Source organism: Notolabrus celidotus, chromosome 5 (genome assembly GCF_009762535.1).
Source record: "Notolabrus celidotus isolate fNotCel1 chromosome 5, fNotCel1.pri, whole genome shotgun sequence".
NCBI classification, from domain to species: domain Eukaryota; kingdom Metazoa; phylum Chordata; class Actinopteri; order Labriformes; family Labridae; genus Notolabrus; species Notolabrus celidotus.
Window position 1 is genome coordinate 4,724,948 of NC_048276.1, and position 260,268 is coordinate 4,985,215.

At 41.3% G+C, this 260,268-nt stretch overlaps 15 protein-coding genes, 1 long non-coding RNA gene and 1 other non-coding gene across 24 annotated transcripts in view; 6 read left to right on the forward strand and 11 right to left on the reverse strand.

Annotated features, from left to right (window-relative positions):
• The first annotated feature begins 1,975 nt into the window (after positions 1-1,975).
• slc7a3a (solute carrier family 7 member 3a) lies at positions 1,976-24,714 on the forward strand. Of its 2 annotated transcripts, none has more exons than XM_034684010.1 (12): positions 1,976-2,235; positions 16,015-16,642; positions 16,748-16,909; positions 17,254-17,437; positions 17,530-17,645; positions 18,731-18,953; positions 19,039-19,178; positions 19,563-19,665; positions 20,911-21,128; positions 21,221-21,387; positions 21,537-21,645; positions 21,749-24,714. In XM_034684010.1, exons 2-12 carry the CDS (start codon positions 16,276-16,278, stop codon positions 21,895-21,897), a joined length of 1,938 nt encoding a protein of 645 aa, XP_034539901.1. In that variant the 5' UTR covers positions 1,976-2,235; positions 16,015-16,275; the 3' UTR covers positions 21,898-24,714. The 2 variants fall into 2 exon arrangements, with proteins under 2 accessions (XP_034539901.1, XP_034539902.1); XM_034684011.1 differs by lacking the exon at positions 1,976-2,235 and adding an exon at positions 4,335-4,460 and having other exon boundaries at positions 21,749-24,710.
• Positions 24,715-30,087: 5,373 nt separating this feature from the next.
• On the reverse strand, positions 30,088-34,690 carry LOC117812293 (ras-related protein Rab-39B-like). The gene is made up of 4 exons (XM_034682981.1): positions 34,389-34,690; positions 33,476-33,708; positions 32,392-32,662; positions 30,088-31,161 (listed from the first exon to the last, which is right to left on the reverse strand). Exons 2-4 carry the CDS (start codon positions 33,688-33,690, stop codon positions 31,006-31,008), a joined length of 642 nt encoding a protein of 213 aa, XP_034538872.1. The 5' UTR covers positions 33,691-33,708; positions 34,389-34,690; the 3' UTR covers positions 30,088-31,005.
• Positions 34,691-36,103: 1,413 nt separating this feature from the next.
• rab38c (RAB38c, member of RAS oncogene family) lies at positions 36,104-40,361 on the forward strand. The gene is made up of 4 exons (XM_034683069.1): positions 36,104-36,535; positions 37,275-37,405; positions 38,659-38,796; positions 39,899-40,361. The coding sequence occupies exons 1-4, from the start codon at positions 36,343-36,345 to the stop codon at positions 40,058-40,060; spliced, it is 624 nt and encodes a 207-aa protein (XP_034538960.1). The 5' UTR covers positions 36,104-36,342; the 3' UTR covers positions 40,061-40,361.
• A 4,683-nt stretch (positions 40,362-45,044) lies between these two features.
• Positions 45,045-84,850, forward strand: LOC117812366 (phosphatidylinositol-binding clathrin assembly protein-like). The gene is made up of 18 exons (XM_034683065.1): positions 45,045-45,941; positions 54,572-54,714; positions 58,439-58,514; positions 58,962-59,064; positions 61,190-61,283; positions 61,371-61,482; positions 63,266-63,372; positions 66,518-66,603; positions 69,023-69,125; positions 69,615-69,748; positions 69,996-70,093; positions 70,331-70,444; positions 73,140-73,170; positions 73,353-73,494; positions 76,353-76,376; positions 76,801-76,857; positions 76,987-77,106; positions 81,578-84,850. Exons 1-18 carry the CDS (start codon positions 45,812-45,814, stop codon positions 81,590-81,592), a joined length of 1,689 nt encoding a protein of 562 aa, XP_034538956.1. The 5' UTR covers positions 45,045-45,811; the 3' UTR covers positions 81,593-84,850.
• Positions 84,851-87,240: 2,390 nt separating this feature from the next.
• LOC117812367 (RNA-binding protein 4-like) lies at positions 87,241-95,574 on the reverse strand. 2 transcript variants are annotated; one of them, XM_034683068.1, is made up of 8 exons: positions 95,490-95,574; positions 94,749-94,928; positions 93,196-93,380; positions 92,756-92,917; positions 92,546-92,655; positions 92,036-92,317; positions 91,724-91,929; positions 87,241-90,612 (listed from the first exon to the last, which is right to left on the reverse strand). In XM_034683068.1, exons 2-8 carry the CDS (start codon positions 94,907-94,909, stop codon positions 90,129-90,131), a joined length of 1,590 nt encoding a protein of 529 aa, XP_034538959.1. In that variant the 5' UTR covers positions 94,910-94,928; positions 95,490-95,574; the 3' UTR covers positions 87,241-90,128. The 2 variants fall into 2 exon arrangements, with proteins under 2 accessions (XP_034538959.1, XP_034538958.1); XM_034683067.1 differs by having other exon boundaries at positions 91,706-91,929.
• Positions 95,575-96,392: 818 nt separating this feature from the next.
• LOC117812722 (ras and Rab interactor 1-like) lies at positions 96,393-101,245 on the forward strand. Of its 2 annotated transcripts, XM_034683632.1 has the most exons (7): positions 96,393-96,598; positions 96,946-97,015; positions 97,160-97,363; positions 97,897-98,017; positions 99,059-99,131; positions 99,248-99,339; positions 99,912-101,245. In XM_034683632.1, exons 2-7 carry the CDS (start codon positions 97,010-97,012, stop codon positions 101,108-101,110), a joined length of 1,695 nt encoding a protein of 564 aa, XP_034539523.1. In that variant the 5' UTR covers positions 96,393-96,598; positions 96,946-97,009; the 3' UTR covers positions 101,111-101,245. The 2 variants fall into 2 exon arrangements, with proteins under 2 accessions (XP_034539523.1, XP_034539524.1); XM_034683633.1 differs by lacking the exon at positions 96,946-97,015 and having other exon boundaries at positions 96,394-96,598.
• Positions 101,246-102,745: 1,500 nt separating this feature from the next.
• dpp3 (dipeptidyl-peptidase 3) lies at positions 102,746-114,685 on the reverse strand. Its single transcript, XM_034683831.1, has 19 exons — positions 114,571-114,685; positions 112,212-112,370; positions 111,985-112,129; positions 111,787-111,876; positions 111,524-111,661; positions 110,664-110,738; positions 110,432-110,522; positions 110,083-110,213; positions 109,715-109,845; positions 109,435-109,493; positions 108,842-109,036; positions 108,623-108,735; positions 108,424-108,516; positions 108,170-108,232; positions 107,962-108,086; positions 105,690-105,810; positions 105,230-105,409; positions 104,773-104,935; positions 102,746-103,536 (listed from the first exon to the last, which is right to left on the reverse strand). The coding sequence occupies exons 2-19, from the start codon at positions 112,334-112,336 to the stop codon at positions 103,394-103,396; spliced, it is 2,181 nt and encodes a 726-aa protein (XP_034539722.1). The 5' UTR covers positions 112,337-112,370; positions 114,571-114,685; the 3' UTR covers positions 102,746-103,393.
• A 215-nt stretch (positions 114,686-114,900) lies between these two features.
• On the forward strand, positions 114,901-114,982 carry trnas-gcu. Its single transcript has one exon. It is a non-coding gene; the product is annotated as a tRNA-Ser (tRNA).
• Positions 114,983-117,921: 2,939 nt separating this feature from the next.
• On the reverse strand, positions 117,922-124,055 carry LOC117812265 (endosialin-like). The gene is made up of 2 exons (XM_034682930.1): positions 123,066-124,055; positions 117,922-119,910 (listed from the first exon to the last, which is right to left on the reverse strand). Exons 1-2 carry the CDS (start codon positions 123,478-123,480, stop codon positions 118,169-118,171), a joined length of 2,157 nt encoding a protein of 718 aa, XP_034538821.1. The 5' UTR covers positions 123,481-124,055; the 3' UTR covers positions 117,922-118,168.
• Positions 124,056-134,248: 10,193 nt separating this feature from the next.
• Positions 134,249-138,996, reverse strand: LOC117813116 (CAAX prenyl protease 2-like). Its single transcript, XM_034684212.1, has 7 exons — positions 138,894-138,996; positions 137,572-137,655; positions 136,901-136,979; positions 136,625-136,792; positions 136,403-136,474; positions 134,655-134,717; positions 134,249-134,573 (listed from the first exon to the last, which is right to left on the reverse strand). Exons 1-7 carry the CDS (start codon positions 138,912-138,914, stop codon positions 134,344-134,346), a joined length of 717 nt encoding a protein of 238 aa, XP_034540103.1. The 5' UTR covers positions 138,915-138,996; the 3' UTR covers positions 134,249-134,343.
• Positions 138,997-140,334: 1,338 nt separating this feature from the next.
• ehbp1l1b (EH domain binding protein 1-like 1b) lies at positions 140,335-185,030 on the reverse strand. Of its 5 annotated transcripts, XM_034684598.1 has the most exons (21): positions 184,018-184,581; positions 174,190-174,247; positions 173,975-174,070; positions 172,996-173,049; positions 172,552-172,730; positions 172,264-172,382; positions 166,643-166,787; positions 160,769-161,044; positions 160,169-160,618; positions 148,248-148,419; positions 147,997-148,145; positions 147,226-147,274; positions 146,756-147,080; positions 144,657-144,718; positions 144,515-144,563; positions 144,371-144,423; positions 143,894-144,005; positions 143,698-143,797; positions 143,539-143,612; positions 141,374-141,488; positions 140,335-141,271 (listed from the first exon to the last, which is right to left on the reverse strand). In XM_034684598.1, the coding sequence occupies exons 1-21, from the start codon at positions 184,119-184,121 to the stop codon at positions 141,184-141,186; spliced, it is 2,829 nt and encodes a 942-aa protein (XP_034540489.1). In that variant the 5' UTR covers positions 184,122-184,581; the 3' UTR covers positions 140,335-141,183. The 5 variants fall into 5 exon arrangements, with proteins under 5 accessions (XP_034540489.1, XP_034540490.1, XP_034540492.1 ...); XM_034684599.1 differs by lacking the exon at positions 160,769-161,044 and having other exon boundaries at positions 143,894-144,014; positions 184,018-184,288; XM_034684600.1 differs by lacking the exon at positions 160,769-161,044 and having other exon boundaries at positions 140,444-141,271; positions 184,018-185,030.
• A 2,932-nt stretch (positions 185,031-187,962) lies between these two features.
• On the reverse strand, positions 187,963-191,476 carry fam89b (family with sequence similarity 89 member B). Its single transcript, XM_034684633.1, has 2 exons — positions 190,924-191,476; positions 187,963-189,352 (listed from the first exon to the last, which is right to left on the reverse strand). Exons 1-2 carry the CDS (start codon positions 191,224-191,226, stop codon positions 189,095-189,097), a joined length of 561 nt encoding a protein of 186 aa, XP_034540524.1. The 5' UTR covers positions 191,227-191,476; the 3' UTR covers positions 187,963-189,094.
• A 1,635-nt stretch (positions 191,477-193,111) lies between these two features.
• On the reverse strand, positions 193,112-196,128 carry znrd2 (zinc ribbon domain containing 2). The gene is made up of 4 exons (XM_034684036.1): positions 196,003-196,128; positions 195,348-195,499; positions 195,150-195,234; positions 193,112-194,536 (listed from the first exon to the last, which is right to left on the reverse strand). Exons 1-4 carry the CDS (start codon positions 196,016-196,018, stop codon positions 194,094-194,096), a joined length of 696 nt encoding a protein of 231 aa, XP_034539927.1. The 5' UTR covers positions 196,019-196,128; the 3' UTR covers positions 193,112-194,093.
• Positions 196,129-199,791: 3,663 nt separating this feature from the next.
• Positions 199,792-207,451, reverse strand: arr3a (arrestin 3a, retinal (X-arrestin)). Its single transcript, XM_034683915.1, has 18 exons — positions 207,317-207,451; positions 205,544-205,575; positions 204,697-204,727; positions 204,527-204,587; positions 204,383-204,427; positions 203,472-203,662; positions 203,291-203,350; positions 203,106-203,182; positions 202,727-202,862; positions 202,530-202,614; positions 202,012-202,084; positions 201,798-201,935; positions 201,574-201,657; positions 200,829-200,852; positions 200,671-200,720; positions 200,531-200,550; positions 200,382-200,413; positions 199,792-200,277 (listed from the first exon to the last, which is right to left on the reverse strand). Exons 2-16 carry the CDS (start codon positions 205,549-205,551, stop codon positions 200,546-200,548), a joined length of 1,068 nt encoding a protein of 355 aa, XP_034539806.1. The 5' UTR covers positions 205,552-205,575; positions 207,317-207,451; the 3' UTR covers positions 199,792-200,277; positions 200,382-200,413; positions 200,531-200,545.
• A 6,090-nt stretch (positions 207,452-213,541) lies between these two features.
• LOC117812336 (proto-oncogene DBL) lies at positions 213,542-234,598 on the forward strand. Its single transcript, XM_034683026.1, has 26 exons — positions 213,542-213,707; positions 217,321-217,455; positions 218,474-218,590; positions 218,807-218,956; positions 219,064-219,188; positions 219,350-219,464; positions 219,560-219,679; positions 221,856-222,047; positions 222,260-222,451; positions 222,547-222,727; positions 223,009-223,097; positions 223,747-223,847; positions 224,013-224,079; positions 224,498-224,613; positions 224,754-224,823; positions 224,923-225,015; positions 225,873-225,965; positions 226,062-226,187; positions 226,323-226,538; positions 226,753-226,845; positions 226,955-227,033; positions 229,537-229,582; positions 232,421-232,593; positions 233,880-233,992; positions 234,174-234,286; positions 234,486-234,598. The coding sequence occupies exons 1-26, from the start codon at positions 213,657-213,659 to the stop codon at positions 234,565-234,567; spliced, it is 3,048 nt and encodes a 1,015-aa protein (XP_034538917.1). The 5' UTR covers positions 213,542-213,656; the 3' UTR covers positions 234,568-234,598.
• Positions 234,599-240,545: 5,947 nt separating this feature from the next.
• Positions 240,546-251,862, reverse strand: f9b (coagulation factor IXb). The gene is made up of 9 exons (XM_034684117.1): positions 251,856-251,862; positions 251,280-251,405; positions 248,664-248,836; positions 248,534-248,558; positions 248,335-248,448; positions 248,070-248,201; positions 246,246-246,643; positions 242,352-242,496; positions 240,546-241,270 (listed from the first exon to the last, which is right to left on the reverse strand). Exons 2-9 carry the CDS (start codon positions 251,365-251,367, stop codon positions 240,723-240,725), a joined length of 1,623 nt encoding a protein of 540 aa, XP_034540008.1. The 5' UTR covers positions 251,368-251,405; positions 251,856-251,862; the 3' UTR covers positions 240,546-240,722.
• A 6,577-nt stretch (positions 251,863-258,439) lies between these two features.
• LOC117812537 overlaps positions 258,440-260,268 on the reverse strand; it is a 6,081-nt gene continuing 4,252 nt past the window's right edge. The window contains exon 2 of the long non-coding RNA XR_004631235.1: positions 258,440-258,859. This is a non-coding gene — a long non-coding RNA (uncharacterized LOC117812537). The remainder of the gene's footprint in view (positions 258,860-260,268) is intronic.

Below are 260,268 nucleotides of genomic sequence, written 5' to 3' on the forward strand. Positions count from 1 at the left end.
AATCAATAAATCAACTAATCAGACTTTATCGGTGAGCACTTTTCATACAATGATACTGTAACACAAAGTGCTGTACTTAAAAGTAATGAAAGTACAATAAATCAGAATAAGAAGAATAAGATGTTAAAACTCAACACAGGAAATTAAACTCACCAAAAAAATATTTTAATAAGATAATAAAATGCAAAAAAATTAAACCAGTAAAACAACTAAGATGCAACACTAAAAGTAAATACAGGAAAGTAAAAGAGAATAGAATATTAAAATGCTGAGAGGTACTCTGTAAAAACTCTTAAGATAATAAGATCTAATAAATTAAAATAAGTAAGTAAATAATACAAATTAACTGAACTAATGATAAATGTCTGCCTATAATATTTAAAATAGGACAGTAAATACTTAAAAAAAGTGATTACAATTTGAACTAGATAATAGATAGATCAATAAATAAATAAATAAATAAATAAATAAAGTAAGTAAAATTGTTAAGACTATTATAAGAATAAGACTCAGTTAAAAGCAAGACTAAAAAGGTAGGTCTTGAGTTTGCTTTTAAAAATGTTGATACTCTGTGCAGCATTAATCAGAGTTTGAAGTTTGAAGTGTTTATTTTATTATTGTTTCATGCTTACAATCATATGCCCAGCCCGCATGGGCTTACACCACACATCTGCACAGTCCAGGGTCAGAGCACACAGCACAATCATTCCTTGTAAGTAAACTTAAAGAGAAAATTATGAATTTAAATTAATTAAATACATTTAATAAATTACATTAATTTATAAATTATAAATGTTATCATCTTCTCTTCACTAGACACTGTTTATGATTCAGACAAACTATTGAATCCATCCACATCTGAATCTCATGAGTTTTCTCATACTGTGTATGTTTTGTAATAACCTGGTGCAATTGTATCCATGCAATAACTTACCTCACTATCTATTCATAATATTGAAGTGTACATAGTGTGTATATATCTGTAATATCTTCCATATTTTATTTGATTCTATTTTAGTTTATTCTATTTGACCTTTATCATTACTATTATAATTGTTATTATATTTTTAGCTATGAAAGTACCTTTTTGTATTCCCCTGTCCTGTGTTGTAAGCTGCTGTAACAAAATAATTTATAAATCAAATGAAGAATATCTTATAACAGAATAAAAGAAAATAATACAAATAAAAAAGGTTATATATATTATGTATATAGTTATAATCTATAATCCCTTAGAAGGTAAAGCTGCAAAATAGCCTCAACAACATAAAGCACATGTTGTGGAATATAGTAAGTTTATTATGAATACATATTGTAATAATAGGAAGAAATAATGTCTTCTTTTTCATTGTATTTGTATTTATATCTTATTATTTACTTCTTCTATTAATATTATTTGATATTCTTCATTATTGTGTATAGGAGCAACTTCAATGACTGAATTTCCCCTATTTAAATAAAGTATTTCTGATTCAGATTCTGCAAATACTCAAGTGAAAGTCAGATTTGTGATAAATAACGATACTTAACTTAATGCAATATAGACTCAGTGTTTCATCAGACTGACCTTTAATAACTTTCATTCTGATGCCCCTTTAATCAAATACACGAGGTCAGCGGATTTCATCATGCAGGGGCAGATTTTGGATGGGATCTGGATGATGAAACTTCAGTCTGTGGTTGCAGAAAGCCCACCGAGACTAAAGTAAACCCTCAGAATAACCAGGTCAACGAGAACACATGCACATAATAGAGGTACTTTGCGTTTTCCCTCCTTTTCTTTTCATGTTTCAGACAAAGCAGCTGCGGATACATTAGCGAGGTGTCGCTGTCAGGGGCGCAGCGTGTGTTGATGCGCTGGTTTCCATATATGGGCATTACTACTACAGGAAATCACCGAATCCACGCCCACACTTTAACGTTGTACCTGTGTCCCTTCATTCTCTTAAAAACACCTTTAAAGCTCACCTTTATTAAACTGATAACTGCTCTGAGACCTTAAAGGGGAGAGTTGGAGTTATTTCTGCTGTATTCCACTCTCCGTGGAAATCTCAAAGGTGGAGCTTCTTCCGATTTGCGTCATTTCTCGTCCCCGCCCCTCCCAGCTGATGACAAAACGAGCGCACCCTCAGCCGAGCGGGATATTTCATCAGCGACCACAGACAGCAGCAGCAGCTCCTCTCCTCATCCCTCTGGGCTCCTCTGTGTGACCACCAACTACTCCAAAATAGAAAGGTACTGACCTTTATTTTCATTTACTGACACATTATATTCATCCTGTGTGTTTCCTTGTTGAAAAAGTCGAGTTAAAGAGACATTACCTGATCCGAGGAGTGACTGATGCAATCCTTCCGCATGTGAAATCAGTTATATTGGCGCACTTATGTTTGAAAAAGACACAAAACTCCTCAACTTGAGTCAGAGTGTAAGAAAAGAATTCATATTTATCCTTTAATATATAATACATGTGAAGTTAAGTCACAGAAGCTAATCTCTCTGTGTGTTCATTCATTGTTTTGGTCCGAGCCGGTTAGCTAGTAGTAAGGAGTACTACAACAACCGAGGCGTGGGTGATGCTTTCAAGACCGTCGGAATTTTAAACATCCAAGCTGTAAATGATTTTTAAAAAATGACTTTTGCTGTAAAATGCTGCAGAAACTCTGAAGTAGTTATGCATTTTACTACGTGACTATCCCGCCTTGTATAGTCACATACACGTGTGCAAAAATATGCACAAGTAAGCTAAATTGTGCAAAATGTTAAAAGTGAAAAGACATATAATTCAATACTGAGGCAAAATTTTAAAATTGAAGAGACATACCATTCAATACTGAGGTAAAATTTTAAAATTGAAGAGACATACCATTGAATATTGAGGCAAAATTTTAAAATTGAAGAGACATACCATTCAATATTGAGGTAAAATTTTAAAATTGAAGAGACATACCATTCAATACTGAGGCAAAATTTTAAAATTTAAGAGACATACCATTCAATACTGAGGTAAAATTTTAAAATTGAAGAGACACACCATTCAATACTGAGGCAAAATGTTAAAAGTGAAAAGACATAATTCAATACTGAGGCAAAATTTTAAAATTGAAGAGACATACCATTCAATACTGAGGCAAAATGTTAAAAGTGAAAAGACATATAATTCAATACTGAGGCAAAATTTTAAAATTGAAGAGACATACCATTCAATACTGAGGCAAAATTTTAAAATTGAAGAGACATACCATTCAATATTGAGGCAAAATTTTAAAATTGAAGAGACATACCATTCAATACTGAGGCCAAATTTTAAAATTGAAGAGACATATAATTCAATACCGATGCACAATTGAACACTGATGCAATATTTAATTATTCCTTCAAATTAATTTGGCTTTACTGTCATCAAGATGAACCAGTAACAGGAAAGTTCCCCGTTCACACATGGCAATTTTTACGGTGGCCCTGAAGGACAAAATGAAATTTACAAAAGATAAAACACTTCTACAAAGTTGGAGAAAAAATTACTTTTTTGGAAAACATTTTTACATTTAAGAAAACAAAATTACATAAGTATAAGACTTTTATTAATTCCAAAACAAATTTACATTTAAGAAAACATTTACAAAATCAAAAAACACACATTAACAAGCGGTGAGACAGTTTTTCCAAACGGCGAAACACTTTTAGCGTTTCTGAAACGACTTAACATTTATTTTTAATGGAAAGGGAATGTACCAAATCAAGTGAGGGGTCATTTAGTTTGTTTGGATGGAGAGAAACCAAATGGAGCAACGTTTGGTACCGGATCACTTCCAGTGTTTGGTACATTCCCTTTCTGTTAAAAATGAATGTAAATTTGTTTCAGAAATGGTAAAAGTGTTCTGTTGTTTGTAAAATTGTCTCACTGCTTGTAAAGGTGTTTTTTTAAATTTATTCTGTAAATGTGTTTTCTTAAATGTTAATTTGTTTTGTCCTTGGTAAAAGTGTTTTGCTGATGTAATTTTGTTTTAAAAATGTAAATTTGTTCTCCCAAAATGTAAATTTGTCTCCAACTTTCTAAAAGTGTTTCATCTTTTGTAAATTTAATTTTGTCCTTCAGGGCCACCGTACACCCCCTTGTACAGTCACATACACGTGTGCTCTAATCATAAGCTTAAATTGTACAAAATGTTAAAAGTGAAAAGACATGTAATGAAAAACTGATGCAAAATTGAACACTTATGCATTATTTAATTATTACTTCAAATTAATTTGGCTTTACTGTCACCAAGACGAACTAGTAGCACGAAAGTTCTCCATCTACACATGGTAGTTGTGATATTTCCGGTGTACAGTGAAGGCATCATTAGCATCACACGAGAGCGGACTGAAGCCACGTAGCTCGCTGGTGTCTCCGTCCCTGACAGATGGTCTGTGTGCTTTTATGTGCAGCTGAACACAGCCTTGGTTAACCCTGGTAATAAGTAAGTAATGCTGTTTATAAATGTCCTTTAATTAATTTATAGTCTCTTATAATTCGGATCCGAGTGTTAGACCGTGAATGCCTCTGAGATGATCTGAAGCATGATGTCTGCGCGCAGGGTGTTGCCATGCTGTGTTGCATCAGCCGATTTAAAGCCACTGTTAAATCCACGACTATCACACTCTTGTGTAAGAACTGAGAGGAATAGAGATGCACATGTACTGTCACTGCAACCTGCTGTGTGGCGTTCAGGTGCTTCATGCAGAGGGAGAGGGAGAGAGAGACACAGAGAGAGGGAACCCCATGCCATGTTGCTTTACACACATTAAGGCTTATCTTCTAATCCAGTTATTTCAGCTCCTGACTGCAACACAATCCCATCCTTCAGGGTTTCTTTGCTGCATTTTTATGTTTTAAATTCTGCTAAAATTGTCAGGTTGATGAGATACAACTCTCAGTGTGTCCAGTTGCATTTGCATATTCGCAAATTGTCATATTCAGAGACATCAAGAGAGATGTTTGAGTATTTAAAGAGTCAGATAATCATAGAGAAACTGTATCTTTCATAATCTGAGAGGGGGTCCAACTTTAATGTCACTGTCTGTTGTTTTCCAATTAATAGAGATCTATGAAACACTCCACAGAAAAGGAGTTTGTCCCTGTTATCACCACTCCACATGTTAAAGAAGTCGCCGCTGATTGTATCCAAAGGGCAGGAGTAATTGCCTTTAATGTTGGAGGTCTGATACACACTGTTCGTAACATCCTCTTGGAGTTATTCCCAGTGTTTGGGATTTCTGTGTTGAATTGTTGCCCATTTCTGGTGAGTCATGTCTCAAAAGTCGCTTTCAGTGGAAAAAGTCTCAACCTGACCAGAAGTGGTGAGTGGGTGTCAAACCAGGAAGGGTGTGCACCGAACTCTTACTGTAACCAGACCACGTCAGGGGGGGGGTCAGCGTCCGGCCCATGGTCAAATTGGCGTTTTGACTCGACATGATGGCAGATTTGGTTGAATGCCATTGGGCCAGACTTCATTAAATATGAGGAATGTGAGAGAAAAAAACGCCGTCAATTATTCCTGCAAGTCTTTTAAACTTTCCGATCCATGCTGGATATTTGTAGTCCTATCCTGGTGTGTAAGGGGGTCCAGCTGACAGCTCCTCCATCTCTTTAACATGCTGGTCTTGTTCTTCCGTGCATGTTAATGATGTTGCTGTCCGTCCTGGGAAAGTGACCAGACTGTTAGTTCGCCACATTCCATTGCACAGTTTTTGGCAGCATAGCTGGTCTTCAGCCAGGTGACTTAAAGGGTTGTCAGGTTCAGTCTCAGTGGTCAGCCGGTCCACACGTACCCCCTCACGCAAGTTTAGACACGTACAGTAAGAAAAACACTCACACCACATTCCTTATATGTACAAATATACATTCCTGGTTGTTCCTGTGTAACTTCAAACACCTGAAAACCATTGTGTGTGTGAGTGTGTGTGTGTGTGAAGGCTGAAGAATGGCTGAAGAATGGCTGAGAGCAGTCGTCCATGATATGGCGTACCCCCGCAGGGTTATGCAAGGTCACATTTACTCCTCTCAGTGGATGTTTGGCCCTGCAGGGTTCTGGACAAGCTGTTCCCTTTGTTCTGCCCACTAATGTGGTCTGTGATGAACCTCCTGTTAGCGAGGGGATTTCTGTGACTCCACTTCCTTTATTTAAAATGTATTTAAAGAAGATTTACACAATAGTATGAATACATTACTCTCTCTATATTTTGAGTACATGGGAATGTGTTTCAATTTTATTACAGTCAGGTAAAGAGTGCCAGTCAAAACTCCCCCTTTTAAAAGTAGACTTGTGTCTTCATCAAGCGGCAACCTCCCCTCCTAAAATATGAAGCCAATGTGGAAGTGTTAAAAACTGCAGTTCTTCAAGTGTCCACTAGAGGCTGGCTGCAGAAACACAGGAAACCACATACACACCCATTCAAAGAAGACGATCTTTACTGCAGAAATAAACATGTTTACAGCCTGGTTCAAAAAACAGTTAAGGTCTCAATTACGAATTCCTCTATCAGGCACACAATTTTTTTATAACTCGTTATTTTTGAAGATATTAAGCGTATGAGTTTTGCCCTAATAAGGACATGACTGACTTGATTGACAGGCAGGAACACTGTAGCTGTTGGCTAGGAGGCTCAAACCCCGCCTCTTTACCTCACACTCTGCCTGGTTGAGTTCAGCCTTACCAATATGGCCGCCGACGCCGATTGGCTTCAAAACAGCGCTCAGGAACAGATGGGTGACGTCACGGATACTACATCCATTATTTATACAGTCTATGATACACACGCATTCAAAGAGGACGGTCTTAACAGCAGAAATAAACATGTTTACAGCCTGGTTCAAAAAACAGTCTAGGGCTGAATAGCTCATTTCTTTATCGGCACACAATTTTGTTATAACTCGTTGTTTTTGAAGATATTAAAAGTACGAGTTTTGCCCAAATAAGGGCATGGCTGACTTGATTGACAGGCAGGCAAGGCTCAAGGCCCGCCTCTTTACCTCACACTAGCTTGGACAAAGTTAGGTTGAGTTCAGCTTTTCCAATATGGCACCCGCCGACGATCAGCTTCAGAAACAGATGGATGATGTCACGGATACTACGTCCATTTATTACACAGTCTATGATTTTTACTCCATGATTATTATGTCTCCATATCTGAATTATTATTATTATTATTAATAATAACACAGCTTTATGTTTCTGTTGTATTCATGCAGCAGTGCTTTATGGCTACTGTTTCCATTTTACCACAATCATAAAAAACTGTAATAAAGCTCCAACAACACATCATTAGTGTAAACACTGGTCCGGTAATATAACCACATTACCATGCAGTTCTGAGGTTATATTACTGGTCTGGTCTGTAGTGTTGTTGGTACAGGAGCAGGTCAAAACAAAGCCATGTGTTGTTTACGTGGAGCAGCACAAAAAGTCCATAACGAGGTTAGCAGGTTTATTACTTCAACAAATAATCCTCTTAGGGTCCCAACGCTTAGTCAGGTAGCTAACACAACTGTTATCCCTGAATCCTGCTACAACCAGAGCCACGTAGGCCCAGTACGGTCAGTCCAAGTCTGCACATAGTCTGAGAAAGGAAATGAAACGAATGGAACTTGAAGAAACTCTACCAGCTTTAGAGGAACTGTTACGTGTGTTCTCATGTTATTGAAGGAAGTGGTTGCAGGTGCCACACACTAGTCCTCCTCACGTGGGGAACAGCGTCGCCCGCAGACTGAACATTTGTAAGCCACACCTCTCTGTGCAAACCTGGCATCAATCTGCCCCGGTTACATAAATGGGCACCCTCGTGAAAACCACAAGGAACAGATTAGCAAGAAGCCGCGGAGGCATGGGGCATCGAGTGGGGTAGAGAGAGGGGGCTTAAATCAGGTCACTCAGGAAGGAGGTCTGCGTTTCTGTAACCTCCACCATGAGAAATGTGTCACAACCTGAGCGTCAGACATGAAGAAGACGCTTCACTTTGGAGGGAAAATGCTAATTAAAGAGTGTTTTATTAGTTTGAATTGAAGATTGAGGGTTCCATACATGAAGTCCTGGGTGTTCCTCAGTGTCTACAGTCTGAATAGTTTGGGTTTAGCCCTTTTGTCCTGCCTTGTGCAGGTATGTGCGCAGCGTTTAGGCGTATCACAAGCAGCTGGGCACAGTCAAATGTTTATTCACAAAACATCGACACCCTCAGATCTCAGTTTCCTGGAGTGCAAATGGAAAGCGCTACTGGAATGTCACACCAAGCAGGGAGCTGGGAGCGTATCGCCGTGTACCCGCTTCCCATCCGTCCTCAGAGCGCCGAGTGTTTATTATTGGGTGCTCTGTCTGTTTTTATTTCATTGTTTGACCATGTTTGGCTCTTTTCTCTCTCCCATCACTTGACTGTACGACACGGTGGACTCTCCTTTCATGTGCTTTCATAAGTGGGTTATGTTGTTTTAATAATATTAATAGAATATTGTCTTTGTGCTGAAACATTGTGGGAGTTTGTATCCTGTGTGTTCAGAAGAAGAGGCCGTAATTAGACTATAACATAATCTAAGGAGGAAATTCATTTTTCTCCTCTTCCTTTTCGTGCTGTGCGACCCCGAACCTTTACGTACAATGAACTCAGGAACCTTTTGAGGAGGCAGTGATGGTTCTCAGTGTATTTTACACACCAGCAAGTTCAAGGTGTGTATTTATACCTGATAATTAACCATGAATAAGTTGCCTTTTAATGGATGGGACAGCTGAAGAGAGACAGGAAGCGTGAGGGAGCAGAGAGTAGGGGAGGACATGCTGCATGGTCGAACCTGCAACCGCTGCAACAAGGACTTTAACCTCAAGCCGCACCCTCACGTTTACTGAACTGTCTTTGCTTTGCTCTTTTCATGCATACTTCTTTTTGCTTCAGAATCAACTTTTTTTTTTAATTTCTGCACCACTGGAAAGTACCCAATTGGGGTCATCTCCTGTCAGCGTCATGCGTTGGTTGATTTCTCATGAAAACCAAACAGTGGCGATGGAACCTGAAGCATGTTCTGAAACAGTTGACCTCAGACCTAGAGCGAGAAGAGCTTTCCTTTTGCGAGTTCATTGTGAAAGTAATCATCAGGTAATAAAAGTCAATGGTTAAACAAACACTCGATGCCAACAAGACGTGGAAGTGGCATTTTTACCTCTCCTCTGATTCAGGTAGGAGACCACGCTCTCTCTGTTCTCACAGCAGATGTAAAGTGGTATTTCTACCTCTCTGCTGATTCAGGTAGGAGACCACGCTCGCTCTGTTCTCACAGCAGATGTAAAGTGGTATTTCTACCTCTCCTCTGATTAAGGTAGGAGACCACACTCTCTCTGTTCTCACAGCAGATGTAAAGTGGTATTTCTACCTCTCTGCTGATTCAGGTATGAGACCACACTCGCTCTGTTTCACACAGTCAGACTGGTTTGAGTTGCAGGGTTAGTGTTTCACTCCCTCTCTTTGCTGCCTGACCGCTGCAGTGACTGATAGGTCTGAAACATTCGTCTGCCCTCAGCAGTCACTGCAGGCGATCAAGTGTCATTGGATTTAATGACTGCGGCTCTGAGAGGTAGGAGAGTCTGATGCAAGAAATGAGAATAATGGAGGTGAGATGAAGCGTCATAAAGTGTAGTAGTTACAGTCGTGTAGTATTCACTGATAAGGCGTCCTTTGCACTGAGTGAAAGCATGGCTCAGCTGTGACTTGCATGTGACAGTGTGTTTGATATCTGCAGAAACAATGAGTCTCTTTTATTCTCCTTCAAAGATCTGTTTATTAGAATTATTTTTTCACATTGTATAAGAAAACAAAAATAAGATAAGTGAATAAATTACTTAATGTAAAAAAAATTAAATAATTTAAAATAGAAAATAAATTAATAATGATAGTGAAAATACAATAAAATAAATTGGTGAATATTAAAAAAAATACAAAAAGGTAATAATAATAATTTAAATAGAAAATAAATTAATAGAGCAGAATGACAATAATAGTAATCGTGAAAATTCAATAAAATAAATAAGCTAATAGATAAAAAAAAAAAAAAATACACAACAAAATAAAATGAATAATAATAATAATTTTAATAGAAAATAAATAAATAAATAGAAAGAATAAAGATTTTATAAATAGTGGAAATACAATGAAATAAGTGATTTTTTTAAGAAAATACTAAAGGTGATAATAATTAAATAAATAGAGAAGAATGGAAATAATAGTGAAAAATACAATAAAATAAATAGATTAGTATTTTACAAATACAGCAAAAATTATAATAAAAAAATGATAATTATTTGAAATAGAAAAAAATAGATAGAGAAGAATAAAAAAATATTAATATTGAAAATACAATAAAATAAATAGGTTGATATTTAGGAAAAAATACTAAGGTATAATAAGGTAGTAATAATAATGTAATAACAGAAGTAATGATAACAAAACAAACCATCAGAACATTGAGCAGCAACAATTAGTTTCAGCATATTGAAGAAGAGCTCAAGGACATTCTGACAATGTTACACATTTAACATTTTCTGCATTCATCCATTCATCAAAATACAACACAACTCTTCATTTTCTGATGCAAGAAGTCATAAAACTCAGACTGCAACAATAAAAACCAGTAAGAGCTGGTAGGAAAACGTGATGCAGCTAACAGCTAACAAAGGTCACACTCACTGATTCTCACACACACACACACACACACACACACACACACGATGTGTAAAGTCTCAGTGTTGAGCTGCTGCTCTCTGAGGCTCGCTCACATGGAGACGTGTTGCAGAAAGTGTCATTTAGTGACTTTTATAAGAACATACTGAAACTTTTTGTTCCTGGAAATCATAATCTATGAAATTAAAGAATGAAACACTCGACTACAGTTTAACATGTGGTGATCTGAACAGGTCTCACGACAGTGAGTCTCCTTTTTATATTTTAAAGATCTGTTTATTAGAATTATTTCACATTGTAGCAGAAAACAAAAAAAGGAAGATAAGTGAATGAATTACTTAATGTAAAAAAAAATTAATAATTTAAAATAGAAAATAAATTAATGATGATAGTGAAAATACAATAAAATAAATTGGTGAATATTAAAAAAAATACAAAAAGGTAATAATAATAATTTAAATAGAAAATAAATTAATAGAGCAGAATGACAATAATAGTAATCGTGAAAATTCAATAAAATAAATAGGCTAATAGATGAAAAAAATGCTCAACAAAATAAAATTAATAATAATTTCAAAATACAAAATAAATAAATAAAGAATAAAAATTATATAAATAGTGGAAATACAATAAAATACGAGATTTAAGAAAATACAAAAGGTGATACTAATCTATTTATTAAATTGTATTTTTCACTATTATTTTCATTTTATTATCACCTTTTGTATTTTCTTAAATCTCGTATTTGATTGTATTTCCACTATTTATATAATTTTTATTCTTTATTTATTTTGTATTTTGAAATTATTATTAATTTTATTTTGTTGTGCATTTTTTTCATCTATTAGCCTATTTATTTTATTGTATTTTCACTATAACTATAATTTTTATTCATTTCTATTTATTTTTTTTATTTCAAATAGTTATCACTTTTTGTTATAATTTTTGCTGTATTTTTTAAAATACTAATCTATTTATTAAATTGTATTTTTCACTATTATTTTCATTTTATTATTTTAAAAAATACAGCAAAAATTATAATAAAAAATGATAACTATTTGAAATAAAAAAAATAAATAGAAATGAATAAAAATTATAGTTATAGTGAAAATACAATAAAATAAATAGGTTAATATTTAGAAAAAAATACAAAAGGTGATGATAATAATAAAAATAATAATAACAAAACAAACCATCAGAAAATTAAAAAGAATACACCACATGTGAGAAGCAGCAACAATTAGTTTCAACAGAGTGAAGAAGAGCTCAAGGACATTCTGACAATGTTACACATTTAACATTTTCTGCATTCATCCATTCATCAAAATACAACACAACTCTTAATTTTCTGATGCAAGAAGTCATAAAACTCAGACTGCAACAATAAAAACCAGTAAGAGCTGGTAGGAAAACGTGATGCAGCTAACAGCTAACAAACTTCACACTCACACGTGGAGACGTGTTGCAGAAAGTGTCATTTAGTGACTTATAAGAACATACTGAAACTTTTTGTTCCTGGAAATCTTAATCTATGTAATTAAAGAATGAAACACTCGACTACAGTTTACCATGTGGTGATCTGAACAGGTCTCGTGGCAGGAACACCCACATGGCTCAACAATTACAGTACAGCGTTTGATCAAGGTGGGGTGAACCCACTCGCAGAGCCTGTTTAGTGAACAGGATTCTCTCTCTCTGGAGTTTCACAGCTTCAGAGGAGAACGTCTAAATGCTTCTTCTTTCCTCTTAAAACCAAAACTTTAAACCCTCGCTCGGCTCGAGGGGACGTTTTTGAATGTTCTTCAGTAATTTAACTGAAAAATGTAGACTGTCACTTGACTTGCCGCGGGGTTTCAAGTGACTACATTTTTCCACGGGGTGTGTTTGTTTGACACACACACACAGAACCACACACACAGTCACTCAATGTCATTGCCCTTTCAGAGTTACGGTCCATGGAGAGTTACGTCAAAGTGTGTGTGGAAGATCCGTCCGTGAAGCTAACCGCCTCTAAAGTCAAACAGAAAACATTTAGTGTCCTTGGCCTGTTGTGAACTGTTGCCCGGTCACCGTGTGTGTGTGTGTGTGTGTTTTTGAGTATGTGTGTGTGTGTGTCTGTGTGTAAACTGATGTATTGATTATCCCCCCATCCTGAAGCCGACTGCGTCTTTTCCCGAAAAACTTGACGCCGATGCCCAGCTTTTGTTTGTTTTGGTGTAATCTTTGGAAAACAGGGACTTAACGGTAACTTCATCGTGCATTTGCAGATTTAAAATCCAACATTTGGCGTCTGTGTTTTAACTTTTATCACACAGACATCATCAGAATAGACACATTTCCCCTTTCCTCGTCATTATTCGTCCATGTATTTCGATCACCACATAAAACAGTTGTCCCGGTCGTGTTTCTTCCATTTATGAAGCACTGCCAAACTTAGGTGTGTTGTGTCACATCCTGAACTGGAAATGATGATTCATGCTTTTGTTTCATCCTGACTGGACTGTTGTAATTCACTTTTCACCTGCCTCAGTAAACCGTCCCTCCATTGTCTCCAATTAGTCCAGGACGCCGCTGCAAGGCTGTTGAACAAGTCCAGCCGGACAACCCACATCACTCCGATTCTTTCTTCCCTATATTGGCTTCCAGTTAAATTCAGGATTCAGTTATTTAGTTTAGTTTATTCACACACATCATCACAAATCTACATCTATATATATTCAGTAAACATTTCAAAATGGTCAGATGTGTGGAAAGGGGTGATCCCAAGGAAGCTATTTAAAGCTTTTAATAGGAGGCCCACAAGGATACATCGCCGACCTGCTCCACCCTGACCTCACCAGTAGGTCACTCAGGTGTTATGGACCAGGGCTTGCTGGTTGTCCCTCGCGCTCGTCTAAGGACAAAAGGTGACCGTGCTTTTGAAGTGGTGGCACCATAGGCTGTATAAAATATGGACGTAGTATCCGTGACGTCACCCATCTGTTCCTGTGAGCTGATTTGAAGCCAATCGACGGCGGCAGCCATATTGGAAATGCAGAACTCAACCAGGCAGAGTGTGACGTAGTGTGAGCCTCCTAGCCAATAGCTATATGTTCCCGACCGGGAGTCAAGTCAGTCATGTCCTTATTTGGGCAAAACTCATCACGTTAGAAAATAATTCACCCCCCCGGACAGTGTGTGCCGATAGAGAGGTTAGCTTCGTAGAGCCAAGCCGTTTTTTGAACCAGGCTGTAAACATGTTTATTAAAGGTGACATATCATGCAAAATCCACTTTTTAATGGTTCTCTACCTGAAATATGTGTCCCTGTCTACAAACCTCCTGAAAATGAAAAGAATCCATTCTGGCCCTGTTCTGATTTCTCCACCTTTCTGTAAATGTGTGCTGAAACGAGCCGCTTCAGTTTTCAGTGTTTTTGTTACGTCACAACGCCATCCGGTCTGTAACAGGAAGTCAGAGCTCGGAGCTTGTTCAGCCCATAGACTGTATAAAATACAACTCAACCCCTCCTCCGTTTTTCATTCCCTGCACACATGTGTGCTAACAAGGAGCTTAGGAGGGAGGCATGCTAGTTGTAGGCTGTCTTAATAAACACTAAGGTCGGTTTTACTCCCCACGTCTGCAGATTTGAAGATCTAGTGGATGATTTGTAGTTTTCATGGAGAAGAGCTAGCGCTAGTTAGCATAGCCACATAGCTACATGTTGGTAGCTGTGTACCAAGACACACATCGACATACTGACAAATAAAACAACAAGAAACACTAAATCTGTGACCAATGGTTCAGCAAGGTCCTGCTGCAGGCGCCTCTCCGTCAGGATCAGATTCTGGATCAGATTCAGAGGGTTTAAGTAGCGCGGGTCTGTGAGCAGCCGTGTATATTCAGCCGGACAGCCGAGGGCACACCCACTTCCTGAGGGGGCGTGGTCAGAGAGCTCGTTCTCATTTAAAGGCACAGACACAGAAACCAGCCTGTTCTGAGCAGGGCTGAAAAAGAGGAGTTTTTTTGAGCATAAACTTTAAAGACATGTTTTGGGGACCTCTTAGACCAATATATGTTGATGGAAAAAGAGCAGAATATGTCACCTTTTAATGCTGCAAAGATCGTCTTCTTCCCATTCATGTCCATGTGGTGTCCGGTGTTTCTGCAGCCAGCCTCAAGCAGATTCTCGTTGTATTGCAGTTTATAACACTCCCTCATGGGCTTCATCATTTGGGACCGGAGGTTGCCGCTTGTGTGGCACCAACATTGTGGAATGCTCTTCCTGTAAATGTTCGTTCAGCTGTCTCTGTTGTCGCCTTTAAAAAAACTTGTAAAGACACATTTATTTAAACAGGCCTTCGACTCACCCTGTACAGACTAATATTTTAAATATGCTAGGTCTGCTTCTTTTAATGTTTTGGATATTTTTTCTGTAAAGCACTTTGTGATTTTATTCTATGAAAGGTGCTATACTAGATAAAATGTACTGACTTACATTATCCGATCTTTCTTGTATTTTAAATGTAGGCGAAGGTTCATTTGCTCAATCTGCACACCACCCTTCTCCCTGTCCAGCTGCTTCATCTTATCAAGCTGCTGGTTCACGCTGTCCTCGGCTCCCTTGTTGATATTAGTTTGCAGAATTGGACCGTATCGTTCCCCGACAGCCTCTGGCTTTCCCAGGCTTCTCCCTGTCGACCTCTATCTGCTGCGAAAACATCACACAAGTCGCAGGGTGCCCTTCCTCACGGCGAGGGAGCCCTCAGGACTCAGGCTAGGTGTCTCATTGTTTTCACAGGGGTGTGTACCACGCCAGGTTTATTTGTTAAGGTAAAAAGATTAAGATTAAATGTAAACTCAGCAAGGTTTTCTTTTGACTCTTTCAGAACTAGGTGTCCCCCCCCGCTGCGTCTCACGATGAGTTTCTTCTGTGGAAAAACGGTGCAGGTGTGAATTCCTGGAAGTTGTGTAACTGGTAGTTTTCTTTTACAACCGACTCCACGTCTCCCTTCTTCTTCTGGAGAGAATTTCACTCCATTCTTTGTTCACCTGAAATGCATCCAAGCTCTTTTGGGACATTGTGTGTGATATCAGTTCTTCCTCTGTGTTGTTGCGTCGGTTCACGTAGTGAGAACAGGACTGTGCGTGTTATTTAATGACACTTTAAACACTTTTCCTGGAAAATATTCAACATTAGAAGAGAAAAAAAGAAGGATGCTTTAATCCTGCAGCCCTGAACCAAACACAGCTATGACTGTGTGAGATGTAATCTTTGGCACTCACTGAATAGCTCCCTGTTTTCAGCTCTTAATTTCTTGTTGTGTTTTTTCCTCAGGTCTTAATCTGTTGCTGCAAAATACCACAGACCAGCTTCCTCCTGTTCTCTGGAACAACTGTTGCATAAGTCAACACACCTTCACCAAAGGACCTATAATACACAAGTTCCCCTCCCTATTTGGCTGGAAGAACTTCTCCTCTCAGTGCTGTCACACGTGTTGTGTTTAGGCTCTGTCACTCACTCACTCACACACACACCCCACGCTCGAAGGATTTAAAACACATAGCCTGGTTCAGCGCCCACACACTCACAGCAAACATGGTCAGCAAGCTGTCCAACTTTGGCAAAGCCCTGCTGCGTCGCCGGGCTTTGGTCGACTCTGGTGAGGAGTCCCCGTTTGCCCGATGCCTCTCCACGCTGGACCTCATCGCCCTGGGGGTGGGCTCCACGTTGGGCGCCGGTGTCTACGTCCTCGCTGGTGAAGTCGCCAGGGAGAAAGCAGGGCCCGCTATTGTCCTCTGCTTCCTCATCGCCGCTCTGTCCTCCATGTTGGCCGGCCTGTGCTACGCTGAGTTTGGAGCCCGTGTCCCCAAAACAGGGTCAGCGTATCTGTACAGCTACGTGACAGTGGGTGAAATCTGGGCCTTCATCACCGGGTGGAACCTCATCCTCTCTTATGTGATAGGTAAGAAACTCAAGCTGTTGCTCTTGCTCTTGTTTGTCCTCTTAAACTTATAACTCAAGAGTGAAAACAACATTTGTATTCACAAGTTTCTGTCTTATCTTTAAGGAACGGCCAGCGTGGCTCGGGCCTGGAGCTCAACCTTCGACAACTTAGTGGAGCAGAAGATCTCAGGCTTCTTTAAAGCCTCCATGACCATGAAAGTACCAGGAGGGGTGCTGGCAGAGTACCCCGACCTGTTCGCCCTCATCCTCATCCTGCTGCTCACTGGTGAGTTACTCTTCAGGTCGTGATCTTCTCTGAGGGCCTTGATTGTGAGATTAGGATTCTAAAGAAACCTGAAAACTGTCTCATTAGTTTCATGATTGACGTCCACGTCACATGTAAGAAAATGACACAACAGCAGGAGCATTTGTCACACTAACATAGCGGCTCCATCGGCCCGCCAGTATCAGTGTTAGAAAGAGAAATGGTGGATTGGTGAAGTGGCCTGATGGCATGTCGGAGGAAATAAAATCCACCCACGCAGCAGGATGTGTTGTTGTGATCGGTGTCAGGATATGAATTCTCCCCGTCACATCCCTCTCATCTCCCTCTCCACTCTGCGCCCTCAGGACTTCTGGCCTTCGGCGTCAGCGAGTCCGCTCTGGTGAACAAGATCTTCACGGGCATCAATCTGGTGGTTCTGGGCTTCGTGATCATCTCAGGGTTCGTGAAAGGCGACACAAATAACTGGAACCTGACGTCAGGCGACTACTACACCTTCATCAACGACAGCAACGGGACCAGGACTCCAAAGTAAGTACTTGACATCTTCCTCTGGAAGCACTTTAAGTTTTCGTTTGTTGATCATTGTTTGATAATTGTGTCTCTTTTCTTCTATCACTCAGATTAGAGGAGGAATTCGGTGATGGTGGCTTCGCTCCCTTTGGCCTCAGTGGGGTCTTGTCTGGTGCTGCTACTTGCTTCTACGCCTTTGTCGGCTTCGACTGCATCGCCACAACAAGTAAGAGGTTTACAAGAATGTATAACAGACATTCAGATGAGGCAAAATCCAGACATCATAGATACAAACAATATACTAATAAAAGAAGAAACCACAGGACAGATGTGGCGGGTGGCCCGGGTTCAAATCCAGCCTGCGGCTTAAGAAGAGAGCGTAAAAAGGAGCATACTCTAATTTAAAACTTTTGAAGAACACTGCAACACTAAAGAGGAACAAGTCAGCAAGCTAAATGTCTTTTTAAATGTTTTAATCTGGGCACAGAACAGTCACAGCAGCAGACGCATTTCAACCAAGTGTTAAAAATTGCAGTTCTGGGCGTGGACTTGGTTGCACACTCATGTAGCATTCAAATCCAGCCTGCGGCTCCCTTCCTGCACGTCATTCCCCGACTCTTTCCCAGTTTCCTACGTTATCCCCTATCCTCTCCTTTTATAAGTTAAAGGTGTAAAAGCCCCAAAAATATAACTTATCAAATATAAACGTTGCAAATGTCACAACTTTGAACCCTGCTCCGCTCGTTGATCACATCGCTGGACAGGATCCAACATGGAAACTTCTGCAGCCTGCCGATTTAGCATGCTAACGAAACAAGCCACATTGTTTTGATGCTAACGAAAGCTAACGGTTTTACCTCACCTTACAGTCTATGGTGTCAACAAGCAGAAGCTAAATGTGCCGGAACTCTTTTCTGTGGATTGATTTGACCTGACGTGTGATCAGTTTGCGTCTGGTGTTGCTCATGTTAGTGAAAGTTAATAACTGTAGTCAAGGGGTTTTGACCAATCAGAATCAAGCATCTTACAAAGCCAGAAGATAAGTAAGAAAAAGAGTCAAGTTTTAAAAGACTACGATCAGATTGTAGTCCTAAAACTTTTATAAATAACGATTTCCTTAAAAGTCTGATAGATAGATAGATAGATAGATAGATAGATAGATAGATAGATAGATAGATAGATAGATAGATAGATAGATAGATGGATAGATAGCAGTGTTATGTAATTGTTAGTCTAAAGGGTCAGACGTAGACCCCCTCCCTCTCTTCTTGTTAGCTAACCCTTTTGTTTAATGTACTCTGTTGTCCTCAGGTGAAGAAGCAAAGAACCCCATGCGTTCCATTCCCATCGGCATCGTGGCCTCCCTGCTCATTTGTTTCTTCGCCTACTTCGGCGTGTCTGCGGCTCTGACCCTGATGATGCCGTACTACCAGCTGAACACCCAGAGCCCGCTCCCTGAGGCCTTCACCTACGTGGGCTGGGCTCCGGCCCGGTACATCGTGGCGGTGGGCTCTCTCTGTGCTCTGTCTACGAGGTAAAGGCGGACGCAGATCTCTTTCTAAGATTTAAAGCTTTCTTTAAAAACTGAACGTTAAACTGAACGCTGTTTTTTATTTCAGTCTCCTGGGCTCCATGTTCCCCATGCCCCGTGTGATCTACGCCATGGCTGAGGACGGGCTGCTGTTCCGTATCCTCTCCAGGATCAATGCTCGCACAAAGACCCCTCTCCTGGCTACCATTGCTTCTGGCATTGTTGCAGGTGAGTTCGGCGTCTCTGTTTGCCTTCTTTACAACTTTTGTTTCTTTTTCTTCTTTTCTTGTTTGTGTCCATGTTTATCTTGATCTGTGTATCTTCCTCGTCATGTTTGTTCGTTGCCTCGGGCCGAAATGCTGTCTCTTTATTTTATTTGCTGCGTCTACGCTGTCGACGTCTGTCTGTCATTGTCTCAGGGTCCCAGCTGTGTGTCTCCTCCCCACCTCTATCTCAGCCTGACCTGCTTTCGGGTTCAGGATCAATAACCCTTTAAGCAGATGCAAGAGATGCTTGTTTTGCCTCCATGCTCTATGAAGCATTAAAGCAGTCTGTTGTCCCTCTTGCTGTCTCTTTACAGTGTAAATGTTCTAATAAAACTGTCTCTTCCAGCTCTGATGGCCTTCCTGTTCGACCTGGCGGCTCTGGTAGACCTCATGTCCATTGGAACTCTGTTGGCGTACTCTTTAGTGGCCATCTGTGTCCTTATCCTCAGGTTAGCACCTTTTATTCTCTAGTTTTGACCACAGGTTCAATACTTTGTTTGTTGCAGTAGAGTCATTATTTAGATAATAAAGTAACAGCCTCTGAAGAAGTCTAAGATGCACTATGAGTGTTTAAACCAGTCGCTGACTCAAAACAAACTTGCCTCTTCTCTCCTGAAACCTAAACAGCTTAAAGATGTTGTGACTTCCTCCAGCAGCTTCTATTTAGAGCTGCAGAGAAGATAAATAATCATGATGATAACAAACATAAGTCCAGTGCTGGTGGAGAATGTCTAGTATATGTCTAAGCTAGAAAATGAGTAAAACGCCAAATAAAGCTTTGTCATTTGAAAAAAAAAGAAAGTCGGTCTCTTTGGCAGACTCAGACGGTCAGGTGGGGCTGAAACCTGAGCCGCTGCTATTATTAGCTCAGCTTCCTTTTTTAGGATGTGGAGTCGTACAGGACCGGGCCATACTGTAATTACAGCCATCACATCACATGCAGACAGGGTTATAAGTTCACCGCTGTTAATTCACTACAGTAATATGTGTAAGATTTTGTAATACTGACATCAGTGTGAGAAAAGATTCAAGTGTAGATGTTAAAAGTCCAGGAATGAAAGTTTTTTTTAAGAAGACACTCTAATTTAAAACTTTTAAAGGTGCACAGCAACACCAAACAGGAAGAAGTCAGCAAGTTTAATGTCCTTTTTAAACGTTTTAATCTGAACACAGGCCGATGCAGAAGTTTTAAAAACTGCAGTTCCTTGAGTGTCCACTAGAGGCTGGCTGCAGAAACACAGGAAACCACATACACACCCATTCAAAGAAGCCGATCTTCCTGTTTACAACCTGGTTCTAAAAACAGTTTTGGTCAGCACACACTATGACTCAGTATTTTTGAAGATATTAAGATTACAAGTTTTGCCCAAATAAGGGCGTGGCTGACTTGATTGACAGGCGGACACTCTGTTGCTGTTAGCAAGGAGGCTCAACAGAAGTTAGGTTGAGTTCAGCATTTCCAATATGGCACCCGCCAACGACCAGCTTCAAAACAGGGCAGCCAAACACACCAGACAATGACGTCTTATAAAACCACAAGAAAACAGGGGAAGAGTTTTTGGTCCTTAAGGATAACTTAGACCTAAAAACAGTTCCAAATTCAATCCGCTTCATAGAAGAAGGTGTATTAGAATACAAAAAAACAGTGAATATTCAGTTTGTTTGACTCAATCTTCATCTCTCTTCTTCTCCAGGTACCAGCCAGGCACCCTGAACTCATCCAGCCAGACGGAGAATCTGGTGGAGCTGGTTGAAGGCGAGAAAGTGCCGGTTAAAGGAGCGGAGAGCGAAGACGAGTACGATGACACGCCGCTCAAAGAGGCTTTCAAGGTCAAGCTGCTCTTCTTCCCGAGCGGAAAGAACCCGACGCAGACCTCTGGGTTCATCGTCTACGCCACCACCGCCATCATCTGTAAGGAGATGACTTAGTTCATTAATTTGATCACTTTTCTACTGAGACGAACAATCACACTAACTCTCTCTCTCTTTCTGTTCTCCTTGTAGCTGTTCTTATCACCCTGCTGTGCATCGTCTTGGCCAACTGTCTCCCAGACCTGCTGGCGGCACGGCCCGGCGTCCTGGTGCCCTGCGTCATCCTGACTCTGCTCTGTGTCGTCTGCGTCATTATCATCTGGAGGCAACCTGAGAGCAAAGAGGCGCTGAACTTCAAGGTAAGGCTCGCACCCTGAGAACGAACCTTTAGTGTGATTGAGGAGTCGTTTCTTCGTCCTCTTGTAGCCGAGCAGTTTGGTTTGTTTGGGCAGACGTTGTTCCCTGATTACTGACCTGACCTTTTCCTCTTCTCCTCCGTCCTCTCAAGGTCCCTCTGCTCCCCTGGTTGCCCTTGTTCAGTGTTTTCGTCAACATCTACCTCATGATGCAGCTGGACCTGGGAACATGGTGCCGATTCGCCGTCTGGATGGCCATAGGTATGCGACAGTGAACACCTCAGCGTCATCACTTCATTTGTCTTGTCCCTCACTTTCATATAGTTGTTTAATAACCTCGTCCTCTCTCTCTCTTGTTCTCCAGGTTTTGCGATCTACTTCTTCTATGGTATCAGGAACAGCGGTGAAGCAGCCAACAACAGGTCGTCCCCTCGCAAGTACGAACCCGCGCTGCAGAGCAAAAGCCCGATCTACAAAGGCGGTGACAGTGACCTGGAAGCCAGCAGTCCTTGATACTGACTGCTTTGGACTCGGGTGGCGTTGCAGAGCACTCTACACTGGCGGTGTAGCCGAACTTGAAGCAGGAAGCTGCAGTGTAGGCCGCCCTGAAACGCAGCCCTGGGTTTAAGAGAAGAAGAGGCAAGACAAAGTCACACACATCTTACCTCTGACTCTGAGGCTGATTAACTTGATGACTGGACACTGTGAACCACTCTCTGGTCCGTGCGTCTGTTTCAACCCGTCTGTCGGTCTGTTCGTTCCTAGCCTTAGCCCCCCTGGAGATCTGCCTCTAACACATGCATTGAACGGACCTAGCTTAAAGCGTACTGCTGATCTCAAGCCGTTTAACCGGAAGATTGTTACATGTTGTATGTTTATTTGTGCGCTTTTGCGTGTGAAGCCATGTCGCCACAAGGGGGGGAAACAAGAACTACGACCTTAACCCCCCCCCCCCCCCCAAACATGATGTCTTGAAGCAGTGAGTTTACTACCATGAGGGTACTGGCATCACTGAGCTAGACCTCCGACTGTATTACTAACATGAGTAGCTCTCTCAGTGGAGTCGACACGTCTAGATCACATGTTCCTGTTTGTTGCTGTTTGTTTGTGTGTAAACAGGGTAGCACTGATGCTGTTGTTGTTGACAGCCTCAGTCAGGTGAGGAAGAACACGTCGCTGTCGTCTTCATCGCACACTTCAGTACATGCTTTACAAATTTTGAACACACTATGACCTTTGTGCCCCCCTGCTCCCACAGGACAGACTTTATTCTTCATGTTTTTATTACATACAGACGCACAATTCAAGTATTTGAAGGCTGAAATCAGCAAAAGAAAACACTTCATTTTAATTTGATGAGTTTATTGGACTCTAAATAATCTATCAAACGCACCAAGTACCCGTACATGACTGCGTCGTGCTCTGCATGGCTGTATCCTGATGTTAGCAGATCTGGGGAGGTGGATAGATTTGCACTTACTTTATGTGTTAAAGGTGTTTGTTACAGAAGAGGATTAAGGGCCACTGAAAAAAAAATTAAGGTCCAATTTTAAAAAAATTATTATTCTGAGAATAAAGTCAGAATTCTTGGATTAAAGTAAAAGTCAGAGTTCGTAGATTAAGGTCAGAATTCTTAGATTAAGGTCAGAAATCTGAGATTAAATTCAGAATTCTGAGATTAAAGTCAGAAGTCTGAGATTAAAGTAAAAATCAGAATTCTTAGATTAATGTCAGAATTCTGAGATTAAAGTCAGAATTCTGAGATTAAAGTCAGAATTCTGAGATTAAAGTCAGAGTTTGTAGATTAAGGTCAGAATTCTGAGATTAAAGTCAAAATTCTTAGATTAAAGTAAAGGTCAAAATTCTTAGATTAAAGTCAGAATTATTGGATTCAAGTCAGAATTCTGACTTTTTTTCTCAGAATAATAACAATAAAAAAGAAACATATTGGACTTTATTTCTTTATTATTTTCCTTGGCCCTAATCCTCCTCCGTACTTTGTTATTGTCTGACAGGCCGATGAATTTCAACTGACACCTGTCCAGTGTGGCGTTCAGGAGAGCAGGGGGTCTACTTTTAACAAGGGCCTGTTTTTAATCATCACTAATCCACTTTTCTTTTTGGTTTTCGCTTCCTTGTGAAAAGACTTGTATCTTTTTTATCTTTTAGTTTCAGTTGAAACTCGTTCTTGGCAGCTTCGTCTGTTGAGGTTTCAGTACTTCTTCTGTTTTTCTGCTAGAGATGTTAATATTTAAACGTTTGTACGTTTCTTTGGGATAGCTTTCTCTTATATATATTTGCCTTTCATATCAATTTCAATCAACTAACATGCTTTCTAGGTGTACTTTAATCGTTACATGTACAGTTTTTAGAGTGCCGATCTTTTTGTTTTCTTTTATATTCATGTTTTTAAATGTCTTTCATTTTGCGATCCCTTTTGACCAAATGAACGTGTTTTTGGAAACTTTCCAACGCAAAGAACGACCACTGAAAGTTGGTCTCTAATTCTGTAATTTAAACACAAAGTTTTTATCCCAATCCTCTGGAGTCAACATAACTTATTGTTCGTATTGTTTTTATTGTCCACGTCAAATACTGTAGAGTGTACAGTATTTGTTAAAAGCTGTATCTTTATTTGTATAACGCTGTAAATTATACAAATGTGCTTTCTATAAAATGAGCTGAAGTCTAATCTGGTCAGAGAAGGTTTTTTTAAATCATCTCTGAAGCATTTCATTTAACATTTGATGCTGCTGAGCTCCAAACTTTGTAACACTTTGAAGTCCCTTCTGCAGATCTAAAAGTCCTAATGGATGCAATACTGTCACCTGTGTTACACAAACAGTAGACAGGTCAGAGGTCATATCTCCTGATATGCATTGGTGGCAAAGTGAGGGCACAGTGAAGGTGGAGTCAGACTCAGCCAGAGTTTCCAGCTGATGTGAATGGATGAACTGGTGCCTGAAGCAGCATCCTCCTGCCTGAGAGCTACTGCAGAGTTTATCTGTTATCACTGAGCTGCTCTCTGTCATGGATCAAAAGTCATCTGAGGCTCCAGACTTTCTGCACATCAAAATGTAAAAGTTACATTTTCTTGTGAGCGAGCTCAGAGAGGAAGAATTCCTCACATCGTAAAGGTCATTTTGAAGCGGCTGTGGCTTCTTCACACCCAGCCCTGGTGCCTTTCATGAATCCATATCATCCCCACTCTTCTTAGAGCTGAATCTATTTTTGTCCTTCTGTTTTAAATACTGTACATATCGCTGACATGTATAAATGAGCTGTATTTTCAATGTTTTTTTAATAAAACTGATTCATGCTTCAGATCGAGCGATCACACATGTTCTTTGTTTGTTTGTCGTTCAGTACGAGCCGCCTGCGGGAAGCTGTGAGAGCGACATTTACTGGTTTTCACTTAACTATGTTAACATTGTTCTCAGTTACAGAATGACTTCAGCCTCAGGCTGTTGTATTTACTCCATGACTTTTGACTTAAATCCTGAAGCAACGACCGGAATGACAATTTGAATATTACGTGTCTGTATGCAGAACTTCTCTTAGCTCCCTTTTAGTGTGAAGGAAAGCTTTAGACTTCATTTCTAAATTTGAGAGAAATGCAGAAAATAAACACTCGTGCAACAGCAGTGTAGTAAAAAACCTCAAAACTGCTTAAATTGCAGTGTCTGGTATTTGTGATAATGCTGCTCAATGCACAACATTTACACTATCAGTTAAAAGTTTGGACACACCTTCTCATTTTTATTTATTTTAATTGTTTTCAAAATTGTAGAATAACACTGAAGACATCAAAACTATGAAATCATCTGGTTTCACCATAATCTGGATTACAACAGTCGTCAAATAGGGCTATCCATTGTGTGCTAACCCTACCTCTGAACAACACAACTGATGGTCTCAAACACATTAAGAAAGCAAGTCATTCTACAAATGAACTCTTGACAAGGCTCATGTTCATTAGAAACCATTCCAGGAGACCACTTCATGAAGCAGACTGAGAGAATACCAAGAGTGTGCAAAGCTGTCATGAAGGAAAAAGGGGGCTACTTTACAGAATCTAAAATATAAAACATATTCTGATTTTTTTTAACACTTTTATGTTCATTAAATAATTCCATATATGTTCTTTCATAGTTTTGATGTCTTCAGTATTAATCTACAGTGTTTACAATAATTGAAATAAAGACAAACCCTTGAATGAGAAGGTGTTTCCAAACTTTTGACTGGAAGTGTATGTCATAATTTATCAGCACTAAAAATACCCAGATGAAAACCCCCTTTTTTATTTTACTTCCTCAAATCGTACCTTGCAAGTTGCAAGCTGCTTCCAGCTGGGTGATAACAGCTGCAACCCCTGTGTGAGAGCAGCAAAGAACAGATACAGGTCATATATTTATATAATGTAATAATGAATTTTATTTATATAACACCTTTAAAAACAGATGTTTACAAAGTGCTTTGACAGAATTCAGGAGGATGACAGAATAAACCTTTAACAGACAGAGAGGAGTGGAGAAAATTCAAACAATGCAACAAATATAAGAGTACAAAGCAAAAGATTTAAAAGAATAAACACAAATTTAAAAGTATAAAGTGATGAAACAGTAGAGCAATAAACCTTTGTTATACAGGTTTTTAAAAACACATTAAAGGACAATACAAAAAGTTTTAAGAAGAAGAAACCTTCACATCAGAGAAAATAGAAATAGATAGATTAAAAACATTAAAATTATCAATAAAAAAGGAAATAATGAAACTATAAATAATTCAATAAATATCATATACATATAATATATAAAAAAAAGTAAAACAAGTACATAAAGATAAATAATACCACATTCATTAGTTAAATACAATTAAAATAAAGATAAATCAAAAGGTGAAGTCACATAAAAGCAAGTCTTTAAAAGTGAGTCTTAAGAAGAGACTTTAAAAATTTCACTGACTCTGCAAGCCTTATCTCCTTAGGGAGGACGCTCCAGAATCGAGGGGCCCAGAAGTGCCCCACCTTAGGATCTAAGGCTGCAAGATAAGGTCATATCCCACGACCACAGCAAACCACAACAGCCTGGAACTAACAAAGTTAGAGCTAGCAAAATATCATCACTTCAAAATCATCAGGGGGAAGGTTATAAGTAGAGTTTGCAATGTTTGAATTCTTCTGCTCGTGCACGTGTTCAGATATTAAGATCAGAACCAGGGAGTAAAAAAAAGAAGGTATCAGAGCCGATGTGTGAATCAGCTGAGCTCACAGCTGTGAGTTCGAGTATGACAGCCTCCTCCCTGAGCTCTGCTATCTATCATGGCCTTGGATGAATTACTGAAAACAAAGCCTCGTTGAGCCCTCCTTTGTTCACTGAGAGGGTTCCTGTGTTATCTTAGCATGCTACATCAGGAGAGCAGCGTCTCTCAAAGCCAAACTGAACACAGTTCATTTGTAACAGTTCATCTACACTTTCTTCCACCAAGGAGTTACTACTATCCGTCTCCCCACTATCATCTCTCTCTCTCTTCATCTCCCTCTATCCCTCTCTCCAACACGGTCTCAGCAGATGTGTGTCTAACATGAGTCTGGTCCTGCTGGAGGTTTCTGACTCTTAAAGGAAGTTTGTCCTTGCCACTGTAACTTGCTAAATCATCACTGTGTCCTGTATGAGAAGGTTGGTTGGCCCTCTCTTGAGCAAAGGAGGAACAAACACTGGCTTTTATTTATTTTTAAAGCGCTTGTTGGAAAGCTCCCCACCTCCCTCACAGACTTGTTGGAATGGATTTGCAGATCCTATGGGACTCGCTCTTCCGATTGGCTCATTCTGAAAGTACCACGAATAAATACTGAACTGGGTCGATCAGCATTCTCCATTGATGCTCCTAAATCATGGAATACCCTCCAACAGACTTTGAAGCTGAGATCCTTTCCATCTCTTGCAGAGTTCAAGACCTTGATCTCTGACCACTGTGTCTCAAACTGTATCTGTTTTAATTAATCTATTATTTTGTATATGATTGTGTTTGTTTGTTTGTTTGTTTGTTTGTTGTTTCTAATCTAACTGTGATCTCGACGACATTGGAAATGAGGGAAACCTCAATGTATTTTCGAGAATAAATAAAGGTTTTGAATTGAATTGAATTGAAAATGCTGCAAAGTGGCAAAAGATGGGACTGGATCTGATCCGGTCTTGATGTTGGGTCTTTGTTAATAATAGAACATAGAGTACGGTCTAGACCTGCTCTGTTTGGAAAGAGTCTGAGGAGAACGTTTGTTGGTAATAGGTTGATTGATTGAAAACAGAATAGCCTACAGGTTTTCTTTCATAAGCTTGACACTCTGACAGTCATCTTAATATTTCACACAGAAACAAACGTTCAGCCTTTCACTTACGTAAAACATTTTAACGTGTTTGTCAGAAGCAAACAACGCTAAGTTCACCTTTGCTCCAAATAATGCCTCTGCTCTTTAGTTCCCTTTGTCAGGATGTGAAGACATTCAGATTGTTTCAGTGATTAAAACCTCAAATAAAGTCAAAGACTATCCTTTAGTGTGAACTGAATAAAGGTCAGATAAGAGGGGGCAGGGGGGGTAAAGTAAAAAGGGCACCTGCTGTAAGCGATGGGACAGAAGAACACAGGAAGTTAGGATTTGTGAAGATCTGCCTCTTGCAGAGTGGTGAAGAGCATTGTCCAAGCTGAGACCGAGTTGGGGTTTGAAAGAGGGATAGAGGGAGATGAAGAGAGAGAGAGATGATAGTGGTGAGATGGATAGTAGTAGTTGTAGCAGCTGGAGTCTGGCACGTCCACAGCAGCAGAGATCCAGAGGAACCTACGAGACAAGGGAGCTCAGGGACTCTAGAAAGGTCTATGGTTAGTAACTTTAATGGGACAGGAAGAGTTAAAGTAAGTGACAGGCAGACAGGATCCCAGTGTGTCAGTTCCCCTGGCAGTCTAAGCCTATAGCAGCATAACTAAGAGCTGGTCCAAGCCTGATCCAGCTCTAACTATAAGCTTTATCAAAAAGGAAAGTTTGAAGCCTACTCTTAAAAGTAGAGAGGGTGTCTGCCTCCCGGACCCTGACTGGTTGATGATTCCAAAGGAGAGGGGCCTGATAACTGAAGGCTCGACCTCCCATACTACTTTAAGAGACTTTAAAGGTACCACGAGCAGGCCTGCATGCTGTTAGTGTAGTTTTCTAGAGGGGTAATAGGGCACTATGAGCTCTTCAAGGTAAGATATCAAACTCCTGATGATACCCACAGTGGAGGTTCTTTTCATTTGAATAACTTTATATTTGTAGTTTTGAGCTTATGCAACATATAAACATAAACACACACATACTGAGCAACACCCTAAACAGAGAGCAATGAAGAAACTTCAGGAAGAGGAATGAACTCATTCAATTTCAACATGATGTGGTGAAATAACTCTTCCTCTCTGTTCTTCCTCCTCCACTCTGAGGCTGCCATCTAGAGGTCAGACTGAGCGTTACACTCTGTATCTGTGGACAGACTCTGCTGCTGCTGGTGACCCAGCTTCATGTGTTGAATAGAACAGATCGTTGCTCCACCTCAGATTATTGAACAGGACTGATCTGTGATAATGTCTCCAGGCTTTAATTATTAATGACTCCAGAGTCACAGGAACATTTAACAGGTTGGTTTCACATATATTATTTACAGGTTGTGTAATGTGATACACGTCTTTTCCATACAATAGACATACGACAGATTGGACCCTGATGTTCACAAGAAAGACCGAGCTCCTCTAAGGACACGTTTGTTCCTCTTTAACCAAAAGTAAAATTTTCTTGACCATATATATATATTAACTTCTATATCTATATTTATACACACACACATATACTGGATAGTGTATTTATAATGTACACTATCCAGTATACACGTGTATATATATATATATATATATGTGTATATAAATATATACATTGTATATGAATACACACATATGTAGTATATATATATATAACATATATTCATGTGTAGATAAATACACATTAAATGTTTATATATACATATAAATGTATAAATATACCATACATATACATATAAATATATATAGAGACTTAAAATATATATTGAATGCAGTTATATTATAAATTATTTTATAATTATTATATTATAAATATACATATAAACATGATTATATGTATTTATATATATAGATTAAATACATATAAATATATACATCTATATATATATATGAACATATATATATACTGTATATACATACAGTATGCATATTTATATATACAGTATATACATTAAATATAAATATATATATGCATTAAATATATTTATATATATTTTTATACATTTAATGTGTATATATATGTTTCATTAAATATATGTATATATATGCATATACATTATATATACTATATATATATGTAAATATATTTACATTATATACTATCTATATATGCATTATATACTATATATTTAAATATATTATATATACACACATTAAATATATATTTAATGAAACATTATATATACATATATTCTATATAAATGTATTTATATATTTAATGTATATATACATTATATATATAGTATATATATATATACATTATAAATATATATATATTCCATCATTTATATATATTCCATCATTGTTACATGAATCCAGGAGAATTCCTTCAGACTTTCAATAATTTGCACCATGGTTTTAATATTTGTTCTCAAAAGGTTTGCTTTATTTCATTAATATTGATCACTTTGGGCTTCCATACAAAAGGCGATTATGGCGTAACTGTTCTCGTCAGTAAACCGTCACAGGGAAGTAAACACAAACTGGGTTGTTGCCTTATTAATAACAGAGTCCTCACTATGATGAGTTAATAATGGCTATAAATAAGTAAGCAGCTACAGGTTTTTTTTTTCCTTTCAGAAGACAAAAATGTACCGCTGAACATTTTCACAGTGCAAACTTTTCTGCAGTCCTCTTCAGTCAGACAAACAAACCACAGATTCTCAAAGGTTTCCTATCAGAGTTCACTTTCATCATCATCCTGTACCCTCTCAGATCTGTAGTGCAGCTCAGTCCGTCCTGTTTTATTCACATATTCATAAGAGTTATGAAGGACAGCAGAGAAACCGGCTCAGTCTTGGCTCACAGACTCAGATTTAAGTTAACATCATAGAACACACGACACGAACAGCATTAGTCCTTAACAGATGTGTGGCAACAACATAACCGGCCACGGGAGTCTAACTGTACACGTCAGGAAAAGGCAGAGAGAAGTGTTAAAGCTGAAGTGTTGGAAACAGCTGCAGGATTACAGTCACACACACACATGCACACCCACACACACACACACACACACTACAGTGAGGAGGTTAGGATGCTTCTTGTGCTTCTACGCCTCTTAGGAACAAAGTGTCTGAGGTCGAGACAGAGTTGGAAACAGGCACCAGAAAGATAAAACAAAGTCTCATATATGAAGTAAAGTGTGTGGCTGAGCGGGGGAATATTACCAGTCCCAAAAGAAGAGGAAAAACTGGTCTGACTGCAGGCAAGGTGAGAGAGATCTCCAACACAGGGAGTCCTAGAAATTACAGCCTGTCACCCGTCGTGCTGCAGACAGGGGAGTCAGCAGAAGCACTGCCGGCTGCCTTTGGTGACCTCCTCTGAGGAGTGGACCGTGTTGGGAACAAATCCACTCTTGACGCCCTCCCAGCCGTCCTGGATCTTGATGTCGCCGGTCCGTACCAGCTCGAAGATATCCCTCGTTAGATCCACGAACGCCTTCAAAGTAAGACACAAGATAGGGACGGATCAAAGACTCAGAAAAAATAGAAGGGGCGATTTATGAAGCAAGTACAGGAACACTAGTAACAAAGTGACCCCAGGTCAAAAGGTCAATGATTAACACTAAAGGTGCATTCCACAAAACAAGAGTTTTTGAGGTATTACAGCAGATTTGATGGCGTCCATCTTTAGGTCACGATACCAACTTAACATTAGCCATTCCTGCCAATATGAGATTTGCTGAAGCTTCTGAGACTCTCTCTCTCTCTTCATCTCCCTCTATCCTTCTTTCTAACCCCAACTCGGTCTCAGCAGATGTGTGTCTAACATGAGTCTGGTCCTGCTGGAGGTTTCTGCCTGTTAAAGGAAGTTTGTCCTTGCCACTGTAACTTGCTAAATGCTGCAAAGTGCAAAATCCTTCCTCTGACTTTCTGTCACCTTCAAATCTTGAAGAGCTCATACCCCTCTAGAACACTATGCTCCCAACATGCAGGCCTGTTCGTTGTACCTATAGTCTCTAAAAGTAGTATGGGAGGTTGAGCCTTCAGTTATCAGGCACCTCTCCTTTGGAATCATCTACCAGTCAGGGTCCAGGGAGGCAGACACCCTCTCTACTTTTAAGAGTAGGCTTCAAACTTTCCTTTTTGATAAAGCTTATAGTTAGAGCTGGCTCAGGCTTGGACCAGCTCTTAGTTATGCTGCTATAGGCTTAGACTGACACACTGGGATCCGGTCTTTCCCCTGTCTGCCTGTCTCTTACTTTAACTCTTCCTGTCCCATTAAAGTTACTAACCATAGACGTTTCTGGAGTCCCTGAGCTCCCTTGTCTCGTAGGTTCCTCTGGATCTCTGCTGCTGTGGACGTGCCAGACTCCAGCTGCTACAACTACTACTATCCGTCTCCCCACTATCATCTCTCTCTCTCTTCATCTCCCTCTATCCCTCTCTCCAACACGGTCTCAGCAGATGTGTGTCTAACATGAGTCTGGTCCTGCTGGAGGTTTCTGCCTGTTAAAGGAAGTTTGTCCTTGCCACTGTAACTTGCTAAATGCTGCAAAGTGCTCTGCTCATGGTGGATTAAGATGAGATCAGACTGAGTCCTGTCTGTAAGATGGGACTGGATCTGATCCTGTCTTGATGTTGGGTCTTTGTTCATAATAGAACATTTTTGGAAAGAATCACAGCTGATCAAGTGTTGGTGGGGAAAACAGAGAAACCTAATCCGCACCTTCTCCACGTTGATGGCCTCTCTGGCCGATGTCTCAACGTAGCGCATCCCGAAAGCCCCCGCAAGCTTCTCTGCCTCCTGCTGGGTCACCTGACGCTGGGCCTCCAGGTCACACTTGTGACCCACCAGCAGGAAGACGATGCTGTGCGGCTGGACGTGGCTCTGCGCCTCCTCCAGCCAGGTGTGAACGTTCTGGAAGGAGCGGCGGTTTGTGATGTCAAAGAGCAAGAGCCCACCCACGGAGTTACGGTAGTACGCTCTGGTGATAGACCTGGACAGAATCATCAGATGACATTAAAAAAACAAGGAGAAGAGGTCTGAGTGACTTTGATGTAACCTTTCTATACTGAGCACACAGTTAGTGTCATTCACAGGGAACATGTACATACTGTTGAGTCATACAAATATCTTGGAACTGTGTTTGATTCTAAATTGAAGTTTGATGTCAACATGGAGTATATTGTCAAAAGAAGCCAGCAGAGGATTTACCTGTTGAGAGAACTGAACTCTTTTAATGTCAGTAAGAGGATTTTAACTAACTTGTATTGTTCTTTTATTGAAAATCTTTTAACCTTTTATTTAACCTTTTAGCCTGCAGAGCATTGTAAAGGTTTGCTCCACGATCACAGGAATCAAAAAGACACTTGTGTTCCCTCTGGGAGAACCAGGTGCTGAAAAAAGCTAAAAACATAATCAGCCAGCCATTGCAAGTTCTTTCTACTGAGTTCATACTGATGCCTTCAGCTCTCTGTTTTTATGCACCCTTGAGGAGAACAAATCGTTACACCAAATATTTTATCCCGTCTGCTATCAGGCTTTTAAACTCAGACAGTAGTCTTTTTAGTCCTTTTAAATAACATTGGTATGACAAGGAGATTCTCTGGTCCCATGTACAGATCCGGTGTTTGACTTGTGACTTGTAGCATGTATATATGATGGATGTGTTGTAAATGTTAAATGTTGTATGGTAAGCTATGAAAGAATTGCCCTTCTTGAGATCAATAAAGTTGTCTGAATCTGAATCTGAATCTATGCATTGATGGTGAGAAAACTGCAAGAGATAAAACACAAGTTGAGTTTGTACCTGAACCTCTCCTGTCCTGCCGTGTCCCAGATCTGCAGTTTGATTCTTTTGCCCGGCTCGATCTCCACCAGGCGGGAGAAGAAGTCCACACCCACAGTCGGGTCTGACACCTGAGCAAAGCGACCCTCTGTGAACCTCCGGATCAGACACGACTTCCCCACCGTGGAGTCTCCGATGACGATTAGACGGAACTGATAAAGCCATATTGTCTCCATGTTTCAGCAAAATAAAACCTGTGAAGGAGAAATCACATCAGGGTGAATCCTTTCTTTTTATGTCTCATGTTACAAGTAACACCTTTATATGGTAAGAAACTAAACATTAGTTGAAATTAAAGACACTTTAAAGAAGGACAGAGACAATCGTCCTCCTCTTTAGGACCAGAGGAGCGTCCAAATGAATCAGACCAAACACAAATGTGCATTTAATCCACACACTGTGTTGACCACATGGATAATTCATGGACATCCTGAGGAGACAGTAATGGGCTCTGCAGGAGGGTCCATGTGGTTTACAGTGGGGTGATCTAATTTTGAGGGGAAGGAGGGAGAGAGAGAGAGAGGGGGGGGGGGAGGCCACTCCTCTTCAACTCAATAAACACTGGCGTAGTCAGTCCCCATGTGGATAGCACATTGGTTGTTACACAGCATTAACACAATGGGGCCTCAAAGCTGAGCCAAGAAAGGAGCTTCATACAGAGAGAGCTGCTGAACAGGAGGGATAATTGATAAAGGTTGAAACCCTGCAGTAATACTCAGAATAAAACATCAGGCAAAGTTTATACAAATAGATGATTAATGGATTCAATCATGAGGCCCAGTGCTTTTAGCTTAATGTAACTGTGAGTGGTGTATTCACTGAACAGCAGCATGCAGGAAAACAAGCGAGGATAAACATGTCAACAACCACCTACCTTTAATCTCCGAGCTTAGAACCAGTGAAAGGACAACCCCATGTCGGTGTTGATGCTTCAGAAATGATCCTCTAGACTAGCCTGTGCTCCTGCTAACAGATACAGCCGGATCTATGTGCGCCTTTTCCCGTCACCATCGACCTGATCCAGCCTGTTTTCAAACCTTCATCCAGCCGGACACACATCCAGATAATCACAGCTCAGATCACCGCTCACGAGCTGTGGATATTTCGATGAAGATCCACGGAGAGGAAATGGCAGCAGGGCACAACAGCATCACACACACACACACACACACACACACACACACACACACACACACACACACACACACACACACACACACACACACACACACACACACACACGCATCACCTCCTCGCCCTCATCAGCACCATTACTGTAACTGTGCGCACAAACGCGCAGCAGGAATTGTGTGTGCGCTCAGTCTGCCCTGAGCTGGGGTCTGAAGGCTGAACGACACAACAAGAAGCTTTAGTTATTATTATCTGAGTGCAAATTAATTCAATAATCTCTGTGAATAAATACAGGCTGATCTCAAGTTATCAGAACATGCTTTCACTTTTTAATTATTGACCCACAACATTGTTCTTACCTGGTGTGCTGATATCTGTATCTGGAGCCATGTTTTAGAATCAGGATCAGAAATACTTTATTTATCCCAATTCAGTCATTACAGTATTCTCTAATACACAGTATGTAAGAAAGTCAAAATATTAATAGAATGAGGAAATAAAACAAGATATAAGTATTAATAAAATAAGATATATAAAATTGCCATATATAAAATTAAAATTTTAATTAAAATAAATAGAATAGAATAGAATAGAATAAAATAAAATAAAAAAAAATAAGATAAAATAAAATAAAATAATAATAAAGTATATACAGAAGGGCAGAATTGTTAGAATTAGCTATGTACAAAAGTGCTGGGAATGAAAGTGAGAATGAAAGTGATATATACAAGGATGTCTCAGTTAGTATTCATATTGAAATTCCTGTTCTAACTACAACTGAAAAGGATAACTATAATCAATATAGAGAAATGAGTCAGTGTTAAAAGGAAAAAAAAAGAAAAAGGAAGAAAGAAAAAAGAAGCAAGACAAAGGGCTTATGTGATTTATTTCATTTTATTTTTTATTTGATTATTTAATTCTTTATTATTGCTTTTTTATTTATTCATGTTCTTAATTCTTTTTCCATTTTCTATATCATCCAATGTGATGTCTTTTTTGTTAAAACATTTTATTGTTCTTTAATGCTCTTATTTACTTATTTGTATTTAAAAAAACTTATAACAATGATTTATTGGTCTCCTGTCTCACTCCTTTATCCTGTTTAATTTGCATTTATTCTTTTTAATCTTTTGCATTATATTTGGTTTTTTTTGCATTGTTAGAATTCCTACACTAGTCTGTCTCTTAAAGTTTTATTTTGTCATGTAAAGGTACTATACAAATAAAAGTTATTATCATATTGACATGGTGGGTCTTCATATTTTATTCTATTCTATTTTTTGTATTTTTAATGTATTCCATTTTATTATTTTAATGTAGAGCATTTTGTGTCTGATTGGTTGATAATACAGTGTGTCCACTAAAGTAACATAAATGCATCATAGATTCTAAAGCTGGTTTTGACGAGCTGCGCCTGAACGCACCACTTGTAGTGAAGTTGCCTTGAGAGAGAAGAGAGAGTGTCCTGTAGTAAACAGACCCAGCCTGTCATATGTGATGAAAGGGGGGACTGCAGTGATCTCAGACTGGTTCTTTAGTGAATCCAGATGACTTTGGATCATTGAAGGGAGAAAATGTCCAACCTGTACTTCTCTTCACTGACAATGACTCCTCTATAGCTACTTTCTGCTGTCCCCTCTGCGCACCTTTCTTTCTAAGTTTGCAGAAGTCTAGTCAGGAGGGTTTTTTTTGCAGCCATGCAGCAGGAGCTGTTGTTCAAAGTCCTGGTCATCGGAGACCTGGGAGTGGGAAAGACGTCCATCATCAAGCGGTACGTGCATCAGATCTTCTCCCAGCACTACAGAGCCACCATCGGGGTGGACTTCGCCCTGAAGGTGCTCCAATGGGACAATGACACAGTGGTGCGTCTTCAGCTGTGGGACATTGCAGGTCTGTAAAACTTTAACGACCTCATAGGTCACCCTGGTTTACAGGCTTATTGTGCATTAGGTGGTTTTAAATGGAGGATCTGGAGGAGGATTTATTTGGCTGTGTTTGGGGACCTTTGGAAACAAAAACCTTTTGTTTCACCTTCAGCAGCTGTGGAAACCTGAAAGCTGTGAAAGCTGCTTTTGGATATAAGCTGATGAAATTAATCTCATAGCAGGCAATTAAAACATGCAAACATGTGTACAGTGTGGAAGAGCTGGGCATCTCAAATACATTATTTTTCCTGTCAGAGCAAAACTATTTATTCTTATTTTTAAATAATATTATTCCATATTTTTGTTATTATTATAGTTTAAAAATAGATTCATTTTCAGTAAGTGATGATGTGAGAGAGTGTGTGTGTCCGTTGGATGCTCCGTCCCTCCCAGTCATTTGAAGCCTGGTTGAGGAATGTGGATCTTGTGCCTGGCTGTGACTCAAGTGATCCCATGCTTATAATAAAAGTCACATGATGGCAGCTCCTGCACACACACACACACACACACACACACACACACATGCACACACACAGCACCCCTCCCTACATATATGTCACTAATTAACCTTGCCGTAAGTTAATTTAATTATACACTCTTTGAAAGGTGTCTTTATATGAATAATCTGTGTGTGTATCTGTGTGTGTGAATCTGTGTGTGTGTGTGTGTGTGTGTGTGTGTGTGTGTGTGTGTGTGTGTCCCAGGACAGGAGCGGTATGGGAACATGACTCGTGTTTATTATCGTGAGGCGGTGGGGGCCCTGATGGTGTTTGACGTGACGAGGGCCTCAACGTTCGACGCTGTGCTGAAGTGGAAAGACGACCTGGACTCCAAGGTGAGGTGTCTGAAGTGGACCCATCCACCAGGGGCGTAGGGGATGCTGGGTACATGGGGTGTCTGTCCCCTTTGTCCCCCACACTTTTCTAAACTATGAAGTACGCGTAGAGTGTGACCGGGTTAGGTATTTGAACAAGTCTGAGCTTGTTTTTTCACCACAAAGGTTACAAGAATATCCACGCTGCAGGGAATTAGGTATTAGATGCTCAAAGTCAAAGACAGGAGGTGTCCTTGGCCGAGCCGTTTAAGTGCGCCCCATGTACAGAGGATATAATCCTCGACGCAGCGGCTGCTGGTTTGATTCTGGCCATGACGCTTTGCTGCATGTCTTCTCTGCTCTCTACTCCCCATGCTTCCTGTCTCTCTTTAGCTGTCCTATCAATAACAACCCTAACTATTTGTCCCCCTCACTTCTGAACTAATGGCTCTGCCCCTTCCATCCACAACACACAAACACAAGCCTTTCCAAAGTTAATGTCAGGCTGGTGTAACAGGATAGGACGGACACTTCATTTTCATTGTGAAAAGACAAACAAGGAAGCTTTGTTCTGCAGCATTTCCGTTGTAATGCGGCTGGTGTAGGTGGAGATGTACATTGACTAGAGGGGATATATGTCAACGTTGCCGCCATGTTGCTTGTGGCAATCTCTGAAGACGTGCACACACATGTATGTAGAAACATACCTCCCAACTGTTTTTATACGACCTTACCTGCGTATACAAGTCTATGACCCCTGCGGTCTCCAAGAGCAGCTACCTGTCTTTAATATGAAACCAAAACAGAAAGGGGGCACCACCTAGTGGCGCTGTCTGGTACTGCAGCAGTATTACTGTTAGACCGTACAGCAGCATTACAATCTGGTTAAATATATATACACACATATATACAACTAAAGAAAATAAACTTCTACTTATTATATATGTATATCCTCTTTCATGGTAGATGTCATCTCATTGTTTCGACTATATTCTACTGATTGAAGAGGCTTGTGGGCACAAATTCAAAGGAGTGTAATTTAACCATTAGGCCAAACCTGGGCACCTCTATAAAGTTATTTATAATGCCTAAAGTGGCAAAAGAAACACTCTGATTTAACAAGTCTCATGCTTAAGATTTTTTTCCGTATTAGACCTTTTTATCTGTCTGTCATTTTTCCATCTGTCTTATCTTACATGCCTTAAAAATATTCTGACTGTAACATTTCATTCATATTGAAAGTTAAGTCACATGCCCTTTTTTTGTCTCCCTAGGTAACCCTGAACCATGGGAGACCAGTTCCTGCTGTGCTCTTGGCCAATAAGTCCGACCAGTTGGCTTACCACACGCCCAAACTGGACTCCTTCTGCAGGGAGAACGGCTTCGTTGGCTGGTTTGAGACGTCTGCAAAGGTACGAGAGCAGAGACTCTTAAGTCATATCAGTGAAAAATGTGTTTCAATTTAGATGAGTAAGAACAGGGTTGATACTTTTTACTCTAAAAAATGATAGGTCAGTTATTTCTATGTAAATACACTCCCAGAATCTAAGGTTAAACTGTCATTCATCAAACACAGTCGTTAGCTGACTCACTGTGGGTTTAAAGAAGTGTTTCTGTGCAAACACTAAAGTAAGAAAGTGTTATTTACTGTGCACGCAGGAGACCTCTGGAGGAATGTTCACAGTCTGGTGTGAAATAGTCTTCAGCTTATTCCTCTCAGTCAGAGCTCGTCTAATGAGTTACACACCAGGGTGAGGTTCAGACGAGGATCAGGACTGAAATAATGTTTCTGTTTTTCAAATCCTGGAGTTTCTGCTGGTGTTGCGTTCAATGTCAGAGTTAAAATTCAGACTTTTGGGTATAAATACATTATTTTGTAGAGACTATGCAACTCTTGAAAGAATGAATAACACAGTCCTTCTCAGGGATTTAAAGCTACAGTCCAATTTTTTGTGATTGTTAGCTTGTTGTAGGAGCATGTTATTTAGTGGCTAAAGTGTGCTTCTGTACGATGACAGCCACAGATTTAAATTGTTTTACTGCAGGAGTAAATACCTTGGTTAAACAGTACTTATTGATTACTATTTTGCATTTATATATATTTATAGACGTATCTATAGGGCTGAAGATGAGAGTCTAGTCTTGGCTAGCCCTTTAGCATGCCAACATTTTCCTTTAAGCAATTGCAGTAGCTCAAACATCAGCTAACTTCTGTGAATGAATGTGTTTTTGACCCGAGTATGCCTCTTGTGTGCTCAGAATACACCTCAAATACCTGTAGCATGTTTCACAAAAGTCCAAGCAAGAATTGTTAAAGTGGAACCACAAGGGATCTTCAGAGTCAGTAGATTTCATCTTGCGGAGGCCGTGATAGCCCGGACTAAAACACCCACTGCAATCCGTCTAATGGTTCTTAAGCTACTACTACTTGCACCTTCAGTTGAACACTACAACCAGTGTGTCCAAGAAGCACCTGATGCCTTTACACTTGTCTTTGTCTAAACTTGCTTTCAGGAGAACACAAACATCGAGGATGCCGTCCACTGCTTAGTCCAGCACATCCTGAACAACGAGGAGAGCCCGATGACGGAGAGAGATCCCGGCTCTCTTGTCCTCTCCGGCTTCACCAACACCAGGAAGGAGCATTTCAACTGCTCGTCGTGTGTGAAGTGGTGACTCTCCAGCAGTCTCAGTACAGAAGGAGGTGAACTCTGCGTGTCTGCAGAGATAAGTTTGACTCAGGGAATGTTTGTGAAAATGCTGATGTGTTCCCCCAGTGTTAGTAGACTATGTAACTGTTGGTATGATGTGTTCATGTCCTAGGTCACGGGTTCCCAAACTTTTCAGCCCCCAAATTATAGGTGTCAAAGACTCGCTTGAAGTTATTAAATGTTGCTTCATACTTCATATAGCTGGTCTGCAGGAAATTAGCCCACATGCACATGTGGCTGTTTCCTGTGCTGTTATGAGTTAACCTACTGCTACTGATGGGTTTGTTAATTAACTGTTAACAAAGAAAGACAGAAAAATAATGAAGAAATGTGCATTTGCAATATTTTATTTCAAATGTAACTACTATATTTGTATAATTTACAATAATTGGTCAAATATGCAATTACAGATAATAAAAAATTAAAATTAAAAAAAATTCTGGAAGACGTGTCGTGACCCTGCATTAGTGTTTCATGATCCCCCAGGAGGTCTTGACCCACAGTTTGGGAACCCTTGCCCTAGTTCAACATAAAACACAAAATATTTAGTATTAATAGAATTAAAAAAATGGTCATACAGACCCTTATAGATATTTTTAAATTACATTTCTTATAATATTTTAATAGTTATTAATTTTGAGGTGATAGGAATGAAATGTTATCTATTCCGACTTTATATATTTTTATATTTTAGTTAATATTTTAATGTAATAATTATGGGAAGCCTTGTTTGTATAATACTATTCACTTTTTGAAATTGTACAGTCTTACTTTGTCTCGTAAAAATCTTTAAAATTAAGTTTTTATGTAAAATAAAATAGCTGCACTTGTTTTTTTTCTAACACATAATCCATAAATCCTGAATGTATAGGCTCACTTAATTTAATATTTAACATTTCTGTTACTGTTACTGTGCTTTTTTCCTTGTTTGAATATATTTAACATTGTGCCACAGACTTTTTAAAATTTTGTATAGATGACCTCTGACACTGTAGCATTGTTGTCTGCAGGATGAACACAGACAAACAGACAAAGTCATGACGTCTTCATTTATTGTTTGCTGTTTTCCTCAGGCCGTTATCGAGCTCTCTGCTTTGAGTCCAGACAACATGTACAATCAAGTATTTAAGAGACTTGAAAATAAAGATAGCTGCAAATGCTCCAAACGTCTGCAGAGTTTGAATTTCATGTGTTTTGTGTGGTGGATCTAGCAGAGGACTACCAGCTGCTTTCTAACTGCTTTGTAACACTGAATCCGTGTTCCTCTGGATCTCTGCCGTAGACGGGTGTGCCAGACTCCAGCTGGTACAACTACTACTATGATCCGTCTCACCACTATCATCTCTCTCTCTCTTCATCTCCCTCTATCCCTCTCTCCAACACGGTCTCAGCAGATGTGTGTCTAACATGAGTCTGGTCCTGCTGGAGGTTTCTGCCTGTTAAAGGAAGTTTGTCCTTGCCACTGTAACGTGCTAAATGCTGCAAAGTGCTCTGCTCATGGTGGATTAAGATGAGATCAGACTGAGTCCTGTCTGTAATATGGGACTGGATCTGATCCTGTCTTGATGTTGGGTCTTTGTTAATAATAGAACATAGAGTACGGTCTAGACCTGCTCTGTTTGGAAAGAGTCTTCAGATAACATTTGTTGGGATTTAGCGTTGTTATCTCCCTTCCTGTCTTACTGTCCCTGCTGATGTTGGAAACTAGCTTTAACTGGATCGACTAATGTTAAAATGAAACTGAAACAGGGAATATATATGATGATTAATGACTTATAGATGGAAAGAGTCGAACATGCCTTGCCGCTGAGCATTACATCTCAATTTGTCTGTTTATGACGTGAGATTAATCTCTTTATGTGCATCATATAAACATGTGAAGGGTGCATCGTGTGTTTATAATTGGATTGGTCTTATATAAAGACATTTTATTTCATGCTGGATCATAAACTGATGCATTGGGAAATCATGCAATGAGGAAAACAGACGAGAATCCTTTACAGTCAGAAATAAACATGAATGCTGAGGAGGTAATGGGGAAGAGTCAATTAAGCGGTTAGGTCCAGTAAATGGACAATTTAATGGCTGTGAGTGGATTGAATGTTGCAGTGAAGTGTAAACCTCTCTATGATGTCTTTAGTTCTCCCAGTAGTCCTGTATATTTCATCATTCCTTAAATAAAGATCTGACAGCAGACCTGACTCACGGTGGAACTGTTCCCTCTGTTGTTATTGAACTCTGTTTTTCTCGACCCTGACATCAAATTCTTTCCAGTCAAAAAAAAACCAAGGTATGTGCTGCAACGACAACAGAACAGCCGCTTTCATCGAGTCTGCCCCTGAGTGTTATTTTAAATTCCATGTTTTCAAATGAAGCATCTGCTTTGTATGTTTCTTCACTCCCTTTGATGTGTAATAGCCCGGCCTTGTCATGCAACACATTCGTAACAGCATTCTCTGTGGGCCGGACCACATGCAATGAAAACATTACACGTGGGTGTTCAGTGTTTTTGTTCAGGATCTCTGCATAAACGACGAGATTTCACATCCTCACAGCTGGAGTCCACCCTCACAAATGAGAACATAGACTCTAACACCGACACGGTTTAAGAAGACAAAAACAGAGCGTCTAAAAGGAAGGGATGAGTAACATCTAATATGACCACTGAGAGGTGGAGTGAGGACTCTGGATTCTCTTATTACAGTGGCTCCAGTCAGCGGGTGGGATGAAGTGAACATGTTGTCCTTGAAGTTGACGTGTTTGAAGCTGGAAGAATGTGGGCGACTTTGATGAGGACCAAACTGGGTCAGAGCATGTTCCTGGTCTGCAGTAGTGAGTACCTAACAAAAGTTTTCCAAGGAAGGAAAACTAGGGAACCCGCATCAAGCAGGGTGATGGGCAACTAAGGTTTGTTTGTGTGCTGTCAGGATGACGGGGAGTGGGACGCAAATGCAGACCACGGGGGGGGGTTCTGAAAGTTATTCCAAATGGACTGAGCACTGAAATCGCGAGAGATCAAATGGAGAGGGAGAAACCAAAATAAAGAAGGCCGACAGGTTCCTTTAATTAAACAAAGATAAGGAATAAAATATACCACTGCTGCCGAGCAACTGATAGGAAACCAACGTATCTGTAAGACCAAGGAAAACTCCTGAACACAAACTCAGAGGCTACTAGAGACGCCTTAGACAAGAACTAAGAGACTGGGGTAAAGACCCGCCCAACTTCAAGAGAACAATTTTCTTATGAGGACAGGAGACGGGGCAAATTGCTATTCACAAACGAGGAAAGTAGGGATGAGTAGGGGTCAAGGAAAGGAGGGATGACTAAGGGTCGAAGTAGGGAGGAATGAGTAGTGGGCGATGTAAGGAAGGATGAGTAGTGGTTGAGGATAGGAGGGATGAGTAGGGGTCGAAGTAGGGAGGAATGAGTAGTGGGCGATGTAAGGAAGGATGAGTAGTGGTTGAAGATAGGAGGGATGAGTAGGGGTTGAGGTAAGGAGGGAACATCAAAGAGATCCATTCACTAACTCTGAAGGTGAGCTAGTAAGTCAGCACAGAGAATTGGAATTCAAGAGTATATATAAGCTTCACACACCTGATCCAAATCAAGAGCAATCAGACACACACACCTGACTCTGCTCTGGGATGATTCCTTCACTAAAGTACCATAGCACACCTTCAGTTTTCTAACAGAGTCCACATCATGTCATCAGATCAGGACTGTGTTAGTCCTGACCTGATGAGAGGGAGGCCTACACCTTATTAGGCATTTGGTCATAATGTTACAGCTGATCGGTGTAGGATGGACTGTTGTTTAGCATAAACTCAGGTTAAAGTGGTGATCAATCATTCAGACAATCTTTATTTATATAGCACCAATCACAACAAATGTTATCTGAAGACTCTTTCCAAACAGAGCAGGTCTAGACCGTACTCTATGTTCTATTATTAACAAAGACCCAACATCAAGACAGGATCAGATCCAGTCCCATCTTACAGACAGGACTCAGTCTGATCTCATCTTAGTCCACCATGAGCAGAGCACTTTGCAGCATTTAGCAAGTTACAGTGGCAAGGACAAACTTCCTTTAACAGGCAGAAACCTCCAGCAGGACCAGACTCATGTTAGACACACATCTGCTGAGACCTACCGTGCTGGAGAGAGGGAGAGAGAGAGAGATGATAGTGGAGAGACGGATAGTAGTAGTTGTAGCAGCTGGAGTCTGGTATGTCCACAGCAGCAGAGATCCAGAGGAATCTACGAGACAAGGGAGCTCAACTTTAATGCAATATATTGTTTTCCAGCCAATGTTTAACACAGCTAATTTTAATGAAACTCAATATAGACCATAAGGGTGTTAGTATTTATTTCCTAACAAAGAGAGAGGCGGGATACATTTTGCTTTTGATTAAAAACACATTAGAATTATTTTTGCAACCACTGGAGTCACATCCTGCTCACATTAAGATAAAGGCACTTCACCTTTCAGCCTCAAGGCTTAACTTCTCTACCTTACAGTCTGTGAAGGTTTATAATCAGATGAGACAGTAGGAATGAGATCTAAAGCATACTGGTTTGGTTTTAAGGTGGATTTGTATCCCTATGTGTCAACATTTCATTGGACAGCAGGTACACTGTGAAAGGTGTATCACTGCCTTGAGCCCCCATCATGCATCTGGGTGATGAACCAGCTGATGCCTCCCCTTGCCTTAGGAAACCCGGGGCAGCCTTCTGCTTTAAGATACCCTCCCCGGACCCGAGGAAAGTGGCCCAATCGCCCTCCTCTCCTCGTCACCTGATTCATGTTCTGCCATTTTACGCACAAGTTTGATCCACCAAAAAAAAAAAAAAATCAGAATTAGCCTATCGGCACCCTCAACACAGAAATAGACCCTTAGGTAAGAAGATTAAAAAAAGACTGAGGGGATAAAAAAAAAGGAAAGGTTATTTGCAGCCAGCGCGGGGAGCTGTGAGGATCAGAGAGGTGTGCGCTGTCGGATCTGTGCTCACAGTCAGAGGAGAGACCGGCCGAAGAAGAGAAGGGAAAGGGAAAAGGACAATGCTGTGTGTTTTTTTTTTGTACCGCCTTTGAAATAATGACTCTTGGATGGGAGGAGGATGCTGCATAGATTTGAAGATAATCACAGGCAGTCTTTCGATTTCGGATTCAGCGCGCGTTCTGGCTCATCCTGCTTTGGGAGCGTCTAATTCAGGGATTTAATAACTGTACATTGTGTGACATTCTTCTAACCAGGCTGCTTTTTAATGCTCTGATTACACAGTCATTATTTTTTCATACAGAATCATTTGGTGTTCTTGCAGCTGGCTCATCCGGATGCCTCCGCCTGAATATTAAATAGTTCCCTGAGAAGCTTTCTGTTGGATTTGGCCGCCGCATGAATTCTCCCACTGGATTCTCACCGGTGTTCTCTGCTGTCCTCCTCCTCCACCACCACCACCACCACCACCTCCTCCTCCTCCTCCTCTTGCTCCTGCTCAGACGGCCGATTCTCTCAGAGGGCACTACCCTCCTCCTCCTCCTCCTCCTCTTCCTCCTCCTCCTCCTCCTCCCAGCCGCTAAAGACATTTTGATCGTCCACCTCCCCGGTTTCCCCCAACCGGACTCGGCCATCAGTCCACCTTCCTTCTCCACTACCACCACCACCACCACCACCTCCTCCTCCACCTCCTCCTCCTCTTCCTCCTCAGTAACATGTCGGGACAGTCTTTGACGGACCGGATCGCCGCCGCGCAGCACAGCATGACCGGGTCTGCCATCAGCAAAGCCGTCTGCAAGGCCACGACGCACGAAGTCAGCGGACCCAAGAAGAAGCACCTTGACTGTAGGTTATAACATACCATCACTGTTACTGTATAGATATCCTGCATGCATCCTCACAAAGGACAGCCTGTATAAACAGCATCTATTATTCTCTCCCCCCTCCTCCTCCTTCCTCCTTCCTCCTCCTCCTCTCATCCGGCCCGGTTATGTTTGCAGCCTCTTTAATTAGACACCATTACATTCCCTTAGATTAGAATGAGATTTACGCAGCACAGCATACTCTGCAATGTGTCTGGTTGTTAATGCAGGCGGTAAATCTTGATAAAAGATGAAGGAGGAGGGGAGGGGGGGGGAGAAGGCAGCCAGGTACTATCTTTGCGCGTCATTCAGGGGAAATAGGCCACTCTGCTATAGGCTAATCATAATGCAACCAGCCGCTTTTACAGTGTAAGGCCTATCCATTATTAACGCCACTACCCATCCTCTGGAGACACTTAAGTACTGAGTGTTTTAGTGCACCATCACCTACAGTCCCCCCTTGTTTCTGTAACCTCGCATTCAAGTTCAGTATCATGTCTTCTGGTGCATGATTATCATTAATGGATGTGTTACTGCTGCTGTCAGTCAGTCAGTCAGTCACACTGTGTACTGTAGCTGCACAAAAATGAGGTATTGAAGCCCCTGAAATGCTGGTGTGAGTGTAGCTGTGTGTATCAGCTGCTGATTACCTGTATATGTGCAAACTGCACCAATTACAGTGTGTTCACATGGAGGACGGAGCAACCCTCACATGTAGATTTTTTACTAGTGATTATTAGGTTAAGTGGCTTTTCCTGGCTCGCAATAATTGCTTGACATGATCGATGGAGAGCATGGGTAATCAATGCTGCTGCCAGTCAGACTCACAGGCAGTCAGGAAAGACAGACAGACAGACACGGACCAGTATGAGAAGGGGGGCAGGGTGGAGGGGGTTGGGAAAGATGGCTAATCAAGAGGAAATGTGGATAAATCAGTCTGAGAGGAGGCAGGTTGCCAAACAGCCGGAGAGTCAGTCATCCAGCTACGCACCCAGCCAGCCATCCAGTCAGTCAGCCGGCAAGTTTGGCAGTGGATTAGTCAGTCATGTCCACAGCAGAGGTGACACTGGGAATTCTGGGCTCCCTCACAAGATGTGCCACCGGGCGTAAGGGCACAATACATCTGAATTAGGGTTGTATCGCTTTGACCTACTCAAAAAGGCCACGAAAGGAGAAGAAACATCCAGCGGAGGTGTTTTTTAAACGGTTTAAAACCACTTTTTAAATCTTAAATCACGATTTTGAGTGATAGCACTGATTGTGGTATCTTGATGCATCAAAGGAGAACTGTTTTGGTGCTCCATTTGACTCCCGTAGCAACTTGTGAGGTTAATGTTTCATATTTCTGGCTCACAAGACGTTGGCCACTACCGTCTGTTATTACATTTTTCATTTCTGGGGGAATCAAGCCAATTGATGAGTCCAAAGAAAGCACCGTTGTCGGCGAAGAAACACCATCAAGTGATTGGCACCATCAGAGGTGTGATATTCCCCCTTTACAACTGAAGCCACAGTTTTATCAGGGTGCAGCACCTCTGCAGTGATTAAATGGTAGAAGGTCATCCACCTCTAGTGCCTGCCATGAGCCGGAGTCTCTCAAAAACTTGTAAATGTCACGAATATTAACTCAAGGGTGAGAGCAGATCTTCTGAAAATAGAACGGGAGCATTTACATGACAAATTTTCATCCATCAAATGGATTATAAAGTAGGTTTACAGGCGCCGTGTCCAAGGACAATGGTGTTTTTCTCCGTTTATTCTGTTGGAGGTGGTTACATGAGTCATTTTTTTGCTTTTATTTTGATTATTAGAGGAGAAAAATGCAGAAATTGAAAGCCTTGATCCACTCCCTGGAAACTTCAATTATGTTTAGCTGAATGGATGTGTTGTGCTGTTCTAATTCCACAATCAAAACATGTTCTGGCTGTGGCTGAAAGGGAGTCGTATCCATGCAGTGTGTGATACGACATAAAAGGGTAAGGTTAGGGGGAAGATGCAGTGGATCAGGAGGTCAGTAGATCCAAAGACCAGCTGGGGTAGAAGTGAATTAAGGATGCAAAGAGAACGACAATGAACTCAGTGGATGAGTCAGCCGTACAAGGCTGTGGGTCGATCTCAGGTCTGAGAGTTCTCATGTGTGTGTGTGGTGTGTGTCCAACTCTCTCCCTCTCTCTCTCTCTCTCTCTGCTCCTCAGCTGACTCTGATCTAAGAGTGTTTTCTTTTAAACTGGTTAAAAAGGGTCGTAAAAAGTGACAGCCTCGTTGTGTATTTCAGGGTAATAGAAAGGTGTTTAAAAACCCTCAGGAGGAAGGAAACCAGGAAATAGAACAAAATCAATGCGAGGAACAAAATAGGTTTAAAGAAAGGAAATATAGTGAAAGAGAAGGTGCTGGGGAAGAAGTACATCACCGGGCTTTAAATTCACATCCAGTGAAGCTAACTAGGGCTTTGATTTTCCTCCTCTGCGTCCGGTTTATTAAGTATAAGGGTTACATCAGTTTCCTTTAAATATACTCAACTCGGTCGAGGCATGGAGAAAAGGAACTGCCGTGTCTGTTCTCTGAATGGGACACATGACGTAAATAAAAGACACATTTCTCTTCTTTTTTTCCCAACGTGTTATGACCTTGACAGACTTGTTGGTGACATAAACATCCAATGCTGATTATTTATAACCCCACAGCAAATGACAAGCATGACAGTTGGAGTAATGGGATTTCACTTTCACTGGGCAATATTCAGCAGAGATGAGATGGCAGAGAGGAGATAGAGACCAGATTCATCACACAAGAATAGTAATCAGGCCGAAAATGACCTTCTGCCCTGAAAGCACAGTCAGCGTATGATTTATTTGGCTGAGTGTCACGGCTACAAAAAAGAAAACGTTTGTTGCTGGCGACGGTTGTGATAATGGTCGTGACAGAAATCTTGCTTCTTGGTTGACAAGGTAAAGTAAAGGAAGACATCGAGGCTGAGGCGAAAGGTGGAGAGAGTACAGAGACATCAACTCCCACGTCTATGTTGGAGTTTGAAGTTTTAATTTAAATGAAATATCAGATCATGAAAATGAGTCACTCTTTTAAAAGTCTTTTATGAGAGTCTTCTATTTTGACCTACCTGTGCAGTCTTTGTATAAGTGTTTGAATGGTGTCCTGTATCTTATGATACTGATATGTATTTTTCTCTATGTGGACTGCAGCATATCAATAATCCAAGCTAGCGATCACCAGTCGATACTCCATATCCTCTGGCTATCTGCTCTGTCAGACGTCAGTGATTAAATCCCAGGTGATGTATTATCACCCTAAGGAATACATAGAGGTGGACCCAGCATGAGGATATTATGTACAGTTGTGCTTATAAGTTTACATACCCTGGCAGAATGTGTGGTTTCTTGGGTAGTTTCTGTTGTCTTTATGATATAAAAAGAGTAAACACAGTTGTTTGATAAACATTTTGTTTCATCCAAACACTAACCATGAGTGAAAAAAAAGTTTTTCTCTTATCATTCATATTCTCTGAAAAATGCCCCAAAAAAATCACAAATTCTGCCAGGATATGTAAACTTATGAGCACAACTGTAGGTGTTATGGAGGCATGAGTCCTGAGTTAAAACATAAAACATAAAACATAAAACATTAAATATGCAATGCTAGCTTTGTGATGCTGCATTAATGCTAAATCAGAATGCTAATGTGCCCAGGTTGATTGTTCTTTCCTTATACAGCTAACATTAAGTATTAAAGGTGACATATCACGCTTTTTTCATCAATATATATTGGTCTAAGAGGTCCCCAAAACATGTCTTTAAAGTTTATGCTCAAAAAAACACTTTGAAATCAGATTTTGGTCTGCCTGAAAAAGCCCTCTTCTTCAGTCCTCCTCAGAACAGTCTGTTTTCTCTCTGACCACGCCCCCTCAGGAAGTGGATGTGCCCTTGGCTCTGCGGCACGTTGATCTAATGTTTACATGTTGGCTGAATATACACGGCTGCTCAGAGATCACGTTACTTCAACCCTCTGAATCTGATCCAGAATCTGATCCTGACAGAGAGGCGCCTGCAGCAGGACCTTTCTGAAGGATTGGTCACAGATTTAGTGTTTCTTGTTGTTTTATTTGTCAGTATGTCGACGTGTGTCTTGGTACACAGCTACGAACATGTAGCAATGTGGCTATGCTAATTAGGGCTAGCACTTATCCATGACAAATAAAAATCATCCACTAGATCTTCAAATCTGCAGGCCTGGGGAGTAAAACCGACCGCTGTCAGAAAGGAAGCAGGACCTTTCTGAAGGATTGGTCACAGATTTAGTGTTTCTTGTTGTTTTATTTATCAGTATGTCGACGTGTGTCTTGGTACACAGCTACAGCTACGACATGTAGCTATGTAGCTATGCTAACTAGCGCTAGCACTTATCCATGATAAATAAAAATCATCCACTAGATCTTCAAATCTGCAGACGTGGGGAGTAAAACCGACCTTTGTGTTTATTAAGACAGCCTACAACTAGCATGCCTCCCTCCTAAGCTCCTTGTTAGCACACATTTGTGCAGGTAATGTAAAACGGAGGGGGGATTCAGTATTATTTTATACAGTCTATGGGCTGAACAAGCTCCGAGCTCTGACTCCGTGACTCGGGGGGGTTTGTAGACATGCCAGGGACACATATTTCAGGTAGAGAACCATTAAAAAGTCCATTTTGCATGATATGTCACCTTTAAGGATGGCCGGAGAAGTCATTCCTTTATATCCTGTTAATTATTTTCCTACCTAGTATATTCAGTTAGATGAAAACAAACAGCACATGGTCACACATGTAACGCTGTAAGAGGTCAAGTTATGTTGCCAGATGCGCGAGTAACAAATGCTACTCCAATAATGGGGTCAATGGCGAGTATTCGAGTATTCGTACCCATCCCTATTACATAAAGACCAAGACTCAAGTTCTGAATATCTTGAGGCACTTTCTCATCAAATTATAACAGCTAACATCGCCACACACCTGCACATTCAAGCGTATTTCTACTGTGCTATGAGTAATAATTTCATTAAACTCAGTTAAATCAAAGAAATGATGTTGAGTATCGCTGCTCACAAGTGGAGCTAGCATTTAGCAACCCTGTTTAGCTCAATAAGAGCATTCAACAAATCTTTATAAAAAACAAAAAACAAAAACAAACTGAACTCTTTAAGAAATGTACATATGTTACAGACAAACTGTCAACTGCTATTAATTGATTACATGTATAGGTAATCAAAACAGGCAATAATAATAATAATTTATTTTGAATGTGTTGGACTGCTAGTGTTTGAAAATTAGCGCTAACTGTTAAGAGAACTACAGCAAGGCCGATAGATATGTCATTAGTACTTCAAGGTTTTTGGTCATTATGTCCAGAGATAAAACAAATTAAATCAATCAAACAACCTTTATTTATTTTATAGAGCACCTTTCATTTAAATCTAACATAAAGCAGAAATGGATATATAAGTAGAGCCTAAATAGAGACTAATGCACACCAATTGCATTAAAATATTATTGAAAAAACAACAAAGGGAAGTAGTTAAAAAATATCTGAATGAAAAAAAACATGACCAGTTAAGACAAACAGAAAAGGTAAAGATAAAAAGCTAACATAAACAAAAGCACTGAAATACAAAAAAATAGGAATAAGATGATTAAAATTGAAGAGTACAAAATAAATAAAAAATAAATATGAAATGACATTAAAATGATAAAAGGAACACAAATCTAAAGAGAACATTTCTGTAATATTTTTTTTAGCTTAACTGGGTGTTGTAAACAGATCCAGCAGACCGTAGCGCTGTGTGTGGCTAACCAATAGCATGTCCACCTTGCTGTGAGATTTAAAGTATGACAGAAAACATTAATTAGCTGGAATCAATGTGGTCCTATTAATTATTGAGCCAGAAGGAAATTCACAAACAAGCCGTTAACGATGTGTAGAGCGTTACCGAACGCTCCAATTTCCTTTTACCGTGTTGATATTAATGCTCTGAGATTTAATTAGGAGAGGGGACTCTGAAACGAAGGACAGGAATGAGAGAGCTAACGTAAATTAGCTTTACAGATTCAGTACAGCTGTACAGGTTACATATTCTTAAGATTGCTGTATAAGGATATTTTTCTAACATGTTAGGGAATCATTTGATGGTTATGTTGTTTTCTACTTTCCTTTTTCAGATATAAGAACGTCACAGACCTGTACGTGGCCCTTCCTTGTCCAGTGTCATAACACCTCTGATGGTCTGTGGTGATAACCCGAGGCAGGCTTAGTCAATGAGGACCAATATCTCTGCAGCTATTATTGGCCCTGTTATTGCCGCTGAGGGTTTCACAATCAAAAATAACATAAAATGAAATAAAGTTGAAGAGAGTTGAAGCATTAGCTGCGGTGAAGCGCGGGGGCTCTGGGAGCCTTTGACATGCATTAAACATTTAACCGTGGTATCAGCTGGGACTCTTTGGTATCCGGCGTCTCAGCGAGCGAAGGCAACATCACAGAGCTTTGAAATAAACCCTGATAACCTCTGATCCTGTGCAAGAACCAGACCGAGGATTTGCCTCAGAAACGATACTGCTTTAAGTTTTTCTCGCAGTAACTCAGTGCAGAAAATCTCTCTGTGCCTGTCTTTGAATACACTTCTCCTCACTCCCCCAGTGGCTTCAGTAACTGTGTCAGGGACTTTTAATTTACTTCCTCCACGGCTCTGTGCTGCTTTTGTTGAGTGTGTTGTAAAAATGTGCTCGGCTGTCAAATTCAATCTGAACTACTTCCTGTCTTATTTCAAATTTCAAGATACGACAATTTCGTGTGATTGACTTCTTCATCACCTCGTCTGATTGTATTCAGGAATTATTGTTGTTTTACAGCTAAATACGACAGCTCCTTCACTAATAAGCTAAGTAATGTTTTCGGCTGGGTTCTGTCTTAACTGCATAAATTCTCCACTACATTTTCTGACTTGGAAGAAGTTGTCTTTGCAGTGATCCAGTTAAATATGTACTTGTATGTAATGCACATATTTCTGCCAACTAAAGCTTACCTCTTTAACGCAAAGTCAGCAAATCTGTGAGATTAAATACATAATTCACATTTTGATCTTAAACCAGAGAAATCCCTGAAGAATGTAGGACCTTGTTCCTAATCTGTCGTACTCTACAGAGCACTGTTCATGACCAAATAAGGACTTACCAAGCGGCAACCTCCGGTCTAAAAATATGAGTCAATGCGGAAGTGTTAAAAGCTGCAGTTCATAGAGGATCCGCTTGAGGCTGGCTCCTGAAGTACAGGAAGTCACATACACATGAATGGGGAAAAGACGATCTTTGCAGCATTAATAAACATGTTTACAGCCTGGTACAAAAGACGAGTGTAGTCTGAATAGCTAATTTCTCGACGTCCTCTCACTGTGAGGGGGGTGAATTTTTTTCTAATTCGGCAATTTCAAAGATATTGAGATTACCAGTCTTCCAATGAGAGGCACAGCTGACTGTGGGAACACTGCAGCTGTTGGCTAGGAGGCTCAAAGCCCGCCTCTTTACGTCACACTGGCTCGACAGAAGCAATATGGCTGCCGCAGCCGATTGGTCTCAAAACAGCTCTTCAGAAACAGATGGGTGACGTCACGGATACTACGTCCATATTTTTTACAGTCTATGGGACTTACCTATCATGACATATTTATTTATTTTGTGCATATCGATGCAGACATTATTTTTCTGTCATTTGTTTATATTTATTCTTTAATTTGCAGACTATTTGCTATTTTTCAGAATCAGAAGGAACTTTATTCACAATGTTTCTCAAGAATACAAAGAATTTGACCTGCGTACTCCCTGTACAAACATAAATAGACAGACACTAAAAATCAAGTACTAATAAAATATATATATAAAAGTACAAAAGGCACGAGTGCAATAAAGAAACAATACACAAACATAACGTGCAATAGTGCAAAGATGAAGATTTTTAATTCTAAAGGTGTCACGTGTGCCTTGAGTAGACTTTTAACACTCTGGATGCAAGTTTCAGAGAGTAAACATCAGGGTCACTTCAGGTCAAGTCCATCACGACTAACAAACAACCTCTGGGAGACGCTCTGATTGATTATTCATAAACTGTCAGTCACATTATTCGTCTCCTGCGTTGATGTGTTGGAGTATAACTCAGCCCTGTGAGGTCACTCTCCATCCTCTGATATTCTCATGTGATATTTTGTCGGTGAAGTATCTCTGTTGAATTACAGCCGACAAATTGATCATGTGATACAGTAGCTGTGTTTGTATTCATCCGTCCATACAGTCTCTATTATTAAATAATCATTTGTTCATTGATTTGAGTGCTGATATCGAGTGAGTGAAAATTAATGCACCAGTCGATACGTCTGCATCTATCCAGGTTATTCACTCTCTCCATTGATTTATAATAAATCAGCCTGTGACTCTCTAAGGCTTTAAATTATGTTTCCAATGTGTGGCTGGTGCTTTGACAAACTATGACACCTGTGTGTGTAATCTTTGTAGTTATTTCTTTATATGTAACTTCCTTTTCACAGTTGTCTCTGTTTGATGTTTCCTCTCCTCCAGACCTGATCCACTGCACCAATGAGCTGAACGTCAGCATCCCCCACCTGGCAGACACGCTGCTGGAGCGCACAGCGAGTAACAGCTGGATAGTGGTTTTCAAAGCGCTCATCACCACACACCACCTCATGATGTACGGCAACGAGGTGAGTGAACACCAACGTACGGAGGGCAGAGAGGGTCATAGTTCAAACCCTTATGATGACGGGGAAGTAGTTAGTCGTCTTGGTGTAATAAGTTAGTCTGAAAACAGGTCTTGCAGGGAGGGGTGCTGGTGGCCATATACAGAGGCTATAGTCCACGTTGCAGAGGTTGCTGGTTCGACTTCTGGCCTTGACCATTCGCTGCATGTCTTCCCCCGCTCTCTACTCCCCATGTTTCCTGTCTCTCTTCAGTTGTCTTATCAACAGATAACAATAGATTGCCTTTATTGGATAGGACAGCTGAAGAGAGACAGGAAATGTGGGGAGTAGAGAGCGTGGGAAGACATGCAGGAAATTGTTGAGGCCGGGGAGTTGAACCTTCGACCGCTGTGAAGAGGACCATAGCCTCTGTATATAGACATCGGCGAGATCTGTGTCCGATCCGCTGCAGTCCGGCTCCGAGCTGTCCGGAGCAGGACAGCCGGACAGCTGGAGTCACGTGACCGAGGTCTCCCCCCGGTAATCACTGAATCAAGGATTCTCCTCCTCCTCTCCTCATCCATGTTGTCTTTCTGGTCCTCTGAAAACCTCTGACCTGTTGACTCCTGTTGAGAGTTTTATTTTGAAAATTAACCGGATGTTTTCATTTTGTTTTGGTGAAACCTGACTTCCTGTCCCGCTCCATCTGCTCTTTTGAGATTGATGCGTTGTGCTCCGGCATTCGGCAAAAATAGAAGTCTTGTGTGTCTGATCCGGAGGGCTCTGACCTGCTGGATCAGAGCCGGAGCCAGAACGCAACGGAGCGGATCCAGTGGAAGTTAACACATTGACTAGAATGGAAACCTATCAGATCTGGTGCTGTGACGGATCGGAGACCGGTGGAATTTGGCCGTAGACTGCTAGGCACAGAAACAACTCTGCTTGAAGCACCAACGAAGTAGAACAGCATTGATGCTTTAACATGATGGCTGCTCTCGTACCTTTACTCTGACCGCCATGAGGCAGTTCAGCTCGCTCTGATTAAAACTTCTAATGACTGTTTACGGCTGGAAATTTGTTTGTTGCAGATTATCAGCTTTAGGAGCAAAAACCTGGATAAGTAGTGAAGGGATTTATAAGTTTTAGGTTCATTTGTTGACAGAAAATATGTCCACAACTATTTAGATAATCTATCAGTCTTTAATTTTTATACTAAGCCAAAAAAAACACACTTTTAAATTATTTCAGCACATTTGAGGGTTTGCTGCTTTTCTTTGTGCTCATTGAAGATCTGGGTTTTGGTCCTGGGAACTTGTACTGCACATTTTCTCAGTTATTTAATACAATTAATGATCTATTTATTGGAAAAGCAATGCACACATAGCATAATAATTCTTCATTGCAGCCCCACACTTTAATTATCAGTGATGTATTGATTAACTATTAAACACAAGAAGAGTTCCTCCAGGCGGAGCTGAATGAAAACATGATACAAGAACAGTTTCTACACTTTCTAAATCTCCCTGGACGATCATCAGAGAGAGAGAGACGCTGGTGTGAAACTTTACCAATCCGCTCGCTGAGTTGTCGATCATTTGACATTTTGCTCGCCAGGTTGTAGAGATTTCTCTCCGGCTCTTGAAGCGACTTCTTTCTTCGAGGCCGTATCTTCCTAGTGTCCAACAAGGACTGATGAAGTGTCCCGCTGACATTTCGATGTGCCTCTGGTGTGACAAATCAGCTCGCTACACGGCTCACGCTACAGGAGCAACAACTAGAACATCAAACATGTTAAATGATGAGCGTCTCGGAGTCAGGGGAGCGGCTATGACAGTGATTACTGCCGGCACGCTGACCCTCTTTAAGTATTCAAACAACACTGCTTTTGGCAACATGAGGAGGGACGTGATTCGTCATGGACGCCTGGAAGATTGAAAATGGTTGTGCTGCCCAGTGTGTTTGTCCATAATTGTGCAAGATGAGCCAAAACTTTGTATAATCGGAGTCAGCACACAGATTTAAGATTGGCTGAAATTGGGTTGGTTTTCTTTTCTCCAAACTGGCAACAAAATGCACAAACATAACGGATGCTTCATTCAGATGTCAGTATTCTGAGGGTTGTTGATCAGCTAACTTCCCTGATGTTACTTCTGCAAAACTAGCTAGTTTAGAGGAAGTTCATTTAGGATAACAAACTGAGCGTCTGAAGCCAAGGCAAGTGTATTTATAAAGCAGCATTCATACAAAGAGCAATTCAAAGTGCTTTACAGAGTTAAAAACAAAAACCAGAACAGTAACAATCAACAAAAACATACAGCAAACACTTGAACCTTTGCATTTTATATGCAGCCAGTTATGTTTGATCTACTCTCTCTCTCTGTGCTTATGTAACTTAACGTACATAGTAAACAGTGTTGGGTCTTATTATTTATTTAAATTAGGAGGGATTATTCTAAATAATCAGCCCCCTTCACTGCTTTGAAGTCTGTAACTTGCAGAGTCTTACTGTCCCCCCGGACACAGAATCACAACTGATCTTGTCCCTCTGAGCTGCCGTAGACGTCCTCCTGATACAGACGTGCTGGACTCCAGCGGCAACAGCTTCTACTACTCATCTCATCACTATCACCTCTCTCTCTTACTCCCCTCTATCCCTCTCTCCAACACGGTCTTAGCAGATGTGTGTCTAACATGAGTCTGGTCCTGCCTGAGGTTTCTGCCTGTTAAAAGGAAGTTTTTCCTCGCCGCTGTAACTAGCTAAATACTGCAATGTGCAATGCTCATGATGGATTAAGGTGGGGTAAGACTGAGTCTTACCCTGTCTTGAAGTTGGGTCTCTGTTCATAATTTGACATGGAGTGGTCTAGACCTCCTATGTTTGTAAAAGCTACTTGAGATAACGTTTGTTGTGATTTGGCGCTATACAAATAAAGATTGATTGATTGATTAAACGAAATGAACCTTTAATCATTCAATTAATCTCAGAACTTCTTCCCAAGGATTCAGACTCACACATTGAGTCTTTCCTGTGTAGAGTCGCAGCTCAAAGCTGGCTCAGACCTCTTGACACCCCCACAGGATGCCCGTATGCCCAACATCTAATTGTAGCTCCAATATCAGGTTCATTCCATAACGCCATACCTTTTAGAAAATATCCAATTCAAAATATGACATTAAACAAACATAAGCATTGAACATAAAATATTTTAAAATCTAAGATCAGGAAAGTAAAATTAGTTATAAAATTTCTTTAAAACTCAGTTTGTTAAAAGAAATTAAAAGTTTGTAGTTACAGAAATAAAAACTACGGTTGAAAAATGAGTTTGCATCCATGAAAGGTTTTATAATCTACAAATAAAGTCCTCTAACCAAGGAAGCAGCATTTCAATTTTCACATCGAAAGCCAAACAACAGACTATTACAGGTAGAAATAACCAATAATGAATTAGAAACATTTTGCAGGAAGATGTGTTTTTCCAATCTTCTTTCCTCGTGAAGTAATCTTCTTTCTGCTGCTCGTACTGAGTGAATAAAACATTAAAATCAAGTCCATCACAGACGGAGTGCACTCAGAGAACCTCATACATATCGTGTTGACGTCCCCAAAGGTTGCTGCTGCTAAAAGTTTTGCAGAACATAAATAAGAAAGCAAAAACTGACTGTGTTGTTGTGTTTGTGTGAGCATGATTCGACTGTCAGAGAATCAGATATGTGACTAACTCTGTCCTCTGTCCTTTTTTCCCTGCAGAGATTGATGCAGTACCTTGCCTCCAGAAACACGCTCTTCAACCTCAACAACTTTCTAGATAAGGCTGCACTACAAGGTGATTTAATGCTGTTTGGCTGTTTGTAAACTCAGCAGAGCTGTACGTCTAACAAAATGACTTTATGTCCGACTCTGCCCGGCGCTGTAATGCTATCAATAAGCCTATTTCATTCAGAGCTTATTGAAAAGAAAGCTGCAGTCCAGAATTAAAACCCCAGGGACAAATGTATCTTTTGTCAGACACAAAAAGCTGCTAAACGTTCCTGAAAATGAAAAATATTCACTGTGACTTTGTGGTTTTACATATTGAGAAGGTAGGAACGAGGAAAGGAAAGCTCAAGGTGAGACGGCAGAAATGTTGAGTCAGACACGTAGGAGAAAAGCAGATTGCTTAAAGCGAGGTTAGTCCATTTCATAAGGAAAGGATTACGCCGTCTTAACCTGATTGGTGAATGGACCGCTGTGATCAGTCTCTAACTGCAGCGTCCCCTCTCTGTCCCCCCAGGTTACAACATGTCAACTTTCATCAGACGCTACAGCCGCTACCTGAATGAAAAAGCCATGTCCTACAGACTAGCAGCGGTGGACTTCACCAAGATGAAGAGAGGGTAACAAACTTCACACACACTTCTTAAAATGTATATCACACACACATGAAGGAGGGAACAACCAAACCTTCACCTTCACCTAAAAGAGGGCTTGTTTTGCCTTTCTTTTTGCCTTATGTTATAACCTGAACTTTGAAGTTTTCTAGTGAGTGAACACAGTGCTGCTGAGCTTATGGCCCACTCATGAAAACCCCGGCAATTTCAGTATTTTTTGGAAGGTGTTAATTCTCAAAGTGGCATCCATCACCCAGCAGGGGTCGATCTGCCAGACGGAGTAAAGTGGGATTCGATGCACTGACCGTTTACTGCGTCTGCTAGGTTGTGATTTAACAGAGACAAAGGCTGAAACAAAGCAAACAAAGACAACAGATACAAAAACAACAAAAGAAGAAGTCCTTCACATGAAGACGAATCGTCCAACATGCCATAGTTTTCCTAGATCTGAGAGACGGGGACTTCTAAGCAGCCTTAGTAACCTATGAAATAACAGAGCCCTCTATAGAACAGTCATGCTTTGCTTTTTGTATTCAGTTTAGCATGTAGCAAATACCGCTATGAGTGATTAGTCACTTCCAGGCGGCATCATCCGGCCACAAGAATTGAAGCAGATGTGGCAGTGCTAAAAACTGCAGTTCCTTGAGTATCCAGTAGAGGCTGGCTTCAGAAGTACCGGAAACCCCATACACACTAGGGTTGTAAATTTCAAGTATTTTCTGTGATTGATTTTTGGAAATGTTAACGATCAATTAGCGATTAATCATTAAAAAAACGTGAACGTTTTCCATCAAAAACAATGCCAAATGCGTTTTTTTCCCCTAAATCAAATCTTCCTTCATGACTCAATGTTTGTAACTGACAGTATTGAATATCTATGGATCATATTGAGGTGTTCAAAATGTTAAACATGCTGAATATCAGCATGTGGAGCAGGCTCATAATCTCTGCGGACATACAGTCATAAAAGTGAAGGCTCAGACTTCAACAAGAGAACTGAACAGAAACAGATTTCAGACTCACAGTGTCCCATATTCTGTCTACTCGTTCTTATTGAGAAAAATAAGCATGTGAACGCGGTAAGGTGTCAGCCTGGAACGCAACCGGGTCAGAATCAGTCCGGCGGCGGAGAAAAAAAGCGCTCGTGGAGACCTGTCACTCAGCTGCAGCCCCCAGCGAAGCGTCTCCACTGTGAGCAACACCTTCAGTCAGCTAATGCGCATCAAAACTGCTTTAGACTTAAAACACCTCCCTGATAGCTGAACCAAATATGAGACCACATGATGTTTGCTCCACGTGATAGAAAATTGAAACAAAAAAAAGTGTTCGAGTAAGTTCTTAACTATCAATTAAAGGATACTCGATTAATTGTTAACATCCCTAATACACACCCATTCAAAATAGCTGCAAAAATAAACATGTTTACAGCCTGGTACAAAAAATGAGTTTACTCTGAATAGCTCATTTCTCTTTCAGCACACACTGTAAGGGGGTGAATTTTTTCATGACGCAGCAGTTTTTAAGATATTAAGATTATTAGTTCTGCATAATGAGAGGCACAGCTGACTTGATTGACAGGCAGGAACACTGTAGCTGTTAGTTAGGAGGCTCAAAGCCCGCCTCTTTACCTCACACTAGCTTGACAGAAGTTAGGTTGAGTTCAGCATTTCCAATATGGGGCGCTGGTGGCCTAGCTTTCTAAGCGCCCCGCGTTTAGAGGCTATAGTCCTCGTCGCAGAGATCGCCAGTTCGATTCCTGGCTGGTTGACCATTCACTGCATGTTTTCCCCCACTCTCTACTCCCCACATTTCCTGTCTCTCTTCAGCTGTCCTGTCCATTAAAGGCCAAAATGCCCAAAAATATAACTTTAAAAAGGATTTCCAATATGGCACCTGCAGACCATCGGCTTCAAAACAGATGGTGATGTCACAGATACTACGTCCATTTATTATACTGTCTATAATCACAGCACAGTAAATTATACTGCACTACTTTTTTAGCGTATACCCACTTAGACACTATATCCTGGTTGTTTCTTACCCCTCTTTGCACACACCTGGTCTATAAGTCTGATGAGTCCTGTATGTGTGTATCTGTGTGTGTTGCATGCTTTTCTGCGTGCATTACCAGGGCTGAGGGTGTGATGCGCACCATGAACACAGAGAAGCTGATTAAGACTCTGCCCACCATCCAGAACCAGCTTGACGCACTGCTGGATTTCCAGGTAAACACTTCAAGACACAAGATGTCCTGTTGTTGCAATATCTCAACCCGAAATCCAATTTGATCCTTCCTCTGTTCTCTCCTAAAGCCGAACTCCAACGAGCTGACCAACGGAGTGATCAACACAGCTTTCATGTTGCTGTTCAAAGACTCCATACGGCTGTTTGCTGCCTACAACGAAGGAGTGATCAACATGCTGGGTAAACCATACACACAACACATCTCTCAATCAATCCTTCTCTTTTGAGTCCTTTTAGTGTTCATGCACCAATCCATCTTTTTAGACTCCACTCAATCCTGCTTTAAGAGGAAATCAATGTCCTCCTTCAACTGTCTCTCAAAGTCCAATTAAAGACTGTAAAGATCACCTTTTCTTCCATCAACGGTTAAACCACGGAGGAATCAGGAGCTAACGGACTGTCTGAGTCTTTAGCGAGAGATAATTAAAGGATTCATTACCTGATTGACCTGATCTGAGGCGGTTCAGTCATGGTCATAAAATAACCAGACCTCTAAGCAGAATTAATTTCAGCCTGAATGGACACCAGGTGCTCGGGCTCATCTCCACAAATCATTACAGGATTGATTGCCAAGGCAGCTTTTTGGACTGTGGACTCTCTATAGGATTATAATTTTGCACCTCAGGGGCGAAAATTAAGTAAAGGATAATGTATGGTTAGCAGATAGTTATGGGAAATAGATTCCTGACAGGGTGAGACAAGACCCAAACGAGATCCTCGTCAGTCAGGTGATGGATTCTTATCTGCCTGGTGCGGTGGATTTAAAATGAAACTGTCCTCATTCAGCTCTCATTCTTCTCTGAGCTTTAAAAATAAACAAATGTCACATCTTTGAACCCTGCTGCTATCATCACCACCGCTCAGGGTTTAAGTTTCTTTGTGGAGATCGCTAACCTAAAGTTTCTCTCACCTGCTCCGTTCGGTGCTAATATTGCTGGCCCGGATCCAAGATGAAAATGTCCATAGCCTGCTGAGTTAGCATGCTAATTGAAACTAGCGCTTTAGCCACATTGCCTACCAATATGATGCTAGCAGAAGCTAACGGTTTTACCTCCCCTTACGGTCTATGGGGTCAACAAGCAGAAGCTAAATGTGTCTGAACTCTTGCCTCTGGCGCTGCTCATGTTAGTGAAAGGTAATAACCATTGTCAAGGGGTTTTGACTAGGGATGTAAATTTCAAGTATTTTCCATGATCGATCTTTGGAAATCAATTATCAATTAATCATTTTTAAAAAAAACTTCAACGTTTTCCATCAAAAACAAAGCCAAATGTATTTTATCCCCTGAATCAAATGTTCCTTCACGACAGTGTATATTACTGACGGTATTAAATATCAACGGATCGTATTGAGGTGTTCAAAATGTTAAACATGCTGAATATCAACATGTGGAGCAGGCTCAGAATCTCTGCAGACATACAGCCATAAAAGTGAGGACTCAGACTTCAACAAGGGAACTGAACAGAAACAGATTTCAGACTCACAGTGTCCAGTTTTCTGTCTACTTTTTTATTATTGAGAAAAATAAGCATGTGAACGTGGTCAGGTGTCAGCCGGGAGTGCAACCGGGTCAGAATCAGTCCGGCGGCTGAGGAAAAAAGCGCTCGTGGAGACCTGTCACTCAGCTGCAGCCCCAAACTCAGTGCAACACCTTTAGTCAGCTGATCACACCGAAACATGCTTTAAACTTAAAACACCTTCCTGATAGTTGAACCAAATATGAGACCACATGATGTTTGTTCCACGTGATAGAAAATCGAAACAAAAAAGTAAGTTTGAGTAAGTTCTTAACTATCAATTAAAGGATACTCGATTAATTGTTGACAGCCCTAGTTTTGACCAATCAGAATCAAGCACCCACACAGCCAGAAGATCAGTAAGAAAGCCGGGTAATAATCCTGATTAATTGTCTTTTTATCTTTCTTTCATCTGCGACTGATTCTGATTGTTGTTTGATTTGCAGAGAAATACTTTGACATGAAGAAGAACCAGTGCAAAGAGGCTCTGGAGATCTACAAGACCTTCCTCAACAGGATGACCAAACTGTCAGAGTTTCTCAAAGTTGCAGAGGTAACGTCCGTTTGTCCATCCCAGAGTTAAACACCACCGGAGAATATCTGTCTGGAGCGAATCTCGATGGCCTCCTCTCCTGTTTAAACCTCCACCTTCTTTGAGAATCCCCTTTCTGTTTCTCAGAAGAATTTAACTGACCTCCCTCTTTCACCTGTTGAGATTTGCTCCAGACACCTGTCACCCTCAGGATCTGATTTACGGTTGATCTTTTTGTTGCTGAAAACTGACCGTAGATCAGCATCCAGGGGCTTCTTCTCCTTAATCTTCCAAGTCTTTGTTTTTCGCCTCTAGATTTCTCCTGTTTCTGTCCTTCTCTTGCCCTGACCTGGGGAGGGGGTTACTCCAAGACAGTGATTAATGGCTGAGTCTTAGCCTATCAGAGAGCCACTCATGTAGAGCTTCCAGTTGAGGGACCCCTCGCGTGCTGCCTGTTCACATGCCTGCACTGCATGCCCAAGCAAGCTCTTTTTTTCTATCTCTGTCTCTTTCTTTTTATTGTTTCATTTCCTCCCTTTTCTTAAAAAAATGGCTGTTGTTCAAGTAACAGTTGCAGTCCTTGCTAGGCTTCAAAGTGAATACAAACAGTTTTTATCCTCTGTGGACTCTGTAGCTTTCTCCCTCGCGCCATCTTCAAAGGCTTTCTCTCTGCTTGGTTTAGTTCCCATTTGGAAGAAGGTTTGGGGTGCAGCCGCTCGATCCAAAGAAAAAAAAACATCGACAGACTAACGTTGACTTTAAGGACCCATTCATTTTACCTGTCTAACAAAATGTGTGTTTGTCTGTTTGTGTGTCATCTGTGTCCCTCCCCTGTCTTTCTGTTCAAAGTCAACATTAGTTGAGTGTCTTCCTTTTGGATGTTTCTTACCTCGCAGTCATGTGACCTGCTGTCTGCCCTCTCCGCCCTGCCTGTTTGATCAGTCAGTGTGCTCAGCATTCATTTCAAACCAGTCTCCAGATCTCAGTGTGTGTGTGTGTGTGTGTAATTTTAAGTGTGTGTGTGTGCATAAACTGTGTAAATATATAGGTGTTTGTATGCATGTGCCCTCCTCCCCTCCTCCTCTGTTGTCTTTTATTTGTTTACCTTCCAGCCACTGCATGAAGTAATGAATGCTTGGGTTTGATTCTTCTTTCTCCCTCCTCCTCCTCCTCCTCTTCCTCCTCCTCTTCCTTCTTCACATGCCTCTTCCCTGTTTTTTTACTCTGTTGGTTTTACTCCTGGTTTTGTTATTACATTTGGTTTATTTTTATTTTGCCTCCCTCCTCCCTCTCCCTTACCCCCCTCCCTCCTTTTTTGTGACACAGCGAGTTGGGATAGATCAGGGCGACAGCCCCGATCTCACACAGGTCAGTCCACATCTCATCTCAATCAGTCAATCAACCAGTCAGTCAACCACTTTATGAACCCGTCAAGTCAATCCCATAATGCTTCATTCTAAACGCTCCCGTTCCCTACTCACCCTACAGACCTGCCCACACTGCAGCTGCCCCGTCCTCCTCCTCTCTTCTTCACACACCTTAACTCCTTCGCTTTTCTCCTTTTCTCTCTGAGCAGTCTAGAAGAGAAAGTAAAAAATAAAGGAAGATGTGCACTCCATTTTTTTTTTCAAAATTTTAAACATTAGTGCAGGATTTTCACTTTTTTTTCCTCCTCTAAATTGTTAGAAACTAAATTTTAAACTCAGGTTAGTTTTTTTAAATGAGCGTAATAATAATTTGTCGACCCTTTTTTTGAATATTTTAATTGTAGCTGTCATTACCAGGGGCTTTGCAGTCTATCAGCAGTTTTCTGGCACCATCACAGTAAACTTAAAGGATTGTTTCGTCAAATAAAAGCTCATCATATGAATAAGTCCAGGACAGCTGTGTGAAATAGGTTTTTGCCCACATTAGCCGTGTTCAAATCAATTCCCTGAACAGATTATGTCCCTTTGCATTAGCTGTGGGGAGAGCAGCGAATGGTTTTATTAAGTAGGTTTCTGCAAATATGACTTGGATAGGAGTACATAATGCCATCATAAGTACTGCACATCACGCTAAAGACCTTAAATACAACTCATCCTTTTCTGTGGACTCATAATTGGATGTTTCCAAAGTGACAAATCAGGTAACAAGCTGAACAGAGCTGACCTTTTTTCAACTGAACCTCCCATCTGTAGTGCTTATGAAGACCTTATATGCCCTTATTCAACAACATAGTGACCCATGCCTTTACTGAGCTCTAGATATGTGTCTGTTTTACTTTTAAACTTTTAGCATATTCTAGATTTCTCTGAAGAAGGATATCCAGAATTCGCATTTTACTCTCTTTCCCCCTTAAAATAAGTATATGAGAAATCTTTTCTTTGCTTGTTGTGTTTGCATTGTGTGTTTTGGTGCAGAAATGTAAGGCTCTAGATGAAAACCGAGGTATCACATGTGATCCAAATGAACCCATCCATCCTTTTTGTTTTTCAATAAAGAGTGCCGGCTAGCTGCTCAATGTGTATACCCGGTGTTTCACCTGATAGTTACATTTCAGTGAGTTAACTTCCTTGGCTTCATGTGGGACACAACTCTGATACTCGTTTATTCAGCTTCTGCCTGAATCCTAACTAAGATAAATGAATTAAACATTAATTTGCCTTCAAACCAAACAAGGAATCCACAAGTTAACTCTTAATTTTTAGACAGTGATTTCCTTTAAGTGTATGCGTGTGTAAGTGTGTGTTTATAAGAGCGTTTGTGCACTGCTGGCCCATGCATGGGTTTGTTAGATGGATCAGAGATGTGTTTGTTGTGTTTCTACTCTGGAGCCCTGCAGCGACAATTCTCTGCTACGTCCTGACCTGTTAGTCCTTCTGTGGACTTCGCTTGCATGTTACAAGGCTGATGATGTGTGCATGCTGGTCAACCAAACCTGATGAAACCAAATGCAAAATGAAAAAAAAAAATGAACCAAGAGCTGTTGTAGAGTAGACGATGAATCTGAGGATGATGTCTTAATTCTGCTGCTGCTTTGTGGTTGTATGGATGAATGAGTTAAAAGAGGAGGTGAAGTGATGGAAGGGAGAGAAAGCAGTGTGTCCCTTTTTGTTCTCTCGGGCTGTGGTTCTAATGTTACCCCATCAATCCCCCTCACCCCCATTGACCCCCCCTCCCTCAGGCTCCCAGCTCTCTCCTGGAGGCTCTGGAGCAGCATTTAGCCTCTCTGGAGGGCAGGAAGCTCAAGGACCTCTCAGCTGCCAGCAGGTACAATAACAGCAAAGAGAAGCTGATGCAACTGTTATTCCTATCACAACTCATACTACCATTAGTACAAACATTAGTACTACGGCCACTAATGTCCCTTCTACGTCAGCTGCAGCTACTACTGCTGATTATCTGCTTCCTGTGCTACAGCTGCTACTCCAGCTTCTACATTAATGTGGCTAAAGTTGTTTTTTTTTGTAACATAGCAAAAAATCATTACATCTACTGCTACTACAGATAATATTACAGTTCCAATAGAGTTGGGAAGCTTTGAAAATGTTGATAAAAACAGAATTTGATGGTTTGCAAATCATTTAAAGCCGATACGTAAATGAAATGTTGAAACTGAAATGTATTAGTCTTTTCATTTTTGATTTGATGCCAGCAGAAGATGGGACAGGGATAACAAAATACTGAAAATGTTTTGTAAGGCTTAAAAAACACCTGAAGGAACGTCTCCAAACTAATTACCTTAATTTGCAACAAGTTAGCAACATGACTGGGCATAAAAAGGGCGTTCCACAGAGTCTTTCAGAAGTGAAGGTTGGAAGAGGTTCACCACTCTGTGAGAGACTGGGTGTGAAAGAAGTTCAGATGAATGTTTCTTAAAATCATAAAGAATTTGAGGATTTCATCTTCTACGTTGAAATATCATTAAAATACTCAGAGAGTCTAGAGAAATCTCTCTACACAGGGACAATGATCAGAATCAAAAATACTTTATTTATTTTAGGGAAATTCGGTCATCACAGAGCTCTCATAAACAGAATGTAAGAAAGTCAGAATATTAATAGAAGAAGGAATAAAATAGAGAAAGATATGAATATGAATGAATTAAAGATCAAATAAAATAGAATGAAATAAAATAATAATAATAGTATATACAGAAGCACAGAATAGTTTGAATTAGCCATGCACAAATACTGATGCCGAATGGCCCTGAGGCAGCATTGCATTAAAAACAGACATGACTCTGTAGTGGAAATCACCGCATGGGCTCAAAATCACAGCCAAGAGCAATTCTCGGTGATCTCATTTTCTCGCAGCATCCACAAATGAATGTTAAAACTGAACCATGCAAAGAGGAAACTATATACAGTATACAACCATGATCCAGAAACACTGGTGACGTCTCTGGGCCCAAGCTCATTTAAGATGGAGTGAGACAAAGTGGAAAACGTTCCTGTGGTTTGACGAATAAACATTCAACGTTCTTTTTGGAAATCATGGATGCTGCAAAAATTTAAGAATATAAAATTATGAGAAAACTGTCATAAAAGGTGATTAAAATGAACCCTGAGGGGATCCTATATCATGATACTACAAATTCTGTTCAAACTACAGATATTGTCACGGCAACACAACCCTGGCACGAGCTCGGTCTAGGGCATCCAAGCGTTGGCTGCCCGTGCCATACTAAAGAAGGAATCAGGTGGCTGTCGAGCAAAAGGCACAAGGAAAAGGCGAACCTTACCTGTGCCGACTTCTTTCCAGGACACCATTCACGGCTCCGGGACCAGCTCACGCTGCTTCCTTCTCGTTACCCCTCAGGGTTTCCGATGACAGTTCATATTTAAGTTAACATATATAACACACGACAAAACTCAACGGAAAAAGGGGAAAACTTCGCAAGAATGTCTTTCCACGGCTTCTGACAACGGCGTCTCTTTCTTCTCGCCTCTCTAGCAGGTGTCTGCCTGAGCTAATCAAGACCACAGCGTCACCGTCTCATTGATAAATTGGTCACGTGACCAGGAAGGTCCGCCCACCTGTAGCTCGACAGCCACACCCCCATACTCTGGACAGTGTTGCCGCAACAATATCAACATTTGGATGCTAGCAAAAACTTAAATAATTTATTGTCTCGTAATCATGAATAGCTTAACATGCACAACAATCCACCCAATAGTTGGTGAGACGTTTCAGTTTGAACCAAAGTAAATCTAACATAGTGACAATGTTTTCCTGTGGTGGCTAAAATCAGCTAAACCTAGCTATTAGCTAAAATCTAACAACAAGGAACCTGCTAGCTTAAATGCTACTACTATTGTTATGTTGATGATACTGCGACTATTTTTGTAACTTAAGCTACTTCTACTTCTTTAAACTTTTAGCCATGCTAGGGAGGATTCTTATGAATCAGAGAGTCATTATTCTGTCCATCATTCTGATATGTTTCAACAACTACAGGAAGGATCACTGTGAAATTTGGTAACAGCTTATATCCCTGCCTGGAATTAAATTTGATTATGTTGCACCTCACACAGCTGTACGATTTGTAGTCGTATCTAAATCTAAATATAGTTAAATGAAAAAGAACTAGGAGGTGCAACTCATTTAAAAGATCAAGGATAAACATACTAAGTATAAAGCAGCTGTGTTGGTGACATATGTTTGTGTGTTTGTTTCTCACCTTTAGATCCAGCACCTTGTCCAGTGCAGTGTCCTCTCTCTCCAGCACGGGGATCTCTCTCAGCCGCATGGACGACAAGACAGATGACAACAGACTGCAGCAACACAAGGCGAGACATGCAAGATGAATTTAAAACCCCAGAGCGTACACACACGCACATATAGGTTTAGCTAGCTTACACTACACGCCAACAACCCTGCAGTGAAAGAAACCGCACTATCACTGCATGTACCTTCTCACCAAATAACCGGTTTTACTTTTATGTGAGGAAAGCAGAGAAATCCCTTCAGCTACTGTGAGCTGTGAACAAAAGCTGTAAGTCAAGTCTTTGTCCTCCGCTTTGTTGTTTAAGTTGAATGGACAAGTGAATTAATCCTGCAATACAGTGAAACACACTGTCTCTGGCTGCTGGCCCGTAGCTTACAGAGCTGCACAGAGAATGGAAATGAAGTCACAATGTGGAGATGCTCTGCAGTGGAGTTCTCTTTCAAGTGAACGAGGGTCCAGGACTCTCAGATGTCTCAGTGTTTATTGTTACTTTGCTAACAGAAGAAATGAGTCAAACAATCATGTTTAACGATTCATGCTTTCATCGCAGGAGGATGGTCATAAGGTGATAGACATTCAAACACCCAATGCGTCACCCAGCACCCAATCAGTGGGTAGTGCCAACAGCAGTGGAGGAGCCCCAGATCTCTTCTCCAACTCACCAATCGTACCTGTCAACAACCAGTGAGTCTAAAACCCTGCACAGAGAAACGTCTCCAGAGATGTTTATAAGATGCTGAAGTATGTTTTTATGTGTGTAGTCTGCAAATAACTAGCCTCCAGTTTGTTGTTTCATTCCATGTCTCTTCAACAAGAAGAGCTCATTGTGCTGCTGTCGTTATAAATTAATTTGGTGTACGGTCTTCTCTGCTTACATAAAAACAGAATGAGTAAGAACATCTCATCCTCTTCATTTCCCCTCCTCCTGCAGTGTGCCAAACCTGACCAGTGAGCTGTTCACCCTGCAGCCCAGCTTCACCCCCATCCAGACCACACACACTGTGCCCAACAATAACAATGCCTGGGGAGGTGAGGCTATACACACATATACACACATACACACACACACACGCACAAACATGTAATTATGCAAACATACAACGAAGCGTGCAAATAAATGCCGACTTGCACACGCACACACACACACACACACAAACACACATTCAAGCTGGATAGGCTGTGACAGTGATTCCTAATGCATCGTGCTCTCGACTCATTTCCCCTCTTTTCTCATTTTTGGTTACCATGGTAACCTTTGGATGTCAGGTGACCTGCTAAAGCCAGCCCCACCTACTCAGATCCACAGCCCTGGAGCCCATTTACACTCTGGGAAAATGCTGCCCAATGATTTGGATTCTTCATTAGCCAACCTGGTTGGCAGTGAGTATCTCTCTCTCTCTCTCTCTTCCGTGTATTCACTCCTTCATTTCTTTGTCTTTCCTGTTGTTCCTTTCGTTTGTGTGGCTCTCTTACAGCAAGGCAAGTTTATTTATAAAGCAGCATTCAGACAAAGAGCAATTCAAAGTGCTTTACAGAGTTAAAGACAAAAACCAGAACAGTAACAATCAACAAAAACATACAGCATGTGGCCAGTTATGTTTGATCTACCCTCTCTCTCTCTCTCTCTCTCTCTCTCTCTCTGTGTGCTTATGTAACTTAACGTACATAGTACACAGTGTTGGGTCTTATTATTTATTTAAACTATGAGGGATTATTCTAAATAATCAGCCCGCTTCACTGCTGTGAAGTCCATAACTTCCAGAGTCTTACTGTCCCGCCGGACACAGAATCACAAATTATGAATCAATCATTCGATTCATCTCAGAACTTCTTCCCAAGGATTAAGACTCACACATTGAATCTTTCCTGTGTCGAGTCCCAGCCCAAAGCTGGCTCAGACCTCTTGACACCCCTACAGGGTGCCCGAATGCCCAACATCTAACTGTAGATCCAATATCAGGTGAATTCCACAACACTATACCTTGTCAGAAAATATCCAATTTGAAATGTGACATTAAACAAACATAAGCATGAAAACATAAAATATTTTAAAATCTAAGATGAAGAAAGTAAAATTAGTTAAAGGTGACATATCATGCAAAATCGACTTTTTAATGGTTCTCTACCTGTAATATGTTTCCCTGGCATGTCTACAAACCCCCCGAGAATGAAAAGAATCCATTCTGCCCCTGTTCTGATTTCTCCACCTTTCTGTAAATGTGTGTGAAACGAGCCGTTTCAGACTTCCGTGTTTTTGTTACGTAACAACAATATCCGGTCTGTAACGGAAGTCAGAGCTCGGAGCTTGTTCAGCCCATAGACTGTATAAAATACAACTCAACCCCTCCTCCGTTTTTCATTCCCTGCACACATGTGTGCTAACAAGGAGCTTAGGAGGGAGGCATGCTAGTTGTAGGCTGTCTTAATAAACACAAAGGTCGGTTTTACTCCCCACGTCTGCAGATTTGAAGATCTAGTGGATGATTTTTATTTATCATGGATAAGTGCTAGCGCTAGTTAGCATAGCCACATAGCTACATGTTGTAGCTGTAGCTGTGTACAAAGACACACGTCAACATACTGATAAATAAAACAACAAGAAACTCTAAACCTGTGACCAATCCTTCAGAAAGGTCCTGCTGCAGGCGCCTCTCCGTCAGGATCAGATTCTGGATCAGATTCAGAGGGTTGAAGTAATGCGGGTCTGTGAGCAGCCGTGTATATTCAGCCAACATGTAAACATTAGATCAACATGCCGGAGAGCCGAGGCCACATCCACTTCCTGAGGGGGCGTGGTCAGAGAGAAAACAGACTGTTCTGAGGAGGGCTGAAGAAGAGTGATTTTCAGGCAGACCAAAATCTGATTTCAAAGTGCTTTTTTGAGCATAAACTTTAAAGACATGTTTTGGGGACCTCTTAGACCAATATATGTTGATGAAAAAAGCATGATATGTCACCTTTAAAAATGTCTTTAAAACTAAGTTTGTTAAAAAAGCAACTTGATTCTCAGCAGCAATGTAGGAGACAATGAGGGCAGCTGAATGTCAATCACTCACATATTTTCTGGTTGTGTTTGAAGTATCGGATAGGAAATAAGTAACTGACGTAAAACAAGTCAAAGAGAAACCTATGTTGCCCCAGACAATCAAGGAATTTGTTTGAGACCCCCTTCCAATTTAGTGACATGCATGGACAAGGTTTGTAACCATTAGGCTATCAGAGCCCAGGAGGGTATAATAAATAACTAGAGAGCAAGATAAGTTTGGGCTTGGTAGTAGGCTATGTCATTGGTTCGCAGACCTATAAAAGGTGCTGGTCAACAGCATTCTGGGAGTCAGCAGATTTGCAGAGCTGTCTTCCAGGCATTCCGCGGTGCTTGTCTGATACTGGTATTGTTTTCTTGTAATAAATGTATTACTAAACAAGCAAGCCAGTGTCACAAAGATTCCTTCTACATCTACACATCATGGGCGGTCCAGATACGACATGTGTAAACTTGAAAACATTCTGGGACAGTGTTATTCAGTCTTTGGAAGATAATCTATGTTACAAGATCCACAGAGACCCCAGGATTGTGTATCTGGGCATGATCCCGAATGACTTGATCCCCTAAGAGGATATCTACCTTTCTAGAATCCTGATTCTTGCCTGTAAAAAGGCCGTCACAAGAAACTGGTTAAAGAGTGATCCTCCAAGTCCAGCACAGTGGTTGGCCATACTTGGAAGAATTATATGCCATGGAAAAACTGGCTCATTACCTGCAGACTAAAGCAGGGACTCATAATCACTGCTGGAATAAATGGACTGATTACCAGAATAAAGAGACAGGTGGTGATACCTGCTGTGGGGAAAAGACTTCTTACTCCTTACTATATTTATTTTTGTTTGTGGATAATTTGTTGTGCTTTATGTTTGTTAATATTGGAAAAAAGCAAATAAAAAGTTTGTAGTTACAGAAATAAAAACTAAGGTTGAAAAATGAGTTTGCATCCATTTAAAGAGTGGAGTAAGCAGCTAAAAAGAGGAATGATTTTTAGTCTCTACAGCTGATGATACATCTCCTTTTTTCTTTCAGACCTTCAGTTTGGAGGAACGCCAGCGAAAAAGTGAGTGTTTTCCTTCCATCTCAAACTTCGCCCGCAGCAAATGACTCAGCTGTCTACTCAGTTTGATCACTGTTCACACACTCCTATGATTCATTATTTATTTTCCACTTTTGCATAATCTGTTCTGTGCACATGTAAATGATTTATGTGCGTGCGTGTGTGTGTTTTTACTTGTGCACCAGGCCGGAGCTCCAGTGGAGTCAGCTAGTAGAAAAGAAGCCCACAGGAGGCGGCGGCTGGCAGTCGAAGACCATGTGCACCAGCACCAACTGGACTCACACCACCCATCCCATGGCACCTGCACCCATGCCCGTCCCGCAGATGGTAACTCAGAAGTTGCATTATGCATCATCATGTTTTGGACAGTTTCTTGGGTCAGGGTTGTGCAGGGTCACATGTGGCACTGCAGCGCACACATACACACACATAGTTAAAGTGACAGCGCCAGATTTGACTTCTACTTGAGAGAGTAGCTATGTTTACAAGCACAGAATAATCTGTTTTTGCCCTCATAAGGAAAAAGAAATTAATCCTACTAAGCTGTTGACTAATACTCTGTTAATATTCTCATGGAAAGCCAGAGCGGACCATGAACAGGCGAGAGGCCGGGCTGGAAGCTGCTGCAAAAATCCTAATTGAGACACTTATTCCAGCTGAGCTGCGTTTGTGTCGAGGGAATGTTTCTAAACCAGATAACTCAGATACATCCGGCACGTCTTCCTCACATTCAGAACATCTGATGAGAGTTTCTTGTTTACCTGACCTGTTTCTGTTTTAGAATATGGATGATTTATGAGCTGCATTCGTATGCCACCTAACAGTTGCAGGTTTCCCTCACCCTGCCACTACGAGACAGGCAGCATGTTGCTGATTAGAGGCCTTGTTAGATACTAGAAGCTAAAATTAGCATTTGTGGGCGTGCAAGAGCATGAAAGATTCATAAAGCAGCCTAACACATGGAAGTTTACGTGCACCGATTGTATTTTCATTGTTGACACTTAATTTACAAATCAAATCAATTAATTTTATGTTTTGATTTCATATTTCGCCTCTCAGACTTTATAAATCTAACAGTAGAAAAACATTTTAGAACATTTTCAAACAGCAGAAAGTGTCACCCTCATATCAATCAATCAGACTATTTATAAAGCGCTTTTCATACAATGACATTGTAACACAAAGTGCTGTTCATAAAAACAACTTAACCCTCCTGTTATGTTCATTTCTCTGGAACTGCAATAATGTTCCTGGGTCAGTTTGACCCGGAACATATTCAATTATCCAAAAGTGTCAGAACACCAAAAAATCCAGATACAGATTTTTTAAAATCTAATGTTTAACTCCATTACTAACCATTTAAACCAATATTTAGTCCATTGGTGTTCTTTAATTCTCACAGATCATGGTTCAAGGAAGATGACTCACTCGTTTTTCATTAAAATTCATGTTAAAACTTTTTTTAATGTACATTGGAAAGACCTAAATATAAATACAATAGTTTTACATGACAAAGATTTTTGTTTATTTTATTTTTAAATGTTAATTTTTTTGTTTTTATGAAGTGATGTTGACAAATGAACACGACTCCTCCTCAGTCACATGCTGCCCAGATTTTCATGCTTCAATTAGCAGGTTTGGAAGGCATATAATGCCTAAAATAGAGTTTAAAAAAAGGGTCAATTTGACCTGCAACATAACAGGAGGGACAAAATAGAATAAATTAAGAAAAATATATGAAAAAGACCCCCCCATCCTAATCCCAACCCCAGCTCCAACCCCAAACCCACCCACAATACTAAGGTTAAGAACACAATATGCAACAATTATAATAAAAACAATAAAAATAAATAAATGAAAAATAAGTTGCTGAATGAACAGAGGAAACGCTCTCATGATATCTTAATAAGGAAACACTGGAGGTAAAATGAGATGTTAAAACTCAACACAGGAAATTAAAACCACCAAAATAAAATACATTCCTAAGATAATAGTTTAATATTTTAATGTTATATTAAAATAAAATAATATGCTTTACTTAAAAGATAAAATAAATATGTACATAAATAAATAGAATAGAATAAAAGTGACTAAAATTTGAACTAGATAATAAATAAACAAATAAAGTAAGGTGAAATAAAACTGTTATAAAAATGAATGAAACTCAGTTAAAAGTGAGACTAAAAAGGTCGGTCTTGAGTTTGCTTTTAAAAATGTTGACTCTCTGTGCAGCCCTCAGATCTTCAGGTAGGCTGTTCCACAGGCGTTGGCCGTGATGATAAAAAGCTGCTTCATCTTGAGTCTTTGTTCTTACTATTGGTACCATTAAAAGTCCACTACCTGAAGACCTGAGGTTTCTCACAGGCTCATATGATAAAAGCAAATCTGATAAATAAGACGGAGCGAGACCATTAAGAGATTTACAAACCAATAAAATAATCTTAAAATCTAAAAGATACTGGAAGCCAATGCAGAGACTTTAAAGTTGGTGTGATGTGGTCTCTCTTTCTGGTCTTTGTCAGCGTTCTAGCAGCTGAACTTTGGAGCAGCTGAAGCTGAGACATGTTCTTTTTGGGGAGACCAGAAAGAAGAGTGTTACAATAGTCAATTCTGCAGGTTATAAAAGCATGAACCAGTGCCTCTGCATCGGCTTGAGAGAGAATCTGACGCACTGATAATAGATAGATAATAGAAATAATTTAGACAGGAGGAGCAGAAATTAGAACAGCACACATCTGATTATTTAGCTTTAAGCTGCAGTACTCTGGCTGCGGTCTTTGGAGCTCGCTCTTGTGTACGGATTTGTTGCCACCCATTATTCAGTCAGCGTCTGGTAATGATAGGATATCTCTTTCTGGAATGAAGCTCATCAAATGTACCCAACTTTCTGCCGCATTCAGGGCTTTTCAAGGAGCTTCAAAATATCCCCTCGCTCTTTGTGCCCCGCTCTAATTACCTACACGTCTGTTCCATTCAGTCTGGTTTCATCTTTTAATTCTCGACTGATTGACCTCTCAACTCAAAGCGCTCATTTGTGCAGCAAATGGCTCGGAAAGCTGATGGCACGGCTTGAATAGAAATGATTAGAGCGTGAGGAATGGGCAAAGATCAGTTTTATCTTTGGAGAAAAGGAACAAGAATGGCTTTTATTGTTGTAATTCTCTTTTTCCTGTACCTCTTCACAGAATGGGATGATCTATACCGGCTATGTAAGTACTTTTATTCACTCCTCTTAATCATCTCATTTCACCCTGGCCCCCTTTTTTTTTTCTCCTCACGCTGCCAGCTTCCTTTTTGGATCCGATTTCCTCTTGACATTTTCCCAAAATACCTCTGCTCATAAAAACTGTCGGCGCTCTTCGGTTTGTTTTGTTGTTGCTTCATGAATTATCAGAGGACAGACAACATCTCTTAGTTTGCTTCCTTGGCATTGTTTCACCCCTTGTGGTTTTTGGGCTCCTAATTAACGGCCTCAGAGTGATTGTTTGATGTTCAACCTTCTTTTGTTTTTCAGGATTAGGTGAAGAAATAATCTATTTTTAAGGACTGTTATTATTTTTGTGCATGGATTATTTTAATAATCATTGTAGGTCAGTGAGTGGTGTTTGAGTTCCTGTCTTCTTATCTGCACAGGCTCCAGCTCCAGTGGCTTTTCCTATGACGACACCTCAAGTGCCTGTGTATGGAATGGTAAACAAAAGCTCCTTCCTGTCTATCATCAGCCAACATTAACATATTTATAATATACATTGTTATAGTCTCTATGTTCCATGTTTTATCCTCCCATGTGTTCACTGACACTAACCTGTCCCTGATCAGCTCCCTCCTCAGATGAGTCATCAGATGGGAGGCGTTCCCATGATGCCCCCGCAGCCTGTCATGTACAACCAGCCTGTCCTGAGACCTACCAATCCCTTTGGACACATCCCGGGGGCACAGGTACACAGACACTCTCTCTCACACACACACTCTCTCTCACTCTCACACACTCACAAACACACACACACACTCACACACAGATAGATAGAGGATGCAAGTATTAGTGCATATTCCACACTGCAGTAAAATATCAGCTTTTTAATTTTGAAAGGAAATTGATTTCCAGTTGAGAGCAAGATAAGATGATCAATACCATATAGCAGGGGTGTCCAAAGTACGGCCCGGGGGCCAATTGCGGCCCAATGTCAATTTAATTATGGCCCCAAGCTTCCATCTTATATTGTGTTATTATAGCAAAGAAATTAATCACATTCTGAATCATCTGTACATTTGCAGTTTCTTTAAAGCGCACAAACAAAACTAAAGTCAATCCAGAAATGTCTCAAACAGCTTCATATGGACTACTTTTATAAATTCAAAGCTCTGGATATTCTGCAGGAATATAATTAGGAGGAAACACAAGAACTCTTAAAGTTGACAGATTTTTTCAAATTAATGTTTTTATCATGAAAATATTCTTGATGAACAATAACAGTTCAGTGGACACAAGACAAGATCAAAATTATGAAATTGTGCAGAAAAGGCAAAATTTGGATGCATAAAAAATAGTTGAGAATGCAGGACAAGAATGATTTAGTTCTTAAATTGTTGTCTGCTGGTCAGAAAAGTCTGAAAATCAACATGAAATAGAAGTGTGATGAAATCCAGATCCTGATCCTGTCATAGAAAAATAACGAGACAGTATTTTCCCCCACATTGCCCGACCCGAATGAAAAACATTCTACAAAAGAAGATAAAGTTTGATCATGTTTAAGTGGCTGGTGGAGAACTGAGGACTTCCTAGTTACTGATTCATTGAGAAAAAAATGTAAAATAATTGTTATTAAATAGAGATTTCATATATAACTTTCATGATTCCTAGGTCTCAGTAGGAGCCACTGGCCCTGAAGTATTCTGACAACATCAAATGTGGCCCTCTTTGAAAAAAGTTTGGACACCACTGCCATATAGTATTGAACCATTCTGATGAATGTAACGTTCAATATGCTGTTAAGTGAGCTTTAGAGGAACTGCTGAAATAAATGAACTCTGTGACTCAGACGACTTGTGAGTTCAGGCTGTAGACTGTATAATAAATGAACGTAGTATTCGTGACGTCACCCACCTGTTTCTGAAGCCCTGTTTTGAACAAACGGCAACCTCCGGTCGTGAGAATTGAGGCCAATGCGGAAGTGTTAAAACCTGCAGTTCTTCAAGTGTCCACTTGAGGCTGGCTCTGGAAGTACCCAAAACCACATACACACCCATTCAAAAAAGCTGATCTTTACAGCAGAAATAAAAAACAAGTGTAGTCTGGATAGCTCATTTCTCAGTCAGCACACACTGTACTGTACAGGGGGTGAATTTTTTTCTAACCCTGCAATTTCAAAGATTTGAAGATTACAAGTTTTCCATTATGAGAGGCACAGCTGACTCGGCTGACAGGCAGGAACACTGTAGGTGTTAGCGAGGAGGCTCAAAGCCCGCCTCTTTACCTCACACTAAGTTTGGTTGAGTTCAGCATTTCCAATTTGGTTCCCGCCAACGATTGGCCTCAAAACAGCGCTTCAGAAACAGATGGGTGACGTCACAGAGACTATGTCCATTATTAATACAGTCTATGTTTCTAACACTTCCACATCGGCTTCAGTTCTCCCAGCTGGAGGTTGCCGCTTGCTTCAGACCGTCAGACATGTGATATTGTCAATCCCAGCCCTGCACACACAGAGATATATTTATGGCTCACAAATTAAGATAATGTAAAAAGATGACCTCACCTGTTCATGTCATCTTTATACGTTTCAGCCCGTTTCATTAACAAATGGATGTTATTTTTTATATGATAACGTGAAAATTCAATCTGCAGATTGCACAATAATTTATAGAGAGCATCATTATAAATATCTTGAAATCTAGGTAGGTGAGAAACATACTTATAAAACATAAATGACGATATTTGAGCCAAACTGAGAAAACAACCGGGCTTTCTTTATAGAAATGAATCTTGCTCCCCCTCACTCAGTAGAGAAAACAATCACTGAAGCGGTTTCCTCTCTGTGTTGGATTATGGGGATGTTATTTATGGAACTCTTAAACCTTTGGATGCAGTGTATCACCGACCGCTTCGATTCATTTCCGGAGACAACCACAGGACTCATCATTTCCTTCTATGCCAAAAAACAGACCCGTGTGCTCCAGCAATAAGAAGAGATCAGCACTTTAAACAACAAGTCCCCTCTTATATCTCCACCCTGCTCTACATTAATGTGGCACGGTGCATGTTCTGAGGACGTCATGAATAAGCACACAGAGTAACTCACTCTCCCCTGCAGAGACAGAGAGAGTGAAGCTGTGTCAGAGGGAGTAATCACACAGTTAGATCACACTGATAGTCTAAATGTGAATGAAGCATCCAAGTAGTGGACCTCTGTGACATCAAAGCTGGATTCAGCCTTTGTGCCGGTTGAAACTGAATCATACTTATTCTGCGTAGCGTCATTCACGGTCTCTGAAGCTCGCAGCTTATCGTCCTGTGAAGTTCACGCACAGCTTGAACACAAACAGCTAACATGGCTCCCTGCTGTGAGTCTGAAAGGACAGAGTTCGTTTTTCACCGTGGAGAATGAAAAGATGATTTGTCAGGGTGCAGTTTATCACTTTGTCTAACGCCGACCTCTCAGCAGCAGGATGAGACATCATGGTCGTGTTTACTTTCATAGGTACGGAAGCGTGTCGCGTTCACATGTGAAAAAAAAGAAGAAGCTGTTTTTCTGAATTAACGAGATACCCGGCGCCTCAGATGCACTCTGTGGAGATCATTATTTTCAGCTATTGTCTGATTGTCTCTTGAGTCACCAGGTAGCCAGCTCGACTGCATCGTCTTGTATCCATGAAGCCGTATCTGCTCAACTGATCCTGGAGACATGATCAGAACAGGCCTTACCTCTAAACTACTGAAAAGTCCAAAGGTGCCTGAGCAAAGTTGTCAAACTAATAACAATACCATGTATGTTACCTAAAGACACGAGTATCTCCCAATGTCTTAAACCCAAATTAAATAAACTGGACTGAACTGAACCGCTCAGTATGCAGCTCATGAAAGTGCTGTGTTTACTGTAGCTGAAGTCAGGTTTACGGCCTCCGACAGGCATTTGGCATTGCTTATGCACCTAGTAATTCAGATGAAGCAGCTGTTGTGAACATTTGAAGGAGTTTTCCCTGTCCCATCAGGTGTGTGGCGTGTGTGTTTACCATAGACTGTATATATAATGAACAGCGTCGCTCCACCCTTTTCCCATTGTACGGTTTTGAAGCCAAAATATCCCGTTCCAGAACGCTGACATCTTGTACATTTTCTGCAGCCAGAGTCTGCGCAGTGGGGACTTTGTGTGTTTATTTTTTAAAGTTTGACTGCAGCTCCATTCAAATGAATGGGGGAGACAGAGTTTTTGACCTATACTGCAGCCAGCCACTAGGGGGAGCAGTTTTTGTTGCAGCCTCACTTCGAGCCAAGCGAGATGACGCACATTTTATATACAGTTTATGATGTTTACATTTTACAGCCATGCTCAGTCTCTGGAAAAGCGTGTGTGAAAAACGCTGCGACTGTCGCCAATATTTTCTTCTTCTTTAGCTGTTTAATGAAGTTAGCATTCTTCTTCTTCTGTTTGCTAATGCGGTTAGCAAACAGCTTTAAGATGCTCTGTAGCCACTGTCTGGGGGGAATACCGTATTACAACCAGGCACCGGTAAAAACAAGGAAAATTTGTACTTTTAAAATGAGAAAATGTTCAAAGTAACTCTTTGATTTTTACAAAGTGAACGAATATTCAAATATCATTGCCCATCCCTAATTTTCAGTGAGTTTCATAGCCAAGAAAAAAACTCCTGATTGGAGCTTTAAGTCTGCATTTCAGACGTGTTGAGATCAAACAGTTCAGATTGACTCTTCAGGGAGTATCAGGCTGCTGCCACTTTGTAAAGTTTAGATAAATGTGGTCACACTACGACGGTCTAACAGCTGTATCTGTGCTTCGTGCCTGTTGAAATGACTGATGCACTCACTGATAGCTGCTTTTAACTACCGATTGAAGCAGCGATCAAGCTGTGGACCCCTTAAGAAATGGGATGAATCATGTTGTCAGATAATTTTTAAAATCACCAACAAGTCTGAAAAAAGCTGTTTTTCACAGCAAGTAATCATCAGTTGGCCCGGCTACAAGACTATCAGGAGAACAAACGAGTGTATTCTGACCAATTATTCCAAACATAACAGAGTAATATAATTGCTTACTGAGCCCTCACGCTTACTGAGAAGCTGTTTTCCTCGCACTGCGGCAGGTAATTTGCTTGTCAATAGATGCCTGAGCACTTGATGAGGTGTTTTGTTGAACTTAATCACTCTCCATTCTCTCCCCTCCATCCTCTGCAGATGCACTTCATGTAGGGATGATGTGGTAACCATGGCAGCAAAGCCGCGAGAGGAAAGAGAGAGGAAGAGAAAGAAAATAAATCCAGAACCAAATCCAGCGCCGGAGAAAGAAAGAAGAGGACAGAGAGGGAAAAAAAAAGGGAGGGGAGAGGAAGAAGGAGAGAGGACCAGAGGAGGGATGAAAGAAGAAATGCTGATGTCTATTTCCATGTCGCCTCACCCTCTAATCTCCTCTCCTCTCTCTCCACGCGGCTACTGATCACTCAAGTCTCAGAATCTGTAATGCCAGGGCACAAGAGGCTCCGCGTTCCACTCACCCTCTATGTTTGATTTTGCCGATTCAAACGGCGTTTACGACCTGAGATGACGTTATGAAGGCTAACAGCTCAACGAGAGTGCAGATTCTCACTTTCTGACCTCATCCCTGATAATTCCCCGTATTAAAGAAACTACCCCCACATTCCTCTCCATCCCACGACTGATTCAAAACTCGGGAGACCGCGCGTTTTCTTTCTCTGATCGGATTGTTTGCTGGCACTTTACTCAATGTGAACTTTGCCAAGGGTGTGTTTGTGTAGGTGATTTCAGCATCTTCTTCAGATTGGTTCACCTCGTGTGTCATCTATCACCTGATGTCAGAAGTTATTAACTTGACTCTGTGTGTGTGTGTGTGTGTGTGTGCGTGTGTGTGTGTTGGTCCCTTTTTCTACATTTCAACATGCTACATCAACGTTACTGTTTGAGTCTTTTTATGAGCTCTGTTTGTTCTTAATTGCCAACTTTACATCATGGATCTGGCGTGGTGTGATTGTGTGTGTGTGTGTGTGTGTGTGTGGATGGATGTGGGTGTCTCGAGTCTGTCCTGTATGTGTGTCTTCTTTGGTACCTGATGTTATCACTGTGTTGCCAGGTACCATCGTGTTACTGCACTGGAAATAACTGATGAAAGCACTGAGCCAGACCCAGGCATCGCATTTGGATGTAACCAAACCTCTTATGCTACTTTGCTACTTGGGGATGTGCTGTACACACTTTGTTTTTGTTTCTCTGTTTCGCTCCTCCACAGCTGTGCAATATCATGCAATCTCATTAATGTCTCTTAGCACCCGTGTGTGGGCTGTTTCCTGCTATACTGATGTACTAATTACGTGTCCACATCAGGTTTCTGTACAGAATGCTGTTTTGTTTATTTTGATCCTGTTCTGTTGAACCTGTACTGCTCTAAAAGTAGTGACAAATGCACTGAGAGCCAGATAGAGAGGTGACCAAAAATGGTCAACCTTCATGATGTCCTCCCAATCTTGGGCATTCGTCCTGTCCAAAATTAGTCTCCAGTGACGTCCTTTACGCTCCAGACAAACTGGACGAGGCTCATTACCACGGCATGTGTCCCCGCCTCTGCTTGGAGGACTTGAGACGATGCTCACAAAGAGATGATGTAGTGTTAATATTGTGCAACAACAACAACTAAAGGTCAGTAGGAGGAGCCAAACAAGGACCGGGAGGTTGGAAAGCAACGGAGGATAAAATCTGTCGATCACGCCCCCCAGTAAAAGCCTGCAGTGACGACACGCAGATTAATTCAGACAGCCTGAAACTGGAGGCTTAAATGAGACGTTAAATGTTAATGTGGCTTTTTCTGGCAGATCCAAGGTCGAGTTAGACCGACAGACAGACGATATATCTAAATATATAGCACAACCTTCGAAGAGGGGACAACGCTCTGCTGCACAAAAACCTAAAATCATTGCTGGGATGTACAGTTGAAAGGGGCAATAATCGATTGGGGATGAAGTCGTTTTCTATTGATTGTGTCTGTTCTATGTACATGTACTGTATGTGTTTGTGTGCACATGCCTTCCCATAGAGATAAACAGGGTCATGTTCCTCGGTTAGAGACTCAACGTCTCTGGTGAGCCAGTAGCGTGTACTAACATAGCAGTGAGTGTTATTGTGATCTTGTCTCAGTCTATACAACCCCAACATCAAATGAAGGTGGCTCCGGGATCACTCATCTGCTGAACAAAAAAGCCCCACGTCATCGGACCTGGAATCTACAAAGGGAAACCTGAGGCCGACCTCTGGAGCTGCACACACTGGAGATATACAAAGAAAAATCAGAGAAATGCAACTCCTTGATGATTCATCCTTGAACTGCTAGCTACGCAAAAACCAATCTCCCTGCAGCTACAACTCCATTACCAGCAGCGAGACTTCAGTCTTAGAAACCGTCACCAAGTAGGCAAATATTCTCGGAGGCGTCTTCAAGAGTCCAGCTGACATTTGGATATCTTCTCTGAAAAGTTCTACTCTCCTCAATCCCTCGTGTTCCGGTGGTTTGTCTCTCTCTGTCAGCCGAATGCTCTTCTCATCGTGCACTTCACTCACAACGCAGCTCGATCCATCCTGGGCCAACCTCTGACTGTTACTGTGTCCTCTGTATATAGGTAATGCCGTTCATGTGTTTTTAGACGTGCTCTCTCTGTAAAGTGATTGAGGCCCCATTGGAAGACGTACTGTATGTGGGACAATTTATTGCTGTATCTGTGTTTGAATGGTTGTACTTTGAAGGTGTCATCATCCAGGGATGGGAGGGGGGGTTGATTTGATGTTTGTAATGTTTTTGTCCACCTAGAGGAGGAAGTGGGTGGGAATTGGGGGCGGGAATTGGGGCGGGGAGGGGGCAGGGGTAAACTATCACAACTGGTCTATACCAAGAGTGTCTTCATCGAGGAAGTGGACAGGACAGGGTCTGTCCTCTTCGAAACAGGAACATTTTTTTGCACCAAAGTCATCATCAAAGCGCAGCTTCTTCTTATTCAAGGTCACTATGGATGGATGATATCAGAACTCAGAAGGATTTACGTTCTTTTATGTTTCAAGACAAAGAAACTGTCTTTTTTTGCATGATTAAGTGTCGTCTTTTTATTGGCTTGTGTGCCCGGTAAAAGCATGACCATTGTGTGAACTCTCACTTACCGGTGTGTTTGGAAAATGTTGAGGAAATTTCTCCATGAGATTTTTTACTTACCTCTTGACATGAACATTCATTGACATTCATAATCAACTGTTTTACAATGTAGGGTCTGTAACTGTTTGAAGGCTGCCTCGCATGCAGAAGTGCAACTTGCAAGTAACCCATCAAACTTCAAACCAAGTTACTATAACTGCATCTTTGTAAAACACCATGGATGTCAATGCCAGTTATCACCTAGCTAGCTAGACATTGCAGTCTTGTAAAATCGCTCTTTATTAAAGCGTTACTATTTTCAATACGTGTTTGAATGCTTGCTCCTTTTTCATACTATGCCAGCAGCATCATGGGAGGTTGTGATTGAAAGTCAAAGTACTGTAATACGTGTTTGGTCTGGTCCATATTGTGTGGTGTTTTTAACGTGTTTGCCCAGTCTTGTCCTGTCTGTCGCCATTAACTTATTTCCCGGTACCCCCCCGTCCCCCTTCGCTCCGACTGGTTTCCTGCAGACAAACCTGGATAAAGCTTCAATGTGTTTTAAGAGAATTTGGCAAGAAAGACAGGAAACCCAAACGGGTGTAATGTCCATCAAATTTAAGAATCCAAGTGTCAGTGTCTTTGTATCCTTTCTTTTTTTTGTAGCACAGTGAAATTATAGCGAATAAACCCGTGTCCCTCTTTTTCTCCAGCTGAATAAATGTAAGGTACATCAAAATCTACATCATATGCAGGATTGAAAACCAGGGTTGGATTTTCTAAAAGCCTCCTCTGATGAATTTGTAGTTTGAACAAACCAAATTCAACAATTGAATTCATCAAACAAAGTACTTTTCTTCTGTCAGGTGTAATAAAGGATTGAGAAAGATTATCGTTTCCTGGCCGAGTATTACAAAAACATTCACCTCAAATAAAAGTCATTTTTACCTCGTCTACCAAAAGAGATTAGAGGTGTTCAGTTTGGTTTATAATAGCTGAATGTCTCTTGGTTATCTCTCTTGCATTGGACGAACACATCTTTGTTTTTTGGATGAATAATTTAAGTGATAAACTTTTAATATCCTTTAATTTTTTACAATTTAGCTCAAACTTCTATCTGTACTTTGCAAAAACAAGAAGTTGGACTTACCAGAGGGTTGTAGTCTTGTACGTTCCACAAAAGAGGACCCCCAAGACCCTTAGCGACCGACTTGAGAGTCTGCAGACGTTCCTTCAAAGTAGACCTCTGTATTCATCACCGAACTACCATCACCAGTGGATTAATCCAGCAGCCGGAAACCAGACATCCACACTACCAGAGCAGAAACCTCATCTCTATGTTGTTATGCTATGAAAGGCGCATGTCTGTGTAATGTCAGGCTCCAGCCTTCATCTTCTAACACACATAGGCCTCATCATTTTACCTCAGTATACCCCGGAGTATTGTGTATACTGCATCTAGTAAAAACCATTCAGTACATAAGTGTCCATCTGTAAACTGTTCATTGTTGTTGAGGGCATGAAACCCAGCAGTATCCATGAAACGGTCTTGTTAGCAGGGAGTGAGGTTCCATACCTTCAACTTTCTTATTTTCTTTTTTTTTAATTTTGTATATCAAAGTGATTATCAACAGATTTCGATTGTTATGAATTTATTTGTTTTTAATTGAAAAATATAGGTTGATGTTTTTGGAAGAAAACGGAATAAAACGTCATCTAACGCTGCGTTCTTGTGGTACTTTCAGACTCCACAGACGTATTAAAGGTGACATATTATGCTCTTTTTCATCAAAATATATTGGTTTAAGAGGTCCCCAAAACATGTCTTTAAAGTTTATGCTCAAAAAAACACTTTGAAATCAGATTTTGGTCTGCCTGTAAACCCCTCTTTTTCAGCCCTGCTCAGAACAGGCTGTTTTCTGTGTCTGTGCCTTTAAATGAGAATGAGCTCTCTGACCACGCCCCCTCAGGAAGTGGGTGTGGCCTCGGCTTTCCAGCACGTTGATCTAATGTTTACATGTTGGCTGCTCACAGACCCGCGTTACTTCAACCCTCTGAATCTGATCCAGAATCTGATCCTGAGGCGCCTGCAGCAGGACCTTTCTGAACCATTGGTCACAGATTTAGTGTTTCTTGTTGTTTTATTTGTCAGTATGTCGACGTGTGTCTTGGTACACAGCGACGAACATGTAGCTATGTGGCTATGCTAACTAGCGCTAGCACTTTTCCATGACAAATAAAAATCATCCACTAGATCTTCAAATCTGCAGACGTGGGGAGTAAAACCGACCTTTGTGTTTATTAAGACAGCCTACAACTAGCATGCCTCCCTCCTAAGCTCCTTGTTAGCACACGTGTGCAGGTAATGAAAAACGGAGGAGGGGTTGAGTTGTATTTTATACAGTCTATGGGCTGAACAAGCTCCGAGCTCTGACTTCCTGTTACAGACCGGATGGCGATGTGACGTATGAAAAACACTGAAAACTGAAACGGCTGGTTTCAGCACACATTTACAGAAAGGTGGAGAAATCAGAACAGGGGCAGAATGGATTCTTTTCATTTTGAGGGGGATTTGTAGACATGCCAGGGACACATATTTCAGGTAGAGAACCATTAGAAAGTTGATTTTGCATGATATGTCACCTTTAATTCTGGATTAGTTACCGGTTTATTGGAGGCTTTCATTCCAAATATTCACACGGAGAAGCTTGAGGTCTGTTGAAATTCATTTATTGATAATTAAACATTTCAAAGAACATAGGACAAAATGTAATTTAAAACAAAATGTAATATTTGTTTTCATTGTCATTCAAACAAGTTGAATGCGGCATCAAAAATCGTCGTTTTAAGGGGCAGGGGGAAGTTGAGCGTTGAACCAGCAACCGATCCTGAGCCAGGTTATTCAACTCTGAAATGAAGGGCCTACCGATGTGCTCTTAAGCAAGGCACTTAACCCCAAAGTGGCCCCAGGGGCGCATTTACAAAAACTAAAACAACCCATCCTAGCTTAATGTCCCATGTCCAGCTCTGGCTGCGATAGCCTGGTGCTCCTGAACGACAGGCTGTCGGGTACAGGATGTACTTACAACATCACGACTGCCTCAGAGAGGGTGCGGATTTAGACTAAGGCGTCTCCATCTTGTGTTTGTGAGCAGGAATGTATGAGCGGGGGGGAACTTGGGGGGAAAAATTTGAGGATATAAATCAGGAAAATGGCGGTCTTCCCTTAAAAACTGACGGCAGGATCCGTTTTGCAAAAATATCTGAAATCCTGACAAATAACTCCCGGAGACACAGGTAAGGAACAGGAAGTATTGACACAGGTGTATCTGTGTGAATGTATGAGTGTGTGTTTGTTTGTACGCGTGTTTCGGGGAGGGGCAGGAGTGTGTGGTCTGAGTGTTTACCTTAGTAGGGGGACACCCCATCGTCCACAGCATTTTCAGGCCTAACGCTGCTGTTTTCCCCGTCCCACGCTAGAGCTGCGTGTGGCGTACGTCCAGGGCAAGGGCTCAGTTTGGCTCCCTCCCACTCTAGCTGCAATAATCAGCAAGAGGAAGAAGGTGGCTGGAGCAGCAGCAACAACAAGGCATGCAACTAACAGTTCACATGGAAGAAGGTGGAATAATGTAGGCTGTGTGTCACTTAAGCCTAACAAAGCACTACCAACTCAAGTGGTGAATAAGAAGAAATCAGATGAATAACTAGTGTGTGGTATGATCACGAACGAACAGATGCTAGAAGTCAGAAAATACAGGTGGAACCAGGTGTGCATTTGTATTAGACTCATGTGTGATCTGCAATGAACCCAGTTAGAATAACAGTAACAGTGGAGTTGTCAGAGGGTTATATATTATCAATGCAGAGAAGCCAAAGTGTCAAAATAAGGTGTGTGTGTTCCTGCTGAGATGAGAAGAGGGAAGAGGAAGAGGTCGTTGGCCCTTCTCACTGCTGCTCAGGGATATCAGTGACCTCTGTTAGAGTCTAAACAACCTTCAGCACGAAGACTTTCACCTCAAATCCACTCGGTCAATGACCCTACAGACGGCAGCAACACACCACTGCACAGCTGTTCAAAGAAACACATGGATACCTGCGCTCAGCTTGAATCGTGAATCACTACCCGCCTGTTTTTAAGAACCGAAACCACAAAACCGAAGCAGACCACTTCTTCAGAACGACCTCTGAGCTGACCCGCTTCATCAACTCCTCTCAAACCGTTGGGGAAGATATACAATCACTTCATCTTAACTTTAACAGTCAATGTTTTCCTTGTTTCACCAAATCTGGCATGTTTTTTTTTTTTCATTCTAAAATAAGATTTGAAGTATTTACACGAGTAGCAAATCTTTTAATTCTTCGGTACGAAAACAAGCCGAACTTCTCCTCTAAAGACGTCGCAGCAGAAGCAAGACACCGGAAACAAACGCCTGTGATAGAAAATGTCACAAAATGAATCAGATATTAAAGAATCATGTACACTCGCTCATTTTTAACATAATTGGCCAAAAATGCGCACTGACATCCGTCTAGATTTTATAAATTAAAATGTATACAGAACCAAAAATCAACGCTTCTTCAGTCAACATAAAAACAAACCTGGGATCAAACAGGATTAACCGAGGCGAGAGGAAGAGTCTCCTCAGGATCAGAGAAAGGAATAGACTGCAGAGGTCCCAGTTTGAAGATCTAGAGGGAACAATCTTTGGCCTTGTTTGGACAGAGATTCTGGGAAAAGAGAGAAAACTTCTGGGAAAACATCCAAGTTATAAACTTTGATTTCATCGAAAACGCTCAGACATCCGCTCTGTGTTTTTACCCTGGTGTCGAAGTTTAAAAAGTCACACGTGGGTTTGAATAGATCGCCACTTAAAGAAACACATTCCAGACAACCCGAACCGAAACAAACATTCTTCATCTCTACAAAATAAGAGTCTCCAGCAAAGGCAACAACAACAACCTGACCGATCAACTACTTCAAAGTTCTGCTTCACTTTCCTGCCGACGTGTATCCCCCCCATCAGGTGGAGGGTGGTCTGAATCTGAACTGAAGACCGTAACATATTCCAAAGGGGGCTCCTGTGTGGGTCTAGATCTTCACCTCGGATGAGATCAATAAAAGGGATGGCAGTTTTGGACTGATGTGTTAAAGTTTAGGAGGATAATTCTGCATGTTTTGAGTAAAAAACTGGGTTTTATTTTGTACAAATAAAATGCTTTCCCTACTTCACTGCTTTTATTTTGTACTCTGAAGCATTTCAGCTTCTTTAACATTCCACAAGGAACCAGCTGTGCCTCTATGGTCATCATCCACCTCAGTCTACCCGTCCACAGACCCTGTTCACCTGTGGAATCAACCACTCAACTCAGTAGCCAACAACTGACACGAGAGCTCGTTGGAGACTCGCGTACGATCGTGAAAAGACACGCTTTAAAGTTAAAAGCATGTTGGAATTACAACCTCGCTCACGGTCCACACTTCCTCTTTAAACTGTCCCTTTTGTAAATACACATGCACACACACACACACACACACGCACACACACGCACACGCACACACACACACATCTGCAGTGTGGAAGGAGTGTTGGGGGTCTGGGACTATCGATAAGGAGGTTCTGGCGTGTGGTAAGGGTAATCATGGCGCTGGGGCATGGGTTGCCCGTGTGCGGGTGTCTGCTCATACGGTGTGGATGCGGAGTAGCTTCCTGCTGCTGCATAAGCTCCCGATGAATCATATGCTCCCGCTGCCCCGTAGCCGCCAGATGTGTCATAGCTTCCTGACGAGGCATCATAGCTCCCGGTTGACGCGTTGTAGCTCCCGGCTGAGGCGGCGTACCCTCCCGCGGCGTCGTACGTTCCGGGCGGTCCGTAGGCACCCGGTGCGGCATAGGTCGGGGGTGCAGAGTATGTTCCGGGAGGGGGCGGGGCTGTCGTGGAGGCCTGGTGCTGTGTGGAGGCTGGAGGAGGAGGGGGCGGAGGGGGAGGGTTGGTGTAGGCATATTGGAGGTACTGGTACTGTTGCTGGTACTGTTGTTGGTACTGTTGGTACTGATGCATTTGCTGGTAGTACTCTGAGTAAGACCTGCAGAAGAGTTCACAGAGGAAGAGAGAAGAAGAGGAGAGAAAATGTTAGCTTGAAAATCTGAGTTTTTTTCTAACTCCAGAGACCGAAGACAACATCGCTGGAAAAATATGATCAGGTACTTTATGACCCCATACCAAGAGAAATACAGGGACACAAGACAGATGTGTTTGAGACAATGTGGCTCAATGGAGGCAAATCATTTTTGTTTATTCTGGGTTGTCCAAAACTGAGTTCATATTGGAATGACATTCACAGAACATTAGGCAAGGTGTTTGAGACCCAAGCACCCATGACCTTTGAGGCTCTGTACTTGGGTCATGATCTGTGTCTGAAAAAGAGGAGTGATACAAAACTGCTGCAAGTGCTTTTAGCAGCCAGCAAAAAAAACAATCACGAGAAGGTGGCTTAAACCAGCAGCACCCACAGTGGATGACTGGTTTGGAACAATTTTGGAAATATTTAAAATGGAGAAATTGACTTTCTCTCTGAGGATCCAAAAGGACACATTTGATCAAAGTGGATTTAATTTATAACCCCAGTGCGAGCAGATTTAGGATGACTCTACCAACAAGATATTACCCCCCCCCCCCTCCTCCTTAGAGATTAAAACATAAATGTAATCTCTAAAGAGGAGGAGCTCCCCCTTCTTCTAATGTTAATAGTTATTTATCTGATGGTTTGTGTAAGGGATGTATGCAGGAAAATGAGTGTTGATTACTGACGGAGGAGGTGAAGATTAATGTGTATATACAGTATGTGTTTAAATGAGTATAAATGGATGCATTCACCTGGAAAGATGATGGAGGACAGAAACATTTCAGGACTGAGTGGCTATCTGGATTCTGGACATACTACTTCTTTCTATGCATATGCATATAAAAGACTGGAAAAGGATAATTACTAAGATCTAAGTGTTGTAAAATGTTGTGATGTTACCCTCTTTAACATATGTTTAAATGTGTGTAATAATGTTCTTGGTAAATTGGCCATTTGTTTCATGTCCGAGTTTCATTTCACATATTAAAGAGAAAGTGGGATAATCATACAAACTTTCCCCCGCCTGTGCGATACAATAAAATGTAGTGTGTACCTAGCTACAGGATCTGACCCTTCAGGTGTGGTGGCTGCAGGCGCAGCCTCCTCAGGTGCTCCAGGTGGCGTCGGCAGCAGCGCGCGGCGTTTGGGTCGAGCCTGAGCGAAGGAACCTGGCACTGGGTCAGGGAGGAGGGGGGCTCGGTTTCCTCTGATTGGGCTGCGATCCCGCTCATTTTCTGCAGCTGCTGCCTTCCTCCCAGCCTGCTGCTCTGCCAAAACCTTCAATTAAAAATACCACCGTAAATATACAAAAATATAAAAATACAACACAAAAAACATTCATGAAGAAAATTGAAGATTTCACTCAAAAGAAATATAAAAAGACCTTCTGTCCCTCCTGGAAGAACTTGGCTCTTGCAGCCTCAAAGAGAGTCGTAGGATCTGGGCTCGGCTGAGGTTCTACTTCTTCAACAACCGTACTGACTCCTGGATTGTGATTGGCTATATCGTGGTACACCTGGTCAGCAACAGTTCCGTACACCTGGCTGGCGAGAGCGCCGTATATCACTCCGTCAGCACCTTTAGAGCTTGTTATCCCCTTCAGAGCAGCGTAGGTCGGGTCGAAGGATGTGGTGTTATAGAAGGAGTTATGGACGCTTTGTTGAACCTGCAAAGAAAAATGAGACAACATCAGAAACATTTCAATATACTCAAACTGAATTTATCTAAACAAACATCATAGTTTGGTGAATTGAAGTGCATGTCTTGAAAAGGATCAGGGTGCACAAAGATGTAAGAAACAAAACATGTTTCTTCAGACTCTGGGTTAAAACAAGTCTATCAAGCGTTACCTGTTGCTTTACAAAGTGGATGGCGTTCTAAAGAAGTCACTTACTTGTATAGGTAGTCCGGCAGCAGCAGCTGCAGCAGCTGCGAGCACAGCTGCCTGACTCTGATGATGCTCTAATGATGGATGTGGTCGAGGAAGAAGACCCTCCCTGCCACCTACAAGGGACCAGGAGCAGAAGAACGTGATCAGAACGTGGACGTGAACTGTTTTCAGTATTTTAGTTCAAGACATCACAGCTGGAGGAATTTGCATTACCGGCTGATACAATCTGGTTGATCAAAGGCTGAGCTTTGGACAGCTCCACAGCTAACTGACGGCCCTTGTACATGGTCCCATTGAGAGCCTCAATCGCTACAACGGCCTCCTCCTTCCTCTCCATGTGCACAAACGCGTAGCCGACATTTGAGCATAGTCTCGCTGTAAAGTGAACAGGAGGTAAGGACAGCAGCATTAGCATGAAACATTCATCTCATAAGAAAACACATTAAATCATTATGTCACTCACTGTTCAGCATTATGAAGTATAAAAAGTGAATATTTGTGACTTCAGAAACTCAACAGGCAAATTCCACTCCTGAAAAATATTTATTACCTTTCACTGTTAATCAAGTACTTACAGATCAGGACTACTAACCTAACATCTGACTCAAACTTCTCATCCTGTTATACCATGAACACGGGGCTCTCCCACTCACCTTTGACTTTATCACAGTCAAGAACTCTTCCAAAGGTTGAGAAAAGCCCGTGGAGGTCATCTGCTGAACATGTGGCGCTGAGGTTCCCGACAAACACTTTAGTGGAGTTGGGCGGGCGTGCACGTGACTCCTCGACTACCAGGGGCCTGCCTCTGTACTCTTTACCATCGAGGTGTCGTATGGCCCTGAGAGACGAAGAATCAAATTTAACTTTAAGTTTTTCTTTATAGAAAATTGACACGTGTTAAATATCTCACACCTTTTTTTTTACTTTTCTTACAGTTTATAATTTTGTACTCTGTGTTGAAAAGCATAAAATGGATACTGTGTTTGTTTTTGTTTAATTAAAAATGATACTGGAAAAAATCAGCATCAACATGTTTGCTGTTTCACTGAGCTAAACAAGCCACAGCATTCCCTTCACATGTGGACTCAAATTCTAATTTTAAGACTTAAGTCCAGATTTTCTTATTTATTCAAGTGAGTTTATAGTTTTTAATGGTTGTTTTCTGAGCCCTGTGATTGGCTGGTGGCCTGTCCGGGGTGTACCCTGCCTTCCGCCCGAAGTCAGCTGGGATAGGCTCTAGCCCACTGCGACCCCTAACGGGATAAGCGGTCAAGGTAATGGATGGATGGATGTTTTCTGATGTGCCTTTTAAATGGAACCTTTAGCCCTTGTATCACTTTACCATGTCTATTGGTTTTATCATTTTTATTGTTATATTAGTTTTATGTAACACTTATGAAATTATGTTAGAATTAAAATGTGTGGCCTTAATATGGTCCACCTAGTGAGCTTTGTAGGAAATTAATAAACACAACCACGAGTCAAGTTTAAACAGCTGTACTGAAATGTAATAATAATGTAACAGAAAATCACTTGATAAGTCAAGGAGCAAAAACATAAGTAATAATAAATGTACAAACAACTTAATTGGTCACTTTGTAATAAAAATAAAAAGTAAAGAAAAGCTAGCTCAATAAAGTTGAGCTATATCGAACATTTACACTGTTCACAATCACTACCAGGATCAATCATACAAAAACCCCACAATCCCAGCGAGAGTTCACACTCCTAGTCTCATCATGCATGAATAGCAACAGGTATCAATTCACTACTGTGTCAAAAATTCAAGAGTTCAGAGTATTTTCCAATAACTCAATAAGTTCTGATTATTCTCTCTCTAGAGTCTAAAGTGGTTTAGATCCCACCACACCAACTGGCTCAAAGGTATCAGGCTTGAGGTCTGATTGGGGTAGCTTGCTCCTGGGATATTTTAGTACGTTAAGCACATACAGTAGTTTGTTCTATCTGACATCTGTCCAGTAACTCTGTTATGACCGAATATCTCACTGGCTGCAATACAAGTTGACCTACGGGTACAAATAAAGTAACCTGAACCTGAACTAAACAATGTATTAACTTAACAGAGAGGTTGTAAGACATGAATTTAATCACTTTGGCCTTCATTTAAATGATAGTGTATTTATGTCAGAGTAATTATCCCTCCTCAGAATATAAAAGTGATGATGCAGTTCATAGAGTTTCATACCTGTCAGCTGCCCCCTCTCCCTTCAAGGTGACGAAGGCATACTGTCTGAGCAGAGAGCAGGTGTTGATCTCTCCATACGGCCCAAAGAGCTTGGTGAGCTCTTCGTGAGTTGCATCTAAAGGAAGATTCCCCACAAACAACTTCACGTTCTCCCCGCTCATCTCTGTTTCAACCGGACATCTGGAACAGGATTAAACAAAGAGCTTTGGTTAAGACGGATACAGAATGAAACGCTAATGAGGGCAACTCAAAAACACAATCATAGTCCTGATTAATGAGTTCAGTGAGTCTAGAACAGAGTATTTGGAAAGGGGAGCTAATTAAACCGTTAACTTTGGCGGTGAAACGATCCAATTAAAGTACAGACGGTGATGGTTTAGCTTTGCTATCTACGTTAGACGAATCACAGTTACATCAGAATAAAATACAAAGTTGTTTATAAGGTAGGATGAAGGATCAGTAAATCACCAACAGTTGGTTGTAGCTACAGACACTATGAGCCTTTATGTGAAAAACAAACATTGGGAATCAAGCTAACGTTAGCTAGGATAGCATGCTAATGCTAACGTCAGGTTTTATGATGGTGGGAAAAAACGGATTAATATAAAAGAGCTCCTTCACCGCTATGAGATAAAATAATAAATATTAACTTGTTTCTAAATATAGTTGAGTAGTTAAATTGGAACATAAAGGAGGGTTTTTATTTTTCATCCTAGAATTGTAGCTACACAGTTTTCTTACCCAACGCGGTCCCAGAGCTGTGTCAGACGTCACTTCCGCTTCCGGTTACTAGAGGTGCACAGAGCCGCCATCATGGCCGCCATGGGGGCGCAGTTTCATCAAGTCTTCAAGATGTTTATAATAAAGCTCTAAATGTTAAACCATGGCTCAATCAATCGGGATTTAAGTCTCAGTTGGATGTGAAAGTTCGAGGTTTTTCATGTAAATTATTTAACTGTTGTGACATTGTTTTTAGTTTACAGAAGAGGATTAGGGCCACTGAAAAAAACAAATTAAGGTCAATTTTTTTTTTAATTATTATTCTGAGAAAAACAAAATCAGAATTCTGAGATTAAAGTCAGAATTCTGGTGGATTTTCAAAATAAAAGCTGCCTGAAACATAAAAATGTCCCTGGTAATGATATATTTGATATTACAATAAATCTCAGCCTCCACTGATATGTTTGATTCAGACTGAAAGGAGAAAACCTCAAAATGTGATGCTGCCAATTACAGCTTGACCTGATTTGGAATTTTCAAAATAAAAGCCATTGGAAATAAAGCATATTAGTGATGATTTTCGATATTTTCAAAGTGAGATGCTTTTTAAAAATCCCTGTTTCCACTGACTACTTTCAGTTCAGACTAAAAGTAGACAGAATTCTGACTTTTTTCTCAGAATTCTGACTTTTTTCTCAGAATAATAATATATATATATTTTTTAAATTGACCTTAATTTTTTTTTTCCAGTGGCCCTAATCCACTATTAATTTTACTATCATTACTGCTACTATTTATTTTATGCATCTGAATCCAATGTAGAGTTACAAATAGGCTACTTTTAACTACCTCATTGTGACTGAAGTTCTTATAGTGCTTTTTTATTCTACTGCGCCCATACTAATGGTTATACTCGTGAGTCTTGCATACGTCACGATGACATGTTTGTTTCCAGGTGGGCGAGGAGGAGGAGCCTAAAACACCTCCGGAACGTGGAGCTCTCACCAAAGCTGAAAAAGAGTTTTGAACTTTCTTTGGGGTAAAGTTGATGGAAGAAGAAGAAGAAGAAGAAGGATTTGGATTATGTAAAGTGGAATCGGAGGAGAGAAGGAAAGGATCAGGGCCGAGAGGTAAACCTCAGCCTTTAAATGATAGAATGAGAATCAGTAAAGACTCAGATTGAATGTATCAAAGTGTAAGATTGTATAACAGGAAGACTCTGACACATATTTTTAAGGAGGAAATGAAAATTTTACAGGAATGCGCGCCTCCGACCCGGACTGAAGTCTGTAGTTATAATTCATCTTTAACTAGGGGAGTATTTCAGAATGATAGCCTATAGTCAACAAGATATATCATTGCCTTAGTCTGTATGTTTAGGGTGTAATAGTAGACTGCTTTTAGTGGAATTGTTCTATTCCCTCTGCTTCCTAAATTATAAACTGTGTGTTTCCTAAAGCCTTATATTTCATTTAAGCTCTGTCTGAGCTGCAGCACTTCACCAAGTCTGGACTTGCTCTCCCAATCCAGGCAGCTTTATTATGCAGGTGTGTGCAGCCATCCCACCCGTCTTCCTGTTCCTGAATATGAGCCCCACAGGGACAGATAATAACCACCTGTAGCACCAATGGGAGGTCATGAGTAGTTGCAGGATTGTTAATAACCACTGGTGCTTTTTGTTGTATGTGCAGATGGCACAGCAAGGAGAACCTCTGTATGATTTCCCAGAGCCCACCAAGTCATCGAAGTGCAAGCAATTGGCTCATCAACGGTCCCGAGGATCTCTGAGGAGCATCAGCGTGCTGGATCGTCTCCTGCTGACTGTTCCTGTGTGGCTTCAGCTGTCGATCAATGCTGCGACTGCACTGCACATACTGCAAAGGGAGCCTACTGGGGTCAGATACTCACTGAGACACAGTTTGACCTCTTATGCACACATCTTATTCATACACATTACAGGCGACACACTGCTACAACTACAACTATCCGTCTCACCACCATCATCTCTCTCTCTCTATTAATCTCCTATATCCCTCTTTCTAACCCCAACACGGTCTCAGCAGATGTGTGTCTAACATGAGTCTGGTCCTGCTGGAGGTTTCTGCCTGTTAAAGGAAGTTTGTCCTTGCCACTGTAACTTGCTAAAAGCTGCAACGTGCTCTGCTCATGGTGGATTAAGATGAGATCAGACTGAGTCCTGTCTGTAAGATGGGACTGGATCTGATCTGGTCTTAATTAATAATTGATAATTAATAATAGTTAATAATAGAACATAGAGTATGGTCTAGACCTCCTATGTTTGTAAAAGAGTCTGAGGATAACATTTGTTGTGATTTGGCGCTATACAAATAAAGATTGATGGACTGTTCTGCAAACATGTATTCTCTGCACACTCATGCACTCCATGATTTTATGTGTCCTCTTGCAGACCTTCCTGGTGCGTAAGTCTCGGACATCCCAGAGGAATGTTCTGTGTATCCGTTTGGCGGATGACAGCGTGCCGTTCTTTGTTCAGCAGTTTGGTATCAGGGAGGAACGCGCCAGTAAAAGTAAGTGACACCAACACATATCAAGACCTTGTCTGGTTATATTAACTAGTTGTAATGTACAAAATTATTGGAACTAAGAGACTCTGCTCTGGTGACCCAAGCAAAAGGAGCTCAATCCCAATAGTTTGTACACATGTATGCATTACAGTATGGTCAACCATGTGAAGGTTAACAGATAGATGCAGAAGAAACTGTTCCTGCTTTCTCTTTGAGGCTGATTGGAACATATTTGCATCTAATTGCAGCTTTGAATGCAGGAAATCAATTAAAAGATGAGTCAGCTATGTTCCTTTTCATCACAGCATGTCTTAAACACACAGTGTTTATAGATAACATCAAGCTATCAGATTCACCGTGTCTCTAATGTGTCTCTGTTTTAAGTATGTTGATCTGCTCACACTGTGCTGAGGAGTAATATGTAACACCGTAATGTGATTACATTTAAAAATACATGCAGCCTCAATCTTTAACAGTTACAGTGAAAATCTATGTGATGATAAAAACAGTCACCAGTCAAAATGAGGGTGATGATACAAAGAGGTCAAATCCTCTAATGTTATTTCAGTAAAAGCTTATATGTAGATTGTAGCAGTCATTATGTCGCTATGTAGATCTTTTTTTAACATTAATCTGTCATAACCAACCATAATCACACCATGTCAACCTGCCACTACTGAATCATTTTTAATACTGCCTGTAATTATTACCACTGTTTAAACCATTTGTAACATTTGTATATATCTTAAATCTGTATTCTTTTGTTTATCTTTTTTTACTTTTACTTATTTAAAATATTCTTGATAGTACTTTTGTCTGGGTTGCTGCAACAACTGAATTTCCCCACAATGATCAAAAAAGTAATATCTTATCTCTTATATTAAACGTTTTGGATCATTTGTCAGAGAGTAATCACATGCAGCAAATTAAACTCCTTTAATGAAGCATTTTTAATAGTTACATTAGTTTTAACAGTGTTTCAACAACTGCTTACAATCTAATTTGGTTCTAACTACCCGTCTCTTTGCACCTTCCTCTCTGCAGCTCTGAGTCTGGAGACCTCAGCCATCAGCTTCCCGGATCTCCCAAGACTGATCTCCTTCTACTGTGTCAGCAGGTAACACTTCCTTTTCCTTGTTAGCATTCTCTTAAGCTGTCATGATATCTCCTCTATAAAAATGTTATGTGTTTCAATCTGCTAATATTGTTATTATTATGTTGTGTACCGCTCAGAGATGTCCTGCCTTTCCCTCTGGAGCTTCCTGAAGCCATCGCAAGGGCGTCATCGCACAAGGAGCTGGAGTCAATCTCTCACATGGGAGTAGGTTAGTTAACACAGTTCTATTTCCACACTGCAGGTTTTGTAATGCATGGGACTTAAAGAATCTGTTTACACAAGGCGCACACATATAAACACAGTAATTAACTCCACTCTGCGGGGAAACATAAACACCAGAACAACATACATTAAAAGTGAGTAGATGTTTATGTGTAGATTAAATGAGAAGATAGGGACATATTTAATTTAAGACTTATAATATAATCAACCATATGTGGCCATTAAAGGACTTTTTGAATAACTAGTTCTTTCCAACTGTCCGAAAGGAAACAGAAATACTAAAAATGTTGAAAAGGGGAATTATTTTTTTCCCACATGAGACAAACTAAAATATGAACTGTGCAGTTTTTTGTTGACAAAATTAGAAGGGAATATGTTTTGTATGAAAGCATGACACACTTTTAGAAGGTATCTGCAAAGTTAAAATCTTTGGTAGTGATAGTTTTTGCAGATAACATAATTATTGACACTGTCACATCTTTTGTGTACAGTATATATAATATTTATTTTTTGCAGGACATGTTGTGGTTATTGTTCAAAATCTGTTTTATTTTACAGAATTCTGGAATTCCCACCTAAATGTCCGAGGGCCTAGAGAGGCTCCAAAACCCCCAAAAGACCAGGAGAAGCAGCCAGCCCCTGCAACCCCAGCCCCTCCTTCTACTGCTCCACAAGCAAGCTCTGCAGCTCCACCTGATTCAGCTCCCCAGCCTGACTCAGATCCTCAGACCAAGACTGCACCTGAATCAGACACAAAGCCACCCGGACCTGGCTCCGCCCTGTTCCAAGAGTTTTGTCCGATCACGACCCGCAGCCCCGGAGAGCTGGATTTTGGCTCCGGCCTGGGCGCTCTCTGTTTCATCAACCCGTTGTTCCTGCAGTCCCAGAATTCTCTGTCCAGAAGGCGCATGTTCAAACGCAGCCTCAAGGTTCGGATTTCCACGGAGACGTCATCCCTGCTGTCGCCCCCGCTCGTTCCTCCTCCTCCTCCGCCTTTAATGCCCAAAACCAGAGGGAGGTGTAAAGCCCAGAAACAGGTCACACAGCCGGGTAAAGGCCCAACTCAAACTGCTCAGATGGATCCCACAGTTCAGGACAACACCGATGTGGGCTCCTCAGGTACTCTTCTCCTCCAGCCTGAGGTGGAGGAGCAGGAGGAGGAAGAAGCTGCTCTTCAGCCACCAACAGTTATGGAGCATCTCTCAGAAGACACAGACTACATGCAGCCGTCTCCTCTGATCACTTCCTCACTTATGCCCTCACTCTCACCCTATCTCTCTCCATCTGCGCCTCCTCTTTTCCCCAAAGTATCCCCCTCCATCTCTCCTCATGGCTCCCCGGGTGCTTCTCCTTGTCTCTCACCTTATCAATCCCCATCTCTCTCTCCCAAGGCTCTTTCCTCCCTCTCCCCGTACGAGTCCCCCGCTGCTTCTCCCCCCAGGTCCCGATCTCCTTCCCCTAAAGCCCCTTTCTCGCTCTCCCCCTTCACCTCTCCATCCTTTGCCCAGCTGGAGCAGGCCTATCACACACCTACATCCTCTCAGAGACCTGATCCCTCTAGAGCGGGGAGAGAGGCTGAAGAGGAGGGAGCAGGTGTGGATGGAAATAAGGAGATGAGTGAGGAACTGAACAAGAAGGGAGAAGAGGAGGATCTGGTTTTACAGATGAGTGCTGCTGCTTTAAATGAAAAAGAGAGTCAGTCTAACCCGTATGAAGATAGTACAAGCATCTCGCTGTCAGATCTTTTAGACTTCTAACAGGACTGCATCTTGTGATCTGATGAGAGGTTGTGTAGATGTTCAGTGTTGATATGTTGAAAGTATTCAGGGCTTTTAAATGGAGGTGTTTTAAGAATATGGAACATGTTTGAATTAAACACATTTTACAATGTTCTTTTTTTTTTCTTAGTTTTTATTTGGGTTAAGGCAACTTAAACAGTCATTTAGACCAGAGGTTCCCAAACTTTTCAGCCTGTGACCCCCAAAATATAGATGCCAAGGACTCGTGACCTAATGTGGCTTCATTTAGCTGGTCAGCAGAAAATGACCCTACCTATATGAGCATGTGTCTGTGTTTCCTGTGCTGTTATGAATTAATCTACTGCTACTGATGCTTTTGATAATTAACTGATCACTACCTCTAAACTTAGGAGTCATCTGACAACAAAGAAAGGCAGAAAACTCATTACATTTTCTATTTTCAAGGTTTTATTTCAAGTTTAGCTACTATTTTTGTCCATATTTTTTACCATAATGGGAAAAAATTTCTATTTTTAGATCATTTAGGAAAAAAAAACATTCTGGAAGACATCTCACAACCCCTCATTTGTGACCCCAGGGGGTCCTGACCCACACTTTGGGAACCCCTGATTTAGAGATGTTCACTGTATCTGTTGTTATGTAGTTTCATAAAATATAAAAAACATACCTTGAAAAAAATAAATTAACAAATTAGAGTAATTTAAAAATAAATATAGAAATAATAGAAGAGGGAAGGGAGATTAAAAAAATAAATAATAATAATTTTAAAAAAGAATAAAAAGGCACTTTACTTACAAAAACATCCCTCCAGTCTCACAGACTGTTATCTTTTCCATTAAATAATTTTCAGAGCACAATTTGAGTGATGGCGGCTCAGGCTTTAACCACTTAACAGTGATACATTTGACCGCTGATGTCAACAGTATTTGTGCTTTTTGCCTCTTCCTTCAACACCCTGTGGTGTTACACCCAACAATGCCACCCTCGGATCATTTTTTTCAGTTGTGTTTTTGGGCATTTTTGCCTTTAATGACAGGACAGCTGAAGAGAGACAGGAAATGTGGGGAGTAGAGAGAGGGGGAAGACATGCAGCGGATGGTTGACCGGCTGGGAGTTGAACTGGCGACCTCTGCGACGAGGACTATAGCCTCTATATGTGGGGCGCTTAGACTGCTAGGCCAGGGGCTCCCAAACTTTACCATGCCAAGGCCCCCCAAACAGCATTAGCTTCTGGGCAGGGACCGACCCCCTTTGCAAACCCACAGACAATGCTTCAAAATATGTAAAGAAAAATCCACTTTTAGAAAGTATTTTCTTACTTTTATTCACTTTCTATAATTATTACATTTGTTTAGAATAGGAAATTATTAACAAACTTGTTGTAAAAAAAATCAATAAATTAGATTCTATTTTTTTCCCTTCCCTCTAATTTTCTGAGGCCTCCCTAGCGCCCGCGGCCCCCACTTTGAAAACCCCTGCGCTAGACCACCAGCACCCCAACCCTTGGAACCTTTGGGGAAATCTTGAACACTTGTGGGGTATGTCCAGAATATGTATGGTTGACCAACTGTGCCCCACATTTCTCCACTACAGGATTCTGCTTCTTGTTAAAAAATTAAAAAATAAGCCGAACATATCAAACAGATTTTATTTGTGCAGATTCAACTCATTCCTTTCACGCAGCATTATTTTATACAGTCAGCTCATCATTGACTTCCTATTACCAAACCAAACATGTGTTACTTTGCCCTTAACCAGAGACTACACTGTAGTAGCGCTGTCAGCTGCTCACAGTGTGAAGTCGACCTGTCAAATCAGAAGAAATGTTCGTTTACAGAGAAGCTTTAAAGATGGGTCCAAAAGTTGACGTTACGAATCTGTGCATAGAGAATTTTTAGAAGTACCAGCTTAGCCATGATCAGAAAGGAGGAACTACAAAACTCATTTATGTGTCCTGTTAGGCAGCACTGGTTTGAATATTTGTAATCAGAAGAAGATCCCAAATGTAAAAGAAAAGTAAAGGATGAAATTAACCGTCAGCTCATTTATTTGTTTGATCCTGTTTTCAAAAAGCAGACTATGGCTGGAGAACTTTGGCAGATGACCGTATGGCTTGAATTGAAGTATAGATCATGAAACGTATTGGTTCTGCAGTCTTCAGACGAGCTTTGATCATCTAGCAGTTTTGTGTTACATCCATTGAGACTCATTTTGTTTCCATAAACCGTGAAATAGAAAACCTGGTTGATATTTTTGAGAGCTGCTGCAGCAGACCGTCCATCAACACCAGCAGGGGGCGTCACTCTTGCCCATTTCCAAGAGGTCAGACTCCAGCTTCTCTGCGCCGTCTTCGAAGCGTTCGGTGAAAGAGCGGATCAAACCTGCCGCGCTGCCTTCGTACTCGACCAGCTCCACGTTGTCCCCTGGAAACCACACAGAGTCAGACACACATAAATTAATCACAGCCTGGATCCACTAAAATCAATCAATCTTTATTTATAAAGCGCCAGATCACAACAAATGTTATCTGAAGACTCTTTCCAAACAGAGCAGGCCTAGACCGTACTCTATAGGCGTTTTTTGACAAGAGGGACTTTACCCCTGAACTATGTGCGTTTCAACCGGTGGACCCAGGGTCTAAATTTAGTTCATGGGTAGATAATCTCCCCCCTAAAAAGCCCCTGCTAGAGGGGTAGTACTTTTCAAAGGTCCCGGGACTTTCCGGGGCAGGGCCTGCAATGCTGAACTTGTCTGACTGGTAGATTAACCGCAGTGTTTTTATTCCGCCAGCCGTCCACAATAACATCACACACATCTGTGATTCTCTTGATTTCTCTTTCTTTCATTAGTTTTTATTTGTTCTTTTTTGTATGTGTGTGTACTTTTCAAAAGAAGAAGCTGTGATTCTCCGGGTCAACTTTTTTGCCAATTTTTTTTTTCATTTTGTTTTTTGCCAAAAAAAAAAAAAATCAAAATTTTTGATCAAAATTCAAAAAATTTTTTTTTTTTTTTTTTCTTCAAAATTCAAAATTTTCAAAAAAAAAAAATTCAAAAATTTTTTTTCAAATAAAATTTGGTCCATTTTTTTATTTCAAAAAAGTTTTTTTTTCATATTTTTTTGGTCAATTTTTTTTTTCAAATTTTCTTTTGTCAATTTTTTTGTTTTTCCAAAAAACATTCACAGTCATTGTTTTTCCAATCTGTGATTCACTTGATTTCTCTTTCTTTCATTAGTTTTTATTTGTTCTATCTTCTTTGTATGTGTGTGTACTTTTCAAAAGAAGAAGCTTTGATTCTCTTGATTTAGCAGCTTGTAACAGTAGTCTTAACAGCGCTTAACAGCGCCAGCTGAGTCTCTTCATGCTAACTGGCTGTGTGTTGCTCATAATGATACCTGCCTGTCCGTCTGCTTCTATGGTGTCATCTGTGATGAATGGCATTCCTCTGTGTTACTGCCCTCTACTGGTCTGATGGTGTAGTGCATTTACTTTTTTTTTCTCCATACGTCACTGGCCTGATTTGCACAATCTACCCGGGACTTCAGCCCGCGGTTGAAACGCAGACAACAATGGGGGCACAGGAACCTTTTAGATCAGGGTAAAGTAGTTCTGTGGGCTAAAAGACCCCGGAACTCTTGCTGTGATGATCCAGGTACTTACCGCTGACTCTGGTGTTGGCCTGGACAAACATCTTGCGAGCCTCTTTCCTCAACAGAACCGTCTCCCGGAGGCGCATGAAGTTGTGGACGCCGCTCTCATCGACAGCAGAGTAGCCGTTATACATCGCTCTGCCTCCCTCCACGTCTGCTGTAGACTTAAACACCTACGAAACAGTGGAATCAGGTCAGTGTGTGCGAGTACAGAGGTGAAAAGATAACCTTTACATATTCAGACTTCAACTTCCCAGAACCATTGACAATTCAGTTCAGTGAACGGGCTCGTCTAACAAGTCTGAACAGGTTTTAATGTTACATCATGTTATTAAAAAAAGGACGCGGTGTGTAGAAATCAGAGACAAACACCTCTCAGGAGACTGGAGTACAGTGGAGCTGACATGTATAAACAGTTGAGGTGTGTTTAGAAAAGGAATCGAATATGTTTCTAAATATGGACATGCCTGCAGTTTCTGGAGGAACCTGTGGATGGCGTTTTTGCCCACGGTGTGGATCTTGCTGCGGTCCAGTGTGATCCGAGCGTCAGGCTTGCCGTCCTTTCCTGTCACTTCCTCCAGGCCAACCAGGCCCTCCCCGGCCTCCAGCAGGACGCGCAGGATCACAAAACGAGCCTGCATGTGAGCCTGAGACACACACACACACGTGCATGTGACATACACTGTATACATTCCCTGTCACTAATATAAACACAGACAGACCTACTTTAAGCTGTGATTTAATACTGTGCAGACACTCAGACTGTCAGTGTGTAAGGAACACATCCCTCATAGTCTGTATGTTGATTTGTCTTCTAAACACTGTTCACCCGACACTTTGTTCCTCTGAAGCTCCAGATTCATTTAAAGGTAGACTTCATGTTTCCAAGTAAAGAGTGAGAGAAACAGAGAGAAGCAGATGAGGTACCTGTCTCCAGCTCTTGCTCTTAGGTGTGTAGAACTCCAGGCCCAACAGGCCGGCTCTCACCATGCTGAGCCAGTTAACGTAGACCACGTCCTCGGCATCCTCGCCGTCATGGCCGAAAATACTGGAACACAAAACAAAGGGAAACTACTTAGACGTGAACCTCCCTCTAAACTATCAGCCACCAGAAATAAAAAGGAGAAGCAAGGAACAAACAAGAAATCAAAAACACTCCATTTCAATAAGATAAGATAAGATAGATATTACTTTATTGATCCCTGTGGGGAAATTCAGTTGTTGCAGCAACCCAGACATAAGTACAACCAAGAATACTTTTAAATAAGTAAAAATAAAAATAGACAAATAAAAGAATACAGATTTGAGATATATATAAATGTTACAGATGGTTTCAATAACTGTTATTAAAGCAGTCCAAACTATGTGACTAATTATTTTTAGCCCCAGATCTCAGTGTGTTTTTTTAATCATCTATTGGCACTATTTTTTGAGAAGCACTGTTTGTTAAATGTGCAGCTGAAGTGAATCACAACTGGCAAACTTCATGCAAGCAAGCAGGCAAGCAGGACACGTCAGTGTTTTTGCACATGACCCTGAAAGCAATCTCTTCTCAGCCTCTCTCTCTCCAGTATAGTTAATCCAAATAAATTGCCTTACTAACTTAAAGTTAAAAAAGAGGTGTAAATGTTACAAACATAGTCTGAGGTTGTTGTTTTTTTTATGATCCAACCACTTATTTTTAATGCTTTTATTTCTCTTAACTTTTAGACTTATCTCAATATTTTTTATTGTCTTAACTCGTCATGTTTAATCTTTAAATGTCTTAACTATTTCCCTTTGTTGTTTATTTATATACATGTTATTGCAATTAGGTGTGCATTAGTCTCTATTTCTAAATCCATTTCTGTTTTATGTTTAGTCATTATATATTTATTTTTTATTTTTTTCAATCCCTGTAAAGCAGGGGTTCCCAAAGTGTGGGGGTCACGGGACACAAATGGGAGAACGTGAGATGAAAAATAGAAGCTAAACTTGAAATAAAACCTTGGTAATAGAAAATGTAATGAGTTTTCTGCCTTTCTTTGTTGCCAGATGACTCCTAAGTTTAGGGTTAGTGAACAGTTAATGATCAAAAGCATCAGTAGCAGCAGGTTCATTCATAACGGCACAAGGGGAACACAGACACAGGCTCATATAGGTAGGGTCATTTTCTGCAGACCAGCTAAATGAAGCCACATTAGATCACTTTGAGGAACAGTGGGGGTCGCGAGTCTTTGGCATCTCTTTTTTGGGGGTCGCGGGCTGAAAAGTTTGAGAACCCCTGCTGTAAAGCACTTTGAGTTGCATTTGCACGCCTCCTCACTCACTCCCGCTCCAGAGACCACATCACCACAGTCCTCCAGAACCTCCATTGGCTTCCCATCCCCTCAAGAATACAGTACAAGATCCTCCTCATCACCTACAAAGCCCTCCACAATCTAGCTCCCTCCTACCTCACCGACCTTCTGCAGCCATACAATCCCTCCCGCAGCCTCCGCTCCACCAACGCCAACCTCCTCACCCCTCTCACCAAACCAAAGCACCGAACCTGGGGGGACAGGGCCTTCTCTGTTGCTGCCCCCACCCTCTGGAACTCTCTCCCCCAACACCTCAGATTCTCTCCCTCACTTACCAAATTCAAATCCGGACTCAAAACACACCTATTTACAAAGGCTTTTAACCTAGAATTGATTGATTTTTTTTTTTCTTGTTTTGTTTTTATTTTTGCTGCCTTGCTTTTCTTTGCTTTTTTCTTTGCTTTTCTATTGTATAATTTTATTTTCCTGTAAAGCGCTTGGAGAATCTTTTAAAGCGCTTTTATAAATAAAATGTATTATTATTATTATTATTATTATTATTATTTGATTTGTATGAAAGCTGGTCTATAAATAAAGCTTGATTGATTGATTCAAATAGATGTGTAATGACTCAACGTTCATAGATTCAGATGTATTGTGATTCACCATGTTAAAAAATGTTCTCAGGTCCAGCTTTAACTAGATCATAAAAGAAAACAAATAACCTAACAATATTAATAATTAATTTATAATTACAAATACATGATAGACTACAAGTGAGCAACATGTTGGGATAAAGTGCAGAGGACAGTTTAGCTTTAGCTCACACTGAATCCCAAAATATTCTTCCACCTCTACACTTTTGAGGGTTTAGAAGATTTGTTGAATCGATGTGAGTAAAAAGGTCAATCTTGACGTACCTGAGCACCTGCTTCTTGAGACACAGGTAGAGTCCAACACACTCAGCGCGACATTCTTCATAAGAGGAAGCGATCGTGGAGAATTTGCTGTCCCATGACTCGCTGCCCTGATACCAACTAGACACCTAAAAAAGATCCACAGACACCTCTGGTAAGTTTAGGAGAGGGAGTGTAAAGTTAAGAAGAAGTGTAAACACAAACAGCTCACCATCTCTCCGGTCTCTGGGTTGGTCACCTTACTCTGGTCAAAGTTAAACTTTCCCTTGTCATCCTGTGAAGAAAAAAAAGGAGCATAAAAAAAAAACACAATCACTGGATATGAACTGTTCAAATATGTGACAAAGGGCAGCATGTCTTATCAGAATGACTGCACACATTTTAAAAGCTATGTTGGGCAATTAACATTCATGTGACCACAAATAATGAAGGGAAATGATCTAATACTCAGTATGTGTGACTCACCTGGACAAACAGTTTGCCACTTCCATGTCCCAACAGCTCGTGAAGTCCAACCTGGACCTCGAATGAAGGTCCTTTCCACTTGATGAACATATCCTAGAGTAACGGATACACACACACACACACAAACACACAGAGGTAGGAGTTATGGTCATATGTGTGTGTAGGATAAAAGCTGGCGTGTCAGGGCGCTGTATGTTACCTTGTCCTCCTCCTCCAGGAAGGTGAGTTTCTCTTTCTGTGTAGCGTAGGCCACGGCGAGCACGTTACCCAACGACACGTTCTTGAAGCCCTCGGACTGTCTGATGTCATCGTCTGCACACAAATAGTTTCCAAGTGAGACAAACAGAAAGGCTTTCTGGACCAGAACCATCAGAAATGTGCTGTTTTAAAAAAAGAGTCTACATCTAAACATACGCACAGTTGGGGATGTTGATGCCTGCGGGTATTCCGCTGCCGGCGAAGGTGAGAACATCCAGTGAGGTGAAGTCGGGTTTCAGGAAAGTGTCCTTCTCGTACTCTCTGGGCCAAGGCAGCTCGGGCAGCAGGACTTCAGCTGAGCTCACCAGTTTGGCAAAGCGCTCACTCATTGCCTTGTTTACGACCGCAACGAAACCTAGGAGTGGCGTCACGACACAGGAGACAGGAAGTTAGTCGACAAGGAGACCAAAGAGTAATTTCACACCTAAGCTCCTTAATTTGACGGTAAGGGTTAACCCTGGATCTGAGCCTAGAATGATGCTAGATTACCAACAAGTTTTATTTCGTCATTCTAAGTAATGAAGAACATCTGTTACACGTGTCCCACTAACAATGATGTAATTACTACTGAATTACGAACTGTTTCTAAGAGTTTCAACAGCTTTTATCACCATTTTAACTACTGTAATCACAATTCCTCAAAATAATGTTTAACCCTAAACCGGAGCAATAAAACCAGGAGACCTGAATAAGGTCTGGAGAGGCCTGTTGGCTCACACACTGCATACCAACATATATATAAAAGAAATCTACCTTCAAACTCTCCTCTGGAGCCAAAGGGGTCTCTGTAGCTCTCTATGAAGCCTATGTAACTGAGGAGGGTCAGAGAGGAGAGGAGAGGGGGTGAAGGAGTTAGGAGGAGAAAGAACAAAGACAACGAGACAATTTCAAAACCAGTGCAAGGGTCAGAATGAACTTCATGAGGAAGTGAGCTATAAAAAGTAATCTGATTCAGATAGATCCACGAGGAAGTGAAGGTATCTGTGAGCAGCGGGTTGTATTACTTTGATTTGACTGTATCCAGTGTGCTCACCTCTCCACGATGGGTCCTTTGTCTTTGATCCAGTAGCGTGAGCCCTCTTTATGGGCCTCAACTGAGCCAAGGGTAAAGCTGCGGCAGTACTCCTCGAGCATCTTTCTCTGGTTCTCGTTGGCAGCGTACGCCTGAGTGAAGAATTTGGAAACAGAGCAGGAGTTTCATAAGTGGAAGTTTGGCAGCAGCTCCTCTTATCATTGTTTAGCTGAAGGCAAAGTCTTTTTTACATTCACCGTAAAAAAAACAACATTTTTAGGCTCCTCTTTCACAATGGTAGTCTCACTGACAAATATCAACTTCAACAATCACAGCTGACAGATTTAACTAATGTGAATTGATGAATAAATCCTATCTGTAGCTCTTACCTGTGCTTTCTGGAGATTATAGCAGACTTTCTCCATGAGAGGAGCATAGTCTCCTCTCTTAACAGTGAACTCTTTGTCTTCAAAGTTAAAGCTGCCACAGCATGTCTCACATTCCCCATCCACAGCACAGTCTGTAATGCAGAGAACATGTTTACGCTTTGATCTCAGCATGCGCTGCATCATTAACGACATTAGCTGCACCACCAGATCTATTTATATGCATTTCATGGTAATCAAATCTTAAGTGTTGACAAGCTCTAATGTCATACATATTAAGCAGGCATAGCATATGATGTGGAGTCTACATATAATGTGATGGACATGGTGATGGTTCGGACTGTAATCTGACCTTTCTGCACAGCTGAAGCCAGGCGAACCTCATAGCAGGCTTTGCCTCCGTTTTCCCTCTTGAAGAGTCGAGTGTTGTAAGCCGACAGTTTCTGGAGACAAACCACAAAAACACAACTCAGAATGAGAGAGATTAAACAAGCATGGAAAGGAAACAAGAGGAGGAGCCTGCGAAACAGAAGGTGGAAGTGAAAGGGGACTGAGGAGGCGGATGAGGTGTGATTTCAGCTTACTTTTGAGTCTAGAAACTTCTGAGCCAGCTCAGCATCCTCAAGACCGCAGTTTCCTGAGAAGTAGGTGGTGATTCCCTGGAGAAAACACAAACAAATATATGTTACATGGACCGTTCATTTCTTTAATGGGGTCACAGGTACCTCTTTTCCATCAATGTGAACCGGGTTGTATTTCCAGGTTGGTGCTCGCTCTGGTTCAGAGCTGGTAGTACAGCACCCGTTTGTTTTTCCACCGGCTCGAGCCCGTGGAAGAGGCACATCATGACGGCAGATTTACGTGACCGCTTTTCCCAGCAGCGCTAGCGCAAACTTTCCCTCCCAAAGTTTCCCTGGCGGACAACGGTAACTTGTCTCCTCGGCCGACCGCTGCTTTGTCTTGGAATCCATTAGTCTGTTTTATTTTTTCGCTGCAGGACAATGGTGGAAACACGTTTGGTTTGTGTTTTGGATAACGGCAACCCCGCCCCCTCGCCCCTGGCGTAAGTGGTTTGCGGTTCTAGACCAGCAAGGAGTTGGAGACGCTCTGGAACTGGTTTTTGGTGGGTTCACTCGCAGTTGAAACATGAAAAACCGGTTCTCAATTGAGCGTCGGCTCCGAACCGGTCCTGAAACTGCCTCGGTCGAAAAGGGGTAAATGATACATCACTTGTAAAGCCAATCATCAAATAAACTCTTCAATGTAAGAAGGAGTTAAAGACAACTTCTCCCAGCTGTAAAACAGGACGCACTCAGAGTTAAGTGCACACAGAATTAACTGTCAAATCCATCCAGTTAGGACGCCACGATGCATCTTACATTCAGCATTAAAAGTTTAGGTCACAGCTGGTCTAAACTCTGAATGAAATGATACAAGGTCCCACCTTGTCACCCAGCCCCAGCTGCTTCTGTCGCTCTTCCAGGGAGTAGAGGAGACACGAACAGCTGTCCCACAGAGCCCCCATCTCACTGGGCTGGTCCTTAAACGCCTGGCTGGCCCTCACCAGAGCTTCCAGTTTGTCCTGAGTGGAAAAATCCCAGATGTAGACAGCTTGAGCACCACATTTTACATCTATCAACTGTGCTGTTGGTTTGTCTTCATACTGTATAAGACAAGTAGTATTCCTTGCACAAGAAGCCTTCTTACCTTGGGAAGATTTGGGATAAACTTTGTGTCCCCGAAGGACTTGTAGTTTCCCATGTTGGCGTACAGACCTGCTGCATACACCAAGAAGGCCTAAACATCACACACAAGAAACAGCATAAGGAAACATCTTTACATTTGTTTTGTGAATGTAAGACTGTGTCAAAAAATAAACCAGCAGGATAGCAAATATGTAAGAACCTGATACTCCTCAGAGCTGAGTCCAGCTGCTGTGGCAACCTGTTCCAGCTGTGCAGGAGTCTGCTTCCTGAAGAGTTTCTGCAGCAAGACGAAGATGTCTGCAGACTCCGGGGAGGTCTGCAGCAGCACGGCCAGACCACCATACCTAATGCAGCAAACATTCATAGGATCAGCAGAGTTACACTTCTACAATCAACTTAAGTGTGTATTTAAGATCCTCGACTTACCATGCAGCACGTGAAATGTAGTGGGAGTACATCTTCTCCTTAGGTGAAAGCAAGCGGAAGGCCTCGCCGCAATCCAGAGCGGAGATGCCGATGTCATTGGGCAGGTAGTACTGGGAGTCTACCATCTTGAGTCTGAGGTTTAACACTGACGAGGAGGAACTGTCGGGATAAAGAGAGAGAGAGGGAACAGTTTAATATGATGTGTTGATGGGATGAGAATAACAATCTAAATGTATTTGGGAGTCAGAATCAGGAGAGGCGATCTCTGACGACGTTTGGGAGGAGGTTTTGCGGAGGGTTCGCGGCTCATCCATTTGTGCCAAACACAAGTTTGATTCAATGCAGGATTCTACACCGAGCTCACCATACCAAAGCTCGTCTGGCAAAAATGTTTGAAACAGTGTCTCCTTTATGTGATCGACGTCAACAAGCGTCACAAATTACACACACATGTTCTGTAGCTGCCCCTCATTAGAGGTGTTCTGGTCTGAGGAGTTCAGCACATTGTCTGAGGTTACTGAGAAAAGACTGTTTTGTTTGGTGTGTCTCCCCCATAGACTGTGTAATAAATGGACGTAGTATCCATGACGTCACCCACCTGTTTTGAAGCCGATCGTTGGCGGGAACCATATTGGAAATGCTGAAGTCAACATAACTTCTATCGAGCTAGTGTGAGGAACAGAGGCGGGCATTGAGCCTCCTCGCTAACAGCTACAGTGTTCCCACTTGTCAATCAAGTCAGCCTCGACCTTATTCAGGCAAAACTTGGAAGATTAACATCTTCAAAATGACGAGTTATGAAAAAATTCACCCCCCGTACAGTGTGTGCCGATCGAGGGAGGAGCTATCTAGACAAAAACATTTTATGAACCAGGCTGTAAACATGTTTATTTCTGCTGTAAAGCGTGAGTATTAGAGATGGGCATTTCAAGCCAAAATACTATTCACCAGCAGGACAAGGTGCAGCTAGTCGCGGGCACTGACAGCGTCTGTCTCGATCTGTACGCCGGTGTTTCTGTGAAGCAGCAGCGTCCCTAATTTAAAGAGATTGACCTTATTTGTTTTAATATGTAATACTTTCATTTGGGAGTTGTTCACCTTCCATTTCTCTAGAATTGTTCTGAAATTTTCCAACTAGGTATTTTTGTACAGTGATTTTAGTGTGCAGTGGTTTTGTTTCAGTTACAATCAACCTTAAAAATGAAAAAGGATGACTTTGTTTACAAATAAATAAAAGAGAAAAAATATATATAGCAACTGTCCATATGTGAGAATTGAAATAAAATAAAATAATGGTTATTTAAATTTTGAGTTCAATCCAGTTTTCTTGAAAATCATGAGTGAATCCTATCATGGGTTGAGTGTATCCTTACATCCCTAGAAAATGTAACAACTTTTAACTTTGTAAATGATTGTTTTTCTGTGTGAAAATCAACAGACAAAAAATAAATATTAGCACTCATAAGGCTGACTTTTTCCATATTGTGAGCTCTGGGAAGTATTTGCACACCTGTCTTATCTTTAGGTAAATACGGCAGCTTCATACTGTGCAGAAAAAGGCTTAATTGAGTTGTAAAGTACTGTTGGTATAACACTTACATTCATAACTATAAGATAAGAGATACGATAAGATAGTCCTTCTAGAAATTCCAGTGTCACAGCAGCAAAGTAGAAAAAATAAATAAAGAAAACAAGAGCCTATAAAGTATCAATTATTAAAAAGTTATTAGCAATTAAAATTAAAGAGGTAAAAAATAAGCATATATTACACACACGTGTATATATTATTGGTTATATAGTATGAGTATACTCTGAATCTAACAATAGCAGCTGATGTTAGTATATGGATTTGTGAATGGTATAAATATGTTATAATAGGTTTAACATATTGTATCACTAAATAAGTGAAGTAATAAGAGACTAAGTTAATATTCCAGTTATTAATATTGAATATATAATGTCTGTTCTTACACTTTGACCCTTAATGGATGACAATGGCTCAGATTCAAGAATCAAGCTTTGTTTCGCTTTCCATTACTGAACACTAAACCAGGGCAGCGCCTCATTACGAGTCCAAGGAGAGGAGATTTCTACACTTCATTAAGACAACAACCTAACAGAGCAATGTTCAACCTTTTCTCCTCTTGTCTCAGTAAATTATGAAAACACAAGCTAACTTATAACTGTTAGCTACTAGCCTGCATGCTAACCAACGGCTGCTGAGTGATTAAAGCATCTTCACACACAGCTATAATCGCGTTAGCAGCACATTCAGCCTCAAATACACAATATTTATTATTTATTCAATAGAATACGCTTCAATACACGTACTGGAGAACCGAATTAAACAACTTGTTACCTTAATTTCTTTCACTGCGCCGGCGAACGTCAAACTGCAGTCTCACGCTGTACACTTCCTGTATTCATTCAACGTAAGCCCCGCCCCTTGACCAATTAGAATGCGCACATTGTGATTGATGTGAAAAACAACCAATCATAAAGTAGCAGCACAGGACACATCAAGCGCTTCGTGTCATTATCTTGGGACTAAGATTAAGCTTGAAATACACGATCTTCGGACAGTCTGCATCCCGGACACGTGACCCCAACACCTAATAAATCATATTAATAGACAGATAAGAAGGCAGTGATTCATAATTATCAAGGTTACCTCATGGCACGAGCGCAAGACGAGGTGGCCGAGTGGTTAAGGCGATGGACTGCTAATCCATTGTGCTCTGCACGCGTGGGTTCGAATCCCATCCTCGTCGGATATCTTTTCCACGATCGAAGACATCCCAACAATATACGATTCTGGCACACGTTCAGCAGCATTACCGCTTGGACCGGTGACAGGCAGGTAACAAGATGGCCCCACTCGCAGAGAGTTGTTTTCTTTCCCTCTTGTAGCTCCTCCCCCTTGACCTTCCCCTGACTTACTTACCCCGACCCTTGTTGGAAATGAATAAGCCTATGTTTTAGGAATATCACTATTATATCTACATGCATCCTTTAGGTCAGATAATAGGAAACAACAAAATTAATTACCAGAGTTATGCAGATGACACATACATTTACATCACCATATCACCAGGGGATTATAGTCCCATACAAATGCTGAGTAGATGCATCAAACAAATCAATGACTGCATGTGCCAGAATTTCCTTCAGTTAAACAAAGAAAAAACTGAAATGACTGTGTTGGAGCTAGTTGTTTATTTTTTGTATTTAGTTGTTTAACACTGGAGATGAGAGGATTGAAATAGTTAGTGAGTTTAAATATCTTGGTGTAGTCCTAGATTCAAACCTTAACATGAAGAAACATGTTAGGAAAATGATAAAAACCATCAAATATAATTTGACAAACTTTAGACTGATAAGAAGCTGTCTTTCAGTGGATGCAGCCAAGACTTTTTATGCATGCTATGATCCTTTCCCACATGTCATATTGTATCACATGCTGGGGTCAGGCTGGGGAGACGGTCATTAAACCACTTCACTCTCTGTATAAACAAACCTTAAAAATATTGGACAAAAAAACAATGCAATACCACCACTGTAGGATACTGGAGAAACATCATCTTTTGAGCTTTGAGAATTTTAAATTGTATTCAAATGTGTGTCTTGTGTATAAGATTTTAAATGGCTTGGCCCCGCCTCCGCTGCGTCAATTTATCAACTTTCGGTCAGTGGACTCCGTTAAATCAACAAGAATCTCTTCGTTCAGAAATTGCAATGTGCCCTTTCGCCGTACTGCCTTTGGGCAGTCAGCTTTTTCTGTGAAAGCCACAACTGAGTGGAACATCTTACCGGAGGACATTAAGAACAGTGAATCTCTCAGCAGCTTCAAAACCAAACTGAAAAGTCTGCTAAAGGACACTCAACACTGCAACCACTGATTTGATACTTTTAACTTGATATACATACTGTTTGTTTGTTTGTTTGATTGTGTGTGTGTGTGTGTGTGTGTGTGTGTGTGTGTGTGTGTGTGTGCGTGCGTGTGCGCGTGCGCTTGTGTGTGTGCAAGCAAGTGTTTTTACAATGTGATGTTTTAATGGTGACCTGCCAAGGGACTGCAGATGTAAATTAGCTTTAAGCTAACTCTGGTACAATGCATCAGATGGTGACATTTATGTTAAATATTGTACATGGTCCCTTTACAAATAAATTGAATAAATAAATAAATAAATTTAGTTTGGAATTAATAAGTAGTATTAGTTGTTAGATTTATCTTAACTTTTATTTTTACAACTCATTTAAGTTACATTTTGGGGTTATATTCTTTGCTAGTCATTTGTTTAGTATATTTAGATTTTTTGTATATTTAGTATTTCTTTTGTTTGTTTTTGTTTCTTTGGTAATTAGGAACTGTGGGCACCTGTGGTTATTTAGGTAGGTACATGGCAGAAGGCCGGCATGCACCAGGGTGGGCCTATGGTTTTTTTTACCAGCGCAAGAGAGGCAGCAGGAGCTGTGATTTTCTTTGTTCCTTTTGTTTGCTTGCTTGCCATCAACATAAACCATTGGAAACCGCTGAACTTTTGCATGGACATTAGACTTCTTTTGCCTGCATACATCACATCCCCACGGTGCATCAGTGACCCTTTGATTAAGTTTAGTTAAAGTTTGAGTTTGATACTTTAATTATTCTTTGAGTTTTTTATGACAAATGGCCACTACAGATTGTCTTTGGAGCCAAGGAAGAAAGGCTAAAGGTTACTGCTCAGCTCCAATCTGATACCATGAAATGTTCAAACCAAGTCAGACACCTTGGTGTAGTCATAGACTCAGACCTTAACTTCAGCAGCCACATTAAGACAATTACAAAGTCAGCCTACTATCACCTTAAGAATATATCAAGGATTAAAGGACTCATGTCTCAGCAGGATGCAGAGAAACTGGTCCATGCATTTATCTTTAGCAGACTAGACTACTGTAACGGGGTCTTTACAGGACTCCCTAAAAAGTCCATCAGACGACTGCAGCTCATACAGAATGCTGCTGCTCGAGTCCTAACAAGGACCAACAAAGTAGACCACATCACCCCAGTTCTTAGATCTCTACACTGGCTTCCTGTCTGTCAGAGAATAGACTTTAAAATCCTTCTGATGGTTTATAAAGCACTGAATGGTTTAGGCTGATCTGCTGCTACTTTATGAACCACCTCGACCTCTGAGGTCATCAGGTACTGGTCTGCTTTCAGTCCCTAGAGTCAGAAGGAAACATGGTGAAGCAGCGTTTAGTCATTATGCTCCACATATCTGGAACACACTCCCTGAAAGCTGCAGGTCTGCTCCAACTCTCACCTCTTTTAAATCAAAGACTAAGACTTTTTTATTTGCCACTGCCTTCCTATCTTAGCTCATTTTAACTCATTTTAAAAGCAAATTTTAATTATATTTTTTTATATATTTCTAATTTTCCTTTTTTTTTCTGTTTTATTATATTTGTCATTTTAATTATGTTCTTTAATGCTTGTCTGAATGTTTCCAATGCTTTTAATGTTTTAAAGTAAAGCACATTGAGTTGCCCTCGTGTCTGAAATGTGCTATACAAATAAAGTTGCCTTGCCTTGCCTGTTGTGTATTTTATTTTTTCTTGAAGTACAGAAACTTTTACCCATAAACACATATTCTTTCCATGTTTTCATAATTTCATCCCAGTGATAAGTCAGGATTTTCTGTAATAATGTAGAAAACTACAAACCACACAGTATTTCATTAGTTTATTGGTTTTTATTGAATTCTAAAAACATGACGAGAGTGAATTATTTACAAAGGATGTGCAACAGACAGAACTAGGTTTTCTTGATGAATTATAAAGCCAGTCAGCTGTACTAAATCCAAATGGCTGTTTCAGTGACAAGTCCTGCACCACAAGAGGGATGTTAACAAACATCTGGGCTTTCAACACATCTGTGCATGTGCTCATGCACCTGTGTTTGTTCATGTTAGGGTTCATGCTTGGGTTTTGCCATTCCTTCTGTCTGGAGGCGTTGTGGGGAGTATCCAGCGATAGCAGTTTGAGAAGCTCAGGCTTTTGTCCACAGCACAGCTGGTGCAATAGACAATCCCAAGAGCCAGCATCACAACGAGGAACACGCATAGAGGCACAAGCAGGGCCACGAGGAGCCAGCTCTTGTCATGCTTACGTTTGCCTGTAGATCCTGCCTCTTCCTCGCCGACATCCTCTGTACCGTTAATGTTTGATTGCTCCCCATCCTTCGGCCCAGTGGCTGAATCATCTGCAGTCTCGGCTCCCACCCCTTCACTGGCTGCTCTACCTCCACTCTTGGCTTCAGCCTCGTTATTGATTTCATTTCCTGTATTTCCTTTTTGTGTTGGGGGTGGAGCTGTCTGATATCGCTTTGGTGTAATGGCGTCCCATTGGTTCAGGTGGTTTTCTGAACCATGATCCATGTCAGGAGAGAGCACCTCAGGGGCGTCTGTCCGCCAGTCAACGTCAAAGTTAGAGTCATCCTCAAAGTTTGGGTCCAGGGTGAAAGAGCTGGACCAGGGGAGATCACGATTGGGGTCAAAGTCAGGCATGTGAGCAGAGTCACTGGGGTCAGGGGTCAGAGTGGAATATTCCCCATCGTCAGATGAAGGCTGGCAGGTAAGTCCGTCTGGCTGCAGGTCATAGCCGTTGTCACAGTAACACTGGTACCCCCCCTGGATGTTGTGACACAGCTGCTGGCAGGGCGACCCCCCTGCGCACTCATCTATATCTACACAGTCTCCGTTACTGGACTCGTACCCCTGATCACACAGGCATGCAAAGGACCCAACGGTATTCTTACAAGTGCCTTCACAGCTGCCCTCATCCAGGCACTCGTCCACATCCACGCACTCGCCCTCATCATCCGGCTGGTACCCCTCATGGCAGGTGCAGTGGAAGGTCCCGGGGGTGTTGACACAGAGTTGAGGACATGGTTGCTGCTGACATTCATCTACGTCAGAACATCTGCGGCCGTCTGGACCCATCTGGTATCCAGGAGGACATGTGCAGCGGACTCCCCGAGAAGTCTCTATGCAGTTGTATTCGCAACCCATCTCCACGCAGACCTCCTTGAGGTGGGGCTGTTCAGTGGGGCCGGCGGAGTCCGCTGACAACTCAGGTGGGTCAGTTTGACTCAGGGGGTCAGGTATGCAGGCGTACCCGTCCTCGTCTATCCTAAATCCCTCAGAGCAGTAACAGTAGTAGTCTGTGTCTGTATTCTGGCAGAACTGCTCACACCCGTGGTCCCCGCTACACCAGTCCTGGTTCTTTGGGGCTGTACCAGCGGAGCAGAGCGGGGCATCCCTGGACCAGCCGATGGTCTCGTCATCTCTCTCCATGCACAGCACCGTCTGCTCAGCACTGGCGTCCGGGTTGGAGGGATCTTCAGGGCAAGATACAGAAGCAACGGACCCATAGGGCACGTGTGTCAGGATGGTGCTCACCAGGTGAAACGGGGTGGTGTAAACAGCCGGACCTCTTCCCTCCTCCTCCTCCAGCGGGGGGCACATTCCTTTGTAGTTGTACTGGCAAACATATCCGTCCAATGGGAGTGCGCAGGAGCCGTCCACCCAGCGGAAGTTATCATTGCTCTCACGTCCACTCTCGGTAATGTGGACCGTCATGGCCACACAGCGAGGGGCTGCACATGTCCCGGGGGTGTCCTCACGGAGCCAGTGGGTGAACTGGCCATCCTGGTCTCCTGATAAAAACACAAAGACAAGAACTGATTAGATAAAGAGGAAAATCTGTTGTTTAGTGTCTAAGAAAGCAAATTTAATTTTAAAGTTTTCTGCTGCACATTAATCTGAAGTGTATTTCCCTTACTGTATAGATTTTAAGCCACTTGTCTTCCAAACTTTATTGCAGTTGTGTACAAAATTTAACTTAACTTTATTTATTTATTTGTTTATTGATTTATTTATTTTTATTTATTTATTTACTATCTTTGTTATTCATTTGACTAACTGTTGAACTGTGTGTACTTATACTTATGTTTGTTCTGTGTCTACTTGTGTTGTTTGCTAGTATCTATAATGGGACGGTCGCTAATGGACAACCTTAGGAAGCTGGGAGGGTGAGGGTTGGCAGGGTAACAGGGATTTATTTTCTATTGTCTTGTCTGTCTTGTTTTTCTGTTTAATTGGGGATTTTTGTTCTATTCTATGCAGATACTCTGACTTATTTTTATTTTATTTTATTTTATTTTTTTAATACTTTATTTTTGTAAACAGGCATAGTTAGACAGCACAGCTCAGTGAAACAGAAACAATAGGTCATCTATACATCTTAGTTATAATAGTGGGAATACAGTCAGTTCATACAGTAATGGCGTATTAATCCCTCAATGCTACGTACACAGTCCATTTTTCCCAGTAATGCAAACATTTTTCTGCTCTAAGGTTCAGTGAGTAGGTCATCCTTTCCATATTTTCAATACTAGACATGATTTCTATCCATTCAGTCTCTGTTGGAGGATTGGGTTGCAGCCACTTTCGTGTCACGGCCTTTTTGCTGGCTGCCAATAAAATCTTTATCAAGTATTTATCCTTAACTGAGAGGTGGGCTGCGATGTTTACTCTGACTTATCTTACTCTTGTGTGACATATTTTTGTACTGTCTGCAAAAATCTAATAAAAAGATATAGAAAAAAACATGAATGCAGACTTTGTGTTCCTGTCAACACATTAGTTGTCATTTTTCTGTGATGGATCTTGTTTTAGCAGCATGCATGACAGCTCACTACACTGCCTTTCTCAATACAACCACTAGGAGTCACTACAGGCAAATATTTTTAAATCTCACTGTTGAAAAATGAAAATCTTCCTTTCATTTTGGTTGCAAAAATATTTAAATGCTCATATTTGCAATAATTCTGATGCATAGATGGTTCTCCACCAGTTGAGACTTTGTTGACATGACAGTGAACGGCACAGCTGAACTCCACCGCACAGTTTATGACACATAAAGCTGAAGACCTGGCATCGTTTATGTCTGTTTGAACAAACAATGGACCATAAGTATGGCTGCTGCCACATCACAAACTAATCATGCAGAGTGAGCAGCGCATTTGATGTCAATTTGTCTATTTTTTGAGCACAGCAAACAAAAACCTCCTTTCACATTCATTGCACTGAAGCGTGGAAAGAAATCTGTGAATCATATCCTGGTTTTAACAAAACCAAAACTATCTGCATCGCTCGATGCCACCGAGGAACAAAGAGAAATGTGCCTTTTTGGATTTGGGTAAACCGGCCTGTTAAATCATGGCTGATGGAAAAATAGTCTGATGACATAACTCTTTAAAATTTAAAGGCTGGAGTTGAAGGGAGACACTTCTGAGTGATATAATGTCCATCTGGATTTCAGTGGGTGGCGTTTGTGTAATGACTAAATCAGGCTGAGGAGTAGCTGTGAGGTCAAAAGAGGGATGAACTACTCCTGTCGCGCCAGCTCAGTCTGTGTGAAACAAAAGAAGTTAATGTAATAACCAGTCAGTCAGTCAGTGCAGAGTCTGGAAGCTGGACCAGGAGCCAGAGTTTGACAGAGAGGGCGGGGCAGACAAACATTGACACCATAATCTGTTAGCATGGATGTCTCCTTGTCTTTCTGCCTCTTCATCTTACTGTCTCTTCCCTCCCTGCAGCAGATAGCTTACACCCAATGAGTTTGGTTCTCCTCAGGGTTTCTACCTGCCTGTCTGTCTGTCTGTCTGTCTGTCTGCCTGCCTGCCTGCCTGCCTGCCTGTCTGTCTGCCTGCCTGCCTGCCTGCCTGCCTGCCTGTCTGTCTGTCTGTCTGTCTGTCTGCCTGCCTGTCTGTCTGTCTGTCTGTCTGTCTGTCTGTCTGTCTGCCTGTCTGTCTGCCTGCCTGCCTGCCTGCCTGCCTGTCTGTCTGTCTGTCTGTCTGTCTGTCTGTCTGCCTGCCTGCCTGCCTGCCTGCCTGTCTGTCTGTCTGTCTTTTAGCCTATTCATCCTACTCTCTTATTCCTCCCTGCAGCAGATAGCTTACCACCAATGAGTTTAGTTCTCTTCGAGGTTTCTACCTGTTTAAGGCAAGTTTTCCTAGCTCCTCCCAAACTCTTGCTCATGGTGGATTAAGTATGGTCTCAATGTAAACAGTGGCAGTTCTGGGGAGGGGCCAACAGTGGCCAGTGCCCCTGTAAAACTGAACCTGGACCCCCTGTGCCCCCCCCCTCCACACCAAACAAATATTATACAATAAAAAAAAGCTTTGGTATCGCGCCGATGTTACACTTGCACTTGGTTCCAGTCCCTTAGAGCGCTAAGGGACTCATGTTGAGTGTAAACATCCAATCAGCTGCTGTCAGTCTGCATGTTGATATAGTGCACAGTAGTATATATGTCTAGTATAAAGGGATGCACTGAAGTTTTGCTAGTTTGTTCCCAGCCGGTCCTCACCCTTCTCAGTCTCTTTTGTCAGGGTTGAATGTGTCCCTCTGACAACACCCTTGCCCCCAGCCTGGCCCCCCCAGTAAAATTGGTCTAGAACCGCCCCTGGATGTAAAGGGTCATAAGTTACCTTTTGGCCTTTTTTAAGATGATCAATTGATGGATTGATTATTTAACTTGTTCCAGCTGATTCATGCATGTGGAGTTGGCCTACTGAATGATACTATAAAGAATGGGTTGAATAAAAGTTCAGGAAATGAGTCATAGTAAAAGTAGACCAGGACTAAGTTAATATTGCTCCAAGGATAATCAAGTTAATATCTGAAAACCCAGAGGGTCTTCGTTTCTAAAGTTGATTGAAGGAGGAGACAGTGATGAAAAGATTGACAGGGTAAAGAATTCAAGAAGCACAAAGGGGTCAAATGTGAAGAAGTTTAAAGACTGTGCCTGTGACCCAGACGAATCCTCTGAGGGGTCTGGTGGACGAACACTGGCGTGGCGGTCTGTGCAGCCCGATCCAGAGTCGCAGCCTGGGTCTGGCCCCCTGCGCCTCGATGGCCGACAGCAGCTCATGGACCACACCCGCTGCCTCGTGGGTGTGCATCGTTGCCAGGGTCCCACCTCGCTCCCGGCAGCTCCGCCCAGCCTCCCTGAAGCTCCTCTTCTGGAGGAAGACGCTGTAGCATCCATCCTGGTGGCAGAGTGCGTCTCTCTCCTCCAGCTGAGCCCGGGCCGCTGGCTGCTCCCCCTCCGGCTCCCTTGGCCTCTGGGCCAGACAGACCGTCAGCAGCCACAGGAGACACAGGAGACTCATGCTGCTGCAGCTGCTACTGCTGATGGCATGCATCCTCCTCCGAGACATGAAGTTAATCTAGACCAAAACTGAGGGAGTACCCTCTTACTGTCAAAATAAATAAGGATGAGACTTTTTACCTCCTTTAGAAATAAACCTGACTCAAATTAAATTAATCTAACAAGCTGAGACTTTCCAAACTAGTCTTTTTTACCTTCCCTTTTGTTGTCTTTAATAAATATTTGGTTGAATTCCAGCAGATCTGTCTAAAATCAAATCTGATTCCCTTAATTTACCTGAAATCTCACACAAACAGCCTTACAGTGCAGAATCAGTCAAACTCCATTCATCGGCAAACTGCTGCCACATTTAAACAGAGTCCACAGATTCTGTTATAACTAATAGAAACCAATGCAGTCCAGGGGAATCATTTTCAAAGTCCACAACAGTCCAGCAGAGTCCAAAATAAAGTCCATTGAAGTACCAGCAGAGTCCAGGGGTCAGAATGGATGAATGATGCAGTCTGCCCTTCAGATAAATCCAGGAGATTTTTTAAATAGAGTCCAAATATGAACCTGATGAATTTCAGAGTCCCTCCAGTATCTGATCCTGCTGGGGCTTTCTTGCCTCTGCAAAGCCTGACTGAACCTCAGAAAGGGAGTCAGATGGGGGAGGGTGGAAAGGGGGGGGGGGGGGGGGGGGGGGGGGGGGGGTCTACGTAGAGGAAAAAGAATTGTGTGTTTTTGGAAGAGGGGGCTGGTAAAGTGTGTGAGTGTATAAGAGAAGGCTGGAGGGGTTGACGGATTGGGTTTGGGGGGGGGAATCGGGGAAAAGGGGGGGAGGCAGAGTAGAAAACCCTCAGAGAGTTATGAAAACCATACGGCACCATTCTGTCCCCCCCTCTGTCTTCCCTATGGCTTTAGACACATGCATGCACTCTCTCACACACACTCACACACACATACACTCACACACACACACAGCCTGCAAGTAGTGCATGCTGCACAGCATCCGCAGGAGTGGAAAGTGTTTGTCAGCTCAGTGAGATGGAGAGATTGTCTCCCCCTTCTCCTTCTCCTTCTTCTTCTTCTACTTCTTCTTCTTCCATCATTTTATCCTCTTCCACTTTTGTGATTCGTTCCATCCCTTTGTGTCTTTTTATTTATTCTTCTTCATGTCATTCTGCCTTAAACTCAATCTTTGATGCAAATCTGAACCCTGACTGTTCTTTTCCTCCACACAACCCCCTCTCTCTTCTCTCTTCCTCCCTTCTCTCACCCCGTCCACACCAGCTGGAAGTTTTTTTTTTACAATCTAATGGAAACATCAGCTGAATACCTGTTGGACCATATGTGTATATGTGTGTGTTTGTGTGTGTGTGCGTGTGTGTGTGTGTTCATTATCATCACTCTTATACAATAACTTTGTTTGGGCACAGATGTCTCAGTGTAAAGGTTTCTTCAGTGTGTGTGTGTGTGTGTGTGTGTGTGTGTGTGTGTTTGTGTGTTTGGCTACCACTCGGGGGCATATGGAGGAGAGGAAACAGGAAATGCCAGATGTGCATCAGCCTGACCTCTCAGTAGCTGGGGAGCCAGGGAAGTGTGTAGTTTGGGGGTACCTCCACTGCCGTCACATGATCCGTCCGCCATGAATGAATGGTACGCCTGGTGCCGAGTCAAAGGCTGAGTTTTGATTTTCCAAAGAAAAACAGGATCCTTTTTCCTTGTAGCTCCGCTCCGAGCAATGCCAAAGATCAGTGGAGGAAGCCAGTTCCTCTGATTTAAGAGGATTCAATTAAGCCCCGGTTAAATTGCTACAGATTTAAAGCAGCCGGGACAAACAACTGGGCGGGAGATAGTCAAGTAAACCAAACACAAACAAGAGGAGGAAAATTGCTTGGGCACACAATAGTTCATCACATAAATGCTCATCACGCCTTTCAGTGTGGAAAGTGTGACCTGCCAAAACTCAATTTAGGCAGCTTGATGTCATTATCAAAAGCTGCAGCGTTTCTCTTGTGTGGTCTGAAGTGGACTGGCTTCTTAATGCAAGTTTAAAAACCCGCTGCAGCTTTGAACCACAGGGTGATGAGATGGAAAAGTCGTGTTGTGTGTGTGTGTGTAGCTGCATCAGTTATTAGCTGTATCAGTTTTTTTCTCTGTGTGCAGCAGATGAGCTGTCTCACTGTGGCTCCTTGTTGGTTTTGGCAGATGACATATATACAGTATACAGCGCGATTCAGCAGTCTTTTTCCAGTTATGTAACAACCATCGGAACTCGATTGAGAACAAACATCAAACCTCAGGATCCTGGAGAACCTAAAGAGCCTTTTGGTCTCACTCCCCACCTCTTTCTCCTCCTCCTCCTCCACCTCCTTCTGTCCTCCTCTGACTTTTCTTTTTCTTGGACTACCCCATCCTCCTCTCTCCTCTGCCTCCTCTCTGTATTATTCTTTCTCCCCCTTCATCCCTCCTCTCCTTTCTTGCATCCTCTTCTTCCTCCCCCCTTCCCTTATCTTCTCTTACTACTCCCCCTTTGGCTCATTATTCGAGCTCCAAAGTCAGCAATCTCTCTCCCAGACCCCCAGCTTCTTACCCCAAACCTCCCACTCGTGCTCTGTTTATTCTATCATTCAGGCCGCTTGACCCGTCCTCCTGCTCAGACAGCCCCGCCCCCAGAGACACATACCAGAAATGTAATTGATAGAACAGACAAAACTTCTTCTTTCCATAGCCCTGCACTTTCAATTCCCCTCTTTCACATTAATGTACTTACAGTACCTGAAAGCTGCTCCATCTTCCAACCCAAAGACCTCTAATGGAACATACAGAGCTCTTGATTTTATACTCCCCACCTCCTAGGTCAAATCCTTCCCCCTACCTCCTACCTCCTACCTCCTTGACTCCTAGCCACTTGCCACATATCATTACTGGATCTGATACTCTCTCAACTTCCAGCTACTAAGCAGCTGAACTAAACCTCCCAGTTCCAAAACCTCTCTGTTTCACTTTAATCCCCAAGTCAGTATTTTAGCAGCTGAAAAGCTGCTCTTGATTTGATGTTCTCTGGAGGCCCCGAACCGTCGGTATTTGGATTAATAATGGTAGAAAGATACTTCAGAGACAAAACACCACATATATTAAAGAAGAATAAGGCTGGACTCAGCTTGACAATAACTTGTTAGTAACAATAACATGCTGTTTGACCACATCACAAACTTAACTGTATTAACCAACAGACACATGCAAAGTCACAATAAAAAGAAACAGGGTTCATGCAATTAAAACTTGAATAAAGGGAGAACACATTACACATTTTCACACCATGAAGTGTACACTACTGTGTTGTATAATATTGTATCATATCTCAATGTCTTATATTGTATTGTGTTGTATTGCATCAAACTGTACCATAACATGCATGGCATCATGTCATGACATCTCACAACCAAGCGGCAAACTCCGGTCTCAAACGATGAAGCCAATGCGGAAGTGCTATAAACTGCAATACATCGAAAATCCGCTTGAGGCTGGCTGCAGAAACACCGGAAACCACATTGATATGAATGGGAAAAAGACGATCTTTGCAGCATTAATAAACATGTTTACAGCCTGGTTCAAAAAACGGCTTGGCCCTACAACGCTAATCTCTCTAATGGCATACACTGTACGGGGAGTGAATTTTTTTCTAACGTGACGGTTAAGAAGATATTAAGATTATGAGTTTTGCCCAAATAAGGACATGACTGACGTGAATCCTGGTCGGGAACACACAGCCATTGGCTAAGAGACTCACACTACGTCACACTCTGCCTAGTTGAGTTCCGCATTACCAATATGGCTGCCGCCGTCGATTTGCTTCAAAACAGCTCTCAGGAACAGATGGGTGACGTCACGGATACTACGTCCATATTTTTTACAGTCTATGCTCACAACACATCGTCTCATATAGTATTTATTGTATCATATCATATTGTGCCGTATTATATTGTGTCTTGTTGTATCCTATCATACCATATTGTGTAGTATTGTAATGTATCACATCGTATCTATTGTACTGGTTGGCATGGTATCATATCGTTTTGTTTCTTATGGTATACATCCTTTTCTTTGGTTTGGTATCTGTCGTACCATGTCATGTCCTAGCATATCATACCATACCAAATCATATCATATCGTGTTGTAACATATCGTATCGCATCGTATCGCATCGTCTCCTAATGAATCGGATCAAATCGGATCTTATCATATCAGGTTTTTTTTGGTATATATCTTTTTTTGGTTTTGTTTTTTATCGTATAGTGTCATGTCCTATTGTATCATATCGTACAATCTCGTGTCATATCATATCATATCCCATTGCATCGAATCCTAATGTATCATATTGTACTTCATCGTATTGTATCGCTTCTTAGCATATCGCATCATATGGCATTGTATCATAGTGTATCGTATCGTATCGTATCATATCATATCGTATTGTATCGTATCGTGCCGTATCGTATCTTATCATATCGTATTGTATCTTATCATATCGTATTGTATGGTATTGTATGATATGGTATGGTATCATATCGTATTGTATCATATCGTATCGTATCGTATTGTATCGTATCGTATCGTATTGTATCGTATCGTATCGTATTGTATCGTATTGTATCGTATTGTATCGTATTGTATCGTATTGTATCATATCATATCGTATTGTATCATATCATATCGTATTGTATCGTATCGTATTGTATCGTATTGTATCGTATCATATCGTATTGTATCGTATTGTATCGTATTGTATCATATCATATCGTATTGTATCGTATCGTATTGTATCGTATTGTATCGTATCATATCGTATTGTATGGTATTGTATCGTATTGTATCATATCATATCGTATTGTATCGTATCGTATTGTATCGTATTGTATCATATCATATCGTATTGTATCATATCATATCATATCGTATTGTATCATATCATATCGTATTGTATCGTATCGTATTGTATCGTATTGTATCATATCATATCGTATTGTATCATATCATATCGTATCGTATTGTATCGTATTGTATCGTATTGTATCATATCATATCGTATTGTATCGTATTGTATCATATCATATCGTATTGTATCGTATTGTATCATATCATATCGTATTGTATCGTATTGTATCGTATTGTATCATATCATATCGTATTGTATTGTATCGTATTGTATCGTATTGTATCGTATTGTATCATATCATATCGTATTGTATCGTATTGTATTGTATCGTATTGTATCGTATTGTATCGTATTGTATCATATCATATCGTATCGTATTGTATCGTATTGTATCATATCATATCGTATCGTATTGTATCGTATTGTATCGTATTGTATCGTATCATATCGTATTGTATTGTATCGTATCGTATTGTATCGTATCGTATTGTATTGTATCATATCGTATTGTATCGTATTGTATCGTATTGTATTGTGTCATATCATATCGTATTGTATCGTATTGTATCGTATTGTATCGTATTGTATTGTATCGTATTGTATCATATCATATCATATCGTATTGTATCGTATTGTATTGTATCGTATCGTATCGTATCGTATTGTATCATAACATATGGTATTGTATGGTATCATATTGTATTGTATTGTATTGTATGGTATGGTATGGTATGGTATGGTATTGTATCGTGTGGTATTGTATTGTATCATTTTGTATTGTATTGTATGGTATGGTATTGTATGGTATGGTATTGTATGGTATGGTATCGTATGGTATCGTATTGTCAGGAAGGTGGTCAGGAACTTGTAAGGTATTATCATTAGCAATGCACAGAGATCAGGTGTGCCAGCAGGCAAAGAGTTGCTTTTTTTTAGGGCTATGGCAACTTATCTGATCTCTGTTCATGACAGGGATCCTGAAGGCTCAAAGTAGGCTTTTAGGTTTACCAAGATCAGATGGTAAATAAAGGAGTTCATCCTCTGCAGACCTTGAATGTGTTCACAAAATATGTGTCAGTGCTTTCAGTAGCTTTTGTTGAAGTTTGTTAAATCCCTCAAAACTGTCAGCCTCATGAGGAAAAGTCAGGAGGTCTTCAAAGTCTGAAGGTTCATCCTAGAAGGAAACTTTGAAGTCCATGCAGCATTGTTTAATATGTCTGGTTTTACAAGCCAGCTGTCCAGACAGTAACACATTTACAAGATTCATACTTTTTTATCCTCTGCTTGGATAGTTTAAAGGTTTTTCTTTCTCGCTTGACTGGGATGAAAAGAGGAGTGCCACTTCTCAGCAAGCCCCCAACTCATTTCTATGAAGCTGCTTTTTTTCTGTCCTTGTTGTTTGGAGAGAAGACGTGCAGCATTCAGGCTTATTTAAGCTTTTCTGCCATATCAAATACAGGAGGACACGTCAGTTGTTCATTTTTCCCCAACCACTGGTGTCCTATGACACGCACACAAGGACCTACACAGGCACACACACACATATACACATGGACACACACTGAAGCAATTAGCTGCGGCCTTGTGGTTAAATAATGGAGTGTAGGCATTCCTGGTGATTTCGGAGGAGTGCAGGAAAAAGATGATACTTTTCAACCCCTTCTTCTACAAGGTCCATATGTTTCATCCTTCATAGCAGACATGATCACCTCCTTCCACACCCAGACTGTCAACAAATCTTCACCTCAAATATCTGAGCAGGCCGGGGTCTCTGTTGAAAAGTTTAATCCTGAAGGAATAATCGGCTTGCCAGTTGAAGTCTAAAGTTACTTGAACAATCAGCTGAAAGAATTCAGACATTTTTAGTGGTAGCTGTTGGCTAGTCGGTTTGCAGCAATGTCTAAGTTGTGTTTATATGCCAGGTGACCTATATTAACCTTTATTTAACCTGGGACTGGTTTACAGAGCATGCTTTCAGCCGTGTCCTTGCTGCTTCATGCTTAGTTTCACTCGTGTTCACACCTGGGAGCTGCACAGTTAAAGCCATCAACTCTCATCTCCTGAACTGCTCAGATACCTTGAATCCAAATCAGCGAGGGGAGGGTCTGGAAAATATGATCTAAAGGTTCATCTTCTTATAGCTAAGATTGAAGTCATTGCATTCTTTCAACTGGTTAAAAAAAAGAGGAGGGGGGAAAGAGCAGCATGACTTGAATCCTGTTTCTGAATTTCTACTTCAAAAGTCTGGTATAAAACAAAAATAGCTGCTGATGGAAAACTCAGTGACCGAGCTCTTTTTACGCCAAACATTTCTTAGCTTTGGAGAAAGATAAAACGAGGAACATGACTAACAAAAGGCTCAGGTGACACAAATGCACAATCGTCTGGACTGCAATTACACTTGCACATGCATAAACAAACAGACAGACAGAAACTCTGCTTGAAAATCTCCCCAGAACTGCAAGGAAAGGCAGAAAGAGAGACGAAGCAAGCTCTGGGAGAGGATAATTCCTGACAGATTATTCCTTTACCAGATGATCGGCTCAGCTTTTCCGTAGACACAGCCATGCACATTCGCACACAGACACACAGACATCTTACACTTCTTTGTTGCGTCTTTCATGATACAGTCATACTTCTCCAGAGAGGGGACATAATGGTGAATGCATTACCAATAATAAGAGAGGATGACGACTACACAAAGAGAAGTGGAGGACACAATGGCTGAGAGAGCAGCAGAGACATACTGGCGTCAGATGTTTAGGACCTCTGAGATAATCCACCTCACGTCTGACTTCTCTCTGCAGCATTTCTTTGTACTCTCTCAGGTCTTTTCCCTTTAAACAAAATATTTGCTACACCGCATCCACATCCCCATGTGACCTCACCTCAATTTTCAGTGTGCCTCTTAAAAACAAAAACAAATTGCAGAGAAACAGTAAACTGCCTGACTCAGCGTCAGCACGAGAAGGTTAATCATTCCCCACAACCACAGACTACTTATGTGCAGGGAAGTCAAATAACAGTCTGTATTTCTTGCTCTCAGTTACTCTGCGTGCTTCGTTTCACATTCCCGACTGTGACTCAGCGGTCACCTGGAAGTCTCAGAATCGGCTGCAGAATCCTAGACTGTTTTAAGTTGGTCCATCTCTGGAAAAATGACACTCAGGAGGTAAATAGGTAATACTGTTGCTTCTTGCGAAAAAGCAGCTGTCAAGCTGTCAAGTTGATCCACAGCAGTCCTCCCAATTCCCCAAACTCTCGACAGCCAGCAGCTGAAGACTTTGTTGTGCTGGAGGGATCCCAAAACAGAGAGATGAAAAGTGAAAGTGCAGTAAGAGGGGATTATGATGAGAAATCTGCAGTCTCTCCTCCTATAAATAAAGACTGGAAACCAACACCCACCGTAATCCATTTACGGATAGGAAGTTGAACCCCAGTTTGTGACTATAAGATTTATACTGCTCATGTCTGCACTGTAAAAAAAAAAAACAGCTAGCATGTCCACAAGTAACATTTCCACCTCTGAAGTTGTCGGGCATGTTGTGTTGTATTCTGGAGTCTTAACAGTCCCAGCTAAGGCATACTTCAGCATGAACAGATCAAACAAATTAGATAGACCATAAACTTCATTATGTCATTATTTAGTGAAGTACTATGCTAGCAGCTACATGCTTTATCATGCTACATCTGTTTTTAGGTAAGCGTTAGCATCTGTTTGAGATAATCTCCAGCTCCTGTTTTCAGATTCCCTTTAGCTACTGTATCTGTTTTAAGTTAGCGCCTTTATTAAATCTCCTCTATAGTTTCTGTTTCAAGAAATCATTTAGTCTCTGATTTATGATATAGGCCTACTTACTCACCTCAATCAATCAATCAATCAATCAATCAATCAATCAATCAATCAATCAATCAATCAATCAATCAATCAATCAATCTTGACTTGTATAACACCAAATCAAAACAAATGTTATCTGAAGACTCTTTCCAAACAGAGCAGGTCTAGACCGGACTCTATGTTCTATTATCAACAGAGACCCAACATCAATACAGGATAAGATCCAGTCCCATCTTCCAGACAGGACTCAGTCTGATCTCATCTTAATCCACCATGAGCAGAGCACTTTGCAGCATTTAGCAAGTTACAGTGGCAAGGACAAACTTCCTTTAACAGGTAGAAACCTCCCGCAGGACCAGACTCATGTTAGACACACATCTGCTGAGACCGTGTTGGAGAGAGGGATAGAGGAGAATAAGAGAGAGAGATGATAGTGGTGAGACGAGTTGTAGTAGTTGGAGAAGCTAGAGTCTGGCACATCCACAGCAGTAGAGATCTAGAGGAACCTACAGGACAAGGGAGCTCAGGGACTCCAGAAAGGTCTATGGTTAGTAACTTTAATGGGACAGGAAGAGTTAAAGTAAGTGAGGGGGTTCGCAGTGTGTCAGTTCCCCTGGCAGTCTAAGCCTATAGCAGCATAACTAAGATCTGGTCCAAGCCTGATCCAGCTCTAACTATAAGTTTCATCAAAAAGGAAAGTTTGAAGCCTACTCTTAAAAAGTAGAGAGGGTGTCTGCCTCCTGAACCCAGACTGATAGATGATTCCAAAGGAGAGGTGCCTGATAATTGAAGGTTCTACCTCCCATACTGCAGACCTGTTTCAAATTATCTCTTAGCTCCCATTCAAGATCCCTCTTTGCTTCTGTTCCATGCCCCTTACACAGATTGTAATGTTTGCTGTTTGGCAAAGTTTGGGCCCAAAGGATTTATAACCCTGATAAACCAGCTGCTGTTGATGGGTTCACACTGGAGTTAAGTTTGTTGGGAGTCTTGTACATCCGAAAGAGGATTAAGGTTTCCTCAAACATCTGTATGAGCCACAAAGGAGCACAGCAAAGCGTTTGTACTGACACCTAGGTATTGAAGATTAGCAGTTCTGCTAAACTAAGCTGAGCCAAGCTAAGTGAAACTAAGTCGAGCTAAGCTAAGCCAACAGTTGTGTCAAACTTCTCATCTTATCCCTGGAATAAAGAATGAAAATCAGTATATTTAAAGATACTTGTAATCTCTCATCCCTTAAACAACATCAGGTTTGATTTAGAAGCAAAATAACGCTGGAAGGAAGAACGTGTTTTCATCATATTCAGATATTAAAAACATCTACATCCATGACTTCAGTCAATACAGTGATCTACAGAAGTCTGTGAATGAAGTCTGTCTTCTCTGGTTTGTGAGGTTGTCTTTTTCTAATTAGCTCATCAGGCTGTCTCATTAATCTTACACGTCTGTCACAACCTTTCACCTTTCATTCCTAAAGCTCCTCTGTTTTCCACTGACCCCGAATCCCCTCCAGTGCCCCGACTCTGTTACTCCACATTCTGGATTTCCTCAGGGACACCCTAATGTTTGCCCCCATCCTCCACCTCAACCTTTCCTTCTCTGTTCTCCTTGATATTTTTCATCTCCTCTTCCTCTCCTCCTCCACTCTCTCTCTCCCTCATGCTGGCATTGCTGTGGTTACTTCTGGCTGTGACTGCTCTTTCTCACAAAGCCTGGCTCACGTTGCCTTCATTTCTTTTTTCCTAATAATGTCACTTTATAGTTGTTTCTCTACACTTTGGTTCCATTGTGTTTGTTGGCCGTCTGTGGTCTGTCTGTCTCTTTCACTCTCTGTCTGTCTGTCTCCATCCCTTTTCAATCATTTGCATTCATCTGTTTTTCTCTAACACACACACACACTTGCACACACACCTTTCTGTCTGCCAGGGAAAGTTGTCCCGGTGTTCTGTTTCAATACAGTAGGAAATATTTCCAACCATGCAGGAAATGTCTGCAGAGCTAGAACTGTTCTCTTCTCATGCACATGAACACAGCAGCCATGTAAACGCACACCCTCCCTTTATATATAAAAATACTCTTTTATTTGAAACCCCAACACAAAATGAACTTCATTGTAAAAACAGTGCATTAAAAATGTGGGCGTATATTTAATTTCACAGAATCTGGCAGACAAAGGCCGGAGGGGGAGCCAGGCTGCAGACAGGAACGGCACCATAGAAAAAGGGGTCTGTCAGCGGGAAGAGAAGCACAAGAAACAGCAGCAAACCCATCACGTACGAAAAGAGCAGAGCTGACTTCTGAGGGTGTTGAAGAGCAGAGCCGATGTCAGGGAGGCCCTGACTGTTACAGAATGAATGGCACAGAACTGGACCCACGACGTGACCTGTGGAGAGAGACTTTAGTTTAAATGAGGTGTGGAGTGGAAGTGTATGGAAACTTAATGTGGTGTGACTTTATTTCTCACCAGTTCTCATGAAAATAAAGGCAGTGAAGGCACCGAACACAGTCGTGTATAAGAACTGCATCCCTGTTAAAGAACGACACAGAGAAAATACAAGAATGAATTCATCTTATTACCCAGCTCCCTTACTGATCTTCCGGCTGTGTAAGATGCTTAATTCTGATTGGTCAAGTAAGGGATGATGGTTAGCAGGAAGTTATGGGGAATAGAATCCCAGCAGTGTGAGACAAGACCCCCATGCAAGGCAGAACAATCCGCCAGAACTCTTTTTCTCAGACTGATTTGACATGACGTGTGATCAGTTTGTCTCTGGTGTTGCTCATGTTAGTGAAAGTTAATAACCATTGTCAAGGGGTTTAGACCAATCAGATCAAGCGTCTTACACAACCAGACGATCAGTAAGAGAGCCGGGTAATAAAACTTGTTGACGACAGTTATTAACTTTCACTAACAAGAGAAAACTGATCACACGTCAGGTCAAATCAATCCATGGAAAAGAGTTCCGACACATTTTGCTTCTGCTTGCTGACACCATAGACCGTAAGGTGAGGTGAAACCGTTAGCTTCTGTTAGCATCAAAACAATGTGGCTAGTTTTGATTAGCATGCTAAATCAACAGGCTAAGGACACTTTCATATTGGATCCTATCCAAGCGTCAACCTCCGGTCTCAAAATATGAAGCCCATGCGGAAGTGTTATAAACTGCAGTTCATCAAGCATCCACTTGAGGCAGGCTGCAGAAACACAGGAAACCACATAGACACCCATTCAAAGAAGACAATCTTTGCAGCAGAAATAAACATGTTTACAGCCTGGTTCAAAAACAGTTGAGGTCTGAGTAGCTAATTTCTCTATCTGTACAGGGGTGAATTTCTTTATAACGTGACAGTTCAGAAGATATTAAGATTACAAGTTTTGCCCATTTAAGGACATGACTGACAGGTGGGAACATTGTAGCTGTTGGCTAGGAGGTTCAAACCCCGCCTCTTTACCTCACACTAAGTTTGGTTGAGTTCAACATTTCCAATATGGCTGCTGCCGTCGATTGGCTTCAAAACAGCACCCAGGAACAGATGGGTGACGTCACGGATACTACGTCCAGATTTTATACAGTCCACCAAAATTGACACCAATCAAAAGTTCCTTTATGTTATACATCCACAACATTTTAACAAAGATAAAGCAACGTGGGATTTACTGGAGGCTGGTGATCCTGTCCACTAATATTATCAACAAGCGGAGCTGGTGAGAGAGACTTAAGGTTAGCGATCTCTGCAAAGAAACTTAAACCATGAGCGGTGGTGATGATAGCAGCAGGGTTCAAAGTTGTGACATTTGTTTATTTTTAAAGGTGTGTGAAGCGCAGAGCTCAGAGAAGAAGGAGAGCTGAATGAGGACAGTTTCATGTTCAATCCACCACAACAGGAAGATAAGAATCCATCACCATGGAATGATCACTGACGAGGAATCACTGGGACTATTTTCAAAAACTAATGGATTTGTATTTTAACTTAGTAGCTGGGTAATAATCAGGATAATGCATGGCTAGCAGGTGTTATGGGAAATAGAACCCCTTACATATCAAACCCTGTCTTTTGTATAATCCTGCAGCTGTTTTAGATCTTACATCTGTAACAGCTTAGGAATCAAACTGTTTTTATGTTGCCTTTAAATTTAAGTCTTTATTCCAAACCTTTATCTCTCAGTATTACTTTTTAGTTAACTGTAGGGAAGTTTGGCAGCTGACTGACCTGAGACCAAGAGGATGACTCTCATGCTGTCCTTGTGGAGGCGCCGTTGTTCTATGATGTGGTGGAAGTGAGCTGGAATAAAACCAACAATCAGTTCTGAATTATGTTGATAACCACAGCTGAAAGACTTGAAGTGTGTTACAAGTCCTAATGTCTGATGTGAAAGAGTCAGATGTGGATTATTCATTGAGATTTTTACAGCCTGAAGTCAGTTTGCCATACCGACACCAAAGAAGAGAGGAGCAGTGAAGATGGCAGCGGTGGGTCCTGTGCAGGGCACCAACATGGGCAGCATGGCTCCTCTGAACACCAGCTCCTCCGTCACTGGTGCCACCACCTGGTTCCTGATCCACACTGCATCCCCCACACACAACCTCCAGGACCTCACATCTGGGACCATAAAAGTCAGGGCTTTATGATGACATATACATCATCACATGCTTACAAGAAGACAATAAACCACCCCCAGCTGTGATGTGCGTCTTTAGTTGACCTCACCGAATGCAGACTTCAGCTCCCCCGTGAAGCCGTCAGGGTTGTCCATCGCAGAGTGAACCAGAGGACCCAGATAAAACACCTCGTGTGTGGAACAAAATAAAATGTTTATGATAACCAGTGGAAGTATATAAAACAGATGAAAGAGGAGGATGTAAACACTATTACAGGGAACATTTTTTCAGAGTGTGGTTCGAGCATGCTCGTGGGGTATGTGTGTAAACTGCAGCCATATAATAGAGGCCGTAAAGAAACCCATTATTACGCTGGGGATATAAGATGCATCCTTAAAATGTTGAAACTGATTTAGAGAAGCATGAATTGAACAGTGTAAGAGGAGAATTAGACTCTAGAGGAGATTTAGAAGACAAAATAAAGTCCTTGGTTCCTTCATCCTATTTTCTATCAACTCTCATTCAACTGACAAACTGACTCGACCCTCTATAAATTATAAGGATGACTTTGATTTGTTTGAAAAGCAAATGCTCTCATTATAATACCGGAAATCTTTTATTTGTTGGGCATTGACTTCTAAACAATCTGTTCTTTCAAGCCCTAAGAACTATTTTTAATACATCATCTATGAAAGGCAGCTGCTCAAGTTGATTCTAGTTAAAGTCTCTCCACATGAGCTTTCTTAAGGGATGGAGTACCCTTGTTTCTCTTTGATATACCATGGTGAGTAGTAAGGGCAGTATGGTTGCAGGAACCAGACCCTCCAAACGAACTCCCATCAACTCCAACACAGACGCATCGACCTGCAGGGACAAAATGTAAAACCTTGTTATCACCCTAAAGTGATTATTAGTTAAGCTAATGAGACCCAAGGCTTAACCTCACACAACACCTTATGTATGACTAACAATGCCCCCCAGAGGTGAGGACAACTCCTTCAACCAAGCGGCAACCTCCGGTCTTAAAATATGAAGCCCATGTGGAAGTGTTAAAAACTGCAGTTCCTCAAGCGTCCACTTGAGGCTGGCTGCAGAAACACAGGAAACCACATACACACCCATTCAAAGAAGACGATCTTTACAGCAGAAATAAACATGTTTACAGCCTGGTTCAATAAACAGATTAGGACTGAATAGCTCATTTCTCTATCAGCAAACACTGTACGGGGGTGATGTTTTTATAACTCTGTATTTTTGAGCATATTAAACTTATGAGTTTTGCCCAAATAAGGGTGTAGCTGACTTGATTGACAGGTGGGAACACTGTAGCTGTTAGCAAGGAGGCTCAAAGCCCGCCTCTTTACATCACAGAAGTTAGGTTGAGTTCAGCGTTTCCAATATGGCACCCACCGACAATTGGCTTCAAAACAGCGCTTCAGAAACAGATGGATGACATCACAGATACTAGATTCACTTTGAACTTGTGCAACCCTGACCTTTGACCTCCTGGTGGACTGGATGTCCCATTACACACTGTTCATTTCTCTATTTGTAGGACTGATAATGGTTACTCTACTCTTCATAGTGTGTGTATGATTATCAGAGATGTGCTGAGCTTTTGCAAACCTCCAACTCTCCTCTGCAAGTCATTTTGTCCTGGCTGCGTTCTCTTGGCAAAGCCCGATGATGTGTGTCTGCATACTTGTGAATTTAAAGGTACCCCTGAATTAAAAAGAGATCTGTACAGCACATACTGTAGTTTAAGGGCAGCATAGACTGTCTTTTACAAGGCCTGCTACTCCTGACAAGAATAAGTTAATCTGCTGAAATATTTCAGTTTAGATTCCCATATCTACACGCCTTGATTTTTTAGAAGAGTTTTAGAAGGTTGGGGGATTATTTCTGTTTCTTACCGCCTGTGTAAAAGATGACTGAAACACCCTTTCTTTTTTCTCTTTAGACATTTGTTTCTGACTTCTTGGAAAAAGAAAACAAATATAAAGTTGTCAAAAGCAAACTGAGAATGTTTTGGACATCATTTTTCTCTGTAGGTCAAGAAAAGCATACTTAGAAAATGTCTTTATTAGTCCCTGTGTACTCACCCTGATATCCGCCCCATGCATCCATGCCTTCACCACAGCAGGTGACAGAGCAGAGACCAGCAGCACACTCCCACAGCGTCGCTTTATCACACTGGGATGGTCCCTGCACTCACACACACACACACACACACCCACAGTTTAACACTAGAGTCTAACAGCACCGTGTAAGGTCTACTGCTGAGGTGTGTACCTGGGTAAGCTGCTCCTCCAGACGTACAGACTGCCAACGTACAAACTAGCGAGCAACAGGCAGCTGAGCACACAAACCCTACATGTGTGGATGTTTTCCTCCTGCATGGTAACGACAGGGTCATGATCTGGTTCCTGCATGACAGAAGTGAGGTGACCGTCTGAGACAGAGGAGTCTCCTCAGGTAAGCTGAAGCAGGTTCATGGGTCTGTGGATTGGTTTCGTTCTGCCTGTCATTTCAGATTAGTGGAGTGAGGCAAGCTGATTAGAGCTAATACTCTACAGAACACACACACACACACACACACACACACACACACACACACACACACACACACACACACACACACACACACACACACACACACACACACACATATGGTACACACATGCTCTGTCACAGGCCAGTAATTTTCTTCACAGATGGGCCCACAAGCTACAGGTGGACACAATGTAGACCCCCAACGTTGACCCAGCAGGTGTGAGCTTGTGCCCACACAGGCTCCTCACCCTGAATCTGCCCCTCTCTCCAGAGGATAATAATGATTGATAAGACTTATATGGAGCTTTTCTAATTTCTCAAAGAAGCTTTACATGATTTGAAAAACAGATATAGTAAGTATAGGACACAGAAGGACAGATCAGAGATAGAGAGGGAGTAGAGGTCATGTGTTGTAGGCTTTTCTTAAGAGGTAGGTTTTGAGTTGTTTTTTAAATAAGTGAAGAGAGTCAGAGTTGCAGATGTTTGGAGGGAGAGAGAGCCAGAGAGTTGGGGCAGCAATGGCAGAGGCTCTGTCCCCCAAGGTGCAATGCTTAGACTTGGTGATGGGGGACAGGAAGTCTGCATCTGATGATCTGAGGAGTGGCGTTTGAGGAGGAGAGTCAGGCTAAGGGGGGAAGTTATTGGGGGCTTTAAAGGTGATGAGCAGGATCTTAAAGTGGTTTTGGTACTGTATGGGGAGCCAGTGAAGGTGCTGAAGGATGGGTGTGATGTGAGCTCTGGTGCAGGAGTGGGTGAGTAACTGGGCAGCTGAGTTCTGAAGATATTGTAGTATTATAAATAATAAAAGGCATTAACTGGCGACTCAGATTTCAAATATTAAGAATATTAAATCCATAAATCTGCTCACATAGATAAGTCTGGAGCCTTTTTGATCAGCTTCACCTATTTGAGGCTTGACTTGATGCTGTCACATCCAAAAACCCTCCCGGGTCATGTTTTGCTCAAAGTTAGTAAGATACAAAAATTCAAAATGTAAGCAACCAACCAATATTTATTTTTCTTAAACATATTTTCCTCATACGTCATCACATCTTCACCTTATAAATAAAGACAGAAACATCAGGCATACAGTGTGTGATGAGTTTACAGTAGAGTTTCATTTGAACAGCACATCTCAAACGAGTCACAGGACACACAAACAAGGAAACACATTCACAGCTGCGTACGTGACGGCTGATTAAAGGCACTCTGAATAACGCTCTGACTATATTTGTGCTCATAAGGGATTCAAAAACACTTAAATATGATGAAACTTTCACTATCTGACATCTACAACATCTCTTCACTCTTAACGTCCTGGGGTTGAGTCCAGCTCATGACTTACTGAGTGTCATTTATAACTTACGAGTCTCTGCATGTCACAGCCAAACATTTCTCACTCTCAAGGAGGACATGTCTAAAAATGAAATGCTGAAAAACAAAAAACTGAAAACTTTTTTGGTTAAATATGAAGGAACTTCACAACATCTGGTCATGACTAAGGAAACGCCAGTGACTCTGGAGCGAAGTCACAGAAGAATAAACACACAAACACACAAATGTAATAGATGTACAACAACCTGACACACCGTTTAAATAAATAAAAACATGAGAACAGAGTCAAAATAATACTTTAACAGTAAGACAACCTGAAGTAATAAAAACTCTTCAAAGAAGGCACGTGTTTCAGCCTTTAGTTCCATGATAACAGTTCTCCGGGAACACAAAGGCACTAAAGGAAGTGGGAAAAACTAAATTCCTCTTTTAATCGTGTGCAAAAACGTCAAACAGATGAAAACATGAGAGATGTTTTCAGGACTTCACACGTCTTTTTTTAAATCACTGAAGGACACATTTCTCTTTGTTGTTGTATTTTTTCCTTCTCATCTCAAGACCTCGCTCCAGACGCTCATCCTCCTCCATCGCCCTGCAAACAAACAAACAAACAAACACATGATGTATATTATGATCATGTTTTTATGGTTATTGATCATTTATTCAAATCACACACACACACACACACACTCACCCTCGCTCCTTGGCATCGATATCTCTGATGATCTCGTCTCGTTGGTTGACCAGAGACACGAGCTCTGTGAGGAGCAGCTGCTCCCTCTGCTGCTGAGTGGATGACTTCTGCCATTCTGCACAATAAAGAACAGAGATTTAAAGAACGGCTCACAAAACCATGCAAATAAATAAATACATATCAATCAATCAAGCTTTATTTATAGTACGTTTCATACAGATCAAATGCAATTCAAAGTGCTTTACAGCGATTGAACACAAGAAAACATGCAGAAATAAAATGATAAAACATTCTACATATTAAAAACAAACAGGATTTTGAAGTAGAGACTAATGCACACCAACAACAATGAAATATATGTTATTACAAATAAGTTAAAGGTGACATATCATGCTTTTTTCATCAATATGTATCGGTCTAAGAGGTCCCCAAAACATGTCTTTAAAGTTTATGCTCAAAAAAACACTTTAAATCAGATTTTGGTCTGCCTGAAAAATCCTCTTCTTCATTCCTCATCAGAACAGTCTGTTTTCCCTCTGACCACGCCCCCTCCGGAAGTGGATGTGCCTCAGCTCTCCAGCACGTTGATCTAATGTTTACATGTTGGCTGAATATACACGGCTGCTCAGAGATCACGTTACTTCAACCCTCTGAATCTGATCCTGACGGAGAGGCGCCTGCAGCAGGACCTTTCTGAACGATTTGTCATAGATTTAGTGTTTCTTGTTGTTTTATTTATCAGTATGTAGACGTGTGTCTTGGTACACAGCTATGAACATGTAGCTATGTGGCTATGCTAACTAGCGCTAGCACTTATCCATGATAAATAAAAATCATCCACTAGATCTTCAAATCTGCAGACGTGGGGAGTAAAACCGACCTTTGTGTTTATTAAGACAGCCTACAACTAGCATGCCTCCCTCCTAAGCTCCTTGTTAGCACACATTTGTGCAGGTAATGAAAAACGGAGGAGGGATTCAGTATTATTTTATACAGTCTATGGGCTGAACAAGCTCCGAGCTCTGACTCCGTGACAGACCGGATATTGTTGTTACGTAACAAAAACACGGAAGTCTGAAACGACTCGTTTCACACACATTTACAGAAAAGTGGAGAAATCAGAACAGGGACAGAATGGATTTTTTTCATTCTCGGGGGGTTTGTAGACATGTCAGGGAAACAAATTTCAGGTAAAGAACCATTAAAAAGTCAATGTTGCATGATATGTCACCTTTAAAACACCAAAATGACCACAAGAATATAAATAGTTAATAAATAAATACATAAAAGGGTAAGGATAAAAGGTGAAGATGCAAATAAATGCATTAAAAATATGATAAATAAATCAATCAATAATTCATAATAAAACACTAAATAAAACTGAGTAGACAGATAATTAAAAACAAGTAGTTAAAATACATAAAATCTTAAAACATGATTAAAATCAATATAAAACATAAAAGCAATACAATTATGAATCCCTTCGACAAAAGCAGTTTATGTTTAAAAGTCTAAATATAATGGACTCTAAAATATTATAGTGCTTATTTATGACAATATATCTGGTGTTTAAAATACTTGTTAAAATAAGAGAATAAAACAATTAAGAGGGAAGATAAAACATAAATATGATAAAACGTTATAATAAAAGATCTGCCAGACAATATGAAATAAAGAGTAGATAAGAGACGGGGTCAACTAGAATTAAAGGCCACTGAGAAGAGATGAGTCTTTAACAGTGAGTTTTATCTGGAGAGGTAAATTGTTCCATAGTTTAGGAGCAGCGTCCACAAAGGCTCGATCCCCTCTATTTCTAAGTCTTGATCTTGGGATTTCTAAGAGCAGCTGGTTAATTGACCTCAGTGGTCTAACTTGAGTGTGATGGTGCAGGAGATCGGCCAGATTAAAGGTCCATTAAAGGTCTTAAAAACCAGCAATTACATCTTACAATCAAACCTTAGAGCGACAAAGAAGAGAGGCTAAACTCTGTGTTATGTTGCAAGACATGCAGCAGCATTTTGCATGAGCTGGGGACGCTGTTACATAAGCTCCACTTAAATCTGCTAAAACATTAAGATGAAGTTCTGGAATTGCATTTTATACTTTTCCTTCTTTCATGAAAACAAACTGTCTGTACATTTCTCCCACTCCTCCTCATTACTAACCTTCAATAGCCATCATGACCCGTAGCTCTCTGGTCAGAAGCTCAAACCTCCTCTCCAGATCCTGTTCCTCTTGCCTGCAGAAACAGAGAGTAGTCAGTGTAATATATAAACTGTATGTGTGTGTATACATGTGAACCTGATGTGTGTGAGAGGTCTCACAGCAGCTCCAGGTGGTCCTGTCTGCGAATCAGAGCGTTCTTCTTGTTCACCAGAGTGAACCACTCCTGGATCAGCCTCTCCTCCTCACCACGGTCACTTCCTGGAGTAACAGAAGAGAAGAGGGTCGTTTGCACACAGCTGGATTGTCACTGAGTGGACAGAACATGTCTGTAACATGTATGTGTGACTAACTGACCTGTTTCCATGAGGCTCCTGAGTCGTCTCTCCACCACGGCCGCTCTGCTGTCGATGTGCTTCTGCTCGATCTCCAACGCCGCCAGCTCGCTCAGCACATACTGACTAGTGTCCTGTAGACACTGACCACAGGCCCACGATCACACACACACACACACACACACAGACACAAATACAAGCAAACACACACACACAACGCCACATGAACATTCATATGACGGGTCGCCCCAGAGAAGGAGAAGGAGGGAGGAAATCACAGGGAGGTTGGAAAAAGAAGGTCAAAGGATTAGAGTGCGATCAAAGGCTGGAAGTGAAAGCTGTGAAAGTGTGATTAGGAAACGTGAAATGATTTCTTCATACATGTACAAACATGATTCAGACCTTCTCACAGCATTTATTCATCTTACAGGTGATTTTCATTTGATTTGAGGTGTAAAATAAAATAAATGTGGGAGAAGTGAGGAGAACAAAAACTGACCATGGGTTCGTCCTCTTGTTTGGGAGGCTGTGTGTCTGCTGCACTCTGAGACTCTATGAAGAAGAAAGAAAGAAGGATTGGATGTAAAATAAATGCTTCAATGTTTGAGTTTGTCTCTGAAAAGCTGAGGCTGCAGGTCCACACCTGTGCTTTTAGTGATTTCTGATGAAGAGTGAGATGTTGGGTCTTCATCCTGGAAAAAGAAAAACACAAAAGTTGATCATATAGAAAACAACATTACACAGTGGTTGTTAAAAGAAGGTGAATATACTGTTACTTGAGTTACCCCTGATTTAACTGCTTTGTTGATGGATCTTGGGGGAGGGACCGGGGTTAACGACTCGTCCACTAAAAACAGGAGAGAACAAGAGACAAGATTTAAACCACTTATACTTCATCATTTCTCACACACATCTTCATAAAAGGTTTCACACACATCACTGGATTTGTGTTTATGTTTTGAGAAAAGACTTGATACACAGCTAACTGCACATTTTAACCAAACTGTTTTGCTCAGTCCTGATTGGTGCAGAGAATTTTGCAGCATCACATATATGCATTCTTTTCAAATTTGTAAACAATCACTTTAAATCAGCACAGATAGAATGAGGAAACACTGGAGGATAAATAAGTTGAGGCAGGAAATTAAACTCACCAAAATAAAATGAACTAATAAGATAATAAAACACTAAGAGATTCAACCAGTAAAAGAAACTAAGATGCTGCACTTTACTTTTATTAATAACAGCACAGTACAACAGGATCAAATATTAAAATGATGAGAGGTAATCCATCAAAATCACTGGAATAAAATGATAAAATAAAAATAAATAACTAAATAAATAATGAAATTATACACAATAAATAAATAAAAAATGAAAATAAAGTGAATAAATAATATATATATGTTTCTATAATAAATTAAAATAAGACTTTTAAAATAGATTAAAATTTGAACTAGATAACAAGTGAATTAGTTATCTTGTAATTTTCTTTTCTTTCTACCCTAGTTATTTATTTTCTATTCTAAATAATTAGTATAATTATTATTATTGATTTTTGTTTTATGAACAGATTTCATCACGTCTACTTATTTTTGTTTTCTTTAATTAGAAAAACACTCCTTGCCTTAGTTGTTAAAATGAATCATCTGTGTATAATGTAAAAACACTTTTAAAGCTGCTGTGAGGAACTTTTGTTTTGTATCATTCTGGCGCCCCCTTGTGGACAAAGTGATACCTCTTATCTCTTGTCCTATCCATGCAAAAGTAGTGCTTTCAACAAAAGCCTCATCCTGTTGTCTTTTAACAGTTAACTTCATCAGGCAATGTGATTATTTTCCATGAAAACATTCAAAGAAAGGCTGTTTCTGAAGCGAGATGTCTATCATCTGGTCTGACACCTACCCCCTCAGGGCGGTTTCAGGCATTAAAAATGACAACAGAGAAGGTGTCAGTGTTGCTGCTGATGGTCTTGTTTGCTATTGAAGGTAATAAAGAGGCATCAGTATCATTTTCAGTCTGTTTCTCAGCCACTTCAAAACTCCTCACAGGGCCTTTAAATAAAGAGATCTTTGAAGAAAAAAAAAAGGTGCGTCTTAAGTTAGTGTTTAAAAATGTTGGTATGTTTTATGTAAATAGAAAACTTCAGTTGTTCTAAATTTCGATGCATTCCCAACAGATTCAGCAGCAGTCACTTGGTGTCTTTGGGAACCTTGGTAAACCTACATGCATCTTAATTCAGAGCTGTAAACTTGATTCAGTGTTTTTTTTTGTCCTCCTCCTCCTCAAACTGTACCACTCCACATTCCTACGTTCCCTGGAGACCCAGACTGTTTCCCTTTTACAGTTTCTGACTTAATTATTTTTGGTCCACTTCATTAGTTGTCCTATACGAGGTCTCAGACCAGTGAGAGTGAACTGTTCCATCCCTCCATCCCTCCTCTTCTCATGATCTCGGTATCTCTGGAATGCCTGGAGGGGATTTCTTTACAACGTCCACTTACACTCAGGGATGAACCTTCAGAAGTTCAGGAGTCACTGAGAACTCACAAACATGATTATAATGGATATAACTCAAGAATCCACTAATCAGGACAAATGTTCACACAGATGTCTGGAGGAGTAAACTTTTATGAGTTCCTGTTCTTCTGAAGGCATTATCTCAGAAACACAGACGAGGAATTTCTCCTTATTTGGACTCCAGGATGAGCTCAGTCAGCTTCTATGGTCTGTGTTAAAGGTCACGTTTGCTGTGTTTTGTTGTTCTCCCATGCGTCTGAACACTACAATCCGTCTCATCACTATCATATCTCACCCCCTCTTTCTCAGAAGTGTAAAGAAGTTAAGTATAAGAACCATTTGAAGGTTGAACAGCAGCTGTTACCTTTCACCAGTCGTTTCGTCCTGGGTGGAGGGACGACCAGCGTGCTGCTGCCTCCTTCCTCCAGACTCACTCCTTCGTTCAGTCTGGCCATGCAGAAAGCGGCCGCGTCCACGTTAGTGGGAACGGGACCAGAGGGAGCGAGGCCGTAGCTGGACTGGCTGCTGTTGTGCTCGATCTGCAGAACACTCAGCTCCTGGTTGGTGAAGTGTGAGCGGATCTGACTGAGGTAAGTCATGACTATGAGCCTGTCAGGGACCGACAGGAGAACCATGTCTGACGGCTCCAGCAGACGAGAGATGCCCAGCGCCTCGAAACCGTCGAAAGCCTAACATGTTAATAAGAGAAAGACATCATCAGCAAAGAAACACAGTGAGTGAAATTAGATGAATCAAGTGAGCTGAAATGATGGCAGGATATATTTAAAACACATCAAACACTCCGGAGAAGCCGAACATGAGCTCAGTCCTCACCTTCTTGTTGTTGAGCTTGATGTCGTGAGAATCCAACTTATCAAAATCTCTAAAGAGAAAACAGAATTAAAGAACACAATGAGAACAAATGAAGATAAACAACATCAACAAGGATGTAGATCTGAAGCTCTTAGTTATGCTGCTATAGGCTAAGACTGGGGGACCCACACACTGGGATCCTGTCTTTCCCTCTCTCTCCTCTCTCTGCCTGTCTCTTACCTTAACTCTTCCTGTCCCATTAAAGTTACTAACCATGGACCTTTCTGGAGTCCCTGAGCTCCCTTGTCTCCTACAGTAGGTTCCTCTGGATCTCTACCGTAGCTGCTACAACAACTACTATCCGTCTCATCACTATCATCTCCCTCTCTTCATCTCTCCCTCTATCCCTCTCTCCAACACGGTCTCAGCAGATGTGTGTCTAACATGAGTCTGGTCCTGCTGGAGGTTTCTGCCTGTTAAAGGAAGTTTGTCCTTGCCACTGTAACTTGCTAAATGCTGCAAAGTGCTCTGCTCATGGTGGATTAAGATGAGATCAGACTGAGTCCTGTCTGTAAGATGGGACTGGATCTTATCCTGTCTTGATGTTGGGTCTTTGTTAATAATAGAACATAGAGTACGGTCGAGACCTGCTCTGTTTGGAAAGAGTCTGAGGATAACATTTGTTATGTCCAAAATGCCTTTCTTGGTTTAAAACCCCCCATAAAACATTAACAACCATATAAAACATTGATTCCTTTTCAGAGCTATCAATGAAGAGGATGTTTGACATACATTTTGTCTGAATGGAAGTGATGCAGGATGGCGCAGAAGGCCAGGCCGTTCCTCCATGATGTGCTGAAGTTTGTGACCTTTACCCCCTTATAACTGCTGGTGATATCCTGACACCACTGGAGCAACGACTGGCTGGAGTTCACCAGACCCTGCAGGATGGAGGAACAGGAGTCCAGTTCAGATTTGATTGAGTGTCTCGTCTCTTAAAGAAAGTCAGAGTGTTTGTGCACATCAGTGTAGTGGATGTTTACCTCAGCTACATCATCCTTCCCATCAGCCTCCTCTCTGACCAGAGGAAAACGATTAGAGGATTTACTGTCAGTGGTGTCTTCTTCTTGTAATGTAGGGAGACGAGATGATTTCATGTCATCGTGCTGTGATGGTGCTTTTTTCCCTGCAGACATGTCAGCTTGGCTCTTTAGCCTGAGAAGGGACAAGACAAAACCGACTGTTGGTTAGACAGAAAAGCAATCTTTGTGTAGTCGAAGAAAAGCCATTATCCAAGCTGCGCGGTGCAAGCATTATAAATGAATTGCAGGGAGCAAGAGACAAGCAAGCTGCGTCATGCTGACAATGCAGGAGGCAGCAGTGACTTGATGCATAATGGGCATAGGATAACACATGGAGGATGTACCAACACACAGAACAGTGGGATCCTACAAGGTAACAGATGTTGAATCTTTACATGATCTCACCAACATTCACCAACAAGTCAAGTTTCAACATTTGCCTCACAGGATGATGGAACATCTCAAAGGGTCTTTGTCTTTCTGGCACAAAACTACGATGACATGAAATTACATCATTAAGGGCTGGGTTAGGGGATGTCAGAGAGGTTGAGGAGAATGAAAAACTACTGTCTTTGATGATCCCCCAACTTTTCAGGAACATTTCGAGTGACTTCCTGTCCATCCCTTGTCTTGTAGGTTCCTCTGGATATCTGCCGTAGACAGCCTGCTGTGGCCATGCCAGACTCCAACAACTACTACTATCTGTCTCACCCCTATCATCTCTCTCTCTTCATCTCCCTCTATCCCTCTCTCCAACCCTAACTTGGTCTCAGCAGATGTGTGTCTAACATGAGTCTGGTCCTGCTGGAGGTTTCTGCCTGTTAAAGGAAGTTTGTCCTTGCCACTGTAACTTGCTAAATGCTGCAAAGTGCTCTGCTCATGGTGGATTAAGATGAGATCAGACTGAGTCCTGTCTGTAAGATGGGACTGGATCTCATCCTGTCTTGATGTTGGGTCTTTGTTAATAATAGAACATAGAGTACGGTCTAGACCGGCTCTGTTTGGAAAGAGTCTTCAGATAATGTTGATTGTGATTTGGCACTATATAAATAAAGATGGAGTGATTGATCATTAGGTAAAGTACTAATAGTCATTAGCTCCATTATTTTGGTTCATGACAAAATATGTCAAGTTTAAAATTAAGCAGCCAGTTTATTATTAGTGCGGATTAGCCAATGAGAGCTTCCTAATAGACAAGACTGTAAATGCAAAACTGTAATAAGCACTACACATCTGCAATGCTAGCGTTGTCATTTAACATGTTAGCTTTATGAAGTTAGCATTTAGCTGCTGCCTCACAAGCTGCTAGCATAGCCGTATTGTCTTGGTCCTGTTTACATGTATAACTAAAACTGAGTCTGTTAGATACAAAGACTGTATCAGACTCAGTTTAAGTTTTTTGGATCAAAATGTATCCTTTCTTTTGTTGTTTTCTCGTCTGAAGCCAAGTCAGACCTTTAGAGAGTCAAAGATGACTAAGGTCCAAGTCCCAAGTCTTACATCTACAGCTCAGCGTTTCACAAACACAAGGCGGATTCAGTGGCACGTCATTTTACAGAGCAGCACCGCTTCAAATCCCGATCCCACTTACACATCCTTTTCTTTTCCTTGACTCTGGGGCAGTTCATCCTCCAGCTCGTCTTCCTCACTCAGTGAGATTTCCTGTAACGTATCAGGGCGGACATCATGTCCGATATCACCAGGGTCTGGGATGAGGCGCTTCAGACTGCGATGATCAGAGGATTGGGACGCCTTAACGGTCATCTGATGAATCTTAGCCAATAAGAACCGTTCCTCCTCTTGGAGCTGTTGTTCTTTGGTGAGATGGGTGAGACCCTGAGTGTGTGTCTGTGTTTGATTGCCACTTTTCTTTGTGTTTGTGTCAGATCTCTTGACATTTTCCTCACTCTTTGATGCAAGTTCTCCCTCCTTATTGGAGTCTACCTCCATGCTGAGGCCACTTTTTGTACGAGCATCATCTCTCCGTCCTTTCATTGTCTGTTTCTGTGCTTCTCCAGGTTTGGTACTGGTTGTCTGACTGATTCTGTCCTCCTGCTTGGACGTTGAAGGTGGTTCATGATGAAGGAGTTCTGGTTTATTTGGCAGACTGGCGGCAGAGCTCTGGGTTAAGGTTTGTCTGCTGGAGGGGAGTGAGGAGGGCTCGTTGGTCACAGCCAATGATGGTTGGCCGGGGCTGAAGACAGAAAAGGGATTTCAGAGACGAACCGAAAGGAGGCTTTCCTTATCATGCACCGTTCACCTCAGCTAATGTACCACCACACACCTCCCACAGCCAGACCTCCATCACGTTAGAATATGTCACCAAATTCAGACAATTCCACTTTCCACAAGCCTTTTCCCCTCATCAGATAATCTCACAGTCGTTAGAAGCTTTCCAAAGGTCTCTCCATCGACATTATTTGTACAAGATTTTTCCCAGACTTCTAAACTTTGGCAGGACAGAGGTCTGGCTAGTGAGAATAAAACAAACTGGACATGCTTTAGGAGTAAAAATATGCAGCTCAACCAAGGCGAAACATCAACTTAGAGCATGCCCAATCCTCCACTGATCCGAGATATCCAGTGACCAAACAAATCCACTAATACATGCCACAGACGGAGACATTTAGCAGATTTTTGAAGAAGAAATGACGACAACAGCAAAACAGAACAGAATAATGAAACTGGTCAGCAATCGTCGCAATGATTCGCTTCGGTTTATCACAGTAAATAAACCACATGTCATGAAACTCACACATTGCTGAGGTGTCACGTAAACAATGTGAGGGAAAAGAGACTTTAACCTCAGACCACCAGAATCAGTTCTTCCTAGAGTCCACATGGATACTTTCACAATATTTGAATTATTGACCTCAAGGCAATTTGATATGTTGCTTCATAAGAATGAATAATAAGGGCCGGAAAAATGTGATATGTGAGAGGTAAATATTAATTTTCCACGGTCTTTAATTGAGGTCTGAAATGAATGTGTTGTTTTTAAATCTCATGCTATTTTGTCCCTTTTGGCACACTGTAGTTAAACCGCAGCATCTTCCTGCTTCCTAACGATATCACATGGAACAGTTCACTTGAAAAATCTCCCTGAAGGCACTTGATAAGTCTGGGTTAATGGTGTCAAACAGAACTAATTTATCATTAAAATACTTTGAGTTTGATCTTCCTGCTACGAGCTGAGAGGTGCAGGTGCAGTCACTCAGACTGAGAGCTGCAGTATGAAAGATGGCAGAGCAGTGTGTTGGAGTGTGAGCCCTTCAGACCTGTGGATGAAAATCAATCACTGTGGCTGTTTTCGAAACCACCTGCTACATACAACCTAGGAGTGTAGTATGCAGTACGTACTACATACTGCATGCTGCGTTTGAAGGTAGTATGACTGCTCTGTGGGATCTGTTTTGCAGTATACTGGGTCAGGGGTCGCTGGATTTCGGAAGTAACAACAGCCTAGCTGATCACAATACTGCTTCTTTAACATCCACTTAGGATTTCAAAAGTTAAGAAGTGGTTTATCTGGAATTTAATCATTTTCACAGCGACTAAAAACTGAGTTCCCCCTGTCATATACAGGAAAAAGAAGGGGCGGAATGTTAGCATGAGGCAGACTGGTCCGATGCATACTGAGACTTTGTCCCAAATCAGTACGACACCCTGGTAGTTTTGGCATACTGCAGATTTTGCTCTTGATCACATGCTACATACTGAAGTTTGGCCAAATCAGTACGTACTGCTAGTATAGCAGGCGTTTTTGAAAAGTCATGGTTTCAGATCACACTGATGTTGCAGTGCAGCATTGATTTGAATAGTAAATCTAAGAGTCGAGATCACAAAGTCACCTACATTTTATTGCATTTGTTTGATTCCGAAATCAAGACACTCAACACAACTGCTTTCCTTTCTTAAAATGGACTTAAAAACTGTCTGAATATAACACCCTCTATTCGGAATAAGATGGATCCAAATCTGTCACCTCTTTGTCTGAAGTGTCTCAGCGAAAGGGTGGGGCTATGTTCATTTGTTCTGGCTGTGCAGATACATTTCTCGTTTTTGGTCCTGCATAGCTAAAGAGCTTAGTGGCATTTTCAAATTCAAACACAAAAAAGATCCCAGGCTCTTTCTCCTTAAGGCTGATTTATACTTCTGCGTTGAATCAACGGCGTACCCTACGCCGGGGGTCCGCGTAGCTCCCGTACCTACGCCGAGGCCTACGCACGTAGCTGACGTGCACCTCCTCCAAAATGTAACTCCCTGTAGAGCAAGCGGCAAACTCCGGTCTCAAACGATGAAGCCAATGCGGAAGTGCTATAAACTGCAATACATCGAAAATCTGCTTGAGGCTGGCTGCAGAAACACCGGAAACCACATAGACATGGGAAAAAGACGATCTTTGCAGCATTAATAAACATGTTTACAGCCTGGTTCAAAAAACGTCTTGGCCCTACAACGCTAATCTCTCTAATGGCACACACTGTACGGGGGGTGAATTTTTTTCTAACGTGACGGTTCATAAGATATTAAGATTATGAGTTTTGCCCAAATAAGGACATGACTGACGTGACTCCCGGTCGGGAACACACAGCCATTGGCTAAGAGGCTCACACTACGTCACACTCTGCCTAGTTGAGTTCCGCATTACCAATATGGCTGCTGCCGTCGATTTGCTTCAAAACAGCTCTCAGGAACAGATGGGTGACGTCACGGATACTACGTCCATATTTTATACAGTCTATGCTGTAGAGCCGACGCGGACCTCAAGCCCTGTGATTGGTCCGCTCAGCGGCTTTGTCTTTCCCGCATTTACAACACTTCCGGGATCCCAGACATCGGCCGCACATCAGCCGTGTATTTCATCTCCTCCTCTCTATTCTTCATGTAATCATGTCTGTATGATAAACAGCAACATGTATCATCTGGAGATTAACAGAACACGCTCTGAGACTCTGTGGAAAAGTAAACAGAGATCGCAGCGGGACCGGAAGCAGGCGACCGGCTATCAGAGAGACCGCACTGCCCTCAGGCGTTTCGGCGGAGAATTGCTGCGCGACACAGACACACCGACGCACAAGTATGTGGGGCTCATGTCTGCGTCAGCCCCTGCTGCGTAGGGGAGACGCAGAAGTATAAATCACCCTTTAACCAGCCTTCTAAGGATGTGTCTCTTCCCTCTTTTAAATTTAAACTGTTGGATAAATTTCGGCTCTTGGCAAGAAAATGTGTTTTGTTAAAATGGATCCAAGATACACTTCCCACTGTTACTTTGTGGTACAAGGAGATATTTAATGTACTTACTGGTACTTACTTCTGAAAGTCTGGAAACTGCTCATGGACTATCTTCCTATTGAGACTTTCAATTTGTTGGCGAAAGGATTTTCTTACTTGACTTGGAAATCTTCTGGTCCCAACACTAACAATGGACACTCTCATTTCCAATAAGGCTAAACCAGGGCCTGTGTAGTGGCAGATCGATGAATTATGCAGTTTAAAAATAAAAGAAACTGTTAAACTGTCTTGAAATATAGAATAATCAAATGTTAAACATGTGATCAGTTGTTGAAATGCAGCGACCTTTGACCTTTTTGACATTTTTAAGAAACTGCATTGCTATTGGTGTAAATACTTGAGTTTTGGCCAAGATTAAATTGAATTATTCCAAAGCAATTTCTAGAGTTTTAAGTGAGCGTCTCCTTCCAGCGATTTCAAACAAGGTTTATGACTGTATTGCAAAAGAATGACTCAAACTGAAACTTCAAACATCTGTAAATGTCTCCGTGTGTTTACGTTAGACTCCCTGAAGAAGAGCTAACATATTTAAAGTTAGAGTCTTTGAGTTCCTTGATTGCCTCCATGCACTGTGTCATAACTGCTGCAGGCACGAGGGGCAAAGCATGATGCAAAGAGGAAATTCCAGTTTCCTCTACAAATAACTTTGCAGTGAGTGTTTAGGGAGAGACGTATGACTCACATGCCAACATAACACAACTCTGTCTCAGTAAATACCTGCAGGGAAAAACTGAAGCCAGGGAATTAAACGTGAGGATGGTAAATATTTACGTTTCCCTGCAGGTATGTGAGTCCAATCTTATTGAAGGAAACCAAAAACACACGTTCAGTCCTCTGATCCACAAACAGGCTGTCTCTTTGTCCACGTCACTCACCCTAATGCTGTTCACCCCTCTCACCCCTCTTACTCACCCCGCTTCACCCTCCATGTACAGCTCAGCCAACCAGACGGAGCCGAGGTCTTCGTGTCCCCTCTCAAACTCCACCTCCTCTTCCTCCTCCTCTCTCATCCACACGGGTACGGCAGATTTCAGGTTCTCTTTTCTAACTGATATCAGAGTCTTCTTATCAGAAACTGCTGAGTCATCACGTTTGAGTTTAGTATGAACTGCTTTAGGATGAGTCGGCTCTTCATCACCCTGCAGACCCTCATCATCATCAGCGATGTCATCCAGTTCAGCTTCTCTCAGAGGAGGACCCTCCTTTAAAGAACTCATCTCTGAAGTCTGTTGTTCTTTCTCTTCTCTCTTCACCTCCCTCTCTACATGCATCCTTTCTTTCTCTGCCTTTTCCTTCTCCTCTCTTTTCTTCCTCTCAAGCTCTTCCTTCTCTTTTTCCACCTTCTTCCTCTCGGCCTCCTTAACCCTCTCTTTCTCCTTCCTCTCCTTCTCTTCTCTCTCCTTCCTTTCCTTCTCCTTCCTCTCCTTCTCTTCTCTCTCCTTCCTTTCCTTCTCTTCCCTCTCCTGTTCCAATCTAACTCTCTCAGCCTCGTTTTCTCTCTCCTTCCTCTCTCTCCTCCTCTTCTCAATCTCTTCTTTCTCCTTTTCCAACCTAACTCTCTCAGCCTCCTTTTCTCTCTCCTTCCTCTCTTTCTCCTCTCTTTCCTTCCTCTCCTTCTCTTCTCTCTCCTTTTCCAACCTAACTCTCTCTTCCTCCTTTTCTCTCTCCTTCCTCTCTTTCTCCTCTCTCTCCTTCTCCAATCTAACTCTCTCTGCCTCCTGTTCTCTCTCCTTCCTCTCTCTCTTCCTCCTCTCCATCTCTTCTTTCTCCTTTTCCAACCTGCTTCTCTCTTCCTCCTTCCTCTCTTTCTCCTTCCTCTCCATCTCTTTTCTCTCCTTTTCCAACCTCACTCTCTCTTCCTCCCTTTCTCTCCTCTTTCTCTCAATCTCTTCTCTCTCCTTCCTCTCTTTCTCCCTCCTCTCCATTTCTTCTCTCTCCCTTTCCAACCTAACTCTCTCAGCCTCCATTTCTCTCTCCTTCCTCTCTTTCTCTTTCTTCTCCATCTCTTCTCTCTCCTTCCTCTCTTTCTCTTTCCTCACCTTCTCTTCTTTCTCCTTCCTCTGTTTCTCTTTCCTCTCCGTCTCTTCTCTCTCCTTCCTCTCTTTCTCTTTCCTCTCCATCTCTTCTCTCTCCTTCCTCTCTTTCTCTTTCCTCTCCATCTCTTCTCTCTCCTTCCTCTCTTTCTCCTCTCTCTCCTTTTCCAACCTAACTCTCTCTGCCTCAATTTCTCTCTCCTTCCTCTCTTTCTTCCTCCTCTCCATCTCTTCTCTCTCCTGTTCTAACCTCTGTCTCTCTTCTGTTTCTTTTTCCACCCTTTCCTTCTCTTTCCTGATTCTCTCAGCCTCCTTTTCTCTCTCCTTCCTCTCTTTTTCTTTCCTCTCCATCTCTTCTTTCTCCTTCCTCTCTTTCTCTTTCCTCTCCATCTCTTCTCTCTCATTCCTCTCCCGTTCCAACCTAACTCTCTCTGCCTCCCTTTCTCTCTCCTTCCTCTCTTTCTTCCTCCTCTCCAAATCTTCTTTCTCCTTCCTCTCTTTCTCCTTCCTCTCCATCTCTTCTCTCTCCTTCCTCTCTTTCTCCCTCCTCTCCATCTTTTCTCTCTCATTCCTCTCTTTCTCCTTTCTCTCCATCTCTTCCATTTCCTTCCTCTCCATCTCTTCTCTCTCCTTTCTCTCCCGTTCCAACCTAACTCTCTCTGCCTCCCTTTCTCTCTCCTTCCTCTCTTTCTTCCTCCTCTCCAAATCTTCTTTATCCTTCCTCTTCTTCACTTTTCTCTCCATCTCTTCTCTTTCCTTCCTCTCTTTCTCCTTCCTCTCCATCTCTTCTCTCTCCTTCATTTCTTTCTCCTTCCTCTCTATCTCTTCTCTCTCTCTCCTCTCTTTCTCTCTCCTCTTCATCTCTTCTCTCTCCTTTTCCAACCTCAGTCTCTCCTGTTTTTCTTTTTCCACCCTCTCCTTCTCTTTCCTCTCCTCCTCTTCTTTCTTTACCCTCTCTTCCTCCTCCTTCTCTCTCTCCTGTTCAGACGCTGCCAGTCTCAGACTTGCTACCAGTCCCAGACCCCCTGACTGCCCCCTCTCCTCTTTCTGAGACTCCTCTCTCGGTTTGATTATCGTCTTTGTTGCTGTGGAGTCAGAGAAGTCGGTCGGAGGAGAGATGCCGGCTGAGAACAGAGGATCTTCATCTGTCACCTCGGCCTCACTCAGCCGATCTTCCTCACTTATAAAGAGCGATGGTTGATCTGCGGTGGACCCGGCCGTCTGCAGGATGGAGGCCACTGTCTCATAGCTGAAGGAACAAACACGAGGGACAGACTCTGAGACGGGGCTCACCCTAACATGACCTCAGCAGGCTTTGAGCGGAGCGACAGCATGCGTGATTAAGTAGTTCCCTTTTTCTCAGACTTTGTTTTGGTGCCGGTCCAAAGTCCACAGAGGAAACTCTAATGTTGGTTGCACAGAGAAGAATTATTCTCACTTGTTTAGAAATAGAGAAACCTGCTGACGTTAGCTTCGCATTTAGCATGATGAGTGAGTGACATGGGAAAACTCTTCTGGTGTCATGCAAGTGAGAGCTCAGAGGAACACAGCTCGCCAGTGAACACAAGTAAGACCTAATAACAGCTAAGTGTGTGATTATACGTAGACAGCCAAAACTACAGTGGATAGACGACCCACACTGTGACGAGGGGTGGGACAAAAATATTCACTCAAGTTTGGGATATTCAGCTTTCAGATACAATTTCAAAATGCACCTTTAATACTCTTTTACATCTACAGGTGAACTTAATCTGACCTTCTCTTAACTTTTAAATGCACATATCCAACTGTTCAATGTTTCAGTACTTATTGCATATCATGCTGCTCTCTAAAAAGGTGATCCAACAAGTGTCAGATCCATAAATCCACCACTAAATGTTGTGGTTTGTATCTAAACTTCACATTTTGACTTCATGAGACCGAGACGACTCCTAACAATCCATCAACAACAGGACTAAGTCGTCATGTAGAGCAGGGGTTCCCAAAGTGTGGGGTCGGGACCCCCTGAGGGTCGCGAGATGTCTTCAAGATTTTTAGATTTTTTTTAAGTAATCTAAATTTGCTTATTTTACCCATTATTGTAAAAAAATGGACAAAATTGTAGTTACATTTTAATTAAGTACATTTCATTAGTTCTATGCCTTTCTTTGTTGCCAGATGACTCCTAAAGTTAGGGTTAGCTAACAGTTAATTATGTAGGCAAACTAATTTTGAAGTTGAAGTAAATGAAGTTTGAAGCAACATTTAATCACTTTGAGGGACAGTAGGGGTCACATGTCTTTGGCACCTATATTTTTGGGGTCGCAGGCTGAAACCCCTGGTGTAGAGGGTCGAAACCCCGCGCCCCAGAACCTGAATGACCTGAGGGAAGCCCTTTAAGAAGAGAGGGACGCCTCAGCTGACGATAAGTCGAGCTGTAGTTGATGCTCAAGGTCACATGATGAGTTACTGAGACATTGACATGTGTTGTTGTGGTACACCCACCACTGTTGTTAGCTTTTGTTTCAATAAACTGTTTGAGATGAAGAATTATCAATGCATGCTGCTACTTAAATACCCTGCTTTCATGATATAATATCACCGTAGCATCAACTTTTTTACATTTTCCATAATTGTCACCTGAAAGTCAAAAATCCCTAACTTTTAAAGGTGACATATCACGCTTTTTTCATCAACATATATTGGTCTAAGAGGTCCCCAAAACATGTCTTTAAAGTTTATGCTCAAAAAACACTTTGAAATCAGATTTTGGTCTGCCTGAAAAGCCCTCTTCTTCAGTCCTCATCAGAACACTCTGTTTTCTCTCTGACCACGCCCCCTCCGGAAGTGGGTGTGCCTCGGCTCTCCAGCATGTTGATCTAATGTTTACATGTTGGCTGAATATACACGGCTGCTCAGAGATCGCGTTACTTCAACCCTCTGAATTTGATCCAGAATCTGATCCTGACGGAGAGGCGCCTGTAGCAGGACCTTTCTGAACCATTGGTCACAGATTTAGTGTTTCTTGTTGTTTTATTTATCAGTATGTCGACGTGTGTCTTGGTACATGTAGCTATGTGGCTATGCTAACTAGCGCTAGCACTTATCCATGATTAAAAAAAAACATCCACTAGATCTTTAAATCTGCAGACGTGGGGAGTAAAACCGACCTCTGCCAGAAAGGCAGCGGGACCTTTTCTGAACCATTGGTCACAGATTTAGTGTTTCTTGTTGTTTTATTTGTCAGTATGTAGACGTGTGTCTTGGTACACAGCTACAGCTACGACGTGTGGCTATGCTAACTAGCGCTAGCACTTATCCATGGTAAATAAAAATCATCCACTAGATCTTCACACACATTTACAGAAAGGTGTAGAAATCAAAACAGGGGCAGAATGGATTTTTTTCATTCTCGGGGGGTTTCTAGACATGCCAGGGAAACATATTTCAGGTAAAGAACCATTAAAAAGTCAATTTTGCATGATATGTCACCTTTAATGAGTGGTATATCCTGGGGGTCATTTTTGACATCCACTAAGTTCACTACAGTTCACTACAGTTCACTAAGATCTGCTTATTTCTCCTGTTGACTTTAATTCTTCCTCACTTGATGACTGTAATGAACTTTGATGCAGCCTCAGTCGTATCATGTCGTGTTGCATCAAAATCGTAAGTCCAGGGATGATTCCCTCCCCTCGTTGTTACCACACTGGTACACCGTGGTTGAATGTACAGTTTTCAACCTTAAGTGCAATGTTTCTGCACTGATTCAAAGGTTTTCCACAGCATTAAAGAGATACTTTAGTTTTTTTAAATCTGTAGCCTAGCTTGTGTGCAGTTTCTCATTAGGGGCCGAGCTGAGCGGCATCCATTGTGGCTGCTATGGTGACATAAAGCTCATAAGACCCCACTTAAAAAAACTGAAATATCCCTTTAACCTTCATGTGCACTGTATAGGATAAACTACAGCAAGCCACAAACTCTCCAATAGCTGCCGTGGATGAAGTAAAGACTAATCCATGTTATAGAACATCTCCCTAGATAGATGATAAAATGTGAGATCAGATGCTGTACTTCAAAATTACAATATCTGACTAACATTCATGTCTTAAACGTCTTCTTCTTCGTCTGTTTTGAAGCTTGCACTACTTTGCACCACGCCTCACAACCTTACACGTACGTTTCTGGTCAGGCAGGCAGGCAGGCAGGCAGGCAGAGAGACTCACCCTCTGTACAAAACCCCAACCACTGCAGACATGAAGCCAGCAGGAGCCTCCGTCTGCTGCTCTGTAACACACACATCTGCCTCTGTGTATGCACTACCATCAAACACACACACACGAACACACACATATACACATTTTACTCTTGAATGAAATGATGTTCTCTAACAGTAACGGCACAGGCGTTAAAATGAAAAGTGGCAGATGACGTTAAGTGAGTAAGCTCTGGTTAGGCTGCAGCACCACAGTGGCAGGTTAGTGAGTAAGTGTGCAGGTGTGTGTGTGTGTGTGTGTGTGTCTGTATGAAGCAGACATGTCATGCCATGCTGCACAGAAACCGTCACTGACTCACCCCCCTGTTACACCTCCCTCATCCTCCTTTTCTTCAGCGCTCTCTCTACTCTCCACTCCTCCTGTCTCTGATGTCGTCTCCTCCACGGTCGCCCACAGCTGCTTCTCTCCCTCGAACACCGGCTCCTTATTGTTGACCGAACTCTCCACGACTTCTGCCGGTTTCTCCTCATCCGATCCCTCTTGTTGTGGTTTTCCTGTCTCATGGAGGAGGACTGGTTCTGGCTGCAGACTAGGTTCCGGTTTGGAAGGCTGCAGCGGCTCCAGCGCCAAAGCTTTGCGCTCTTCTTCTGGTTTGAGGGGAACCTTAACGGAGGTTTCTGGTTCCTTGTGGGGCTCTTTGAGCTCCTCTTTAGTTTGTGGTGCGCTGGGTTGAGCTGGAGGTGTCACAGTGGGATGTGTTTCTGAGTCTTTTGATGCGTCAACCTCTGCGGCATCTTCTTTGTGTGAGCTAGAAGAAATAAAAACACACATGTAAGATGCAGACATTTTCATTTTGAATATGCCAGACTATAAGCGAAGCAGACGGACACACAGCTGCCCAAAAAACCAAGACAAAGCAGAGAAGCAGACAGACACACATCCCCTCATCCTTTCTTACCCCCTGCACAAAGGTTTTTTTGCACCCTCCTTGGCAAGGATTGTTTCAGGAGTATCTCTCCCATTTCTCCCTTCTAGTGCTTTCCAAAGAGGGACCTCTGCATCAGGACGCCTCTGAGGAGGAGGCTCCAGGGTGACCACCTCTAAAGTGACCGGCTTGCTTTGAGCGAAGGGCCGATCACTGAGGCCTGAATGGATGCCGGGTGGAGCACATGCAGCAGATATTCTCTTGTCTAAGACAACAGTGTTTGACAGTGAACCTTCTGGCTGTCCCAGACTGGAATAAGGGGAGAGAGAGAGAGGGAGGTGGACACATATCAAATAGAGTTCAGCAGAGATAAGAAGAGGAGAGCTGTAAGGGGAGTTTATGCAAAGAGCAGACAGTAGGGGTGGGCGATAAAGCCAAAACACAAGACGCCAAGATTCACTGAAATTAAGCTTTAATTTTGATTTAAGACTTTGCAAGAAATGTGTCATAATTCATGACGGAAGTGCGTTAAATGTGCAATAATGTGCAGTTTTTAACTTTAAATTTATGAACTGCATGCATGCACAATATCAACAGAAGATTGTAGCTGAAGTTTATCTTGAATCCAGACATGCTTGGTATCACTGGTATCAAAAATTTGGCGATTGATCAACCCACCCTTACAAAACAGATATTTCACAAGCTGAGAATCACAAAAGTAAGGAGCCCCTAAAGTGACATGGGCAGAGAAAAATAATTAGATATGCCCTCTGGCGCACCAGAAACTATCCTGTGCTCACGAGAAAATTTCTTGAGATCAGGAAAAGGTATGACGTGTGCACGTGACATAAACTGCATATCTCATTCATAGACTGTATGGACAGCGTCGCTCCACCTTTTCCCATTGTACGGTTTTGAAGCCAAAATATCCTGTTCCAGAAAGCTGACATCTTGTAAATTTTCTGCAGCCAGAGTCACACAGTAGGGAATTTGTGTGTTTCCACAGTAACAAGCTCCGCCCTACAGCGTACCGACCCTAGGTCCTATGGAGTGTCTCTCTACGGCAGCTGTCAGTCAAAGTAAACCCGGATGTAAAACCCCGTTTTTTAACCTCTAATAGAAATCAGAAAAAAGAGGCCTTGAACACAAAACAGTCAAATACTAACTACATATCACCACAGCATACGGATGTGAGAAACATTCGTACGACGTGTATTTATTTTTTAAAGTTTGACTGCAGCCCCATTCAAATGAATGAGGTAGACAGAGTTTTTGACCTATACTGCAGCCAGCCACCAGGGGGAGCAGTTTTTGTGGCGGCCTCACTTCGAGCTGAGAGAGATGACATTCATTTTATATACAGTCTATGATCCCATTGGGCAAAACACACTTCAGCAAGGCAGAATGTACATTTTAGGTGCCGTTCTGAGACAATGCAGCGATGACGATGTGTAAGCGAAGCCATAATATCCTCACAAAGAAGCCCAAGGTTGAAATAAAGCTCAACTAACTGCCGTACTGTCATTTCTAGATCGAAACAGGAAGACAGTGATGCACTGGTTGATCTCCAGTGCGCGCTTGGTACCTTATGCACATGGGAAACTTTGTCGTGAGCACGGGAAACTTTCACATGAGCACGCAATAATATCTTGTGATCTCAAGAAATGTTTCCTGTGAGCACGGGTTAGAGTCTGGTGCGCACAGGAACATATCAATTAATTTTTTTCTGCCCATGTCACTTTAAGGACTCCGTACAAAAGAATCACACAATTTATTTTATATATATATAAATGTTGAATGATTTAACAGAAATGAATAGAGCTCTAACACAGAGAAAGTTAAGATCTTAACACTCATTGATTGGTTGATTGATTGGTTGATTAAGCTGAGTAAGAAAGAAGCCGTTTGAGGTATGAAATCAAAAAGGACACCATCATTCCTCTTTGTTTCATCGCTGTCACTCACCGCTCACTGGAGGAAGAGTTCAGTTTGTTATCTGACTGTAGAGCTGTCTTCCTGTCCTGCGATTGGCTGAGAGTTTGTGAGGGCAGCTGTGATTGGCTGAGAGTTTGCTGTACTGTAACGCTGGTTTTGTCCAAAGGAGGGCGCTGAGGAGGAGCATCAAGAGTCCTCATCTTCTGCTTGTCCTCGTCTGACTTGTTGGCCTCCAGACCGACGACCACCTTCTTCCTCCTCTTCTCCTCCTCCTCCTTTATCCTCCTTTCCTCCTCCTCTTTCTTCTTTATTCTCTCTGTCTCTTTCTTCTTTAGTTCCTCTTCTCTCCTTTTCCGGTCTTCATCCTCCTTCTTCCTTCTTTCTGCTCTCTCCTTCTCCTCCCTCTGTCTCTTCTCTTCCTCTTCCCTCTTTTTTCTCTCCTCCTCTTGCAGCCGTCTTTCCTTGTCTTTCTGCTCCTTCAAGAGTCTCTCAATCCTCTCTTTCTCCTCCCTCAATCTATTCTCCTCTTTCTGTTTTATTTCCTCCTCCCTCTTCCTTCTCTCTGCTTCTTTCACTCTCATCTCCTCCTCCTCTCTCTCCTTCTTCTCCTTTTCTGCCTCTGTTTTCCTCCTCTCCTCTTGTTTCTTCCTCTCTTCTTCCTCCCTCTTTTGCCTCTCTCTTTCTGTCTCATTTTTCTTCCTCTCCTCCTCCTTCTTTCTTTTCTCCATCTCCTCTTTCATCCTCTGTTTCTCCTTCTCTCTTTCCTCCAACAGGCGTTGCTCCATCTTCCTTCTCTCCTCCTCTTCCAGAAGCCTCTTTTTCTCCTCTTCCTTCCTCCTCTCCTCAAACAGTCTCCTCTCCTCCATCCTTTTCTCCTCATCCTCCTTCATCTTCCTTAAGAATTTCTCCTTTTCATTCTTCCTCTCTTCCTCTCTCTTCAGTTTTTCCTTTTCCACCTCGGCCTCCATGAGTCTCCTCTGCTCCTCCTTCTTCCTCCTCTCCTCCTCATCCCGCTTCCTCTTCTCTTCCTCCTCCTTCAGCTTCTCCTGTTTGTCCCTCCTCTCCTTCAGGAGTCTCTCCTCCTCCTGTTTCCTCCTCTCCTTCTCCTTCTTCACTTCCTCCTCTTCCTTTAGGAACCTCTTCTTCTCCTGTTCTAACAGTCTCTTTTTCTCCTCCTCATGTTTCCTCTTCTCTTCTTGCTTCAGCTGCAATATTTTCTGCGCCTCTTCCTTTCTTCTCTTCTCCTCCTCCTGTTTTTTCTCTTTCTCCCTCTGCTTCTCCTGCTCTGCCTTCATCCCCTCCTCTCTCTTCGTCGCCGCTCCTCCTAACTGCTCTGTCAGTGACGGCTTTTCATTGGTTTTCTGTTCCAGACTGCAGAACAGATAAACAAACTCCTTAAATCCTTGTTTGTGTTTGTGTGTTTGAAAACCATCAGAACATTTTTAAAGTCACATTTTAAACCTTCACATAGTTTAGGAACTTAATCATCTATAAATCTGAATACTCACCCTGCTGGACACCTTTTGATAGTATCCCTCTTAGAGTCATCCTCGTCCAGAAACAAGCAGCGTGATTCTTGTTTCTGGTTAAGTGACTCAAAGACGATGTCATCAAAATCAGGCTCAGGCTGAGCCAGAGGCGGCGTCTCCGTCTTAAAGACATTTGTGACACTCTTTGTCTCACTTTTCAAATCAACGTTTGTCTGTTTGGGAGTGATAAACGCCGCTACTACTGTGGTGGAAGGCTGCTGAGGGGTGGAGCTCTCACAGGAGAAGGGCCATGGAGGGGGCGGGGCTATAATCAGCTCTGATGCAGGACTGGGGGACAGAAATATTGAAATATTGAGGAGGTCAGACTCCAGGGATGATTTTATGAGATGGAGCGTGCAGGGGGTAGTTGCAATGCACTAGGAGGTAAATGCAGCAGGAGGCAGGGTGCAAACACTCTCCTACTGTTAGCATGAAGGAAACAAACACCTCGAATATAGCAACAACGGGGCTGCAGGCAACGAACAACAATGAGACTCTCAGTCCTTCATCCACAAACACGGATGAGCTGTTGGTAGCATCAAACTAAAGCAGGTTTTGACTCTATCAGCACAATGGAGGGTTAGCTCATCAAGGGACGATCAATACTCAGGAGTTGTTATAAGGTTGTAAATTATTTGCACACCCTGTCAGACCAAACACAAGATGTGAGGACAAGAAGATAAGAAAAGGAACACTGCTCTAAGATTTCTTCTTTATCCCACGATGAACCATGAACAAACTCTGAAGTCCAAACAGACTTATTGACATGCAGAGAGATTGCAGAACTAGCTAAGATATGTTCTTTGTGTCTTCTGTGAAGGCTAACTTTGACATTTGGAAGAACAAACTTCTCTTTCTTGCTTGATACCTTTTTTTTCTGCCTACCTGTGTACCCAACTTGTTTCTGCTAAACAGACTTTGAATTCTCGCCTGCCTTTGAAGTCCTGCTTTTGGGTTCAAATTCTTAGTACAGTTTCACAACCTGCACCTCTTAACCCTCCTGTTACCCTTAAATTTATTAACATCTTTTATCTTTGGGGTCAATTTGACCCCAGTAATTTAAACCTCCAGAAACTGATTGTTACCCAGATTTATGTGTCAGGTATTTTATGTTGGCCTTTAAATGGCCTTTAAATAAAATATATTTAAAGCATAAAGACAATTTAAAGCATTTAGAAGGACTTTATTTGTAAAACAGAACATCAAACTGCTGTGAGTTTGTCATGCTCTCGTCGGCCCTGCCTTGTTTCTATGTTATCAAAACCTATGAAACAGGACTCATCATTGAATGTCTTTAGAGACATGGTGGCTGGAAATATTATATCTCAATCTAAAGGTTGGCGGTTTGATCCAAGTTCCTGCAGTCACATGTGGAAGTGTCCTTGGTTACAGTGACCTCAATATCATCCAAAACAACTAAAACAAATGTTTGTAAAATGTTGATATTTCTTATGTTGTATACAGCTAAAACAACCTGGGGTCAAATTAACCCCAAGGAACACAGATGTGTAATCTTTTTTTAACAGGAAATTGGAACACATCAACATTTAAATTTTATTTTTTCCTAGTTGTCCCCATTAAATTAGGAAAAGTCATGAAATATGAAGCCAAAAAATGAAGTTAGTCATTCATTTAGAGACGTTAAACATTGAATGGGGTCCAATTGACCCCAAGGATAATAGGAAAGTTAAGCTAGCTAAAAAACGCTGTTTCTTGCTTGTTTAAAAATGAATGAGTCCTCTGATTTTGTAAGACTTAAACACCCAAGATAATATGTGTGAATTACTGAGGTTTTAAAGGGTTGGTACATGGATTTTGTCACCTTTAGCCACATCCAGGCAGCTTGTTTCCCGTCCCTGTCTCCTCATATTCAACCCTCTGATTTGAAAATGCTCTCCACTATCTCATCTTACACAAACAACCTGCCAGCCCTTCTGAATTTAGTTTATTAACTTGCTCTTCCTTGTTATTTTTGGTACTGGGTTGAACTATTTCACGGTGACTCCCTGACTGAGCTTCAGAGGCACCATCAGGGGGATTTTGTTTCCAGTATTTATGCTTGGCTAATATATTTCACACTCATACTTTAGAGTTAGAACAAGTCTCGCTTCTAATCCCTCTTCAGAAATTAAAAATGAAATGCTACACTAGCTCTGCAAGAGCATCTGAAGCTGTGAACCTGTGCTTAAATGAGCTCTCATGGGTTTGTTGTTCTTGAGACAACACATGAGCCAGAAGAAGACTTTTTGGAGAAGTTTTTCTTTCCTCTGTGTTCCTCTCAAGCTTTGCTCCAGTTCCTCACCCGTCATCAGGACGCCTCTTAAGCTCTTTAGTCTGTTGACTCATTTTCTCTCCAAACATCATCTCATGGCCAAACACATCTCTGAGGATCCAAACCAAGCAACCTAAGCTTAAACACTCAGATGATATCCAGTGACCTCACCTGATCTTTGCTGCTCCAGCTTTGTTTTCTGTGACGGCCGCCTTCGAGTCGGATGTATTTGCTGCAGCTTGGATGTTTCGAGGAGAGCTCTCGTCTTGGCTCGGAGATGTTTCATTGTCTTCTTGGATGAGGGGGAACTTTGGGCCTAAAAGGAACAACAGGAAACTCAGAATCGTACACTGTTGGTGATATTTAGTGCTTGTCACATCGAGAACTGTCAGACATTTTTCAACATTCGACATCTTTGGTGGTGACAGGAAATCCTTTCATTAGCAAGCTTGTGTACCTGAGCTGATTTGAGCAGGAAGAGCAGAAGAAGAGACAGACAGCTTAGCATGAGGAGAGGAGAATAAAACAGTAGTAGAGCGAGAAGAGGAAGAACCAGGAGGAGAGGAGCGTGAGAGAGTGGGGGTGAGGGTCGGAGCTTCAGGATCACAGAGAGCATCCAGGTCGGGACTGCTCAGCAGAGGAACCGGAGTGATGTCAGGGGCAGATGATAGCCACGCCCCCTGAGCACCTGAGGAAGCAGAGTAAAAAAGAAGTATAGAGGGAATGAAATAGATGAAAGAGATTAAGAGACAGTGAAAGGGTAGAACTGAGGAGAGTTTGTTACCTGACTCTAGCTGGGAGGGTTGAGATTTGGGAAGAGGTGGTGCTGATGCAAGAGGAAGGGCATCAGCGGAAAAAGGAGAGGGAGACGAGGGGCGGGCGATTGATTTGACAATCTGAGGTCTGAACAAGTGAGGGCGGCCTATCAGAGAGGAAAGAAGATGAATGACATCATGGAAAAAAGGGAAGAAAAGAGAGGTACAAGAGGGCAGAAAGTCTAGAGAGACGAACCAGAGCCTGAAGTCAGGTCATCTGTGATTTGAGCCTCCGGGGGGCGCCGCTGAAGAGAAACAGGAACTGAGAAGAAGAGAGGAGTGGAAAGAGGAATAGAGAGAAAGTGTGTTATTATCAGAGATAGGAACACTAACTTTTTACTGCATGCTTTTTAAGAATGTGACTTTAAACAGATGAGCTGTCAGAGTAAGAAAGGAGCTTTTACTGCAGCATCAGATCAAAAGAGTTCTTCCCTGATGTTCAAGGAGAGTAGAAGGAGAGTTTTGTAAGGGACGTTGAAGTTGATATTTTGGGGTCAACTTGTTTACGTCTTTATTTGGCGGCTGGGTAATAAGCAGTATAATGTCACGTGTTGTTTTTGTCCGGTTGAGTATTTCCTGAGTGTTGTTTATCCGTCTTTGATTTCCTGTTTTATTCTACATCTTGTTTGTGATTCATGTCCTGTGTTTTATTTTGTAGAATGTTTTCAAGTATATGTTCAGTCTAGTTTTACTTCCTGTTTTCTCTCCTTTGTGGTAGTCTACACCTGTGTCTCCTTACTCATTACCCCGTGTGTAAATAGTCTCTGTGTTTCCTCCTGTCTTTGTCTGATCCTCATACCTTTACCTTCATACCTTCTTTAAAGCTGGGGTTGGTAGTCAGATTTAGATACACATTTTGTTATACTGGTTAAATTGATCTTTATGTCCTGATGGTAATCAATACATAATGTGTTCATAAAAAAGAGCCAAAAAAAGCTGCTATCTAAAGCCGGAGTAAACCTGGGAAAACACCAACCAATCCCTGCCATGGGGAGCCAAAATATCAAACCAATCAAATCCTGTCCTGCCGTTCTGCCCGCCTCCTGCAAAGCGTACATTTCATGTTTGTTTGTGTTTTTAACTTTCACTATGAGAATGTTTTGGTGTTTTCTTACCGCTGAGTGAGACATGAGTTGACGTAGTGCAAAACACAAACGATGTGCTGAGGACCGGTTTGGAATCAGTCACCATCATATGGTCATGAATCAGTGGCCCTCGTGCATGTGATGCTACATTCAAATTCATGCTAGTTTTCCGTGACTACCAACCCTAGCTTTAAGTTTAGACATATAAGTTGCTAGCAAGATGTAGAGAAGTCTATGCACTATGTACTGACATATAGCAAGATGTGTCTGTCTCTGATCCGCTCTCTGACCTGTTGACTCCAGGCCTGGCTCCGCTCATCATGACGGTTTGTTGTTGTAGTTAAGTGAAATACGATCTGGTGATAACACAGAGTGTTTTATTCTGAAAATTAACCGGGTGTTTTCATTTTGTTTTGGTGCCTGACTTCCTGTCCTGCTCCATCTGCTCTGTTGAGAATAATGCGTCGTGCGCGGGATCAGATATGCAGCTGGAACGCAACGGAGCGGATCCAGTGGAAGGTCCAGTACTGTGATGGATCAGAGACAGACCGGACACGGATCCTTGCTTCAGTAAGATTTGAAAATGAAGTTAGTAACAGTCTGGTGTAATTTCACCTTCCTCATGGGTTGTCTAAAAATAAACCCTCATGTGATGTGTCCCTGCCTCCTGGACTTTGTGAGCACACTGCACTAATTCACAAGAATTTGGGATGAAATTACAGGAAACAGGAGCCAAAACTAACAAACATAAGAAACTTTCCTTCACAGGATCATGCTTTGGTCTCCTTTTAAACACACCACACACCGTGCATGAATAGTTAGTAAATCCTGCATCAGAGCGTGTAAACCAACACGTACATGAAGCTGAAACCATCACACATGAGGAATCAGTTAGAGGGAAGCATGCAGCAGCCTGTTGATACCTTTTCCTTGGCCTGACTGGAAGATTTTTGGCAGAGAGGGAGGCTGGGAGAGCGTCCGGGTGAGAGGAGGATGAGTGGATGGAGGCTCAGAGATGAGAGAGGGTTTGGAAGGGGGAGGCTGGGAGGAGGTGAGGATGGTCTTTTGGACCATAGAAGAGGTTACAGTGATGGAGGACTGTTGGGATGTGGTGGAAGGTGTTATGATATTCTCAGGTGAGGATGCAGGGGAGGAGAGTTTGGACGTTAATGAGGTGATAACTGTGTCTGCTGACAGTTTGGAGGAGGTGGGAACAGGGAGAACGGGTGTGACTAAAGAAGTAGAGACAGAATCAGGTTTGGGAGACTGAAGTTGAAGGGAAGAGGAGGAGTTTTGGGGAGAGGGTGTCTCAGAAGACTTTGGGGATGGAGACACATCAGAGGGGGGAGGAGGGAGCGGGTCAGAGGAAGTAAGAGCTGCTTTTTTATGCTTGGATCGGGGAGACGGCTGAGGGGAGGGGCCAGGGGAAGGTTGGATCTCTGATTGGTCAGGGGCGGTGGTGATGAGGTGTCGGCTGCGGCGTGGAGAAGGCCGTGGAGCCATAGGTAGAGGAGGGCGGGAGAGGACTGCAGAACCTCCGTCACCTCCACAGGTGGATGTAAAGATGGATGGATGGATGAAAGCAGAAGTTTGCAAATAGAGAAATGATGGAAAGACAGAAAGAGAAGGTCATGAGTTGAGATGAGAATGAGATGATCACATGACTCCCTTGTTTGACAACACAAACAAGCCGTGGACATGTGGCCCATTTAGGAACGTCTTATTCAGAGATATCCTAAATAGTTTACACCACATGCAGAAAACTTTGACTGAAATGCTCCTCAAACTGAGAGTTAAGATCTTATTAAGAACTCAGTAGTCACTAAATATCACTTGAAGAATGGAAGTCAATGATTTGTTCTTATTTTAGATGTAAATGTGAGAATATTAGTGATGGGAATTAGCTTTTATTTTTTTTACTGAGGTACTGTTATTGCAGTGATTCACAGAAATATATAGAACTACTGCTCCATCTATTTTTTATTCAACTATGTAGAGCTGCAGTGATTGATATATATACTGTACATGTATAGTAGATTATTGTTACATTTTTTACATTATTTTTTTTTTAAAGTTATATTTTTGGGGCTTTTTGCCTTTATTTGATAGGATAGTGAAGAGAGACAGGAAATGTGGGGAGCAGAGAGGGGGGAAGACATGCAGGAAATGGTCGACCAGCCGGGAATCGAACCGGCAACCCCTGCGACAAGGACTATAGCCTCTATATGTGGGGCGCTTAGACCGCTAGGCCACCAGCACCCCTTTACATAATTTTTTAAAAGACACACAGTTTAAGCACATTTGGTTGGAAATATTTTAATTTAATTTTTTTTAACTTTAACTCTTAAGTCATTTTTTTCTTAACCAATTATATAAATGTTGAAATGTTCACTATTCCCTTGCAAGATTTGATTTTGTACTAAAAAACAACAACATGCTTCTATCACAGAGCCTTTACCTGAACTTAATTCTATTCCTTATTTTTTACTTGAGTTTAACTGTCTTTAAAAATATATTTTAAAATAATTGTATTCCTTTAAAGTTCTTTTAAATTAATGTTATGTCTTTTAAAATGTGTTTAATTTCTTCAAACTTGCATTGTGGGATTTTATGACCCACTTGTTTTATTTTGCAGCCCATGTAAAGCACTTTGTTACATAGTTTTTGTAATTAATTTAATTAATAAATAATTATTAAATACAAATAGAAATATGATCATCATTATTATTATTAATATTATTTTGAAATGTTATTTTTTATAAAAATCTCTTATCTCACTTAATGGAGCGACGCCTGCGAGCTAGTTCAGGCAGACAACTCGAGCTGCAATGCCATACACGTCACATGTCCCACTCTCTTATCCATCATCCAATCCTGCCCTCTGCCTCTCAAATTGGCGGTCTATTTAAACTGGGAAAAATCTCCCATCTCTCCCTCTGCCTGTCAACGACTCTGCTGCTGCATGCCATTGCTGATATTTCTTCTTCCCCAGCTTCCACCTGCAGGCTCCGGGGCGGTTTAGTATGTTTTGCTCATCACTCCTCAAAGTCTGCATGTAAACTTTCTGCAGGGAGTGATGAGGCCGGAGCCTGGGCACCAAACATGAATATGTATTTGCTGCTACAATAAACAATTTAAACGTGAGTTGTCTGATTGAATTGTGAATGAAGACTTATCCCTACAGGATCATGTATTTTTCCCTTATTGTTACATCCTTACATAAACAACAACTTACATATCATTGGATTCATCTTTAGAAATCCTTTTTTCACCCAGAAACCAAACGAGATGTGGTAATAACATTAAAAGGAGCTCGACCAAGTCCTTTCACTCACAGAGATAAGTTCTCTGATGTGAGATTAATGTTGATTTGAACGGCTCTTATGGTGAATATTTTGATTCAATAACATGTTTGTTTCCTAACTTCACATGGAGCTTTCTCTCTGCCTCAAACAGACGTCTGTACATTAAAGGCATTAGTCTGTGATCACATGATTTTCACTGGTGTTTAATGTCCAGATGAGAAATATGTGGTACGCAGAACAAATGGCATGCAAGTGTGAAATACTGTTATATAAACTGAGTCTGCTGATAACAGCTGTTTCACACCTCCTCCTCTCTGCATGGAAAAACAAACAAGGAAGGAGTGAAATAAAGAGCAAGAAGAAGAAGAGAAGCTACCTGAGCCTGGAAACATGGGTCCAGTAGAGTTTCTCTTGTCGGGGGGAGGAGGAGCGGGGCGGTTTGGGCGAACAAGAGTGTGAGGAACGACTGCAGCAGCCAAAGAAGAAGAAGAAACAGAAGAGCAGGAATAATCGTAGGAGGACAGGAAGGTATGGAAGAAGAAATGTGTGATGAGATGGGAAAGAAGTGTTTGTGTGATTTGGCCCACCTGTAGCTGTGAGAGACTTCTTCTCCTCCTCTTCATCGCTCTCGTTGAAGTCGTCCATGTTGCCGATGTCTGCCGGTTTGACGCTCATCAAGCTGGCCAGACTCTGCATGTCTTCATCTCTGAGGGACAAGAGAAGATCCTTTTATTAATCACAACAATGACACAGAAACAGGAAGAAACAGACAAACATCTTGACACTGGAGGCCAAAAAATATGCTTGACATTAAACCTTAAAACACCCTTTTTCACAGTAACAACAGATTTAGTACCAGAAGGAACCAAACTTACGTGGCCTTCCCCTCCCGAACGAAGACACAGGACAGCGACAGCTTGAGCGAGGCCTCCACCACTTTGACGGACAGCGGCTTCAGAGTCAGCGTGAGGTCGGTCTGGGTCGGTGTCGGACTGGCAAACTTTTTCAGGTTGATGTCTGCAGAGGCTAACACCTTACGATGCCCCTTGTTTTCCTTTAAATGACCATTAAAAACAAACAAACACCATGAGTAAACCTTTTCAAAATAAAGCTCCTGAAACAGCTGATGGGAGAAGTATTCAGATCCTTTAACAAAGTAAAAGTCAAAATGACAAACTTTGAAATTGCTACATCACAACTTACTACACACAACTTAAAATGTACAAAATTACAGAATCATTATGTAAAGTATAAAGCAGGGTGACATACAACTGAAAGATTTCCTTTTATATTCTTAATAGGAGTGTGTAGAAACTTACACCCTCTATGACAAAGGTCCACTCTTTGTCCTCAAACTCGTCAGCGTTGATCTCCTGAAGAGAGGAACAAAAAAAATTGACGACCTTGATAGTTAGTTTAATTTCTTATCATCAAAGCTCTTAATGGTCAGACACCTTTGTATCTTAAAGAGCTCATAGTGCGCTATTACCCCTCTAGAACACTACGCTCCAACATGCAGGCCTGCTCGTCGTACCCAAAGTCGCTAAAAGTAGTGTGGGAGGTAGAACCTTCAGTTATCAGGCACCTCTCCTTTGGAATCATCTACCAGTCAGGGGCAGACACCCTCTCTACTTTTAAGAGTAGGCTTCAAACTTTCCTTTTTGATAAAGCTTATAGTTAGAGCTGGATCAGGCTTGGACCAGGTCTTAGTTATGCTGCTATAGGCTTAGACTGCTGGGGGAACTGACACCCCTCTCTGCCTGTCCCATTAAAGTTACTAACCATAGACCTTTCTGGAGTCCCTGAGCTCCCTTGTCTCATAGGTTCCTCTGCTGTGGACGGGTCAGACTCCAGCTGCTACAACTACTACTATCCGTCTCACCACTATCATCTCTCTCTCTCTTCATTTCCCTCTATCCCTCTCTCCAACTCGGTCTCAGCAGATGTGTGTCTAACATGAGTCTGGTCCTGCTGGAGGTTTCTGCCTGTTAAAGGAAGTTTGTCCTTGCTACTGTAACTTGCTAAATGCTGCAGAGTGCTCTGCTCATGGTGGATTAAGATGAGATCAGACTGAGTCCTGTCTGTAAGATGGGACTGGATCTGATCCTGTCTTGATGTTGGGTCTTTGTTAATAATAGAACATAGAGTACGGTCTAGACCTGCTCTGTTTGGAAAGAGTCTTCAGATAACATTTGTTGTGATTAACTCGCAGGGAAGTTTCTGGATCTGTATTTGTTGCCACATTTCTTCTGTATATGTCCGTGCAGCAGACTTTAAAGCGTGTTCTGGTTTTGGTACCTTGAAAAGCGTCACAGAGATGTCGATGTTTTCTGGGACGGGCCACACCACCATGCCTCTGTAGGGGTTTTTGATTCCAGGCTGCCAACTGTGGAGCTGAACAACACATGACTTAGTTAGACTCTGTGTGTGTGTGTGTGTGTGTGTGTGTGTGTGTGTGTGTGTGTGTGTGTGTGTGTGCTTCTGCTTATGCGTCCATATGACGTTGGTGTCACCTTGGAGCACATGCGTCTGTTCCTCCTGGTCCACACCACCCTCAGCTTGTCTGGTTGCCTACGGAAGACCACAAACATAAATCAAAACAGAAATGACGTCTTGCCACATGGAAAATTAATGTTACCCCATTCATTAAAGGGGCAGCTCCCTTCTGGAAAGATGATGCACTTATTAAAATTGGCTGTTAATGCAGCAAAAAGGCAAAAATGTTCTTAAACTGGTGCGAGAGGATGAGAGAAAATTGTGAAAAGGTCATGGGGTTCCTTTTATTTTGAAAGCAGTAAACCTACAACCAGAGTGAATGGCTCTGGTTTGCCCTTTTTCTAGTCCATACACTTTGATTTCTCACACTTCATACTTTTGTATGAGTAGCCCTACATATTCAGTTCAATTCAAAACCTTTATTTATTCTGGAAAGGACATTGAGGTCTCCCTCATTTCCGATGCCGTCGAGATCACAGGTACATCAGAAACAAGGAACAAGCACACATTATCATTCACAAAACCATAGATTAATTAAAAACAGATTAAGTCTTAAACTCTGCAAAAGAGGGAATAGATGCCATCTTTTTTTTTTTAAAGTTATCTTTTTGGGCATTTTTGCCTTTATTGGATAGGACAGGAAATGTGGGGAATAGAAAGTGGGGGAAGACATTCAGTAAATGGTCGACCGGCCAGGAGTCAAACTGGCGACCACTGCAACGAGGACTATAGCCTCTATACGTGTGGTGCTTAGACCACTAGGCCACCAGAGCCCAGATGTCATCCTTAAAGTCTGTTAGAGGGTAATCCATGGGTTAGGGCTGGGGTGTCAAACTCATTTCAGTTCAGGGGCCACATACAGCCCAAATTGATCTGAAGTGGGCCGGACCAGCAAAATCATAACATAATATGTTTGTATGGTCTTTTTTGCCATGATGAGTCTCACAGTGGGCTTTTGCTCTTTAAGCACTGAGACCTGCTGCGAACACACCAAACACACAACTTATCCATTCACCTGACACCGAGTTTAATGTTTACTGCAAAAGAACAGATAGATTCTAATAATGAAGAAGGTAAAGTTGACTATTTTGGACTCCTCAGTTCCAGCATGAACAGTTTGCTTGCTGGACAGTGTTGTATGCAGCGGTGTAGTGCTAGTGTTAGTAGTTAGTGGATCATCTTATTATCGGATTATGCAAACAGCAAGTCATTTATTTTATCACTTTGAGAAAAAAAGTCCTGAAAAAAAAAAAACGCTTTTCAGCTTCTGGTTCACTCAGTCAGCACCATAGACTGTATAAAATATGCTGCTCGACTGCTGTCGAGCTATTGTGATGTAAAGAGGCTGGCTGACTAGCCAACAACTACAGTGTTCCCGCCTGTCAGTCAAGTCAGCTGTGCCTCTCATTGGAGGACTCATAATCTCAATATCTTCCAAATTGCTGCATTAGAAAAAAACTCAACCCCTACAGTGTGTGCCGATAGAGAAATGAGCTATCCAGACTACACTGGTCTTTTGTACCAGGCTGTAAACATGTTTATTTCTAAAGCCAGCCTCAAGCAGATCCTCAATGAACTGCAGTTTTTAGCACTTCCACATTGGACTCATATTTTATAGACCAGAGGTTGCCGCCTGATCTCAACTGAATTTTGCAAATAGCAAGTAATCTATTTCTCACTTTAAGAGAAAAAGCATTGTTCAGGTTTTGGTTTACTCCTATGATTTGATGTGACCCCCCAGAGGACAAATCTGAAATAGTAGTTACTTTCATTGAAAAATTCCAGTTAATGTGGGACGGATTTGAACCTTTGGCGGGCCGGTTTTGGCCCGCGGGCCACATGTTTGACACCCCTGGGTTAAGGACATCAATGCTGACCTACCGAGTTCAGTGTAAACTTGAGAGGCTTTCAGAACGAGCCAATCAGAAGAGCGAGTCATGTAGAATCCATGACTACAGTTGTGCTCATATGTTTACATACCCTGGAAGAATTTATGATTTTTTCAGCCATTTTTCAGAGAATATGAATGATAAGAGAACAACTTTTTTTTCACTCATGGTTAGTGGTTGGGTGAAGCAAAGTTTTTATCAAACAACTGTGTTTACTCTTTTTATATCATAATGACTTTAGAAAATACCCAAGAAATCATAAATTCTGCCTGGGTATGTAAACTTATGAGCACAACTGTATATGTGTCTCATGACGTACTGACAATATCATATTATTCCAAATATTTAACAGGCTGTTTACATTTTTCAGCTGTGAGGATCTGCAGCTTCGTACAGATGTTGAAGTAGAGTTGTCATTTCATATAACAGCAAACAAAAAGCAAAGTAAAAGTTCAGTGAATTTGGAGCTGTGGCTGCAGGTAACATGGATGTAAATGAGACATTTATCATTTACATAAACTTCTCATGTTGTAATGATACAAAGCAGGATGAAGGTGAGCAAAGTTTCCTTAAATCATACAACTAAAGTAGATATTATCCAAACACAACACAAGGTCTGAGAGAAGGTCTTCTGACTCTCAATGCAGGACAATAACACCCTGAAGTCACAGACATCACACTGGTTCCAGTTTGTGGTATTCAAGCTGAATATGTTTATCTGATACCAGAATGCTGAATGTTGCGCAATGTAACGTGCCTGTGTTCCTGTTCTCTTCATACATGTGTGTTTGCAGGGTGCTGTGAAGGTGTTTTGTGTGTTCCCATTGTATTTTCTCACTCCTCTGCAGCACAGGAAGTGAAACTGGAAGCTGCAGAGTCACGTGACCGTCTGAATGTGAGGCGTGCCGCTTTACAAGAAGAAGGAACCCCCTTCACAAGTCAACACACACACAGAGACCCCGAATAATACACCAATGTATTCTTCTGGATGATGAGTGCTTTGGTGTTGTGTTATAGAAATGAGGGCCAAGGTTTGTGTTGGTATGGTATGTGTGTTAGGGGGTCAGGAGTGGCGTCAAAAATAACCTGTCATGGGGTAATAAAAGGTAGAGGAGGAGGCAAATTAAGAGGAGACAAGATAATGTGTTATGAAAGACAAACATGTCTTCTCACTGAGCTCAGGAACAACTGTGGCTTTACATAGGACAGCTTTATAAGAGTAACTGTGCACCAAACATGCAATTATCATTCATTGTGGTCATGCTGTGTCATTCAGCAGACAATAGTTATAACTCACAGCTGACCGTAGAATACATGAAACTCATTCACACATTTACAGACAGTTAAAGAAATATAGACTTCATGAAGCATTCCTCATGTCTCTGTAAAAACAGGGCAGTGTTAAGTCTTTAATTCTGTTGGTGCCACTTTTTATTTACAGTCTATGGTGCCACTCTGCTGTCTCAGTTAACGTCACTTTATCATTCTCTGACAGTCATCCTGCACAAACCACCAGCCCTGCTTATCTGTGTTCCCTCTATGTTCCTTTCTATAATCTATGTGAGCTGCATGTGATGGAGATAGGTTTCAGGAGGTCTTGTTCTTCCACTCTTATTACAAGGATATAGACAGCCTGCTTTCAATAACTCTTAGACCTGCAACAGCAGTTGTAGGTTATTACATGTGGTGAATATCCACTTTATCTTTGTGTTCTTTAAGAAGTGAGCGATAGTTGTTGAGAAAATATTCACTATTTTTACTAGCAGCCTGTTGTACTGTTTTTATTTGAAATATTACCAATGTTATTTGTTCGTGTGTACTATTTTGCACCATAGAGTGCTGAGTTTTAATTTTGAGTTTTGAGATTGCACAATAAATATTCTCAAAATTACATTATGGCTGTTTTTGTTTCTTTTTGTTGTTATTTTACTTTTTTTTTAAATCAATTTAGCTTTGCTAAGGTACTATATAATCAATTCAGAACTTTCATTATAATTTGTACACTTGAGTTTATATCGTGATATATACCGTTACCGTGAAGGGATCCAATTTATGCCGCGATATGAATTTTAGGTCATATCGCCCATCTCTATGTGGTGTTTATTTATTTATTCTTGTTATTATTATTTTTACCTTTCTTATTTATTTTCGTATTTATTTTTAAATATTAACATATTTACTTTATTTTAATTATTATTATTGTCTTTTTTCCTCTTCTCTATTTATGTTTATTTATTTTCAATTTTAAATAATTCTAATTCTAATTATCTTTTAATTTCTATTATTTTTCAACTAATTTATTCACTTATTTACTTACTTATCAAGTAATTCAGCATATGTCTGGGTATTTGTTTGCATTGTATTATATACTTATACATGTCATTTTGCAATATACAGTATGTGCAGATGACACACACATTTACATCACCATATCACCAGGGGATTATAGTCCCATACAAACACTGAGTAAATGCATTGAACAAATCAATGACTGGACGAGACAGAACTTTCTTCAGTTAAACAAAGAAAAAACTGAAATGATTGTTTTTGGAGGAAGAAAGGTTAAAGGTTACTGCTCAGCTCCAATCTGCAATGATGAAATGTTCAAACCAAGCCAGAAACCTTGGTGTAGTCATAGACTCAGACCTTAATTTCAGCAGCCACATTAAGACAATTACAAAGTCCGCCTATTATCACCTTAAGAATATATCAAGGGTTAAAGGACTTATGTCTCAGCAGGATGCAGAAAAACTCGTCCATGCATTTATCTTTAGCAGACTAGACTACTGTAACGGGGTCTTTACAGGACTCCCTAAAAAGTCCATCAGACGACTGCAGCTCATACAGAATGCTGCTGCTCGAGTCCTAACAAGGACCAACAAAGTAGGCCACATCACTCCAGTTCTTAGATCTCTACACTGGCTTCCTGTCTGTCAGAGAATAGACTTCAAAATCCTGCTGATGGTTTATAAAGCTCTGAATGGTTTAGGCCCAAAATACATTGCTGATCTGCTACTACTTTATGAACCACCTCGACCTCTGAGGTCATCAGGTACTGGTCTGCTTTCAGTTCCTAGAGTCAGAAGGAAACATGGTGAAGCAGCGTTTAGTCATTATGCACCACATATCTGGAACACACTCCCTGAAAGCTGTAGGTCTGCTCCAACTCTCACCTCTTTTAAATCAAAGACTAAGACTTTTTTATTTGCCACTGCCTTCCTATCTTAGTTTATTTTAACCCACTTTAAATTAAAATTTTAATGTAATTTTTAATATATTTCTAATTTTCCTTTTCTTTTCTGTTTTATGTGTTATTGTATGCCTGTCTGAATGTCTCCAATGCTTTTAATTTTTTAATGTAAAGCACATTGAGTTGCCCTCGTGTATGAAATGCGCTATACAAATAAAGCTGCCTTGCCTTGCCTTGCCTACAGTATAAGTATATAATCTGCATATCCAAACCTTGCAATATTTAATTGTCGATCTCAAGTAACTTAATGTACATTTTCTCTTCTATCATATATTTCGACTTCCTGATATATCAATTTTATTTATCGGTTGTTTCCTTTAAAAGAAAAACATCACCTGCCTGATTTGTTTAAGTTGACCTTCTGTATAAAATATGCAAAAATTAAAATAAGATAAATAAGATTCAAATAATACAGATCTGTGAAAAAAAAAGAAGAAGAAAAACCAGCAACAGATGATTGATTTGGGCATTTCGCCCTCACTGAAAGGACAGCTGAAGAGAGACAGGAAATGAAAGGAGCAGAGAGTGAGGGAAGACATGCAGCAAAGAGTTGGGGCCAGGAGGTCAAACCAGCGACTGCTGCGACTGCCTCTGTATGTGTGGTGTGAGCTTTAATTGCTCGGCTAACCAGCGCCCCGTTGTGAAGACATTGTTGACATATTTTGCATTCAAGGTTGATGCAGCAAACTTTTTAAACAGCTGCTTATTTACATATCCAGCAGCTACTGCGATGATACAACATGTGCTCACCTGGGGAATGACTGACCAATACTAACACTCTTTTAGCTCCATTTTTGGTCTCCTCCACCTTCAGATGGCAATGTATATCTGTCTTAACCCAAAGGACCTTCTTCTTCCACCAGACAAAAGCTACCTGAGTCCTTCTACTTAACAACAACCAGGAAGTGTTGAATGTATGAGGCTACAAAGTGTTCAAGTTTAAGGCCAAACAGCTCGACTCTCAGAGAAGTTTCATTAGTTCTTTCTCTGTTTCCCTTTGAACTCCTTCACCATCATTTGATTCATATTTATTATAAAATAAATGATTATTAGACCTTTGATGTGATGTAGCATTTGTAAATGAAAGCCTAATTATAACTGCACTCTGAGCCGTGGAGTTGCAGCCACAAATTATCACCTTCAAACTAAGTATCAGTAACAAGTCTGTGTGGGTGAAGAAAGCCAGCGGTCTCAAATCATAGCACTAAATTAGAAACACTCACACGGTCACACACACATAAAACTTCTACACCAACACAAGGCTTGCAAGACATTTTTTACTCTCTACGCAGCCATAGCTTCATTTCTCACCTCTTAAATATGACATGACATAAATCTATCATTAAACTGACATTTATAGTTAAATCACAAAACAGCAGAAGGCTGATGTCCTCTTTTTAAAACAGCACATGATTAAAGTAACATGACCTAAACTTTGGGTTAATCACAGGTCTCTCCTCACTTCCTCCTGTCCTCTCTCTTCTCTGGTTTAACCCCGTTTGAACAGCACACTACTGAGATGAACTCTGATTTCATCACTCTGTCTGTGGGAGTTGTCTCTCTTTCTAAATCACTCTGTGTCCACACAACACAGGCTCCCCTGCTGATGAGCAAAATCTGAAACTTTATTGACAGGATGAAAGGACTGATCAGTGTTTCTTATCACGCCGCTGACAAGCCGCTTACATAATTATTCCAACTTCAATGTAATCAGGAGAGATAAGAAGGCGCAATGTGGAACAAGCTGGCTGGAGGGCCAAAGTTAAAAGAAGTCTGAAAGACTTTGAAACATATCAGAAAAATACAAACTGTATCTTTAAGACTTCAAAGTGTCTATATAGCTACACAAAAGTTGACTACATGTTACAAGTTATGTATACTTCTCTCCCAGTACTGTCTCCTGACTATGATTTATTAAGTTTCTGCCCAGTGTTGTGACACAGCTGCATGATGAGCCATGCTGCATCACCTGGCCACCTCCCAAATGTTTAGTAAGACAGCATTGCACAAGAGGGGGAGGCCCATCTCAGCTGTGGGTAAAACAACTCAGAATAAACTTCAGAGGTTATAAGAAGTAGGTTGTAAGACACTGAGGATTAATGTTTTCTGATCAACGCTCAATCTGATTGGTCACGTGCACACCAAGCGGCAACCTCCGGTCTAAAAATATGAGTCAATGCGGAAGTGTTAAAAGCTGCAGTTCATGGAGGATCCGCTTGAGGCTGGCTCCGGAAGTACCGGAAGTCACATACACATGAATGGGGAAAAGACGATCTTTGCAGCGTTAATAAACATGTTTACAGTCTGGTACAAAAGATGAGTGTAGTCTGAATAGCTAATTTCTCGATGTCCTCTCACTGTGAGGGGGGTGAATTTTTTTCTAATTTGGTAATTTAGAAGATATTGAGATTACTAGTCTTCCAATGAGAGGCACAGCTGCCTGCAGGAACACTGCAGCTGTTGGCTAGGAGGCTCAAAGCCCGCCTCTTTACGTCACACTGGCTCGACAGAAGCAATATGGCTGCCGCAGCCGATTGGCCTCAAAACAGCTCTTCAGAAACAGATGGGTGACGTCACGGATCCTACGTCCATATTTTTTACAGTCTATGGTGCACACACACGTTCAAACTGAGGATGAAGTAATGTAACATCCACATTATCCAGCAGCTCATAGGCCATCATTAATGAACAATGACTTAAGTCTTAAGTATAGATCCTCCAGGTCAAATATTACTCCAATACAAGTGAAAGTTGCTCTGTCAGATTATTACTTGAGTTAAAGTCTTGGAGTACTTCCTTTTGAAAATACTGAAGTATTCATTCTTTAAAAAATCTCAAAACGTTGTATTTTCACAATACATAAATGCAGTCAAGAATACATAGGATTACATTCTGTTACATCATGTTTATTTAGAAACCATTACTTGAAATCTCTAAAAACTACCATGGAATAAAAACAGACACTAAGTTACTCCAAGCACAGACAACTTAGTTTGAAATGTTCATCTGGAATGAAACAAATGTTACGTAGCTCAACACGCTCTCTCAGGTTGGACAGTGAATGGAAAACAGGGAGAACATTTCAAATGATACATATCATTCTTCATTTCAAAAACCTCTAACACAGGCTGAAGATATGGCCATGGGTGCTCAGGTGGAGAATTATAGACATCATTACCGCCCTTACATGAACGGCCTGATCTGAGTGATGCTCTGTGTTTGCTCCACGTTCAACCGTGGAGACGCACGATATACAGGTACGACTAAACCACTGAGACAAACAGAACTACACAAACACAGTTTACTGTCTTTGGGATCAGATTTCAGAAAAGAGAAGGAAATTCATGAACTGACTTCAAAGTAAAAGTAGTGAGTAACTAGAGCAGGCATGTCCAAAGTACGGCCCGGGGGCCGATCGCGGCCCAAGGTCCCTTTATTTATGGCCCCAAGCTTCCATCTTAAAATGTGTTATTTATAGCAAAGAATTTAATCACATTCTGAATCATCAGCACCGGGAATTCTGCAAGATGGCAATAAAGAAGAAACACAAGAACTCTTAAGGTTGACAAGTTTTCAAATTAATGTTTTTATCATGATGTGAAAATGTTCTGGATGAACACTAAGAGTTCAGAAGACACAAGACAAGATCAAAATTATGAAATTGTGCAGAAAGGCCAAATTTGGTGCATAAAAATTGTTCAAAATAATTATTTTGTTCTAAAAATGTTGTCTGCTGGTCAGAAAAGTCTAAAAAACAACATGAAAAAGAAGTGTGATGAAATCCAGCCATAGAAATATAATGAGAATATTTTTCCCACATTGCCCGACCCGAATGAAAAACATTTTCCTCCAGAAGAAGATAAAGTTTGCCAATGTTTAAGTGGCTTGTGGAGAACCGAGGACTAGCTAGTTACTGATTTATTGAGGAAAAAAAACGTTATTAAATAGAGTTCATATATAGCTTTTATGATTCCTAAGTCTCAGTAGGAGCCACTGGCCCTGAGGTATTCTGACAACATCAAATGTGGCCCTCTTTGAAAAAAGTTTGGACACCCCTGAACTAGAGCATTGATAGAAATGTAGTGGAGTCAAAAGTAATAAGTCCCCCAAAATAATAATACTCAATTAAAGTACAGATACTCAAAAAATGTACTCAAGTAAATTCACTCTGTTACTGTCCACCACTGGTTACAATGAAAGGGGCACCAATTGACATATTGCCTTGGGCACCAAGTCGGTTAGTGCCGGCTCTGAATAACACCACAAAATATTCACAATTAAAAATCTCAGAGATTTTGTTTTCTACAAAAAAAAATGACTCAATCAATTAATTCGAGTATTCGAGTATTATGACATTTGACAACTAATGGACTACATGCTGCTGTGTTATTGTTTACTATGTCTTGATAAGATTGCTGAAATGTCAATATAAAATGACTCAGCTGGTTGATTAGAGATTTATGATCATTGAGACTGTTAACTGATAACTTCCTCTCATAAAGACTTTGTCATAGGCGGGGTCGGGAATCGAACCTATGACACTCCGGAACAGCTGAGCACATGTACATACATGAGGGACGCCCCCATCCTTCTCACTGTAGCGGAAAGACCCATGGAGTCTTATTATAACTAACAACAGACTCCACACAGCAACATCTGAAACAGTGACAAACAACCATAAAGGACTCATTTATCCACAAACTCACCATTTCTTGGTACACTCCAACACCAGTTCCTGGTAGGAGGCGACAAACTGGAACTTTGAAGCCTTTTTACCGACTCTCTGTAATCTCTTCCACACAGAAGTCATGACTTCCTCAGGTAACAACAAACAAACAAAGAGACAGACAGAAAACAGGCTGGACTCCTCCGCGCGTAAAAGTCAAAGTTTCCCCTTAAGAGGTCCGCGCGCTCTCTTCCTCCTGCTCCTGATGATGATGATGATGATGAACTCCACACAAGCTGCGACTCGCGCTCATTGGCAAAAAGTTAAATGAGGAATGAGGAAAAGATGAGAAGAGCTTTTTAACAGAAGTGATTATATGAGGCGAGCATCAAAGAGGAACCGAGTCCGCCCTGCGCGCGCTGTCATTCAACTAAACGCCTAAAGTTTCAGCCAAACAACTGCACGCGCTCTCATTGACCACCTCGCCCTCTCTCCTTTTGGCTCACATCCACATGGAAACTGTATCGCTTAGTCAAGCCTTGTTGTAGCTCATGTAAAATCCACTGCAAGCTTTCACCTCCCTCCTTCCGCGAGAGAGACAGGCAGGGAGTGAGACAGGATATGCAAAGAGAGAGAGAGAGAGAGAGAGAGAGAGAGAGAGAGAGGGAGAGAGGGCTGGTGATGCAGCAGTATGCAAACTCCTTTATCTCGCTGCCTATCCGCACTGAGGTAACAGACTTCAGTCCTGCCTGCAGACTTTGATCCGCACTGTCTATGTCACTGGAACAGGCTTATCTGACACTGACACTAAAAACTTGGAGCTCCTGTAGGCAGCTCTGCAGGGTTAAATAATGCTGAAGTGGAGTGAGACACATGAGGGCTTGTTGGTTTAAAACTGAACTCATAGTTATGACTTCCTGAGTCCCAGCTGCGTCATCCAGCAGCTCCTCAGGAAAAAAGTCTGTTTCATCCAGTAAACTGCAGAGGAATAGTTTCCATGGACAGTGCCAACCAAGTCATGTCAGTGTGGTGTGGGTGTGTGTGTGTGTGTGTGTTTCTGTGTGTGTATGTGTGTGTAGTCAGGCTAGGTCAGAGCACGGGGATTTTCCTCGGTGAGAGCAGGAGTGTATTTTTAGGTGGGGGAACAGGGATGGATGGATGGACAGAGGCAGCTGGTGGAGGAGTGCAGGGCAACAGTAGGAGGGAGGGTAACTCTCTCATGACTCAGAGTTGGTCTAATATTACACCAGGATTCATAAGGGGCATTATTGCTCTTATTACCCACAGCTTGTTGACCTAACTTCTAGTTATACTCTTTAATGCTTCTTTAATTAAAGATAACATTAATTTATGTCAAAGTACTACATACACTGTTAGAACTGTAGATCTGTTACATGACCAGTGTTTAAAATATTGGTACTATTTGAATAATTTATTAATCAACTTATTTTTTAGCTAAACTTTATGTTATTTATGGGTTATCTGCAATTTCTATCTGCTTATTTTTTATTTCATTTTACCTTGTTTTATTTTTTTTGTTTCATCTTGATCTTTTGAAGGAGTCTGGCAAGGAACTACGGATGTAAACTAGCCTTAAGTTTTGGCTAATTCTGGAATATTTACAAAAAGGTTAATTAATATGCATGGTCCTTTTAAAGCTGCTGTGAGGAACTTTTGATTTATATCAATTTTGGCGCCCCATTGTGGACAAAGTGATACCTCTTATCTCTTGTTCTGTACATGCAAACGTAGTGTTTTCAACAAAAACCTCACCCTGCTGTCTTTTAGCAGCCAGCTTTATCACTCAATGTGATTTTTTGCCGTGAAAACAGACGAAAAATTATGTTTTTAAAGCCAAATGTCAATCGTGGTCTGACACCTACCCCCTCTGAGTGGTTTAAGGCATTAAAAATGCCAACAGAGAAAGTATCAGTGTTGTTGCTTATGGTTTTGTTTGCTTTTAAAAGGTCATAAAGAGGCATCGGTGTTGGTTTCAGTCTGTTTCACAGGTGGTGAAAAACTTCTCATAGTGCCTTTAAATGAAAAATAAAATAAATAAATAAAATCCTAGTTTGTAGCTGAACTTAAAGCTCCTGTGAGGATTTTTTGACTGGTCATGAAACACCCTGTAATCAATACTAATGCCTCTTTTTGACCTACAAAAGCAAATGGGACTATAAGTGACATTATTTAAAAATTTTGTAATACAATTTTGAGTCCTTTAAAGCTGCTGGGAGGAACTTTTGTTTTGTATCGATTCTGGCGCCCCCTTTTGGACAAAGTGATACCTCTTCTCTCTTGTCCTATCCATGTAAAAGTAGTGTTTTCAACAAAAATCTCATCCTGTTGTCTTTTAACAGTCAACTTTATCAGGCAATGTGATTATTTTCCATGAAAACAGTCAAATAAAGGCTGTTTCTGAAGCGAGATGTCCATCATCTGGTCTGACACCTACCCCCTCAGGGCGGTTTCAGGCATTAAAAATGACAACAGAGAAGGTGTCAGTGTTGCTGCTGATGGACTTGTTTGCTATTGAAGGTCATAAAGAGGCATCAGTATCATTTTCAGTCTGTTTCTTAGCCATTTCAAAACTCCTCACAGGGCCTTTAACTTCTGTGAGGGGGTAGGCGTCGGACCAGCTTGCTAAAGAAACAACCTCTATGATGTTTTTAACATCTGGTGATTTATTCCTCAGTTCAAAGAAAGCAGGATGGTCAGGTAGCACTCCTTGGGAGGGTTCAGGATGGGACAAGTTCTTGTTCTGCTGCTAACTTGACACTCGATCAAGACAGTTTTGTCTGATGATAAGGAATCCAACTAACTGATACTGTAGACTCTGAGATCAGGCCTTTGAAATGTACTGTTGCATGAAAAACTGAATGTCTATGTGGAAGCTTCGGGAGATATATCCTTTATAAACATATTTAAACACTAAAGAAGAATGCAGGATGCCATTTTTTGTCAGTGGATTCTACCATGGCATGTTCAGGACAAGATCTGCAAAAAGATATGATGTACATCTTTGTCGACGGGGGCGCCAACATAGACACAAACTGAAAGGTCTTCACAGGAGCTTTAAGCTGGCAGATAGTTTTACTGGAGATAAAGTGAAATGTTTATCTCTTCTTATGATGAAGACAGATGCTGAGGAAAATAAAAGTTGAACTCAAGTACCTCACATTTTTACAGTATTTAAAGCTCCTGTGGGGAACTTTTGTCTTGTCAAGTTTGGCGCCACCTGGTGGAAAAGCGGTGCCTTTTATCTCTTAGTTATTTTGTCTTGTACATGTATAAGTTACATATACATGTATATATTTTTGGGGCATTTTCACCTGCAGGACAGCTGAAGAGAGACAGGAAATGTGGGGAGCAGAGAGCAGGGGATGACATGCAGCAAATGGTTGTGGCCTGGAGACAAACCAGAAACCTCTGTGACGAGCGGTATTACCTCTGTATATCACTAGGCCACCATCTTGCTTTTTTGAACAGTCAGATGCTTCACTCATTTAGAATCTTTTGAAACTGTCAAAAGAGAAATCCTGTTTTTTGCAGCTTGCTGTTCCTCACTTTGTCTGACACCTTCCCCTCATGCAGTTTCAGACACTAAACATAACATCAGAGAATAACAATCATCTCGATGTGGTCATTTGGCTTTTTTAAGTCACGTAGGAAGCGTCAGTATCAGTTTCAGTCTGTTTCATAAGAAGCTAAGAGCTCATCACAGGAGTTTCAGATACAGTTTCTTCCTCTATTGGACTCTTATTTTGAAAAATACAAGTTTCAGCATCCTTGCTTGTGTTTTTTGTTTGATTACACTGGTAAAAACTTCTTCTGTTTCTTAGGCCTCCCTGATGTCCAGTCTGATGTCTGTATTTCTGTATTGAAACAATAAAACCTACAGTAACACACAGTGATGTGACAATAACAGCCATATACGAAAGACAGACGACAGAAGAAGACAATGGAGAAGAAATAAACACAACTGTCAGGAAGTTATAAATCCAAATGTACATTTAGTTGATTATCCAAACCACAGAGACATCATAATTAAATGTAGAGCAAGCAGACGTCCACAGTCGAACTCTTTGTTAGACTGCCAGAGAGACAGACAGGCAGTTTGATTCTAACAATAACCACAACATATGTCGATTATAAATAGAGAACAGCATGAAACTGTTGACACACGCGTCACCCCCCCCATTACTTTTCCTCGCTCCACACAGCAAATGGTTCTCCCCCCTCCTGCTGCTCTGCTTCACACACCACCACCACAGAGGAGGAGGAGGAGGGGGCCTGCAGGAGGGACAGAGGGAGCTCCTCACTGGAACTGGAGACAGTGTGTCCCCTGTTGGTCATGCTCTGCAGTGGCATCCTCTTATTCCTGGTAATATGAGTGTAGAAAACAGAGCATGTGCTAAACAGGTGCTTTCACTCCAACACTTCAGACTGGCTTTACATCGCTCTTATAAAACTTTATGAGTGCTTTCTTTAGAGACCTAACTTCATCCACCTCTTTGCTTTAGATATCAAAATCATTGTTACACCCAGCTGTGTTTCACTAGCAGCATGTAGAAGCATGTAGATTGTAATTGGCAAGGATGAGCATAAAGGGAATATTGTTAAGTCTTACTTGTCTGTCCTGATTTTCATGTGGCTTCATTTCTGCTGCAATATGTAAATACATCACACAGGTGGAGCAACTTTAGACACTTATAATCAAACAGCCTGAATTAGGAAGCTGCTGATTTTCTTTATAGTAATAGTGAAGGTTTAAAACTACAAGACCCACCGGTCTTAGCATATGTGCGTCCAACATAAAGATCCAATGGAGCAAAAACTTGGGAGTAAAAAAAGATCTGCAAAGGCCGCTTATGGCGTCTTGTAAGCTTCTTCAAACTTCATCAGTGTAAAGAATGAAACGTTAATACTTGTGGATTTACATAACAAAGAGTTGCAACATAATTTCAAACAGGCACTGGTTTTGCATTTAAGTGTAGAAAAGTAACATGAATAAGACAATAAGCTCAAAATATTCCCTGATTATGGATACATGGAATAAAAGCGAGGCTAATAAAAATGAAGGGTGTCTCCACATCCTGCACGTGACTGTTCTGTTCTCAGGGGATATGAAAGGAGTCCTTGATCCACTGGTCCCTGGAGTTGCTGCTGGCACGGGGCACAGACAAGGACGAGGAAATCGGTCGTGAGAGGCCTCCTGCTTCCTCCTCATCGTCCTCCTCTTCATCTTCAGAGTCCCCGTTATAAGCACTGAAGGAGGCCTCAGACAGAAGCGAGGAGCCCTTGTACTCCTGGATGGCCTCGTGGAGAGACCACAGCTGGCACAGCAGGGACATGTCGAGCTGACGCAGACCCACCTGTTACACACAAACACAGACATGTGTTCCAGCAATCCAAGATTAAAGCAATAACAGGTAGACCTTTCTGGAGTCCCTGAGCTCCCTTGTCTCGTAGGTTCCTTTGAGTCGCTACCAGAGACGTTCCAGACTCCAGAGGCAACAGCTACTACGATCCGTATTACCACTATCATCTCTCTCTCTTATTCTCCTCTATCCCTCTCTCCAACCCCAACTCGGTCTGTGTGTCTAACATGAGTCTGGTCCTGCTGGAGGTTTCTGCCTGTTAAAGGGAGTTTGTCCTTTCCACTGTAACTTTATTATGGTAGTTGGGGTTGGAGAGAGGATAGATAGTGCAAGTACAGACTGCACTCTTTATTATACTTTACAAAGACCCAACATTGATCTTAATTGAGCATTTGGCAATAGTGTCAAGGAAAACTTCCTTTAAACAGGCAGAAACTCGAGCAGAACTACACTCATTGGTACACACAGCAACTGAAATGTCAACATTTAATACATGTTGTTGCAATGACTATAAACAGTAAGTACTCCAATCCCCAATTGGTCTCAGCAGAAGTGTGCCTAACATGAGTCTGGTCCTGCTGGAGGTTTCTGCCTGTTTAAAGGAAGTTTTCCTTGACGCTATAGCCAAATGCTCAATTAAGATCAAGAGCACTTTGCAGCATTTAGCAAGTTACAGTGGCAAGGACAAACTTCCTTTAACAGACAGAAACCTCCAGCAGGACCAGACTCATGTTAGACACACATCTGCTGAGACCTAGTCTCATACTGTTCATATCAGTCAAATTTGTACTTTTGTTGTAGACTTTGTAACAACATGTAATAAATCATGATATCTCAGTTGCTGTGTGTACAACTGAGTTTAGTTCTGCTCAAGTTTCTGCCTGTTTAAAGAAAGTTTTCCTTGATACTGTTGCCAACTCCTCATTTCAGATCAATGTTGGGTCTATGTAGAGTATAAAACAAAGATTAAAGTCTATACCCGCTCTGTCTTTCCTCTTTCATACCCCAACACAGTCTCAGCAGATGTGTGCCTAACATGAGTCTGGTCCTGCTGGAGGTTTCTGCCTGTTAAAGGAAGTTTGTCCTTGCCACTGTAACTTGCTAAATGCTGCAAAGTGCTCTGCTCTTGGTGGATTAAGATGAGATCAGACTGAGTCCTGTCTGGAGGATGGGACTGGATCTTATCCGGTCTTGATGTTGGGTTTTTGTTAATAACATAGAGTGGTCTAGACCTGCTCTGTTTGGAAAGAGTCTTCAGATAACATTTGTTATGATTTGGTGCTTTATGAACAAAGATGGATTGATAGAAGGAGGAGTGCTGTTATACTGAACATCAACACAGGTTCCATAAGAGGCATATATTCATAACACAATAGGCAAGCATACTGAACTTCACTAGAATGAATCTTTTTAGCTTCTTGTAGTGAGTGAACCATTATTCAAAATCAATTTCAGGCTAAAAGATTAATTTCTAAGAGCAAACCTGCATTCATTACTTCACTTTGCTTATAACTGTGACTACCATTAGACTAACAGACTGATAACACATGACCCTGTCCTCTCACCATCTCTTTCCTCAGCAGAGCCAGAGCAGCGTCTAGCCCACCTGGCTTGCTGTTGCCGCGCGGCGCGTCCCCGCCGCCCCGGTTGATGTCGGCCTGGATGCGCGCTCTCTTGCTGTGCACCTTCTCGATGTCCCTCCACGACCCCCCGCTGGAGTTCAGGATGCCGCTCAGGCCTTTGGGCAGCGGCGGCAGACCCTCCACGGAGGCCGGGACGCCGCCCACGGTACTGTCCGCCGCGCTGCACCGAGTCCCGTTCATCGCGCCGCAGAGGGACAGCTGACAGCAGGACTCTAAAATGCGCATGCAGTCTGGATTTCTCCTCTCTCTCAGCTCTCAGGGAGGAGTACAGACCGGTACACAAACACAAACCTGCTGTCTGAATTAAAATATGAAGTCCAAGCCTCCCTGGTCTTTGTGTGGGAGCGTTAGAAATGAACTCCGGGCTTTTAAGGGGCTTCCTGGCTTTGTTTTGTTTCCTCTCCTTTGTGTGGAGAGTTCACCCAGACAGCCCACAGCTCCTCCCGGACAGGACCAGGACCACGCCCCGCCACGGTCTGCGTGGGTGTGTGTGTGTGTGTGTGTGAGGGGGGAAAGGGACTGTCTATGTTTTGATTGATTCAACTGGACAACTGCTGAGCTTTCAGACCAAACACAGAAACACACTCATATGATGAACACACCACTCCACAGAGACTTTAAAGGTGATATATTATGCTCTTTTTCATCAAAATATATTGGTCTAAGAGGTCCCCAAAACATGTCTTTAAAGTTTATTGTTCAAAACACTTTGAAATCAGATTTTGGTCTGCCTGTAAACTCCTCTTTTTCAGCCCTGCTCAGAACAGGCTGTTTTCTGTGTCTGTGCCTTTAAATGAGAATGAGCTCTCTGACCACGCCCCCTCAGGAAGTGGATAGCCCCTCGGCTCTCCGGCACGTTGATCTAATGTTTACATGTTGGCTGAATATACACGGCTGCTCACAGACCCGCGTTACTTCAACCCTCTGAATCTGATCCAGAATCTGATCCTGATGGAGAGGCGCCTGCAGCAGGACCTTTCTGAACCATTGGTCACAGATTTAGTGTTTCTTGTTGTTTTATTTGTCAGTATGTCAACGTGTGTCTTGGTCATAGACTGTAAATAAAATGGACAGCACTGCTCCGCCTCTTTCCTTTGTACGGTTCTGAAGCCAAATTATCCCGCTCCTGGGCGCAGCCATTGTGCAGCCAGAGCCTGGGAAGCCACTGTAATAAGCTCCGCCCTACAGCGTAGCGTCACAAGACGCTGTGTGTCATTTGAAGTTTCCCTCTACGGGGGCTGTGAATCAAAGGAAACCAGGAAGTAAAACCCCGTTTTTTAACCTCTAATAACTAATGAAAAAGAAACTTTTCAGGAAAAAGAGGCCTTGAAAAAAAAAAAGTCAAATAATAACTACATATCACCACAGCATACGGATGTGAAAAACATTCGTACCACATGTATTTATTTTTTAAAGTTTGACTGCTCCCCAATTCAAATGAATGGGGGAGACAGATTTTTTTACCTATACTGCAGCCAGCCACCAGGGGGCAGACATTTTGCTGGAAGCTTCACCACCAGGGCCGTATCCGGCACGCTTGATGTTTACATGTTGGCTGAATATACACGGCTGCTCACAGACCCGTGTTCCTTTAACCCTCTGAATCTGATCCTGACTGAGAGGCGCCTGCAGCAGGACCTTTCTGAACCATTGGTCACAGATTTAGTGTTTCTTGTTGTTTTATTTGTCAGTATGTCGACGTGTGTCTTAGTACACAGCTACGAACATGTAGTGATGTGGCTATGCTAACTAGCGCTAGCACTTTTTCATGACAAATAAAAATCATCCACTAGATCTTCAAATCTGCAGACGTGGGGAGTCAAACCGACCTTTGTGTTTATTAAGACAGCCTACAACTAGCATGCCTCCCTCCTAAGCTCCTTGTTAGCACACGTGTGTGCAGGGACTGAAAAACGGAGGAGGGGTTGAGTTGTATTTTATACAGTCTATGGGCTGAACAAGCTCCAAGCTTTTTTTCATTTGAGGGGTTTGTAGACAGGGACACATATTTCAGGTAGAGAACCATTAAAAAGTCCATTTTGCATGATGTCACCTTTAAATACACGCGTCAGTTTGATTCTTTGTGATGAAGATGTAAACGTCCACAGAGCACAATTTACTACATTTTTATTGGTCCTCAAAAATGTCCTTTTTTTAAATACAGCGATTTCTCAGTTAACATACTTTATGGCATCTGCATTTGGTGCCCTCTAGTGGAAAGAAAAATACTGCAGGCAAAGCTTTCCTCAAACTAACAGCCTTAAAAACCACCGTCTCTAACACCCTTTAACATAATATGAGGATCAGGTTTATTAGCTTAGGATGGGTTGCTGAGTGAAGCAGAGCGAGTCCAACACTAGAATCTGTTTGTCACTGAATCAAGTCGATTATCAGCACAACCATTATGTATTCACCACAAACCTCAGAGCTGAAAGCACACAGTGAGTCTTTCTATCACTCGGTCAGATGATGGGTGGGTTCAGTATCACACAGTCTTGGCAAGCGACTTGCAGTTAGTAGTATGTTGTATGTTATGCAGACACATTTAGAGGGCATGTGTAGACTGGGTTTCTTGTGGTTTTCAAATTAAACACAGTGCTTTAATTTCTACAGAGAAATAGATTTTGTTGATTCCCAGATTTAAATTTGAAGATGATTTGAATCATACGAAGGCAATCACCTATGTTAGCAGTCTTTTACTGTTAAATAGTCTCATTCTAAAAGGTTTAATCAGCCAGATGATCATAAATCAATGTAGATGATGAAGAAGCGTTTGTAATGTTCTGTTCTTATACGTATGCATGAATAATAAACAGTCAAATGTCGACACATTGGAACCTAAACATACAAAACCATATAACATCATATTTCTGCCAGCCGTAAAAGTCTGTTAACTGAAGAGCAATGAGAGCAAGTTTGACATTTTAATCCTAGTTCAAGTGCAATTCTTGACCAATTTGAATTCAGCTCTAATTATGGATTCAGTCAAAGAGAAGTGCCGCAAAGCAGCGAACAAGAGTCAGTGCTCCAGGACAGAGGCAAGTTGAAACAGTGTTCCTGTTAATTCATGGTTTCAATCGTCACCATGAGGGCTACTGGCTGAGTTCCTTGAGGCTGCGCAGTGAGCTGGCACAGCTGGCGATGAGGGTGCAGAGCTGAATGCTCGCCTCCAGGGAGGCCGAACTCTGTAGCTGGTTCGTGGCCCAGCGGAGTTTGGTTAGAACAGCTTCCTCCGCTTCTTGCAGCACGGGTTGGGCAGCAGCGATCGGTGCCACAACTGGAGGACGAGCAGGTGCCAGGGATGTGGCGGGGGCAGGAGGTGCAGGAGCAGGAACGGCCGCTGGAGGCAGGGTGTTTCTTCCTCCAGCAGCAGCCCCCTCGCAGTGCTCCGGTCTGGGGACTGTTACACTTGCCTGACTGCTGCTGCTGCTGGTGGTGGTGCCTCCATTGAGGGCAGGAGTCTGGGACGGTGTGGGGGACTGGGATGCAAGTTGTCTTTCCCTCACTTGAGACAATGCTGCCTGTGCATTCAGAGCTGAAAGGAGCAGAGAAAACAGGAGACATGGGAAAAAGAAGAAAAATGTGCACACAGCTTTTATCAAGAACAGAAGAAATGCAGGATTTAAGTCAGAGATTAAATATTTGAATATGCGAAGATTTAAGAAGACAAATGAGATGAGACAGCTGGTAATTTTAAGAGTCTTGTTAGTTACTCTGGAATAATCTGTCCACGGAGATCAGGTCTGCTGAGTCAGAGCTCTTTTAAATCCCTTCTTAAAACATACTTTTATTGCAGAGCCTTCCCAGATTTTAATTTTAACCGTCTCAAGATATGCAGGGCATGGTCGCGGCTGGGAGTTGAACCGGCAACCTCTGCGATGAGGACTATAGCCTCTGTATGTGGGGAGCTTAGACAGCTAGGCCACCAGCACCCCAAGAAATATATTTTTAAATATTTTTATTCCTGTCGAGTTCTTTTAGGGGAATTTTATGTCTTGTAAAACATGTTTTATTTCTTTATCTTGACTTGTGTGCTTTTATTAACTGGCTGTTTTATTTTGATGCCCATGTGAAGCACTTTGTAACTCAGTTTTGAAAAGTGCTCTATAAATAAAATTATTATAATTATTATTATTAGTTGTGTGTACCTGGGTTGTCCTTATCAACATCAGAGTCCAGCTCCTGACATGAGACACAGTAGATCTTCTGCTGTCTGTCCAGAAGAAGAATTGTCTGCAAACACAAACACCTGTTTTAGACACAAATGACACCTACACCACCTTCCTTTGAATCTCAAGGTGCTCCACCATCACAATAACAAGATGTAAACAACCAATTGCACTCACCCCACACACATCACAGCAGTCTCCCAGCATCTTGTATCCCTGGAGCAGGTAGCCTCCCATCAGCTTACTGATTCTGTCTTGTCGCTCTCTGCGAGCCTGGATCACCTTCATCTCTGCCTCTGTTGGAGGCTCCCACTCAAAGTCCTCGTCATCTGGGGGATCAGAGAAAAAGACATGATTTTAAAAGATTGTATTTACCCTTTAAAAAGACTCAGTCCTGCACATGTATGATCACAGCAGGCAGAGCTTCAGCTGAGCTGTCACTCATAGTAATAGATATGCTCTGCTCTGACGTGTTTGAGTGTTAGCTCTCACTGACCCCAGAGTGTCTGTAGTTAATATAATGTAAATATAACATGTTGTTTGTGTTAATGAGTCATTATATGAGGTTAAATGATAGTCAGTGTGTTGTTTTAGACCGTGCTGTTATTGCCGCAGAGCTGCTACACACTGATGAGAAGCTAAGCTAGCAGATCGACCGGGCTAACGTCCGATGAGGATATCCGTGAAAGGGTTAAAATAAAACGCAGTGAGTTTAAAAATAAACATTTAAATTATTAACAAAGAGTGCAGGAAAATATTTATCCAACAATAACACAGGTTAGAGGGAGGAATGTCAAAGTTAGCTTGTTTATAAACTCAAAAGTTTACAGACCTCCATTCAGAGCCATGTTGCTTCTGTGCTGCACGTTTTACGTGATGACGCAATCGCCGTCTACTGGCGTCATGTTTTTCTTCTTCTTCGGAGGTTTTACGGCAGTCGTCAGCCTCGAAAGACACAATACTGACCCCCTATGGTGGTCTCCAGGAAGTAGTCAGTTTCAGTGACTAATAATGTTACAATGTAATTTTTTTGTCATTTAGCAGACGCTTTTATCCAAAGCGACGTACATACGAGAACAAGAACAACACAAGCAAAGATCTAGACAAGAGGAAACAAGATCAGTAAGAGTAACAAAGTGCTTCAAGTCTGCCAAGCAGTGTAAAGGCAATGCACAAAAGTAAGTAAGGATTTTTTATTTATTTTTTTTAAATAAGGAACATCTGCAATGAAGCAATCAAACCATTTAAGACCTTCCATTATCATCATCAACAATTAACATCACCACAATACTGACCAAAGTACCAAGTGCTGGGTCACTGAAGAGCTGAACACAGATTTCCAGAGTAGAGCAGGACAGTGAGAGTCAACTGTAGCTGGAAGACATGATCTGCCACTGGGGACGACAGTGGAGAACAGTCTAGCTAAGTGCATAGTGCTTCCTAAAGAGCTGGGTCTTTAGCTGTCTTTTGAAGGTAGAGAGGGACTCTGCAGATCGAATGGAGTTAACTAACAGCGAAAACAGTAGCTTGTTAGTTGCGCCTCAGTTGACTATATTCACTATATTTTCTGAGATAATCATCACATATCTCTTCTGCACATTACAGTTTGGTCTGTGTCCACTTTATTTCCGTGCTACTGCTCACAATATATAAAATAGCTGATGAAAGATTTCAAAACTCAAGCTAAGTAAAAAAAAAACAAAAGATGAAAATTCCAGTTTCATTATAAATGTAGATTAAAAGACATAAGGGGTATGTATTTGTTCTCAGTCAAGAAAAATCTTCATTCAATTCTTTATAAAATCATAACTACTTATGTCTTGTTTTGTTACTGTTATGCATCACATCAATGTATAATGTTCCATTACTACAACCAGGTCTAAATAATAATACTAATAATATAATAATAATAATAATAATAATAAAGTTTATTTATAAAGCACTTATCAAAACAGATGTTACAAAGTGCTTAACATCATAAAAACCCACAATAAAGAGAACAAAGGGTATATGGGCTGGCAAGACAATTTAAGCAGAAAAACCAAAAGAGAAACTACTAAAAGCAGTTAAAACAATAAAACAATTAAAATCAGTAAAACAAATAAAATCAGTAAAACAATAAAACGATGAGTGAATAAAAAATAGATTAAAAATAAATGTAGCATCTTGGATAAAACAATATCACAGGAAGGCCTTTCGATAAAAAAGTGTTTTCAGCTGTGATTTAAAAGAAGATAAATGACTAAATCTCACTACAGTCTGACATACTGTCATTAAAACCACCACAGGTATTAACTATTTCTTTGTGATCATCATGCATATGTTAACCTGCCTGATGAACATCATTATCACTCCTCCCCTAGCAGGTTTAAACTGGTCATTTAAAAAAAGAAAAAGGAAATAAAGCTTGACAAAAATGACTACAGGAAAAAGTAAATACAAATAATACAGTATTAATAATCTTTTTTTTTAATACAACATTTTTCTAGACAAAGTTTCAAAGTGCTTCACAAAAAACAAGAAAAATATATTGAAAGAAAAACAATTGAAAAGCAGAACAACGTATTTACACTGTTATAAAAGCCTTTTTAAAAAAGAAAGAAAGAAATGGTTTAAAATTAGAAACAGATGTAGCACACCTGATTTCAGCAGGGAGGTCATTCTGGAGTTTATGGTCAAATAAGTATATTTACATAATATTTAGGTACAGTTTTGAGGGGAACAATACTCAGTATTTCATTTTTTGCTTAAAGCCTCTGCTTCTTTCTTTCTGTGGTTGTTAGCTCATCCACTCCGCCTGTAACACACTCATTTAAACTATACTTTAGCTTGTGATTTAATATAGATGGCTCATTTAGTATGTTATTCATCTTAATAAAAGATAACATTTAGTATCAGATCAGTGTTTGGTGTGTCTTATAAACGTGTCGGCTGGGCCTTTATTTATCTTGATAGGTAAATAGAAAACAGTGAAATAATGTAAATCTACTGTGAGGAAATGTGAGCTTGATATCAAACAGACTGGAATGAAATTTGATGCCTCTCCATGACTAAAAGCAAAAAAGACTTGCATGGTAATGGACTCTTCCTCCAAGTTATTTTAATGTATGAAGTAATTGAAGCGGGATCGATGTTGGATGAGAAGATCAGCAGCTTTCTACATTGTACAGATTGTCAGTGAATGATACATTTAACTGTTCAAAGACAGCAGGATTAAACTTAAATACTTACACAAGTACACAAGAAACCAACAAAGAAATGTAAGGGACTGCTACACTCACAGGGAGTGCTGAAATGGACATGTTTATCACAGGAGCTTTAAACCCAGGCCTTTTTCAAGCAATGAGAACATGGTATGGTATTTATTTAGATGTCTAACTATACCTGCATCAGTCTAAAGAACATATAAGATTAGCAAGTTGATTAATAAGTCTTATCATGCCTTTTAATTTATATATTGCTGTGCATCTGATGTCATCATCACTCAAAGGCTTCTTATCTGCGCCCTCATAAAAACTTCCTTACAGCATCAACTGTAAAAGGAAAACAGACTACTAAAAGCAGATTTCTTTGTAGTTGCACAGAGAAAAATATAGTATATCCATCCATCCATCCATCCATCTTCTTCCGCTTATCCGGGTCCGGGTCGCGGGGGCAGCAGTCTCAGCAGGGAAGCCCAGACACTCCTCTCCCCGGCCACTTCCACCAGCTCTTCTGGGAGGATACCGAGGCGCTCCAAGGCCAGCTGAGAGACATAGTCTCGCCAGCGTGTCCTGGGCCTTCCCCGTGGCCTCCTCCCAGTCGGACATGCCCGAAACACCTCCCCAGGGAGACGCCCGGGAGGCATCCTAACCAGATGCCCGAACCACCTCATCTGGCTCCTCTCGATCCGGAGGAGCAGCGGCTCTACTTTGAGCCTCTCCCGGATGTCTGAGCTCCTGACCCTCTCTCTAAGGCTGAGCCCAGCCACCCTGCGGAGAAAGCTCATTTCGGCCGCTTGTATTCGCGATCTCGTTCTTTCAGTCACTACCCACAGCTTGTGACCATAGGTGAGGGTCGGAACGTAGATTGACCGGTAAATTGAGAGCTTTGCCTTCTGGCTCAGCTCTCTCTTCACCACGACAGACCGGTACAGCGCCCGCATCACTGCAGACGCCGCCCCGATCCGTCTGTCAATCTCCCGCTCCCTTTTCCCCTCACTCGTGAACAAGACCCCGAGATACTTGAACTCCTCCGCCTGGGGCAAAGACTCCCCTCCGACCCGGAGAGGGCAGGCCACCCTTTTCCGTATGAGCACCATGGACTCAGACTTGGAGGTGCTGATCCCCATCCCCGCTGCTTCACACTCAGCTGCAAACCGTCCCAGCACGAGCTGGAGGTCACCGCTCGATGGAGCCAATAGGACGACATCATCTACAAAGAGCAGAGACGGAATCCCAAGGCCACCGAACCGGAAACCCCCCGCCACTTGGCTGCGCCTAGAAATTCTGTCCATAAAAGTTATGAACAGAACCGGTGACAAAGGGCATATAGTATAATATAGTCTAAATATCAACTTCTGAAACTTCAGATCTGTAATAAAAAACAAACCACAAACTCATGATTCAGTTTTCATTTTTATTTATTGTTTTGACTTTATCTGACTTCACGTCAAAAACATAATCTGGTACATTTCACAGAAGAAAAAACATCAAAACGATATGAGAGTATCACTGTAATCCAAAGCACAGTGGTTTTTATGGTCTTCATACTGATTTCCTATCTTCCCCCCGCTCATCTGCAGTTTAATGAAAAATACTTTATTTGTGTAACTCTACTAAAGTCTTTGGTTCCCCTCTACGTTGGAATTGAAGTCCTCCCTCTACGGCTACATGACGATAAATACACACAGAAGAAACATGAACAACACAATCTGTTTGGGGTCTGGTGATACGTTTGATTACATCTTGTATCCTTGTGAAGTGTTTGTCTTTATTTGCTTGTTTTATAGAGTTTCATTACTTCGTCTGCATCCGTCTTCCTCCTCCTCTTTGTTTGGTGTCTTTTACACTCGTTGTCTTTCTGTCGTCCTTTATGTTTCTGTTCATCCTCCGGGGTAACATCCTCTCTGAAGGAAAGTGAAGTATGGAGTTGAAATAAATCCATGTTTATTATGATTTTCTATGATTTGTGCACACATTGAAACTGCACTCTGCAGGGTTTAAACCTTACCTCGACTATGGGGGGAGTTTTCCTTTAAGACACTGTAGGGAAAACAAAAAGCCTGAGCTTAATAAAACTGGAACAATAAACACAGAAGAAGGTTTGAAATGTCTTTAAAAAATATGGGAATATGATTGATGAAGTGATTTAGTACTCACGCTGATGTTTTTTCTTTACTCTGCTCAGTTTCAGAGGTGGATTGAAGTGAAGGTGAGAAAACAAGAGAATGAGAACCAGCATATAAACTGTGAGGTACTCTGGTATCAGTGTACAGGAAGTGGACAGGTGACAAACATACCTTCTGGTTTGGGGTGCATGAGACTCAACGGCAGCTCCACTGTGACATCACTGAGGAGGAAACAAACCAACCAATCAGAAGATCACAAGTGATTGGTGATAATCATTGCAGGTGGGTTGCATAGATGAGATATTGGATTACAATTAAAGTCCACTCACCTGGCAGTGAGGCCACCAAGCAGGCTGCATGAAGAAAAGGAAGATGTTATAAATTTGTTATTATTATTGTTTGTATTATTTAAATATATATATATATATATAATTTTTAATTGTTATTATTTATTTAGCTATTTATGTATTTTTTAAATAATTTTTATTATTATCATTATTATCATTATTATTATCATTATCATTATTATTATTTTATTATTTTATTATTTTATTTTTATTATTATTATTATTATTATTATTATTATTATTATTATTATTATTATTATTATTATATTATAAGTTATATTAGCTGTAAGACAATTGTACTCTGTCTATCCCTTATGATAAAGGCAAATGCTCAAAAAGAAAATATTACTGTTAATTTAAAGTATCTAAATTCTTGCACAGTATTTAAAGCTACCATGAGGAAGTATATTTTGTGTCACTTTTGGCGCCCCCTGGTGGCACAGCGGACCCTTGTATCTCTTAATGATTTTGTCTGGTACATGTATAAGTAGTTAAGTAAGTAAGTTATATTATTGGGACATTTTCGCCTGTATTGATAAGACAGCTGAAGAGAGACAGGAAATGTGGGGAGCAGAGAGCGGGGGAAGACGTAAATGGCCGTGAGTCAAACCCAAGGACTATAGCCTTTATATATTTAACTTAAACCCCTAAACTGCTTGGCCAATTGCGCCCCCATTGTAATTATTCTTAAGTTAAATTTTCAGTTCAACATGAGGCAGTCACTCACCCTCCTCCGGCGACCATGAGGTTAATTTTGATCTTGTAGGAAACCAGGATTCCCAACACTTCTTTTTCCAAACCCGTTCGCAGCCTGCAGAGTAGATTCACAGACATCTTGAGGTTACACTCTGTAACTATCATATGACATGGAGCAGCATGCACACAAACAATGAATACAACTAATGTGCTGAGATAAACAAAATAACCAAATGAAGTTAATATGAAACTTACATAGTGGTAGAGGCCAAGTTGGTGTCCTCATCCTTCAGTCGTCCGTCCAGTGCCAGCCCTCTCTTCTCCTTGTTTTCAGTGAGCCGGGGAGTGATGGACAGAGTGTTCTCATAGGTGCTGTTGGGCTCCACTGTTTCTCTGTGGAGGACACACAAACCTTTAAATATCGCTCTGTGCTTAAGTGTTTATAAGTGCCACTCTTCTGTCTACTCACCCGAACTCTTGGAGGAAAACTTGCTTGGTGTATTTGTCTGCTGAGTAGAGGACGATGTCTGTGGTTTGGTCCACTGAAAGAGGAGGAGATTCAGATAAATGTTTGTTCCCAGTAATGTAATAACATTAATAAAGTTTATTTATATAGCACTTATCAAAACAGACGTTACAAAGCGCTATACATCATAAAAATAACCCAACAATAATGAAAAAAGCAGGACAGGGTGAAGGATTGAACGAGCAAGATATACAGAAGTTAAGAGGAACAACTTAAAGCAACAGCTGAGTACAAGAGAAACTCATAAAAACAATTAAAACAATTACAAATAGTAAGATCAATAAAAACAAGGATTGAATGAAATAAATCATTAAAAAAAAAAAAAAATACAGCATCAAGGAGAAATCCAAGAAGGCTTTTTGATAACATGTTTTCAGACGTGATTTCAAAGAAGGATCTCATGTAGGAGTAAAAGACATACTTCATCTTAATCAAGGTGCACCTTTTTCAGAGGGACCTACCAGTAATTCTGAATTTCTTGACTGTTTTGTTGCTCTCGTTGTTGATTTTGATTTTAATTGCGATTGCTTCGCCGTGGAAGTAGAGCTGTGGTGACACCAGGAAGAAGACAGTTAACAGAGGAGTCAGAATTCAGATTCATCAATAAAGGATCCGCAGATCAAAGCGTTTTCTAAAAAGTAAAGCTTTGCCACTGTACATCTTTATCCATTGAAGCTTCTAGATGAACAGGCTTGTCGGACATCATGAAGCTTTTGCAGAGATCAGCCTTGGGTCCTGTGCCAATCTGAGAGGGGGCGTACTGGACTTTACGGATGATAAGGCGAGCTGTGTCTCTGTCGAGCAGAAGAGGAGGAGATAGAAACAGAGCAGGTTTAATGAATACAGTGGTGAAAAAATACAAAGGCACCAGTAGCGTGCCATGCGGTACCCCAAGAGGCATGCGATTACTACCCTTCTGTAAAACAAACCCACAGGGAAGCATTCACTTTCTGACCATTAGAGGTTCATAGAGGCTAACTCATGTTTCAGCAGAAAAGGGATCCTTTCTGTCAGACAGAAAACAGAGGCACACTCACTTCTTTTCAATCTTCTCATCAGCGTTGCACTTTTCCTTGGCAAGGTAAGTTTTCACCTCGAAGTCGACACCACAAGCCTTAAAAAGGTGAGCAGATACAACAGTAAACATTGGCAGTGATTACAATAGCTGTGCTACATGAAGAGACGTTTGATAGTGAAGGTGTGGTGTCAGACTGAGCTTTACCTTCCCCTTGTCGTCTGGTCCAGGCTGCAAAGAGACCGAGCATGGGAGGTTGTTGGGAATCTGGAGAGATGAGACAAGAAGGATGAAAGGTGTTTCTTGGAGAATGTATTCAAACATAGGAATCAGTTAAAGCGCTCAGGCTGCAGCACGTTATCCAACAAGCCGAGGTCTCAGTCCGTACCTCGAAAGAGAAAGCGTGGGAGTTGTCCCCAGCCTTCTTCAACAGGGTCTCGTGCATGGCGGTCAGAGTAGGCTTGTGGTTCTCAGGGTAGATCTGTACATGATGGATCCAGATGTCCTTCCTGAAGCACAGGCCCATCACGTCCAGGTCATCACTACCGTAACGGAAGGCACATGCCAGCTGCACGAAGACTGCCGACGCAAAACAGAAGGGAGGTGATTACGGGAATTGTGGTTCCTCTTGAGAGCAACTACAAACAGCTCATTTTAAAAGTGGGCTGGGGTCAGAGGCAGGCTCTGATCCAACTAGCTGAGAATTGCATTACTGCTACCGTCTGGACTGGAGGGATAAGGATAGAAGGCAGGGAGTGAACTTCGGGCAAAAAGATCCAGCCGACTACTCTCAAACATGACTCTTCTTCAGAAGAGCTACTAACCATAGACCTTTCTGGAGTCCCTGAGCTCCCTCGTCTCGTAGGTTCCTCTGAGTTGCTGCTGTGGACGTGCCAGACTACAGCTGCTACAACTACTACTATCATCTCTCTCTCTTCATCTCCCTCTGTCCCTCTCTCCAACACGGTCTCAGCAGATGTGTGTCTAACATGAGTCTGGTCCTGCTGGAGGTTTCTGCCTGTTAAAGGAAGTTTGTCCTTGCCACTGTAACTTGCTAAATGCTGCAAAGTGCTCTGCTCATGGTGGATTAAGATGAGATCAGACTGAGTCCTGTCTGTAACATGGGACTGGATCTCATCCTGTCTTGATGTTGGGTCTTTGTTGATAATAGAACAGAGAGTACGGTCTAGATCTGCTCTGTTTGGAAAGAGTCTTTAGATAACATTTGTTGTGATTTGGTGCTTTATAAATAAAGCTACTGAACAGAATGTGATCGTATGAGAACCCAGCGTCACTAACCTTTCCTGTCTGCAAAATCTGTCGTGTCCAGCTTCACGACACCATCTGTAAATGTAACAGAGCAGATATTGTTATTGCATATTCATCCCCTTGACCGTGCAGCAGCACAAACACACACAAACACACTATGAAGATTGAGCTTACCAACTTGGTCCACACTGCTCACATGGTCCACATAGTCTCTCTTCCCCAGGTAGAGGGTCACCTGTCAGACAAAAGGGAAGACAATAAGTTGATCTTGTTAGGAGAGTCTGTTTCTGAGAATGTTTTATATGATGGAAAGATATAAAAAAAGAAAAGAAATGTTGACTCACGCCTCCGTTTCCGCTGGTCTTCTTGAAAACCCTGCGTCAAGAAGACATGAAGGAACACTTTAAGACTGTTTGGGCCTCCTATAAATCATTTTCCATCTTATACCACCCTTATATTAAATCACCTCTCCTGACAACAAGATATGATTTCAATAAGTCGTATTTATGAAAGGTTGAATATGCTGCAGGGCTCTGGACTGGTTCAGTACTAAAACCATTTGTGAATGTAAACTGGTGCACATCCTTTGAACGCGGTACTGAGTGACTGTCTGGATTAGCCAGATAAATTAATGATTGGTTTTAGGCTGTAAAGGTGAAGTAAGTTCGTTTGCCAGCAGCAGAAGGTCCAGTAATCCCTTATTCCCTTTTATCCAGTTAGGAAAAGCTAAGAGTGGAGCAGCTTTACCTCATTGTGCCCAGATTGAGAGGCTGGCCCAGGTGAGGGAGCTACAAATGGTGTGTGGCACGGTTCCCAAATAGCTTATTACCTGTGTTTCTGTCTAAGAGCTCGTTTGAACCGACGCATATACTGATTAATCCTCTGCAAACCTTAGATTAACACTCTTAAGAGTACTTGTCACATTCAGGAGTTGGCTGACCCAGGGTCAAAGTCTGTGACAGTGAGATGGGAGTGTTTTAAATGCAGGTGTTTTAGATTAAAAAAATAAATAATAATCAGGGAAGGATCAGTTCTTCCTGTTGTGATAACTCTGATTTTGATGTGTGGATGCTTCAGAAGAAAGACCTGATTCTGTTTCTTAGATTGAATGTTCAAACTGGAGCAGGAGATGACTTCCTGTGCAGCTTTCTGAGAACATGAAGAAAAGAACAAAAGCAAAACAACACTTACTTTGCCATCTTTAGAGAGTCTTGAGAGGAGTTCTGTTTGGGAAAAGAAGAAGAAGAAAAGACACTCAGGTTACTAAAGGTCACAAAGTCATCACATGCTGATATTTACTCAGAAAGTGATCTGGCACCAACCACCAGCTCTCAGGGGTGATGTTTTCTTTTTAGGCATCACAAGGTTAATCCCGCCTGATGAGATTACATCATCAGCGTTAGGACACCTGATCCAAATATGTTATTCTGTATCTCCTCGCTGGCCCTCGTCCAGCAGACGCCGGGTTTCACACCAAGCCTCCAGGCTGCATTTACACCCCAAACACTCACCATTATGTCACAGTGTTACCGCCAATGCCAAGACTGCTGCTTGACTATTCAAGGACAATTAGATGGATGAAGCCCATTCAGTAAGTTGGGGGAGTCTTCCTGGTTTTAATGAGACACTAAGCCCTAACAGTACCCCGTTATAGCTCCTTAATGGGGATTACTACGGAATGATTCGGAGAGTGTTTTATAAATGTTCATTGAAGATTTCAAACTAGAATGAAGTGACCAAAGTGAGATTTGCTCTACTGAACGACCAGATTTGAGATTATTCCCAATGAGACCTTTTGTTCCCTTGGGTCAGGGCGTAATTGATCATGTCCTATACTGTTCCTGCCACAGCTTGACGCCTTAAAGAGTCGAACAGGATAGGACTGAGTTATATCATGAGCCCTCTAAGAACTGTACATACCAGATTTGGAAAAAGGAAGCACCATATATGGACTCATCGGCCATTTTTAGGTGTTCCAGTTTACATAGATTGCTATGGTGGGTAAATACATGGAGATCATCTGCTGCAGGAAGACCCACTGTGCAGAGTTAGGCACAAGGTACACATGTGTACTTTAGGACCATTCCTCAATTCTGATTGGTTAATAGATGTGAAGTGTCATATCCCCCAAATGCTCCTTCTTTTTATCAATGGTTACACACTTAGCTCTGTTCTTAGAAGGAAGACCTCTCTGATTCAGAACCCCACTATGTGGAGTTAAGCACAAGGTACCTATGTGTACTTCAAGACCACTCCTCAATTCTGATTGGCTAATAATTGCAAAGTATCCTCCAAATGCTCCTTTGTTTTTATCAATGGTTACACACTTAGCTCGATGTTACGTTGCTGTCGTTCAGTCAGTAACAATGTAATGCAATTAATTAAGGATAACAAAGATAAGAAAGCTGATCTAACAGGATACTTCATGTTACATTTCTTGATTCAAGCTTCTGTCGAGCATCAGAATTTCATCTTAAGGAAACCACAGAGAGGTCTTTATGAGTAGCATTGATTAAAATGTTATTTGCATGCAATTGTAGAATTTGGGTTAATTTCCTGCAAGGTCTATTAAAAGGGATTCAATGCAAACTCATGTCAGTGATAAAGACTCAAAGTTTGGATGACAGCAGCTGTGTTTTGACCCTTAAGTGTAAAGCAAATGTGCATTTATCTGTTGAAGAGATGATTTGATTCATGCAAAGGCTGTAAAACAACCTGAAAGAGACTGCATGTGTAACAAGACAATGACTTATACCATCCCACTTTCCCTTCAGATGCTACTTAATCATTTGTTTAGCTTGAAGTATGAGCTGATGTGGTTTTATTTCTCAGCTTGAAACACTACAATCCTTCATCCTCCTGCCTGAGAGTAAACATTTTGACAACAGCTGTATTCTAACATTAGATCAACCACCATCAGTCCATTCATCCATCCATCACTGCAAGAAGATGAAGAAGTCTTACCTCTTGTCAGCTGTCTAGGAGCTTGGTCAGAGTGAGTGAAGAGTGCACGCTCCCCAACATGTTCATCTCCCTTTATATACCCGCAGCATCTCTTTAAGCATCATTCAGGCTTAGCTGGTTCATTGTCGCTGTCGTTGCCTGCGCCTTAATCCAGTTAAGCAATCAGGGGTTAGCTTTTTTGGACTACAAAGGGTTTAATAATACCAGCAAACTAAATCACAGGGACAGACATACAACCATGCAAGCCACCACATGGCTGTGCTAGTAGTAGGTGGTTAATCTCTCTGCTTCTACGCAAACCAAACAATCAAGTTTGAGTTCATTCAGAAGCGAGAGGGAAGTTTTAGGTCTTCTAGGAAGATTCCTTCAGCTCTTTGTGTCAGAGTATGCTTCATATGTTGTTTAACTTGGGTTTAATAATAGACTGTAATAATAGAGTTTCTATTCTTAGCTTGATCTATCTCTGAGCTGCACCTGTTTTAAAACAAGGGGTCAGTGTCCTCAATTTAGAACAAGTGTATGTATTCAGCACAAACATATAACACGTGTGCATGTTGATTTTTTTATTTTTGAAGTGTTTAGGGTTAAAAAATGTATAGACATAAAGGGTTAAATGTAGCAAACTTACATTTATCTTAATAATTGAAAAAGTTGTTCATATTTTCGTTCTAAAAGATGACTTTAAACAACAAAACTTGACTTCCTGATTTGCACTTGAAGTAGATTTTCATTGATGTACAAACAACCCTGAGTTCTGAGTTAGGATGGACACACACTGCTTCAGTCTATAGAATAAAAAGTTAAGATGAATCTAAAGGCTGTTGGATATTTTTAGGTATTTGTGGAGGAGTGTGGAGATTCCCAGTATTCAAGTCCGTCTGATCTGAACAGATTAAGAACTCCTAGTCGCATTACAGCCCAGATGATTGGAGCATCGAGTGCAACGTCAATAGTAAGCTGTCTTATTCAACCGTGTCTCAGTAACGTGCCAGAGATCTGGCACGATCACTAGAAGAACGGTTGACCTCTGAACTTTTGAGCCTAGAGGGAAACCTAAATCAACAGGTTCACTTTAACGAGCTCATGTTGACAGTTCAAGTCCGGACAACTTTATTTTAAAACTAAGTCAAGCTGTCTAGGTGTATTACCATAGCAGATCATCAAGGCTGTTTTGCAACCGACACATGGACGGGTGACTGAGTTGAAAAGTGCAAAAAGAAGCACATGCAAGAATTAATTTAAGAGACTCTTTGGAATAAAATGGTTTTAAATTGAGACTTTTTTAATAATGATGCAGTTGAATCAGGAAATGCAGGTTCCCTACATGAAGAAGTTTTAACACAGCACCAGCAGGGTGTTGTTTCTGCAAACAGGTAAAACTCTCATTAATTGATTAATCAATCAATTAAAGCTATATTCACTTGACAGTTAATTGAGAGGCAAACCTTATTCAGTGTAACATCAAGTCAGTTCTAAAGCTGATTAAAGGAAAATCAAAGCATGAGACAAGGAAGAAGAAAAAGGAAGAAGGAAAAAGGAACATTCAAATGTGTGTTCAAGAGAAATGATGTGATTAGTTAGGTTATTAAATGTGCAACATTGTGCTCAGAAGATACTTATGAAGCCTGAGGACCCTCCAGTTAGGGCAGAGACATCATTAATAAACAAAATCAACAAAAACAATGAAGCAAGCAACGTCACATGAAACTGTTTAAAACCCTAGAACACTAACGTTGGGTGATTTTCACCCATGAGAATGTGGTTGTGTGATTTTCATTATGTGGCTGCTGTCTGAGTTGCATGGGTCCCTGGGTGGCTTCATGCTGCTCTCTGATGTCACCCAAAGTAGGCCTGTTTCTCTCCTAGCATCCCTGGATCCTTCAGCAAGCACATGTTCGGGTGATTTTCACCAGACTTTAGTGATTGAGAGTAAAACATTTGTTTATGTCTCCCACAGTTATCAGTGATCCAGGGAGACTGTGCGTTCACTGGATACGGCTCACGTGTTCCAGGAATGGGTAACCCAAAGAACAAGTCCCCAGCTTATTTAACCCTCCTGTTATGTTCGTTTCTCTGGAACAGCAATAATGTTCCTGGGTCAATTTGACCCGGGGCGTATTCATTTATCCAAAAGTGTCAGAACCCCAAAAAATCCCAATACACACATATTTTTTAATCAAATGTTTAACTCCATTACTAACCATTTAAATCAAGATTTAGTGCATTGGTGTTTTTTAATTCTCACAGATCATGGTTCAAAGAGGATAACTCACTCGTTTTTATTTAAAATTAACGCTAATAAAACTTTTTTAATGTACATTTGAAAGCCCTAAATATAAATACAATAGTTTTACATGACTTACATGATTTTATTTTACATTTTGAATTTTACTTTTATGAAGTGATGTTGATAAATTAACACGACACCTCTTCTGTCACATGCTGCCCAGATTTTTATGCTGCATTTAGCTGGTTTGGAAGGCATATATAGCCTAAAATAGACTTTAAAAAGGGGTCAATTTGACCCGCAACATAACAAGGGGATTAAAAAAAGAGTCATTAATTATTATTAATGATTCCTTAATTTTTTACTAACTTTGGAGCATTTTTATAGGGTCCCACCATGGTACTTTTTGGGGGGTTTATGAGAGGTTTTATTCTGGGAAATACAAGAGGAGTACTCCAATTTGCAATATATTGTTGTACTGATATATTTTGATGTGAAGTATTTTTTGTCGGGTATATTATATTGGGTAAAATATACCCGATGTTAGTGATGGTGTTACTAACTGATATGTTAGTGTTCTGGGGTTAAATGTATATTTTGATGTATAGGGTCGTCTCTGTGGGATCTGAATCTGGATCTGGATCATGATCTGGAGGCTCTTGCCGCACTTAATCCACAAGGTTCACATGAAAATGATTTAGCTTGTTGATGTGTTTGAATCTGAGGTGAATGTATTACCAAAGAGAGTTTGAAGTAAAAAAAGACTTTAGTTGTAATCCAGTCAGGTCCAGCTGGGTTACCTTGAGGACGCCCCACAAGTCAAGGGTCACTGTGTTGTAATCATGGCTTGGCTGAGGCACCGGTTCGACTGCAGGTGTAGGTGTTACGTTGAGGTTTTACCTGCTCTATCGTCTCTCTCTGTGGGTTTTTGTTTTTGGCATGATTTGAAGGAAAATTAAAGCTTCCAGTCGGGAGATTATCAGATCCTACAGAAAAGACATTTCCATGATGGTGTAAACTTTTCTAAGCTTCCGTGATCCGAGCGGGTTAAGATAAAACACAATAAGCTCAGGTTTTAGCAGCGCAGGTAACAACACATCTTCCCTAATCATTGTTTTGCCAGCTGACTGGTTTGATTCTAGGAAAAGGGTAGCTTCTCTGGCTCGGAGCCCTTCTGATTATCAACATGTACACAACGTGACTGTGATTCCTTCTCAGCAGGATTTCCAGTTGGACACACGACTGGATGGCAAACACTCCCACTGATTTGTAAACAACAAAAAGAAAGAGAAAGAGAAAGTGAGATGCAAGTGTTTCAGATTTTGGGATCCCTGATAAAGAAGCTACATATGAAGTATTATGGGGAAAGAAATATGTAAATGTTATTGGTTATCTATGGGACCAAATAAAAATGGTGGCGTCTTTAATTCCCTCAGATTTGACTGAATTGTTTTTGTTTGACAGAAACACAAACAGATTTTTGTCTCTTCAATGCTCTCTTTGTTTTGTATATCATAATAGTTATTTATGTTTTCTTCTTTATTTATAGCCTTTACAAAGAAAATGCTCTTTTAAGTTACATTTTAATGTAAACACCACAATAAAAAACGCCTTGTACAAACCAAGAACCTGTAATGTAAATAGGTGGTCTAGCCTGACAAACAGATAAATATAGACACAGGAGAAAGAAACAGATGTCCAGCTAGTACCTGGTCTCAAAAGCCCAAGTTGGCACATGTCCCATGTGCTCAAAGCACTTTATTTAGGAGCAGATAAGAGAAAGCTCCGTGGGTGGCTTAGCCTTTTTAAATACCAAACAGTCAGACCAAATGCACTAATAACCATGTGAAGTGTCTCACACTGTGTGTCAGCCAAAGGCCACAAAGGGAAAAATAGATTATCTTTAGTGAAGAGAGGGATGAAATATTGAACAACAATAAGATGAAGTTCACTGGAATCAGAATTAGCATCTACCTGCTACATACAAGGACTCTGACTCTGTTTTACAGTCCTCTCTTGTCTTTATACATGCATGGAAATGAATATATAACCTAGTAAAATGGGGAAGTTAAACAAACTCAAACCATGTAAATATGAAAACTCAACATTCAAATACCGGAGGTACATAACCTAACTGAAAGACAGGTTACAAAATAGAATACAAGTACAACGTTTCAGGAAATAAACATTTCCATAAACACACCATGAACCAACAACGATGATGAAAAATTACAATCCTATATATCTTCTATGGAAGCAGATTAGTCTTAAATTGAAACAGCAATATCCAACTAAGCTAGCTTACCTACAAGCTAAAGCTAAAGCTAACCAGATGCTCAACGTACAGAACATGGACCAGGTACAGGACTTTCACAACTTTACCTACAGATCATTGGTAATGCTTGGATTGTATTTGGGTACTTTGACTATCTTATGGAAAGTAGGATAATCAGTTATAAGAATTGTCTGTGGACCAATGCTGCCCCACAAGTATAGGGAACCCCATACCACAAGATCCCATTTCTTCCTGTCCAAGTTTGTTAAACACTTGTTCTTGGCGGTGGAGGTTAAAGGTTAGAGAAAACCTAAAAAGTAAGAAACTCAAGTAAAATGAAAATAATGGAATAAATACATCAAATCAATAACTATAGTCCATTAAAAGTAACAATGATAATAATAATTAATAATAGTAATACTACATATAATAATAATGCTAATAATAATAATAAATAATAATTAAAAAATCATATTAGAATAGTATTTATAATATTATTTTTACATAATAATAATAATAATAATACAAAATAATAATAATGAATACATACATAAAAAAATAAATAAAAACATGATATATACATATATATAAATATATATTTCTAATAATAATTCTAATAATAATAATAATAATAAAATAAATAGATAAAAATCAATAACAATAAATAAATGAATTTAAAAAAATCCCCTCTAAATCATTAGCACATGTATTTGCATTTCAATCATCATCAAGGTCAGGGAAAGTGCCAACCCACCTTTAACCTCCACCGCCAGAGAACCATCCATACATTCTTTTTCTCTCTTTACATTATCAAACACAGACACACACACACACACACACACACACACTCTCTCACACACACACACACACACACACACACACACACACACACACACACACACCACTATGTTGCTGTTTGTGTCTTTGTTTGTCTTTTGACAGTCTTTTGTCTTGAAAATAAAATTACATTTAAAAAAAGTGTAAACGCAAACATCTGACTGATTCAAAGAACGTCACTTTTATCTAATGCTGCAGCGTCCTGGTGTTGTGAAATCAAGTTTTTAGTGGCTTCTGACAAAACCTCCAGACCTGTTTCCTGCATCAGAGCACCGTTTCTAATAATAGTGACAGATGTTAAATACGTGGATGAAAGGTCACACAGAGTGCATGGAGGATGGATGGGGGCTTTTCAGTGAAGACACACTGCACCTTTTTGTGTTGCAAGGCCTCCTCTGTGCATGCGTACTGTCAGTCTATATCAAGGTGATCAAGTAGTTAACATCCTGAGAGCCAAGCGCCACCTTGTGGATTTCTCGAGTGTTAACAAATCAATACTTTCAGTTTCATTCTCACATTAAAAACAGTAAAGATCATCAGTCAGTTATTCAGAAAGAAGGTAAAGAAATAAAAGAAGATTAAAATTTGAATTCTGCTGATCTTTAATATTTTGCAGTAGGTCTGACTCAGAGAATGGATAAACTAATTATCTTACATTATTACTTGGTGACATCATACTGAATATTCATGGTTCAGTTTGAATTCTGCTCCTATAATAAGATGAGAATGAGTGTGTCAGCTGTGAGCGTACAAACTTATTTTGGCTTTGACGTCAGGTGAGTTAAACACACCCCACCAGCACCACCATCATCATCTTCATCATCATCCTGCTCCACAGGAGAAGTGCGTCTGCTGAGGTGCTGCTCCGCGCGCCGCTCGGCCCGCCCGGACACTGCAGTGTAGGTTACTGTGCCATCAGTGCGGCTGCTCGCTCCCGACAACACCACGTCCCGCAGCAGACTCCCCGAGTCCGGGACGAAGAGGGGAGAGAGCCGGGAGCCATGGCGGAGTCCAACCCACGGTGGGGGTTCCCTCGCCTGCGCCGGGCCGCGGTAAGCTGTGCCCGGAGGAGGGGAGGGGAGGAGGAGGTGGGAGCCTTCAGCGGGGCGGTGAGGAGGATACTGCAGCAGAGCAGAGACGAGCTGTTCTGAGCACAGTTCAGTACTGCGACACAGAGGTTGGGATGTGCTCTCAGTGCAGTGCAGGATGTATTCATTCCTCTTCTTAAGAGAAAGCTCAGATCTAGGTCTCAGTTCAGTATTCAGGACTGTGGTGGTCCAGGACAGGCCAATGACAAATGTGTGTTTGTGTGTATGCGTGCGCGTCTCTGTGCGTGTGTTTGTTTGGACTGCAGAACAGCATGAGCCAGTACCTGCTTTAGCTCTGCAGGCTGTGACTGTGGAGTGTCTTCAAACTATTCAGCTTTATGTAACTGCTTTGGGAATATCTGTCAGGTACTTGAAGCACCACTGATCTGGATGCAGGGAGTTTCTGCTAAGTCTGCTATTACTCAATTACACCCACTGAGGCTCCTGTAGGAATAAATACACACGTGCATCTTTATTAATCCAACTCAGAATTAACCTGACTAAAAAACAGACATGCATGTGACTGCATCATAATTTTAACCCATTAATAATGTGATTGTAAAATGGGCCACTCTGCATGAAGACTGCTTTAACTTTTCATTACTTGAGGACACAGTACTTTAAACCTGACACATACTTTTACTATAATGAGATTTTTAAAGCAGTACCTAAACTTTTTTAGTAGTATTAATACTTGAACTCAAGTAAAAGTACCGTCCACCACTTGCAAAAGGCTTTTGTGTGATGGTAGGTGAGTGGGGGCAAAGTTGTGTGGATTTGGTCTTACCACAACACCACACACAACTGTAGTGTCTTCAAACTATTCAGCTTTATGTAACTGCTTTGGGAATATTTGTCAGGTACTTGAAGCCCACTGATCTGGATGCAGGGAGTTTCTGCTAAGTCTGCTATTACTCAATTACACCCACTGATGCTCCTGTTGGATTAAATATACAGGTGCATCTTTATCAATCCAACTCAGAATTAACCTGACTAAAAAACAGACATGCATGTGACTGCATCATAATTTTAACCCATTAATAATGTGATTGTAAAATGGGCCACTCTGCATGAAGACTGCTTTAAGTTTTCATAACTTGAGGACACAATACTTTAAACCTGACACATACTTTTACTATAATGAGATTTTTAAAGCAGTACCTAAACTTTTTTAGTAGTATTAATACTTGAACTCAAGTAAAAGTACCGTCCACCACTTGCAAAAGGCTTTTGTGTAAAGGTTATATAGTGGGGGCAAAGTTGTGTGGATTTGGTCTTGTCACAACACCACACACAACTTTAGTGTCTTCAAACTATTCAGCTTTATGTAACTGCTTTGGGAATATTTGTCAGGTACTTGAAGCACCACTGATCTGGATGCAGGGAGTTCCTGCTAAGTCTGCTATTACTCAATTACACCCACTGAGGCTCCTGTAGGAGTAAATATACAGGTGCATCTTTATCAATCCAACTCAGAATTAACCTCACTAAAAAACAGATATGCATGTGACTGCATGAATAATGTTAACCCATTAGCAATATGATTGTAAAATGGGCCACTCTGCATGAAGACTGCTTTAACTTTTTATAACTTAAGGACACAGTACTTGATGCTTGATACATGCTTTTGCTATAATGAGATTTTTTAAAGCAGTACCTAAATATTTTTTTAGTAGTAATGATACTTTAACTCAAGTAAAATTCCCGTCCACCACTTGCAAAAGGCTTTTGTGTAATGGTAGGTGAGTGGGGGCAAAGTTGTGTAGATTGGTCTTACCACAACACCACACACAACTTTAGTGTCTTCAAACTATTCAGCTTTATGTAACTGCTTTGGGAATATTTGTCAGGTACTTGAAGCCCACTGATCTGGATGCAGGGAGTTCCTGCTAAGTCTGCTATCACTGAATTACACCCACTGATGCTCCTTTAGGAGTAAATATACAGGTGCATCTGAATCCATCCAACTCAGAATTACCCTGAACTAAAAAACAGACATGCATGTGACTGCATCATAATTTTAACCCATTAACAATATGATTGTAAAATGGGCCACTCTGCATGAAGACTGCTTTAACTTTTCATAACTTGAGGACACAGTACTTGATGCTTGATACATGCTTTTGCTATAATGAGATTTTGAATGCAGTACCTAAACTTTTTTTTAGTACTATTGATACTTGAACTCTAGTAAAATTCCCGTCCACCACTTGCAAAAGGCTTTTGTGTAAAGATAATTGAGTGGGGGCAAAGTTGTGTGGATTTTCTTAACCCAGCAAGCAGTCTGGACCAATCCCCGCCCAGGATTACTCCTAAAAAAGGCAAAATAATAAACGAGTGCCTGTTGGAAAGGCTGACACAGCCTAGCTAAACACTCCCCCTGACTTATCTGAGGAAGCGGTTTACACACAGTAATGGTTAGTCAGCTTGGCATGCAGACATCAAAACTTATGCTTACAACACTAAGGAAAAAAACACAATACAGCAAATAAAACTCGCCTATACCACAAACTCACCTCCCTCACAAACGTAACTTGATCCTAGACGAGCCCCCAAGCTCTTGTGATCCTCTGATTATAACACAACTGACCAGAAAACTTTTTATTTTGTGACTGTCAGAGAAATAAAGTGTTAAAATATTGAAGCCATATTTCAGCAGCTGAAAGAGCTCAACTCTGAGGACAGAACACTGCATGCATCATGGCAGAGTAAAATATGGAAGCAGTGTATCAAGAATAAGAAGAGAAGACGAGTGTAACATGAAATATGGTGACATTGTGACGATGGTAAATCACTTCGTAGTCATCAAACACCTGGTTGTCACTTGTCCAAAGTGTATTTCAGCACTTATTTTCTGCTCCTTGAGTTGAAAATATGCTTACCAGAGAAATCTCCTCCTGCAGGGAGGAAACACAGAGATGTGAAGATTGGCACAAGAACAGAACGAGAGAAAACTCTTTCAGAAAAGTGAGCGATAATGGAGCTTTGGGATACTACGTGAAGCTAGTGCTGAGTGTCCCTAAAAAGAGACAGTCTGAGCAGAGATAACCACAGGTCTGCGTTTGAACAGAGGAGGAGAAGTGAGGATAGAAGTGTGAGGAGACAGCAAATCGAGTCTGAGGAGCTGACTTAGATTGACACTGAGAGATGCTGATGCTGTGATGAGCTCTGCTGGACTGCACAGACCAACAGCATTCAGCTGTCAGCTGCTCTGACTGACACCAGGACTGCTTTTATATCCTCCTATCTGTGCAGTTATCCCATAATACTGTTAACCACTGTTATGAATCATTTCCTGTGATTACATCCACACACCACAGTGGTCCTCATTGTTAAATGCTCCACAGTCAGGGGATAAATGGGTTTCTGTGCCTTCTATGATTTATTCTAATCTCCTGCACCAGAAGGAAATAGCAATTTACCATCTATTTATATATTAAAGCATCATTTCAAAATATGTTCTTCAAGCGTCTACACAGGGCGGATTTTCTTTAATGATCAGTAATCGTTTTTAAGGATTTTTTTGAATGATATCCTGTTCTCATCTCCCTAAATAATAAATGTCTTCCTCTTTCAGACCTCGTTTCCAGGCAATCTGCATTTGGTGTTGGTGCTCCGCCCCACCGGCCTGTTGAGCACCACCCCCAGTCCGTCTTCAAGCACTGACATCGGCTTCCGCTTCAGCCAGGATGACTTCCTGTTAAAAATGCCGGTGAGAGGATGTTCAAAACAGAGAACGGGTGGATTAAAGGACAATAGAATCGTCCATTTGTCTCTGGTTTATTGAAGACAAATTGTTCCACATCTTGGCCTCTTGACCTCTATGCAATGTTTTACTCTCCATCTTCTTTCCTCTGATCAACACCAACTCATTTAGCAAGTTACAGCAGCAAGGACAAACTTCCTTTAACAGGCAGAAACCTCCAGCAGGACCAGACTCATGTTAGACACATATCTGCTGAGATTGTGTTGGGGTTGGAAAGAGGGATAGAGGAGAATAAGAGAGAGAGAGCGATGATAGTGATGAGACGGATAGTAGTAATTGTAGCAGCTGGAGTCTGGCACGTCCACAGCAGCAGGACGTCTATAGTAGATATCCAGAGGAACCTACGGGACAAGGGAGCTCAGGGACTCCAGAAAGGTCTATGGTTAGTAACTTTAATGGGACAGGAAGAGTTAAAGTATGTGACAGGTAGAGAGAGGAGAGAGAGGGAAAGATAGGATCCCAGTGTGTCAATCTAAGCCTATAGCAGCATAACTAAGAGCTGGTCCAAGCCTGATCCAGCTCTAACTTTAAGCTTTCTCAAAAAGGAAAGTTTGAAGTCTACTCTTAAAAGTAGAGAGGGTGTCTGCCTCCCAGACTCTGACTGGTAGATAATTCCAAAGGAGAGGTGCCTGATAACTAAAGGCTCGACCTCCCATACTACTTTTAGAGACTTTAGGTACGATGAGCAGGCCTGCATGTTGGGAGCGTAGTGTTCTAGAGGGGTAATAGGGCACTATGAGCTCTTTTAAGATATGAAGGCGTCTGAACTGTGAGAGCTTTGTAGGTCAGAAGAAGGATTTTAAATTCTATTCTGATGAAAATAAATCCATCAGTTGCCAAAAACACGCTGCCAGAGGAAACATGATGTTCCTAAACCGGATCAGTTCACGCCTTTGTTAAAAGTCAAACACAGTATCATACCTTACTTGTGTCTGTGTCTGGGGCGTTGTCTCTGTGTCTGCAGGTGGTGATGCTGCGTTCAGTTGGCGACCTGCTGCGCTACATCGATGAAAACCACCTCACATCAGACTTTGCTGCGAAAGTGGAGTACTGCCAAAGTGACTGGATCGTCCTCCGCACGGTGAGCACCTCTGATGTGTGTCTGCAAAATAAACAAAAACTGACAAATCAAACACTGAGCCAGGCTGACTGTACGGACGCAGACCGGAGAGATTATTCCTGTGCTTGTGAGAGAGAGAGTTTGGCTCGAACTACTCCCACCGACGTGAATCAGAAATGTTTGCTCACGTGTCTGTTTTGTGTGTTTGTGTGTTTGTTTGTGTGTTTGTGTGTACAGGCCATCGAGACCTTTGCAGTGACAGTGAAGGAGATCGCTCAGCTCCTGCAGGGCTTTGGATCAGAGCTGTCAGAGACCGAGCTTCCAGACGAAGCTAGTGCCATCGAGTTCCTGTTGCACTCACACACACACCGATACCGACAGATGAAGGTTGTTCTCTGTCTCTCTCTTTCTCTCTTGTGTCTGTCTTGACTCGGATCATTTCCCCTGGTTTAATGTCCCCTTGTGTTTTCTTATTGTTTGCTCGGTTGTTTCAGGATGACATCAGGAATGTGCTGAAAGAGGGACGCCTGCTGCTGTCAAACCTGGAGACTGTGAAGGCCTCGAAGAGAGATGCGGAGGAGGAGAGGGACATCAGAGGAGACATGGACACTGTCCAAAGGTACAGAGATTAGGGCCTCCACTGAGAATATAATATGAGACTAAACAAGGTAACAAGAGAAGCATTCTCACTTTGATACATACTAAACTAACTCAGTAGTCATGTGATTAACATGTGTGAACGTGTGTGTGTATGTGTGTTTGTGTGTGTGTGTGTGTCAGGCTCCTGGCTCAGCTCAGAGACATGGAGGAGGCGTTTGATGGCTTCTTTGAGAAACACCATCTGAAGCTGCAGCAGTACCTCCAGCTGCTGCACTATGAAATGAGCTTCCAACAGGTGGGATGATGATTGCTTACATAAGCCATAAGTCTTACTCTGCTGTGATGACTAACTGTGAGGATGTGTGTGTGTGTGTGTGTGTGTGTGTGTAGATGGATGAGGTGCTGGAGAGAATCACAGATCAGGAGAAGGAGATCGCCTTTGTGGGGACGACAGTGGTCCAGACGGAGCAGCTAATTAAAGATCTGGAGATGCTGGACGCACGAGCTCAGGTCACACACACATCACACAACGTGCAAAAGATTACAACTAGCGCCAAATCACAACAAATGTTATCCTCAGACTCTTTCCAAACAGAGCAGGTCTAGACCGTACTCTATGTTCTATTATTAACAAAGACCCAACATCAAGACAGGATAAGATCCAGTCCCATCTTCCAGACAGGACTCAGTCTGATCTCATCTTAATCCACCATGAGCAGAGCACTTTGCAGCATTTAGCAAGTTACAGTGGCAAGGACAAACTTCCTTTAACAGGCAGAAACCTCCAGCAGGACCAGACTCATGTTAGACACACATCTGCTGAGACCGTGTTGGAGAGAGGGATAGAGGAAGATGAAGAGAGAGAGAGATGATATTGGTGAGACAGATAGTAGTAGTTGTAGCAGCTGGAGTCTGGCACATCCACAGCAGCGACTCAGAGGAACCTACGAGACAAGGGAGCTCAGGGACTCCAGAAAGGTCTATGGTTAGTAGCTCTTTTGAAGAAGCTGAACAGAGTCATGTTTGAGAGTAGTCGGCTTGATCTTTTTGCCCCAAGTTCACTGCCTGCCTTCTATCCTTATCCCTCCAGTCCAGACGGTAGCAGTAATGCAATTCTCAGCTAGTTGGATCAGAGCCTGCCTCTGACCCCAGGCCACTTTTAAAATGAGCTGTTTGTAGTTGCTCTCAAGAGGAACCATAATTCCCGTAATCACCTCCCTGCTGTTTTGTGTCGACAGTCTTCGTGCAGGATAAGATCCAGTCCCATCTTACAGACAGGACTCAGTCTGATCTCATCTTAATCCACCATGAGCAGAGCACTTTGCAGCATTTAGCAAGTTACAGTGGCAAGGACAAACTTCCTTTAACAGGCAGAAACCTCCAGCAGGACCAGACTCATGTTAGACACACATCTGCTGAGACCGTGTTGGAGAGAGGGATAGAGGGAGATGAAGAGAGAGAGATGATAGTAGTAGTTGTAGCCGCTGGAGTCTGGCACGTCCACAGCAGCGACTCAGAGGAACCTACGAGACAAGGGAGCTCAGGGACTCCGGAAAGGTCTATGGTTAGTAGCTCTTCTGAAGAAGAGTCATGTTTGAGAGTAGTCGGCTTGATCTTTTTGCCCGAAGTTCACTGCCTGCCTTCTATCCTTATCCCTCCAGTCCAGACGGTAACAGTAATGCAATTCTCAGCTAGTTGGATCAGAGCCTGCCTCTGACCCCAGGCCACTTTTAAAATGAGCTGTTTGTAGTTGCTCTCAAGAGGAACCACAATTCCCGTAATCACCTCCCTTCTGTTTTGCGTCGGCAGTCTTCGTGCAGCTGGCATGTGCCTTCCGTTACGGTAGTGATGACCTGGACGTGATGGGCCTGTGCTTCAGGAAGGACATCTGGATCCATCATGTACAGATCTACCCTGAGAACCACAAGCCTACTCTGACCGCCATGCACGAGACCCTGTTGAAGAAGGCTGGGGACAACTCCCACTCCGAGATGTGTGTTTAACATGAGTCTGGTCCTGCTGGAGGTTTCTGCCTGTTAAAGGAAATTTGTCCTTGCCACTGTAACTTGCTAAATGCTGCAAAGTGCTCTGCTCATGGTGGATTAAGATGAGATCAGACTGAGTCCTGTCTGTAAGATGGGACTGGATCTTATCCTGTCTTGATGTTGGGTCTTTGTTAATAATAGAACATAGAGTACGGTCTAGACCTGCTCCATTTGGAAAGAGTCTGAGGATAACGTTTGTTTTGGTTTGGCGCTATACAAATAAAGATTGATTGATTGAATGATAGAAACGTTAATATTCTTGTGTTGTTTCCCTCATTGCTGGTATTTTTTAAGCCTTTAGGTTAAACATTAATAAATAATATATTTAGCATTTTTCAAAACAGGGTCACAAAGTGCTTTACAAATAAGAAAGAAACTAAAAGACAATAAAAGAGAAATGTAAGGAAGACAAGTAAATAAAAAGAATGTAAAAAAACAAAAGTTAAAAGATTAAAACAAAAAAATCAGGAATATAAAAATGAAAAAATATCTTGATTAAAACACACTCAGGTGAAATCTCCTGTTAAAGCACATTGATAAAAATGAAAGCAACCTTAAATAATATTCAACCATAATAAGAAATAAGAAAAGCTGTATTATTATGATACCTTACTTGACCTCTGTGTGTGTTTGTGCATCAGGAGGAAATGTCTCGAGCCCAGGTGGTCATCCTGCACGGTCACCAGTTGGCCGCAAACCACCACTACGCCCTGGCGCTCATCATCCAGCGCTGCAACGAGCTGCGGCATCACTGTGATGTTATCACCCTTGCCACACGCACCAAGCGGGCCTCGCTGAATCGAGGGCTAGACCTGCTGCTACGCCTGGAGGGGGTGAGAAACGCAGACACGGGGACACATGAGTAGAAGTAGAAGAACATATTTCTGCACAAGGGTTCAAATATTGAATTCAGAACACTTCACAGCTGAATTGTTCAAACACCTGAAACTGGTCCACTCTCTTTGTTTGATCCAGTTTAAGATGATCTGTGTTAGAGAGATCAGTTATGTGTTTATGTCCGTGTCTTATATTTGTGTGTCTGCAGGCCCTGCGGTGGTGCGACGAGGGTGCCTACCTCCTGGCGAGTCAAATGGTGGACAAGTTCCAAACCAGGGAGGGAGCTCAGGAGGCGCTGCAATACCTGAGCTGTCACCAGGAGAGGGCGCCGTCTGCACTGAAGAACAGCCAGGATATCCTGAGCCTGGAGTTTGAAGCTATACTCAGCCCTCAGCTGCAGGTAACACACTGATGCTGCAGCAAAATCACACACCTCTGACCTCTGACCCACGTCTCACCTCAACTCACACCTTTCTTTTCTTTCTCTCTGTCTAGTCCCAGATCTCGATGGTGACAGATAAGCTGAACGCGATGCAGTGCATGATCAGGAACAGGGAGCAGTGTCTGAGGAAGCTGGCAGATGTGCAGGTCAGACCGATTCAGCTGGTGGCCCCCAGACCGGAACCAGAGCAGACCTCACAGCGCTGCAAGTCCCCCCTCTTCTCCCCCAAACATGGTACATCCCTAAACTAAGGGACTTTTCCTCACATCTGGACTGTTTTCAAGATGTTTTCTTAAAGATTGTGACATAAGGATCTTCTGTAGTGGATATTTGTCTGTATTATTTAAATTCTACCCCTTTGCTGTAGAGTAGGATGTTGCTGGTCACTCCTTACTAGCCTAAATCTCACGTCTCTCCTCTCCTGTTTACTCACTTCTAGCAGGATTTGACATTAAGTGCCAGTCTTTATTTCTTTTTGTTGTTAACTCAATGCTTGTGTATGTTTCTCTCTACAGGAGTCGATTTTAATGTCCTGAACTCCAAGTTCTCCTTTGACCTGCTTCCTGGCAAAAGAGCTGCAAGGAGGAACAACAGCCAACGCAAGGTATGTGTGTTTATAGCTGCGCTCGTGGCCTGGTTCTGGGGACATCACTCCACTGTCTACACTATCAATCAACCATCAATCAATCTGACAGGACTCAGTCTGATCTCATCTTAATCCACCATGAGCAGAGCACTTTGCAGCATTTAGCAAGTTACAGTGGCAAGGACAAACTTCCTTTAACAGGCAGAAACCTCCAGCAGGACCAGACTCATGTTAGACACACATCTGCTGAGACCTACCATGTTGGGTTTGGAAAGAGGGAGATGAAGAGAGAGATGATAGATTCCTAACTGGCTTTCTGTGCAGCAAGACAATGAGGCTGAGCAGTGTCTTTGCACCTTAACTGTCTTCAGGGAAAGCATATCAGCCAACATATTAGCAGTTTGCCTTCGTATGGAGCTATGAACTGCAGGCTGAGTGCTGATTTTATGAGCTAAGTTTTGAGGTACATGTCATTGCTTTCCTCCTGTGCTTTATGTAATATTGATAGTTGTTTCACTGAAATAAATCAGTTGAAATCATCATCATCATCTACATTCATCACAGTAAACCAATGCCGTTTAGTCATAGATTAAAATGTGTCAGAACACTTTTTAAAATGCGTCCTGAGCTCAAAACTCAGATTTGTGTTTCCTGTGTGTTCCTTCAGATTGAGGTGATGCATGACTTTCAAGGGAACCGCAGCTGTTTGTACGGATCCACCACTGAGACGGAGTCAGAGACGGAGGACAATCCCGAGCAGGTCACACGGTGAGAGATCTTTAACCTGCCACACGTGATCCTTGAGCTGAGGTTTGACCTGAAGTGACCCCCTTGTTTGTGCATCAGTTTGCAGTGTGATACATTTCAGAGCATCATTGACAGTGTGCATGGCATTTCCCCTGTTTCATTTTTCATCCCTCCTTTTGTTTACAGCCATATAATGAAGGAGCTGATCGCGACAGAGAGGATCTATGTGGACGAACTGCTCTCTGTTCTTCTGGTGAGTTTATCTCGGTCATGGAAGGTAACCGTGTGGACGGAAGAAGGTTTCAGGAGAGAGATGAAGAAGAATTACAGAATCTGAATCCACAGTTTTATGTCCTTTCCTCTTCTTTCTTCAAGCATCTCGACTCTCCACTCTTTCTCTCCCTCCTCTGTATGTCCTTTCCCTCTCCTTTGTTATTGATTTATTACCTCCTTCTTAACCTTTTGTCTCCCTTCTTCTTTTTCCTCCTGTGTCCCCCATCCTTCCCTCTCTTCACTCCTTTCCCCTCCCCTCTCTGTTAACCTCTCTTTCCCCTTTGTCCTCACCTTCCTTTACCCTCCTCCTTTACACCGTTATTTCTCCTTTCCCCCCTCTTTTCTCCTCTCACTCCCCCCTCTCTCTCCCTCTCTCTCCTCTCCTCTTCATTTATCAGGGCTACAGGGCAGAAATGGAGGATCCATCCATGTCTAATCTTCTCCCTTCAGCTCTGCTCTGCCAGAAGGACGTTCTGTTTGGCAACATGCCGGAGATTTACCAGTTCCACAGCAGGCAAATAACACACTTACACACACACAGACTCAAACACACACGCTGAGCTCTCAAGCTGTCACACAGTTGTCCTTGTCTCTCTATCTTTTCATGCCAATCTTTTTTCCCCTTTTCATTTTCCACTTGGACTCTCCACTCAGGATCTTCCTCCAGGATCTGCAGGGTTGCCTGGAGACGCCAGAGAGGGTGGGGGCCTGTTTCCTGAAGCGGGTGAGGAACCAGGAAGTAAAACATGACAACAAATGTGAAGAGTGAGAGATGACTGTGATGAGGTGTTCTGTGTGTGTGTGTTTCTTTGTGTGTGAACAGAAAGAGAAGTTCCAGGTGTACGAGCGTTACTGCCAAAACAAGCCTCGCTCTGAGATGCTCTGGAGACAATGCTCTGATTCGCCGTTCTTTCAGGTATTCACTCCCTTATTATGTTCTGTTATTAACAAAGACCCAACATCAAGACCGGATAAGATCCAGTCCCATCTTACAGACAGGACTCAGTCTGATCTCATCTTAATCCACCATGAGCAGAGCACTTTGCAGCATTTAGCAAGTTACAGTGGCAAGGACAAACTTCCTTTAACAGGCAGAAACCTCCAGCAGGACCAGACTCATGTTAGACACACATCTGCTGAGACCTACCATGTTGGAGAGAGGGATAGAGTGAAATGAAGAGAGAGAGAGAGAGAGAGAGATGATAGTGGTGAGACGGATAGTAGTAGTTGTAGCAGCTGGAGTCTGGCACGTCCACAGCAGCAGAGATCCAGAGGAACCTACGAGACAAGGGAGCTCAGGGACTCCAGAAAGGTCTATGGTTAGTAACTTTAATGGGACAGGGAGAGTTAAAGTAAGTGACAGGCAGAGAGAGGAGAGAGAGGATCCCTGTGTGTCAGTATAAGCCTATAGCAGCATAACTTAAGAGCTGGTCCAAGCCTGATCCAGCTCTAACTATAAGCTTTATCATAAAGGAAAGTTTGAAGCCTACTCTTAAAAGTAGAGAGGGTGTCTGCCTCCCGGACCCTGGCTCGTAGATGATTCCAAAGGAGAAGGGGCTGATATGGAGTGAGAGTCACTTGGAATAATGCTGTTAGGTAGGAGGCACAATCTGGAGATATCTCCTTTTAAAAAGGGAGCTTCTCTTAGTTCCACAACTCAATCGTTTTTATGACTCTCTCTCTCTCTCTCTCTCTCTCTCTCTCTCTCTCTCTCTCTCTCTCTCTCTCTCTCTCTCTCTCTCTCTCTCTCTCTCTCTCTCTTTCTCTCTGCAGGAGTGCCAGAAGAAGCTGGACCACAAGCTGGGTCTGGACTCTTACCTCCTGAAACCAGTCCAGCGTCTGACCAAGTACCAGCTGCTGCTCAAGGTAGTTCTCATTCATCATTAGCCAGTCGGTGATATAAACTGGATTAGATAAACTGAAAACATTTACCTGTTATTCTGTGACTCGGTCTTTCTGCAGGAGCTGCTGAAGCACTGCAGCGAGGATCGATACCGCTCTGAGCTGAAGGAGGCGCTGAACTCGATGCTGGAGCTGCTCAAGTCTGTCAACGACTCCATGCATCAGATCGCAATCACTGGATATCAGGTACTAATTAATAAATCACATGTGGTGTATTTACAGCTGACATACTTGGAGTGTCTTTGATAGTAATATAAAGTGATGAATGTCTCACTTGATGGTGCCGTTAATTCACGTTAACGTCTCCTCCATCTGTGGCAGGGAGACCTCAGTCAGCTGGGCCGGGTGGTGATGCAGGGCGGCTTCAGCGTGTGGATCAGCCATAAGAGTGCAGCGGTGCGGATGAAGGAGCTGGCCAGGTTCAAGCCCATGCAGAGACACCTCTTCCTCTACGAGCATGCCCTCCTCTTCTGCAAGCGCAGGGACGAGGACTCTCATGACAGGGCGCCTTTCTACAGCTTCAAGTCCTGCCTCAGAGTAACTACATCCCCCTCTCTCCTCTCAATGCAACCCAGTATCTAAATCCCTTCTCATTACAGAGCACCACATTATGTTGTTACATCCTAAGTTCAAGAAAGACTCAGAAGCCGTTGTGTTTTTGGAGTTGTGCTGAAATTGATGGTGTAATCCTTGGTGGTGATTTCAAATAAAGGTTATCAGGAAGTGTAATTATTTCTCTCTCTCTCTGTAGATGAGCGCAGTGGGAATCACAGAAACAGTGAAAGGAGATGTGAAGAAATTTGAACTGTGGTACAGCGGCAGAGAAGTGGTGTACATAGTTCAGGTATTCATCTTTTTCTTTCCATGTCTTTTGCACATGATGATTTAAATGTACATTATTCACTCATATACATGTTTTTTTGTTGTGTCCTTGTGTTTGCTTGTTTGTATAGGCTCCCACATTGGAGGTGAAAGTCGCCTGGTTGACAGAGATACGAAAGATTCTCACAAACCAGCAGAGACTGCGTCGAGGTTTTTATTACTTCTATGACTTCTTTCCTGCGTTTTTATTCAAAATAATTGATTTTATTTTGTTAACCTGTGATTTATGTGTATAAGATAGCAATACAGAATCGCTGCTGTCGGGCTGAAACCTCTTATCTCTAAAAAAAACTGCTTTTCAGGAAATTAAACAATAAAACACTGACGGGATTCTGTCACAAGCTCTGTTATTTTTGGGCTTTTACACCTTTTTATTTTTGGAGGAGAGGGCAGTGGATAGAGCAGGAAACCGGGAGTATGATGTTTACAAAGTGCTTTGAAAAGAAAAGCATGGCAGGATTCGGATAGCAAAATAAATCTTTTAGAGACAGAGAGGAGTGAAGGAATTCTAACAATGCAAAAACAAAATATACCCCAAAATATTTAAAAGTATAAACGCAAATTAAACAGAATAATGTGATGAGACAGTAGACCAATAAATCATTAAATCAAGAGGTTTTTCAAAAATTAATAAATAAAAAAACATAAAATAAAGTTAAATTGAATTTAAAAAAAGTAAATATATAAGTAAATAAAAGCATTAAAGGGCAATAAAAAGGTTTTAAGAAGATGCTTTCCATTGGCTGGATTTTTGTAATATGTAAAAAAATGTAAAGAGGTTTTTAAAATAAATAAATAAATAGATAGATATAATTGTTTTTTTTAACTAAATGTAGACGCAGGGATAAGTTTCCCACTTTTCACTTGCAGTGTGGGTGTGTCTGTGTGGGTCTGTGTGGGTGTGTGTGTGTGTGTGTGTCACTGGGGCTGACTGATTGCCTAATGAATATCACCTGCACTGCCTGTGAATCTTTTTTGCCTGGTGCAGGGAGAGAGGAGGCAGGGTGCTGATATTTCTGTTGACCGCTAAAGCTTCTTACCACCACATAGTTGAATTCTGCAAGCCTACCTTCATGAAATATATGTTTGAAAGTATGTTTATCGATAAGGTTAAATAAAACACTCAAATTGCAGTAATGGCTTCATGTTTCCTCCCTTGGAGTCAGCGCGTCAGAAAGATCCCTGTATTCCCCTCTGTGACTAATCTAGTTTTTTGATAGTCATGCAACAGTAAATAAATACAAATAAATAAGTCAATTAAAGCATTAAAGAACAACACAAAGGTTTTTACGAAGAAGACGACAATTAATGCTTTTCATTGACTGGAATTTTGTAGAATTTAAAGGGGACATATCACGCTTTTTTCATCAATATATATTGGTCTAAGAGGTCCCCAAAACATGTCTTTAAAGTTTATGCTCAAAAAAAACCTTTGAAATCAGATTTTGGTCTGCCTGAAAAGTCCTCTTCTTCAGTCCTCCTCAGAACACTCTGTTTTCTCTCTGACCACGCCCCCTCAGGAAGTGGATGTGCCTCGGCTCTCCAGCACGTTGATCTAATGTTTACATGTTGGCTGAATATACACGGCTGCTCAGAGATCACGTTACTTCAACCCTCTGAATCTGATCCAGAATCTGATCCTGACAGAGAGGCGCCTGCAGCAGGACCTTTCTGAACCATTGGTCACAGATTTAGTGTTTCTTGTTGTTTTATTTATCAGTATGTAGACGTGTGTCTTGGTACACAGCTACGAACATGTAGCTATGTGGCTATGCTAACTAGCGCTAGCACTTATCCATGATAAATAAAAATCATCCACTAGATCTTCAAATCTGCAGACGTGGGGAGTAAAACCGACCTTTGTGTTTATTAAGACAGCCTACAACTAGCATGCCTCCCTCCTAAGCTCCTTGTTAGCACACATTTGTGCAGGGAATGAAAAACGGAGGAGGGGTTCAGTATTATTTTGTACAGTCTATGGGCTGAACAAGCTCCGAGCTCTGACTCCGTGACAGACCGGATATTGTTGTTACGTAACAAAAACACGGAAGTCTGAAACGGCTGGTTTCACACACATTTACAGAAAGGTGGAGAAATCAGAACAGGGGCAGAATGGATTTTTTTCATTCTCGGGGGGTTTGTAGACATGCCAGGGAAACATATTTCAGGTAAAGAACCATTAAAAAGTCAATTTTGCATGATATGTCACCTTTAACCTCTTTAAATTTTGTAAAATTTTACAAAATTTAAATTTAATTCTTTTTTTAAAATACATTAATAAATAAATAAATATATATATTTAAAAGTAATAATTTAAAAAAAAGTACATAAAATCATTACAGGACAATAAAGGGATTTTAAGAAGAGGACCACATTGAATGCTTTTTATTAGCTGGAGTTTTGTAATGCCCACTAACAGACACTAATGGTGACCAAAAACATTCATTTAGAATAATAAATAAATAATGAAATATGGAGATACAAGGTTTCCGCCTGACAGCAGTAAAATGTAAATCCATTATTTAACCTCTCTCAGTCTCGGTGTAATTTTTGTTGAACAGCATTTTTAGTTTTCTCATTAGGGTCTCCAGTTACAATCCATCCATCATTTCATCTTCATTCCTGTCTCCTCTGTCCCTTCTCCTTTCCTCAGACGAGACTCCTCCTCTTCCGCTCTCAGACAATCCTCTCTCCGACAGGTAATTGTGTCTTCCATGACCCCCCTCTCACCCTCTGTGTCAGTGTGTGACCTCCCTGTGTGTGTTGGAGGGGACTCTCTTTTAATCTATAATAAATTCAGGAAGCCATTAAAAAGAGGAAACATTAGCATCTTTGTCATCACCCTGGAGAACTGGTGTTCAGAATGAGGCAGCGCTGTCCGTGGTGCTGAAACACAAACTGCTGAATTCAGCACCACGGAGAGCGCCGGGAAGTCCCTGATTAGATGTTTCCAGGAGTTGCTGACGATGATAGATAACAGTTCATTTAACATATTGACATGCTGCCTAAACAGTTCTGAGCTTTACATTTATGTTATAAACGGTGCAGTGGGAAAGGTATTCTGCTGGGTTACTAAACAAGATAAGTGCGTTCAAGAGATATCTCTTAAGATTAACCGTCATCAGAGTGTAATTCAGTGAAAAATGTCCCAACACTAATTGATCTCTTTCTTCGACATGTTAGTAAGTATTGGTTCTCTGGGATAGTGTTCATATTTGAGCCTTTCAGGGGTTGGAGGTTTTTTTTAAGAAGTTTTAATGTTTACTGTTAGCATGCTAGCATGTCATACATTTAACAAAGGACCAAGGATTGATTTTTACAGTAACTTCTTGACTCATTTGGTAAATGCATGTTGTCACACATTTAAACACCATGTTGTAAGCTGGTAATGCAATACATGTTTACATTTAAACAAAGTCCATGAAAAGATCAAAACCAACAACCGTAGATCCAAACAGATATTGTTTCTGTCTTCAAACTGGAGACTTTTTTTTCTTCCTTTTTATCAGCACCGAACAACTACATTACTAACTAACTTTAATGATTATAAAACAGATTGAAGTTGATGCTTCCTTACTACCTACAGAAGAAAACAAGACCACCATCTCCACGTTTGCAATTTATGTACAGTATGCAGTGTCTTTAGTCGGCCAGTGCGCTCTGGAACGCTGCACTGCATCTTAAATTCACTTCTTGGCGCACCATGACTTTTTCAGTTTACCAGGAATTGTTTGTACCCTTTTCTGTCCTCTTCATGTTACAGTTACTCTTGCCAATTCATAATAACACCTTAAATATATGAACAATGGTGCACTACGTCACGCCCACGTCTTTTCACAGGCATTACATGACGTTCACTTGTCTGTTTTTGCCAGAAGTAACATCAAAATCAACAAAATATCGCAGGTCTAAGAAGCGTGAGATAAATGAGGGAAATCTGCATGAAAAAAAGACGTCTGGTTTCAAAAAGTTAAACAGAGGAGACAAACAGAATCAGAGTTGGATGAGTTATACTGGCCACAGAATAAACACGCCAACAGGTGAATAAAGGGAGTACCTTAAAGCACTTCCTTTAACATTTACAGAAGGGTGAAGAATAAGCCTTTCTACATTTTCCCCAATGAGTGAAACATTTCAAATTGAAGTAAAAAGTAGTCTGTTATGAGATTTAAAGGGATATTTCAGTGTTTTTGAAGAGGGGTTGTATGAGTTTTATATCACTAGTAATTGAAGGAGCCACAACAGATGCAGCTCAGCTCCGCCCCTTTAATGAGAAACTGCAGGGAGAAACAGCACGCAAGCGAGGCTACAATTCTCAGCAGATGGGGCCGGTCCTGCCAAGTAATTTAACCAATTTTGAAAGACTCCGACCCATGAACTCATCTCGGTAAACCGCTCCACTTCACTTTGGCTTCAGAAAGCCTGTTTGTTTTTGCATTATTTGCTTACACAACACAGGTGTGCTGCTCTGCCTGCAGCGTACTGATCAGCTGTTCAGGTCTGCAGCTTCAAAGTGACAAAAATACAACCAAACTTAATAAAGAGTGATTCTAACAAAGTCAATGACATGTCGTTTACTCCGGACACAAGTGGACAACTTTATGAACACAAAGTGGAGAAACTTCTGAGCTAAACATGGAGAGCAGGAGAGTTCTCGAGTTACCTGGTTTAAGTCAGGTTACTACTTTCACTTGTACAGGAAACAGTAAAGGTGTAGGAGGCACCACTTTGTCAACAGGGACATCAAAATCAACACAAACAACAAGTTTCTCACATGTGCTTTTACTGAAATAGTCTGCCAAGCTTTGAGAAGAAAATTCAACATCTTTGGAAAAACAGTTCTTTCCTGTGTTGTGTATTTGTTTCTCTTTTTAAAGAATGATACCTGCATTAGAAACTTCTGGATTTAGGTTTGGGTCTTTAGCTGTTGTTGGTTTTCGGTCTTTTGCTTTGGATTTGTTTGTGGTTTGAAACACACACGTCTTAACCTTCGAATAGATCCATTCATAAATACTCACAGTTCATTGTCTCTGAGCATGAGATAATCAGAGATTGTTTTATGACCTCTTCTCTGTCAACAGATGGATGCTGTGAGTGTTTGTCACGTGTTAAATGAGTTGTGTACCTTTGTGTGGATCACAGAGCATTTGTGAGTGATACTCGGGCAGATAGGCTTGCTGAACCCGTACTTTTGATTACCTTTACTTCTTTCCAAGTGGGAGAAATTGCCACTTAAAGCAGGTCACACCTCTCTGTGAGTTATTTGCAAATGCTGTTGAATCAGTGTGTGGTGTGTGAAGATGACTGTGTCCTCTAAATGATGTTTCCATGTATTTCAGCAGCTTCTGGTTTCATTGATAAACTCATCGTTGTTTTGTAATCAGATGCTGAAATACATGTGACTGTGAACTTACTGGAATGCTCTTTTATTTTTCAGAATGTGGATGAGCTTGTTTTGTGACACAGTGGATGTTGTTGTTGTTTTTGTTTGTTTGTTTGTTGTGGTTGTGCCTTGTTCCCACGATGATGGGGTTTAGTGCATCAGAGATGTGTGTGTCGTGGGGCGGAGCATCGGTGGGAGGCTGCTCAGCGTGTCTCCCTGTTCCTCACAGCTCCTCGGCAACAAGCCACTCCCATAAGCACAGAGGGGAGGAGTCGGTGCACAGTAGCCCCGCCCACTCAGACCCCGTGGTTAACTCACCTCGACGCAGTGAGTCACAGATTACAGCCACAAATCTTTTATCCTAGCGGTCACTATCAAGCATTTTATCATTGTTATTTTTTGCCATATTTTGTGACAGCTTTTACTTTTATTTTTAACTTGAAATTGTTCTTAAAAGTGTCTGAAATACAGATACACTTTAAAAACACACCAATTTAAACATTTCATACACTTACATATTTAAAAGAAATGCTTAAGCCTTCAGAATCCAAACACAAAATCATGATCATCTAGTGTTAAGGCATCTCAAAGAATTTTACTATAACCAGAAATGACCATATTTAGACACCAAGGATGGAAATTCAATATATCTATCCTCTAAACAACCTCTATCAACTAAGTAGTAGGGTAATTTTCAGAAAGATGTCTGTACAAGCATTTGTATTTACTACAACCAAGCAGCAACCTCAGCTCTTAAAATATGAAGCCCATGCAGAAGTGTTAAAAACTGCAGTTCATCGAATGTCCACTAGAGGCTGGCTGCAGAAACACAGGAAACCACATACACACCCATTCAAAGAAGACGATCTTTACAGCAGAAATAAACATGTTTACAGCCTGGTAAACAGCAATAGAATTTTTTTTAATATGTTCTTATTTTTGAAGATATGAAACTTACAAGTTTTGCCCAAATAAGGTCATGGCTGACTTGATTGACAGCTCTCTGTAGCTGTTAGCAAAAAGGCTAAAGGCCCGTCTCTTTACCTCACACTCGCTCGACAGAAGTTAGGTTGAGTTCAGCATTTCCAATATGGCTCCCGCCGACGATTGGCTTCAAAACAGCGCTTCAGGAACAGATGGGTGACGCCACAGATACTACGTCTATTTATTATACAGTCTATGATTAAAACTAATAAGGCTGCACCACTGTTGGCTAATTTAAAGAATGCAGGGATAAGACATTTAAATAGCAAAACTGACTAAGTATGGAAATCTCCATAACTTACAAAGTCTCTGAATTTTCCTATATATCACCTTGGTATTGTTATCATTAAATGTCAGTGGGTTAATATTAATAGCTTCTTACTTCTGTGTAATGACTCCTCTCTATTCAACAACCTTTGATTAGATATTGGACAGCACACATATGATAGACACATGCATCTATACAAGTCCTGAAGCAGGACTCTGATGGAATAATATTTAATCAATATACGAATCAATATGTTTGCATTTATTATGATCAGCCCATAGATACACACAGAATATAGAACAGGTATTAAAAGCGTGAAGGTTATGGTCTGTAGTTGTCTCAGCTGACTTGTCTCCTGCAGCGTGGCCTGTCCATGCACACTCGGTGGCGATCTGTGATGGCCTGGAGGACTGGGGTGCTACAGATCTCTCTAACATATCTGACTCAGACGAGGAGGATCAGCCGGCCCCTCTGGTAGGATTTTATTATGGCGCATGAAATTATGATGACATCATTGTTGCCATGTCTAAGATCTGGTCCTGATCTGTGTTTGTTCTCTTTAAGTGTGTAGAGATAGATGTCAGACTTCTGCATGCATGAAGAAGGATCAAAATGCAGAATTCACTCGAGTTTTCCTTGTTGTCTTCTGCTCCAGGTGGCAGGCAGGTACAGGGTCATGGTGGAGAGCAGCATGGCCAGCACTGATGACATCATCTTTAACTCTGGTGATGTCATCCAACTGCTTCATGAGGAAGTGTCAGGAATGTGGTAAAGAAGATCACTTATTTCAGATATTGAAATTCACATGCAAACAAAACTGTAAAAAAGTTATTACTTAATCTTTTAACTAACATGTGTGTGTCTTCTTTCTTTCTGTGTGTGTGTGTGTGTGTGTGTGTGTGTGTGTGTGTGTGTGTGTGTGTGTGTGTGTGTGTGTGTGTGTGTGTGTGTGTGTGTGTCATCACAGGATGGTGAGGAATGTAAGCCGCGGTGAAGAAGGCCGTGTTCTACCTGAGGACCTGCACAGGATACTTGGAGAGACCTGCTGAGAGCCAATCAGAACAAAGGATGGATGACACGTGTGCCCATTTCCCTTTTCAGCTCACTTGCTGGGCTCAGCTTTTCCTTTTAACACCTGACACACACACACACACACATACACACACACACACACACACAAACACACACAGGCCCAATCTCAATGTCCACCCTCATGCACTCACTGACTTTGAGGCTCGTTCCCTATAAGTCCATGAGGGCTTAGGGCTGCCCCACTGTCAAATCATCAAGTGTGTGAGGGATCTCCCTCAGACCTTTTGAGCCCTTTATGCCCCCTTTCTGTAAGTGGGCATTTTGCAGACTTAGCGTAAGGGAATCACCCAGAGTTCATAGCATTGTGACGTGAAACACGGGATTCCCAGGGGAAGCCCTCGAGCTTGGAAGGGTGAACGAGAAGCATGAAAGTTGCAATGAAATTTACAGCCTTAGTCTGTTTATCTTCACACAGATGTGTATAAACAGTATAATTTATATATTGGTGGTTGTATATTTATGTATTTTAAATTGTGTGGTTAGCAGTCTGTGCGATAAGAGCCTGGATCACATGACAATCAGGCAGTCCCTTAAGCGCCTTGAATTTGAGGAAAGTAAAAATTGTGCAATAAAAATTCCTATTATCACTAGCCCTTACAGCCTCCTGCCCTAGATCAATTAAGTCAAGAAGTGCTCAGGGCTCAGGGTTTAGGGTTCAGGGCTCAGGGTTTAGGGTTCAGGGCTCAGGGTTTAGGGTTCAGGGTTCAGGGAGGACATTGAGACTGGGCCACACATTCACACACACAAACACTCCATCATCTTCCTGCTCAGAAGTCAAAGGCCATCTGACTGTGCCGAGACGTTCATCAGACCATCAGATTGAATCACATCAGCTGTTTGTTTTAGTCTTCAAGTCTTGAAGCGACTGTGACACTGTCGCCTCAGAAAGCTGTAAACTACAGAGCGGACCTCAGAAGAATGTAACAATGCAAAGCACACATGTGGGACCTCACAGGACCGACGCCTCATTTTACTTTATCTGTCTTTTCCAGCATAAATCAGAGGAATATCTGGACCTATGGTTAGAAACAGACATTTAACAGGTGTGTCATTCATATAGATGAAACTGACTTTAACTTTTATCATTTCTATTTTCTTATGAGATATCAGAGACATTATGTGTATGGTTTCTAACATATGTTCATGTGCCAAACAGCTCAGCTTAATATTGTGGCTTCTTTTTGACTAACACTATTATTACATAATGCAGAATAGCTTCACATTGTGGCGTCACACTCCTGCATCAGCCAGCTCGGTCGCTCAGTCTTTAGGGAATGTCGTCAGTAACCAAAAATATCCTAGTTCACTTTAAGACTCAGTGGTAAAAACAAACATTCAGAATCTGCCAGGTTGGGGAAACAGACAGTAAGGAAGGAAAAGAACAACATTCCAAAACTGATACTGGATTTAATATGCCCCAAGAAATGTACTGTATATCAATTGCACTATTCCAAAAATACCAGGATATCCAACAACATGTGCTCACATGTTGCATCATGCCAGCCTTTATGCGCTTTTGCTGGCGAGATTGGCAAACAGTGTTTTGTACGATCAAAAGTGACCCTTTATTCCACATTTATTAATATTTGCACTTCAGACGAAGACTAAAGTACGAGCAAGACGGGTCAAAGATTGTAAAGGTGCATGCAAAGTATGAAGGGCACTAAGGGTAGCTGCATTACATGAGAGAGAATCGGCGTGCTCACTCAAAACTACTCAAAAACTACTCGGTGCCATTACAACACCGCTTTATTTACTGTTCTTCAGTATTCCTGACCTTTTCCTGCTATGACTTTTGAAAAAAGATCTGTAGGGGGTTTGCTGTGACATTTCCAATCATGCATTCATCACCACCACACTCAGAGAGGCAAAACAAACTGCTGTGGCTGCAAGGAATGAGGAGACCTGCACTATCTTTACAGATTTCTTCCTCTGAGTTCCAAATATTATGCACATGCAACACATGCCTCACGATAAAGTTCAAAAACTCTTAATATCAATTTTGACAGCAGCATAAAGAAAAAGAAACAAACACGTTTCAATCTGAGGCTTTCATCAGCGTCTCACCAACTGCGGGTCAGTCCTCAGTTCTCTTGCTGCTGGATCTGTCTGCTGCTTTTGACACAGTAAACCACCAAATCCTCCTCTCTACACTCTCCTCACTTGGTATCTCAGGGTCTGCCCTCCAGTGGTTCAAGTCCTACCTCACAGGGAGAGCTTTTAGAGTATCATGGAGAGGAGAAGTGTCAAATATGCATGGCTTATCAACAGGGGGTACCTCAAGGATCAGTGCTTGGTCCCCTCCTTTTCTCAATATACACCACATCACTTGCTATGCAGATGATACACAGCTTTTCCTGTCTTTTCCACCTGACGACACAACTGTCTCAGCTCAGATCTCATCCTGCCTTGCTCACATTTCTAAATGGATGAGGGAGCGTCACCTACAGCTCAACCTGTCCAAGACTGAGCTTATTATAATTCCAGCCAGTCCCACAGATCAATATCCAGTTTGGATCTCAAAACCTCATGCCCACTAAGTCTGCCCGAAAAATGTATCACCAAAATAAAAATATTCCAGGAAACAGGAGAAGGAAAACTCCTCATTTAAGCCTCCTTGAGTAGAGGAGTTTTCTTTCTCCTGTTTCCTGTAATGGTTGTATTTTGGTGATACATTTTTGGATGTAAGGATGTTTTTTTGTGATTTCTTTGTGATCCTTGTGTCTACTTTACTTTGTATCATTCTGTATCATTATGTAACATGGGTTTCTTCGTTTTTAATTGCTGATAAATTAGACACACCCACCTGGTTGGTGAGATGCTGATGAAAGCCTCAGGCTGAAACATGTTTGTTTCTTTTTCTTTATGCTTCTGTCAAAATTTACATTTAAGGTTTTGAATTTTATAATGAGTGCTGACATAGTACTGCATGTGTTGTATGCATTGCATATTTGAAACCTAGAGGAAGAAACCTGTAAAGATAGTGCAGGTCTCCTCATTCCTTGCAGCAGTTTGTTCTGCCTCTTTGTTTGTGCGAGTGATGGATGCATGATTGGAAATATCACAGCAAACCCCCTACAGATCTTTTTTCAGAACCTCATAGCAGGGGAAAAGTACAGGATTACTGAAGAACATTAAATATAGCGGTGATGTAATTGGCCTTTTTATGTGCATGGTGCCTCTGTGGAAAACTTGAATGAAGCAGAGCCATCAGATATTTCCTCTTGTGCTTTTTCTGCTGCGACACATGAAAATGTTTGGCGTGAAAAAGACATAATCTGGTCAGTGCTTAGATGGACTATCTGGGACAGGGACTGCAGCTTATACAGGATGCACACTGTGTACTAGAGCATGTCATCTGCACCTGCAGTCATTGTGGCGGTTGTTTAAGTGAGTTAATTTGCCTCTTGATATGTTGATGTGTTATTTTTATGCATTTTGCTGATTTTCATACGTGCTCATGCTTTAAATCTTCTACCAAATGAATGTCACGCAGCTCTTATGACCACTGAGATTATTCAAGCTTTACTCTTCTGTTTGTTTTGCTGCTCTGCATGAACAAATCACTGCACACGCCTACTGCGTTATCTCTGCCTGTAATGCTACATCACACCAACAGGGGGAGTCTGCTCAGTGTTGGGATGTAACTGTAAATGGAGTAGAGTAGAACTTAACTATTACAGTTACAGTGGATTACTGAAGTATTTGAATCTAGGTTAGCGAGTTAATGAGGACAGATATTGCGGATTATTCCAAACTGCCTGTTTTTTAAAACTGCCTGATTGTTTTTGTGAAAAGTGGTGATCATGACACTGCCACTGAACCGCCATATTCAGGGAGGATTCACCTCTGAAGGGCCGACAGTGTAAAGTTACAGTCTGTGACGTTAGCTGCAGTTCACTGTGAATATGTGAAACTAAACTTTGGATTAAAGTCATGTGAAAGGTTCAACACATTTTGACAGTTAGATGTTATCAAGTTACAAAAAGTACAATAGATTATTTTAGTATTATCAGCATCTTTGAATGATGTAATCGAATCCTAAAGGTGACACCTAATCCCAGATATAGGTCTATTTTCACTGACATATGCAGTAGGAACATTTTCATTTTTATGATAAAAAAGTTCCATCCAGAACAATTCTTTAACATTTCTACATGTTAGATTTGTAATCCATGTGACTAAACTGTAACATCAGAAGTGTGTGGTTTGTTCCGTCAGGCTTAGACTCAGTCTTTTCACCGTACCTTAAAATGGTGTTTGCTACTTTTGCTCATTTTGCACTTTTTTGATATTTTGAATCATTGTGAAAGCTTGTATATTAATGCATAATGTACATGATTATTTTCAAAAATATAAGCACAGTGTTATTCCTTTTGACTCAACCTGACTGATGTGATTTCTTCTTCTCGTTCTAGGAAGTGTAGAAAATCTGGTGATGAAATGTAGATTTTTAATGAGGCACAGATGCAGAGAGCACCTGGCTCTGGAGCAGACTTATCGTGCAGGCAGGTGTTTATTAATACTTCATTTATAAAGCCGGCTACAGATTTCCCTTTTAAAGTGTGTGCATTATACCATTACTCCAACTGGAAGCTCTCTAGTGTTTCAGAGGAGAGAAACCTTTAAAATTATCAACACATTTTTGATTATCAAACTTCTGAGAAACAAAAACAGCATGTGAATTAGCTACTGCCATCAGACACACCCACAGTGACTAAATTTGTCACCTTGTTGTTCTTTAAAGGGGACATATCACGCTTTTTTCATCAATATATATTGGTCTAAGAGGTCCCCAAAACATGTCTTTAAAGTTTATGCTCAAAAAAACACTTTGAAATCAGATTTTGGTCTGCCTGAAAAGCCCTCTTCTTCAGTCCTCCTCAGAACACTCTGTTTTCCCTCTGACCACGCCCCCTCCGGAAGTGGATGTGCCTCGGCTCTCCAGCACGTTGATCTAATGTTTACATGTTGGCTGAATATACACGGCTGTTCACAGACCAGCGTTACTTCAACCCTCTGAATCTGATCCTGACGGAGAGGCGCCTGTAGCAGGACCTGAAGGATTGGTCATAGATTTAGTGTTTCTTGTTGTTTTATTTATCAGTATGTAGACGTGTGTCTTGGTACACAGCTACGAACATGTAGCTATGTGGCTATGCTAACTAGCGCTAGCACTTATCCATGATAAATAAAAATCATCCACTAGATCTTCAAATCTGCAGACGTGGGGAGTAAAACCGACCTCTGCCAGAAAGGCAGCAGGACCTTTTCTGAAGGATTGGTCACAGATTTAGTGTTTCTTGTTGTTTTATTTGTCAGTATGTCGACGTGTGTCTTGGTACACAGCTACAGCTACAGCTACAGCTACAGCTACAGCTACAGCTATGAACATATAGCTATGTGGCTATGCTAATTAGCGCTAGCACTTATCCATGACAAATTAAAATCATCCACTAGATCTTCAAATCTGCAGACATGGGGAGTAAAACCGACCTTTGTGTTTATTAAGACAGCCTACAACTAGCATGCCTCCCTCCTAAGCTCCTTGTTAGCACACATTTGTGCAGGTAATGAAAAACGGAGGAGGGGATTCAGTATTATTTTATACAGTCTATGGGCTGAACAAGCTCCAAGCTCTGACTCCGTGACAGACTGGATATTGTTGTTACGTAACAAAAACACGGAAGTCTGAAACGGCTGGTTTCACACACATTTACAGAAAGGTGGAGAAATCAGAACAGGGGCAGAATGGATTTTTTTCATTCTCGGGGGTTTGTAGACAGGGACACATATTTCAGGTAAAGAACCATTAAAAAGTCAATTTTGCATGATATGTCACCTTTAACACACTTTATATTTTTCTTTTATTCCATTTTAATTTAGGATGAAAAAGAACAACAAAGCAGTATTTGAAACAAGAAATGTTCAAATTCTCTTCTATTTTTATTTCACTTTATTGAAGTGTTGAAAATAAACACAAGGACTTTCATGGTTAGTCAGCAGAGGACTTTTTTCTTCCATGGAGGCTACAGACAGATGCTACGGTCTGTCTTGTTTGCTGTCAGCTGATTTATCATTGAGCTACTCTAAAGTATATTTTTCAGTTGATTCATAACCCCGTTGTCCTTCTGATCCAAGGGTAGTACAATGACACTCGAGTATAGACGCCATACTTCCCAGCTTTTGCACACTCCTCCCCCCAGCTGACGATGCCCGTCAGGAACCAGGTGCCTTTGAAATTGGTAGCATGCGGTCCTCCACTGTCCCCCTGGCATGCATCCTTATTGGCACTCTGGTAGCCAGCGCAAAACATGAAGCGTGTCACCCGTTGCTGAGTGCTTTCTTTGCAGACAGTGCGATCCACGTGTGGGACCTGAAGCTTGTTTAGCTTGGTGGCCTCTCTGCCCTGGAATATTGTCTTTCCCCAACCGCTCACCAGAGAAGACCTGGAGTCAACCAGTAACTTCTCTGTGAAGTCTTTGGGGCCCAGGCAGATGGGACGTCGCTCGTTGGAAAGCTCCACTGGAGTGGCGAGCTTCAGCAGGGCAATATCGTGGTCATGTGGTGACTCATTGAAATTGTATCTATGATGGACATGCCGCTCTGCCACCGTATAGTCTCGCTCTGGACCCTCGGGTTTGGTCACATCATGCTCACCTGAAAGCAAAGATAAATGCATGCAACATGTTAGATTTCAAAATGAGACAGCAACATTTTTACACCTTTTATCTTGTGACTTCTGCAGATTGATTTTTAAGAATAATAATGATAACTGATATTTATATAGCGCCTTTCAAGAAACCCAAGATCGCTTCACTGGGTCAGGTAGGGGGTCTGGGGGGTAGGTGGGGATATCTAATGAGGAAAGGCCTTTAAGGGAAAGGTGCGTTTTGATTCCTTTCTTAAAACTGTCCAGGGTTTGGGTACTGCGGATGTCTGGAGGGAGAGAGTTCCACAGGGTGGGGGCTGCCACAGTGAATGCTCTGTCTCCTAAAGTCTGCAGCTTAGTCTGGGGGATGGAGAGGAGACCCAGGTCCGAAGACCTTAGGTCCTGGGATGGAGTGTGTTGGTGGAGGGGGTCAGCCAGGTATTGGGGGGCGACGGCATGCAAGGATTTGTAAGTGAGGAGGAGAAGCTTATAGGTGATGCAGTACTTAACAGGGAGCCAGTGGAGGTGCATGAGAGTGGGGTTGATGTGTATCCAGGGCTTGGTGTGCGTGAGAACCTTGCAGCTGAGTTCGCCACGTATTGGATCCTGTCCAGGGCATTGCTGGCTACCCCGAACAGGACTCCATTGCAGTAATCCAGCCGGGAGGTAATGAAAGATGTGAGCATCAAAAGTATTCAGTCCTTTTTTTTCCAACGTGCAGCTATGGTTACAACCAGGAGCTTCTTTTAATCATTCATTGATAGACATATCTGATTTTTAATCATCATTGCAAGTGGCTCAGAATCTTTCCAACCTCATCTGTTTGTCTTCTTGGTTTGGTTCACAACAACACAGCTGATGAATGGAAAGAATTCAGGCACTGACTCAAGATATTGGCAGAATTTTCCTTGAATGCACTGATGACAAAGATAATTCAAACAGTCTCTGCTGGCAGTAAAATAAGGCTTTGATGTAATCAGATTGTTGGATTACATCCCTCAAGCATGCATCATGTTTCTGCATGTAATTCTTTTCTTAACTGTAACTTTCCTGGAGACGACAGATTTGGAGAGGACTTGTTTTACGTACCCACTCTGATAAAGAAAGCTTTTTGTTCCATATCAGCCTGGACCAGGCAATGAGCAGCAGTGATTACCCATAATTCACTGAGCAGAGATCCTCCACAGAAAGGCAGTGCTCTACCTTGAGCAGGTGACCAATACATCAGAGCGACCTGCACACACAAACACTTCAAATGTTGAACAAAGCAACACTGCAAGGTTCTTTACACCAAATCTGTTGAGCCTGGTGAGTTATCCAGACTACACTCATCTTTTGTACCAGGCTGTCAACATGTTTATTTCTGCTGTAAAGATCATCATCTTTGAATTGGTGTGTATGTGGTTTCCGGTACTTCCAGAGCCAGCCTCAAGCGGATCCTTGATGAACTGCAGCTTTTAGCACTTTCGCATTGGACTCATATTTTTAGACTAAAGGTTGCCGCTTGGGTAAATCATGTAAAAAATTATAATTGGATTTGGTTGTTTTATAAACTATAGTTCCTTTTTTAGATGAGAAGACACTGTCTCTTTAATATAGAACTCTGTGTGGCAGAGAAAGTGGAAGGTAGACTGGTTTGGAGTCGCACGTTTTTTTACCGTGTCTGTCTGGTATATTGTTCATTAGAATGGAATTAAGCATCATCTGTTCAATTTTTGGTTTCTTCACTGAGCGCTCATCCTTTCTTTCAGCACAAGTACTGTTCTGCCCTTCATGTGTTTGTGTATGTTTAAAGTAAAGTTAATTGCTAGATAGAAGATCGTTTGTTTGCTTAAAGGTGACATATCATGCAAAGTTGACTTTCTAATGGTTCTCAACCTGAAATATGTTTCCCTGGCATGTCTACAAACCCCCCGAGAATGAAAAAATCCATTCTGCCCCTGTTCTGATTTCTCCACCTTTCTATAAATGTGTGTGAAACGAGCCGTTTCAGACTTCCGTGTTTTTGTTACGTAACAACAATATCCGGTCTGTCACGGAGTCAGAGCTCGGAGCTTGTCCAGCCCATAGACTGTATAAAATAATACTGAATCCCTCCTCCGTTTTTCATTACCTGCACAAATGTGTGCTAACAAGGAGCTTAGGAGGGAGGCATGCTAGTTGTAGGCTGTCTTAATAAACACAAAGGTCGGTTTTACTCCCCACGTCTGCAGATTTGAAGATCTAGTGGATGATTTTTATTTATCATGGATAAGTGCTAGCGCTAGTTAGCATAGCCACATAGCTACATGTTTGTAGCTGTGTACCAAGACACACGTCTACATACTGATAAATAAAACAACAAGAAACACTAAATCTATGACCAATCGTTCAGAAAGGTCCTGCTACAGGCGCCTCTCCGTCAGGATCAGATTCAGAGGGTTGAAGTAACGCGATCTCTGAGCAGCCGTGTATATTCAGCCAACATGTAAACATTAGATCAACGTGCTGGAGAGCCGAGGCACATCCACTTCCGGAGGGGGCGTGGTCAGAGAGAAAACAGAGTGTTCTGATGAGGAATGAAGAAGAGGACTTTTCATGCATGCCAAAATCTGATTTCAAAGTGTTTTTTTGAGCATAAACTTTAAAGACATGTTTTGGGGACCTCTTAGACCAATATATATTGATGAAAAAAGCGTGATATGTCCCCTTTAAAACGTTCTCATGCTTTTATTTTGAAGTCGGAACGGAAACAGGAAACAGGAAGTAGGAAGTGAAGAGAGTTTTGAGAAAAAAATAGCCTAGCTGCATCCGTTTGGTTTCTGTCTTATCCAATGCAATCCTCTGCATAGATCCTTCAGAAAGCAATGACTTTTCACTGTACTGTTCTCTTTATGTGTTAGACTTCAAAAAGTGTCAACATAAATAAACAGCCATCCTTTTCAAGGAGCAAGGACGCTCACTTCCTGGCTCTTGAAAAGGAGTTTGGCTGGCTGTTTATTTGTGTTGACACTTTTTGAAGTCTAACACATAAAGAGAACAGTACAAGTACCTTGTGCTCAAGCGTGCCGGATACGGCCCTGGTGGTGAGGCTTTCAGCAGTGTGACTGCCCCCTAGTGGCTGGCTGCAGTATAGGTCAAAAAATCCGTCTCCCCATTCAGTCAAACTTTAAAAAATAAATACACATCGTACGAATGTTTCTCACATCCATATGCTGTGGTGATATAGTATTTGACTGTTTTGTGTTCAAGGCCTCTTTTTTCTGAAAAGTTTCTTCTTCGTTAGTTATTAGAGTTTAAAAAACGGGGTTTTACTTCCTGTTTCCTTTGATTCACAGCTGCTGTAGAGGGAAACTATAAAGGACACACAGCGTCTTGTGACGTCACACTGTAGGGCGGAGCTTATTACAAAGGCTTCACAGGCTCTGGCTGCACAATGGCTGCGCCCAGGAGAGGGATTTTTTGGCTTCAGAACAAGCGTCAAACTCCGGTCTCAAACGATGAAGCCAATGCGGAAGTGATATAAACTGCAATACATCGAGAATCCGCTTGAGGCTGGCTGCAGAAACACCGGAAACCACATAGATATGAATGGGAAAAAGACGATCTTTGCAGCATTAATAAACATGTTTACAGCCTGGTTCAAAAAACGGCTTGGCCCTATGAAGCTAATCTCTCTAATGGCACACACTGTACGGGGGGTTAATTTTTTTCTAACGTGACGGTTAAGAAGATATTAAGATTATGAGTTTTGCCCAAATAAGGACATGACTGACGTGAATCCCGGTCGGGAACACAGCCATTGGCTAAGAGACTCACACTACGTCACACTCTGCCTAGTTGAGTTCCGCATTACCAATATGGCTGCTGCCGTCGATTTGCTTCAAAACAGCTCTCAGGAATAGATGGGTGACGTCACGGATACTACGTCCATATTTTTTACAGTCTATGGGCTTCACAGGCTCTGGCTGCACAATGGCTGCGCCCAGGAGAGGGATTTTTTGGCTTCAGAACTGTACAACGGGAAGAGGCGGAGCAACGCTGTCCATTTTTATTTACAGTCTATGCTTGTGCTTAACTCAAATTCAGCCCCCGCCATGTTAGCTTAAGGGTGGCAGAATGTGAACACCAGCTATTAAAAGATGCTAAAACTAGCTCATGGGTTATCAAATGTGTTGTTGTAACAGTTTTATTTATTTATTTATCATCTAGTTCAAATTTGAGTCACTTTTTATTCTATTGTATTAATTTTTTGAAGTATAGCATTTTATTTTCCTTTTATGGTTTAATATTTAAGTGTTTTATTATCTTAATAATTCATTTTATTTATTCATTTATTTTAATTATAGCATCTTATTTTCTTTTAATGGTTTAATATTTAAGTGTTTTATTATCTTAGAAATTTATTTTATTTTATTTTGGTGATTTTAACATCTTATTTTACCTCCAGTGTTTCCTCATTAAGATATCATGAGAGCGTTTCCTCAGTTCGTTCAGCAACTTCTTTATTTATTTATTTTTATTTGTATTTATTTATTTTATTTTTAGTGTTTTTATTATTATTGTTGCACATATTGTGTTCTTCACCTTAGGATTGTGGGTTGGTTTTGGGGTTAGGAAGGGGAGGTCTTTTTATTTATTCATTTTTTTTGTACAGCACTTTGTGTTACAATATCATTGTATGAAAAGCGCTTTATAAATAAAGTCTGATTGATGGATTTTTACTTTGAACGAGGCTAATATCCATCTGGATTGTAACCGCTTAGTGACTTTTGAGTTATTTAACAATTTCTAAACACTAAATTGACATTGATTCGGCAGCAGTTTGACTCCATAACAGCATTTGAGCTTCCAACCCTGAGTGTGACGTTACAGGAAAAATGGCTGCCATTTAATTGTGGTCACTGCGTTTGTAATAATAAAAACTCTTCAACAGTTTAAACGCAAAATAAATTTGCCTTCAACTTATTACATCTCTCCATTTTTAATCCCACACTACAGTACCTGCCATGGTATCTCTCCAGGCTTTGCCTCGTTTCCACCCACAATCCTCTGGTCTGAGTTTTCCTCTGCTCTGATGGTGGGCATGGTGGGGAAAGCCCAGAAAGGCCGCTGCTTTTCAGTGACACCGCTCTCCTCCCCTTCGCTCACAACAGCCTGTTGTAGATCCGTAGGGAGGCCTGGATCTGACCTCACTGAACGTTTGAATACTTCACTGATGTTAGATGTCTGTGGGTCACTTGTAGGTAAATCATAGTCATCATACATGTGAGATATATAGTCGCTTATGTCTTCATCCAGCAGGGTCTCTGTGCTGTTAGTCAGGCCTGAGGACCGGGGGGCTAAGGCAGACCTGCCACCAGGTGAGGAAGATGGACCCACGCGGCCACAGCTGAACGGTCCTGCAGGGGAAGAAACAGAGACTGAGATGTTCTGGTTTTGTGTTTTAGTTGCAGAGTTTGGGATATTTGCACAGCTTTCTTGCACCTCGTTTGTACTTTTCTCACATGACGAAGATGCAGCAAAAAGGGATGTGGCTTTATGTTATACAGGATAGACTTCATTATCAAGGATCCTGAGCAAAGCACTGAAATGCATACTTGATATTTTTACAAGCTGCATGTTTGGAAAAGAAGAAATATGGTGTAAAAGAAGTGTATCTTACGGGTTATGTCTAAGCCAAGCGGCAACCTCTGGTGTAAAGATATGAGTCTAATGCGGGAGTGCTAAAAACTCTGTGACGTCACCCGTCTGTTTCTGAAGCGCTGTTTTGAGGCCAATCGTCGGTGGCAGCCATATTGCTGCTGTTGAGCGATTGCGACTTAGAGAGGCAGGCTTTGAGCCTCCTAGCCAACAGCTACAGTGTTCCCACCTGTTAATCAAGTCAGCTGTGCCTCTCATTGGAAGACTCATAATCTCAATATCTTCGAAATTGCAGTGTTGGAAAAAAATGTACCCCCCGTACAGTGTGTGCCGATCGAGAAATAAGCTAACCAGACTACACTCGTCTTTTGTACCAGGCTGTAAACATGTTTATTTCTGCTGTAAAGATCGGCTTTTTTGAATTGGTGTGTATGTGGTTACCGGTACTTCCAGGGCCAGCCTCTAGTGGACACTCAAGGAACTGCAGTTTTTCGCACTTCCGCATTGGACTCATATTTTTAGACCAAAGGTTGCTGCTTGCTCTGACAGGACCACAGCATTCCTACATTTGGTAATATCTAGTTCATCCAGGGCCGGCCCGTGGCATAGGCAGACTAGGCAAATGCTAGGGCCGCCATCCTGCCAAAGGGGGCGCCACTTGCACCCTAAATGAGTGAGGAAGAAAATTTGAAGCCTACAGGAAAAATAATATTGTTTATCTAATATAATTTAGGGTTAAATTGCAGAGTGATGCCTGTATACGTTTAAAATCGTGTGATTCACTTTTGGTTTTTAAAAAATTGGTTGGCAGAGCAGTTTTTGAAGTTTATGTGTTCATGATTTACTGTCTTTGTTTTGTTTTGTTTACACTTTGGTAGCTGTTAGCTTAATTAGATAGAAAATGTAGGCTAGGCTGAAATACAATATATATTTAATATAACTATTTTCCTGCTATTGGGGATAAATAAAGTACATTCTATTCTATTTTATTAACGTTCTTTTAGAAGTCTTTTTAATTTTAAAATAAAGGAAACCTGTAAAACATAAAGCTGGATGTCAGTTTGCTTTCAGTGTATATGTGATGTGATTGTTGGTGGAGTTGGTTACAATACAAGGGCACTATTCGAAATCTTGCCCATGCAATAAGTTGGTTAGGGCCGGCTCTGAGTTCATCCTGTTGTCTACCTGTTGATTCACAGCTCTTCTTGTCTGCTCCGATTGTGTAATTAGCCGCACAGCGACACACAGGTATCTCCCCCTTCATCACACAGAAATGAGCACATCCTCCGTTGTTGTCTGAACATTGCTTGGTCACCTCTGGAAACAGGAAAAAGAGCCAAATGATTCTCATAAATGTTCTTTATCACCTTGGCGCTTATACCAGGTGATATTTTATCATCAAGGTGAAGACACAGGAATTCCTTTTTCAAAAGAAGCGTGGAACAATCACCAATCTCGCAGTTCTTGCCGCTGAAATTTGCGTCGCACCAGCAGGTATATGTGCCGACTCCATCCGTACATGAAGCTCCATTTTGGCAAGGAGGTGGTTTGCATTGGTCTCCATCTACACACAGGTATACAAAACACACAAAGGTTGATACAAGGCTGTGAGAACAACTGTGAGAACTTCTCGCCCATCACTTTCTTACCGATGTAGTTGGCCCAGAATTCCGTCTGCAAGACAAACATGGATGTAAATAAGAAACCTCACATCTGTTCATTAAATTGGTTTGTGTGTGTCTTTGTGTGTATATGAATGAGTTCATGTGTGTAACTTACAGTTTGGTCCTCATTCTCAAACCACTCCCTGGCCTCCTCCCTCGAGCACATTTCCTCAATACACTCCCGCTCAAGGTTGTCTTTGTAAAGCACTTCTTCTAGTTTGCCGCTGTTGTGCCTGCGCTGGCGAATCAACACCGCTTTGGCGACTTGCTGAGACACAAACACGGATCCTGCAGAAGAAAGACATGGCATTTCAAATATGTGCAGTCCAAATCAGACAATGCAACTGGCCCTGATAAATACACAACACAACTTAACTGGTCTCTTATCTGCTGTTTAATATCAATATCAATCTTTATTTATACAGCCCCACATCACAACAAATGTTACCTGAAGACTCTTTACAAACAGAGCCGGTCTAGACCGTACTCTATGTTCTATTATCAACAAAGACCCAACATCAAGACAGGATCAGATCCAGTCCCATCTTACAGACAGGACTCAGTCTGATCTCATCTTAATCCACCATGAGCAGAGCACTTTGCAGCATTTAGCAAGTTACAGTGACAAGGACAAACTTCCTTTAACAGGCAGAAACCTCCAGCAGGACCAGACTCATGTTAGACACACATCTGCTGAGACCGTGTTGGAGAGAGGGATAGAGGGAGATGAAGAGAGAGAGAGATGATAGTGGTGAGACGGATAGTAGTAGTCGTAGCAGCTGGAGTCTTCAACATTTCAAGCTATTCTCATGAAATTCTGACATTTAAGATAATTTGTCTAATATTACTACATTTTTTTTGTGGTCGCTTTCAGTTTTGTTTACACATTGGTTTTTGAAAAGAATAAGGCAGAAACCTCGAGCAGGACCAGACTCATGTTAGACACCCATCTGCTGAGACCGAGATGGGGTTGGAGAGAGGGACAGAGGGAGATGAAGAGAGAGAGGTAATAGTGGTGAGACGGATAGTAGTAGTTGTTGCCGCTGGAGTCTGGTACTTCCACAGAGAGACTTCTTTTATGATAAACCGTTGAGTACCAAACACTCGCACCTTGCAGACCTAAAAAGTGTCCATTTAGGTTTTTAGTGTTATTGAGAGAAGCAGCTGGGGTCATTTGCAGTTCAGAAATTATAATGGATCCAACAATTTGACACGATTTTACAAGCAAAAAAAAGGGTAAAACCTACAGCTTGTATGTCACTCTATGTCCAAAACATCCAAACTGTTTGAAGACACACTGCGTCATACACTACCAGTCAAAAGTTTGGAAACACCTTCTCATTCAAGGGTTTGTATTTATTTTAATTATTGTAAACACTCTAGATTAATACTGAAGACATCAAAACTATGAAAGAACATATATGGAATTATTTAATGAACATAAAAGTGTTAAAAAAATCAGAATATGTTTTATATTTTAGATTCTGTAAAGTAGCCCCCTTTTTCCTTCATGACAGCTTTGCACACTCTTGGTATTCTCTCAGTCTGCTTCATGAAGTGGTCTCCTGGAATGGTTTCTAATTAACATGAGCCTTGTCAAGAGTTCATTTGTAGAATGACTTGCCTTCTTAATGTGTTTGAGACCATCAGTTGTGTTGTTCAGAGGTAGGGTTAGCACACAATGGATAGCTCTATTTGAATACTGTTGTAATCCAGATTATGGCAAAAACAGATGATTTCATAGTTTTGATGTCTTCAGTGTTAATCTACAATGTTGAAAATAATTGTAACTACACCGGTAGTGTACATAGTTAAACAACACTTGATTTTTGCACATCCTTAACATGTAGTTTGACAGCTGAGAACTAACTTCTATTTAACCCTCCTGTTATGTTGCGGGTCAAATTGACCCTTTTTAAAGTCAATTTTAGCCAATATATGCCTTCCAAACCAATTTATCAACATCACTTCATAAAATAATATATAATAATATAATAATAATGATAAAATTCTAAAATTCTAAATTCTAAATAAAATAAACAAAAACCTATGTCATGTAAAACTATTGTATTTATATTTAGGTCTTTCCAATGTACATTAAAACAAGTTTTAACATTATTTTAAATGAAAAACGAGTGAGTCATCCTCATTGAACCATGATCTCTGAGAGTTAAAGAACACCAATGGACCAAATCTTGATTTAAATGGTTAGTAATGGAGTTAGAAATTAGATGTGTATTGGGATTTTTTGGGGTTCTGACACTTTTGGATAATTGAATATGCCCCGGGTCAAATGGACCCAGGAACATTATTGCTGTTCCAGAGAATAAAACATAACAGGAGGGTTAAGGACTGTTTGAATTTATAATGAAAATGTTTAAAAGCTGAATTAATTAGTTTCCAACATAATTCAAATATTGATGATTACTTTAATTAATGTTACATTTTATCAATTTTTCAAAGTGCACATCAACAACCAAACATAACAATGCAAATCAGAGCAAAACAAAACAAGGAGATTATGCTATTTTTAAAATCTGCAGGATCCGTGATTCATGATCTCTACAGATTTTGGAGCGTTGTCACTTTAAGACCCGGGATCAGAGATCAGGCCTTTGGAAATGATCTGATGGTCAGCTGCGTGACCACAAGCCTGTCCCCACATTCTCACATCTCTGACCTTTGTGTGCCTCCTGCCTCCTGAATCCATACCTGCTCGTGTGTTGTTTACCTGAGTGCCCCTCTGTAGTCACAGCAGGGTGTCCGTGGATCTCCAGCAGCAAAGCAGCGGTGAAGACCAGTAAACATACTCCGGCCATCTTGTTGTATTCAACTATTCGTCTGTCTGAACTCAGTCCTGGAGAGACAAATCCACCACTCCAAAGTACAGCAGGCCACTGTTTACTCATCTGAGAGGCTGCAGTGTGTGTGTGTGTGTGTGTGTGTGTGTGTGTGTGTGTGTGTGTGTGTGTGTGTGTGTGTGTGTGTGTGTGTGTGTTTGGTCACATCTGTGTGTTTGTTTCAGAGAGAGAGAAAGAAGCAGAAAACCAGGGAAGGAAAAAGTGCCAATAAATGTTCAAAGTGTGTTTCAGGGAAAGAGAGAGAGAGAGGTACAGAGTGAGAAAGTTTGAAATGAAGATGATTTTATTCAGTTGAGTGAGATTGAAATTGAGCAACAGCAAATATTGACAACTGATGAGTAAGAAGGACATTGTAGTGTGTGCGTGTGTGTGTGTGTGTGTGTGTGTGTGTGTGTGTGTGTGTGTGTGTGTGTGTGTGTGTGTTTGTGTGTGTGTGATGACATTACCAGTTGTTAATCACTTTGTTTACCCGGATGTCATATAAGCAGCTTTTGCATCATGACTTGTGTGACAGTTTAAAACACACACACACACACACACACACACACACACACACACACACACACACACACACACACACACACACACACACACACACACACACACACACACACACACACACACCTTTAAACTATTCATGAGCATTATGCCTCTTTAACTCTTCCTGTTTGAAGCTTTTAAAGAAGAGAGGAGCCTGAAAACATCCTCACTCGTCCCTTAAAGTATCCTCAAAACATGACTTTGCCTCTCAGAAGACACGGACATACTACACACATGCACCCTAATGTGTCCTGATCCTCGTTTGAGTGTACGAATGCTGCTGTAAATCCTCTCAAATCAGCTTAGAGCCATTTAAAAGCAGCAGAAGAGACTGAAAACATAATTAAAACTCCTCCGCTGGTGCTGCTGTTCACACACTGAAGTGAAGGACACCCAAACTCAGAGCTTGATCATGAGTATTGAAGGGTGTCTGATTAGACTGCGACTTACTCAGGGCGTGGCTGTGGACAAATCACCGCTCCTGACAGCCCGGTCAGCTGGCCTTGAGCCAGCAGCGTCTTGGCAGCAGGAGCCTTGTGGTGACTTATCGGCTGAGGATGATTTAAACAGGTTGTTTGATGCAGGTTACACCTTTCTGTTTTTAATGTAACTTCTGCAGGCCATTAAATTCAACCCCCCCTTCTGCAAACTTGAGATTCTACAGCAGAATAATAATCATCAATTCAACTATCAGCACCTTCACCACACCCTGTGTTAGCACATATTATAAAAACAACAATAACTTATGATTAGTATTCATGAATCCATCCATGAGAGGGAGGGGATGTACATGAGCTGAAATAGAGAGAGAGCAAAGTGGATGAAAATCAGGATGGTGGTAAATCTTTTCCCCAGACTCCAGTCCAGATTGTTCATCGTTACGTAAGCATGAATCAAATTTAAGTTGATTCTATATCTTTGCATGCTGGTTTGTTACATCAGCAGTTATATAATGTGATTGTGTTTGCAGACTGAAAAAGACTCAGAGGTAAAAATGCAGTGTTTTTATTTTTCCTCCAAGTGATGCAAGAAAAACCAAAGCTGAAGATATTCGACACGAATAAATAATTAGATGCAGGTTTTGATTCATTTCAGACATCCATCCATTATCTTGACCGTTTATCCCGTTAGGGTTCACGGAGGGCTGGAGCCTATCTCAGCTGGCTTCGGGCAGAAGGCAGGGTACACCCTGGACAGGTCGCCAACCTATCACAGGGCTAACACAGAGAGACAGACAACCATTCACGCACACACTCACACCTAAGGGCAATTTCAACCTGATGAGCATGTTTTTGGACTGTGGGAGGAAGCCGGAGTGCCCGGAGAGAACCCACGCATGCATGGGGAGAACATGCAACCTCCACACAGAAAGGAAGGCACCTGCCCAGCCGGGGATTCGAACCAAGACCCTTATAGCTGTGAGGCAACAGCGCTATCCACTGTACCACCATGCAGCACAATTTCAGGTAAAATATGACACCAAACTGTATGTGTATTTTATTTATTTATTTGTTAGGGACAGATACAGTAAAAAAAAACTCCCATCCCATGCAAGTATCATAGTGTTTGTAGTGAGTGCTCATTTGCAACACCCATCCCTAGAAGGCCTTTTAAGAGAATAAAATATTAAGACTGTAAGTTAAAACAAAAAAAGAAAATGTATGTTAAGTTCAGCTACAATTAAACACACATTTGGCAATGAAAAAACAAACAGGGGGTTAGACAGAGTCCTGAGGAAATGCTATATTCAAATTCATGCTAGTTTTGGTCTGATTAAGATAGCATTTCTTAATCAGTGACATGGAACTCCCATTGTCTAATAAGGCCAACACCTGTACCCCATTAACAGTAACTGGATGAAATGAGGCATCTTCTGAGCGCATGGCACCTGGATCTCTACACACCTCTCTGTGGGGAACTTAGCAGTAACCAGACAGTTTAGGCGTTTTGAGAGGGCAGTCCAAGGCCTTAGTAGTAACAAGTAATTTCCCCACAACTGGTACTAGCCTGCTGCCCATATCTACTAACCCCCCCAGTCCCCTGACTGGCACTAGCCAGCTGTCCACCTCTGCTGACCCCCACATTCCCCTGAGTCCCATAGTTACTAAACCTCTGACCTTCTTGCCTGCTGTCCCCGAGTTCTCTGTTTGGCCGGCGCTGTTGGGACTGTGACTACCAACCCTAGCTTTAAACGTGGTGAAGTTTGTAACGAGTTCCAGGATTTGACTCCTTTTAGAGAAAGCTGTTTGAGTTAATGTTCTGCAGAATGAAACTTTACAGTCACCACTTAAAGCTGCTCTGCTGCAGCTCTGGGGTCTGCAGAGTCCATTTAAGCATTCGAACACAGATTTTACATGGAAATCAATAAAATTACTAAAACTTAAAACTTTATATTTACTTAAAATGCGACAGTGGTGACAGCTTTGATTTTTTCAAGTGTAATGTTTGGCTTTGTGTTTCTTTATTGTGGAATAGGTCAGAGGATGAAGTAGAAAACTGGGAGGAGAGATTGTGGAATGAAATATGACTCAGGGCAGAGGGCAGGAACTGAACCCTGACCGCCTGCTTTCAGGACAATAGCCTCTGTATGAGCGTGTGATTTAATGGCTACACCAAACTGACACTCCTTTTTTTATGTTTGTTTGTTATCTTGTTCAACTGTTATACATTTTCTGAGCCATAGGACAGTGCAGTTGAGGTTAGACAGAAAGTATGGAGAGGAGAAGGTGGGATGATAAACCCCAAAGAGCTGGGTCTAACCTGGAGAGGACATGGGGGCTGTCCCATTTTGCACTCTTGATCCCACTCACACGCTTGGTGTGGGCGCTCATGTGCTTAGCGTCAGTGCACAAGTACGTCCTAATGCTCCAACAATCAAAAGTGCAGTGCGCTAACTTGAGCGATATAAGCCCAAGTATAAATCCCACAATGCATCATGTTAGCGAAGTTTATTATCAAGAGCCACAAGATTGCTGCTGGATGACATGTCAGTAATGACATTTGAATGTAAGAAAGATGCAAATGTTGTAACTTAATATTATATTCCTATCATAAAAATATGATGGTATAACTGTATGTTTGCAGTCTTCATTATGCCGGTCCACGTCAATAAATAACTGTATTATTTATTCTATAGAGGAACCACAGAAGAAACATTTCTATTTATCAACTTGAGAGTAAAGAATGACCTTTTGACCTTTGTACTGAGTAGTTTTATCCTTTGTCTTTTCTTTTAATCCGATTGTGTCCACTTAAATATCACTACTTTCATCTTAACATGCAAAGATATCATTAACAATAATTTTGAGTATTTTATTACAGCCACATTTTACAGTTGATGCATTAACAGCAAAACACCACGATGATCAAAGTATGAATTTTGGTCTCTACGTCTAAATCTTACCATTAATCTCTGGTGGCTCCTCTTATGAAATCACTTAAGTAGAGCGCCAAATAACGCCGGCACAATCAGCTTCATCATGCGATAAATGATTTTCAAATGGCACCTTAATTTAATCGCATTCTTTTAATGCACCTGCACTTTTTTTTATTTTACATCTGACGTGTGGGGGACAGTATTTTGCCTCCATGTATGCTCATGCGTGGACTTGGAAGTGACAATAAACTGATTCTGAGCTTCATTTTTTTGTCTCACGCAGTCTTATCGTCTCTGCACGATTAAATGAGGGTCAGTTTAGTATGCTCCAATTGCTTTTAAAGATCCCTGCATACTTGACCACTTAATACGTGCTTAAACACTATATGCAAATGTTTTTAATTTGCTTTTACTCTGCAAAACGTCACCAGAGCATGTGTGTATCCAAGCGTTCTCAGGTTAGTGTGGAGAAATGGGACTCTATCAACTCAGATGTTTTCTTTTTCCCACCTTTTGACTCTTTAAGCATCACGAGTCATCATTTAGGAGGACACTTCTCAGTTGAGTCAGTGTATAGCACCACTACTCAGGTTAGTCCAAGCCATCCTCCTCACAGCATCCTCTTCCAGCTCCTTGAGGTGATCCCCTTTAGAAAAACCTCTCCAGCAAGGCAGCCCAGTGAGGAGCAGCTGAGGACAGCTCAGTGATGATGAAGACCCTGGGCGCTGGACGCAGGCCGGCAGTGAGTCAATGACCTCTCTTTTTTTTTTCCATGACATGCTGTCATCAATCAATAAAAGGGATGTCATTTCTCCTTCCCAGTATAATCCTACAGCTGTTTTACTGTCAGTGTGTGACTCATGGGGTCAATGTCTTGGCTATACCTGTCACCACACCATATATGATGACCTGAGACGACTTCACGGAGCAGGGGAGAATTAGCTGGTAAATTATACGCCTGAGGGTTCTGACAGGTTTCTCTTCAGCCGTGTTCAGTGTGTTGAGAAGTTCAGTTTCACAGGTGACACATTTCAGAAGCAGTTTAATTAAACACCTCGTCTCTGCCTGGCTCTTTATCTGTAATTATCTGACTGTGTGATTTAATTAACCCCACACACCTGTTAGGTAAAAGGTGATAGTTAGCTCTATTCAACGACTTTAACTTCATATAAAATGCTGAATATGTTCAGCTGGATGGAAACCAGTTTGAGTCGTACGTCAAAAGTCATACATGTCACTTTTTCTTCTTCTAACAGAGCAGCTGGTCCCAGATCAGTAATCCTCCTTGGGGGGCAGAGGGGCAGCTGTGATTCGCTCTGCTGGCTCGTGGCTTAAGTCAAAAAGCCATCACAACTTGACGTCACGGACCTGTTACACAAGAGTCAGATAAACTCCTCGTATGAGATAAATTAAAGGATGACACAAGATTTACAAAGAGCATTCAAGTATATGCTGCTGCTGGGGGACGGTTAGGTGACACAAGAGATCAGTTCAATGCACTGAAGGAAATAATAACAAGTGTTTCAAGATATAAAGACTTAACTGTGTGGCAACAGCAGGCGAGGGAGGAGGTTGAATTTATATCAGTTTGGAGCCAGGAGATTTAATTATGTGATTTTTTATTTTCAAGTGTTTCTCTTATTTATATTTTGCACTGTGTTGTGTCTTGTTTATTTTATCAATCTAAATTGTTGTTCTTTTTAAACTCTGGGTGACCTTGAGTGCTTTTAAAGGTGCCTATAAATAAAACATTATCATTATTACTTTTAGAATCAATGTATTTATCTTTGTCAATGTTTGCTCTTTATTAAAGTAGTGCATCAAATTGACTTCTGAAAAAAAAAATAGAATTATTTGCTTTTTATTTTAAAATCAATGTAAAGGTATTTTCACTTTTGATATTTTATATTTGTATGTATTATTTGCACTGTATTGTGTCTTGTTTATGTTATCAGTCTAATTTGTTTTTCTTTCTAATCTCTGCTTTGTAAGGTAACATTGAGTGCTTAAATAAATAAAATGTGTTATGATTATTTATTTATTTGGATTTTTGTATTCATTTGTGTTGATTTTTGCAATTCTTTAAATTGGTGCATTAAATTAACTTAAAAATATACAAATATTTAATGTTGTCTTTTTTTATTTTCCAGTTAATGTGAAGGCATTCTCACTTTTATTATACATGTTATATATGATAAATTAAATGTATTATTATCTATTTATTTATTTAGATTTGTATATTAATTTGTGTTGATTCTTGCAATTTTTCAAATTGGTGCATTAAATTAACTTAAAAATATACAAATATTTAATGTTGTCTTTTTTTATTTTCCAGTTAATGTGAAGGCATTCTCACTGTTATTATACATGTTTTATATATAATAAATAAAATGTATTATTACCTATTTATTTATTTAGATGTATGTATTAATTTGTGTTGATTTTTGCAATTTTTCAAATTAGTGCTTTAAATTGACTTAAAAAAAAATTCAATCAATGTTATGGCATTTTCACTTTTATGACATTTTATTTTGTATGTATTATTTGCACTGTATTGTTTCTCGTTATTTTATCAGTCTAATTTGTTTTTCTTTTTAATCTCTGCTTTGTCAGGTAACATTGAGTGCTTTCAAGGGTGCGTATTAATAAAATGTATTATAATTATTTATTTATTTATTAATTTGTGTTTATTTTTGCAATTGATTAACTTAGTGCATTAAATTAACTTTATATATATATATTCATAATTATTTGTTTTTTATTTTACAATCAATGTAATGGCATTCTCACATTTATGATATATTTTATATATTATGTATTATTATTTATTTATTAGTATTTAATTTATGATTTGTGTTGTTTTTACAATTTATTAAATTAGTGCATTAAAGTGACTTAGAAATATAAATATATCTAACTATTTGTGTTTCATTTTCAAATCAATGTAACTGCTTTTTCACTTATATGATATTTTTTATATTCAACATTTTTATGGCAGTGTTTGACTTGTTGTAATTGTGTCTCAGTGACCGTCACAGTCTTATATCTTAAATATAAGAGTAATGCATGTGTATACAAAGTGCTTCCATATTATCTCAGTGTAAAGAAGACATGTTTAAGCTTCTTAAAATCACTTTATTTGCACAATAACAGACATGTATTCAACAGGAACAAGCCGTATAGTAAGTTCCAAGTTCCAACACTTCAGTCTAACCCTCTGTTTGCAGTGATAACAGTCATGATAATAAAATCTGACTGATTTCAAGGACATTCATTCGTCTTTCATTGCCACTGAGAAAGTGTTCCTGAAGTAGGCCACCCGTAATGAATTCTTGACACTCTGCAGCAGAAACAAACAAACTGGGGCTACTTCCAGCAGGCCAGTCCTGTTGTGCCATGTCGCCTCTTGATGTAGGTTAACAGAGGAAACTAAATTTATCTCTGACCCAACTTCTTACCACTGAGTGCTGACAACTAGAGCTAACCCTCCAGCTTGGAAGACGCTCTCGTCAAGTGGACTCGATCTGAAGGGAGCTGCGGGCAGAGGAGAGGAGAAAAACAACCGTTAATTAAATTCAGAGTCTGACGAAGAGCAGAAGTTAAAAGAAGAGGAGGATAATATCATTGTAGTGTCATAAACTGCTCTCAGAAACAGAGCTGTGTTATATGATTTCAGTTTCTGCAGGACACTTGAGCTGTCACTGTTGATTTGAAATACATTTCATAAACAGGTTCACTGATTCAATAAAGAAAGGCTCTATTCTTCTCTAAGGTATGCTTTTGCAGAGATGCACCCAATATTTAATCACAGTTAACCTCAAGGAAAAATACACAGAGCTCATCAATAAAATAAAGGGATATCCGACGGGGTGAAACACACGGTCAAAGCAGCTCTCCTACAGGACGACCATCACAGGGTAAAACGTAACATGTGAGTGCATCTTACTCCAGCCCGAGTCAAAAAGCCATTTTACAGCACAAATTGATTACATGATCAATAAAATGACTCATTTGCATAGTGTTAGTCTGCTGAGTCTGCAGGTAGATCTGCATCTATCAGATCTAAGACCACCTCCTGAATACGGTGACCTTCTTTAAGTTGGTGAGAGCTAAATGTGCATCTTACTGCTGTAACCCGGCAGCAGGTCTCTTTCTACTTTATTTAAGTCTGGTAATGAATACATGTTTATTGATTATAATCACTTGTATTCAATCGAGGTCTACTTCTTAACAAGGCACCATTATGAGGAGTTAATGGGCTGGAGCTAATAGCTTTTTTAGAGCTGAATTAACTGATGCTTTATAGATTAGTCATAAGCTATTGATATGGGCTACATTTATGGCTCTACATTGTGGGAACAGGTAGCTGAGTGGGATCTCTGTCTGAATAAAAATCTTCAAATCACAGGAAAATTAACATAATGAATCATTAACATCAACACTCAGAGTGGAGACATTAAACGTGAGTCTTCTGTAATCAGTAGGAAAGCATCTCCAGCAGGTTAAAGCCACTGCCTGTGGCAATGACCTGCTGACATCCATGGATATGTTATATATATCCATCAAAATCCCCTGAAAAAAGAATACACATGCATGGCTTATAATCATAGACTGTATAACAAATGGACGTAGTATCCGTGACGTCACACTTCTGTTTCTGAAGAGCTGTTTTGATGCCAATCATTGGGGGCAGACATATTGCTGCTGTTGAGTGATTGTGACGTAAAGAGGCGGGCTTTGAGCCTCCTAGCCAACAGCTACAGTTTTCCCACCTGTCAAACAAGTCAGCTGTGCCTCTCATTGGAAGACTCGTATTCTCAATATCTTTGAAATTACCACGTTATGAAAAAATTCACCCCCCGTACAGGGTGAGCCGATTTAGAAATGAGCTATTCACCCCCGTACAGTGTTTGCTGATAGAGAAATTAGCTACTCAGACCTAA

What these genes read in the sequence shown, in the direction of transcription:
- slc7a3a (XM_034684010.1), top strand. Translation starts at nt 16,276, where the DNA reads ATGGTCAGCAAGCTGTCCAACTTTGGCAAAGCCCTGCTGCGTCGCCGG. An exon ending in CTCTGTGCTCTGTCTACGAG is followed by an intron (nt 18,954 to 19,038) that starts GTAAAGGCGGAC and finishes TTTTTATTTCAG; the next exon opens with TCTCCTGGGCTCCATGTTCC. An exon ending in CGCCACCACCGCCATCATCT is followed by an intron (nt 21,129 to 21,220) that starts GTAAGGAGATGA and finishes TTCTCCTTGTAG; the next exon opens with CTGTTCTTATCACCCTGCTG.
- LOC117812293 (XM_034682981.1), bottom strand. Translation starts at nt 33,690, where the DNA reads ATGGAGACAATATGGCTTTATCAGTTCCGTCTAATCGTCATCGGAGAC. An exon ending in GCAGGACAGGAGAGGTTCAG is followed by an intron (nt 32,663 to 33,475) that starts GTACAAACTCAA and finishes GATTCTGTCCAG; the next exon opens with GTCTATCACCAGAGCGTACT. An exon ending in AGGCCATCAACGTGGAGAAG is followed by an intron (nt 31,162 to 32,391) that starts GTGCGGATTAGG and finishes CTTACTTTGAAG; the next exon opens with GCGTTCGTGGATCTAACGAG.
- rab38c (XM_034683069.1), top strand. Translation starts at nt 36,343, where the DNA reads ATGCAGCAGGAGCTGTTGTTCAAAGTCCTGGTCATCGGAGACCTGGGA. An exon ending in TCAGCTGTGGGACATTGCAG is followed by an intron (nt 36,536 to 37,274) that starts GTCTGTAAAACT and finishes TGTGTGTCCCAG; the next exon opens with GACAGGAGCGGTATGGGAAC. An exon ending in GGTTTGAGACGTCTGCAAAG is followed by an intron (nt 38,797 to 39,898) that starts GTACGAGAGCAG and finishes ACTTGCTTTCAG; the next exon opens with GAGAACACAAACATCGAGGA.
- LOC117812366 (XM_034683065.1), top strand. Translation starts at nt 45,812, where the DNA reads ATGTCGGGACAGTCTTTGACGGACCGGATCGCCGCCGCGCAGCACAGC. An exon ending in CCATGCCCGTCCCGCAGATG is followed by an intron (nt 73,495 to 76,352) that starts GTAACTCAGAAG and finishes ACCTCTTCACAG; the next exon opens with AATGGGATGATCTATACCGG. An exon ending in AAGTGCCTGTGTATGGAATG is followed by an intron (nt 76,858 to 76,986) that starts GTAAACAAAAGC and finishes GTCCCTGATCAG; the next exon opens with CTCCCTCCTCAGATGAGTCA.
- LOC117812367 (XM_034683067.1), bottom strand. Translation starts at nt 94,909, where the DNA reads ATGAGCGGGGAGAACGTGAAGTTGTTTGTGGGGAATCTTCCTTTAGAT. An exon ending in CTGCCGGACTACCTATACAA is followed by an intron (nt 92,318 to 92,545) that starts GTAAGTGACTTC and finishes TTTTCTTTGCAG; the next exon opens with GTTCAACAAAGCGTCCATAA. An exon ending in GGGTCAGATCCTGTAGCTAG is followed by an intron (nt 90,613 to 91,705) that starts GTACACACTACA and finishes ACTCTTCTGCAG; the next exon opens with GTCTTACTCAGAGTACTACC.
- LOC117812722 (XM_034683632.1), top strand. An exon ending in TGCAAAGGGAGCCTACTGGG is followed by an intron (nt 97,364 to 97,896) that starts GTCAGATACTCA and finishes GTCCTCTTGCAG; the next exon opens with ACCTTCCTGGTGCGTAAGTC. An exon ending in TCCTTCTACTGTGTCAGCAG is followed by an intron (nt 99,132 to 99,247) that starts GTAACACTTCCT and finishes TGTACCGCTCAG; the next exon opens with AGATGTCCTGCCTTTCCCTC.
- dpp3 (XM_034683831.1), bottom strand. Translation starts at nt 112,336, where the DNA reads ATGGTAGACTCCCAGTACTACCTGCCCAATGACATCGGCATCTCCGCT. An exon ending in AAAGGACCCATCGTGGAGAG is followed by an intron (nt 109,494 to 109,714) that starts GTGAGCACACTG and finishes GACCCTCCTCAG; the next exon opens with TTACATAGGCTTCATAGAGA. An exon ending in GGTTCCTCCAGAAACTGCAG is followed by an intron (nt 104,936 to 105,229) that starts GCATGTCCATAT and finishes ACTGTTTCGTAG; the next exon opens with GTGTTTAAGTCTACAGCAGA.
- LOC117812265 (XM_034682930.1), bottom strand. Translation starts at nt 123,480, where the DNA reads ATGTCTCGGAGGAGGATGCATGCCATCAGCAGTAGCAGCTGCAGCAGC. An exon ending in AGGATTCGTCTGGGTCACAG is followed by an intron (nt 119,911 to 123,065) that starts GCACAGTCTTTA and finishes TGTTTTTATCAG; the next exon opens with GAGACCAGGATGGCCAGTTC.
- LOC117813116 (XM_034684212.1), bottom strand. Translation starts at nt 138,914, where the DNA reads ATGCATGGGGCGGATATCAGG. An exon ending in TGCATGGGGCGGATATCAGG is followed by an intron (nt 137,656 to 138,893) that starts GTGAGTACACAG and finishes TTGTCCCTGCAG; the next exon opens with GTCGATGCGTCTGTGTTGGA. An exon ending in CTTTATTTTCATGAGAACTG is followed by an intron (nt 134,574 to 134,654) that starts GTGAGAAATAAA and finishes CTCTCTCCACAG; the next exon opens with GTCACGTCGTGGGTCCAGTT.
- ehbp1l1b (XM_034684598.1), bottom strand. Translation starts at nt 184,121, where the DNA reads ATGACTTCTGTGTGGAAGAGATTACAGAGAGTCGGTAAAAAGGCTTCA. An exon ending in GGACCTTTGTCATAGAGGGT is followed by an intron (nt 172,731 to 172,995) that starts GTAAGTTTCTAC and finishes GGTCATTTAAAG; the next exon opens with GAAAACAAGGGGCATCGTAA. An exon ending in TCAAGCTCAACAACAAGAAG is followed by an intron (nt 147,081 to 147,225) that starts GTGAGGACTGAG and finishes TTAACATGTTAG; the next exon opens with GCTTTCGACGGTTTCGAGGC.
- fam89b (XM_034684633.1), bottom strand. Translation starts at nt 191,226, where the DNA reads ATGCGCATTTTAGAGTCCTGCTGTCAGCTGTCCCTCTGCGGCGCGATG. An exon ending in CTCTGCTGAGGAAAGAGATG is followed by an intron (nt 189,353 to 190,923) that starts GTGAGAGGACAG and finishes TGTGTGTAACAG; the next exon opens with GTGGGTCTGCGTCAGCTCGA.
- znrd2 (XM_034684036.1), bottom strand. An exon ending in ACTGCTGTGATGTGTGTGGG is followed by an intron (nt 195,235 to 195,347) that starts GTGAGTGCAATT and finishes TTGTGTTTGCAG; the next exon opens with ACAATTCTTCTTCTGGACAG. An exon ending in TGTTGATAAGGACAACCCAG is followed by an intron (nt 194,537 to 195,149) that starts GTACACACAACT and finishes TGCTCCTTTCAG; the next exon opens with CTCTGAATGCACAGGCAGCA.
- arr3a (XM_034683915.1), bottom strand. An exon ending in AAGCTTCAATGGATAAAGAT is followed by an intron (nt 202,615 to 202,726) that starts GTACAGTGGCAA and finishes GTGTCACCACAG; the next exon opens with CTCTACTTCCACGGCGAAGC. An exon ending in GTTTTCCTCCAAGAGTTCGG is followed by an intron (nt 201,936 to 202,011) that starts GTGAGTAGACAG and finishes TGTCCTCCACAG; the next exon opens with AGAAACAGTGGAGCCCAACA.
- LOC117812336 (XM_034683026.1), top strand. Translation starts at nt 213,657, where the DNA reads ATGGCGGAGTCCAACCCACGGTGGGGGTTCCCTCGCCTGCGCCGGGCC. An exon ending in GCTTCAAGTCCTGCCTCAGA is followed by an intron (nt 226,539 to 226,752) that starts GTAACTACATCC and finishes CTCTCTCTGTAG; the next exon opens with ATGAGCGCAGTGGGAATCAC. An exon ending in AAGTGGTGTACATAGTTCAG is followed by an intron (nt 226,846 to 226,954) that starts GTATTCATCTTT and finishes TTGTTTGTATAG; the next exon opens with GCTCCCACATTGGAGGTGAA.
- f9b (XM_034684117.1), bottom strand. Translation starts at nt 251,367, where the DNA reads ATGGCCGGAGTATGTTTACTGGTCTTCACCGCTGCTTTGCTGCTGGAG. An exon ending in ATTCTGGGCCAACTACATCG is followed by an intron (nt 248,449 to 248,533) that starts GTAAGAAAGTGA and finishes ACCTGTGTGTAG; the next exon opens with ATGGAGACCAATGCAAACCA. An exon ending in CGGCAAGAACTGCGAGATTG is followed by an intron (nt 248,202 to 248,334) that starts GTGATTGTTCCA and finishes TCCTGTTTCCAG; the next exon opens with AGGTGACCAAGCAATGTTCA.